The sequence below is a fragment of the Schistocerca nitens genome, chromosome 1, assembly GCF_023898315.1.
Source record: "Schistocerca nitens isolate TAMUIC-IGC-003100 chromosome 1, iqSchNite1.1, whole genome shotgun sequence".
Lineage (NCBI taxonomy): Eukaryota > Metazoa > Arthropoda > Insecta > Orthoptera > Acrididae > Schistocerca > Schistocerca nitens.
In genome coordinates this window covers 1,186,270,094-1,186,558,451 of record NC_064614.1, presented here as the reverse complement: position 1 = coordinate 1,186,558,451, position 288,358 = coordinate 1,186,270,094, and the positions used below count along the sequence as shown (strand labels likewise).

Genomic DNA, 288,358 nt, shown 5'->3' with positions numbered 1-288,358 from the left:
AGGTCATACAGAACAAAGTTCTACGTATCATAAGCAACGCTCCACGATACACACGCACGGTGGAACTTCACAGATAATACTACCTTGAGACTCTCACGGAGGTATTCAGAAAACTTGCCACACGACTGTACAAGAAAGCGAGACAGTCGAACAATCCTTGCACCATTAACCTGCTTAACTACGATCACAACCAGAGGCGGAAACACAACCGCCCAAAAACATTACTACTTAGGGATAGTTAACCAACTATGAATAACACTAACACACAAACGTGACAAATACTGGTGAACTCCTGGCACCTCCAGGTGTACACTAACCGACCAACTGGCAAAGCAGGGAAGCCGTATTCCACACAAAACGCAAACAGACCCATCCAACACCCATACACAGTGATCGATTTATGACCAATCGACCACTTGTGTGACAATCTTGGCACGTTACAGGTACAGCCGCTGCAGCTGGCCCAGGAGACTTTGCAGGTGCCATGCGCAGCGTTACCCCTCCTCAAAAGGACTGACACTCTTCATGACGCTCTATGGTAACGGTACCGAGCATAGCACGATACCCAAAACTAACAACCACATTACCCTAGTATGATCTGTCACAGATAGCAATAAACCGCTACTGCTCTTTCTACCTTATCATACTGTCGCAGACAATATAGGGGAGGGAAAGGATCCACTATGGCACAACTAACACATTAGTAAGTTGCTGAGAAAGCAGGGAATTTTGCACAGTCGTTTCAAACGTAGTCACTGCCCCGCTGACAAACAGAAATCATGCGTTATGAAAACAGCCGTCAAAAAGTCAATAAGAGATTCATTTAACGAATTTGAAACCAATATTTTATCTGTATATTCTAAAAATAACCGCAAAACGTAAAATCTATGAACGCTACAAATAATTCGTGCTGACAGTACAGGTAATCTAACGGGTGATGATAAACAGAAGGCCGAAATTCTAAACCTAGCTTTCAAAAACTCGTTTACGGTAGAAGACTGCAGCACCATTCCCCTTTTCAAGTGTCGAACAAACGCAAGGATGGATGACATAGTGTTTAGCGTGTCTGGGACTGTTAAACAGGAAAGCAACCGGCCGAGACGTTATCCCCGTAAGATTATATGTTGACTATACTACAAATATAGCACCATTCTTATCCAAAATCTAACAGAAATCATTCGAACAGCGGAAAGTTCCACGGGATTGGAACAAGGCCCAGGTCATAGCAATCTATAAAAAAGGGGAGAAAATCGGATGCTCATAATTACCGGCCAATTTCACTCACATCTATTTGTTGTAGAATCATGGAACATATTTTGTTTTCAGACATAATGACCTTTCTAGACTCTGAGACGCTCATCTGCAGAAACCAGCACCGTTTTAGGAAACAGCGATCATGCGAGACACAGCTGGCCCTCTTTGTGCATGATATGCAACAGGCTCTAGATACCGGCTCCCATGTTGATGCCATATTTCTAGACTTTCGAAAGGCGTTCGACACACTTCCGCACTGTCGCTTGCTCCAAAAAGTGCGCGCTTACTGTCTATCCGATGACATATGCGGGTTCGATAGAAAGTTATCTAACAGACAGAGAGCGGTATGTCGTCCTGAATGGGGTGAGTTAAACAGAAACAAGCGTAACTTAGGTGTGCTCTAGGGCAGCGTAATAGGTCCGCTGTTTTTCACGATTTACATGAACGATCAGGTTGGTGGTACTGACAGCGGCATTACACTGTTTGCCGATGATGATGCTGTCTACAAGGAAGTAGTATCATGCGAAAGTTATGAACAAATCAATGAGGATTTGCAGAAAATAAATGCATTGTGTAATGACTGGCAGTTATCTCTCAATATTAGTAAGTGTAACCTTGTGCCTAGAACAAGGCGAAAATCCCCATTAATGTGCGAGTACTAAATAAATGCCCAGTGTTTTGAAGCGGTAACATGCGTCAAGTATCTGGGAGTGACTATTCGAAATGATCTCAAATGGAATGATCAGATTACAAAAGTAACGGGCAAGGCGAACTCTAGATTGCGGTTCATTGGTAGAATCCTGAAGCGATGCAGTCCTTCAACAAAGGAAATTACTTATAATACGTTAGTTCGCCAAGTCATAGAGTATTGTGAGTCTGTATGGGACCCTTACCAGTTGGGTCTGATTCAAGAGATTGAGAAGGTCCAAAGAAGAGTGGCAAGATTCGTGGCTGGTACATTTAGCCATCGCGAGAGCGTTACAAATCTCATAGAAAGTTTGAAGTGGGACACACTTGCAGACAGATGACGCGCTAAACGGAAGGGGCCTCAGACTAAATTCCGAAATCCGATCTTCACCGAGGATGTAGAGCGTATATTATTACCACCAACTTTCAAATCGCGCAATGATCACCATTCAAAGATAAGGGAAGTCAGAGCTCGTACTGAGTCGTTTTTCCCCCGGCCGATCCGCGAGTGAAACAGAGGGGGCGGGAGGGGGGGGGGGTGGCAGGGGAATATGGTGCGAATCGTGCCCTCCGCCACACACCGCTTGGTGGCTAGCGGAGTATATATGTAGACGTAGATGTAGAAGTTTGTCTTTCCTTAGCGCTTACCATGGCACTTTTTGTCGCTCTGCTCTTGAAACCGCTACCCGTCGTTCGCTTTCCGTCCACTATCTATCTCCGCGATGCGACAGTGTTAGTGGGTAATACGATCCAGATGTACGAACAACATGACGGACTAACATCCCGTGAAGTAAGTAGCAAATGCGGAGGTGACGTAGACCTTTTGTGATGGTCACTACGTCGGTGTGGACGAGGAAGGGCTCCACGCTTGCGGGGGGGGGGGGGGCATATTGAGTCTATTCATTTATTTTCACTTAGCTTTTAACATTTTTATATCTTTTTCTTCTACTCTTCAAATTTGTAAGTACTTGTCTGTTGCGATGTCAACTGCTCCTTGGCCTTCCTTTCCTCCCTTCAAGTTATCATAGAGCAACCGACAACCTACTCATTGCATTAAAGTGTTTCTTAGTTCTGCGTTTATGGACTACGTTTCGGGTTTAAAGTTCAATGATTGTCGTCAGTCCTAATTCTGCCTAATCTACATCACTTTAAAGTCAGTACCGCCATTAGACTGTTTTTTAATTTATTTATTTTTTTCTATTTGCAGTGTTACACTTACACGATCATGATTTCGGCTTAAAATGCCATTATCAAGTGTTTGAATGTTATACAGTGTCTAAGATGGCATACTGTCGTATTTAAAATACACTGTTAGACACATTGTCTAAGGGTCAATATAGACAATGTGTCTAATAATGTATTTTAAATACGACAGTATGCCATCTTAGGCACTGTATAACATTAAAACACTTGATAATGACATTTTAAACCGAAATCATGATCGTGTAAATGTAACACTGTAAATAAAAAAAAATAGTCTAATGGCGTTACTGACTTTAAAGAAATATATTATGACTGTGGCCCCACATTATGAAAAAATTATTAATCTTTATCACTTTTTCCATTCTGAGAAATTTCTATTCCGCTACGTGATTCGATATTTACCAGATTTTAATTCTGTGTCTTTCATGTTACGATTTTCCCGCATGTACACTATGTATTCTTCCAAACAATTTTGTGTTACAGTGTGTTACCCAGTCTCGAATTAAGAAGATACTGTGTCTTCGGCTTGCTCCTGTTATCTAAATCACGCTTGGACAACGAGCGGCACATGGGCCACATCCGACCCGCGGTTGGTTTCAATCTGCGCTACGGGGGAAAATTCCGGGTGAATATAAAATGAAGGTACTCTCAAAATCGCAAGTTTTCAAGTATAATTTGTTGGCATGCCATTTCGTGGAAGGGATGCCATTCATGTCGGTGGGCTACCCCGTGAACGTTAACCTCGCCGAGGTCATAATCTAGTCACGGACGCTATAGATTTGGTTTAATGACCTAGGAGCACTGCTGTCTCGTCACGTGGCGAGGTGACCTGATAGCTTAAGTAAGTATGTGAATCATGCCTGTGGTTCACCAAAGGTTGCTCATGCCGGATCTAAATGTTAACATACAGTCTGTTAAGCAAGAGCGTGTACGGGATTTAGCGGGTATTATACGACGATCCGTCGCGAGAGCCATCTAGTGGTAGAACGGGTGAAACAACGAAAATAAGCAGACACATTATCCGCGCGCCAGAATAGACAGGAAGAAGCACGATCAACCTGATATTTTCTATGTTAAAAAATGACGAAACTCCTCCAGCTGTATTAAGGTGTTGGTTTTATTGGCAATTAATTTTGATGTTGTTATATGATCTCCAGGCCCTAAATACAACATACCATACGTAAACAACCAATGCAACAACAGTCATTTATGAGTTACTATGCAAAACAATTCTATCATAACCATATTACATAATGGATAATTTTAATGAAACTAATTATATTTTTGGTCATTTCCGTTAAAATGCCATACCTCTGGACATTAGCCACTTACATGGTACCACTAAATACAAATGAAGCTGTATATGCACAATCGTTATATTATAGATTCATATCAGGTATTAAAACATGGGAGTATATAAAAGCTTAAGCGACAAGCCGTTATGGTTCAAATGGCTCGGAGCACTATGGGAATTAACTTCTGAGGTCATCAGTCCCCTAGAACTTAGTACTACTTAAACCTAACTAACCTAAGGACATCACACACACCCATGCCCGAGGCAGGATTCGAACCTGCAACCGTAGCGGTCGCGCGGTTCCAGATCGCTCGGCCACGTCGGCCGGCGACAAGCCGTTATTATAATGGATAATAATGGAGGCGTGGAACATTGTAATTTTTTTAAAATAATGAACTATAAAAAGGAGAACATACTCATTGCCAATCAGACATATGTTAGGTAAACTTCATTGTTTACTAGTAGTGAACGGTGGGCAAGGTAGACTAGAGTTACGCTTGCAAAATTCTGTACTGTCGTATACTAAAGTAACAGTCGCATAACTTACTTAGGCAACTTCGTTTCTAACACCACGAAAGCAATGGTAAGGGACCGAAAAAAATTGGTGTGAAACCCAGTTGATACAAGATAGTCAATAGTGTAAAATACATGCTAATCAGTTTAAAAAGAAACTATTCATTCCAATAAAAGTATAAGTTAACACGTTGCTGAAATAATTTCCATTTCGGTGTATCATCGACCAGGGTCTAAAATAATAAATTCCAGTAAGTTTGCATGGTCAAAAATACGATCAGGTACATGGCAATGCTCTAAATAGAAGCAATCTAGGTAATGTCAGTTGAAATAAACGGTCATATATGTAACCTATTTATTGTTCTTCTAACAAATACACACAAACACACAACTCAGTAACATACACGATGTGTAACTCTTGTATTAAGTATGTGATCTCGTCGAGTTTCACTTTTCTATCCGTCAACTGATGGAAAAAAGTTGGGAGTATAACAAAAGGGTGATAACGGTTTTTATAGACATATAAAAGGCATATGACTGGGAAGAAATGAAGAAGATTGATATAGAAGATGGATACATTAATGTAATAAAAACAGGGTACAGAGGACACAATTGTAGAATTAGAACAACATTGGGAAACTCTGAATACTTCGAAATAAAACAAGGCCCTAAACAAGGAAGTATTCTATTTCCTGGACTTTTTAATGTTGTGATGGAGGGAATGAATAGGGCAGTTAAAGATATAGTAAAACAAAAAGACAAAAAGATGATTTTTGCAGATGATATGGTAATATGGGGCGATAAAGAGGTAGATGTACAGTTACAACTTGATGCATGGAAGGAAATAATGAAAAGGTATGGATTAAAAATAAATAAAGATAAGAGTGAACAAAGGGATCAATGGAAATATTACTTTGAATGGAGAACCCCTCAAAGTGGTAGACAGTTTCACTTACTTAGGGAGTGAAATATCTAGTGATGGATTAATTGGAGGTTGCAGAAGGAACCAATTTCTACCAAACAATAAAATATCTGATTTGGAATAAGGAAGTTTCAGAAAAAAGCAAAACCCCATTCTGTATAAGAGTTATTACTTCCCTGTTGTCACCTATGGAGGAGAAACATGGACAGTGACAGAAAGGGACTGCAGCTGACTGCAAGCAGGGTGAAGCGAAGTTCGCGCACTCGGGCTTTGCAGCGCGACTCCTCACATGCCAGCGATCAAAAAATGTCTCTCACAAAATTTCGTCCGGGGAATACATTCAGCAGAGAAAGGAAGTTAAAGAGTGGCACTCTGACAACACTATAACCAAGTGCACAGTAACTACCTCTGCCAACAGAAAGTACTAGCGCTGTCCGGTTGGTACAGTGGACAGTGTTTCGGTTTAGCATGCAGGAGGTCGAGGGTTCCTTCCTCATTTTTGTATTATATTGTCTAGGATACAAGCATTACTTAGTGGAAAGTGCCAACTACTCATAATTTTTTTTGAATGATTTCCTATACTATGTGCTCTATAAAATTTGTATTGTTTACTCACACTTTCCTCTCTACTTCTCTTATATAATATGACATAATTTTTTTTCTTTCTTCTTCAATGTATGTATAATCTGTAGCACATGTAAAAAAAGATTTCTTCCACTTCTGCTCCATCTATCATGTTGATGTTTTCCCTCATACTGTCCCACCTAACAGTGCAAGCTAGAGGAAGAGATCAAACCAGAATACACAATGTGAATGTGGCATCACAAGTGCATGAATACAGAAATTTGAACTCAAAATCAATGTGTAGATGCTAAGTATAAATTACTATGCCTGTCCTGCAATGCTTTACCCAAACAAAAAAGACGACAAATGGCCATGTAAAAGGGCTCAAGGACAACTATAAGAGAAAAACGAAAAGAATATTCAAACGAAAACCTATAAAATGAAAGTAATGTTAACCAACTCTAGAAATAGGTTAATAGAATGAAATGTTTCTTTATTTAAATGTATCGTTGGTCAATATATTTAAATAAAGCATATGTTTTTTATTTGGTAAATGTAGTTTCGGTGGTATGGTATGTGGCATCTTAATCGTCAACAGCGATTGCAGCGGTTCCTCTGGAAAACATTTACACTTACATACTACAATCGTAGAAATTGAAGATTGGTCAGCTTTGAAAGAAGCCCTTTCCACGTCGTGGGCTCGAATTTATTCGCACCACTTCATCTTCTAGATGCGAAACCTGTTTCCTCTAGTGGTGACATTGATTAGTACTGTTATTCTTGCCTCGTTCAGGTCCATTACATTTCGGAAGGGCCTTACTTTACCAGTAGGACTAGCAACGTGCTTTGCAAATAATGTCCAAACTCCGTTACTATTTCTATGTGTTATCACCATGGTCCCATTAATTGTTTCAACTGTTTATTTCTTATTTGTCTAGCCACGTACCTGTTATTTTCAGGAATACAAAATGTTGTGAATTTAGGATACATGCGACATAAGGAGCGGTATATATTACAGTATGAAATGCCAGGATGAAATTAGCAAATAAAAAGAAAAAAATTCGCCCTAACCCAGCGTTGAATCCTCAACCTCCTGCATGCTGACCCAAAACTATCCACTACTCCAACTGCACAGCAGAAGTATACTGTCCTGTCAGAGGTTGTTACCCCTTCATGTGATAACAGTGTGGCCAGATTGCCACTCTTTAACGTCCTTTTTCTGCCAGTTTTACTCGCTAGACGAAATTTTGTGAGAGAAATTTTTTTATCGCTGGTATATGAGGAGTCGCACTGTGAAGCCCGAGTGCGTGAATTTCGCTTCACCCTGTATATATTTACCATGATGTAAGTATTCACCGGCTCCTCAATAGAGGGCACCACGTGACTGACTTCAGTTTCTCTTCCTGTTCAACCAAGTAAGTAACGCCTTTAGTCCACGCTAGACTGCTCTACATCAACATTGTCTGCTAAGTCACCGTGCGGTGCTTATTTTTGGACTTACGGTACGGTGTCAACCATCTTATTCTTGGCCCAGATTCTGCTGCTCTGTAATTTTTAGCACTGAAGTTGACTGTGTAGCAGTTCAAATCTGCATCTGTTGCAATAAAACGACGGATATCGCGATCGATTGCCGTTCTTTTCTCCACTGTCTTCTTTACGTTTATTTCTAATTCATAAATGTGTCAGAAGCAGAATTAGAGCAGTTATGCAGCCTGTTTTATAGTAGCCTAACGAAAGAATTTGGAGTTTGTATCCTCTGTTTATATACTGTACTTAGAAATTAATGTAGTTAGAACGGCTGTACGGGGCCGGCCGAAGTGGCCGAGCGGTTCTAGCCGCTACAGTCTGGAACCGCGCGACCGCTACGGTCGCAGGTTCGAGTCCTGCCTCGGGCATGGATGTGTGTGATGTCCTTAGGTTAGTTAGGTTTAAGTAGTTCTAAGTTCTAGGGGACTGATGACCTCAGCAGTTAAGTCCCATAATGCTCAGAGCCATTTTTTTTTTGATTGTCCGAGTGCTGCCTGCTCATGTCCTAGTCTGTCTGTACTTGCAGCGCACAGTGTTTCATCCGGTATGAGGGTGTGGCTCGTCCTAATTTCCACACAGCGGCCGAGCCGCCATATCCTCCGGTACCAGTGCTCACGAGGATATTGCTGTGCCTCAGGAGCGCGCACAAAGGTCGGCGCAGGCGTGGTGCTGATCACATTAGCCCGGCTGCCGCTCTGCACACCTGTCCAGCCAATCTCGCCCCAGTGCTACAAACTCTCCGTTCTTTCCGTTATCGCGAAACTACGACACTGCACTGCGCAACACAACTACGAGGGCAGTTCAATAAGTAATGCAACACATTTTTTTTCTCGGCCAATTTTGGTTGAAAAAACCGGAAATTTCTTGTGGAATATTCTCAAAAATTCCCGCTTCGTCTCGTATAGTTTCATTGACTTCCGACAGGTGGCAGCGCTGTACGGAGCTGTTAAAATGGCGTCTGTAACGGATGTGCGTTGCAAACAACGGGCAGTGATCGAGTTTCTTTTGGCGGAAAACCAGGGCATCTCAGATATTCATAGGCGCTTGCAGAATGTCTACGGTGATCTGGCAGTGGACAAAAGCACGGTGAGTCGTTGGGCAAAGCGTGTGTCATCATCGCCGCAAGGTCAAGCAAGACTGTCTGATCTCCCGCGTGCGGGCCGGCCGTGCACAGCTGTGACTCCTGCAATGGCGGAGCGTGCGAACACACTCGTTCGAGATGATCGACGGATCACCATCAAACAACTCAGTGCTCAACTTGACATCTCTGTTGGTAGTGCTGTCACAATTGTTCACCAGTTGGGATATTCAAAGGTTTGTTCCCGCTGGGTCCCTCGTTGTCTAACCGAACACCATAAAGAGCAAAGGAGAACCATCTGTGCGGAATTGCTTGCTCGTCATGTGGCTGAGGGTGACAATTTCTTGTCAAAGATTGTTACAGGCGATGAAACATGGGTTCATCACTTCGAACCTGAAACAAAACGGCAATCAATGGAGTGGCGCCACACCCACTCCCCTATCAAGAAATAGTTTAAAGCCATACCCTCAGCCGGTGAAGTCATGGTTACAGTCTTCTGGGACGCTGAAGGGGTTATTCTGTTCGATGTCCTTCCCCATGGTCAAACGATCAACTCTGAAGTATATTATGCTACTCTTCAGAAATTGAAGAAACGACTTCAGCGTATTCGTAGGCACAAAAATCAGAACGAACTTCTCCTTCTTCATGACAACGCAAGACCTCACACAAGTCTTCGCACCCGAGAGGAGCTCACAAAACTTCAGTGGACTGTTCTTCCTCATGCACCCTACAGCCCCGATCTCGCACCGTCGGATTTCCATATGTTTGGCCCAATGAAGGACGCAATCCGTGGGACGCACTACGCGGATGATGAAGAAGTTATTGATGCAGTACGACGTTGGCTCCGACATCGACCAGTGGAATGGTACCGTGCAGGCATACAGGCCCTCATTTCAAGGTGGCGCAAGGCCGTAGCATTGAATGGAGTTTACGTTGAAAAATAGTGTTCTGTAGCTAAAAGATTGGGGAATAACCTGGTGTATTTCAATGCTTAATAAAACAACCCCTGTTTCAGAAAAAAAAAAGTGTTGCATTACTTATTGAACTGCCCTCTTAAATTGCCTCCCACTGCGACGTATCGCTCGAACGCTCGCTACAACGCTCGCTACAACGCTCCTCTGTAATTGTTCAAAAGGTACGTCAACTTCGGGCTCAGCGACGCTTCAGACAGCAAGGTGTCGACACGCGTGGAAAAACAAAAAGAAAGAAGCCGCAGCTCAGAAGTCCTCCCGCGCGCGGAATAAGAAAATATGTTACACGGACATGGGCCTAGAAACTCTTTATTTCATATTACAGCCCAGTTTATACAACTTTTCAACGCATTAATCTTGGGAAACATACAGGAAATGCCGTATCAGTTTTATGTGAAACACTTTAGTGCGAATTTTCAACAGCCTGTATATGCTGATTATGAAAATTTACTACACTACTGGCCAGTAAAATTGCTACACCACGAAGATGACGTGCTACAGACGCGAAATTTAACCGACAGGAAGAAGATGCTGTGATATGCGAATGATTAGCTTCTCAGAGCGTTCACACAAGGTTGGCGCCTACAACGTGCTGAGATGAGGAAAGTTTCCAACCGATTTCTCATATACAAACAGCAATTGACCGGTGTTGCCCGGTGAAACGTGGTTGTGATGCCTCGTGTAAGGAGGAGAAATGCGTACCATCACGTTTCCGACTTTGATAAACGGATTGTAGCCTATCGCGATTGCGGCTTATCGTATCGCGACATTGCTGCTTGCGTTGGTCGAGATACAATGACTGTTAGTAGAATATTGAATCGGTGGGTTCAGGAGGGTAATACGGAACGCCGTGCTGGATCCCAACGACCTCGCATCACTAGCAGTCGAGATGACAGGCATCGTATCCGCATGGCTGTAACGGATCGTGCAGAAATGTCTCGATCACTGAGTCAACAGATGGGGACGTTTGCAAGACAACAACTATCTGCACGAACAGTTCGACGACGTTTGCAGCAGCATGGACTATCAGCTCGGAGACCATGGCTGCGGTTACCCTTGTCGCTGCATGAGAGACAGGGTCACCTGCGATGGTGTACTGAACGACGAATATGGGTGCACGAATGGCAAAACGTCATTTTTTTCGGGGCGTATCACCCAGCGTGATGGTATGGTATGCCATTGGTTACAGGTCTCGATCACCTCTTATTCGCATTGACGTCACTTTGAACAGTGGACGTTACATTTTAGATGTGTTACGACCTTTGGCTCTATCCTTCATTCGATTCCTGCAAAACCTCCATTTCAGCCGGATAATGCACAACCGCATGTTGCAGGTCCTGTACGGGCCTTTCTGGGTACAGAAAATGTTCGCCCTGCTGCCCTGGCCAGCACATTCTTCAGATCTCTCACCAATTGAAAACGTCTGGTCAATGGCGGCCGAGCAACTGGCTCGTCACAATACGCCAGTCACTTTCCTTGATGAACTGCATGGGCAGCTGTACCTGTACACGCCATCCAAGCTCTGTTTGACTCAATGCCCAGGCGTATCAAGGCCGTTATTACGGCCAGAGGTGGTTGTTATGGTTACTGATTTCTCAGGATTTATGCACCCAAATTGCGTGAAAATGCAATCACATGTCAGTTCTAGTATAATATATTTGTCCAATGAATACCCGTTTATCATCTGCATTTCTTCTTGCTGTAGCAATTTTAATGGCCACTAGTGTAGTAACGTCATTTATACACGTAGGTACATGGTAAGTGCTGGTGATATCCTAGATGCGGCTGATACACAATTAACTGAGGCCAGCGGAGGGCACCAAAGCTAGGGTACACGAGTAACCAGTATCGCAAATTTAATAGTTAAAATGCAGTATGAGTAGTAATTAATTAAAATTACTTCATGTGGCAAAATGAGTGTCTGACAGTGAAACATGTACTGACATACAATACATTGAATTAGATCCATACTTAAGATCCACAGAAAAGTTCAAATAGTAAAATGGTAAACATCTATCCTGTCAAAGTAAAACACACAATTGCGTAAAAGCCACTGTAAAAAGTTTAAAAATAAAATCACGTCTGTAGATCTACGATAGGTAGATTTTATTTTTAAACTTTTTATACTGGATTATACGCAATTGTTTTTTAGTTTGTTAGGCTAGGAGCTTACCATTATTACTATTTGCACTTCTAATGTGAATCTTAGGTATGGATCTAACTCCACATATTGTACGCCAGTACATGTTCTATTGTCAGGGCTAATTTTGCCTTGTGAAGTAATTTTAATTAATAACTTCTCATAATGTATTTTCGCTATTAAATTTGCGACACTGATTACTCATGTACCGTGTCTATGGTTCCCTCTACTGGTGTCAGTTAATTGTATACATATCAGGCACATCTAGGTCGTCACCAGCACTTCCTATCTACCTACGCGTATAGTTTGACGTTCATATTTACAGCAGAATTTTTTATGGTACAATATGTAAGGCTGGTATGCATGGCCGTTAATCATGTAAATATTTTTTTTCTTTTATGTTTCACCAGGCATGTAATAGATTTACCTTCAGCTAATCGAACATACTTGGTTACACCACTGTTTTTGTTTGCAATAGAACTAAAGATGGCAGTAGCCGAAACCGCTAATAGTGAAGCGTGAAAGTTTGTGTGATCAAGACGGACCTGTAAAATAACGTGCCACAATATGATTACGAACCCATTTTCAGACTTCGTCTCTTATACTGACACTTTCTGCTTTAGGTTGATCAGTATGTTCGTTCTATTGCTTCAGTAACTATAACTCATATCCATTTTTCTCTCGCTCTGCTGTTGTTCTGTGCATATCGGCTAACGAAATTGTAAGTTTATCAGTTCCGCGAATCTCTGTGAATGAGTAACAGCAACTTTCTCTTCTGTTCTTTGGCCTCAGCAATGTTTATCTCTGCTGCAGCGTGTTCGATCAGGCGCAACCTTAAAAAATCCTTTCCCTGACCCCCCCCCCCCCCCCCCCGCCCACCACTCCTACCACCATGCTGATAATTTTGTCTGCTAATTTATTGTCAAGTCTTCATTTCGTAAGGGACAGTAGCATTTAAGAACATTGTTTTTTATGCAGCTAAAAGTTCCTTCATGTAAAAGTAACTGTTAATGAGCTCAATGGTTTGAATTCAATCTTTTACTTCGAGCCTCTGGGTCATTTTGTGTCCCATCACGCATTAGAGTTAGAAATACTTTGTAAGTAGGCTGTTCAGGTTTTTATGTTTGTAACGCCACGTAGCGCTCTACATGAAAATCACTGGCAGAGCTGTGTGCAGTCTGTATTTATCTCTCTTGTAGTTATTCTCTATTTTAGTTATTCTTCTATGTGTTTGTGTACCCTTGTGTATTTGTGTTCTTCCTGTCTTTATGTGTTTATCTGATAAGAGTTATACAAGATTCCAACTACTGAAGGCACTAACTACTGATAGGCATCGTTAGCAAATGATAGATTTTGGTGGAGAACAAACAATGTATTTACCTTAATAGTATTGAAAAGTCATGACATCCAGTCTTACAAATTTCCTTTTTCTGACGGACACACCTGGGATCCAATTACACTGACCTACTTGTTTGCTCTTCATGGGGCAGTGTTGTTAAGGAAGATGCGCAAATAATCTTATAGACGGAGACGTATGTTTCTGCTTAAGTTTTACTGGTATATAGCTGTGTCCGTGGTCATATAGGAAAGGGATAGAGTTAGTGCTACTTATTCTGGCGTTGTTAATAATCATTTCACTACCGATAACGTCATTCGTTGATCATCTTCAATTCTGAGGTAATCGTAGTTCTTTACAGAACGCGTCGTCTTCCTACGAACACCGTATTTTGGTATGGAGCGCTGCGCACACAACATTTAGAGCGACCCCATCTCATTCGTGCTTTGAAAATGACGGGGGTGTGCATCTGACACAACGTCTATGATTGTCGAGAACATCACCCGGCTGCATTCCCCTCACTTTTTTGAACTGGGTTAATTACATTTTCTTGAAATTTGAGACCGATGTATCGTGTATTATCTGATTACAAATGGCCGGCCGGTGTGGCCGAGCGGTTCTAGGCGCTTCAGTCCGGAACCGCGCTGTTACTACGGTCGCAGGTTCGAATCCCGCCTCGGGCATGGATGTGTGTGATGTCCTTAGGTTAGTTAGGTTTAAGTAGTTCTGAGTTCTAGCGGACTGATGACCTCAGATGTTTTTTTAGTCCCATAGTGCTCAGAGCCATTTGAACCATTTTTCTTTTTTTTGATCAAAAATGTCCAGACACTCCTACAGTATGTAAGGCAGACTTGTCTCGTAGATATCACGAGAGGTGGACCTGCTACTATAAAAGGAGGGTGCGGGTGTTGCGTTGTCAGTAGAGGAGCAATAACATCAGAAAGGGTGGATCAAGAGAATTAAGATACTTCGAATGTAGACTGTTCATTCGGTATCACCTGAGTAACAAATATGTAAGGGATATTTCAACCTTTCTGTGAAGTGAAAACGGGAACCATTGCTAAACCAAGATGGTGCAGACCTCTAAGTAATGACGGAGAGAGTCGTCGAGCATTGTGGAGGGTCGTTGTAAGACGTCGCTTGAAATCAGAGGAAGGCGTCGCTCCTGAGCTATAAAATGCTGCAACAATGTCCGGGCACAGCGGAGTTAACAATAATGGAGTACAATGGCAGAGCAGTTGCTCATAAGGTAAACGTTTCTGTAGTGAATGCCAACCGGTGCTTGACGTGGATAAATTGCAACGCTACTGGACAGAGGACTGATTTAGAGCGAACGTTGTGGCAATACAATGGAAGTGTTTGGGTTTGGTGAATGCCTCGAGAACCTTACCTATCAATTATGACATCGTGTGTCTACTGGACAGAGGACTGATTTAGAGCGAACGTTGTGGCAATACAATGGAAGTGTTTGGGTTTGGTGAATGCCTCGAGAACCTTACCTATCAATTATGACATCGTGTGTAGTGCCAACAGTGAAGTATGGAAGAGGTGGTGTTACGGTGTGGGGTAGTTTTTGTAGTTAGGGTGCGGTTCCCTTATTGCGCATAAGAAAACACATACGGAACGATATGAACATATTTCGCAGCACTGTGCGCTGCAATGCGGTGGAGGAACAGTTTGAGGACGATGACTGTTTGTATCAGCCTGACAATGTATCCGGTAATAGAGCAGCATCGATGAAGCAAAAACATTCCTGAAATGGACAGACCTGCCAAGAGCCCAAATCAGAGCTCGATGTAACACCTCAGGAATGTTTCTGTAATTCCGTCTTATGTCATGCAATGGCACTGCAGCTGGTCGAGGACTTGAAGAAAATGGATATCAACTGCTGTCATTTTATTTAATAATTTTATTTAGTTACCAGTTTGGTTGCCTCATTGCAACCATCATCAGGTCCCTACGCACGAAACGAGGTAAATCATCCAGTCGTTTGTGTTACTGTAGGGACCACTGTCACCAACCGCTTTCGATGGACTTGTTCTCGGTAGACGTGCACTCTTCACATCTCTAACGACAACTGTCAGCGCAAGACTTCCCTTGTCGTGTGATGACAGTTGCTGTTAGCGGTGTGAAGGATCCACATCTACCGAGACCAGCTGGATGTAGTGGTCCCTGCAGTAACACAAACGACTATATTCTTCCATAGCCACCAGCGTCTGACATAACCACCTTGTCTGACTTCGCCTCTTCACGAAAGATGGCTTGCCATTTCTGAATACACTTTCAGATTTCTTATTGAAAGTATCCCTAGTTGAGTTCAAGCCGTCATAAAGAAGAAGGTGGGTAAACCCAACGTTAACGCTATTTTTTTTGGTCGGGTAGTGTATGTTTGAACCGTGGCGCTCGTTACTGGCGCGCCAGTCTCTTGGATGTCCGTTATCGATCCTTCGATGTTTCTTATCTTTGCTTGTCTTGTTGTTTTCCGAATTCGCGGAGCGAGTGGCAGTTGACGTTTGCCCGGGCTACCTACTGAGACGCCGCAAGGTACGAGGTGGAAACAACCACGCATATGTGGAGTTGGTTGTACGCGGTCTGCCGGTTCAGCATGGAGGATATGTTTTGGCTACCTGCCTGTCTGCTGTCCTGATTTTGCTCGCCGTGCCTTGCGACCGGCTGGCTTGGGTTGCTGCCTGGTGTATCCTACACGAGCCACACCGGACGTCCAGAAGCAGCGAGCAGAAGTTAAGCAGCCTTGTGTTTCTTTAAAGAAAAGGAGCAAATGTATAAGCCCTTTTGTAACCAATTTTGGTGGCCTCTTAAGTGCGGCCTTCGCGTTTATACTGGGGAGAGCTAATTCTTTTGAATTTAAATAGTTGGGGTTCCCTGTCCTTTATAATCTTTTGGGGGTTTTATTTGAATTTTCTCTTTGGGGTTCCTGCCTTGCGCTTGGTTAAATATTTACTTGTACAGCGGGAAGTGACTTCTGGTTAAAACTCGGAGAAGCTGTTTGACGTTACTGCCGCTTCCGGCATTTGTCTTTTCAATTAAGTGTTGTCATCCCTTCGAGCGACCTGGTGTCACTCCTCGTTAATTAATGCTGGTTTATGTGTACTTAATTTTGAATTGGCCATTTGAATTAATATTTTGGAGCGCAGTATAGCACTAAGGCAACCTCATTGTATACCACCTTGTGCCCCGGTCTAGTACCTTAGTTTTCAGTGGCACGAGTTAGCTCCACTACCGGTTTTACTGATGTGCTCCCTTCAAAATCTTGTCTTGTATAACTTTGGCCCATGTGTGTCTGGGAACACAGAGATGACCTTTAGTGTGACTTCAGTGCTAGTCAGTTAATGGAATCTTCATTTTGGCTTAGGTTCCACTGAAGAGTTTCAGTGGAGCGTACTGTGTTTGATTTGTTATTAATTTAATTACTGTAAGTTTGTTTATTTAATGGGGAACAATACATTTAAAGACTGTTGGTATTAACTCCCCTAGTTGCGGGGTGTTGCTAATGCGTTCCAAATGGCCTACTACTTATTCTGTGGCTAGGCTGTTGATTAGTTGGTTACTGTGAGTACAAATTCACGCTATTTATTTGTTACCGAAATTGTTGAAGTGTCTGTGTCGTGATTCAATCACTGGCTACGTGTTTGAGCTAAATTGATATTAACCTTACACTGCTTCCTTAAAATTTGTTGCCAGCAGAAACCCTTAAGACAGTAAAGGTTATGTTAACCTTTACTGGGAGCAATATTTCATATAGTTAAATTTTGTCTTAAAATGTGAATTTCTCTGATGTAATAAACGAGTGATAAAAGAAAAAAAGCAAAGGGTCCTGGTCCTTCCCATTGTGTCCGGTTTGTAACACGTGTCAATGTTCTTGCAGCGGAAGCCTCTTAAGTTGGGCTATTTGTGAGGTCTTAAAGTTGTGCCTTGGTGTCTCAGGAGTAGCATAACGATTTGTGATTTACAGGGATGTTAGCGCTGCAGAGAGCGCTGTGCAAACTTCACGTAGCGACTGCTGTGTGAAACAGGTGGGTGTGTGCGCCAAGCCCTCGCCGTTCAGCAGCCGCTCGGCCGGGATAAGCGGCGAGTTACGGCTCTGCAGAGTCTTGTAGCGCACCGAGGAGGAAACGCCCACTGACCCTCCGGGACACTCCAGCCGCCTGCTGTCTGCTGCTGGCTGCTTGCGGATGCCTTTGGCCTTGCGTCACCGCTACGGCTGCTGTCTAGCGATACGTTTCCCCTTAGCGGAGCTGAAGACGTAGTTACGATTTTATGCTCGATAATTTAGTTAATTTTCAAATAACTTTAGAGAACATAGCTGGATGACGCCGTCGACAACCGCCGATATTTCTACAGGTACACACTTGGTCATTTTCAAGATAAACTGAAGCAAGTAAACGCTGAGCAGGTGAATTTAAAACCTCGGATTGTGGAGCAGTTCTGGAAAGATAGAACGCACCGTAAACATGACATCACCACACAATCAGAGGCGATCGACTCCAGAAGTTATCGACAGTGAAAATTACTAAACAATGGGCGTGGTAGCATTAACTCTGTTCTTCTATTGTCTGACAAGGGAGATAGCAAACTGAGGTTTTTATTTCACTTTACAGGCTGCAGTTTTGCCTTGAAAATGTCACGATGTGCAGCTGTCGAAATAACAGCGGTTTTCCTGTAAGTTATTTAGACATTGTATATACAAAGGGCGTTCAAGAAATTTTGCACGGTCGTCTCTAATTGTTTTATTTTTTGCAGCAGGAGAATGAAATATTTTATGAACATACTTGGAACGTTGGTGTGTAAGAGTATTATCTTTTATTTACAGGTGAGCCATAAAGAACCGTGAAGTAGATGTCAGGTTGCGACAACGGTCGGTGATGGAGTCCCTCTTCAAGACCGGCGATGACTCTGCCACATCGATTCACTGGAAGTTGCTCCCTGTTTATGGGGAGGACACAGTGGATCGCAGCAGATGCAGTGGTGGTCGCAGAGGTTTGAAGAAGGTGATTTCTCTCTACTGGACAATCCACGATGCGGCAGACCATCGATCAGTGTGGTGTCATTTTCACTGACGTTTTGGAACCTGGCTCCACAATTAACTGGGACCATTAGTGTTTGTCACTGAATAAGCTGCGACGTGCCATCAAGACCTACAGACCACAGCTTCAGAGTCAGCTCATCAGACTACACCATTACAATGCCAAACCCCATACAACCCTTATGACGCTGGAGAAAATCAGGAAATGGGTTGGAAAATTATTCCTCATCCTCACTACAGTCTGGACTTGGCCACGTCTGATTTTTGTCTCTTTGGTAGTCTGAAGACCCACCTGCGCGCTAAAACATTTGATAGTGAGAAAGAACTTATTTCCTGTGTCAAGCGATGGTGTAAAAGTCAATCCCCAGAAGGTTACCAAAGTGCATTTACATCATGGGAAGAACGTTGGGCCAGATGTATCACAGCTGATGGAGGCTACATTGAGTAGTCTCAAGGTATAGCTAAATGTTCCAAGTATGTTCACAAAAAATTTCATTCTCCTCTTGAAATAGTTAAAAAAACTAGAGATGACTGAGCAAAACTTTTTGAAAGTCCTTTATTATAAAAAAAAGCACTCCGTCTTCAGGCCACGAGGGGCCTACCAGGACCATCCGACCGCCGTGTCATCCTCACTGGAGGATGCGGATAGGAGGGGCGTGGGGTCAACACCGAAGCCGCTACTATTCTGTCGAGTAGCTCCTCAATTGGTATCACGAGGCTGAGTGCACCCCGAAAAATGGCAACAGTCCATGGCGGCCGGGATGGTCACCCATTCAAGTGCCGACCACGCCCGACAGCGCTTAATTTCGGTGATCTCACGGGAACCGGTGTATCCACTGCGGCATGGCCGTTGCCACGCTCTTTGTATATACAATGTGTAAATAACTTACAGGAACGCATCGTGGTGACATCACCGAAAACCGCCGGTATTTCGACAGGTGAACTTTGTGACATTTTCAAGAGAAAACTGCAGCCTATATAGTGAAATAAAACCTCAGTTTGCTATCTCTCTTGTCAGAGATACTAGACAACTATTTGCCACAAATATCCACGTTTCTACCCAGATACACATTGTTTAAGTTCATAATGAGTTCATATTATACATGTACAATTACATCTGCATCTACATAGATACTCCGCAAGCCACCGTAAAGTGCGTGGCGGAGGGTACACTGTACCACCGCTACTCATTACCTTTCTTGTTCCACTAGGAAATAGAGCGAGGGAGAAACGACTGTCTATATTACCTAATTTCTCGTATCTTATCTTCGTGGTACTTACGTGCAATGAATGTTGGCGGCAGTAGAATCGTTAGACAGTCAGTTTCAAATGCCGGTTCTGGAAATTTTCTCAATAAATTCGCCTTTCCTTCATGGATTCCCATTTGAGTTTCTGAAGCATCACATTAACACTTAGTGTTGCTCGAACCTACCGCTAACAAATCTACAGGGTGATTCAAAAAGAATACCACAACTTCTAAAATGTGTATTTAATGAAAGAAACAATATAACCTTCTGTTATACATCATTACAAAGAGTATTTAAAAAGGTTTTTTTTCACTCAAAAACAAGTTCAGAGATGTTCAATATGGCCCCCTCCAGACACTCGAGCAATATCAACACGATACTCCAACTCGTTCCACACTCTCTGTAGCATATCAGGCGTAACAGTTTGGATAGCTGCTGTTATTTCTCGTTTCAAATCATCAATGGTGGCTGGGAGAGGTGGCTGAAACACCATATCCTTAACATACCCCCATAAGAAAAAATCGCAGGGGGTAAGATCAGGGCTTCTTGGAGGCCAGTGATGAAGTGCTCTGTCACGGGCTGCCTGGCGGCCGATCCATCGCCTCGGGTAGTTGACGTTCAGGTAGTTACGGACAGATAAGTGCCAATATGGTGGCGCTCCATCCTGCTGAAATATGAATTGTTGTGCTTCTTGTTCGAGCTGAGGGAACAGCCAATTCTCTAACATCTCCAGATACTGTAGTCCAGTTACAGTAGCACCTTCGAAGAAAAAGGGACCAAAAAGTTTATTGGCTGAAATGGCACAGAAAACGTTCACCTTAGGCGAGTCACGTTCATACTGAGTTGTTTCCCGCGGATTCTCAGTGCCCCATATACAGACATTGTGACAGTTGACTTTCCCATTAGTGTGGAAAGTTGCTTCATTACAAAACACAATCTTTGAGACGAAAGATTCATCTGTTTCCATTTGAGCAAGGATAAAATCACAGAAATCGATTCTTTTAATCTTATCAGCTGCAGACAGTGCTTGAACCAATTTCAGACGATAAGGTTTCATAACTAACCTTTTTCGTAGGACTCTCCATACAGTTGATTGTGGAATTTGCAGCTCTCTGCTAGCTCTGCGAGTCGACTTTCCTGGGCTGCGAACAAATGGTTGCTGGATGCGTGCTACATTTTCATCACTCGTTCTCGGCCGTCCAGAACTTTTCCCTTTGCACAAACACCCATCCTCTGTAAACTGTTTATACCAACGTTTAATACACCACCTATCAGGAGGTTTAACACCATACTTCGTTCGAAATGCACGCTGAACAACTGTCGTCGATTCACTTCTACCGTACTCAATAACACAAAAAGCTTTCTGTTGAGCGGTCGCCATCTTAGCATCAACTGACGCTGACGCCTAGTCAACAGCGCCTCAAGCGAACAAATGTACAACTAAATGAAACTTTATAGCTCCCTTAATTCGCCGACAGATAGTGCTTAGCTCTGCCTTTTGTCATTGCAGAGTTTTAAATTCCTAAAGTTGTGGTATTCTTTTTGAATCACCCTGTAGCAGCCCGCCTCGGAATTTCTTCGATGTCTTCCTTCAAGCCAACCCGGAACAGATCATAAAAACTCGAGGAATACCCAGCGTCCTATAAGGGGTCTCCTTTACAGATGGATCACTCTTTCCTAAAATTCTCCACATAAGCTGAAGTCGACCATTCACCTTCCCCACCACGGTTCTCACATACTCGTTCCACCTCATATCGCTTTGCAACGTTACGCCCAGACATTATATTAAAAAAAAAACTTTACTGTGTCAAGCAGGACATTAGTAATATTATATCCGAACGTTACAATTTTGTTTTTGCTACTCATCCGCATTAACTTATATTTTTACACATTTAGAGCTAGCTACCATTCATAATGTCAACAGTAAATTTTGTCTTGTATCTGCCTACAGTCACTCAACTTCGACACTTTACCGTACACCATGGCATCATCAGCAAACAACCGCAGATTACTGCACACCCTGGCCGCCAAATCGTTTATGTATACAGAGAACAACAGCGATGCTACACACTTCACTGGGGCACTCTGACGATACACTTATCTCTGACGAACACTCGCTGTCGACGACAACATACTGGATTCTATTACTTAAGAAGTCTTCGAACTACTCATATATCTGTGAAGTTATTCGATATGCTCGTACCTTCGTTAACAGCCACCAGTTTTGCACAGTGTCAGATGCTTTACAGAAATCTAGGAATTTGGTATCTGCCTGTTGCCTTTCATCCATTGTTCGCAGTATATCATGTCAGAAAATGGCAAGCTGAGTTTCGCACGAGCGATGCTTTCTAAAACCATTCTGATTCGTGGACATATAAGCTTCTCAGTCTCAAGGTAGTTTATTACTTTCGAACTGATAATATGTTCGAGGATTCTACAGCAAACCGAAGTTAGGGATATTGGCCTGTAATTTTGCGGTCCCTTCTTTTAAAAAAAATTGTTCAAATGTGTGTGAAATCTTATGGGACTTAGCTACGAAGGTCATCAGTCCCTAGGCGTACACACTACTTAACGTAAATTATCCTAAGGACAACCCCACACACCCATGCCCGAGGGAGGACTCGAACCTCCGCCGGGACCAGCCGCACAGTCCATGACTGCAGCGCCCTAGACCGCTCGGCTAATCCCGCGGCCCCTTCTTTTACCCTTCTTATATACTGCCACCTGCTTTTTGTCGTCGCTCGGGACTTTGTGCTAGGCGAAAGATTATTGACAACCAGTAGCACAAAAAAAAATGGTTCAAATGGCTCTGAGCACTATGGGACTCAACTGCTGTGGTCATCAGTCCCCTAGAACTTAGAACTACTTAAACCTAACTAACCTAAGGACACCACACACATCCATGCCCGAGGCAGGATTCGAACCTGCGACCGTAGCAGTCCCGCGGTTCCGGACTGTAGCGCCTAGAACCGCACGGCCACCGACCGGCGCTAGGTAAGGGCCAATGTCGTAGAGTACACATTGTAAAACCGAACTGGGATTCTATCCGGACCTGGTGATTTATTTGCTTTTAAATCTTTCAGTTGTCTCTCTAGGCCAGGTATGCTTATTACTATGTCCTTTATACAAGAGTCTCTCCGACGATCAAATGACGGTATGTTTGTGCGATGCTCCTCTGTGAACGATTTCCTGAACGTGAAATGTAAAACCTCAGCTTTCGTTTTGCTATCTTCAACTGCTGCACCAGACTGATCAATAAGGGACTGAATGAAAGCGTTAGACCCGCTTAACGGTTCAACCTCAGAACTGAATGTTATCGGGTTCTCTGCTAAATCTTTTACGAAGATGTAACGGTGGTAGTTCTAGCTTGAAACCCAGTCAGGAACAGTTGCAGACATATTGTGAAGGTCTTTCTTTGCTCTTCTGAACGCTCTGAGGGAACATTCAGAAGTTATGTCATGTACTGTTACTGCTCTTCACCGCACTCACATTTTGGCGACAATCTCCATCCCCTTTGGTGCAGGAATACTACACATCTATCCTGGTGAGTTGTGATCCGATTCGGTGTGCACCATTGTAGATGAAAACCTGCTGGTCGCTCCCTAGGAGTTTTGATTAGATGGTGATGCTTCAGGCAAGATTGCTCCTGCCACTGATCGCTCTAGGCTCCTTCTAAACCTTAGTAGCTAATGATGAAATTTCGGAAGGAATTGGTAAGTCTCAGTTGTTTTTTACTGCAATGACTGCATACTTCTTAGGCATGGTAGTGTCATATAACTAAGCACCAGTAGCCAGTGCGGGTTTGTGGAATGAATACAGCCTGTGATGAGGCGCATTATTTGATTGAGCTATGTGTCAATTATTTATTGTGAGTCCTGTTTATCTATGTGGAACAGCAGTATTCTGCGATTGAGTATGAAAGAGCTAGAGCCGCTGATGTGAGGACCGTTGCAGTGACACCCCAGGCGGCTCCTGTTAACTTCCGGAGTATATTGTTCCGAGTTTTCATTTTGGCTGTCACATATCAGACATTGATCTTGTATGTCAAAGATCTGTCTAGGGTCACATTCTGGAATTTTGCGGTGTTACAGCATTGGAGAGTCTAATCTCTAAATCCGAGTTTAGGTTTGTAACTTGCTTGTTTATTTCGTAGGTTTGACAGTTGATACAAAGGTCTTTTGAGGATTCGGTCGGGGGGAGTTATATTTGAAGTACTCATCTGTAATCTTCAAGTTTCCAAAAATCTTTGGTCCTTTGCTATCAGAGTAATATCATCAGCGTATATAAATGTCCCGGGCTTTGTTTCTGAGAGAATGGCACTGGAGAATTTGAACAGGAATCTGTCACACCAGTCGGTGTCACAGGCCGCAGTTATATCTAAGAATACGCTCACATTTGTCTTCTGCCCCTCAAAGCCATTATCCACACGATTTGCTACTGGTAGAATCTGTTCCTCACATCTTCTTCCTGACTTAAACCCAGCCTCCTCTACAGGAACGTGGTTGTTGGTTGCTGAGTTGATTCTGTTATAAATGATCCTCTCCAGCAGCTCGAACGTAGCGCAAAGGGAATCAATGGCGCGATAGTTTCCAACTTTTGAGGGATTTTGTATAGCACTGATCTTAGTTATCTTGAAGAGTGTTGACAGATGACCTGACTAAGATGTCTGAAGTGAAGGTGTTCAGCATTTGACTGTAGCAGGACCATAGTGTAACAGAAACTCAGGGCGGATTCCGTCAACACCTGTTCCCTTTCTAGGCTTCATATTCTTTGTAGCGTCTATGTTCTCATCCAATTGAAATGGAATGGAAAACTCAGATGTTTGTCGTCCGATCGTTTCTTTACTTTGAAGAGATGTCTATCTCCACTAGTTGACTTGGGATCAAATCGCGTAAATACATATTACTTTTTGTGTCGGGTGGTGGTGTTTTCTGTATCCAACTTTCTGATCAAAGACCAGGCCTTTCTGCTTGAGCTATTATGGTACAAGGAGGCTAGGGTTTACAATGGAAGCAAGGCTTGATTAAAATAGAAACGCTCTCATGGAATTTTTTCTCCCACGAAATGCATTCCCCAATGTAAATTGGTATAAAATGCTTCAAATCGTCGGAAATACAGGAATCCACTACGGAGATAGGCAGTCAGTGCATTTTATCTGTACCATGAGAACAGGGAATTTCACAAAGTATCATGCAATCATTTTAACAGCTCTTGTATCCAAGAAGAATGAAAGCAACTGTTATACGATGATCAGTTTGGTTTTGGAAAAGGGAAAGGTGCCTGAGAAACATCTCTGGCGTTGCGCTTGGTATTGGAACAATCAAGACACCTTCATACAGTTCGTTGACAAAGAGAAAGCGTTCGACAACATAAAATGATGCAAAGTACACTAAATTCTCAGAGAAAATAGGAGCAAGTTGTATGGGTAGTCAGTCATGATATAAAATATCTGCAATAAGAAATAGGAACAAATAAGAATGGAAACCCAAAAGATAAGAACTCGAATTACACTACTGGCAATTAAAATTGCTACACCACGAAGATGACGTGCTACAGACGCGAAATTTAACCGACAGGAAGAAGATGCTGTGATATGCAAATGATTAGCTTTTCCGAGCATTCACACAAGGTTGGCGCTGGTGGCGACACCTACAACGTGCTGACACGAGGAAAGTTTCCAACCGATTTCTCATACACAAACAGCAGTTGACCGGCGTTGCCTGGTGAAAAGTTGTTGTGATGCCTCGTGTAAGGAGGAGAAATGTGTATCATCACGTTTCCGACTTTGATAAAGGTCGTATTATAGCCTATCGCGATTGCGGTTAATCGCATCGCGACATTGCTGCTCGCGTTGGTCGAGATCCAATAACTTTTAGCAGAATATGGAATCATTGGGTTCAGGAGGGTAATACGGAACGCCGTGCTGGATTCCAACGGCCTCGTATCACTAGCAGTCGAGATGACAGGCATCTTATCGGCACGGCTGTAACGTATCATGCAGCCACGTCTCGATCCCTGAGTCAACAGATGGGGACGTTTGCAAGACAACAACCATCTGCACGAACAGTTCGACGACGTTTGCAGCAGCATGGACTATGAGCTCGGAGACCATGGCTGCAGTTACCCTTGACGCTGCATCACAGACAGGAGTGCCTGCGATGGCGTACTCAACGACGAACCTGGATGCACGAATGGCAAAACGTCATTTTTTCGGATGAATCCAGGTTCTGTTTACAGAATCATGATGGTCTCATCCGTGTTTGGCGACATAGCGGGGAACGCACATTGGAAGCGTGTATTCGTCTTCGCCGTACTGGCGTATCAACCGGCGTGATGGTATGGGGTGCCATTGGATACACATCTCGCTCACCTCTTGTTCGCATTGACGGTACTTTGAACAGTGGACGTTACGTTTCAGATGTGTTAGGACCCGTGGCTCTACCCTTCATTCGATCCCAGCGAAACCCTACATTTCAGCAGGATAATGGACGACCGCATGTTGCAGGTCCTGTACGGGCCTTTCTGGATACAGAAAATGTTCGACTGCTGCCCTGACCAGCACATTCTTCAGATCTCTCACCAGCTGAAAACGCCTGGTCAATGGTGGCCGAGTAACTGGCTCGTCACAATACGCCAGTCACTACCCTTCACGAACTGTGGTATCGTGTTGAAGCTGCATCGGCAGCTGTACCTGTACACGCCATCCAAGCTCTTTTTGACTCAATGCCCAGGCGTATCAAGACCGTTATTACGGTCAGAGGTGGTTGTTCTGGGTGCTGATTTCTCAGGATCTATGCACCCAAATTACGTGAAAATGGAATCACATGTCAGTTCTAGTATAATATATTTATCCAATGAATACCCGTTTATCATCTGCATTTCTTGTTGGTGTAGCAATTTTAATGGCCAGTAGTGTAAAAACTCTGAAAGGCAGAGATGTAGCTTTTCTAGTTGTATCTATCGAAGCAGCAATGAAACTAATAAAAGTAAGGTCAAAAGTGGTTTTAAATCTAAGGACCAATAAATATCAATCACGAAATTCACTGATGAGGCATCTTGAGTGCAAGTGAAGATCATACGGACGTGTTGAACGGGAAGAACGGTCTACACAGTACACAATATGGACTGAGAGTAAATCGAAAAATGGGAAAATTCTGGGAAAATTAAGAAACAATAAATATTCAAAATTTTGCTTGAATGGAACCAAAGTAGCAACGAAAGGAGCAAGGTGATGCAATAAGTGGAGTAGAAGATACAAGAGGAGCGTTTCTTGCCAAACAAACAATTACAGCTTTAAACGCAGACTATAGTTGCAGAGAGAGACTTGTGATCACACTGCTATACAATAATCAACTGTAGAACTGCAAAAACAGAGAATCGAAGCGTTTGAGGTACCGCGCACTGACAATTAAGTTCTCACGCATAATCACAGAGGAAAGGACTATGTGAAATAGAATAAATAAGGCTTATGAAGTACCGCGTTGAAGGTAAACGTGTTGCACACTCAGACACGAAATCCTATTTCTCTCGCTTCCAACGTAAAGTGGCCTCGTTACAGATATCTATACCGGAGACATTTGGAACGCTCCTCTGGTCGCTGACATTCAGTGGCGCGACACGGACCAAGCGATTGTAACGAGAATGGGACCGGTCCCATAAATTGTGTTAGCAGAAATGCAAATCGCTGTGCATACGGCGAATCGAGTTAAGCGTGGCGGCCGGGCAATGGGAGCATTAGCTAGCCTGACCTCTGTGGCAACGGCGCGGCGGTCTCTGGATCCGGAAAGGTTCGATTCCAGTCGATGCACATCAGATTTCAAGTACGAATCTCTTGCGTGAATAGAACCGAGTCCTCGGTAACAATTTATAAGTGAAAGATTAAACAGAAAAAAGTGAGCAATAACAGATTACCAGATTGTGGCAATTTAAAATATGGGCTTTTCTAAATATTACGCACCGTTTAGGAAAAAACGTTAATTGAACTTTTTACAGTTCATGACAGGATATAGCAACCAGTGATAAATGTAAATATAAAATAATAAAGCCTGTTTTACAGCCAAGAATGTTTATTACTTCAAAAAGTGTTCATTGGTTTTACTGTCACTTCTTGGTAGAGAAACTAGATGTATGTACGTATGTGTATGTATGTTTCACATCTCCTCCTAAGCCACATGAGTGATTTCAACCAAACTTTGTACATATGTCATTTACTGTCTTTCTGTGGGGGTAAGAACCACTCACCTACCAAAGTGGTAGGGGTGGGAGTGAAAAAGCGGTGTAACCCAAGATGCGAGAATATCTATACTTTAGACGTCCAGTATTTGAGAGCGAGAGACTTGCAACAAACTTTACACATAATTTCAAACCGTTACGAAACTTTTTCTCGCCGACGACCCCTATAAAATGATGAAATTTATAAATAGTCTTTACCCCGTGTTTGTACAATATGCAGCCAATTCAATCCGTCACTCTGGAAATGAATGACTATCTATAAACCGACAAAGAAGAGCAAAAAGCGTCTCAGATCGGCAAAGGAGAAAATGGATCCACTTACACTGTCCAGTATACACCGCAAACCACGTGCATGTGGAATAGTCGTCGTTGAACTGACTGGACGATCAATCAGTACCAGGATCACCGAACATAAGCGGCATTGCAGGTTGGGTCAGGTGGAGACATGGGCTGTGGTGGAGCATGCGTTGTGTGACAGCGCCCACATAGTAAAATTCGCGACACGGAATTTATAACTTGTTTTGGAAGCTATTGAAATACACAAACATGACAACAGCTTCAACAGGAAAGAACAACTGCTCAGACTGAACGGATCCTGGACCCCTTGAATGGATATTTCAGGTAACAAGGGGAGAACCACAATGTTAATGACCATGTGAAAACGGATGGACGTTCGCACACCAGATACATATAGTGAAGCGCCAAAGAAACTGGTATAGGCATGCGTATTCAAATACAGAGATATGTACAGAGGCAGAATACTGCACTGCGATCGGCAAAGCCTATATAAGACAAGAAGTGTCTGGCGCTGTTGTTAGATCGGTTACTGCTGCTTCAATGGCAAGTTACCAAGATTTCATGAGTTTGGACGTGGTGTTATAGTCGGCGCGCCAGCAACGGGACACAGCATCTCTGAGATGGCGATGAAGTGTGGATTATCCCGTACGACCATTTCACGAGTCTACCGTGAATATCAGGAACCAGGTAAAACATCAAATCTGCGACATCGCTGCTGCCGAAAAGAGACCCGACTGAAGAGAATCGTTCAACGTGACAGAAGTGCAACCTTCCCGCATATTGCTGCAGATTTCAATGCTGAGCCATCGACAAGTGTCGGCGTGCGAACCATTCAACGAAACATCATCGATATGGGCTTTCGGAGCCGAGGGCCTACTCGTGTACCCTTGATGACTGCGCGACACATAGCTTTACGCCTCGCCTGGGCGCATCAACACCGACGATGACTGGATACATGTTGCCTGGTCGGACGAGTCTCGATTCTAATTGTAATGAGCCGATGGACGTGTGCCGGTATGGAGACAGTCTCATGAATCCATAGACCCTGCATGTCAGCAGGGGACTGATCAAGCTGGTTGAGCTGGTTGAGTCTCTTTAATGGTGTGGGGCGTGCGCAGTTGGAGTGATATGGGACCACTGATACGTCTAGATACGACTCTGATAGGTGACACATACGTAAGCATACTGCATCCAGGCATGACCATTGTGCATTCCGAGGACTAGGGCAACTCCAGCAGACAATGGGACACCCCACACGTCCAGAATTGCTGCAGAGTGGCTCCAGGAACACTCTTCTGAGTTTAAACATTTCTGTTGGCCACCAAACTTCCCAGACATAAGACTCTTCAGAAGAGATTTTCACCCCATCGTAGTCTTACGAATTAGTGGACAGCCATGCGGGATCCATGGTGTCAATTCCCACCAGCACTACTTCATACATTAGTCGAGTCCATGCCACGTCGTCTTGCACTGCTACATGCTCGCGGGGGCCCTACACGCTATTAGGCATGTGTACCAGTTTCTTGGGCTCCTCAATGTATAACCGGCTCGACTCCAGTTACCAACCAGCAGTGGAGAGTGAAGCTTCCACATTGTCTGCTACTCGTGTTGGCAAAACGTCAAAAAACTCATCAAACAAACGTCGGCCGAAGAACCCGACGGAAGATAATAGACAATATGTCGACAAGTGGCCACGAAAGCCTTAAAAATAGTTTAGTCATGTACCTAGGAATAAACAGTCGTATTGAATTTTAAAATCAGTTGAGAACAACTTGTCCGTTCTGTTTTCAATAGTTTCTCTTTTACATGTTTACCTTATTACATTCCAATTATCAGTAAGTGAAATCAAATTTGGAAAAAATATTACCAAAAAACCAGTTACATGTTAAATATACCGCGAAACAGAAGTTACGCAAACTAAAACGAATATCCATTTTCAATAGAGGTAGAGTTGTTAAGACATTGAAGAAAGTCAGTTGATTGGCAAGTACCACATGTTTCATGGTAAAAGACCTTCTAGTGTCACAAGGGTATTGATGAAGGATTGTATATTATGCAAAGTTCAGTATCTGTGATAATGCCGCGAACCGTCACTGTCGATATGAATGTGAACTATACGAGGCAACAAACAGTAGCTCGACAACACCGGGAGCTGAATCCTGGAAGAGAGAGTTAAACTCAACGTGCGAATGAATCAATGGGGGAGCAGAGAGTCCAAACGCTGCCCAGTGATCGACCACGGAGGAAAACCCAAGAAGCGACCAGTGGGAGTGACTGAACTGAGCACAGCGAAACACAGAGGGCGGGGCTGGTTGGTCTCACATTATCCATTAAACAATCAGTCCTCCTACCTGGGTAGGTTTCAGGTTGTCTGACCCTTCACTTTGCGATGCCAGACACTGGTATAGCCGACAAAGCTGCGTTGACGAAAATTCTGTTAAATATCTACCACGCAAAGGCCACATAACTCCCGTCCATGGCCAAAAGCTGAAAGTTAGTTAAACTATCGAGCGTTCGGGATTCGTGCATGACTCGTTTGAAAAAAAAAAAATGTCTAAAACTTGCTGTAAGTCAGTTTATTGCCTTTAAAAACGAAGAAAATGGCTATCAAGTCCGTATTCAATATCCCGACATCAATTATCCAATGTTACTGACTGTCTCTATAGCAGTTCACACCCGAAAGCAGCCAGAAGGTATTTTACTAGACCCGATATTTTGATCCCCCTAAACAGCCAATGACCCACGACTGCTGGCGAGTTAACACGTTCAGTCGTTCAGTACGCTTCATGTAAAGAAGTGCTCGCCGGTATATCTCGTAAACTGCACGAAACATACCACGAGGAGTTTATGTACGACATGAAATGTTCACACGCGATTATCTTCTAAAATCAACCACTCACAACGCTAAAACATTCATAAAATATTCAACATTGTAGTACATCTTCGTCAACGACACGAGAACCAATCAAAATGCGCGAATTTCTTCATTTTGGTACAAACTTGGTCAGAGCGGTTTAACATTGGTGTCTACTAGAAGATGGCTCCCGAGCGACTCTATTGGCTCATAGATCTGTCAAAAATTGGTTCTGAGCACTATGGGACTTAACATCTGTGGTCATCAGTCCCCTAGAACTTAGAACTACTTAAACCTAACTAACCTAAGGACATCACGCACATCAATGCCCGAGGCAGGATTCGAGCCTGCGACCGTAGCGATCGCGCGGTTCCAGACTGAAGCGCCTAGAACCGCTCGGTCACAACGGCTGACCTCTTTGAATCTAGGACTAACATTTCTTCCTGGTGGCTAACAAGGAGAACGAACTATTCAATTAAAAGAAAATAGCACTCAGTCACTAATTTTTAACGAATTAACCCGGTTTCATCACTGCTAGGAATGTCTTCCACAGATTTTAAACCAGTGGATGGTATATATCATGGTCACAAAATTATGACTAAAAACGTATGATACAAATTATAAGTACGGAATTATAATTTGTATCATACGTTTTTAGTCATAATTCTGTGACCATGATATAGACCATCCTTTGGTTTAAATGCTGAGGAAGACAATCCTACCAGTGTTGAAACCTGGTTAATTCGTTAAATATTAGTGACCGAGGGCTATTTTCTTTTAATTGTAACTATTCACGGTCTCTGAACGTGCAGCCATGTACAAAATTTCGAGAACGAACTATATTTCATTCGACAGCGAAGAGCCGGCCGCTGCGGCCTAGCGGTTCTAGGCACTTCAGTCCGGAACCGCGCTGCTGCTACGGTCGCAGGTTCGAATCCAGCCTCGGGCATGGATGTGTGTGATGTCGTTCTGTTAGTTAGGTTTAAGTAGTTCTAAGTCTAGGGGACTGATGACCTCAGATGTTAAGTCCCATAGTGCGTAGAGTCATTTGAACCAGTTGATAGTGAAGACATAAAACGTGGACAATATGAAGTGGTATAGTTTGACGGATGTTGTTCACATGAATATCGTAAAATCTGTTGAAATCATATTATACCTATACCAGAAATTTTATATCTTTGTAAGAGCCTCTTAAGTGATTGGCGACAACATGTCACTGTGACATTTCAAAATTTTGGCCACGTTTGAAGCGCTGAATTTCAGTGAACAGGGGTGACAAAGTTGCAAAGATTAGCAAGATGCTTGAAAATTTTTAAAAACTGATTCTCTGATTTTCAGGAATTCGTCTAACATTTTTCGAATTTGATGACCCTTGCGATTCTTGAAATTTGCCGAGCGTACTGAATATCCTATGAGGTTTCAGGATTGCAGCCGGATCATGTTGACTTCTTGCCACAATATTTCGGCTCGTAACCGTCCAGCCATCTTCAGGTGAATGGCGGACACTCACCTGAATATGGCTGGACAGTTACCAGCCGAAATATTGTAGCAAGAAGTCAACATACTCCGGCTGCAATCCTGATATCTCAGATAATAGTGATGATCCTTCTTTGAAAATAACTTAAACCACGTTCTTTGCAGAGATTCGGATCTTCTCAGTAAAGTGGCTTTATGCCGAAAACAGATTGCAGCTTTATCATTGAACCTTAGAACGACTCATCAACAGTTCGTTTTCATCATGAGCAAATTCTTCTACATTTTGCGTGCTTTTTATAGAGCTCTAAATCCGCAAATGGTAACTTCTAAATGACCAAAATTACACTTTGGTAAGACACCTTCACATACTGAATCCATTAGAAGTTGAAAGCCGCAATATCAAAAGTCACCTGTAAAAATAAAATTTAATACTTGTTTACTAGATTATTTTTTTCCTGTGGAAGACTCTTACGGAATAGAAGAATTATACAATAAGCCACATGTAACAGTATTGACTCAAGACAAAGTGAAGTTGTGCTTACTTCTGCTCTCCAATAAATAGTGTGGTGTTACCACGTCAGTTCAAACGTTTTGAGACTGGATTACTAAAAAATAGACAACATTTAATTCTTTTTTAATTTGTGGTAAGGTTCTGTGTGACCAAACTGCTGAGATCTTCGGTCCCTAGGCTTACACGCTAATTAACCTAACTTAAACTAACTTACGCTTAGGACAACACACACACCTACGCTCGAGGGAGGACTAGAACCTCCTACGGGGCGAACCGCGCGAACGGTGGCAAGGCACCTCTTACCGCTCGGCTATCCCGCGCGGAACAACATTTAAGATGGTGGCTGTAATGCGACAGGTGTTTTACTTAGTACCCGCCCCGCCTGTCCGCCCCCCCCCCCCCCCCCCACCCCTCTTCCCCACCCTTCTTGAGAACAACAAACAGAACACTGATACAACCCTGTGAAACTGTCGGAAGAGTCATTTTTGGGGATGTTGTTCAACTTGCACATCACACTGTCTTGAATGTTGGTTGTGTTGTCAGAACGCTGACTCTCCTTGCGAACTTCCGCAGTTTGTTGTCTCGGGGAAGGATCGTATTGACAAGACCAAGTCTCCTCGTTTACATAAAAGAACTGTCCGCGTTTGTTAACTCATCAACCAAATTGCGGCAGCCGTCAAATGAGTCGGTTTTTTATTCCGACTCAGACTTCCACACACTTTTCTCTTCTTCAAAAGATCATAGAGAATGTCTTGAACACTCGACTTAGAAATGTGGCTTTATTGCGATTTGGAACACAACATCGTTGACACATTACGGCCGCATGTCCACTGCTTAACACAGCGTGCACGCAACTGCCTTGTCGAATGTACATCCGTTGTCTACAGTTATTAAGTTCAAGCTGCTACCATTATTACTATGTTGACGTCGCTCATTGGCCAGCAATAAAATCGGCCTATAATTTGTTTTGGACGAAATATGTAGAAAATAATACCCCGACATGGCGATTTGCATGGGAAGCGTAGCCAGACAGTTGCAGAACTTCAGAGAAAAATGCAGCAGCAGACATTTGGTACTTCGTAATTAAAAGAATGGCCAAGCAGTTGATGGTTGCCACAAGTATGGATTAAGCGTCTGTTTTGAGGTTCAGGGATTTAAAAATCAGATGGTTCAAATCGCTCTGAGCCCTATGGGACTCAGCATCTGAGGTCATCAGTCCCCTAGAAGTAAGAACTACTTAAATCTAACTAACCTAAGGAAATCACACACATCCATACCCGAGGCAGGATTCGAACCTGCGACCGTAGCGGGCGCGCAGTTCCAGATTGAAGCGCCTAGAACCGCTCGGCCACACCGGCCGGCTTTAAAAGTCACTAATGTCTGCAAACTTTATGTCCGTGTGAATGTTTTCTGTTGTTGCCATACGATAAATAAAATAAAATAAATGTCTGCAGTAAGTTTCTTCGGCCTTTTCTGCCACATATGCTCGTATTCAGAGACAGCCAGAAGTAATAAACTTCTCAGACAACAATGTCGCAAATCAATTTCGCTGGAGAGATGGAAGTGCTTAAAATTAATAGAAATTTTGTCGTGACGGATTTTATTAAAGATTCTGAATGCCGCTTGGAGTAAAAATAGTGAATGAAATGAAATAAAACTTACAGAAAGTGCACAACGAAAACTGTTGAACTGTTTTGCGGCTTTACCGCAATAATACTGAAATGCAGCCCTTTCAACTTGGCGGAAAGTTTTGAAGTGTCGCCACAATATTAGATCACAAGATATTAAAAGACAAGAGCTTCTAGTTTGCATATCTGCCTATAATAGTTTAACCAAATAGTCCCACAAGAATTGAATGAAGTGTGCCCCCTACATCAACTGACATGTAAACATCCAATAGTAAAGCAGTGTGGGGATTAAGGAAACGCTAGTCAGTAGTCTCAGTGAGAAGGACATTGATATGAACCAGTGTATACACAAGAGAAAACAGATTAGGTGTAATGTGACTCGAACCTCGATCCTTGCCTCCACATGTCCTACGTGCTATGCATTAGTGTTTTGGGAGAAGATAAAGATCTAATGGATACTAACTGCGCTTCGGACATTGAGGGTACCAGTAAATGAATTCCGCAATTCTGGCGGAGTTTAGTACTTAAACGAGCAAGTATAAATACATACTTCGCAAGCTACTTTAAAGTGTATGGTGAAGGATACTTTGCACCAATGGTACTCCTCCATTTCCTGTTCTTCCCGCAAATGAGGCGAGTGAAAATGGTTAACTGTTATCCTGCGTAGAAATCTACCTTATTTCGTTCTCTTCGCCCTCAGGCGAGACGATCGTTTGAGTCTGTAGAATCGTTCTGCGCTGTCGCAAATGTCGCTTCCCTAAATTTTTCAAACAGTGTTTCACAAAACGATCGTCTTCTTCCCTCCAAGTATTCTCATTTGAGCTCATGGAGGATTTCCGTAACATAGAGCGCTGGTCTGTCACTGCTGGACCACTGGTTATTCTCCACGCTGCCTGTGTTTCGTAAGTTACGTCATTAAGACACTATCTGGCAAGCACGAAATCTGAAGCTTGTCAGTTTCAGAAGTTCGCAGTTGTACTCATAACCTTTATTACAATAAAATGTCCAATATGGACAGTGTCATTCTGAATTATTCATCATTGGCTTCTATGAAAACTGTTCGGCAGTTTAAATAAGATTAAATCCTTGAGGTTTATATATGAAAACTTACCGACCGTTATTAAGCGTGCGCTGTTATTCACCTTAATTGGTCGACTCACTCTAATAACTTTTTTATTTCTTAGTAACTCCGTATCACAGTTTATTTATTCAGGGTGTTCCCGTAAAACGTGAAAAACTTTGACGGGACACAGAGGATGCTCCACTGACCAATTTGCGGCAGGGCAACTGGGGTCGGAGAGGCCAGCTTAAGGAGATGATAGGAATAAAATCACATTACTGTGTACTTTTTTATTTAGATTATTTACAGTTAACGGCAAATACCATCACTGACACAATGAACGTACCATTTGCATGTGCTGAAACTCACAGCAACCAACCTCAATGAAAGCACGACATCGGCGAAGAGTCTGACGCACCCTGACAAATATCCCTGTGTGTTTCGAATCACATTACAGGCAGCTACAATTCTGGCAAGTAATTCCATCTGCGTATCCACTGAGGTCTCATACACAAGTGACTTTAGAAATCCTCATAGGAAATAATCAAGAGGTCTCAAATGTTTTTTATTCCAGTCTTTGATCACAATATCAATTCTTTCGACGATGACCGGTTTCAGTCAGTAATGACCATCATCAGATCTTTTGTGCACCATGTTTGAGGATGGTCATTACTGACTGAAACCGGTCATCGTCAATAGAATTGATATTGTGATCAAAGACTGGAATAAAAGACTGACATTATTGGATCACTGTTCATATACGCGACTACGTCGCAGCTGGTGAAACAAGGGGACGCAGATTAGGTGATCTCGCAGGCCATGGAATAGGACCTCCCCTTCCAATCCAGCGACAAGAAAATACAGCTTCGAGATGTCTGCGGGCGTCCACACTGGAGCGAGGCGGTGCACCGTAATGTTGTATCCACATCCTCTCGCGAACAACCAAGGGTGCATTCGCCAACAACCCAGGTAGAACTCCTTTCACAAATCTCAAGTATACAAGGTGTGGCTAGAAAATAACCGGACTAGTACCGGTGAAACAATAAAACGAACGCAATAAGGCTGAAAGTCGCGTGGCCTGTCACGTGACTCTCGCTCCGCCTACTACTCGAGTTTCATCTGCCTCCTGCACTCAGTCTGCCCGTGGCGTCTGTTTTAAGTAGTTGACGTTTTGTCTGTGCGTCGGAAAATGTTGAGTGTACAGAAAGAACAGCGTGTTAACATCAAATTTTGTTTCAAACTAGGAAAATCTGCAAGTGAAACGTTTGTAATGTTACAACAAGTGTACGGCGATGATTGTTTATCGCGAACACAAGTGTTTGAGTGGGTTAAACGATTTAAAGATGGCCGCGAAGACACCAGTGATGACACACGCACTGGCAGACCATTGTCAGCAAAAACTGATGCAAACATTGAAAAAATCGGTAAACTTGTTCGACAAGATCGCCGTTTAACAATCAGAGCAGTGTCTGAGTTAACAGGAGTTGACAAGGAAAGTGTTAGGCAGATTCTTCATGAATGTTTCAACATGAACAAAGTGTGTTCAAAAATGGTTCCAAAGTGTCTCACAATTGAACAGAAGGAACGCCGAAGAATGATTTGTTCTGACATCCTGGAAAACATTGAAAGTGATCCCACCTTCTTACAAAATGTTATTACTTGTGATGAATCGTGGTTTTTTACTTACGATCCCGAAACTAAACGCCAATCGACGCATTGGAAAACTCCTGGTTCTCCACGACAAAAAAAAAGCACGAATGTCAAAATCGAAATTCAAGGCAATGATGACTGTTTTTTTTGACATCAAAGGGATTGTGCACATTGATTGGGTACCAGAGGGACAAACAGTGAATCAGCATTACTACATTAGCGTCCTGGCTGCCCTACGTGAGCGAGTACGGAGAAAACGGAACGATTTGTGGAGAAAAAAGTCATGGATCCTTCACCAAGACAATGCCCCAGCTCACAGTGCGTTGTCAGTGAAGACGTTTTTGGCAAAACACAACATTCCCATCTTAGATCATCCACCCTACTCACATGATTTGGCCCCCTGTGACTTTTTTCTTTTCCCTAAAGTCAAGTCAGCTTTGAAAGGAACTAGATTTGAGACTGTTGAAGCAGTAAAAGAAGAAGCGACGGAAGTAATGTATGGACTTACCGAAAATGATCTGCAGCATTGATATGAACAGTGGAAAATTGGTATGGAGCGGTGTAGAGACCGAGGAGGAGAGTACATTGAAGGAGATAACATGAAATTGTAAATAATTGTAAATAAATGTTTTTTCCAGCATCAGTCCGGTTTTTTTCTAGCCGCACCTCGTAGGTGACCACTCACACGGCCAGGTAGAGGATATGGTCCAATGAGGTTGTCGCCCACAATGCCAGCCCATATATTCACAGCGAAACATACTTTATGGTGTGACTCTACTACAGCGTGAGTTGGCTGTTGCTGCTGTTCGAAATACAATCACGATCAAATGAGACCTCGTCAGTAACCAGCACTATTCGAGGAAATCTGGTCGATAAATTCGTTGCTGGAACAACCACTGATACAATACGACCCTTGGTGCAAAATTCAGTCACAAATACTGCTTGTACTCGTTGTGAGGGTGTAATTTTTGTTCGTGGAGTACTCGCCACACGCTAGTGTGTGCAGCGCCCATACACGTCCAATACGACGAGTACTTGTAGTGGGGTCTGCTGCAACACGTTCCAGCACCTCATCTTCAAAATCGGTTATGCGAGTGGTCCTCATATTGCCAGGTCCCTAGTCTCTTCTTTCCAACGAACAAGTCTCCCGCATTCGTCCATCGAGAGAAATAAACACTCATCTTAACGGGTGATGCCTGTTAGGAAATCTTTCCCTGTACAGCCGTTCAGCAGTGAGAGCATTGCAACGTATTTCCCCATACACAAGCCGCATGTAAGTGTGTTATGCGAGTTTGTACCGGTACTACTTCATCGTAATGTAGTGTACGTCTCTGAACGGTAGTGAGTAATGACGGGGTCTGTCGTTGATTCATCATGGGACAGTGTAAATACGATACAACAGAGGCACCTTATTGACGAATAAACGAAACGTACATCATTATTTTCTAGTGATCAGGCTCGTCCTCATTGTTTAGTTATAGGAAATAAAGAATGCACATGTAAATAAACAGCAAAGTATGAGTAAACTTGTACGCAAGTTAGTTGTAAATAAGTTCGAAAACATTGAAACCTCCCCTTAGAAAAATAGAGTAATACAAAGTGAAATTTAGTAGCACTATGCCTGGCAAACAGCCGCAGCAAATGCTATAACTTATACCTAAACATGACAAAGCTCAAACAGAAAAAGTATTACAGTAAAGATTGACATGTCTAATACAATTGTCACATCGTAACACTAGAGTGATGCATCACGATAACTTACTCTAGCAGACAAGTTACCAAATCGTAAAAAAAAATATTTATGCAATTCCTGTGAAGGGAAATGTCTATTTGTGTTCCCTTTTTCTAAGAAAGTTGATCATAAAATTATTGTTTAATGGATCTGTAGATAGAAAATATTTACATTAGTACATTATTGAATTTTATTATAACCAATGCTGCAATCTCTCAACTAGAAACACAGTAGTCCTAATCAGGTGTATAGACATAAAATATTTCTCGTCATTTCATTAGGCATTTCAGTAAATATCAGAAAGTATGAGCTCAAAACTGTAATCATATGTTTCAAGTATGAGCGTGTCTTGTTTGAAATGCTTTCTACAAAGAAACGTCAATAGTGAGGTTAATGGCCACTTTTTTTTTCACCTAATGGCTTTTCCTCCAGGCAACTGGCACAGCTGGGCGCCCATAACGCATTACGTGAAGGTCACTTAGCTTCCTTACCGAAATATTTACGACAGCAATTTGCGCTACAGTGACAGTCTCATATATAAAAATTTAACAGGTCGTGAATTTGCGTTACAAATGTGTAGAAACAAAATCCTATAAATATAACAGTGTCCAAAAAATTTTCACCGGCATTGTGATACATTCACGCATTTACACACGTTTCATTATTCGTAAAGTACGATTCTTGGTTTCCAACATCCTTTTTCACAAATCATGGTCCCTAACCACTACTCATTATTCCTTACTTTATTACACATACACATATTCGTCGACGCTTCTTCAATATTTCATCATAATAAATATGTAGCATAATCAAATTCCTCATATAGCATCAGCTTATTGATCATAAACATTCCTCAGCAGCATAATACACATCGTCGTCGTAATAATAACATGATAATACCTCAGTCAAATCTCAAAAACGTCTTAGCTTTCTGCAATAATTTCAAAACCTAAAAAAATTTCTCCCCTCATTTCAGTAGTGTCATCTACCTCAAACGTACTTCAAAAATCATGATCCCATACCTAATACATCATTCAAAGCTCTCGTAGGTATCACAATGGTTCCGAAAAAAATATGAACAGTTCACAAAGTACATAAGTGTGAAGTTATCCAACTGTGTAATTGCATAAACATGTGTCACTGACGTAGTAAAATAAATGTTTGTCTCTTTCAGTTAAATGATCAGATAGCTGTGTAATTATGCGTTAGAGAAGTATGGTACCGATGCGTAAAGTTGTATAAGCAAATACCAAATTAGATAGGGCTCCTTGTGCTTGCCAAACACATGGTACACAAAGTAAGAGTGTACCCCCCCCCGAGGATTAATTATACCCTCAGGTGTTACAGATTACAGCAATGGAATAAAATGTAGCACGGAAAACCTTTGTATCTTTGCGTTTCAAAAATCTTTAAAAATAAATGTTGTTGGTACAAAATTAATCGCTCAGATACGTGTACTGTAGCGCTAAATGTGCGTCTTGCTGTAAGATAATTCTGTGGAAGTGTCGTAGTTATCGTCCTGCGTAAGCAAAGTTCTGCAGAAGTCAATGTACTCACCACATTGTAAACAGAAGTGAAATGCTTTGCGTATAGATATCGTAGTTATTACGCTTATTGCAGTGATGAAGAAAGCACTGTACTGTAACGTATTGTTGTGCTACGGAAAAGGCTGTCTCATTGTAGTGATACCACAAAAGTTACTACTAAAACATGTTTTACTTTACAGAATAATACAGAAAAACGGTGCAGATATAAAACAGATACACCGCAAAAGTAACAATGTAAATTGTGTCACTCATTAGTAGCGTCGTGATATAATCGTGTAGCTGTCAAATAAACTAACCATCGTGTCATCTGGTATCTCTCAGAAAGCACTTTAAATCCATAATGTATTTTCAAGTAAACCAAAACGTTGCATTAAAATCTCATTAGCAGTACTGGTATATGTTCTAAGTGTGTAAGCCTTATATTCGTTACATAACCGTGCAACTAACAAGCAAGAATGTACACACACAATAACACTGTCGCCATATGAAACCTCCCCTTAGAAAAATTTATGAATGAGTGTGCTGATAAACCATTTACGTGATTTGATTTTCAAACAGCTGAGCAGAACCCAACGTACTCAGACATTTCGCTCTTTACTTATTCTGATCAACACTAAACTGACACACAATATTTTTAGCTCAACGCATTCTGACTTTCAATAATCCCTGCAAAAGAATGGCCCTGACTAACAATAACCTACACCTTTCATGAATGACTTACCTGAGAAAAATATTCGTTACTCGAACTACCAATACAGCGAGCGCCAATACTGCCAGCTAAACAAAAGACTCTAGCTACTGAAGGGACTAACTACTCATAGGCATAATTAGCAAATGAAAGATTTTGATAGAACACAAACAATTTATTTACCTTAATAATGTTCAAAGTCATAATATATATCTCAGTTCATGATATCCAGGGTTATAAATTTACTCTTTCTGATGGACACACGTCCAGATCATCTGCTCTCAAAATTCTGCCATCTCTCTCCCCACATCCACCACTGCTGGCGGCTCACCTCCAACTGCACAACGCTACGCGCTGTTAACAGCCAACTGCCCAACACTACAATAGCGAATATTGCAACAATGCTAACCAGCCACAGATTGCACACAGCACAGTGAGTGATTTTCATACAGAGCGCTACGTGGCGTTACCAACATAAAAACCTAAACAGCCTACTTACACCTAAACAGCCTACTTATAACATTAACTCTAGACAAAGCGGTAGACAAGTTTACTCCCTTATCTCCTTAAGCAGGCTTCTCCGACCCCAGGTTCCCTACCTAAAAAGGGTTCAGTGGAGCATTCTCTATGTCATATTACATTTTTGCACGCTCTTACGGAATCAGCTTGCATATCTATATTACCGAGCGACTAAAACGGTCAGTTAGTTTCACTTTCAGGTTGCGTACCTAACGGCTCCCTGGGGAAATATTTCATTCTCTGTATTGCAAATAATTATTGTCCGAGTTACAATAATTAAAATGCTGTCATAATCTACTCGTTAAGTGATATGATCCCGTATGAATAGTGTGAAGCAAAAGCTTTTACTTCTAATTTCGAAGCTTAAGCTTCAGAAGTAATTAATAAAATGTAAGCGTAGGCTTCCGCGGCCGTTGTCTTCTTCAATAAAATTCTTCAGGGTATCAGACCGCATCGTCATAATTTAAAATGCGCATTTTAAATTATGACGATGCGGTCTGATACCCTGAAGAATTTTATTTATGAATAAAATGTCGAGTTAGAGATTTAGCTTGTGGGGAAAAACGGAGAGAAAAGCTTCTCTTCCCCTTGAGCTTTGGCTACAGCTTTGGAAAAATTCTATGAATAAAAATAAAATCTGACTTCATTCAGGAAGCAGTAGCTTCTAAAATGTGAAGGTTCGTCAGTAGTAGAACCACGTTTACAGACTGCAGATGTGGTGCAATTAGCAGCATGTGTATGTCGTGAAAGAAATGTTACGAACCGCATCGATGACGACATAGTGAGAGCTGTAAAACTCTATACAGTTTCAATTGAAAGAAAACACCCCTCGGTCACTATTTTTAACGAATTAACCGGGTTTCAACACTGCTAGGAGTGTCTTCCTCAGAATTTAAATCAAAGAATGGTCTATAACTTGGTCACAGAGTTATGACTAAAAACGTGTGATACAGAGTGTAAGTATAGAATCATCGTGAAAGACTGGCAGTACTTATATGTCATTTATAAAATAATAGATATGCCAAAAGGACATTAGTCACAAATATACACTCCTGGAAATTGAAATAAGAACACCGTGAATTCATTGTCCCAGGAAGGGGAAACTTTATTGACACATTCCTGGGGTCAGATACATCACATGATCACACTGACAGAACCACAGGCACATAGACACAGGCAACAGAGCATGCACAATGTCGGCACTAGTACAGTGTATATCCACCTTTCGCAGCAATGCAGGCTGCTATTCTCCCATGGAGACGATCGTAGAGATGCTGGATGTAGTCCTGTGGAACGGCTTGCCATGCCATTTCCACCTGGCGCCTCAGTTGGACCAGCGTTCGTGCCGGACGTGCAGACCAGGTGAGACGACGCTTCATCCGGTCCCAAACATGCTCAATGGGGGACAGATCCGGAGATCTTGCTGGTCAGGGTAGTTGACTTACACCTTCTAGAGCACGTTGGGTGGCACGGGATACATGCGGACGTGCATTGTCCTGTTGGAACAGCAAGTTCCCTTGCCGGTCTAGGAATGGTAGAACGATGGGTTCGATGACGGTTTGGATGTACCGTGCACTATTCAGTGTCCCCTCGACGATCACCAGTGGTGTATGGCCAGTGTAGGAGATCGCTCCCCACACCATGATGCCGGGTGCTGGCCCTGTGTGCCTCGGTCGTATGCAGTCCTGATTGTGGCGCTCACCTGCACGGCGCCAAACACGCATACGACCATCATTGGCACCGAGGCAGAAGCGACTCTCATCGCTGAAGACGACACGTCTCCATTCGTCCCTCCATTCACGCCTGTCGCGACACCACTGGAGGCGGGCTGCACGATGTTGGGGCGTGAGCGGAAGACGGCCTAATGGTGTGCGGGACCGTAGCCCAGCTTCATGGAGACGGTTGCGAATGGTCCTCGACGATAACCCAGGAGCAACAGTGTCCCTAATTTGCTGGGAAGTGGCGGTGCGGTCCCCTACGGCACTGCGTAGGATCCTACGGTCTTGGCGTGCATCCGTGCGTCGCTGCGGTCCGGTCCCAGGTCGACGGGCACGTGCACCTTCCGCCGACCACTGGCGACAACATCGATGTACTGTGGAGACCTCACGCCCCACGTGTTGAGCAATTCGGCGGTACGTCCACCCGGCCTCCCGCATGCCCACTATACGCCCTCGCTCAAAGTCCGTCAACTGCACATACGGTTCACGTTCACGCTGTCGCGGCATGCTACCAGTGTTAAAGACTGCGATGGAGCTCCGTATGCCACGGCAAACTGGCTGACACTGACGGCGGCGGTACACAAATGCTGCGCAGCTAGCGCCATTCGACGGCCAACACCGCGGTTCCTGGTGTGTCCGCTGTGCCGTGCGTGTGATCATTGCTTGTACAGCCCTCTCGCAGTGTCCGGAGCAAGTATGGTGGGTCTGACACACCGGTGTCAATGTGTTCTTTTTTCCATTTCCAGGAGTGTATTTAAGATAAAAATTGTGATGGCGAGCCACTAACGGCTGCTCGTTACTTGCGCGGTGCAGGTTGCCAACGGACTGAGGTGCCCGCGTTAACAGATGCGGCCAGTGAACATGGCACTGCAACGAGCGCGCAATCTAGTACCCGTAGGTACAATTAGGCTACTTTACATTGAAATATAGGCAGAAATGTTTATAAATGAACAGTATTTGGTACATAACGGAAAGCAATTTTTGTTTAATAGTAGCTTACAACATAACATTTTCTCTACACCAAAGCTTATAACAGTAAGATAAAACATGCAACATTATGAAAATGTAGATAGCACTGAATGACAACTTGTACAAAGCAATGTTGACGTGAAATACAGCCAAGAAACATTTGATAATTAGAAAACATAGGACTACCTTAGAAGGAAAAGAACATTTCGGCAACCTGCACAAGGAGACCCGAAGTGAGATATCGAGTAACGGCATTATACCGTTGAAAAAAAATTTATTACGTAGCTGTAGCTGTTCGTTAAGGATGAGACTATCCTTTCGAGCAAGAAGTTTGAAAATCTCTAATTCTTCTAGAATATCTAGTCTATGCCCTTTCTTTTCTGTGTGCAAAATGTTGCTATCGCAGACGGCTTTAGGTGAATGACCTGTAATTAGAAGATGGTCGGCAAAAGACGAATTTTGGGGGCTAGTGCCATTTTTTCTTAGCAAGTGTTCTTTATATATGGAAGTGAAGGCACGTCCAGTTTGTCCTATATAGTAAGAGGAGCAAGTATCCCAGACAATTTTGTAAACACCAGAATTTTCTCAAGGGGAACGAACAGAATGTAAATTATGAATGAAATTCTTTTTCAAATTGTTATTAGTAGAAAAAGCATCCTTGCAATCGTATTTCTTTCGAAGAATGCGTTGTATCTGATAAGAGATAGGCCCCACGAAAGGAACAGAGAGATATTTTTTTGAGTTAGACTCGATAACAGAAGTGTCTCGCGTAGTAATTCCTTTAGCAGTTTTCTTTTTAAGGACATCATCTACTATGTTAGGTTTAAACTCTTTGTTAACTGCTATTGTTTTAAGTAAATTGATTTCGTCGTTGAACTTTTGTTTAGAAAGTGGGATGGAAATAGCTCGGTGAACAGCAGAATGATAGAAGGGTTTTCTACGCGATTGTGGATGAGTAGAAGATGCAGGAACGATCTGGTCGGTGTATGTTACTTTACGAAAACTACTGAACGAAATTTTATTTGTTTCTATTGCAGTCGTCAATTCAAGGAAGTTTAATTGACGGGCCTTATTTTCAAATTCGATAGTGAATGAAATTTTCTCACGAAGATCATTCAATAGGTTAAAGATACTATCAACACCGTTAAATGATTATAACATCGTCAACGTATCTGGAACACGAAAGAATGTCTAGGCGCTCAGTCCGGAACCGCGCGACTGTTACGGTCGCAGGTTCGAATCCTGCCTCGGGCATAGATGTGTGTGATGTCCTTAGGTTAGTTAGGTTTAAGTAGTTCTAAGTTCTAGGGGACTGATGACCTCAGAAGTTAAGTCCCATAGTGCTCAGAGCCATTTGAGCCTAGTGACGCAGCTGGAAAACAATTAAAAAATTTTACTTATAGGGAGTTGATGAAAATATCAGCGAGGATACCAGCTAACGGATTTCCCATAGCGAGATCGTCGGATTACTGGTACAAATGTCTATTAATTCGAAATAGTTGTACTTGACTACGACTGAGATGAGATTCATCAGGTCTGTGATTTGTTCATCTGAAATATCTTTTTTGAACCGATGTAAATTTTTTTCTACAATTGTAAGCGTTCCCTGTACGGGGACGTCAGTATAAAGATTTTTGATATCGAAAGAAGCTAACTTGGTGTCTGAACTGCATTCTAAATGTTTTATTTTTTGGACTAAGGTCTGACTATTTGGGATGGAATAATTGTTCACAAAAACGAATGATTTTCTCAGAGTTTCATGTGGAAATTTGGCCAGATCATGGAATGCACTATTCATTCTATTAGATATCGGGCGTGTGTGATGTTGAGGTTTGTGGATTTATAATTGAGACCAAAATCGTAGATTTCTTCATCGAAACTGCACGAGGATGGACTCCAGTTTTACAAAAAGAGTTCGGGACAGCCATCAACAAATTTCCTACTCAGACCGTTTCAGAAGAAAATGCTCATTAACATGAACCCTCAGCCCCCAAAACTTCGGTCTCAATTTAAAATCCACAAACATAATCATCCGATACGCCCGATATCTAATAGTATGAATAGTGCATACCACGATCTGGTCAAATTTCTACATGAAACTCTGAGAGAATCATTCGTTTTTGTGAACAATTTTTCCGTCCCTTAGTCCAAAAAATAAAACTGTTGTGTCGGCTGAAGAGCCAACACCGTGTTACTAGAGGAGGCAGAAATGCACGCGTTTTAGCTCACGCAGACTGGCTTGAGGAGGGAAGAACTATACTGACGTGAGGTCTGGAACATGACAAGGAATTACGAGGGCGGTTCAGAAAGTAACCTCCGATTGGTCACAGTGCGGGTTGTGGGGGGAGTAGCGACGCTATCTGTGCGTTCACGCACTCAACAGGTCAGTCGGCATCAAGCCGTGGTCGAGTGAACGTCGTACCTGCGCTAGTTTAGTTTTTGTGGCAGTTTGAAATGTGTGCTGCAATAGAAAACCCCGCCAAATGTGAAGTGCGTGCTGTCATAAGGTTTTTTACAGCTAAAGGATATTCTGCAGCAGCTATTCATCGTGAGCTTTGTGCCGTGTACGGACCAAGAGTTATGAGTGAAGGAGTTGTCCATGAATGGGTACGTTTATTTAAATGTGGACGAGAAAACGTTCATGATGAAGAGAGGAGTAGTAGACCATCATTGGTGACTGACGAACTCGTTCAGACAGTTGATGCAAAAGTTCGTGAAAATCGACGTTTCTCAATGTCGGAGTTGTCTACTGGTTTTCCACAGATTTCTAAGACTCTCTTGTACGAGATAGTGACAGCAAGATTGGCTGGCTCCAGGCACAAGCGGGTGATTTTTATGCAGAAGGAATTTCAAAGCTTGTGAAGAGATACGATAAGTGCCTCAATCGCTATGGAGACTATGTAGAAAAATAGTGCATAGATGTAGTTGTAAGATGTATATATTAAAATACTTTTATTTAACTTGGTGTATTTTTGTAAATCTACCGGAGGTTACTTTCTGAACGGCCCTCGTAGAATTCAGAAAGCGGACGTAATTACTTTGATACTTAACTTTAATCCATTAATGATAACGTCGCTCTTGACGGTACATGATTCACGATATTATCAGTTCAGAATACATTCTTGAAGAATATGGCGCCTTGCTAGGTCGTAGCAGATGACGTAGCTGAAGGCTATGCTAAATTGTCGTCTCTGCAAATGAGAGCGTATGTAGTCAGTGAACCATCGCTAGCAAAGTCAGCTGTACAACTGGGGCGAGTGCTAGGGAGTCTCTCTAGACCAGCCGTGTGGCGGCGCTCGGTCTGCAATCACTGATAGTGGCGACACGCGAGTCCGACGTATAGTAACGGACTGGGGCCGATTTAAAGGTGTCTGGATATGACACCACATTCCACCCTTGCAAATCGGCAGACGGTTGTGGTATAAGGCCTCCGCCCGCCGCGGGAAGGAACCCATGTTGACGCATGCGACGAGGTGGGGAGCCGAACAACAGGCGAGGCTGTGCCACCCGCACCCTGCAATTCGGACCGAGGGGAGCTAGGAAACGCCTGAAAACCTGCTCCAGGCTGCACGACAACATGCGGTGTATGCGCCCATAGAGAGACAGGAGGGGCCGAAGGGTTGACCTCCGTCGGGCCAGGGCACCCGACGGGCGAAGACGACCTATGGTCCGGAGCGGGCGAGAGTTCAATGTTGGAGGACAACTGGTCACGGGGAGCGATCGGCGGCGCGTGACCCATGTGTGTGTGTGTGGGGGGGGGCGCTCAGCGACTGCTGCGACGCGCCCACTGCAGGTGTCGCCGGCCGGAGAACAGGCGGCGGCGGCGCGTCGCCATGGGACAAAATGGAAGGCAGCGTCGGCAACACCTGGGGCTGAGACGAGCCAGTAGATGGGTCCCCGGGGCACTGACCGGACGGCACCGTCACTGAAAGAAGATGGCAAGCGGCAGATCCGTTGCGACGACAGAGGCGCGGCTGATTGAGATTCCGGCGCACCTCACCAGAGGTCCCCAAAACCAGATACATAGCAAGTCTGAGGCAGCGAACAATGCGCCCTGCGAGCCAATGCTGTGAACCTCGGTAGTGGCGGTAGTAGACAATGTCGCCTTGGGCAAAAGCAGGTGTCTGCCGCTGCACAGGAACCTGATGCGGTGGGTGTAGCAAAGACATCAAGGTTCGATGGTGGCGACCGTGGAGCAACTCAGCCAGCGAGCGACTATCCCAGGGCTGAGAGTGATACGAGGACAAAAAGAGCAATAACGCGTCCTCCCGAGAATGTGACTCTTTCAACTTCAACATCTGTGACTTGAAAGTCCTGACCAATCGTTCAGCGGCACCATTTGGCTGTGGCGAAAACGGCGCAGACGTCAGATGTTGAATACCATTGGCCTTGCAGAATGACTGATATTCTGCAGACATGAATAGTGGGCCATTGTCTGAAACAATCGTCTGTGGCAGACCCTCGACGCAAAAGATAACAGACAACGCTTGCATGGTGGCAGATGATGTCGTGGAAGACATCCGGACAACAAAAGGAAAATTATTGAATGAATCTATCACAACCAGCCATCGAGCATTCCAGAATGGACCAGCAAATTGATTTGTAAGCGCTGCCAAGGGAAAGTGGCTTTTGGTCATGCAGAGAATTTCCGAGGTGATGCTGATTGTTGTTCGGCACTCACCCTGCAAGAAGTGCACATATTAGTAATCGCGGCATCGATTCCGAACCAAGTACAGTGTTGACGAGCAAGTTGTTTCGTTCTCACTATACCGCAATGTCCTTGGTGGAGAAGCTTTAAGACAGAGGACTGTAACGAACGTGGTACCACGATCCTGGACTGATCATTATCAGAACGCAAAAGAAAAACACCACGTCGAACAAAAAGTCTCTCCTTGTGAGCAAAAAATCGGCGAACCAATGGGTCCCCAATCCATGACTTTGACAAGGGCCATTGCATAGCAACAAAACACAGAACGGTAGCAAGGACAAGGTCGGCAGCTGTGGCTGTAGCTACACACAAAAATCAATCAGAAACGATTCGACCATGTCATCGGTTTCCGAATCAATGAACATGCAAGCAAGTTCGGAGGAATCGAATGCCCTATCAACAGGCAAACGGGACAACGCATCAGCGTTTCCGTGCTTAGCAGTGGACTGATACAAGATGTCGCAGCGGTACTGCGAGAGGAAAATACACCAGCGAATGAATTTCTGCGCTGTACGTGGAGGTACAGGCTTGTTCGGATGAAAAAGCGATGTCAAAGTTTTGTGGTCTGTGGTTATGGTAAAGTGACGCCATACAAGAAGTAATGAAACTTTGTAACACCAAATACGAGAGCCAATGCTTCTTTCTCGATCTGTGAATAATTTCTTTGTGCAGACGAGAGCAATTTGGACGCAAAGGCAATAGGGCGATCGTGCGAGCCATCTTTGTGCACAAGCACAGCACCGATCCCGAAATCCGATGCATCCACCATCAACAAAAGGGGCTTCTGGGGATCGAATGGCGTAAGGCAGGTTTTGGAAAGCAACGCCAATTTCAACTGGCGAAAGGCGCAGTCGCATTCCGTCATCCAGACGAACGGAACACCTTTACGGCGTCAGCAACAAAGCGGAGCTGAAATGGAAGAGGCACGCGGCACATATTGGTGATAATAGTTTATTTTTGCCAGCACACTCTTTAGCTGCTTCAAATTCTGCGGCGAAGCAAGTCTTGTATGGCACGGAGGTGCGTGGGAGTTGGATGTATGCCTTCGGCATTGAGTACATGTCCCCAGTATGGCAAGTCATGAGCAAAAAACACACATTTGTCCTTCCGTAAGCGAAGACCATTATGGCGCAAGACCTGAAATTATGTTGTGAGATTGGCTAAATGTTCTTCTTCCATCTTTCCAGAGATCACAATATCGTCCAGATAGTTCGCTGCAGTACGGGCTGACACACAAACAGTTTGTACATATTGCTGAAACAATGTAGCGGCAGATGCACATGCGAATGGCAGTCGTTTGAATTGATACACAACCAAGATGCGTGTTAATCACCAAAACGTGCTGGGATTCTTCGTCCACCGTTATTTGCAAGTATGCATCTGCTAGGTCCAACTTCGAAAAATATTTGCCTGGGTACAGTTTGTGAAAAAGATCTTCCGGGCGGGGTAAAGGAAAAGTTGTGATCACTAGTTGTGGATTCCCTGTTGCCTTGAAGTCCACACAAAGTCTCAATTTTCGGGAAGGTTTTTCTCAAAATTACTAAGGGTGATGCCCAGAGAGAAGCCTGCACACGTTCAATTACACCTTGTGATTCCAAATCGTGTAATGTTCTTGCGACCTCATCACGCAATGCATGGGGAACATTGCGCGCTCTGAAAAATTTCGGTTGCGCGTTTACTTTCAGTTCAAAATGTGCTTTATAGTTCTTAGCGCAACCGAGGTCCGGTGCAAAAATGTCTGCAAATTCTTCACTTAGACGAGAAACACTGTCTGAAGGCACAGTCTGGTTCACTGATAGGACCTGATTTACTATAGACAAGTTGAACAACTGAAATATATCGAAACCAAACAAATTCACTGCAGAAGAAGAACGAAGGACGTAAAACGACAAGTTTTGTTTGTCCTGTCCTAACACAGGGATCTCTTGACCTGAATAGCTAGTTAACGTAACATTTGCGGCACGCAACGAAGGTGTGCCCAGATGCTTGAAGGTGTCTTGATTGATCAGTGAAACTGCAGCTCCGGTATCAAGCTGGAATAGTATCACTTTGCCGTTAATGTCCAAGTCTACAAAAAGTTTATTGTCCTGCTGACGACAAGAGTGACTGTCTCGTGCAACGTGAACTGACACTGGTACAAAATCAATTGCGACTTGACAGGAGGTCTGGCGATGTCGACGCACACTATTTGTGGGACGAACAGAGTCACTGTTAGAGAGAGAGGCATTGGGCGGAGTGGAATGAACTACATGAATTTCCATGGGCGAAGTATCGAGAGCCTGAGTATCCTTGGTTTGATCCCGATTCTGGCGCAAAACAAAGGGCCTGGAATGGTTTCGAGTTCCAGATCTGAGGTTTTTCTGGCAAACACTCTGTACATGTTCTTTTTTATTCCAGGAAAAACAAATAGCTTGGCATGATGGGCAGTTCTCACGCGAATGTTTAGTAGCGCACCGCGGGCATGATTTGAGCTTGCCAGCGCGGCACACGTGGCTGAGAGCCTGGCGGCAGCGGAGCGGCCGGGCGCGAGGACTGCTTACTGCTCCGTGCAGCTCGCCCGGCAAATCGGTTAACCTGACACACGGCTGGCGAAGTTTCAAATGATTCCTGAGCAAAGTCAAGTGTGTCCTGCCGATCCAATATGTCCAGCACTTGTTGAAGGGAGGGATTGACTAGTTCCAAAATCTGTTCCCGTATATGAACATCAGAAACGTTCTGTGCAATTGCATCACGTACCATAGTATCTGAATATGGGAGTCCACATTGATACTCAAAAGCACAATCCCTCGTAAGGCCTTGCAAGGTTGCAACCCACTCCCGATTAGTCTGACCTGCCATACGTTTTGTACGAAAGAAGGTATACCGTTTCGCAACTACATTGACTGATTGTTTGAAATATGCATCTAATGCAGACAAAATTTCTTCGTAGGACAGAGTTGCTACGTCGAATCGGGGAAATACAGTAATTTGACTATCATACGGTAGGTTTGCACTCCGACGGATGACAAAAGAAAAGGCTGCCGCTCGTTACCTTGAATTCTGTAGGCGGCGAGATGGAATCAAAATTGGCGTGACCACTCCGTCCAGCTTTCCAGTGCAGCATCAAAAGGTCTGAAAGTCGGTGCAACGGCGTGTTGTGGCTGTGTTAGCGGTGGAGCGGCGGCTGCCGCATCGTTTTGACCCTGGACGAGCTGTCCAAGGGCATCCAGTAATGCCTGCGTCTTCTGATTCTGTAAGCGATAAAATTCGGACAGTACATCTAGAGATTGTGGTGAAGCCATTACACAAGTAAATCAGGGCAGTATAGATAAGAAACCGTTGTTACTTGTCGCCAATGTTGTGTTGGCTGAAGAGCCAACCCGTGTTACTAGAGGCGGCCGAAATGCACGCGTTTTAGTTCACGCAGGCTGGCGTGAGGAGGGAAGAACTATACTGATGTGAGGTCTGGAACATGACAAGGAATTAGAATTCAGAAAGCGGACGTAATTACTTTGATACTTAACTTTAATCCATTAATGATAACGTCGCTCTTGACAGTACATGCTTCACGATATTATCAGTTCAGAATACGTTCTTGAAGAATATGGCACCTTGCTAGGTCGTAGCAAATGACGTAGCTGAAGGCTATGCTAAACTGTCGTCTCTGCAAATGAGAGCGTATGTAGTCAGTGAACCATCGCTAGCAAAGTCGGCTGTACAACTGGGGCGAGTGCTAGGGAGTGTCTCTAGACCTGCTGTGTGGCGGCGCTCGGTCTGCCATCACTGATAGTGGCGACACGCGGGTCCGACGTATACTACCGGACCACGACCAATTTAAAGGCTACCACCTAGCAAGTGTGGTGTCTGGCGGTGACACCACAAAAACATTTAGAATGCAGTTTAGACACCAAGTTAGTTTCTTTCGATATCAAAAATCTATTTATACTGACGTCCCCGTACAGGAAACGCTTGCAATTGCAGAAAAAATTGACGTCGGTTCAAAAAGATATTTCAGATGAACAGATCACAGATTTCATGAATCTCATCTCAGTCGTAGTCAAGTACAACTATTTCGAATTTAATGGACATTTGTACCAGCAATCCGACGGTCTCACTATGGGAAATCCGTTAGCTGGTATCCTCGCTGATATTTTCATCAACACACTAGAAGAAAAATTTTTTAATTGTTTTCCAGCTGCGTCACTAGGCATTCTTTCGTATTCCAGATACGTTGACGATATCCTAATCATCTAACGGTGTTGATAGTATCTTTAACCTATTGAATGATCTTCATTAGAAAATTTCTTTCACTATCGAATTTGAAAATAAGGCCCGTCAATTAAACTTCCTTGACTTGAGGCCTGCAATAGAAACAAATAAAATTTCGTTCAGTATTTTTTGTTAAGTAACATATACCGACCAGATCGTTCCTGCATCTTCTACTCATCCACAATCGCGTAGAAAACCCTTCTATCATTCTGCTGTTCACCGAGCCATTTCCATCCCACTTTCTAAACAAAAGTTCAACGACGAAATCAATTTACTTTAAATAATAGCAGTTAACAACGAGTTTAAACCTAACATAGTAGATGACGTCCTTAAAAAGAAAACTGCTAAAAGAATTACTACGCGAGACACTTCTGTTATCGAGTCTAACTCAAAAAAATATCTCTCTGTTCCTTTCGTGGGGCCTATCTCTTATCAGATACAACGCATTCTTCGAAAGAAATACGTTTGCAACGATGCCTTTTCTACTAATAACAATTTGAAAAAGAACTTCATTCATAATTTACATTCTATTCGTTCCCCTTGAGAAAATTCTAGTGTCTACAAAATTGTCTAGATACTTGCTCCTCTTACTATATAGGACAAACTGGACGTGCCTTCACTACCATATATAAAGAACACTTGCTAAGAAAAAATGGCACTAGCCCCCAAAATTCGTCTTTGCCGACCATCTTCTAATTACAGGTCATTCACCTAAAGTCATCTGCGATAGCAACATTTTGCACACAGAAAAGAATGGGCATAGACTAGATATTTTAGAAGAATTAGAGATTTTCAAACATCTTGCTCGAAAGTATAGTCTCATCATTAAGGAACAGCTACAGTTACAGCTACAGCGTTGTCACATTTTAAAAATGCGGTAGAATAGTTACTAAAATTTGACTACGCCTTGTCAGGCTGTTTTAGTTTTATTTCTAGACCGTACCCTCTTAGACAAATTATAGATTCAGGTATATCCTCTGAAGAAGGCTAAATTATTTTGGCTGAAACCTAGGTAAAGGATAGTTTCATTACCGCAATCAAGGCTGATAGTTTCTTATATGTTAGATTATCACTATTGCTGACTGTGCTGCAATGTTGAAAGTACAATTATTCCGTAGTATTCACAAGGGAAACCCCCATCGCACCCTTCTCGGACATAATGGTAAGACGGCCGAGTGGATAGCCCATCGAAAACTGAAGACAGATCAAGTATGAAAACAGGAAGAAGGTGTAGTGAACTGTGAAAAAAAGCACAGTAGAAAAAAGTGCACGTTCCTAGAACAAGAAGTGCAATAAAGTGCAGCTTGAAACAGCAACGACGTCGTGAGTTAGTGGTCATGGTGTTGGAGTGCCAAACAGCGAGCCTTGTTCAAAACTCTCTCGTGCCATTTAATTATTTATTTATTTTCATAACTGTTCGTCCGGTCGTTGAAATGTTTGTCCTCTTTATCTATTCTTGGCAGTTGTCATACTGTACTTTGGTTGTAGAATATGAGTCAAGTGGTAAGAATATACACTCCTGGAAATGGAAAAAAGAACACATTGACACCGGTGTGTCAGACCCACCATACTTGCTCCTGACACTGCGAGAGGGCTGTACAAGCAATGATCACACGCACGGCACAGCGGACACACCAGGAACCGCGGTGTTTGCCGTCGAATGGCGCTAGCTGCGCAGCATTTGTGCACCGCCGCCGTCAGTGTCAGCCAGTTTGCCGTGGCATACGGAGCTCCATCGCAGTCTTTAACACTGGTAGCATGCCGCGACAGCGTGGACGTGAACCGTATGTGCAGTTGACGGACTTTGAGCGAGGGCGTATAGTGGGCATGCGGGAGGCCGGGTGGACGTACCGCCGAATTGCTCAACACGTGGGGCGTGAGGTCTCCACAGTACATCGATGTTGTCGCCAGTGGTCGGCGGAAGGTGCACGTGCCCGTCGACCTGGGACCGGACCGCAGCGACGCATGGATGCACGCCAAGACCGTAGGATCCTACGCAGTGCCGTAGGGGACCGCACCGCCACCTCCCAGCAAATTAGGGACACTGTTGCTCCTGGGGTATCGGCGAGGACCATTCGCAACCGTCTCCATGAAGCTGGGCTACGGTCCCGCACACCGTTAGGCCGTCTTCCGCTCACGCCCCAACATCGTGCAGCCCGCCTCCAGTGGTGTCGCGACAGGCGTGAATGGAGGGGCGAATGGAGACGTGTCGTCTTCAGCGATGAGAGTCGCTTCTGCCTTGGTGCCAATGATGGTCGTATGCGTGTTTGGCGCCGTGCAGGTGAGCGCCACAATCAGGACTGCATACGACCGAGGCACACAGGGCCAACACCCGGCATCATGGTGTGGGGAGCGATCCCCTACACTGGCCGTACACCACTGGTGATCGTCGAGGGGACACTGAATAGTGCACGGTACATCCAAACCGTCATCGAACCCATCGTTCTACCATTCCTAGACCGGCAAGGGAACTTGCTGTTCCAACAGGACAATGCACGTCCGCATGTATCCCGTGCACCCAACGTGCTCTAGAAGGTGTAAGTCAACTACCCTGGCCAGCAAGATCTCCGGATCTGTCCCCCATTGAGCATGTTCGGGACTGGATGAAGCGTCGTCTCACGCGGTCTGCACGTCCAGCACGAACGCTGGTCCAACTGAGGCGCCAGGTGGAAATGGCATGGCAAGCCGTTCCACAGGACTACATCCAGCATCTCTACGATCGTCTCCATGGGAGAATAGCAGCCTGCATTGCTGCGAAAGGTGGATATACACTGTACTAGTGCCGACATTGTGCATGCTCTGTTGCCTGTGTCTATGTGCCTGTGGTTCTGTCAGTGTGATCATGTGATGTATCTGACCCCAGGAATGTGTCAATAAAGTTTCCCCTTCCTGGGACAATGAATTCACGGTGTTCTTATTTCAATTTCCGGGAGTGTATTACGGTCGCAAGTACGTTCGATGAATAGTGAGAGCAGAGAGATACCTCCCAGACGTCTCATGTAATTCACTAAACGGGTGTGAACTATGTTACAGCAATTTTGATTAATGACACGTTGTAAGAGAATGTCGATTGTTGATTCATTCACACACCACTCTGCAGCATCATCACTTTCGAGGTTGATTCTTTTTGTAATTTCTGACTCGGCACTTAGTTTCTCGTGAAACTCGATATCAGGAACAATTTGCTTTTCTTCTGCGAGTGGCAGCAGCTGTGCGTGTCGATATTCGCACCTTGTACTATCTTTGGCCTGGCGCTTATAGTTTCCGGCTGTACTGTGTCCGACAACTTGGTCAGTTGCCGTGGAGCAGGAGGAAATCTCCGTGGCGCATTGTTTGGCCAGGACCGCTGGCGGCGTCTATGCATGGTCGGAGTGTGTGGTGCTGTTACCATAGCTACAAGGCCCGTGGCTCTCCAATCCTGAACATGAAAGTTGAGTTTTGACTTAATCTAGCAGTAAGCCACGACTGTTCTCATTATGTCGTTTGGATTTCGTTGTCGGCTGCTGGGATGTTCCCGTGAGCAACAATGTGTGTTTTCAAGTTGGCAAATTTTAGCCACCCTCCGGTGGAGTTTAGCTGTACTTGCTTATGTTGAACTGAAGTTCACCAGCGGAATCTCCTGCCTTGTGGCCGTTAACGTTCTAGTTACCTGCCCTAGCCGTTGATGTAAATTCAGGCAGTGTAGTTTCCTCATCGTGTTGTCGCTGTCCAGCATGGTATGTAGTTTGACAGCTCAATGTATAATTGGTTCTGGGAGCCAATACCTTCTACGTTGTTCCCTGAACACCCTGTTGTGTGCTGGTCGGGTGGAGCGGAAGTTATCTTGTCGGCAGGTCCATTGACTGTCTGTCGGTTGGGCGGTCGTTGGATTTAGAATGGTTGAGCCGACTGCCTATCTCACCTAAGTTTTTTTTTTTTTTCTTTATTGTGATTTCATTCCCCTGCCCCATACGGGCAGGGGAGGGCTGTCAGCAGCACAATCCGCCGCTCTTCAGCCGAGTGATATGACAATTAAAACAAGAATAAAATAATACATACATAAGGAGGTAAAAAGGGGGAACATAAAACAGAGTAAGGGGAGAAAATGGAGGTAAAAATACACTGATATGTAGACGTTCATTGGGGACAGTTAAAAAAGTCACCAGAAAGTTAAAAAACACAATTGGTGATTCTTAAAACACATGGAAGTCACTAGATGCACAGGCACAGGTTAAAAGTCGGCCACAGTATTAAAAACACTCCGAAACAACACACTTAAAACCCACTCGGAGCACACACGACGAAGAATAAAACTACCAGGTGGGACCTGCCGAGGGAAAGGGCAGAGAGGATGGAAAAGGAGGGGAGAGCATGGGGCAGCTGGGGAAGCGGCGGGAGGAAGGGAGGAGGGGTAACCGTGGGTTCACGAAGAGGCAGGTATCTCACCTAAGCGAGCGTTAGTGTTTAAATTCCAGACCGACCCTCGGAAACTTCTGAGCACCGTTGGGTGTACTGCCTTTTCTTATTTGTTCTTGTTGTTTGTATTTGTATGGCTTCTAGCAGATTTTTAAATTAAGGTTGTTTAGTCGTAAGTGATGGGCCTTCAGCCGATTTTGAATTAAAGTTGTTTTGCTCTTAAGGTGTCAGATTCTTCGGGCCTTCAGCCTAATTAAAGAACTCTTTTAAGATAAGGCCTTTGCCTTTTAAAATTCTGATGATGGTTTGAGTCCTAAGTTATTGACTTTAAGTTAAGGTGGTCTTGCCCTTAAGGCATGAGATTGTATGGCGTATTCATCGGGTTATTAAGTTCCAAAAATTAATACTATGTTTTTTTTTTAATTTTCTTGGCTCATGTAATTTTTTGGTCAAATAAATAAAGTTGCATGTTCGAGTGTAACTGACAGCCGCTTATTTTGGTCCCTTTCCACAATTTAAACTACCTGTCCTGTCCTGCGGGTTTAGCAGGGCGTCTCACAGATTTGCTTGGAAGAATCCTATTGCAAAGTAAAGACTAACATATGAGTGTCAAAGGAGTTTGAAGTCATAACAGGCCTTAGACAAGGAGATGCTTTATCTCCAATACTTCAATCTGGTTTTAGAAAAGATAGATGGAGAACGCCAAGAAGTAACCCAGTTGGAGTAAAGATGGCTAGGAATAAAATACATCGTCTTGTTTATGCGGACGATATTGTCCTAATAAATGGAAACATAGAATAACTACAATTCATGACAAGTTCTTACAGAAACATTCCAAGGAAAGCGGGATTAGGAATAAATGAGAAGAGAACTGAGTTTATGGAAATGAGCAAGGCACCCAATGATGGTAATGCACTGACAGTTGATGATCTCACTTTTAAATGAGTAGACACCTTCAAATATTTGGGAAGAATCATCAATGAACAGAATAAAATGGAAATTTAAATTAAAGCGAGGGTAGCAGCAGCAAATAGATCTTATTTTGGCCTGCGAAATGTGTTATCCAGTAGAGCTGTGTCCGGAAGCTTTTAACTTAGGCTATAATTCTAAATGGTTGAAATGGCTCTGAGCACTATGGGACTTAACAGCTATGGTCATCAGTCCCCTAGAACTTAGAACTACTTAAACCTAACTAACCTAAGGACAGCACACAACACCCAGCCATCACGAGGCAGAGAAAATCCCTGACCCCGCCGGGAATCGAACCCGGGAACCCGGGCGTGGGAAGCGAGAACGCTACCGCACGACCACGAGATGCGGGCGCTATAATTCTGCCAGTAGCTCTATTTTGGCCAGAGAGCTTCACATTTAGAAAAGCAGATGACCAAAAGTTATTAATTTTTGAAAGGAAAATATTAAGTAAAATTTTAGAACACAAGAGAGACCCAGAAACATAGGAGGGGAGAATACCTAAAAACCCGGAAATGAAGGAGCTGTATCTACAGGCTGATATTAGTGAAAGGACGAGGAACGTGAGACTGATGTGGGCGGGGCATCAAATTAGGATGGAGGAGGAACGACTACCTAAAGTAGCATTCTCTGGAGCCATGGAGGGCAGATGGCAATGAGGAAGGCCACGAACCAGCTGGAAGGATGAAATCGAAGAGGACGCGATGGCATTGGGCCTGAGTAAAGGAGAATGGACTACAAAAGACAGGAATAGAGAGCACTGGAAGAAGAATGTAGAGAACGCGTATGGTCTCCAAGGCCCAAGAGACAGCTAAGAAGAAGAATAAGAAGAGGTATCAATTATTACTCCACCCTCTCTAACACGGAACTACTTCCTTTGACTCACAACCGACTCATAATGGATGAAGTTCGAATTCGCTTGTGCGTTCGAACTTAAAACCCACATTTTCGATCTGCGTGGCCAAAGAATACCAGTACTGCTACAGTAGAACTAGGATAGAGTATACACAAATGTCCAAACAAACAAAAAAAATAAAATGTCCCATCACTTAGCAATTGAACCTTCTGTTATTAGGATTATACAAACATTGTTGACTGAGAGGTGCTTAGAAACTTAGTAAACTAATTTGTGCTCTGCTGTGTACACGATTAATCGAGCAAAGATGCCTAACTTCGCAAACAGTGTTAGCCTTTTCTCACTGTATAGCGATATTTTGGCAGCCGTAATTTCTCATACATGACACTCAGTTCAGAAATCCTTCTCCTGTTATTGATGGATGTTTACCAACTTTCCTGATAGGTCCTGCTCAGACGCCAGGTACCTGTATAAACAGCAGAGCGTCTTCTTTTTATTTCTGCAATGAGCTAACTGTAGAACGAAAACTTAATCCTTTTATGAAGTTCTATGAATTTCATTTTGGGTGGTTAAGGTAGGTGACCAACAGAAAAAATGGGTTCCCTATGTATGAAATTACATATTTGTTACCTTTATTAGAGAATGTTTAAAACTGTCATGTCTTATGATCATTGTTGTTTTCATAATTTGTACAGGACTAATGGATTGCACAACAGAGTGTTATTTTCTGCTCAGAAAAATAGCTACACTCATCTCATGATCCTAAAAGAAATTGTGTAATATCGTAATTCGCCAAAAGGCCTGTTCGTTACGGTGAATAATTGCTGTCACTAGAGACTCCAATGAGTGAGGCTGAACATAGAGACTGACAAGACGAAAAAAGAGGGCTACTAGGATTGAATTTCCGTCTGTACATAGGAATTAATATTATTAACTGTACTAGGAAATTATGAAACAAAGCTGAATAAGCTGATTTATATAGATATTTAGAGCTCTTATCACAAACATTGGTGGCAAACTTAAAAACGTTACCAGTTTACACTGCCGACTTTTCAGTGATACTAGCTGGTGGGTGCGTGATAGAAATTTAGAAATGTACCAGCACTTTCCCCCACCCCACTGAATTACGTACCTTGCTGTCGGACGGGTGGCTTGCGTGCTTCAGTGTTAGCGATATCGCAGTTCAGTCACAACAGAGGGGTATGTGTTGAGAGGCCTGATAACCGTGTGGTTCTTGAAGAGGTGCTGCAGCCTTTTCGGTAGTTGCAGGGCAACACTCTGGAAAACTGACTGATATGGCCTAGTGACATCAACTAAAACGACGTTGCTGTTCTTGTACAGTGAACGGCTGAAAGCAAGGGGAAACTACAGCCGCAATTTTTCCCGAGGCCATGCAGCTCTACCGTATGGTTAAATGATGATGGCATCCTCTTGGGTCAAATATTCTGGAGGTAAAACAGTCACCCATTCGGATCGCCAGCGGGGACTACTCAGAAGAATGTCGTTGTCAGGGAAAACAAAACTAGCTTTCTACTGATCGGATCGTGGATGTTAGATCGCTTAATTTGGCATGTGCTTACTGTAATCGCCTCAGTACCATAGAAACGTCGGCTTAGACCCTGTAGTATGCAATGGCGAAGCAATTTGTGTGGCCCATCGTCAATGTGAGGGTACCAAGGCTAGAATAAACATGCAAATGTGCATCGGTTACAAGTTATTTATACTCAGGAGAGCTTTCATGAGTTTACTAGAATCGCCTCAGTACCATAAAAACGTCGGTTTAAACAGTGTAGTATGCATTGGCGAAGGAACTTCTGTGTCGCATTGTCAGTGGGAGTGTGCAAGGGCTGTAGTAAATGGGCAGTGATGCGTCGGATTCAAGCTACTGGACTCCGAGGAGAGGTTCCATACTGCGACCGCAGTCGTGTTAGTCTATTGGAGAGAAGTCGGCATGGAGCCTGTAGTTTTCAATAGCGACACAATTTCTGTGTCGCTTCCTCACTTTGAGGGTGCGAGGGTAACAGTAATCGGGCAGTGTTGAATCGGACTTAAGCATCTGCACTCCCATGAGTGGTTGCATGTGGCGACCACAGCCGTGTTAGTCTCTTGGAGAGAAGTCGGCAGGGGGCCTATATTTTTCAATCGCGACGCAATTTCTGTCTGTGTTGCATCGTCATTGGGGGGGGGGGGGGGAGGGGGGGGAGCGAGGGTTATAGTAAATGGGCAGTGGTGCATCTGGACTCCCAGAGAGGTTAGAAAATTTAATAAGTAAGATGGATAGTTTGACTGAGACGTAGGGGGAATTAGTGAAGTTCAGTGGCAGGAGGAACAGGGCTTCTGGTCATGGGAATACAGGGTTGTAAACAGAAAATACTGTGAAGAGCCAAAGAAATTGGTACACCTGCCTAATATTGTGTAGGGCACCTGCGAGCATGCAGATGTGCGCAACACGACGTGACGTGGACTCGACTTATGTCTGACCTAGTGCCGGATGGAACTGACACCACGAATCCTGCAGGGCTGGCCATAAATCCGTAAGGGTACGAAGGGGTGGCGATCTCTTGTGAATAACATGTTCCAAGTATTGATTTAGTATTGGAGGGAAGTGTGGGGGTTAGAAATCGAAGAGGGAGACCAAGAAGCAGATTTAGAAGGATGTAGGTTGCAGTAGTTATTTGGAAATGGAGAGGTTTGCACAGGATATACTAGCATGGAAAGCTGCATCAAATTACTCTTCGGACTAGAAATCACAACAGTAACTCACGCACCTGGTATGGATGTCACTATTAGGGTCTATTCTATGTGGAAGGGGAAAAATTTAATTCTTACTTTAAAATGACCTGGGATAACTTTACTTCAATTTAGAAATTCTATACTGACATTGTGAACGTAATATCAGTTATCGTAAATCGATAGTATCCATGAAAGAACTGGTATTTCGTTACAACACAGTACATTTCTGTTCTATTGCTTCATCAAAAATTGAATGATCCTATGAAAACACAGCAATAAAAGAAATGAAGAATCCTGCATGTTCCTATTTTTCAGTATCAACTTTGCCTGTCAGATTTGATAGCGCATGCAGTGAACATTATTAAACTCGTCTGTTGCTGTCTGTTCTTTAAATTATCGTTAATATGTTCCTACCTCTGACAATTAGTCGAGTTTTCGTGAATAAAGTTTCACACTTCAAACGACAAGCAGGAATGGACACCTGTCGAATGGAAACATATATATATATATATATATATATATATATATATATATATATATATATATATATATATATATATATTACATTATGTACACCGCATATATATATATATATATATATATATATATATATATATATATATGCGGTGTACATAATGTCCTACTATCATTTTAACAAATCAAAACTTGTCAATTGTTAGAGAATCATAGCTTTTTGTAAAACATTTAACAACTATCAAAGGTTTTCCCTCCTCCCTTGTTGTAGATTTAAGTCTGAGTCCATCAAAATGCCAACATACTGTATTCGAAACGGATTAAGAAGGTCCCTGACAGCTCGCAGCACTGTTTCTGTGTTTGTTTCAACTGTAAATCGGTAAGGGCTGCAAACAGAAACAACAGTGGTCTGTAGTGCTGACAACACTGAGACGTTATCATGGAGACGTTTACAAAAACACTTTACATCATTGGTTAAGGTAGGCACACAGAACTACCGTGCCCAGCTCGCTGCAACTGTCAGGGGTCAACTCAGCCTGTGTCAGCTATGTATCGTCTGACATGAAGAACCCAAATTCTGTAAAATGATGCTGTGGGATTGCGGTGCGGGAGGACACCAGCGGCAAAATCAGGTGGTTGAAAACTTTGAACAGACATGCAGTATTAAAACTTGCCTCAGTGTGGGCATCCGTAAGCGTCTCAAGCATGTGTTGACTGACTGCAAGCTGTATCTCAACACAAACCCACAGTGGAATATGAACAAGCGGAATGTGCTGAATGCAAATTTTGTGAGATATGGATTGGTTGTGTTGGTCCGACCACATGTCCCCTACGATCTCTTGATGTCATACATTAACATTCTTTTCATGGGGTTACGTCAAGTATGACATGTATATAACTGCAGTCACTGACATTGCTGTAGTTTGAACAGTAATTAATGAAGCATTCAGAACTACTGATGCTACAGTGATGAACCATACCTAAGGTGATCTGTATTATAGCCTTGATGTTCTACAAAGGACGAATGGGACACTCATTGGAACTGTGGCATTACAAAAGAAAACGTTGAGAGCTGCTAAACGTTTTAGTGGGACTCTCTGGACCCCAACGTGATAGTAATCGGAGCTCGCAGCCTCGAGCACACGTGTGGCGTGGCACACCTCCGAAATTTAAAATACGTTTAGTATGGATTGGAAATAGATATGACCCCATTTTTGTTCTTAAAAGCAGCTTTAATACGTTAGCCAGATTTTTTACACAGTGATGTATGAATGACCTAATGCCAACAGAGCGTAAACTAGCCAGAAACTACGTTTTTCAATTTAAAATTCAGAAATGGAGTTTGTGACTTTGTAATGCTAGAAGAACTGTGAGCATTAATGGTGGCATAACTAGTCCTTGGGTAGCTGTCGATGCGAAACAATATGATGATAACCTGTTTTAACTGAACAGATTACTCCAAATCGTTTTAGAGATTTAATTTTCCGTGTGCGCGTCATGTACACATGCAATGCGCAACGCTTAGCGGCGGAAAACCTGTCTGCTGTGTTTCCACTTCACATTCACGTCACTAACAGTCCCCCTGGACAGCTTTAGAAGGTTAAAATGTCTCTGATGGATTTGTTACACAGATGAAATCCAATGACTAGTCCACGTCTGAAGACACTCAGCAAGGTGGACGGACCGGTTCTGCTGTTGATGCTACTCTAGTGACAACGCAGTATTCCACGTCTCTTTTTATGTTGTGTCCTGTAGCCACATTTGATGGCCTTAAACCGTAATTTTAATAAAAAATAAACTTTAACTAGCTTAATGGAAATATTTAAGTATTAGTTACAAAGAGGGAATACAATATAATCCTAAGAGAGTAAAGAAGTAAGAATACTCTACATTAGAATTCGTTTGTTTGTACAGGGTGTACATAAAGTACTTTAAATTATTTATTGCACAGAAACCAAACATTGTACAAATATCACACATATGTCATTTTGAAGAGAAACCCTGAAAGTTTATCTTTTATGTATACCACCACAGCATAGTTAGGTAATTTGCCGATAGTCGGCGCTAGTCGCAAGCATGGAGAGTTCAGGTGCGGAGCGAGCTTTCTCTGTGTCGGAGTTCGACAAAAACAAGTGTGCTACAGCTGTTCAACGGACGTGTAGAAAAAATTACGGTAAGAAGCCACCAACAAGGAAGGCCATTTACCATTGGCACAACAAATTCGTTAGGACGGGTTGTTTGTGTCCGGCAAAGAGAAGCGGACATCCCAGTGTGAATGAAGTGAATGTGGAGCGTGTACGAGAGACATTCATAAGGAGTCCATAGAAATCGGTGCGTGGTGCATCCCGTGAACTCTCCGTTCATCTTCCAGCAGGATGGGGCTCCACCCCATTGTCATGGTGAAGTTCGTGGGTACCTGAACACGGAGCTGCCGCATCGATGGATCGGCCGTGCTACAGAAGGGGCAATTGTTTCATGAAATGGCCTCTCCCATCACCAGATCTCACTCCGTTTGAATTTCTTATGTCAGGACACATTAAAGATCTGGTGTATGTACCGCCTCTACCACGTGATGTAGCAGAGCTCCGGGACAAAATACAGGAAGCGCCTGCCACAGTCGACGATGCTAGCAGGGACGGCTAAGGCAAGAATTCCATTACCGTATTGACGTCTGCCTGGTCACTCATGGTTCGCATGTCGACTGTTTCTAAAAACCATTTTCAGAGTTTCTCTTCAAAATGCAATATGTATGACATCTGTACAATGTTTAGTTCTTGTGCAATAAATAATTGAAAGTGTTCCCGGACTTAATATACACCGTGTATCAATATGTATGTCCAGATCAGCTCTGTACGAACCTTGTCCGCTAGCACTAATCGCTTACACAATTTTGGTAAACATTTTTGGAATACAGTGATCAATTAATTGTTATATTTTGATTAAAGTTCAGTCTTGATCACGTTATGTCTGTTTTAATGAGTAACCGGTTTCGGTTTTTTCTATAAAACCATCATCAGACCCATTGGCTCCCTTGGGTTGGTAGGTGGAGCTCTCCAGCAGCAAGGAGAGCCAATGGGTCTGATGATGGTTTTCTAGAAAAAACCGAAACCGGTTACTCATTAAAACAGACATAACGTGATCAAGACTGAACTTTAATCAAAATATAACTAATCACTTGCATGTGATGTATGATTGTGAACCCGAAGTTGAAATAATTTATTAAAACTGTGTTTTCCCCGAGTTATTCCAAAAAGTGAATTCGCCGTATGATTGGCATTGATTCTAAAGATCACGAGATTTTCCCAAGTGTGATAAATCAATAAATCACCTAAAGAAACAGAAAGCCTTATTTTCGTAGATAGTTGAAGAGACTGCGTTTACTAACACGCAAGGAATATGGACAGTGAACAGCATTGGAGTGATAATATTTGATTTCTGAATTTTTAGCATAGCGAGCATTACGCTATCAGGTAATCAATTGTTTGAGCAATTTTAGAAGGGAATAAGAATTAGCATCTCTGGTCGCTGTAGAAAGCGAGCATTGAAATCATTTTTGCTTCGAAAAAGAGTTTTTAAATATAACCAAAGTGCATTTCAGTTAGCTAGGCCCAAGACTATAAAATCAGATAATCAAAGACATTTTCTTAGTTGTGATTACTTTGTATTAGAGAAGTAAATCAACGACATTTATTTCGCGACAGAAGTAAACTGTATTTAAGCTGGACCCTGGATAGTTTTGTCTTCTTCCACGTCCCTGAGAGACATCGCTGTGTGCTTCATAATAAAATCCGCTGCTAGAACATAATAAGAAAGAAGCACGTCAGTACAACTTCTAATAACGCTACTAATTATAGTAGCCAGGAGAACACCAGATAAATACAGTCCACTTCCCGTGATTTGTAATGTCAATACTACATTACATAGGGACTCCTAGATAACTTTCATCGGACAGTGTGCTTGTGTGTGAGACATAAGGAACGCAGACTTTGGGAAAATTTCCAACAAGACAAGTAAGAAAACTTAAACGAAATAGTGTTAACGTAGGTAGTTTTTACGTACAAAACACACTTTTTTGTTTTATAAATTATAGAGTGCAACTATCAGTCGTCCTTTTTAGATTTTATTACGCAAATCCAGATTCCGGCTAGTAGCTAGCCATTCGCAATGCGCTATTCTATTTTTTATTCTCAATGCATGTAAGTCCCTGTTGTCCGGGCGTCAGTCACAGTTCTTTGAATTCAAGTTACTGAATGACCTCCTGACGGACATCGTATCAAATTCTGTCCCATTGGCTGGTTAGATCGTCGAAATCCCAACCAGGTTGGAGGGCCTTGCCCATAATTTTCCTAACGTTGTGTTCTTTTTTATTGTCAGTTTGCATTATATATCCACTGCACTTCCGCCAGCGACAGCAACTTTGTTTCCTATGCATTAAAACATCAAATAGTGCCTTGTTCCCTAATCCCGTTCCGTTAGAATCACCTGATTTGAATCGATTACTTTCTATTACTTTGCTTTAATTTATTTCATGGTTATACACTGAAGCGCCAAAGAAACTGGTGTAGACATGTGTATTCAAATACAGAGACATGAGAACAGGCAGAATATGGCGCCGAAGTCGGCAACACCTATACAAGACAACAAGTGTCTCGTACAGTTTTTAGATCGGTTACTGCTGCTACAGGTTATCAATATCTGAGTGAGTTTGTACGTGTTGTTATAGTCGGCGCACGAGTGATGGGACTCAGCATCTCCGAGGTAGCGATGTAGTGGGGATTTTACCCTACGACCATATCACGAGTGTATCGTGAATATCAGGAATCCGGTAAAACATCAAATCTCTGACCCCGCTGCGGCCGGAAAAAAGATCTTGCAAGGACGGGGCCAGCGACGTCTGAAGAGAGTCGTTCAACGTGACAGAAGTGCAACCCTTCCGCAAATTTCTGCAGATTTCAATGCTAGGCCATCAACAAGTGTCAGTATGCGAACCATTCAACGGAACATCGATATGGGCTTTCGGAGCCGAAGGCTCACTCGTGTATTCTTGATGACTGCACGACACAAAGCTTTACGCCTCGCCTGAGCCCTTCAACACCGACATTGGACTGTTGATGACTGGAAACATGTTGCCTGGTCGGACGAGTCTCGTTTCAAATTGTATCGAACAGATGGACGTGTACAGATATGGAGACAACCTCATGAATCCATGGACCCTGCATGTCAGCAGGGGACTGTTCTAACTGGAGGAGGCTCTGTAATGGTGTGGGACGTGTGAAGTTGGAGTGATATGGACCCCTGATACTCTAGATACGCCTATGACAGGTGGTAAGTACGTTAGCATACTGTCTGATCACCTGCATCCATTCACGTCCATTGTGCATTCCGACGGACTTGGGCAATTCCAGCAGGACATGCGATACCACATCCGCCCAGAATTGCTACAGAGTGTCTCCAGGAACACTCTTTTGAGTTTAAACACTTCCTCTGGCCACCAGGCTCCTCAGACGTGAACATCACTGAGCATATGTGGGATGCCTTGCTAAGTACTGTTCACAAGAGACCTCAACCCCCTGTACTCTCATAGATGTATGGGCAACCCTACAGGATTCGCGGTGCCAATTCCCTCCAGAACTACTTCAGACATTTGTCAAGTCCATGCCACTTTGTGTTGCGGCACTTCTGCGTGCTCGCTGGGTCCTTACACGATATTATGCAGGTGTACCAGTTTCTTTGGCTCTTCAGTGTAAGATAAACTTTCTTCAGGAAAACATCCAATCTATATAACTAATCTTTCAAGCCCTTTGCTGCCGTTCACAGAACTACAATGTCATGTGTTGCGGCACTTCTGCGTGCTCGCTGGGTCCTTACACGATATTATACAGGTGTACCAGTTTCTTTGGCTCTTCAGTGTAAGATAAACTTTCTTCAGGAAAACATCCAATCTATATAACTAATCTTTCAAGCCCTTTGCTGCCGTTCACAGAACTACAATGTCATGTGTTGCGGCACTTCTGCGTGCTCGCTGGGTCCTTACACGATATTATGCAGGTGTACCAGTTTCTTTGGCTCTTCAGTGTAAGATAAACTTTCTTCAGGAAAACATCCAATCTATATAACTAATCTTTCAAGCCCTTTGCTGCCGTTCACAGAACTACAATGTCATGTGTTGCGGCACTTCTGCGTGCTCGCTGGGTCCTTACACGATATTATGCAGGTGTACCAGTTTCTTTGGCTCTTCAGTGTAAGATAAACTTTCTTCAGGAAAACATCCAATCTATATAACTAATCTTTCAAGCCCTTTGCTGCCGTTCACAGAACTACAATGTCATGTGTTGCGGCACTTCTGCGTGCTCGCTGGGTCCTTACACGATATTATGCAGGTGTACCAGTTTCTTTGGCTCTTCAGTGTAAGATAAACTTTCTTCAGGAAAACATCCAATCTATATAACTAATCTTTCAAGTCCTTTGCTGCCGTTCACAGAACTACAATGTCATCGGTTAGAGTTGTTTTCATGTCTTCCTTCTTCCTTGTCTAATATATCTTTTTAACAATCTTTATGTTGGTTTCCTTTCTTGCTTGAACAACCTACAGAAATGAAACGTAAGCATTACAAGTATTTGCTACTAGAATCTTTGATTATTTTGAAACTTCCCATTTGAAAATTAAGAATGACAGTGCTGGAAAAACTCTTAGGTTATTTGATTTTCAAACTGTTGAACAAAACTGAACGTACTTAGACTGTTGTCTCTTTACTTATTCTGGTCATCACTAAACTGATACACAATATATTTAGGGCAATCTGACTTTCAATAATCCTTACAAAAGAATGGTCCTGACTAACAATAACTTATACGTTTCATGAATCATTTACCTCACAAAAATCTTCGTGACTCGAACTACTGCAATACAGCCAGCGCCAATACTGCCAGCTAAATAAAAGATTCTAACTACTGAAGGTACTAACTACTGATAAGCATATAGATAGCAAATAAAGACTTTGATAGAGAACAAACAATGTATTTACCTTGATAATGTTCAAAAGTCATTATATATATATATAGTTCATGACATCCATGACATCCAGTCTTACAAATTTACTTTTTCTGACGGACACACGTCCAGATCGTCCGCTCATAGTGACCTCTCAAAACTCTGGCATCTCTGTCCCCACATCCAGCACTGCCGGCGGCTCACCTCCAACAGCACAACATTACTGGCTGTTCATATCCAACTGCCCAACGCTTCACTAGCGAATATTCTAACAATGGTCCAACCAGCGACAGACTGCACTCAGCGCAGTCAGCGACTTTCATACAGAGAACTACGTGGCGTTACCAACATAAAACCTAAACAGCCTACTTATAGTTTGCATAATTGTATATTACAACTGACAAATAACAAAGATAAATTTGGACATAAGTCATAAGTTTGAATAGCGTAGTGGATTAGTTCGCCACGTTATCTCAAACAAATTTCAGTACGCAATTTTGTCATATGATGACATGGTTGGAGACCGTGGCTGTTATGTGAAGACAATTGTTGGTGTTGTTGAGACAGCAATCAGTCACACATTTATTTTCAGTTCCTTTATTCAAGGGGTACCGTTATGATTCGTCTTCAGACGGTTTTCATGCTTTCATTGCGACGTCTCTTTACAGATTAATTGTCCTAAAATGTAAATAATACGTAATTATAAGCACACCACACAGATGGTTGCGTTACAGATTTTCATTGGATGTCACTTACGTGAAATGTCGGTTTGGAGTGTTTGTTTTCATTACATTCGTCCAACAGATGTCGTTGCACACGTAATTTTTTCTCGCTGAACACTTAAGATTTGTCATAGAAAAGATTTCTATCACACACCACATGTTTTGACACAATACAAAGTGCTTACAAACAGGTGAGTGACAAAGATGCTATGATATATTGTAACATCATGAACATGTCCCATGTCTGGAAAAAGATCATAAATTCACTTATGCAACTGAAACACCTTTTACACTAGTACAGAGACATTGATTTTGTGAGCCTTAGAGCGAATACTGCTATATTAATTACAAAGTTGATCCATTTTGTTAGTATTGTACAGGTAAGACAGTACATTATTTATTTACATTTAGTATCATGAGAATTGTAGTAACATATAAATTTGCTACTTGATCTGCAGATAGGCGTAGGAATATTATTTGAGTAGGAGAGTGGAAAATATTTTTTTGGAAATTTTTCAGGAAAGGGGTTTTAGCTAACTCGGTTTGTTCATTAGGGATATAGTCTGTGGTGCTGTTTTTTTGTGTGTATTACAATTTCTTCAAATATTTTCATAGAGTCTCCTTATTTTGATAGATGTAAAATTTTTATCTCGTTCTCAATGCTTCTCACTGAATGGTTTTCTTGAGCAATATCAGCTGCAAATGTAGATTTGTTCTAGTTGCCAAGCCTTAAAGCATCAATGTGTTCTGTGTATCTGACTTCAAAACTTCTGCCTGTCTGTCCAATGCTGAATTTTGGGGATCATTTGAGGTTGTATATTCCTGATTTACGGTAGGGACTCTTGGAAGTATTTACATCATGGATTACTTTTTGTTGTAATTTATTACTTATGGAAAAGCTAATTGTGATATTTTTCTTTTTAAATAAATTTGCTATTTGGTATTATAGTGGGCCTATGTATGGTAGAGTAGGATATTTAGGTTTGGCTTCTGTGGCACACTGATTTGGCTTGGAGTGCATGTTGTGTGGATTGCTTTGAAGTGGATCTGTGGTTTTTGTCTGCATTTTGTTGTGGAGTTTTTCTGTTATTATGGGTTTATATCCATTAGTATGAGCAACTGTTTTAATTATATCGATCTCATTTTGTTGGTCTCTTTTACCCATTGGTACTTTTATATTAGGTGTACCATCACTCTGAAATCTGCCATTTTTTGTAGACAGGGGTGGCAAGATGAGTTGTCAATGCTGACATATGTGGCAGTAGGTTTTCTATAAATACTAAATTGATGTTTATTGTTACTATAGCAAATCTTCAGGTCAAGAAAGTTAATGCTTTTATTATTTTCGTGTTAAACTGTGAATTTAATATTTTCATCCATTTTGCTTCGATCTGCTGCTAATGTATCAATTTCATTGATGTACCATCAGAAACCAAGAGTGTGTCATCAACATATTTCTGTAGTAGATTACTTTGTTTCAGATGTGCTGGTTGGTTTAGTTGAATTTTTGTTCTATATGGTTGATGTAAATATCAGCCAATATTCCAGCTAAGCTACTTCCCATTGCCAAACCATCGTGTTGTTGGTACAGTTTATTGTTGAAACTAAAGTAATTATGTTCAAGAATAAGAGAAAGTATTTCTATGAGTTCACAGATCTCTGCAATACTAATTTTCTTATATTGAAGCAGATTGTTTCTTATAATGTTAATAGTCTCTTTGACAGGGATGTTCGTGTATAGGTTGACTATGTATAGTGATGCTAATTTAGCTGTTGTCGGGATGTGGATTAAGCTTATGAGTTCATGTGTGTTATGTATGGTGTAGCTATTTTCAAATGTATAGTATTAGGTAATGAGGGCTTTTAGTTTACGGCTTATGAAGTATGTGGGGCTGTTTCTTAATTAACAATCGGGAGCGGGACAATTTTCTTTATGTACCTTTGGATGTGCACGTAGTTTTGGTGCTGAGAGATTCATTGCTATGCGGTTTCAGTGAACAAATATGAAATATGTAACTGCATAAGAGCGATTACTGCACTGCACTGAAATAACAAAACCGTTCGAAAAACAACGACGAATATACTACGTTAATCTTGAGATTCGCCTCTGAAACGGAAACAGTTACCTGCAGCACCTTGTCAGCCAACGTTGGGAATAGGTCTCACGAAATTATTATTTGTCAAATTACCGAAATGTTTGAATGACAATAGCTTTTTTTCCGGAGAACATGTTGTGACAAACATGTGTCAGCACATATTTTGAAAATATCTGAGGATTACTTACATTTAACCTGAATATTATCGTATAATATGTACGTCACTTTGAGGAGAAAAGTCTCTGTTGTTTTAGTATATTAAGTATCTTGTCACTTTTTCTTGATCCAGGCACCCTTAAATGTAATGTGTTTATCGCCATACAATTCCACATTTTTGTTTGAAACAAGGTTTTTTCCTACTGGAACCTACAAAAAAATGAGAGGAATGCTAGATCAGAGAGGTAAACGCAAGAACAGTTACTTTTTATGCATTTTATGAATATATTTTATTTAGTTATTTTCCAGAGAGCAACGAGTTATAACTCTTTAAGTAGAAAAATAATTGTTTATATCATGTAGCTTATGTGTGTAAACCTAACGTGTACAAATGAAGTTAAATCAAATTCGTATAAATTTCAATTAGGGAGTTAGCCACATTCAAAGCTTCAGGTGTGGATGCAACGCGCTTTGCATAACGTGCTGTGTTCCGATGGAGGCTGTGATGTAGGAATATTCATGTAAGTGAGTTGCTCAAACGGATGTCCATTTTCCGAATGCAAGTCTGAATGCGCATTTATGAATGCGCATTCTAAATGACATGCCGACGAGATGTGAGGTTTTTGGTGCCGCGCAGCGATAAGCTCCCTCGATGCGCTCTCTGAATTCATATGAGGCTACGGTTTCGATGTTATAAAGACGATTCCTTAGATCTGCTTGCATGAAGAAATCTATTGGTGTTAGATCAGGCGGCGATGTGGGATATTTCCGAGCACAGGCATCCAGATTCAGCTTTTTCACAGCATTTTTGTATAACGCAAATCTATAGCTGAAATCGTTTCCATTCAGTTCCTGTGTCAGTGACAGGCTGTAGGGATGAATTTGTGACAGTGTACTATTTGCCAGGCTGAGGTAAAGGTGATACCAACTTCTCGTAAGCTAACATGATAACAGCGGTGTATTAGAGTTATAGCAAATATCGTGGGGATTAAGAAACCGCTTCAGCTGTATGATACCTTTTTATTATCAGGTGACAACCAGTTTCGTGGCACTGAAAACCACATCCTCAGGCGACGTGGAACTAAGTCGAAAGAACTAAGTAGCCCGGGACATGGAACCCAACATTCGGTGTCAGACCAAACTAATAAACTTATAAATGGCGTTACGTCGCCTGAGGATGTGGTTTTCAGTCCCACGAAACTGGTTCCGATCTAATAATAAAAAGATTAAACACAGCTGAAGGGGGATTCGTAGTCAGCAAATGTGGTTGCCCATTCTACAAGGTTTTCCGCTAAAACAAACGCGTCTATATTCTTACTTCTTGCTGGTCTTCGTGTATTACCACCGCGCCATTGAAACCAATCGTTCCTCTGAGTCGTTGTTCAGCACCAAAGAACGCTATGGTAAATGGACGTTTTGAAGAGGATGATATCAAGGCGTAAGCCATGTGTACTAAATTGGCATCGCCTCAGCATTCGCCGAGCATCAGCAACATATCACGCACTGTTTAGAGATGTACACGATGTTTATTACACGTCAGTTTCCATGGATGACCGAACCTCGTTTGTTTGTGAATTCGCACCTGCCTTGCATGCATCCATTGTCTAGCAAACGTCGGTTCTAAAGTGCTTACCTTAAGGGGACCACACCGTGGCTCAGGTCGAAAAAAATCGATTTTCGGTTTTCATTCGATTTCGATAGTACTCTGAAAAGGATTTTGGTGAAAAAATTTTTTTCGAGCATTGAAAGAGCATTTTCTTACCGCATGTATTTATGTGCCATGCCCATTTTTCTGTCACCCACTTTTCTGCATATATTTTACATCTTTATATCCCCTACATTGCACGTTAGGAACTTTTTTTTACTCCAGAGTGTGTTGGCTATCCTTGGAATTCAACAGTTTGTATTCGTTTGTTTCTGCTGTTTGTAAACAACACGCTTTCAAACACGCTGTTACTTTTGTTCAAGTGTGATTGCGAGTAGTTGTTACAGAGAACTTGCAGGTATACTATGGGCAGGCAATTAGGAGAAATAAAGAAAATCTGGAGGCAATGAAGAGAGATGTTTGGGCCATATTCCTCCATAAGTCCTCTACTGATGATAAGCCATGTCATGGATTGTGTCCATCAGGAGAAAATTCGTGGTACAAATACAATAGGGCTCAGCCAACTGGAGAATCTTATTCTCACCAGCATTCTCTTCTTGCTGCTGTTATTACAGCAATTAAACCTATTTTCAGAGACTTGGCTCATCCTGACCTTCTAAGGAAATGTCAGCATGGGCAGACACAGAACTCAAATTAATGTTTCAGCAGCATAATTTGGAGCCGCCTTCCTAAAACTATATTTGTAGGCATGCATATAATGAAACTAGGAGTTCAAGATGCTGTTATTACATTCAGTTGTGGTAATATTTGGAAGCTGTTGGGTACTGAAAAAGCTGGGAATTAATCCTGGTGAAAATATGATTACTGGGCTGCAACATTGCGATAAAATGAGAATAGCCGATGCAGACAGGTCTGCATCTAATATGGTCAAGAAAGCAAGGCAAACACCCAGGAAGGTGGAAAAGAAGCTGGAAGACCTCCTAGAGTCCAAAGAAGAGCCGTCACATGCAGCAGGACAGTTTTAATTAACTGTAAGTAACAAATTTCAGAAGTTTTTTCTTTAAAGTCAATTTCCCGCAAACTAATATTTTCAGTACATATGCCCCATTATATGAGAAACTGTCGTAGATAAATGAATGAAATTTTCAGAGACTCTGAGATACACAAGAATCCACCTCTGGTACTACATTCATTAATATTCCCCTACTAGGAAGTTCAGAAAAAATACTTTCTGCAGAAAAAACTTAATATATTTTGTTTATAAATTTAAAAAAGTATTTTTTTAAAACTATATAATGGATAAAGTAGATTTTAGTACAGTTGACTCCATTAGCATCATGTAACTTACAATAAAGATATTAAGAACCCGCATCATATAATTTTTTCAGAAATGGGTCAAATACTTGCCTAAATTAACATGGGTTAGATACGCAGGGTGTGGTCCCCTTAAGAGGTATAAGCTCCTGTTCAGTTGAACTGATGTGTTTCACAGTAGCGAAAACGAAAAACTGCTCACAGCTCTTGAGGTAAACACTTTAGAGTCCAAGTTTACCCATAATTGTTTTTCTCTTTTTTGGTCCATACTACCACCTTCGTCAAAGATTATCAAGTGTTCATAGGTCTTAAGGTATTCATTTTAGACCACATTTTCGAAAGAACGTTCTGTTATATTCCTGAATACGTACCACTCCTCCTGGGACACCTTGTGGAACCAATCATCAGTTAGCTTCATATCTGTGGTGAGTCACAGCTCCTCCATGGTAGATCTTGGATCGGGTAAGCCACTATTTGCAAGCAGCCTGCAGCTCTAGCCGAGGGATATCGCTAACGTGCAGGTGACGAAATTCAGGGTGTTTCAAAAGGTTATAATAACATATCAAATAAAAAAGCGACTCAAACAGTTTTCCTAACAAGTATTCAATGTGAGCACCAGTCGTCACACATAGATAGAGTCGATAGGCGAGTTCTTCCTAAATATTGACCAGTGTGTCTCGAGTAATTGTTGCAACAAGGCTGTTGCTAAGGTCGGGTGAATCAGCTATTAGCAGAGGCACATACACATGAGTCGTTATGAACCCCCAAAGGTAAAAACCGCATGACGTCAGAGCGTGCGTGAGCGTGGAGGTCGTGCAAAACCAACTCTGTCATCCAGCCACTTGCGGCCAATCCAGCGGTCGGGTACGACGTCGTTTAACCAGTCGCGTAATGAGTTATGCCAGCGAGGCCGCACACCACCTTGCTGCCAAATAAAGTTACGTGATACAGCTTCTTCCAATTAAGGAACGACACATAGTCCTACCGCATCAGTTACTAAGGTTGTTTCAGCGATAAATAAAGGCCCATAAACTTTCCACACGAACAAACATTTAATTTAGGGGAGTCTCGGTGCAACTGTATCATCTCGTGGGAATCGCTGACGTCCAGATGCGCGCATTGTGCGTTTTCCTTCAAATTTCTACGTAGGTGGAACGTCGACCCAGAAAATCTTAATCGTGATGCAGCAAGATGTCTTTTGCAAAGTTGGCACGTAAGTCGTAGCCTGTAGGCTTTAGAGTTTGTAACAACTGAAAACGACAAGGACGTAGTTGTAAGCGTCTGCTTGAAGGTCTCCACACAGATGTCACTGGAAATTCACGGCTAAGCTTTCGAAATGATTTCTTGAGACCACGATTCTCACTTGTTCAACAGGTTCGTCAGTCACTATTGGGCGGTACATTTTCTTCCCTTTGCGCACTGCTATACAAACAAAACTGTTTGAGTTGGTCTTTCATTTGATATATTACTTAAAACTGTAAGTTGAATGAAAGAAGAAATGCTACATAGGTTTACAGGCTGGATATACCTTCTAAAACGCTCTTTATTACAAACGCTACTGTAAAATTCAGTGGAACATTCGCCATGTACCAAATGAAACAAAACTTTGAACATTTTCATATGTCATTAGCTAATGACAGTGTAAAATGCAGCCTGGTACATGTCATACTTTTAGAGAAAGAAAAAATCACTAAAACGCAGAATTTAAAGCTAATATCAAGAAATAACTTCTTGTCAAGTCCATAAGTGCTAGATAACCATTCTTAAAGATGTTTGACGGTATATCTAGCTTTGCAGTAACTAGGGAAATCAGTTTTCTGTAAGGTATTTGATTTTACTTAATAGTGTTTATTTTTCATTGACCCTGAATATCATGGTTGTGCTGGCTTAAGCTGGCGCCAGAACACCATGTGGCATACAGGTTGCGAGAATATGGACAGAGGCCAAAACAGATTTGCAGGAAACGTGCTGCCAACGACCTCCCGGCCGCCAGTATTTAGGATCAGAGGGCCAGCTAGTTCGAGCCTGTTACATTGGGTTAGTTCGAGTCTGTACGCCGCTTGAGTTCCAGCGTGTCACCGAGATGGAGCCGTAGTCGCAGCCTCTAGCTTAGAATCAGCCAGCATATAACGAACATAATAGTGTTCACAGCGGACTTTCTACTTCAATAGCAAGTGAGGAGAAAGTGGGAGTTAGTTAGTTAGTTAGTTACGTGTTCCATTGATCAATAGCACGGAAAACCCGTTATGATGTGGAACGTGTCAAATGCACAAGAAATGTGCACAGGAAACAAGGTTTTTTTTTGTATTATAGCTTTATACCTAAATATTTCTATTATCTATCCCATACCCTTAAATGGCACAAAATGCATATATTATATCTCCAGATTTATTTACCCATATTCAAGAATTCATCTATGGTATAGAAGGAGTTGTCAAGGAGGTATGGTTTCAATTTGTTTTTTAAACTATTACTGCTGTCTGTCACATTTTATTTCATCTGGTAATTCATCATAAAGTTTTATAGCAGCATACTTTACCCCCTTCTGTGCCAAAGATAGGTTAAGTAAAAGATAGTGTAGGTCTTTCTTTTTTCTGGTATTGTAATCATGAAAGTCGCTGTTGATTTTAAACTGGTCCATGTTGTTGAGAAATAATTTCATTACAGAGTAAATGTATTGTGAAGCAGTTGTAATAATTCCTAACCTTTTAAACAGATGCCTACAAGATGTGCGACTATGAACCCTACACATTATTCGAACTACTTTCTTTTGAGCAGTGAATACCTTTTGCTTAAGTGTTGAGCTGCCCCACAATATTATTCCGCGTGACATCAGAGAGTCCAATTATGCAAAGTATGTTAGCTTACTAATTTCTACATCCTCAAAATTGGCAATTATTCTGATTACAAAAGTTACTGAACCTAGTCGCTTTAGGAGATCCAAAATATGACTTTTCTAATTAAGATTCTCATCTATATGTACACCCAAAGACTTAGTATGCTCAACCCTGGCTACTGACTTCTTTTGATGTGTTACGTTTATTGAAGGAATTCTACTTTTTGCTGCAGAAAATTGGATGTACTGTGTTTTTTCAAAGTTCAGAGCAAGCCCATTCGCAGAAAACCAATTAACGACTTTTCCAAAGTCCTCATTTGTATCATTTTCTATAGGACTTTCTTTTACTGGAGTAATAATTATGCTTGTATCATCAGCGAACAGTGTCATTCAGCATCTTGTTTCACATAAGAAGGGAGTTCATTCACATATATCAAGAACAGGAGGGGACGCATGATCAAACCTTGTGAAACACCTAATGTAATTTCTCCCCGTTTTAGGGATGTATATGAAAGCTTGTGCCACAGCATACGGAAGCTGAAGTTAAGTAGCTCTTTGTTTACGAATAAAGAATTCAGTTATTAATTGCGTACAGTTTGTGTTATAGAACGAGGATTTCGGCCACGAACCAACATCCTCTCCTTGCTTCCCACGGTACAGCTCTACAGAAACAAGGAGACGACATTGAAGACGGCGACGAGAAATCAAAAGTTGGCAGCGAGAATCGTTTAGTGAAGGAGAATTTGATAGCTCCTCTTGTGTTCCAGACCGCAGGGGTTATCGTATTTAAGTGTCTACAAATTATTTTTTGTGTGTTCTGCGGCTTCCCTCCCTTTTCAGAGGCTCTGCGTGTTTTTTTTAATTTTTTTTATTTTTTATTTTTTCTTTATACAGCGTGTTTGTGTGAACCATGGCTACTCCACCCCCTGGCCCCGGGCCTCAGCCGCTGACAGCCAATGTAATGGATCTAACACAGTCTTTTCAGTTTCGGAACCAACAAATTGCGGCCTTGCTAACGACAGTACAGCGACTTATGGCTGCACAAGCCGCGTCGGTAGCGCAACAACAACCGACCGACAGACTAGCCCAACAAGTGCCGCCGACCAGCATACCAACGTTCCGGCAATTTAACGACACAAAAGAGGAATGGCACGAATTCCTGACACAGATCCAACCTCATTGTGCAGTTCATTGAGTTCAAAGTACTGTAAAGCTACAATATGTTCTTTCGATTGCGGGATCCCCAGTGTTCAGGTTAATACTAAAACTATTCCCAACTGCGTTTCCCGACGAACTCAGTTGTGACCAAGTAATCACTGCATTAACTTACAAGGGGAGGCCGCCAATTGTGAAATTCAGATTCGATTCATACTGCGCATAATAAAAGCTCATGGCCAGAGGTGTAATGTGGCAAAGCACCAAGATGCACTTCTCAGCCGTTGTCGAGAAAATCGACAGTTAAAAGAAACCGTTGCGGTGAAATACTCTCTACGATTAATAGCTTTCTACAGCGTCGTGGTGCAGCGGTAAGCGCTATATATTTGAACATTTGAATTACAAAAAACAAATACTAAAAAAAAAAAGGTTGCATGGCGCGAGATTCGATCGGGCGACCTTTTGATTACGAAGCCGTATATATATATATATATATATATATATATATATATATATATATATATATATATATATATATATAATTCCCGGCAATCAGTTGCAACAATTATGCATATAATAAGTTGTTGAAAGTCGTTTGTCGTGGAAAAACTGGCGACTTCGAACATCATTATGTTTTCCGTAAACAAAGTTGTATTTCACAAATGTTATTAATTGTCTTCATAATGTTAACCACGTATAGTTAACGGAAGACGTAGAAACGATATTCCGAAACGAATACCTATAGCGTAAAGTCAAACGTTCGAATTAGAATAGACACCCCACGAACACAAATTTGCTGTGGCAGGTTTGAAATATAAACTCCGTTACTCGCTCGTTACACTTGAAGAACAGACGTTGAATGGGCCGAAACGAGCCGCCGCATAACTAGCGTAGTTGCCTGCTAACTTCGAAAGAAGGTAGATGCGGTCCCTAGCGCAACTTATAACATTGTCGAAAATCAGTGCGGACGGGAGAGCTTTGGTACACCCTGTTAAACAAACGGAAAAATGGAGGCGGTACAATTGGAGAGCGATCCGCCTTCACCAACATGCATAAGCAATTCATTAATAGTGTATATATATATATATATATATATATATATATATATATATATATATATATATATATATATATATATATGAATTACAAAAAACTAATTATAAAAAAAAATTGCATGGCGCGAGATTCGATCCGGCGACGTTTGGATTACGAACCCGAGCGCTTACCGCTGCGCCACGACGCTGGAGAATGTTAAGAATCGTAGAGAGAAATTTGACCGCAACGGTTTCTTTTAACTGTCGATTTTCTCGACAACGGCTGAGAAGTGCATCTTAGTGCTTTGCCACATTACACCTCTGGCCATGAGCTTTTATCATGCGCAGTATGAATCGAATCTGAATTTCACAATTGGCGGCCTCCCCTTGTTAGTACTATGACTAGCAAGTTCGAGGAGCTGCAGCCAATTACAGTTTTTTCGTTTGCAGAAAAATCTAGAACAGACGTACCGTCAGTGGTGTACAGAATTAACGGCCGTGACTAGGAAGTGTAAATTTAATCGTAGTTGTGGCAAATTTTACAGTGACTTTATGGTTAAAAATGCTGTAACATTCAGTATCCACGATAGTACAATATGGGAACAGATTGTAAAGTACTCTGATTCATCACTTCCTCAAGTGTTGCAAATTTTAGAGCAATATAATTCTGGTGCCATAGCGGCCGATAAGTTTGACCAGGGCCCTATTTCTCGGGCCGAGTCGTCACTTGCTCGAGACCGCCCCAAGCAGCCACAACAACGAGCGCAAACACAGCCCCACGAACAGCCACGTAGACAGGTAAACAGGCCTGTGAATTTAGTGAAATCTTGCAGTAGAAGTTTTGCTCGTCATAAAAGACATGATTGCCCATCACGTAACGCAACGTCTTACACGTATGCAAAACAAGGCCATGTCCAAGCAGTTTGTTTGCAACGGCACAAAAACGCCAATTTCGCCCGCTCCCATAAAAAAATAGGCTGGTGCAGATGCAGTGAACGTTATGTTTTCCAAACCTACAACAGGTTCTGCCAAATGTAACATTAGTGTAGTGCATCATCCTCGCCCTAGTGCTGTGCAACGATGTTCTAACAAACTATGTCTCACTTTACGAACTGATGCCCGTCGCGTGTGCTTTCTGTTAGACACAGATGCATCAGTCACTTTAGTTAATCGTGACACGTACGAACAGTTAGGCTCACCACGCCTTTCTAAATCGAGCATGCAACTCACTGCTTACAATGGACAGGAAATTCCAGTGCTTGGACAGGGTAGTTTGCCTGCCACTTACAAATATCACTCTAGGACAGGGAATTTTAATATCTTGAAATCAAAAGACAGTGAGAACATTTTAGTTTTAGATGCCTTTGATTGGTTTGGTCTTAGCATCCCCGACAATGTACTGTCAGTCTGTACATTTGCACCAAAAGACAGTGTAGATAGCTTGCTTATAAAATTTCCACCGACCGAGGTGGCGCAGTGGTTAGCACACTGGACTCGCATTCGGGAGGACGACGGTTCAATCCCGTCTCCGGCCATCCTGATTTAGGTTTTCCGTGATTTCCCTAAATCGCTTCAGGCAAATGCCGGGATGGTTCCTTTGAAAGGGCACGGCCGATTTCCTTCCCCATCCTTCCCTCACCCGAGCTTGCGCTCCGTCTCTAATGACCTCGTTGTCGACGGGACGTTAAACACTAATTTCCTCCTCCTCCTCCTTATAAAATTTCCTGGACTATTTTCAGAAGGAATGGGAAAAGCTAATAACTTTGTAGTGCATGTTACATTGGAAGTCAATGCACAGCTTAAATTTTTTCGGGCCCGCCACGATACATTGCTTTAAGAGACAAAGTAGCCAGTGAACTGAAATAATTGCAAGATAATGGTGTAATTGCTCCAATTCAAGCCAGTCAGTGGGCAAGTCCACTAGTCTTGTTGCCTAAGCCTTCGGGATGTATCGGCATTTGTGCTGACTTGATGTCTACAGTGAGACAGTAGTTGATACTTATCCGTTAACCTCGCCCTGCGGAATTCATGGACAGACTCGGTGCAGGACGTTACTTTTGCCTATTTGGAAATTCCATAGCATGAAGAATCGCTGAAAGTGTTTGCTGTAAATACACAATTAGGACTGTTCAAGTATTTGCGTTTGCCCTTCAGCAGTGCTTCCGCACCCGCCATTATTCAGCATTCCTTGGGGCAGCTGACTGCATAACTGCCATTCCATTTTGTTGAAACTACCTTGGCGGTATTGTTGTCTCAGGTCGAACGCCAGAGGAACACATTGACAATTTGCGTAATCTTTTTCGAGTGTTGTCAGAATCAGGACTGAAGTATCGTCTCTAAAAGTGACTCTTTTCAAACTGAACTACAGTACTTAGGTCATGTGATAAACAATCAGGGTGTGCACGCTCTCCAGTCTCATTTGCTTGTAATCTGTGACATGACTGGTCCTCGCAATGTGTCTCAACTGCAGTCAGTACTTGGCTAAATGACATAAAAATTCGGTTCACATGGAATGCTGCTCAGATCGCTGCTCCATTGAATCGCTTGCGTCGCAAAAATGTTCCTTTTCTCTTGACTAAAGACTGTCAAGACGCATTTCTGAAACTCAAAAATGCTTTGCTTAGGAACATATGTTTAGTGCATTTTGACCCTGCCAAACCGGTAGTTTTACAAGTGGACGCTTCTTCAAAAAAATGGTTCAAATGGCTCTGAGCACTATGGGACTTAACTTCTGAGGTCATCAGTCCCCTAGAACTTAGAACTACTTAAACCTAACTAACCTAAGGACATCACACACATCCATGCCCGAGGCAGGATTCGAACCTGCGACCGTAGCAGTCGCGCGGTTCCGGACTGCGCGCCTAGAACCGCTAGACCACCGCGGCCGGCGGACGCTTCTTCCTACGGAATCGGCGCTGTGCTTTCGTACAGAATTTGTGCACAAGAGAGGCCTATTACTTTTGCTTCAAAGTTGTTGATTCAGACTCAGCGGAATTATTCTCGAATTGAAAAAGAGGCTCTCCCTGTTGTGTACGCTGTGACAAAGTTCCATCAGTATTTGCACGGAAAACGAATCCGCTCCGCCACAGACATTCTCAGCTTGGCCTAAGACTCAACTGCCATTTCAACGAGTGCACATTGACTCTGCAGGACCATTTTGGAACGCAGTGGTACTCTTTTAGCAAGTCTCCATTTGCGGTGCCTATGAACTCTACCAAATCATGCAGTACCGTTCAAGCGTTGTCCTCCATATTTTACTTCGAAGGTTTGTCAGAAGCGCTTGAGTTTGAAATCGGACCGAGGTTCACTTCACGTGATTTTGAACAGTTTTGTGAACGAAATGGCCTTCGTCTAACAAGTGCTTCGTTTCACCCGCTGTCCAGCAGAATGCTTCGTAAGCACTTTTACGCCACAGATGGCCATGCTTCGCACCACCCACACACGGGAAGAGGCGCTGCAACTCTTTCTCACCTCCTTTCGCTCCCACCCAACTGCCATCTTTCAGTATTGGAACGTAAACGCGGCCAGACGTTGGAAACAGTACGAAACAAGACTCATCCGACCAAGAAACTTTATTCCGTATGAACCGTGCACGGCTCGTGTTCGTGCCGTTATTGCTTGAAATCCTGTCTTGGCAGTACTCTCTCGTTTCTTATTCGATTTACTGGCGTGACCAAGTTGTTGGTTCTTCTGCTCATGATTAACAGCATCAGCGCTTCTCGATAAGAGCACTGTCGTACTAATTTTGGAGCGAGCGCTAGTATTTCTGAGCCGTCGTGTTTCGGGAGTTGAGTCAGGACGGTGCAGCAATGAGGTCCAGACAGCCACGAGTTGCCCGACCCTTGCCGACACACATGACTTGACTGGGGACGACCTTGTTTGGTCGTTCGGTCGGTCGTCTCATTGGACGACGTGTATTTGGTCGCCGACCGCTTCTGGGTTCTCCGTGTGTGTCGACTTGTGATTCGTCCTTGTTGTTCCACAGCCACTGTTTTTAGTGTTGTTCGAGTTGTTTGTGGAAGTGTTTTCGTGGAGCCGTGTGTAGCTTGTATGGTTTTGACTGAGCAGCTATTTTAATGCTGTATGCTTGCTTCATGTAGTCAGTTGGATGGGACGGAGCACTAGCAGCAAGAGCGACAAAGTTCGTTGCCCACCGAACCTGGACGCTGAAATTGAGTCATCACTTAAACTGTTATGAAACCTCAACTATTGCGATATCTCTTCGTTCATTTGTGGGTTGTTGCTCCCTGGGCCGTTTGGGCTAGCAGCAACCTATGATGTGTTGGGGTCGGTGAAATCTTGCAGCCGTCTTCCTATATTGTGATTAATTATTAAATTGACTGTTATTTACCAGTGAAGTGCACCATCGGTATTTTCTGCCCTGTGGCCGTTAACGCCCCAAGCTACCTGCCCTGGTCGTTAGCGTACTTTTTAGGCAGTGTGCCTTTCCTCGTTGTGTTTGATGCTGTCCAGCATGGCGTGTAGTTCGACAGCGCTTTAACTTGTTTGGTTCATATTTGCTTAGAGTGGTTATTGTTCCCTTGGCTGCTTTTAAACGCCAATTGCTGAAGACGTAGTGCTGTTCGTATCCTCGTCCTCGGCCAATATTTTCCATCGTTGTGCCGTTGGTCGGACGGAAGGAAATTGGTTAAATTTTTGGTCGGTCCTTGGGCCATCCATAGTGTGGGTTGCCATCCGATTATTTAACTTCAATTCTTGGCTGCCTGTCTCACCTCACTTTACGTTTGAGGTACCCTCTCAGGTCGACCCTTGGAACACTTCTGAGCACCACTTGTTATGGTTGTTTTAGATTGTAATTTTCATTTTAGTTTGAAGTACTGTGCGAGGCCTTCGGCCGCTCTTGTTTTTGGTGTGGTTTTGGGCCTTCAGCCCACAAAGCATCTCAAGTTTTCTTTAACTAGGCCTTCAGCTGTATTGTGTAATTGTGATCTTTTAAAGCAATGTGTAGATGAGTGATTCTTAGAAAAATAGAGTAGTGTGTTTGATTGTGCAACTCACAGTAACCGTTTACGGCCCCATCCACAATCGTAACCTTATCCTGTGCGCTCTCTGAGTACCTACCAACCAGGTTTCACCGTACACCCACAGTCTAAGTTCAATGGTTTCAGCATTACGTTTTCCTGTTCCGCTCATTTGGATCACTGATGCCCTCCAGTACCGTGTTTATGTAACACCATGAGTGATATTTTGATGGTGACGAGGTCCGCGAGTGGTCTCACAGAGTCCACTCACAGCAACACAGAACACTGTTCTCACCACAACTGACACTTCCAACGTGCTGAGAACATTGCACAGGTATCGTTCCTGGTCAAATGCAACAGCACAACCTGCGGTTTTTCCCTATTCTTTTCAACCTCCTCCAGTTCAAAGTGCATAATTTGTAGAGTACTGAGTGAGCATTCAATCCACAGACAATACGTGTGCCCTTTCTCTGGTAAGGGGTTAAGATGGATAACGTAAGTTGGCTACGAGTGATAGTGCTTACGTGTGATTGGTGTATTCCATACTACAAGCTAGGACGAACTTGGCAGTTGAAAGTACGTCCAAGGAGTGAGGAATTTTCGTTCAACGACTATCTATCCTTTAACATTGAGCAAAAACCGGAAGTAAAAAAGGGACAGGACTGTGTTCTGCAGAAGTAGATCACCGAACATCATTTTGTGAATGCCACAAGCCGCACCAGCGCAACAATATGTAAAGCTAACTGAATGAAAAAAAATCGCTAAATCTTTACTTTTTCTAATTTATTTTCATTTTGTTTCAAGAGCTGAACACATATAAACATAAAGCACGTCTTCTTCTTCTATGTCTTAAGAACATGTGCTGCTTATGAATGTGACAGGGGGTAAACAATTTTTGTTAGTAATTTTAGGTAACATTGTTTGATTTGACAGCGATCTATTATAGATTAGCAATTAATAAAACAATGAAGAACGCAATAATAATTTGCTTAAAAATTATGTCCGATTTCGTCCTTTATCCTGGCCATCTTCAGATCTCACACATCATACGGCTGCAGCCAGCGGTGCACGGAACAGTTGCATGAATAGTAAACGTCTGTGATATCATACATCTATTCCATATACTTGCACAAGGTGCGTTAGACTGAAGATGGCCAGTTTAAAGGCGGAAACCTGTCATCACTTTTAAGTAAATGATTATTGCGATCTTGCCTGTTCTATTAATTTATAACTACTTGTTAGTGCCCCTGACATATCCACACACACTGACGACTCCCTACTCACAAAGTCTAATTCTTCCTGAAGCGAGACCTCATTCAACTTTTGATTTGTCATTGCCCTGTGTATTTTCGGTAGGTTTCTTAACATGCATGCCACATACTGGTCAAAGACACTGCATTCGTCGGTGCACTTATTTTCCTCCTTTTGCAGTACTTTGGTAAGCAGTTGGGAAGCGCCTCAGTGGCTGTCCTGCTTTCCCCTCGCCCCTACGCCATTCGTTTTAATTTTGTGGAGGACGCGATGTTGTAGAGGGCGTTGCAGCTTCCTCTTCTTCATCATACCCTCCCAGTTCCAAAACATAATATTACATTTCTGTGTATGGGACGATGGCGACTGAAAAGCTGTGGTTTGAAACGGCATGTGTGTTCTCACAGAGCCGGCCGCGGTGGTCTCGCGGTTCTAGGCGCGCAGTCCGGAACCGCGCGACTGCTACGGTCGCAGGTTCGAATCCTGCCTCGGGCATGGATGTGTGTGATGTCCTTAGGTTAGTTAGGTTTAACTAGTTCTAAGTTCTAGGGGACTGATGACCTAAGATGTTAAGTCCCATAGTGCTCAGAGCCATTTGAACCATTTTTTTTGTTCTCACAGGTGCTCCGCTTCCTCCTTTAGTGGGAGCAATTAGTGGAAGTATAGATTCCTACAGTCTCCTGTCGCTAGTACCAGCAAATTTTAAAATATTACAATTATTTAGCACTGTGCCACTTGCTGTTGTTGACAGTTGTTGCTTCTCTTTGTATACAAATACTGGATATCTAGGAAAATTTTAATATAGATTTGTACTCAAAAACCCGATCATAAGTGAAATAGTTCACTAAAAACTGAACTCACCGAAAGTTGAGTATTTGCCCGAAAGACAGATGCCCTGCACTAGGTTTTCATGGCAGACAACAATTTCCCATTTTAGGAAAACTATGAAACCATTCCCATGTAGTCATTTTCAAGGTAATTTTTAACTATCAATTGTCTAGGACGAGTATGGTCTTAGAGAAACCATTCGGTATTATGGCTTCGTTTTTCGTGTCTTTCGAAAACCTGTGCTTCAGCAACCTGCCGGCCAGTGTGGCCGAGCGGTTCTGGCGCTTCAGTCTGGAACCGCGCGACCGCTACGGTCGCAGGTTTGAATCCTGCCTCGGGCATGGATGTGTGTGCTGTCCTTAGGTTAGTTATGTTTAAGTAGTTCTAAGTTATAGGGGACTGATGACCTCAGATGTTAAGTCCTATAGTGCTCAGAGCCATTTGAACCATTTCAGCAACCTGAGGAGGGCCGAATTGTCACTACCACAACTTTGTGTCTCCATAATTTAAGGCGAAATGCTGAAGCATGGTACCATTACACCTTACAAAGAAGTTTGCATTCATATTATATACAAAAGGTGAGTTGATCCAGGCCACATGGAGAAGAGATCTCGCTGCTCCGATTTTTACTGCGCTCCAGAACATAAGACGGAAAGCTCATAACTGGAAAAAAAGACATGGCGGGTTTGCAGATTACCTTATAAGCCGACAAGCAACTGTAGTGTGGCGAAATACTATGGATGAATGTTATTGTAAAGTGTAAAATACAAATAAAGACAAGGGAGCATAACTTCTTGTATCTTTCGTTGTCTGTACCTATTTTTGGCAGACGAACGTCATCGAGAAACAGGCGCTTATACAGTGTCCACACCACTGCCCCAGTGGGTGTTGCACGACAAGCGATTGAATTATTTTCCTCGATGCAGCGAACGGCAGTGTCCAGTAATTACAGCAGTTTTCTGCAGATGCTCTTGTTATTCTTTACTTTGCTTATTCTCCTTACTTCAAACAATCCACCGGCGCTGCTCTGCCTGAGGCTGCAACGCCAACACCAGAGTCTTCTACCTTGCTCACCAAACTATTTAACAAGCTCAGCAGATATACACCAAGAAACAACACGAGATGTTAACAAACACAAGCGCCGCGCGGCGGTTATATGAAGTCGGTGGCCAGGATCATTGTTCCCTTTGATCTGTGCCGACATCGCTACGGATATTTGATTCTGTGTTGAGGAACATTTTTGCATGTTGCAAACAGCGGCCGCAGAGTAGTAGCCGGAAACATGTTAATAAAGTTATTTTCTTCTGGGTGGGCCCTACAGCCTCAACTAATTTGAAAAACGACATGATCCCACGAGGCTGTGTTTTAAATTATGTTATTTGCACTACCACTTTCACTTACTGTCCGCATTCAAGTACAGCTGTAACAAAAGATGCGTATACATAGTTGTCAAATCGTTAAAAGAATCGCGTACCCTGCAATGTTATACACCACACCGTCGTCGATGGTCATCTTCTAAAACATAGAGCGCATACCACGTGAGATGCATTCGACTACAATAACATTACTGGGATATCAAATTGCCACATGTAGCAGAACCATCAGAGAAACACAAATCACACTTATGAAAGAGAAGAAGAACAATGTTGTAATATTCTACAACATTTATTACTTATTTCACAAGTTTTCGGCTGTTACACCATCATCAGATTCAAACGTAAGCATGTGGTGTACCGATATTTTGTTGGATCAAAGATTTTAAACTAGTACATATGCAGAGCATCTCCATTTCCAGAGATACAAAAGTTAACGTTAGGATTAGGAATCAGGGAAGGATTATTTGTCTAAATGAGATGTAAGATTATTTAACTAAGAAAAAAATCTGTGACACATGACTAATGAACTACATACGAAGTGCAACAGTTGTTCATAGAAGAAAATACATTGAACAAGAAACTCGGGTGAAATTTGCAAACATGTCGCTGCACAAAATAACCTTGCCTTTAACAGATCTTAAATTACAAACCGATGAGCTATACCAGTGAGACTAAGCAGGTACGTGAAGCAGCCGTGATTGTACAAAGTAAAATTTTTTGACACAACAAAATAAATTACAGTAACTGAAGCAAAGGAAAATGGAATATGAGAGTAAGAGAGGTAATCTACAACATGGCCTGGATCGGATTTTGAGTAGTACATGCAGATTCGAAGTGATGAGTGAGGAAACTGTCTGGTCATTCAGTACTAAGCTTGGGCTGACGGACATATGTTTATTGAATGAATGACACAGTTTCAAAGACTTCACTGGTCACACAGATATGATTTTATGTATATAGATTTAAGTGGCGAGTGAAAATTTGTACAGAGGTCATAAATCGGACCCGCGTCTTCCGCACTTTCATTGCACTACCCTTAGTACAAATTTTCACTCTCCGCTTCAGTCTACCGGTATATACATAAAATAAGTTTATTAATTTCAATTATTTCAAGATAGTTCATCTTTCTTCCCTTATGGATGTGATGTAATGCCTCTTGTTTTATCTTCTAAATAAGGCTTTCTTTCAGCACGTGGTCTGCAGAAGTAAAGCATCCTTTTCCAAGTTCCCAACTTCTTTGGCGTTCCTTCAGATGGATGCATATTGGCCTGCCAGACTGATCTATGTACAATTTGCCACAATTGCAAGTAATTTTATATATTCCACTCTTTCCCAAACCTGGAGTGCTGTTTTTAGAAGTGGGTAAAACTGTCCAGAAATGTTGTGCACGTTCCTGGATTTAAGCTTCCAGGCTATATCAACAAAGAATTTGCCTATATAAGGAATTGTGCACCATTTATTACGTTCTTGAGGTGCTGAGTTGAAAATAGGGTAAAGAAGAAGAGTACACATGTTGTTTCTGCATCTCGTGCATTGTGAAGTCCACGAAGGTAGGAGAGCAGCCTTTGTTTCGAGTTATTTGTTTGACTGCATTTAATCCCATTTTGAAGTTGTCTTCACACTTGGGGATGGATATTAGGCGACGAGTCATTGAATAAAAGGCATCATGTTTATGGGTCGCCGGTTGTTGAGAATTGGCAGGTATTACAATATCTGTGATGAATGGTTTTCTATCAAACTTGCCACTGATGCCTGTGGTTAGATATAAATAATTTATCGAATCGCCCCCAAGCTCCATTGTGAATTTCATAGTGTTGTGTTTAGAATTTAGCTGCTTATTTCGGTAGTAGACAACTTAAAAAAAATTCAAAAGTTGAAATTTGTAAATCGCGTAAGTAATATTTCCGACTTAAAAGTGACAAAGAAAGAACGCAGTGTACTGAGGAAAGCTTCAGTTATCCTCCACCACAAAAAGTTTCCGAAAAACACCTGGAAGGAATGAAAATATACCTAGAATGTGCGTTAGGTGACGACACCTTCACTAAACATTCGTAGCTCATGAACTGGAAATACTTAACCTTCTTTCTAGTGCCCCACCTGCTAAAGAATCAGTATTAAACATTTCCAAAAAAAAAAAAAAAAAAAAAAAAAAGAATGACAATGTTATGGCAATCCGATCGACAAGGGAAATGTTTTTGTCTTAATAAATAGATGTGACTGTGTTAACAAAGTGGAAGATTTTCTAAACTCCACCAACTGTGCAAAACTGTAATATTAGAGTCAGACGCATACTTTCTCACCAACATGAATCCTATAGCTCCCAGAATTCATGGCTCCCCTAAACTGCATAAAGATAATATCCCAGCCAGCCTTGTGGTGTCTTCATACTCAGCTGTATGTTAAAAAATTTCAGAGAGTTAAATGACCTTATCAATATCAAAACCAAGTAAAAACCTAGTCACAGTATTCTTACTTCAGTTGGTTTAGCGAACAAGTTAAAAGACATACAAATCCCACTCCCCCCTAGTGCTAACCTAGTTTATTTTGATAGTAGAAACTTATTCGCTAATATACCTTTTCAGGAATGCCTAAACATTCTCAAGACTTACTAGATAAATCAGAATTTAATGTAGTTGTCACAGATGAATGACATAAGTTAGTTACACCAACTTGCCTAACACACAATTATTGCTGTTTCAATTGTAGGATATACAAATAGTCCTATCTGAAATCTTCATGGACCATTTTAAGAAATAATTTTTGGAAAATATTCCACTCTTTTCCAAGGTTCGATACTGGTTTAAGTCTGTTGATAATGTGATAATGTCTTGGGATTATGGACAGGTACTACCAGATGACTTCAGAAACTCCTCAAGCAACCAAATTCTAAACACAACATTATGAAATTCGCAATAGAGGTCGGACGCAACTACATAAATTATTTAGATCTAACCACACACATCAATTACCAGATTTAAAGGAAACTTTTCACCACAGATATTGTAATTATCTGCCAATTTTCAAGACCCAATGATCCACCAACATGCTGCCATCCATTTAATGATTAATCGTATAATATCCATCGCCATTTGTGATCTCCAAATGGAATTAAATGCAATCAAGAAAATAACATAGGCCATGGCTACCTTTTTACCTTGGACTCTATAATGCACAAAAAGCAGAAGCAACAGGTGTACACTTCTTCTGTCCTCCACCCACCATCTCGATAATGACATACAATCCCTTATTTAGGAAAAGTTCACTGGATGTAGCCAGGAAGCTTAAATCCACGAACTTAAAAACATCGTTTTATGTGCACAACACTGTTAGCCAGTTTTTTCCCAATTCTAAAGACGGTACTGTAGCTTTGGAACAGAGTGGTATACATAAAATAATACGCAATTGTGACAAATTCTATACAGATCAGTCTAGCATGGCAATATGCACCCGACTGAAATGTGAACTTAGAAAACGAGATTCTACTTCAGCAGACCACCTGCTTAAAGAAAGTTGTATATACAAGATAAAACATGTATTAATCGCATCCATTTATAAAATCTTGAAATAATGGAAATTAATAACCTTACGTCCTTTAACCCTAGCTTAGTACTGAATGACCAAACACAGTGCCCTTACCCGCCACTTCTAACTGCAGATACTATTCGTAATAACATACATGTCGTTTTATAAATTACCCCATTTACTCACATGCCCCTTTTTCTTTGTTTCAGATACCACAATTTCTGTTGTGTTAAAAAAGTTTACTTCATGTGATAGCAGCTCCTTCACTTACCTACTTAATCTCACTAGTATATCTTATTTGCGTATTATTTATAACCTATTAAAGAGAAGACTGTTTTGTGGAGCCACACCTTTAGAACATGCAACCACCCAAGTTTATTATTCAATTTAATCTCGTCTACGAACAGTTGTTGTAGTTTGTATATAGTTTATTAATTAATGTGTCACATATTTTATCTTAGTTAAATACTCTTACATCGAATTTAGACTGAAATAATGTGTCCCCTTTTATTCCTAAACCTAACGTTAATATTTTTCTTCTCTGGAAATGGAGTTACTCTGTAGATGCAGTAGTTTAAAGTCTTTGATCCAATAAAATTCACTGCATCAAATACTTATCTCTGTATCTGTTGATGGTGTAAGAGCCGAAATCCTGTTTATGAAATAAATAAATGTTGTACAATATTACACAAGTGTTGTGTGTGTTCCTATTCATAATCGATAAAATATTCCACCAAGAACCGATGGAACAATCAATCTATGCTGTATGCACATCTTCATATGACTGTCAGTTGTGCATTAATGCACGAGAAAACTTGAAAGCACTTTGTGTGTGATGCACCTTATATTTTAGAACAAGACAGTTTACCACTGTGCTGCGCACAAACGTGCATGAAACCATAATTGTAACTGACAACGCTGTGTCCACATCTGTTGCTATAGACGCACATGAAAATGAACAGTGTCTGAAACTAGTACTGCAAATGTGCAAATAAAGTAATTAAATTAACACACAGCCCGATTGAACCATGTGAATTCTACAGTATTGTATAGTTTCAGTTACCATTTGACGTTAGCTTACGGTAAAAGCAATTACTTGGACTTAAGTGCAGTTATATCAAACGTTTGAATCTCGAATACTCATTAAAACTTACGAGGTACCGGGGCTAGCAGTGTGTTCAGCACTAAATTCAGCTAGAATTTGCATATGGAAATGATCCTCTAAGCCCACTGTCCCTTTCGTAAATCCGACTTTTTCTGTTGCACATGGATTAAAAAAGAGACGTGAACTGATTGTAATGGACCCTGCAAGTGGAGTAGAGAAGAGTTTGGCACCTGTAATAATTTAATTTGATAAAAATTAATTTGACAGTGGAAAAATTAATTAATGTAGTGAGAGATGAAATGGTTACTCTACGTAACTACAGAATGAAAGTTCTGTTCAGGATAACAATGGGATTTATTCGGACTAAATTCAAAATGAAAAACACATCAGATGTTTACATTACGTTAATTTGATACACAGATAACTTCCGTGAAGGTAAAGTTGTCCATAAAGTAACTTGTGACATTCATGACCAAGTGGTATGTGGAGTCAATTACTTGCAACTCAAATCTTAAGAAAAACTCCCAGAAAACCCGACATCAATTGCCCTCCAACAGCAGAGAGAACTCAGACAATGAAAACCCAAGACAGAAGGACGGAAACAGGCGCGCTCCGCTGAGCTCCGATTATCACGTAACAAAGTTCCATAATCTGCCGGTGCTGCAGACATACATTACCAGGCTGTCTTCCTTACTGCAATAACACGATCTGGCGTATCGGAGGTGGCGGCTGGTGGCTTAGATGTCCCGCCGTGGTGATGATTATGTCCCAAGTATAGCCCAGTACCAATTATCATGGCCTGGTTGTTCCAGACTAAAGTCTTCCTAGCAGTTCAAATGCGCCTCTGAAGGAGACAAAGAAAGCTCGGCACACAATCACCGACGGTGCAGTGATTGATTTTAACAAGCGCAGTCACACAATAACTGCGATACAGTCAACTTTAGCCAAAGCTGCTCAAGATGGACAGCACAGGCAGTTTGTACGTAGAACTCTCAATTGCCAACTGTACACGGAAAGTCACGTTGAAGCCGAAACTTCAGCAACTTCGTCAAACAGGTACTACTAAACAAAAGTGTATTAGACAGCCAGTGGAAGGCACACTGTCAAGAACAGCGAGTGCTCAGTCTTGTAACCTACTCAGACCGAAAGACGAGGCTAGGTTTCCCTCACAGAGCACCCGTACAAGCCGAACCCAGTACATTGCCACGCACACCACAGTGGTCGTGGTTAAACGTGCCATTCAGCAAATTGAAAATTCCACTCTACTGGCGAAGCACTTGTACTACACCAATGGAGGTACTTGACGCCAATTTCTGCGCCGATTATGCTATGTCACGGAGCTTTTCCCTGAGCAAGCCAATCATAGGTAATCTTTTACAGAAAACGTGGGAATTGGCCCGCGAAAACTGCCTGAGAACTCATGTCGTTCCCACGCCTCGCTCGTAGCTCGCCAGAAAGTGTGTTTACCGAATTTCCGCGAAGAAACGGCGTAGAGGAAAGGTGCCTAATATGAGACACAGTTTTGTAAACCCATTTGAAAGACCTAAAAGTAAGTGCAATTGTATTTTTTATGATGGTAATAAGATCTCGCATTATTTAATTTTATCATACAATTATCGTATTTGCAGTAATAAACAGTCTTGCAGAGTAGTTATTAAATCTTCGCAAACGAGGCATTTCGTAGAAATGAGGTCAATGTTTCCTAATATGAGACAGTAATAAAATTTTGCTTTAACTATTTTATTACATAATAATGACATATTAATATACAATTTTTACATGTTCATTCATTTCTGTTATCCTTCACTCAATTCACACTACTTAGGTTTATATTTACGACATCCGGGACAAACAAAATTGTCTTCTGTGACACCACAATCTTCATGAGCCCAGCGATAACATTTCGTGCACTGGGCCCATGTCTCCCAGTGTTTGCCTTCAGAAAAGCGCCCAGTGCAGAACAGACACTCTGCGTCATCGACATCACTGCTGTCTGAATCCCCACTGTCGTCGAGATGGACATCGGATGCCGAGTCACTAGACGATTCTTCTGCTTTAGGTCTACGATTGGAAGATATTCCACTATTCTCCCCAAATAACTTTCTCGCTGCTTTCTTATCTTCAGCCTCTGCTTTCTTCTGTTTAGATTCTTGCAGTTGCTTCACATAAGGAGTTGAAGTTAGTAACGCAGCAGGGCACGAACGCGATGTTTGACTTATGTGACTAACTCTAGGTGGTTTTGCGATGTGTGGGAGAGGTCTGATGTCTGCTGGGCTGACAGCTTGACCATCACCATCAGTAGCTTCATTTTCGATTTTGGCACCTCTTTGTTGAAGAGCTGTAGCATGGCGATGAATTGAAAATTCATGTTCCCTAAAGATGTTTCTGTTGCATGGGATGAGAGCTGTTTTTCTGAAGGCATTCACAGATGCTTCCATTGTTGCTGCTCGGTTGTAAGCTGCTCCAAATAACTTGGCTATTAATAATGGGGTGATAACACGACCTGGTTTACTTGCTAACCACGTTTCTATCTCTTGGCCATAGCAGGTTTTCAAAGGCCTCATAAATACGACGTCAAGTGGCTGAATTTTATGCGTTGAGTGAGGTGGAAAACATACAATATGAACGTTGTTTTAACGTGCTTTATCTAACACGTCGAGATTTTTTGTGGGGAATAATGCCCATCAAGAATCAAAATGACAGGGTCATTTGAAGATGGCTTTACATGACTCACAAAATGACCAAACCACTGAGTAAAAATGTGAGTTTGTATCCAGCCACTTGGATGACAGGCTGATATTGATCCTGCAAGTGCACCGTGCATCAAGTTCCAGAAAACATTCCAATTTCTGATCATAAGACTAGTCAAAGTAATCCCTGTATATGATCATTTAATCGAATTAAGATAAACGCAGTTGCCAAAATTTTACTACAAAAAATGATGAAATATTGTTATCTCATGATAGAATTGCGTAAATTACATATAAAAAATCGTGAGAGAACGAGTTCTCCCAATGTGCGATAGGTATCGTAATATGCGACACTGTAGCGTATTTGGATCCCCATACTATCGCATATTAGGAATTTCGCCATCTTACACAAAGAATCACGCACTTGCTAACAACGTTCGTTGGAAAATGAACCTAATTGCCAATAATTATAGGTAATACCATTACAAATAACAACAATAAAAGAGTATGGTAACATCCACTCACCTTTAAGCTGAAATATTGTCTCAACACCGATGCCGCAAAAACTCCAAACACAAGAAATTTTATATCAACCTCTACGTACTGTGTTCGGCTCAACTAAGGCGTCCTACTCGCTGCGTCGTCGCCTGGCACGCAATAGACGTGTTTAAAAAACTCTCCAGCAGAGTGCAATCCCTAACATGAACACAGTTGGGGTGTCTCATATTAGGGAACTATCGCATAATAGGCACCTTTCCTCTATCTCACTCCAGGCGCTTCCTCAGAACCCACCGTGGGCGTGTCGTCCCGCTCTTTGGACAATGTCGGCCTTGGTGCAGCATCCACCCCATTCAGACAGTCGCTCACACCCGGCATAGCCCTTTCTTGACCAGCAGAACCCTCCTGTCTTTCCGGACCACCCAGGCGACGAGAGGCGCGACGTGGGAAGGAACAGCAACTCCTCACTGCATGAAATTAGAGAGGTAAACATTCATCTCTTCTGACTTCCCAATAGCCGGCCGAAGTGGCCGTGCGGTTAAAGGCGCTGCAGTCTGGAACCGCAAGACCGCTACGGTCGCAGGTTCGAATCCTGCCTCGGGCATGGATGTTTGTGATGTCCTTAGGTTAGTAAGGTTTAACTAGTTCTAAGTTCTACGGGACTAATGACCTCAGCAGTTGAGTCCCGTAGTGCTCAGAGCCATTTGAACCATTTGACTTCCCAATACTAGCATTGTAATGACCAGTCTCGGCCGTACCTCCCCAAAACTAATTACTTAAAAAATTAAGATGATTGCTGTAAACATGAGTGGGGGCAGGCCACTGTGTGCGTCGGAAAGGCATGCCACCTCTCAAACTTTCAGACATCATTCTCTATGGCGTGAAGCGTGTCATCAGTGACACCGTGATTTCAGCCTTGGCATTATTCTATGAAAGTAATTAATTTTTAAAGAAATTTTAAAACACACTCCTTACTTCTTTCACGACTCAGTCATTAATCATCTAGTGTAAGGCGATTTTCCCGTTTGTAAGTAACTTTTTTTCTGAGTCGAACTATGGTGTCGGTGGTTGAACAAAGTATGTTGTGGTGCAGGAATCGCGACTTTATAATAATGTCATATCGAAATGGCGACAGCCTCTGGCAACACACAGCGGTATTCGTCATGTACAGCGGTTGATGGCAAACTTCCGGAATTGCATCGAACACGCTGGCCAGGCTCGCTTTTTGCCCACTCATATTCCTGGCCAGCGTCAATGACGACTGACTGCTGTCACGACACTGGGCTAGTCGGCCATTCCCGCCGTCTCCCAGGCTCCCTATCACTAATTCAGTACGCACACCATTATCTTAATTCATTTCGCAAGGCTAGCACAAGTTATGAGGTGACCACCCGAAATCTTTGATAATGGGCAGAACCTTGGGAGCGGTTTGTGATAGCGCATTGGATTTTAATCAAGTGCACAGGTTATATTGCTACAGTTCATTCAATAGATCAGTTTAACCATGGAGCAACGCCGCACGGAACACTAGAGGTACCGGCCGTTGTGGCCGTGCGGTTCTAGCCGCTTCAGTCTGGAACCGCGTGACCGCTACGGTCGCAGGTTCGAATCCTGCCTCGGGCATGGATGTGTGTGACGTCTTTAGGTTAGTTACGTTTAAGTAGTTCTAAGTTCTAGGGGACTGATGACCACAGATGTTAAGTCCCATATTGCTCAGAGCCATTTGATTTTGAACCACTAGAGGTGCTTACGCCCACGCTATCCGGAAAAATAAGGCATGACGGAGCACGCATTAGGAAATCGAGGCTGGGCTATGTTCGATGAAACATGGGTCATTATGAGGACGAACAGACTTTGGGATAGCGTTATAAAAAGAGGCTATAGAAATAAAATTGTCTGAAAACATCAAGGACGGCGGTTTGCATCCCAGCACAATTTGGGACCGGCTACCGCGAAGCTGAAATGTATGCGAAAGACGCGGGACGAAAATACACGATATTTGACTAGGAAGCGAGCACCAGTGACATCACAGCCAACAGCGCGGCTGTACAGGGTGTTACAAAAACGTACGGCCAAACTTTCAGGAAACATTCCTCACAAACAAATAAAGAAAAGAAGTTATATGGACATGTGTCCGGAAACGCTTAATTTCCATGTTACAGCACATTTTAGTTTCGTTCTTCCACCTACGCTCAATGGAGCACGTTATCATGATTTTGTACGGGGTACTCTACCTGTGCTGCTAGAACATGTGCCTTTACAAGTGCGACACATCATGTGGTTCATGCACGATGGAGCGCCTGCACATTTCAGTCGAAGTGTTCGTACGCTTCTCAACAACAGATTCGTTGACCGATTGATTGGTAGAGGCGGACCAATTCCATGGCCTCCACGCTCTCCTGACCTCAACCCTCTTGACTTTCATTTATGGGGACATTTGAAAGCTCTTGTCTACGCAACCCCGGTACCAAATGTGCTCGTATTGTGGACGGCTGTGATACAATACGCCATTCTCCAAGGCTGCATCAGCGCATCAGGGATTCCATGCGACGGAGGGTGGATGCATGTATCCTCGCCAACGGAGGACATTTTGAACATTTCCTGTAACAAAGTGAAGTCACGCTGATACGTTCTGTTGCTGTGTGTTTCCATTCCATGATCAATGTGATTTGAAGAGAAGTAATAAAATGAGCTCTAACATGGAAAGTAAGCGTTTCCGGACACATGTCCACATAACATATTTTCTTTCTTTGTGTGTGAGGAATGTTTCCTGAAAGTTTGGCCGTAACTTTTTAGTAACACCCAATATAAGGACGACGCCACGGCGATACGGCAGTCATTTACCGCTAGACGATGACCGAGCGAGGTGGCGCAGTGGTTAGACACTGGACTCGCATTCGGGAGGACGACGGTTCAATCCCGCGTCCGGCCATCCTGATTTAGATTTTCCGTGATTTCCCCAAATCGCTCCAGGCAAATGCCGGGATGGTTCCTTTGAAAGGGCACGGCCGACTTCCTTCCCCGTCCTTGTCTAATCCCATGAGACCGATGACCTCGCTGTCTGGTCTCCTTCCCCCAAACAACCCCAAAAAAAAAAAACGCCAGACGATGATCGGGGAGAGCATAGTCAAAAGCTGGTGCGATTTTAAACACCTGACGTGGCTGGAAGTCCGAGGAAATTTCGCTAGCTAAGTAAACTGCGTTACCAAAGTATGTATTTATTCCTATTCTCCTAGTCCCCCTCTCTCTTTCCATCTACTCTACTGAATTTGGACTTAAGATTTTCTTTACCTCAGACGGTATTCTGTCACAGCCCCTTGCTTTATTTCGCCGGAGCTCCTTAATTGCTTTCTCCAATACCATTTGCGGTACCTTAGGACTCTGTCTTCTTTATTTTGTTCCCCTTCATCCTCCACAACCATTTTGGTGTTATCAGCCTATACACCGCATAACTCTTTTACATAATCTACCCAAACATACCTATCCTCTTTTATATTTACTGTCTTCTTCCCATGTTTCTTTAAAATGCCTTGTTAGCTTATCTTCCTTAAATCTTAAAGATTTTACTGTTTGTACTATCTTCTAATTTTTCTTTCCCTTCCAATTCTTCTAATTCCTTACATTCCTCATCCAATCGCCTCTTGCATGGTCAGTTAACTTTCTTAGTTTTACTTTCTGTACTGTCTTCTGCTGTAGAGTATTGTACCGCATGGAAAAATGGAGAGGACGTTGTAAAGGGTAGCCGGTATCCTCCTTCTACAACACAAATGCGCACTTGGATTTATACAGTTCTTTATTTACGCGGACTGGAAACATTTACTTTAATAGAGTCCATGTTTTGTGTTACAAGCTCATTAGTAGTAGTCCTCTTGCAGACTTACGTGATGTCCATATCAGCAATCTTGCTATTACAGACTCTAGTTTCTCACTGTTGATAGCGTAAAATTCTGACTGAGGTAAACTAGTCCCGCTGTAGTAGTTAATCTGGTCGCTGTGTACTGTCGTAGCCTGTTGCGAACTACACCCGCTCTGCGAGTAAACTAATAGACGCCAAACTGGATGATGGAATAAATGAGAGACTGAGTGAGGCCCTCCGCTCAGTGGCGTCGGCCTTAATACGTGCCTAAATACTGGCTGTCGAGAGGGCGTTGGCAGCATGTTGCTTGTGGGTGTGTCTCTGGCCTCTTTTGTGATAGGCATGCTTGATCCAGGGCTTCCTTTTCGCCGACTGCTTTGCTGGCGACAGCTTATGCCAGCACATGTGCCTTCTTCTGAATTGTCATTTTTCCATTTCATGGCCCTGTATATTTTATCCAACATATTTCCTCTTATCAATTGATTCTTAATTCTTGTTCTTTTCACCTCCCCAATTTCCATCTTTAAATCTTCCGGTATTATAACTCTAATGATATCCTTACGTGTTCCAATTTATTTTCGACATAGTGACTGTACTTTTTCTTAAAATACTCTTTCTTCAATTACTTAACATCCCATTTTCTAATCTATTACCTTTTCTTAAAATGTTTTATTTTTATTTATTTATTTATTTCTTTATTGTTCTGTGGAACCAAATTAAGGAGAAGTCTCCATGGTCATGGAACGAGTCAATACATGAAATTATAACATGATAGTAGAAACAGATAAAATGAAATATAAAAAAATATTCAGGTGACAAGTCATATGTTTAAATAAAGAAAATCAACAATGTAACACTGGAATTTACTTAATTTTTTAGCTCTTCCAGGAGCTCCTAGACAGAATAGAAGGAGTGAGCCATGAGGGAACTCTTCAGTTTAGGCTTAAAAGAATTTGGGCTACTGCTAAGATTTTTGAGTTCTTGTGGTAGCTTATTGAAAATGGATGCAGCAGAATACTGCACTCCTTTCTGCACAAGAGTCAAGGAAGTGCATTCCACATGCAGATTTGATTTCTGCCTAGTATTAACTAAGTGAAAGCTGCTAACTCTTGGGAATAGGCTAATATTGTTAACAACAAACGACATTAAAGAAAATGTATACTGTGAGGGCAATGTCAGAATTCCCAGACTAGTGAATACGGGTCGACAAGAGGTTCTCGAACTTACACCACATATAGCTCGAACAGCCCGTTTTTGAGCCAAAAATACCCTTTTTGAATCAGAAGAACTACCCCAAAAATAATACCATACGACATAATCGTATGAAAATATGCGAAGTAGACTACTTTTCGTGTTGAACTGTCACTTATTTCAGATACTGTTCTAATGGTAAATAAAGCAGCATGTAGTTCCTGAACAAGATCCTGGACATGGGCTTTCCACAACAGCTTACCATCTATCCGAACGCCTAGGAACTTGAACTGCTCCATCTCGCTTATAAATATGTCATTCTGTCTGATCAAAATATCGGTTCTTGTTGAATTGTGAGTTAGAAACTGTAAAAACTGAGTCTTACTGTGATTTAGCATCAAATTATTTTCCACAAGCCATGAACTTATTTCATGAACTGCATTATTTGATACTGTTTCAATATTACACACAAGATCCTTCACTACCAAGCTGGTGCCATCAGCAAACAGAAATATTTTTGAATCACCTGTAATACTAGAAGGCATATCATTTATATAAATAAGAAACAGCAGTGGCCCCAGCACCGACCCTTGGGGAACACCCCACTTAACAGTGCCCCACGTTCATTTGCATCTGATGTTGGCATATTAAACCAGAATAATGAACGTATCTACAGGGTTACTGCTTAATTTTACTGCTAACTCTCTGTCACTAACTGCAACAACCCTCGCTAAGTTCTTGTACTGACGTACCCTGCATGTAACTCCACCTCTATTTCCTTGCTCTGAAAATTACCTTGTAGTCTCCAGAGTCAGATACTCTCCTTTCTACCAAACCCCACTTACCCCAACGGTCTTACATTATTTCTCTAAGTATCTCGCCTCACGTTTTTAAATTTTCCTTTCTTATTCATTGTCTTTACATTCCTTCTATAAAGATATTTCCCTTCCCCTCTTCTTATGTTGACTTATTTCAGTGGGAGTGGTTCCCCATGCTACGGGAAAGAGAGTGCCCTGCCCACTTATCTACTGTTGCATGTGGCAGACGGGATCTCCTCTTTCTGGGAGATACCAGTCCCTGCTTCGTTACCCGCTTGTGAGACCAGAGTTGCCCTTTCTCTACCACATGCGCATGACGTCAGGATTTTCCTTTCACCGAGTCGACTCTCCAGTACTTCCAGAAAAGTTGACCGCAGGTTACGAACGCCAATTAAAAATGCAATGGCAGAACATTGGCTTATCAGTTATATGCAATTATATTTTCAATGTGGGCGCATCGTACTAATTCGTTTCTTCTTCCTGAAACTGGAAATAACAACATGCAAATTTGTCGCCCTAACTCTTACTGGAATGTCCTCACAGATTTTTCGTTATCTCACAAATGTTACTGCCACGAAATAATTTTTCTCCTTTGGAACCGTAATCTCCATCGTGAATACGAAAAAGTGCGATCTCATTTATTGCTTCTGTGACACAACATTACTTTATTACAGCCATACAGTACGGCTGTCGCTGTAGTGCACCTGCATATACTATTTTCCCTGGTGAAATTCTCTGTCAGCTTCAATGAGAATCCCTCTCTGTTTCCTCTTCACATGCACATTTGGCTTCAGCAATAAAATTCTTAAATGACTACTGATTTAAGCAGGGAGCAACGCTATGTCGTAAGACCTAATTTAACTGTAGGTGTTCTTTATTAGTGATCTCGATGTTGGTTAAGTTCCAGCCACAGATGTATCTTTACTCATATTACGAATATTATTAAAATTTTTAAAGTGAACTGTATGTACCTAGCGTCGGAGAAAGATGTATTTCTACTTAGCACCTTTTTCGCGAAACAGAGCTTTAAAAATATAAGAAAACTGTAACAGAGCTACTTGTCCCAAACCACCGGTAACTGCATACCTTTAATCTCACTTAAGTGTTTCGCTTTAAAAGATGCGCACATTTTTTCATTGAACTAAGTCTTTTCAAAGAACATTTGATTTGTAATACAGCCATATACGAATTTAGAAGTTTAATTCTTGCGTAGTTTCCCCTTGCGTTCCACACCCTAACGTATTATTTAATATAATTTTCATAACCTATGCGTTATGTTACGTCTAGAAATGTACTACTGTTTTACATCCTCGTATGTCCCACAAGGCACCTATTTTATCACTTAAGACAATAAGTCTCTCAAGACACCTGCGACCAACTTGAACACTGAATGGCAAAATAATTGTTTTGCTCACCAACATAAATTTTTATCTATTATTTCATTACGAGTTTCGGGATAATGCCATCTTCGGACTTGACGTAAAAGGTATCTTGTCAGATATGTAACGTACGTTACAAAAATGCAATGAACCTTACGTGCCAAAATCAACACAAAGTACCCTGCCTCTTCCTAATCCGTCCCATAGCACCATGGCTGTACACACTGGCCACCAAGGCAAGCCTCTCACCGTTCAGAGTTCCCCTAAGTTGGACTGATAAGAGTGATCCGAAACATTAATTGAAAACAGAGGGTGGGAACAGAGAAAAACACTGTTACGAAATTTGAAAAAATTCCGTTTCACATGTTTCTGTAAACCCCTGAAGGTGATAGAGGAGGTCTTAAATTGATGGTCATCCCGTCCACTTCAAATATAAGTACCTTCTGTAGTGGCGTAGGAAGACAGCCAAGCCACTCGGAGGTAGCCGAAAGGCACGCGTTAAGCTCACGCAGATTGGCGTGAGGTCTGGAACAGGACAATGTCTTTAGAATTGCAAATAAAGTACGAAGATCTTTGAATACTTAACTTTAATCCATAATTGGTGTACATCGCTCTTGACTGTACATGCTTCAATATAAATATCAATTGAATACGGCGCCTTGCTAGGTCGTAGCAATTGACGTAGCTGAAGGCTATGCTAACTATCGTCTCGGCAAATGAGAGCGTGATTGTCAGTGAACCATTCCTATGAACGTCGGCTGTACAACTGGGGCGAGTGCTAGTAAGTCTCTCTAGACCTGCCGTGTGGCGGCGCTCGGTCTGCGATCACTCACAGTGGCGACACGCGGGTCCGACGGATACTAATGGACCGCGGCCGATTTAAAGGCTACCACCTAGCAAGTGTGGTGTCTGGCGGTGACACCACACCTTCCTTGCCGGTAAACAAACGCTTGTCGTCACTGTTCAGTGAAGTTTGAGAACAGATAAGATATTTTTCCGTTTTTAAGCAAACTGTCACGAGGATAACGATATGAATCACGAAGTGTATTTGGCAACGTTGCTTTACGAATTCATTGCAATCTCCATCCTCCTAAGTGGCCTTTGGTGTGACACAGTGAGAGGCCAGGTTGCGCTAATTCCACTTTCGTATTCCGTGTTGGCTGCCCGGAGAGGATAAACCGTTACTGCCCCTAACGACGCGTACGTGTAACGCCGTCTGGCCCACTTCTGAAAGTCGTAACTTAAGACTATCAAGCACTCTCGCTGAGACCAAGCGCCTGGGCTTCACCCAGCGAGGTAATGTTGGGGTAGCGCGTTTAAGTAATCAATGTGACACCGTTCTCTCATTCCTTTAAATGTCAGCAGTCACTAATTTTTCAATATTGATACTTGCACGAACAATACTTATTGGTTTGATGTATGATAACGACGTACAAAACATCAGTCAAAGCCCATTTAACATGATTAGTACATAAAACGTCCTTGTACTCTGTATTTACATGAGCTGTTTCTTATAACTTGTTTTTCTCTGTAATTTACAAATTAATAAGGAAAGGAATACTGACTGAATAACTGAAAGTAAAAAAAAGAAAAGGTACTATTTCTGCGAAGTTATGAAGACAGTTTCAATTATTTTCCCATATTCCCACATTCACTAATTTCAAAACTTCTGCTTTTGGTGTAATGCTCGTCTTGGAAACAAACACGTAGATATCTCAATATATTCATCATATTTCTACCCTTTAAGGATGTATATTCTAAAGTTTGAGTTGTCATTTGAAATGAAACAATCTATTGGGAATAGTAGGTGGTCTTCGTCCTCAGTTATTTTTAGGTAACATTCCGAGGATTTAGGCTGCATTCAACTGTTACAGAAAGGAGACTGCAGTTATAATTGTTGAAGGACTTGAAAGGCAAGCAGTAGTTGAGAATCGAGTGACCCAATGTGGTAGCCTACCCCAGATGATTCTTAACAGGTCCATGAAGCATGCAGTAAGGAAACCAAGAAGAAGTTTCAAGTGGATTAATGTACAGGGGGAAGAAATAAAAAACAGTGAAGTCTTCCGATGACACTGTTATTCTGTCAAGGGCGGAAGAGGATTTGGAAGAGCAGTCGAACGGACTGGATAAAGTCTTGCAAAGATGTTACAAGATGAATATCAATTAAAGTAACACAAGGGTAATGGAATGAAGCCGAGTTGAATGTCGTGGTGCTTACAGAATTAGATTAGGAAAGGAGACACTAAAAACAGGCAATGAGTTTTGCTACTGAAACCTTCCCGTCCCCTCTATATCTGTTTTGTTACGCAACCTTCCCTTTTATAATAACCTATGAAACCTTCCCTTAGGATTTCTATCTGTTGCTTAACAATAACAAATGAAATCTTCCATATGAAATTTATTCTCCTTCTCAATAACAATAAGTGCAAGCTTCGCATACAAATTTAAATGCTGCTTATTAAAAGTGATTTGCTAATTATTTCGACGAAACATAGAATGTGTCGTCGTCGTGGCCCTCAGTCGTTACCAGCAATAACCCAAAACTGTTCCTTACCTTTTTTACTGTTACTGGATCGCCATCTGACTGCTACATCGAACTGCGACATGGATTACTTACTCTGTTTTACTATACTCTATTAGATGCTGGTGGGCTTTCATAATAAGTGGCTGTATTTATTACCAAAGCTGACGTTATTCTTTAATAGCAAAGCTAACGTTATTCTTTAATAGCAAAGCTGACGTTATTCTTTAATCAATTTGACTGAAGTTACGTAATTCATAGTTAAACTTTTTCTTTACAACAATAAAAATTTGCGAAGTTTTACGTTGATGGTTTTTGAGATGGCTTACAATCAGTAATACAATATTTCTGGCAAAAATTAATTATATTCTGTATGAAATGATTTTACAAACGTTCAAATGGGACTTACTTTTTACAATAATCTTACAACTAGCAATGCGCAAACATACCTTCAGTAGTCTTGAGTTTCTCAAAAAATTAATTCGATAATATTAGTTCCTCTTATGATAATAGTTAGCTGGTGTCTCTGTACATCCGTTTATAATCTCTTGTAAATCATAGCTAGTGGCTGGTAGGCACACCGCTCCACTCAGCCTCTCGCTTCAGACCTGCTACTGACTCGCTTTACATCTCGCTTACCACTGACTTCGTACGAACGCTGAAGTGCGGCCTCTCCCGCTAACAATGCTTTCTGGTGCAGACAATCGCTGCTACCATTACAAAATGTGTCAATGCGCGGTCTTTCCCGCTCTTTTCTTAAAAAGTATCCATACGCGGTCTCTCCTGCCCCTTTTAAAACTATATCAATGTGCGGTCTCTCTTGCCAACAATACTTTGGTGCAGACATTCCCTGCTGCCACAATTATTTCCAACATGAAAAATATTAATTATTCCTACTTAATCCTATTAATAAAATATAAACTTCTTTCATAAATTGTGGTTTGACAATAGACAATAGAAATATACACGTCTTACACTACTTAGGCAGAAAGACAAACTGACTGAGGGAGATACAGAGAGGATATAACATGCAATCAGTGAAGCGTTCTTGAACATCGAATATAACACCATAGAAGCTTTTGAAGCAGAGTGCTACAGTAGAATTCAGAAGATTCTGAGTTTTAATAAACGTAAAGTCTATGAAAGCAGAGATTGCCGATAGGAGTTATGCAGCGTCACCAGAGGCGCGATAAATGCAGCAACGCTCCGCCTCTCGGTCACAAAATGAACTGTTAACAAACCACAGAAGAGCATCACCTGCCAAGACGAAACCAGTCGACAGTGATGCGTAGGTCTCACTGCTACACGAAAGACTATGGAATTTCAAGCAGCCGTTTACACCGAGGACGCCTTCCCTACTAAACAACAGGCAGCCGTGCCACCAGACTTCCTGCATCGACTCTCATGGGCCTATTCATTTCTCAGTTACATAGAATGTAGTGGCGAATTGGCCTTTCTAAGTTACCATTGGAAAATGTTAGTTTTTTGTTAGTAAACACAATTTGATGTTGTAAGTTTACAGTCACTGGGACACAGCAGATCGGTAAATCGAGTAATTAATGAAGAGATGCTGAATCTAAATGCAGTAAAAAAAAGTGTAGCCCAGCCTGACTAAGAGATACTATCGGTTGACGGGATAGATCCTATGACGTCAAGATATCGTCAGTTTGGTTATGGAAGGAAGTGTCGAGACGGAGACCGAAGTCTGATTTCAGTAATAAGTTTCAAATGGGTGTAGGCTGTAGCCCTCCAGTACCCTCCAGTAACACAGTACGGGGCCCAGAAAGGTGTGTAATATGCATCCACAAAATCCTTTCCCAGGTTATTCAATAACACGAAATGAATAATAGGTAGCAATGCCAATTTTAAATCTAAGCCGTAATCAATCCTTCTGGACTACTTCTTTACTACAGACCCAGTTTTGATGCCATACCAATATCATACCCAGTACAGCAGAAATAATAACTGGGTATTGGTAAAATTAGTAATATGAGGGGAGTCACAGACAAATAAAATTGTTTTTCGTATTAGAGGTAAAGTATTTTGGTGTTCCGCAATACGTAAATCGCCAGAACGTCTTCTTCTTCTTCTTCTTCTTCTTCTTCTTCTCCTTCTCTTCCCTTTCGGGTTTTCTCTACGGGGTCAGCATTTCAAATGTTCAAACTGCTGAGGTCATCGGTCCCCAGACTTACACTACTTAAACTAACTTATGCTAAGAACAACACACACACACACACCCATGCCTGAGGGAGGACTCGAACCTCCGACGGGAGGGGCCGCGCAATCTGTGACGTGGCGCCTCAAACCACGCGACCACTCCACGCGGGTCAACATTTCTGCTCTTGTGTAAACGTAGACTTTCGCGGCCCTTGCTACAGTCAATAAAATTCTTCTTGGTTTGAGGCCGCATTGTCAACTACAACTGCAGTTAGCAATACACCCTGAGGAAGGCGTCTTGCAATAGTCGTGGAAACGTCGGAATTTTATAGTTGACCATGCGGCCTCAAACCCAGAAGAATTTGTTGACTGGTTTCTGTTCTTCTTTCGTTTCACCTTCTTGGAGAAAGCTAGATCAGTCATTTTTTCGTGTATTACTCTTTCTTTTGTGCCCAGTATTTCTTCGTTCTCTCTGACTCCTTCTTTACTCCTCTTCCGAGATGATGGGTTTTGATTTTATTTTAAATCTGTCTCGGATTCTTATTTTTTCATCTTTAGTACTTATGGAGTAATGACTTTAATTCTCTTAGGTGTTTTTCGGTTATCACAAACCAATTGCGTTTCGTTAAGCAGTTACGGCAGACATCAAAAATTCATAGTCTGTTAGGTTTCATTCTGAGAATACTTCAGTAATAATTTAGTCTCCTTTTTCCCGTATTATCTGAGATGGCTTTTCTGTGAGAACTTCGTTCTTGATGTATACTATCGTTTGTGGTGAAATTTTGTTTCTATAATTTATCTTTGTTTTATTTGTGATTCTTCTACGTGGCCTATGAGATTTACGGTTATGGTTTCTGCTGCATACAATACTTTTGGCTTGACCACTATTTTGAATGCAGCATTTGTTATACGGCTTTTGGCAGAATCAGTTGCAGTTCATGGCCGAATGACCTTCCCAACGCCACGGAAATTTCCAGAATATAATAACATATAGATCACAAGTAGGATAAATACTTATGCTGTAAACTGACTCGGTAAACCATTTCACAAGGAAACTTCCAGTTACAAAGCGTATTCCAGGAATGAGCAGTAAGCAATATGCCCGTGTGATGGGGCGTTGAAATAAATTTTCTAGTGAAGCCCACCAAATCAGTTCGCAGCAAGCTAACCCAGTAAACTTTGTTTTTCATTATTTTGGTATGCCCAAAGAACAGACCACGCATTCGTATACTTGATTCGCCCCGATGGGCAATGAAGCCACCACCTTCAGTGCTGTTGAACATTTACGTTTGACTTCCTGCGGGAATCGCAAAGTAGCGAGCATGTAGAACATGGAAGGGGAATGCGGTTAGGTGGTGCTAGGTTGGTAGTGTGGGTCGGTCTAGAGGCCTGCCAAGCTAGTCCGCGAAGATGCTATAAACACTGTGTCCGGGTGGCACAGTGGTTTACACAACTGCCAAATAAGCAGGAGATCCCGGGTTCGAATCCCGGACCGGTGCATACTTTCACTCGTTGCCGCTGATTCCGCATAAAGTAACGATTTAGCTGCTATCATCAGCTCCTCCCCTTTCCTTTGCTTTCTCCCCCCTCCACCTTCAATTTACATAATAAATGAACCCGTCCACGAAGCGTTAGCCACTTCGGATTAAATAACGCTACAGGCCAACCATTCGAACATCTCAGATCCGTTGTCGAATAACAGCAAATTGGGACCAAGAAGGTACGAACTGGCAACTTTAGAAAAAAATGGTTCAAATGGTTCTGAGCACTATCGGACTTAACTTCTGAGGTCATCAGTCCCCTAGAACTTAGAACTAATTAAACCTAACTAACCTAAGGACGTCACACACATCCATGCCCGAGGCAGGATTCGAACCTACGACCGTAGTGGTCGCGCGTTTCCAGACTGTAGCACCTAGAACCGCTCGGCCACTACGGCCGGCTCAACCTTACAACTGCTTGATAAAAAATGAGGTGAATAATGTTTACCTGTGACAATGAATTCGAAAAACGAGAAAATAGTTGATGAAATGTGTGCAGAGTCTCATCCTTACGACTCATTTAATCCGAGATTTTTATCAAAATGTATGAATGAACATCGCGACTGTATCGTGTATTACTGTGCAACTAACTACCGCAACTCGTCAGTATTTATCTTATAAAATTAATTTTTTATCCTTTACCCATTTCGAGAGCTTTGATACAAATCAGCGGAAGGATTAGATTCTTCTTCCTTTTCTTGTTCTTCCATTTCATTGAGTGGGTGTTCAACCGCTCCGAAATCGAAGGAATTTAATAGAACTGTTGTCTCCATCATTTCATTGACCGACTTATATCCTATGTTACAGTTAAGTTAAAATGTGATGGTTGCCATGGGAAGCGCTCAGATGACATCCTATTGATGATATCATACAAATTTCTTTTTGGTAGTTCCTCATCTCTTTTATCGCTGTTGTTTTCACACCTACTTGTTGATTTATGCCTTCAGTTGTCATCAGTCGCTTAATTTTATTCAAAGAAAAGACCTCAGAAATCTCGTTTCAGCTTCAAAAATGGTTCAAATGGCTCTGAGCACTATGGGACTCAACTGCTGAGGTCATTAGTCCCCTAGAACTTAGAACTAGTTAAACCTAACTAACCTAAGGACATCACACACATCCATGCCCGAGGCAGGATTCGAACCTACGACCGTAGTGGTCGCGCGTTTCCAGACTGTAGCACCTAGAACCGCTCGGCCACTACGGCCGGCTCAACCTTACAACTGCTTGATAAAAAATGAGGGGAATAATGTTTACCTGTGACAATGAATTCGAAAAACGAGAAAATAGTTGATGAAATGTGTGCAGAGTCTCATCCTTACGACTCATTTAATCCGAGATTTTTATCAAAATGTATGAATGAACATCGCGACTGTATCGTGTATTACTGTGCAACTAACTACCGCAACTCGTCAGTATTTATCTTATAAAATTAATTTTTTATCCTTTACCCATTTCGAGAGCTTTGATACAAATCAGCGGAAGGATTAGATTCTTCTTCCTTTTCTTGTTCTTCCATTTCATTGAGTGGGTGTTCAACCGCTCCGAAATCGAAGGAATTTAATAGAACTGTTGTCTCCATCATTTCATTGACCGACTTATATCCTATGTTACAGTTAAGTTAAAATGTGATGGTTGCCATGGGAAGCGCTCAGATGACATCCTATTGATGATATCATACAAATTTCTTTTTGGTAGTTCCTCATCTCTTTTATCGCTGTTGTTTTCACACCTACTTGTTGATTTATGCCTTCAGTTGTCATCAGTCGCTTAATTTTATTCAAAGAAAAGACCTCAGAAATCTCGTTTCAGCTTCAAAAATGGTTCAAATGGCTCTGAGCACTATGGGACTCAACTGCTGAGGTCATTAGTCCCCTAGAACTTAGAACTAGTTAAACCTAACTAACCTAAGGACATCACAAATATCCTTGCCCGAGGCAGGATTCGAACCTGCGACCGTAGCGGTCTTGCGGTTCCAGACTGCAGCGCCTTTAACCGCACGCCCACTTCGGCCGGCGTTTCAGCTTCTTCAGTTCTCTGCTCACACACATCCTTAAAATCGAGTTTTCACTGCTACAGCCAAAAGCAGGCGTAGCCAGCATGTTGCGCCGTCATAGCGTTGTCTGTTTCCTTATAGTTCCACCTATAACCTTTATAGTTCTACCTATAACCTTTAATAGCCTACTTCTGTATATTTTGAACCACTTCTGAATTAGTTTCGTGTATTGATATAACTGTTCCAAGAAAACGAATTTGTCTGTTTGAGTATCTTATTGTTCATCACTTTCTTTGATGTTCTTGGACGTTTCCATCCTATTGTCATTACTTTTGCTTTATTTACAGATGTAGCCATTCGAATAGTTTGTAAATCATTATTCAGTTAAACGACATTTTCTTCTAAACTCCGTTCTCTCTCTGTTGGAGAACTTAGTCGTCTTCAAATGAAACAATTTATTTCAAGTCAATACCGCCATTAGACCTTTTTTTATTTGCAGTGTTACATGTACACGATCATGATTTCGGCTTCAAAATGCCATTATCAAGTGTATTAAGTGTTATACAGTGCCTAAGATGGCATACGGTCGTATTTAAAATACATTATTAAACATATTGTCTAAGGGTCAATATTTCTGGTAAAGCCTACTGCTTTGTTTCATCACTGAGTATATCATCTTCACAGTGTAATGGCGGTACTGACATTAAAGAAATATATTATGACTGTGGCCCCACATTATGAAAAAATTATTAAGTAAAATAGTGTTTATAAATTTGTTCCTTCCCAGGTTCGTCTTCTGGATGTTTCTAAATACCATGCTTCTAAAACTATGACTGGTGACAGGCCACACACTTGTTTTACTCCCTGGTATGCAGTGTATAACTATTCGTTTACACTAATTTTAGTATTAAAGTACTACTGTCATTTAATGGTACTTAACAGATTTAGAGAAACATTGGTAAGCGTAATTATTTCCCTAAGTTCATCGTTCGTATCTTATCGCTGGTCTTCTCAGTGTCTAGCAAGAGCAAAAGAAGTAGACTGTCTGTCTCTTATTTTCTATCATTTGTTTTCCAACAAATGCTGTGTCTGCGGACGACCTACTTTTACAAAAGTCGCATTACTCGAATCGTAGAAATATTACTGTTATTAGTTAGAGTTTTCTTTTAATGACAGCCGAATAGATTTTGTTAGGTTCAAATCTCTTTCCCTTTTAATGCTGACATAGTTCATACGTTTCAGATTTATTGCATCTGTACCTGTCACCTTTCTGTTCTATGCCCCTTCAAAATGCATTACAAGTCTGTCATTCTGACTGCATTGCATTCTACAGCATTCACCGTATTTCTGTAGAAGGACTCGTCTTCCTTCACTAATAGCTGCTTGTACTACTGTAACCATTCTTCTCTTGGTGTTATATCAGTATTCGTTTTGACGCTTATTTCGCTACGCAACTTTTTGAACAGTTTGAATCGAAACTTTAGAGCTCTGATTAAATCGTATTCGACATCTTTCTCAGGTATTTGTTTGCCCGTCTAAGCTTACGAACTATTGTTCTTTGCTTTTTACACTGCCCTAGGTCTTCTCTCCGTTAATCCAAGTCAGGTGTAGTTTCTTTATTAGCATTACAGCTTGCGTAATTTCTTCATTCCACAATTTCAAACGATTTAGTTTTCTTTCTTTTTGTGTCCCATTTATTCCCTTAGCAGTCTTAAATGAGATATCCTTTAACTTATTTCAGTCCTAATCTGTATCCATTGTTCTTCCTCTGACATAATTCTTCATTATCATCTGACCCAGATATCTTATTCTAGATTATTCTAATAGCTGGCATTTAAAAAACGACCTGTTGTTTTCTTAAGTTGCTCATTTTTATCTCAGAAGTCTCCTTGTAAAATAAATCTAGGATCCCAATAAAAGATGATCAGTATCAGCTTCAGCTTCCCTAAATACTCTTCTGTCCTGGGAATGTGGCTAGAATTCCTCATTTGCTATTATTTTGTCTGTGACAGGCCCTTTTTCCAGTTCCAAGTAAACTCATAGATGTCTTTGTGGGTATGGTAAGTATGCCACACGAGCCTTTAGCCTTTAATTTAATAATTAATTAGATGATTATATGAAGCAAATAGCGTTTGCAATGATTTTACGCGTATTTCTGTAATGAAAAAGAAATTGCGAGTGTTAAGAAAAAATAGTAGACTTAGTATTTTCTTTACCTAATTAACTGAGTGTGCACATTATGTAGGAGAGGAAGGGATGAGGTGAGAACCTCCGCATCAGACAAGGAAAAATGAAGTAATTTTGTTACCATAAGCAGCGAGAGGCTGTTACAATTCCTTTCACCGTAAAATGCTTCTAGACTTTCTCTGATTGAGAAAACCTTTAGCAGCGTGGTTACTCACAGAGTTACGAGAAGTTAAGTACACACTGGACAGATAGATCACTCCCAGTAAAATGGTACCACTGGTCATCGCCCCCCTGAGCTAACAACTCTGCTACATTTTAGAATAACTGCTACTCTAATCAGTCGAACTGGAAGCGCTGTATCGATAACGGATTTTAAAATGGAACATTGACGGTTTAAGGTCGACGCGACACATGCGACCGCTTTTGGAAATAAAGATAAGAAGGACATCAGCGGCGCTCAGGTGCAAAATTATTATACAGGCTTTATCGTAATTAGTAGAGAAAACTGATACGGGAGAAATTATATCAAATGATATGGCGGTTGTGTGGAAAAATGTTCTAGAACCGTCCCTGTCTGAGACTGCTCTACACTCATGCTCATAAATTAAGGATAATTGCAGAATGTGGTGCCACATAACGTGGCACTAAACAAAACTGGCGCTGATAGCATAGGCACATAGGGAACACACACGACACAGATCTGTAAGTCCACGGTATTGGTGATCAGTTGAGAAAACCGTCCAGAAACACATGTGCTACAAATCTCCACTGTTTCCTGCACATGTACCCCGACATCAATATGGGATATGATCACCATACACACGTACACAGGCCGCACAACAGGTTGGCACACTCTGGATCAGGTGGTCGAGTAGCTGCTGGGGTATAGCCTCCCATTGTTGCACCAGTCCCTGTCGGATCTCCTGAAGTGCCGTAGGTATTTGAAGACGTGCAGCCATACGTCGACCGATAGTATCCCAGATATGCTCGTTGGGGTTTAGGTCTGGAGAACAGGCAGGCCACTCCATTCGCCTGGTATCTTCTATTTCATGGTACTCCGCCACGATGACAGCTCGGCGGGGCCGTGCGTTATCATCCATCAGGAGGAAGGCGGGACCCACTGCACCCCTGAAAAGGCGGACATACTGGTGCAAAATTACGTCCCAATACACCTGACCTGTTACAGTTCCTCTGTCAAAGACATACAGGGGTGTACGTCCATCAATCATAATCCCACCCCACACCATCAGACCACGACCTCCATATAGATCCCTTGAAAGGACATTAAGATGGTTGGGATCTGGTTCCTGGTTTACGCCAGATGAAAAACCGGCGAGAATCGCTGTTCAGACTATACCTGGACTCGTCTGTGAACGTAACCTGGGACCACTGCTCCAATGAACATGTACTGTGTTCTTGACACCAGGCTTTAAGGGCTCTCCAATGACCAGGGGTCAGTGGAATGCACCTTGCAGGTCTCCGGGCGAATAAACCATGCCTGTTCAGTCGTCTGTAGATTGTGTGTCTGGAGACAACTGTTCCAGTGGCTATGGTAAGGTCCCGAGTAAGGCTACCTGCAGTACTCCGTGACCGTCTACGGGCACTGATGGTGCGATACCGGTCTTCTTGTGGTGTTGTACACTGTGGACGTCCCGTACTGTAGCGCCTGGACATGTTTCCTGTCTGCTGGTATCGTTGCCATAATCTTGAGATCATGACATCATACTTTGTGGCACACGGAGGGCCCGTGCTACGACCTCATGTGTTTGACCAGCCTCCAGTCGTCCTAGTATTCTACCTCTCACATCATTATCAACATGTGTTCTTTGAGCTATTTTCAATACACAGTCACCATTAGCACGTCTCAGAGCGTCTGCACACTTACTCGCTGCACTATACTGTGACATGCACCATCACACCTCTTCGTATGTGGACTGCTGCCAGCGCCACCGTGCGACGACCGCACGTCAGATGCACCGCGTGGTCGTACGCCGAGGTGATTTAAACACGCAAACCGCCCACCAGACCGTTGTTTCACCATGTATCAGCATTATCCTTAATTTATGAGCATGAATGTAAGTAGCGGAAACTCGCATAGCCGGCTTCGCCGCCTAGCACTGAACAATAATTACTGGATCAACGCAGTGTACCTATACTGCCTGATCAAAAATATGCCCTCATCCCAATGTGCTGCGGAATTTGACCGCTTGATGTCATCATTAGAGGCGGACACGCCAGTATAAAAGGAGATGGGGTATGTTTTTTTTTTTTTTTTTTTTTTTTTTGTCAGAAGAGAAACAGTAACAGCAAAATGGGTCTACAAGGAGCGCTCAGTGAGTTCAAAAGTGGTCAAGTCACTGGATGTCACCAGAGTAACAGATCTATAAGATACTTTTCTGCCCTCCTAAGGCTGCCCAACTCGACTCTTTTTGGTGTGATTGTGAAGGGGGAACGCGAGGGAACAACCACACCAAAATCAAAACCAGGTAGACGTCACGTCCAGACGGGTAGGGACCGTCGAGCATTTCGGAGATCAGTTGTAAAATACATCACGACACTATGAGGTCTCAGGCTTATTTTTGGTATTGGATGAGTGAGATGTGAGTTCTCTTTATATTCGATGAGTCATGCATCATATTTGTACAGTGGACTCTTCTTTTTCAGACAGAAGTCAGTATGTTACGCCACAGAGGTTCTGAGTAAAAGCAATGTGATCTTTGGTTGCCAGCTGGCATTCGAGATCATCAGTGTCTTTGTTTTTCTTTTTTTTTATTCAGGTCGGTTAATTCCACAGCTGAGACATGATAAAGTAAAATTATCTGTACACATGGCTTGGACTCAGAGTTATAGAGTCACAACTCCATTATCGTTCCACTAATGAATTACATGACAGAGGCGCCTGTAAATGTATGTATATACGGAGTAATTCCAAGACGTTGTTACAAACTTCCTACGATGATGGAGAATGGCAAATGTATCCATTTGAGGTACGGGATACTGTACCGGAAAAGAAGAACACAAAAGTTGTAATGAAAAGCAGTTCTGAATTCTCTGACAGTAGTACTGTTGTTGCTGTGATTATAGGGTACGAAACTTTCAGAGGTCTAAAATAATAAAAAGGAATCCAGTAAAGATGAGCTCTAAGATGGATACCTTAAGAGCTTGTTCAGTAGAGGAGATGTGTTTTACAATACTGAGGATAAGGAAGTGCTCATAGTTCCTCAGGTATGCATTTTAGAGCCCATGTCTACTGTATATTATTTCCCTGCTTAGGTCCAGAGTACCAACTCCAAAAGTTGTCTTCCCTCAATATTAGCTACAACAGTACCAGTACCCGTATTTGACGGTCAGAGGTATCAGAACGGGGTTCCCTTATAAATTTCGACTCTGTTTCCGATACGGGGATCAATACCTTAAATTGATGCATTTATGGTGGTGGTTAGTGTTTAACGTCACGTCGACAACGAGGTCATTAGAGACGGAGCGCAAGCTCGGGTTAGGGAAGGATTGGGAAGGAAATCGGCCGTGCCCTTTCAAAGGAACCATCCCGGCATTTGCCTGAAACGATTTAGGGAAATCACGGAAAACCTAAATCAGGATGGCTGGAGACGGGATTGAACCGTCGTCCTCCCGAAGGCGAGTCCAGTGAGCTAACCACTGCGCCACCTCGCTCGGTGATGATGCATTTATCCTTATACATACAATGAAGCGGCAAAAAATTTTTGCAGCCGTCCATATTCAAGTACAGAAATACGTAAGCAGGCAGAATACGGCGCTCCAGTCAGCAACGACTGTGTAAGACAACAGCTGTCTGGTCCAGTTGTCAGATCGGTTATTGCTGCTACAGTGGCAGGTTATGAAGGTTTAAGTGAGATTGTATGTGCTGTTGTAGTCGTCGCAAGAACGATGGGAAACAATATCTCCGAGGTAGCGATGAAATGGGGATTTTCCCTTACGACCATTTCACGAGTGTACCGTGAATATCAGCAATTCGGTAAAACATCAAATCTCTGACATCGCTACGGGCGAAAAAAGATCCTGCAAGAACGGGACCAAATACGAATGAAGAGAATCGTTCGACGTGACAGAAGTGCAACCCTTCCGCAGATTGCTGCAGATTTCAATGCTGGGCCATCGACAAGTGTCGGCGTGCGAACTAATGAACGAAACATCATTGATATGGGCTTTCGGATTCGAAGGCCCAGCCGTGTACGCTTGATGACTGGACGACACAAAGCTTTGCGCTTCGCCGGGGCCCGTCAACACCGACATTGAACTGTTGATGACTGCAAAAGTGTTGCCTGGTCGGACGAGTCTCGTTTCAAAATGGCTCTGAGCACTATGCGATTTAACTTCTTAGGTCATCAGTCACCTAGAACTTAGAACTACTTAAACCTAACTAACCTAAGAACATCACACACATCCATGCCCCAGGCAGGATTCGATGCTGCGACCGTAGCGGTCGCTCGGCTCCAAATTGTAGCGCCTAGAACCGCACGGCCACTCGGGCGGCAGTCACGTTTCAAATTGGGCGGATGGACGTGTACGGGTATGGAGACAACTTAATGAATCCATGGACACTGCACGTCGAGCTGGTGGACGCTCTGCAGTGGTGTGGGGCGAGCGCAGCTGGAGGAGCCGGCCGAAGTGGCCGTGCGGTTAAAGGCGCTGCAGTCTGGAACCGCAAGAACGCTACGGTCGCAGGTTCGAATCCTGCCTCGGGCATGGATGTTTGTGATGTCCTTAGGTTAGTTAGGTTTAACTAGTTCTAAGTTCTAGGGGACTAATGACCTCAGCAGTTGAGTCCCATAGTGCTCAGAGCCATTCATTTCAGCTGGAGGAATATGGGACCCCTGATACGTCTAGATACTACTCTGATAGGTGACACGTACCTTACCTCGTTACCTGCATCCATTCCTGGTTATTGTGTATTGCAACGGACTTGGGGTACTCCAACAGGATAGTGCGACAGTACACACGTCTATAATTGCTACAGGGTGGCTCCAGGAACACTCATATGAATTTAAACAGTTCCGTTGACAACCAAATTCGCCAGATATGGACATTATTGAGCATATCTGGGATGCCTTGCAGCATGCTGTTCAGAAGAGATCTCCAACCTCTCGTACTCTTATCGATTTATGGACAGGCCTGCAGGCGTCATGGTGTCAATTCCCTCCAGCACTACTTGAGACATTAGTCGAGCCCATATCATGTCGTATTGCGGCACTTCTGCATGCCCGCTGTGTCCCTACACCGTATTAGGCGGATGTACCAGTTTCTTTGGCTCTACAGTGTACATTCACAGGTGCCGGTACCTACAGTTTTGACGCTTTCTAGTTGGATGACATTTCCGGACAGGGTTTTCTATTAAAAATATTACGTACTCTCTCCCCTCTGCAAACCCTGAAATTCTGTAACGGGAATTTATATTTTGTTGCCGTAAGGCTGCTTTCGTGAAATAAGTCAGGCCATACTCCAGTAGGGCAGAAGATCGATCAGCGGTCGTTGCCAGTGCAGACGCCGGTGTGGATTGCCCCCTTCTGAGACCTGCAGGACGCCGACCCAATCAGTAAGCCGATAGCCCGAGACGGCTGCAGAGCAAATAGCGACCAATGTGGCGGGCGGCGGCGTGAATTTCCAGCAGCCCGAGGCAGAGGCCGTCGACGCTGAGCGTCTGGGGAGCTGCGCGCCGACGCCAATCCGCCGGCGGCGCTGCCGCCAGAATTTATGAGGCGCGGCGCGTCGGGTAGCGAGCGGGGTCCCTCCCGCCAGACCGCGGCCGCCTGCGTGCCTCAGGAGCAGCCGGCGAGGTGTGGGGCGCAGCGCAGCGCACAGTAGAAAGCGAGGCAGCCGCCGGCCTGGGTGTCGCCGCCGTCTCAGCGGGCCGTTACGCCACTGCTGTTACTGCAACGGAGGGGCCACCCGAGCGCATTGTCCCCCTCTCGCGAGTGCAGACTAGTCGCAATGATGCCAGAGTATTCTCTTCTGGAATTAAATCAACATCTCGCGAGTTACATCACACTGCTTGGCTTTCGGCATTCCGACCACACACATCCTAGGGGAGCAGGGTATCATTCATTATCAGTCAGGTTCTCATGCATCTCCTCTCAGTGCAGTCCGCTGTCCTGCTCATGTTGTAACAGAACGAAAAACTACACTACTGGCCATTACAATTGCTACACCATGAAGATGACGTGCTACAGACGCGAAATTTAACCGACAGGGAGAAGAAGCTGTGATATGCAAATGATAAGCTTTTCAGAGCATTCACACAAGGATGGCGCCGGTGGCGACACCTACAACGTGCTGACATGAGGAAAGTTTCCATCCGATTTCCCAAACACAGTTGACCGGCGTTGCCTGGTGAAACGTTGATGTGATGCCTCGTGTAAGGAGGAGAAATGCGTACCATCACGTTTCCGACTTTGGTAAAGGTCTAATTGTAGCCTATCGCGATTGCAGTTTATCGTATAGCGACATTGCTGCTCGCGTTGGTCGAGATCCAATGACTGTTAGCAGAATATGGAATCGGTGGGTTCAGGACGGTAATACGGAACGCTGTGCTGGATCCCAAAGGCCTCGTATCACTAGCAGTCGAGATGACAGGCATCTTATCCGCATGGCTGTAACGGATCGTGCAGACAAGTCTCGATCCCTGAATCAACAGATGGGGACGTTTGGAAGACATCAACCATCTGCACGAACAGTTCGATAACGTTTGCAGCAGCATGGACTGTCAGCTTGGAGACCATGGCTGCGGTTGCCCTTGACGCTGCATCACAGACAGGAACGCCTGCGATGGTGTACTCAACGACGAACCTGGCTGTACGAATGGCAAAACGTCATTTTTTCGTATGAATCCATGTTATGTTTACAGCATCGTGATGGGCGCATCCGAGTTTGGCGACATCGCGGTGAACGCACATTGCAAGCGTGTGTTCGTCATCGCCATACTGGCGTATCGCCCGGCGTGATGGTATGGGGTGCCATTGCTTACAGGTCTCGTTCACCTCTTGTTCGCATTGACGGCACTTTGAACAGTGGACGTTACATTTCAGATATGTTACGATCCGTGGCTCTACCCTTCATTCGATCCCTCCGAAACCCTACATTTCAGCAGGATAATGCACGAGCGCATGTTGCAGGTCCTGTACGGGCCTTTCTGGATACAGAAAATGTTCCACTGCTGCCCTGGCCAACACGTTCTCCAGATCTCTCACCAACTGAAAACGTTTGGTAAATGGTGGTCGAGCAACTGGCTCGTCACAAAACGCCAGTCACTACTCTAGATGAACTGTTGTATCGTGTTGAAGCTACACGGGAAGCTGTACCTATACACCCCATCCAAGCTCTGTTTGACTCAATGCCCAAGCGTATCAAGGCCGTTATTACGGCCAGATGTGGTTGTTCTGGGTACTGATTTCTCGGGATCTAAGCACCCAAATTGCGTGAAAATGTAGTCACATGTTAGTTCTAGTATAAAATATTCATCCAATGAATACCCGTTTATCATTTGCATTTCTTCTTTGTGTACCAATTTTAATAGCCAGTAGTATAGTTTGCAGTGACAGCAGAAGCTTTATTCACGAGTTTACCGTTTGAGGTATCTTCAGAATTTGTTTAGGAACTGCAGGTAACGCATTAGTCGTAAGTAGCTGAACATTTTGTAAAATGTAAACTTTCAAGTCCAGAATTGTTACAGTTAATAACATACAGTAGTTAATATCCGAACATTTTGGTATGGTGCTTCGGTGCAGGCATGATGAGAAGAGTCAACTAAAGTCATTTAGAGCGCTCATAGTTCGAAGAAGGGCACACTGCAGGAGACCTCTCAAACAGGGTAAAGTCTGTTATCACCAAATATAATATCAGCTTTATAATCATTGCCATAGTAACAGACAACGCGTCAAATATGAAATTAGTTGCAATGCTTCTGAAACTTCACATGTCCCACGCTTTGTACATTCAAATGGTTCAAATGACTCTTTGCACTACTGGACTTAACGTCTGAGGTCATCAGTTCCCTAGAACTTAGAACTACTTAAATCTAAGGACATCATTCACATCCAAGCTCGAGACAGAATTCGAACCTGCGACCGTCGCGTGGTTCCAGACTGAAGCGCCTAGAACCGTTCGGCCACAACGGCCAGCTTTGCAGATTCCTTGAACCTCACCCTGTAACACGCAATTCTGAAATCCATGTAACAGACTTTTGACAAGGTCGAAAGAGTTGTTATGTTTTTCAAGAATAGTCCCTTTGCTTTAAGCATATTTGCTGAAATGCAAGAAAATTTCAAAAAAGACCAGACAGAACTCAACTTACAAAATGTTGCCAAGATTTACTTTAAGTAAAAATTACATAATTTCTTTCCTCGCCATTTTGTATGGAAAATCTAACACACTAAACTTAAAAGATACAGACTAGGAGATAATGCAACAGTCTTTTCCGATTTTGAAAGTTTTCGATGAGGTAACCATAGACGTATCTTCAGACAAAACAGTCTCACTCTAAAAAGTGAATATCTTGCCAAGATTAATAACAAGGTAACTAAAATCTTTTAATGACAAAAATAAAGAATGTCCTCGAGAAACAGTAATTGATTGACAGTTTGCTTTAATATTTATCAGAGCGGGTTCACGATACTTCCAGCAACGAATTAGTCAGGCAACGTTACTGGACCCCCGATTCAAAGGTCAAGAATTTTCAGACGATAAAACATTTAAGGACCGTTACATGAAGGCTATTGCAGAAATAAAATCGTTGGTTGTTCAACAAGAACAAAAACAGCTCATTTCTCAACCATTTACCACCATAACACATGTTCTTCAGTCTGGGAGAAGTTCGATGAAAGTATTAGTCAGCTCCAAGCAAGTCAAGACCCAGCAGTTGTAGAACTGGACAAATATTTGGCTGGGGGATATTTGCCTAGAAACAGCTGTCCCTTAAACTGATGGGAAAGAAGAAAATTCCTCTACCTAACTCTGTATCAATTGGTTCTTAAAGTACTACGTGTTACAGCAACGTCAGTGACCTGTGAATGAATGTTTTCAAAAGCAGAGCAAATATGCAGTGAGAAGAGTAGCAGATTCATATGGACCAAAATAGATCAAATTTTATTTATCAATCACATTATTTGTTAATTTTACCTTGTTTGGGTATGCTGCATATATACTTTAATTACAGCCCTTTTGTAACTTTTATATTGTATTTTCTCGAATAAAAGTATCAAAATATAAGAAGAATCAGTTTTAATTCTTAAATTTTTTACACTTTATAAAAAAGTATTTACGATTTTGCTGCAATATTTATAATATTTAAATCTTGTGTCCCAAGTTACTATGGACATAACACAAAATTATTTTCCTGTTTATTCATGTTATTACAAAATAGGACAAAATCGGATGAAAATACAGGCTTAGTGAACTGGATTACAAAGACAATGTGCCTTCCTTTTACTTGTTTTTGTGAGTCAATGATGTGTGATGAGTCATGAAAAAGAACTAGTTCATTCCAGCGAATTACCAGTTCTGATACAATCTCTGAAAAGAACGGTTTTACTCATCCCTACTGTTATCGATGCTGATGAAAATAAAACTATCACCGAACCGTTCATGGTAACTCCCAATCTGCCCGTCCTTCCTATTCTCAACAAATTTTCCGCTGGTATTACCCCTATACACGTCTCACCAGAAGTCATTATCTTCTTTCCATTTCGCTTTACTGACCCTCACTACATCTAGAACGAACCTTAGCGTTTCTCTTTTCAGATTCTCTAGGTTCACTATCGTTAAAGCCCGTAGAACGTTACCCTTTTGTTGGTTATTCAATCTTTTTCTCATGGTCACCTCCCCATTGGCAGTTCCGTCCCAGAGATCCGAATAGCGGATTAATCAGGAATCTTTTGCCAGTGGAGTGATAATCATCACATTTTTAAATTACAGGCCACGTGTCCTGTGGATGCACATTATGTGTCTTGAATGTAGTGGTTTTCATTGCCTTCTGCACCCTTATGCTGTTGATCGCTGCAGTTTGCCACCCAAAGGGCAACAGAGTGCCCTGAACCTCTGTTCGTTCATCCGCCGTCTCTGACAAGGCCTTCGGCGAGGTTCGAATGCCTGACCGATGACGATATCCTTAGATCGCATTGACCTCCAAGAGGTCAATGTCATTGTGACAGTGTACCCATTACCCCACACGTGTCTTCTTAGGGGTACATTTGATATCAGTTTGACCCATGTCAGCGCCATCTAGCGGGCCAACCATAGCGCCGTCTGGTTTGCCCCTTCAAGCTAGACGAGTTTCTTCTTTGTAGTTTTTTTCATTTGATGCTTATTTCGTGAGATATTTGGCCCGGTCTCTATCAATGGACCAACCAGCATACTTTCTTCTGGCATTTGTTATTTAACTGTAAGTAACTCTTTTACAGAACGTTAAATATAGAGAATGTTTATAAAATACGGTACCCAGTTGTTCCTGAAAAAGGACCCATATTTTCATTTACCTCATAAAAATCCTGCTAATTTCTACGGAACAATATTTGTTTTAAAGTAACTAACATAATATTAAACTATGTTTTGATATTAGTAACAAAAACCAGTCCTAGAAACCATTTTGATTAAAAATAATTAGTTACGTGGAAATAGGTGCTGACTTTCATACATGGTCATAAGAACTGTTGCTTTTAAAAAACAGACAGTAAAAAATATTATTTACAACAAGTGACTGGAGATCTCCTGGGCGAACGTTATGTCATTTTTTACAAACTTTCTGCCAATACAGGCGTTAGCATATGTTAGGAGATTCTTGCATAAGAGATAAAATAGTCTTTAAAATAAACATGAAACTAAAAATTTAACAAAACTTGTTCGGACGCAGGGGTCAAAAATTAGGGGTAAGTCAACAGTAGCGCAAGTGGTAAAGGAGAAAGATGTTATAATTAAGATAAAAACTCAGAATAGACAAATATAAACTGAATACACGTTGAATAGGGAGGCTTTTAATATTCACTGGTGTTGGGCAACTTCTTATGGCGAACACAGGTTACGTATCTGTGGAGAGACATTGAAAATAAAACAAACAGAGCAAGAAGATACTATAAATATACGCCAGAAACTTTTTTTTAACTTCGGCGCAAACTGTAATGTTAAAAAAAGAAATGACATACAAAAGATGTATACATTTTATTATAAGTTTATACATTTAACTAAGGTCTAATTGACAAGGAATGAGCTAAATCTCTTAAATGAAGGGCTGCAGTGTAACCTGAATTCCACAGTTCATTCGAATACTACAACATAGCCTTTTGCGAAAGTAAAAGTAGCGTATGATATTGCGAAAATGAGTGAATATTAACAAACCAACACGGAAGTTCAAATAACGAAGTGAACTGAACTCAGCTCGGAGGAACAAAAAGAAATCGAAGTTACTCATCCGCCCAAATCAGAATCTAGAGTTACAGAAGGCTATCTTAACTAAGAGAGATAAGGGCGCTACAGTGGTCGTAATATGTAACAGGAATTACATTGGAAAATAGATGTAAAAAAAAATGGTTCAAATGGCTCTGAGAACTATGGGACTTAACGTCTGAGGTCATCAGTCCCATAGAACTTAGAACCTAACTAACCTAAGGACATCACACACATCCACGCCCGAGGCTGGATTCGCACCTGCGACCGTAGCGGTTCCAGACTGTAGCGCTAGAACCGTTCGGCCACCCCGGCCGGCTAATAGATGTCAACCTGTTTCTCAACACACTTGAAGAAAATGTTTAAATATAATGTCACGAACCCGTTAATCCCTGAATTACGCTCGCAAATAAAACTGTACAGAGAGCAAAAACATGTATGTCCAATTGTGAGTAATACCTATTACCTAAATTATAAAATAATTTAAGAGAGCGTATAAATATCGTCGATCATTCAGTGTAAAGCACATTGACGAATTACCTGACGAAATCAAAGATATAGTAATACCTAAAGGTGTGTTTAGATTGTCAATGCATATTAACTATTTACGTACAAATATCCCCGTGAAGGAGATAAAATAATAGCATTAGGAGAAGGGACTGAACTAGTGGAAGTGTTGGAACTAATACTGCCTTTCAATTACTTCGCATTTAATGGAAAAATTTATCAACAGGAAAGTGGATTGCAAATGGCCGACACTGTGAACAGGACCCTAACAGAGATTGTTACAAATAACCCTGAGAACAAATACTTTGATGAAAATAGCGATGTCATGAAGAAAACCACGTATTACACGAGATGCGTAGATGATTAGAAAACTTAGCACAAAAAGCGAGTTCTCAGCAGTCGAACATTAAATTCACAATGAGATTCGAGAAAGACGGCTATATACGCTTCTCAGATTTGAAACTAACAAAGAAAGGCGGAAAACATGAAATTATATTTTCAGGAAACCTCTCATTGCTTGTTCCACCCTCCACGATAGAGATGGGTGTAATGGTTGTTAAGACTGCCTTCCGCGCCGTCATGAAGTTGAAAGAGAGCTGAACATATAATGGGAAGTGGCCATGGGGATTGTATATAGAGGAAAGGACGTCACGAAAATCCATAATAAAGAAAAGGACATGAGACTAAAACAAATAAGCGGAGATCACGTCACAGTTACTTGTGGCTATGCCCTACAAAGAAATGACCTTCCGACAAAATTGCGACATACTTTCGAAAAGCACATGCAAAGTAAGTTTTAAAACAAAATAGTATGCTAAACTTCAGGCTCAACTGTAGAGCTTGTTATAGTAGGAATAAGTCTTGGGACTAAGACGTGTATACGATTACGATAAAGTGCAGTAACGTCAGTAAAAACTACAGAGGGCAAACTTGGAAGAACTTCGGAACTTTATTCAGGATACACACATACTTTCAAACCAGAACCACGTCTGGGCACATATGACAACTTGAAAGCACTCTGTCTCGAACACTGAGAAGAATTCGGACGTCCTACACCGAGATTAAGAACGGCGTTTCTTTAACGGTCATAATAAATGTGAATTCACAGTGATAAAATGCAAGATCCTTGAGCCAGATCGCTGGTCGATCATCAGCGATCGGTTTGTTATCTTTGGCCCGTCCCAGGGCATGAGCATCTTTGCGTTTTCGGCTGGGGCGCGCGGGACGGCGAGAGGCAGTCGGTTTTGGGGCGGCCGGTGAGACTAGCGGAGTTGTGGCTCGGGCGTAAGCACATGTGTGATGACTATTACGCTGGGGCTGTTTGCTAATCGTGAAACTCCCGCGGCTGTTACTGGTTGCCTGGAAGGCATTTCATATAAACTGTGCCAAGCCTCGCAATGAGAGGGGTGTCCGGAGTTGGTGTTGGCCTAGATGTTTGTACAAATTGAGGTGCCTGTGTGAGAAGCACGGCGTGGGCCTGTTGGTTGCTTCGTTCTTCTGGCAGCCACCGCAAGCGGATGTTCCGCCGGAATGTCTACAGTTTGTGGTGAGCATAGTGTGAACAAGTTCTCGTACGATGTGCTCCCAGCCTGACTCTTAGCCTGTGTTATTTGTGGGTTCCGACCCCTTGTCTGTTACTGCTTCCGGGTGTCCTGTAAGATTTCACAGCAAAACTGTCTTTTTGTGGCATTCTGTGTTTCTGGCTCAGCCTCCGCCTAGAAAAGTGAAAGATTTGTGCCTCAACTGAAAGTGTGTGTGTGTGTGGGGGGGGAGAGGGGGGGGGAGGTTCGATTGGACATCTTTTCGAATTCCTGGATGCTGTAATTTAAACATATAAAAAAATTGTTCTTTCAGAATAAGCGCCTGTTTCTTTGGGACACTGCAGTTCAAACAGGAGTGGCGTAATGTTAATGAGTATTTGTTATTCGTCCAATGAAGTGTATTCAATGTCTTGCAGATTTCTGGGGCACACAGCTGTGTTACTGAACTCATTTTGAAGTGTTCTGTCGGGTGAATGACTGCTCCCCACTTCAGTGTATTCTTTTGAGTAGTATTGTAAGGTTTTTTGGATATTTGTGCGCGGGGTGTATTCATTCAATTTTGATTTTCTCTTTCTTTTGAATTACGGAGAATTGTTTAGTTTATCTGGTTATTGGCGTAACTCGCACTTCACGCACTAAATCAGCTGATACTGAAATTGTTTTTTCATTCCTGTTTAATGTCAGACAGATTCAAATGTAACTTCTTTTGTGTTATTTGAAATAAATGTGTTGGATTGACCTTAATGAATTATGTGTAATCGAAGTAAGGAACCCAGTCCTTCATTAGTGCTTAACAGTGGCGTGTGGTTCGGGTTGTGAGCCCCGTACTCGGACCAATCCTAATCTAGTTCTGAATGAGAACATCAAAGTGAATAACAATACCTATTTTAACATTTATGAAGACATCATAAGGTGGTGGTTCCTGCTTATGGATGACCAAGGCGATGCGGGAGAGACTGTGTGATGGGAGGGGATATGGCAGAGTAAGTGTGTGGTGCAACGGCTGTAACATGTGTGCCGTGCCTGAAATCGGTGACTGGGCCCTTCTGAGCGGCCTTCCATTCATAATGATGGTTAGGGGACGGCTGGTCGACACGTGGCACCAAAACTGTGGAGCCTGTTGCACAAGACATAAGCCTGCGACAACGCCACGAATACGGACGCCACCTGCAGTCCAAATTACACATTTTTGTGGCGTCTTTATAATGTCTTCATCAAGTATTTCCAAGAACAGTATTTTCAAGACACAAACAAATATTTATTAATTCTGACTGGAAATGTATTTCTGATTCATATTTTTCAGGTGTACCAGAAGCCACATGTTACTAGTTGCCTTGTCAACTTGGCAAACAACGTAGATTCTGCGAGACCACTATTGTACCCATTCACGTACCGTCTAATTTTTTCTGAAAAATAACCGATACAATCAGGTACATTCTGCGAAATTTGATGTTTGACGGTACTGTATTATAAGAACGTTGTACACTCCTGGAAATAGAAACAAGAACACATTGACACCGGTGTGTCAGACCCACCATACTTGCTCCGGACACTGCGAGAGGGCTGTACAAGCAATGATCACACGCACGGCACAGCGGACACACCAGGAACCGCGGTGTTGGCCGTCGAATGGCGCTAGCTGCGCAGCATTTGTGCACCGCCGCCGTCAGTGTCAGCCAGTTTGCCGTGGCATACGGAGCTCCATCGCAGTCTTTAACACTGGTAGCATGCCGCGACAGCGTGGACGTGAACCGTATGTGCAGTTGACGGACTTTGAGCGAGGGCGTATAGTGGGCATGCGGGAGGCCGGGTGGACGTACCGCCGAATTGCCCAACACGTGGGGCGTGAGGTCTCCACAGTACATCGATGTTGTCGCCAGTGGTCGGCGGAAGGTGCACGTGCCCGTCGACCTGGGACCGGACCGCAGCGACGCACGGATGCACGCCAAGACCGTAGGATCCTACGCAGTGCCGTAGGGGACCGCACCGCCACTTCCCAGCAAATTAGGGACACTGTTGCTCCTGGGGTATCGGCGAGGACCATTCGCAACCGTCTCCATGAAGCTGGGCTACGGCCCCGCACACCGTTAGGCCGTCTTCCGCTCACGCCCCAACATCGTGCAGCCCGCCTCCAGTGGTGTCGCGACAGGCGTGAATGAAGGGACGAATGCAGACGTGTCGTCTTCAGCGATGAGAGTCGCTTCTGCCTTGGTGCCAATGATGGTCGTATGCGTGTTTGGCGCCGTGCAGGTGAGCGCCACAATCAGGACTGCATACGACCGAGGCACACAGGGCCAACACCCGGCATCATGGTGTGGGGAGCGATCTCCTACACTGGCCGTACACCACTGGTTATCGTCGAGGGGACACTGAATAGTGCACGGTACATCCAAACCGTCATCGAACCCATCGTTCTACCATTCCTAGACCGGCAAGGGAACTTGCTGTTCCAACAGGACAATGCACGTCCGCATGTATCCCGTGCCACCCAACGTGCTCTAGAAGGTGTAAGTCAACTACCCTGGCCAGCAAGATCTCCGGATCTGTCCCCCATTGAGCATGTTTGGGACTGGATGAAGCGTCGTCTCACGCGGTCTGCACGTCCAACACGAACGCTGGTCCAACTGAGGCGCCAGGTGGAAATGGCATGGCAAGCCGTTCCACAGGACTACATCCAGCATCTCTACGATCGTCTCCATGGGAGAATAGCAGCCTGCATTGCTGCGAAAGGTGGATATACACTGTACTAGTGCCGACATTGTGCATGCTCTGTTGCCTGTGTCTATGTGCCTGTGGTTCTGTCAGTGTGATCATGTGATGTATCTGACCCCAGGAATGTGTCAATAAAGTTTCCCCTTCCTGGGACAATGAATTCACGGTGTTCTTATTTCAATTTCCATGAGTGTATATCCAGTATATGTTCATTAATTATTTTATATTTATCTCGATATCTGAGGATGGTTCTTGCAAACCGACACCAGACATTAAAAAAATTAAAGTAACCTACACGGACAAAATAAGAACTCTCATGTACGTGATTGCGGAACTTCTCCTACGACATTGGGTACGTTTTTGCAAAATTTCGTGAACAGACTCATAGAAATAAACTTTGGCTACTTTTATCTGCAGCGAGAACATGTTTCCGGTTCGCACCAAAATGTAATTTTTTTTACGAACTTACATAACTTCGCGATTTACTTAATAATGCTTTCAGCATTGTTTCGCATGTAACTGATGTATTGATAAATGTGTTCTTGCCACCACGTTAATTTTCAACTCTTCCCTTGCCTAATAATGATTTTTTAAATTTTTAATTGTATTTAGTCTACATAATGACAAACAAACATTGAATGTAGGGATAATAAACAGATTGCAATGACGTTATTGTATGAATCTCATAATGTAGTTCGAAATTAATCTGGAATAGGTTTCGTGACATATTTATAAAAACGCTGACTACTAAATACACGCAGTACTGAAAATTTGCTGGAACAAATATCACTAGGTATCAGAGGAAAAAGACGTATATCGAAGATTCGTACCTTACTTTGACTCAGTTAAAATGCTCTCATTCTGTTTGCTACTTCGGAAAGGGCAAAATTTCAAAAGATATTTGGAACTGTTTAAAAAAATTATGATCATCCTATTTCACGTTCAGTGTCAACAGTTTAATAATAAAACGGTTTCCAATACGACGTATACAGGATTTAAAAAGTAATTTATACTTTTAGTCCGGAAAATTATAAAACTTGAATAATTACGAAATGTAGCATTACTTAGCAAGAAAAGGTTCAGCGGAGTGTTCACTTGTCCTTCATCTGTTTGTTTTCATCTAGGATTGTTACATTTCGAGAGCTAAGAGTAAACCGAGAACAGTGAATCAGTGCAATACGCACCACGCGAGGGAAATAAAGCAAAGAACCAAACGTTTAGAGGAGGAAATCCTCATTTATATGAAAAGAAGCATACTTACTAAACGCACTGCATTCGTGCTGATCACAAGCTGCTGCAAGACACCCAAACATCGTTTCTTACTGGGTTCGTGTGCAAAACTATGTCGCACCAGACTGTGGTTGTCTGCACGCAGATGTAACCAGAAAGCTGTTACGGTGCCTGCATAACTCTGCTTCCTGGATTCAGTCATCATTGCTATGCCGGATATCCAGTATTCTGCCTACCGTTGTGTGTCATTCCGTAAACTCTACAACATACGAAAACATAATTTTTTAGTGACAATATCATATGTCAGTAGTCTTAAAATAACTTTGTATTTAACCTTACTGAACAATTGTAATGTGTCTGCCGTTTCATCATTAGTCATCTGTCATAATGATCTACATTTTTTCTTGTAACTTTTGACATATTTTGGATTTTATTCTCAATGCTCACAAATAACAACGTCTGCCGTTTACTCTTTTGCAATTTAACTTGTATCAAAACGATTGATCTTTTTCAGTCTCTATTTTTGAAGTGATTTACAGTAAATGATTTGTATGGTGATTGGTTGGTTTACGAATGAATCGTCTTCTGCAAGCCTTTTGCAGGGGATAGTGGATAATATAAATCTCTCATTGACTGCAAAAATGAGACACCGTGATGTATTGATAAATGTGTTCTTGCCACCACGTTAATTTTCAACTCTTCCCTTGGCTAATAATGATTTTTTAATCCGTTGCTGTGCAAAACATGAAATATTGGTCAACGAAACTCGTGGTAACCGAACGATTACCTTGCCTGAATTTTCTCAAAAGAAATTGTTACTTTTCTCTTTGAATGAACGTTTAAAAGTTTTGCGTGTAAATTTCACCACATACCATTTAGCCCAAACTTGGAGTTCGTTTGATAAATCACGCCTCGACGCCAATCCACCAAACTAGCCAACACATTCTTCAACCTCTCTGTAGCATCAAATCAGTCGTACACTCAATCATTGAGTTACAGCCGTCGGCTGCGTAAAAGTAACAAAAGAAAATTACAGCGTTGTTGGGTTCAGTGCAGAAATGCCCTCAATTTTTGCCCTATTGTTTTATGTCTTCATAGGTTGTTACTGACTACCGTTCTGTTCCCCGTATGTATGGGAAACCAAGGGCAACTAGGTATTACCCATGGGTATGGGTGCTTTGTGTATAGGTGCACTTTGAGTAGCGAAGTCGTTCTGGCAAACATCAACCGCCTCATTGTTAGCAGGTGGACCAAGTTGGCTGTTCAGGTTGTAGCATCTGTCCCAGCTGAAAGGTATTTCACATGAACAGAGTTTAATAGCATTGGCAAGTAAAATATAATCTTTTGATATACAGTGACGTATGATGGGTGGTTCTCACAGAAATTTTTGTGCTGATTTCAAACTTTTTTACAGAAAGTTTAAAACATCCACAGTTTGAGAGTAATCACATCGATAACACCTATAGTAATTATACATACGAGTAAATGCAAAACCTTAACTAGAATACAGTTTATCAATTTAAAATGTATGTGAAGCAGACTTTCGACTATACTTTGCTTGAGGAACATCTGTCTTTGGAGCCCATTTTCCCTCTTAGCGTTTTTCTGTTCTAGCGTTGTCTTGATACAAACGCTCGCTATGGTTATTGCTGACAGTACGCAGGTTCTCAGGGAAGAAATCAAGATGGGAGCCCAACATCAGTTATTTCAACGACATATTTCTTCGCATAACCTTGTAATTCTCATTAAAATTAGTGTTTAGTTTTCTATATTTTCCTAGAAAGTTTATGACAGCGTTCTGAAATAAACCAATGCAGCCGATTCTTGCATATTTAACAGACGTTGTAACTATGAACATTCCATAAGTTCCCTAATTCGAAGGCCAACAAATATTGTCTTTTTTTTAATTTCGCTTCACTGAACTTCGAAAATTTGGTTCTGTCTCTATCCATATGTTTCGCAGAAGTCTTGAACAAATCTAGTCTGACACATGAAGGGGACAATAAAATTTTTTCAGCACTTACAAGTGAATGACGAATAACATTTGTGTGTCCTGGATTGAATGACTCTCTCTTTGGCCAGCTTTAATATAATGATTGCTTCTATCTCTGTTATCCCAAATGCACAAAATGGAGAAAAATTTTGTGTAGCGAAATTGTAATGCAAATAAAATAGTTCTCACCTTAAAATCTTCACATGTCTTTCATCTAAACTCAACATATCGGATACTGGATAGCAAGAGATGCACGTTCCTCTGACTTCATACCAACTGCGTGGGAAATAGGAATTGGTAGAAAGGTATTTCCATTATGTACGAAGACCATTTTCAAGCTGATTTTCGTTAATTCAATGAACAAGCGGCAGTCTTCATCTTTATTTCAATACCTAGTGACTCCATCAAAGAGTTGACTTTATTACAGAAAACTAGGTCCTCCAGTTCAGAAGATAAATGCTCAAATTCCTTTAAGCATTAATGAAAAGAACTTACTTTAGTGCCATCCTACAGGGGATGTTACCCTTTAAATCATAAAGCAAGTAAATCTGCTGTACATTTAGGTAGGCCGAGGTCACAGACGAAGTCGTTTGGATGCTCCTGTGTTAGGAGTAGTAACTTCTCCTCAATATCTGGGTCACTAATATCAACACTTTCTGAATCTTCAGTCAAGTATTTGTCGTCTGGTAGACTTGGTACAGAAAGGCCTTATCCATGAGGCTGTGGTCGAATTGCTGTTTATAAAGACGGATATATAACAGTATGTTCAGACTTTGAACTAATTCCCTAGATATCTGTCAAGCAGAAGCAGGAGTCTGTTACACGATCCTTAAGTTCCCGCCACACTGTAGTAACTGCAAAAGGCATATGACCAACAGCCAGTTAATAATGTTACATAATTGGGACAACACATTCCTGCACGCCAAAAACCTGTTCTGCTCTACCTATATTGTCATAACACGACTCGTAATCTCTTTTAATTCGGGGAGTCAAAAATTGTTTTTACCGTTTACATGTCTGCGAGACATGTTCCTCCATCTAACCACAATGCCAAAAAAAAAAAAAAAAAAAAAAAGAGAGAAGAAGAAAAAGCGACACTACACCATTCAGTTCACTGCTGAAGAACATGCAACGTTAGCTTCTTTCACTAAATACAGCTTCTCTGGCACCTCTGGTAACTAAGTGGGATACATTGTGTCAGTAACGGATCTATTTCCTTATGTGTTGTTGGAGCAAACTTTGGCGAGAAGGCCATTATTGTGACCAAATGTTCATTACTGGACATTGTTTTACTTGAAGTCACTGACGGCAACTGCCCAAAGCAAATGTGTCAGTTGTTAATCCAACTAACAAATAAAATTACATTCGTTTAATCACTGCATTAGCACACTACGATTATAAAGATGAAAATAATTTTTTTTAATACTACAGACAATTGGTAGGTGATGGAACATTTCTAAATTACTTTTATCCAAGATTGTCATTGCTAAACAGTGAAATAACGCTTCTGTGTTCCTTATATTCTTTTTATGAATTGCAATCAAGACATAGATAAAATGGTTAAAATAGTATTTTATACACACTACTGATAGCAAATATTTTGAACAATGTTGGGTTCTTCACACAGTGCCGATTATTCCCCAGTTACGTATATGGTAAAGGTGTTTTGTATCTTCTCCCTGAGTGTAACACTCAAACATAGTGGTCCAGTTTACTTTACAACATACGTCATTTCTGTAACTCCCACAACCGGTAAGCTGCTCAAGGTTCGTCTAACAGTCACACGCACGTGAATTATTCTGTCGGCAGCGCCTCGAGCAATCCTCCGGCCACCCTCCATTTCCCTTCGCTACCTGCTGCTCATTCATATTCATCGCTACAACCGTTAATTCCACGGACTCGGCTCTGGAAATTCAAGACTGCTGCAACCAAAATGAGTAGTCCGGTTTTCCCAGCAGCTCGGTGTTGAAGACCTGAATTTTCCTGATGGTAATGCGTTCAGCAATCTCAATTATCGAATGACAGCAGTTGTAACTTGTAGGGCTAAAATATGTAAGTGAGTTAGACTAGCAGACATTTCTGCATTTAAAGCTGGAGTTCGAAGAAGCTTCGCAGAACGTCTGAGTACTAACAATTTTGTGCTTTAATTGGCTGTCACTGTTTGGCAATCATGCGTAACTTGCAGTAAATTTCTTAATTTGTTGATACTGAAATCTGCACTCTCTTTGCAACCATTTCTGCTCCAACGTTTCTGTACCCTACTTGCGTGTCACACAAGTAACATTTTTTTTTTTTTTGTGTTGCAACCACCTGACACACCTCAACGTATTATTCCACGAAATGAGACCCTGTTGTCAAAGACAGATAATGGAGAGAGATGACTTAATCTGTGCCCTGCCTTACCCACGCTTTATTTTACGTCATCGTTCCATTTCAGATCGGTCCGTATCCATAGTCCCAGATATTTTATCGAGGTAACGACTTCCAGTGATTACTCTTTAACTGAGTAATAATACAATAAAAGGTCTTTGAGTTTATATACTAGCAATATGTCACATATACTTATGTCGAAAAGTAATACGAGGATAATGGAATGTAGTCGAATTAAGTAGGGTGATGCTGAGGGAAGTAGATTAGGAAATGAGACACTTACAATAGTACAGGAGTTTTGCTATTTGGGGAGCAAAATAACCGATGATGGTCGAAGTAGGGAGGATATAAAATGTAGACTGGCAATGGCAAGGAAAGCGTTTCTGAAGAAGAGAAATTTGTTAACATCGAATGTAGATCTAAGTGTCAGAAAGTCATTTCTGAAAGTATTTGTATGGAGTATAGCCATGTATGGAAGTGAAACAGGGATGATAAATAGTTTGGACAAGAAGAGAATAGAAGCTTTCGAAATGTGGTGCTACAGAAGAATGCTGAAGATTACATGAGTATATCACATAACTAATGAGGAGGTATTGAATAGAATTGGGGAGAAGAGATGTTTGTGGCACAACTTGACTAGAAGAAAGGATCGGTTGGTAGGACATGTTCTGAGGCATCAAGGGATCACCAATTTAGTATTGGAGTGCAGCGTGGAGAGTAAAAAACGTAGAGGGAGACCAAGAGATGAATACACTAAGCAGATTCAAAATGATGTAGGTTGCAGTAGGCACTAGGAGATGAAGCTTGCACAGGATAGAGTAGCATGGAGAGCTGCATCAAACCAGTCTCGGGACTAAAGACCACAACAACAACAACAACACATATCCCGAGGGTCAAAAGCCACTCCTTGCAGCAAACGTCGATACTTTGCAGTCTTTCTGCACTCCGGTACAGTTTTCTAGCATTTCTACTTCTGTGTCTACAACGACTCACCCGCGAAAAGCCTCGTGGAACTTTCGACGTTATCCACTTTGTTATGTATTTATTTATTTATTTTACTTCAAGTTATTGGCTTTAAAGTCGTCCCCATGTGGCCATCTCAGTGATGCAAAGAAGATACGATAGCGTACTGGAAGCAATTTTATTGTCAGTTACGATACTAACTTGAGGTCAACCCAATACCCAGTCCTCCAGGGGAGAAAATTTCCAACCCGGCTGGGACTCGAACTTTGCTCATTTGGTTAGCAATCCGCCGCGCTTATCGCGTAGCTACCGATGCAATACACTAGTTCATTTCTATACACAGTAACCCAAAAGAAACACTGATAAATTTTCTTTAGTGACAGGTTTCTTAGAACAAAATGAAATGCTTTCTAGTAAAAAAGGGCTCTACAATGAATATCTTAAGAGATCCGAGCACTGCTTTATCTTGGATACTATGAAACATATCTCTTCTGCCGCAAATTCTTTGCTTTTCGTTTTTGAGAAGCTCATTTCCAAAAGGTATCAAATACATAAAATCTAATTTAACAGAACAGACAAAAACCTTTTATTACAGAAGCGTCTGAATGTTTTGTTTTTGTTGTTATAATTAGGTAGATGTTGAGACACATTACGCCAAGTATCTCTGTTAAAAATTTATGTGCTAAATTGTTATTGGATAAATGAAATATATTTGGTATCTTTTGCCAGAAAATTGTGGTTAAATTTGGTAAATGTTGTCCTGGAACTATATTATATTAGTACATACCGGGAAATATAGTTGACTGTTTCATTTGTGGTGTTTTGTATTGCAGTTTAAGCTCTTCATGAGCTATTTTCAAGTGTTATTAACTTAAAGATTTCGAAATATTGCGAAGGAAATTAGTGAGTTTCACAAAATATTTCACTCGTTATTATCACTATCACGCAATCTAATCAATGAAATGAATACCTTTCTCTGGAACTTTCTGCAGTGCAATCACCACCACACGGAACACTATTAAAGACCTGATCTACAACAAGGTCTACAGATGACCGCGAGGTACTCCACGAACATCTATCATCCGTAAGGAGATTGACATCATCACAACATTCTTTTTATGAACGTATGTTACATAACATTCATTCCTGTGTAAGTTAAAAACGAAATATTGATAGTGTAAACATAAAATTAAACATGCTTAAAAACAACGAACAGCATTACTTTGCTATAGATTATCTTCATTAATAACATCTTTGTCACTAACATCACTGGAAGATTCTGTACTGTTATCTTCATTCAGTGCTCTGTTATAAAAGTGCAAATCTCCTGAGTATCCCACAAACCCAAGAAGTTCACATACGTCACTCTTTTTTGCAGGGTGTGCATGACTTTTACCATTAACTTTTCTAGTCCTTGCCATAACGTGCTCATGTTTTACTGGCTATTTTTTTAGAATTTTCTGTTCGCAATGAGCTGTTCCCGCATGTAATGGGTGTGGACCAAACAGACCTCTCTGCGCCTGGAAGGTAATCCCCTTCCCATAGCTTATCTTGAAGCTTTTTGAAGATGGCATACAGACCTCTAAAAGATCTTGTCAGGTGACCCAATTAAAATCAACAACTAACTCATGCAACTTTTGGGCATCTTTAAAAAGGGTATCATACTCTTCTGGCCAAAAGGATACAACTTTTCCTCTTATCTTTTTTCAGCCACCTTGTAGGAGTAGCTTCTAAAGGGCAAGAACCCTTATACTTGCAAATTGAACTGATGTGCGATTACTGATAACATCATTAGATTACAATAGTTTTCGTTCTGAGACTAACAGCTGTCACAAAACATTCTTACTGCATGAATGTGCTGCTCCTTGCAAAGCGGAAAGAGTATTTTCGAAAAAAAGTCCCACAAACAATAACTTATTTCCATAGGCCCCCTACCCCCTCACTCTCTAGCCATCTGTAGAAGTGTGTTGTACTCTCATTAATAGTTTTATCTTTTCTAGAATCACAATTCCATGAATGTAATACCAGGGCTGCCTTGAGTAATAGACCTGCCCAACGGTAATCTTAAGCAGAGGCTGATTTTCTATCAAATCAAAATTCACAATCAGTGAATTTTCAAAATGTCTTTGCCCTATAGTTAAACAACGCTCTCCCTCTGTTCTTCTGTAGATGCAGCTGTTTTTAACTTTTTATTGCATATTAGACTGGTGATCACGAAGTAGATGAGGTTAAGTATTCTGTAACCTAGGGAGCAAAATAACCCTGTAAGACCAAGTCGTCCCTACGTGTGAAAGAGGAATATAGAAACGTAAGATAGTCACTTTTTTTATACATGTCTTAGGTAAGAGTGGGGTAAGTGAGTAACCGAGTAAACACCGGGTGATGGGCTGGTAACAGTATAAAAAAATAAATGGCTGTCGATTCAGACCAATATGTGTCTCATTTCTAATCGGAATGATGAGAACATGCAAAAGCATTCTCTCAAATGCGAACGTGTAACGTATTTGATGTTGAGATCTCACTCGTTCTCTAAAATTACAAACTAAGGAGTAAAAAGGTGATGTTATAATTTCCGTTTGACTCATTACTCAGGATGTCCTCACATACTACAGCCTGTAGCGTCCGTATAAAATTTTGAGAAGCAGTGAAACCTAGGGTAGTAAAAGGCTGGAGTTGCGGTGACGTAAGTATTTGTTAACTTCAGTATTGTTCATTAAGAGTACAACCGAATCAATCAGAGCGAATCAACTTAAATAGCAAACTAGGGAAGCATTACTTGCACCCTACTTCAGTAAATAAAACTTGGAGACCGTATTTTGGTTTAAACAGCTTGACCGACATCTCAAATCGTAAATAAATGATGCTTTAATAACGAAAGGAGAGCCACATTGTGTAAGATGTAACTAAAGTACATTTACAGACGTTGATATCGTGTAATGGGGACCAGCATGGTTAGGACTCGTGGCCAGAGACGCACCGATTACCCGCTGTACGCAAAATACCTCAACACACGTTCAAATCTCTTACATTTTCGGCGCCACTGACTAAGGCATACATCAACACCTTTCACCTGATGCCCCACGCCCACCGCAGGCACGTTTACATGACATTCAGCTGAGTTCCTGATCTGCCCTGTCGTGCTTATGGTCGTTCTTCATGCTGTACTACTGTACCCGCTAAGAATGGTTTGTACCTGTTGTTGTGAGTGTAGTCTTTGTTCACCCTCTACAGTAGTAGTAATTCACTACATTACAGACTTCAGACCCATATGGGAAGACTGCTACCTCGAGTTATGGCTGTGACGGATGCTGTAAGGGAAGAGAATGGTGATCGTGTCTCGCAGAACATGGTAGGGAGGTACCGTATCTGTGCTGACGCCGGTGGTCGTCACTTCCATCACAGCGGGTTGGTTTGGTTGGTTTGATGTTTACAGGGACAAAACCATATGGTCATCGGTCCATCACAGCAGGCCGAGCTTGAAAGAGGACCCGGGCGACATGCAACAGGAGGCAGAGAGTGGGAACTTTCGGACGACAGTTCCTATTCTAAACTTAACCTTATTGGTATACACTTGTGAGGTGCCATTGTTTTAGTGCAGCCTACCTCGAATTCCACTCTTGTGCCAGCCTATGCATCTCAGAGAAGCACTTGCAATCAACGCCCTCAGTTATCTGCTGTCTTCCTCCACAGTTTTACTCTCTACAGCTCCACCTAGTACAATGGAAGTTATTCCGCGACGTCTTAACCGACGACCTGCCTTCCTGTGCTTCTTCCATTTAATGTTTTCCATATACTCCTTTCCTCGGCGATTCTGCTGAGATCATTTCTTACCTTAACAGTTGACCTAATATTCAACATCCTTCTGTAGCACCACAACCTAAATGATTCGACTCTCTTCTGTTCGGGTTTTCCCACAGTCTATGTTGCACTACTATACAATGCTTTGCTGCAAACGTACGTTCTCAAAATTTCTTCTCAAATTAAGGCCTATGCTTGATACTAGAACACTTCCCTTGGCCAGAAATTCCCTTTTTGGTATTGCTGGTCGGCTTATGATGTCCTCGTTGCTCCGTCCGTCATGGATTATTTTTCCGCCTAGGTAGCTGAATTCTTAAACTTCCTCCACTTCGTGGTCACCAATCCTGACTTTAACTGCCTCGTAGTTCTCGTTTCTGCTACTTATCATTACTTCAGTCCTTCTTCGATTTAGTCTCAGTCCACAAACCGTACACATTAGACTTCATTCAACTGAGCACATACTTTAATTCTTCTTCACTTTCACTGAAGTCAGCAATGTCATCTGCGAATTTTATCACTGATATCCTTTCATCTTGAATTTCCATTCCGCTCTTGAACCTTTCTTTCATTTGAGTTGTTGCTTCATCGATATATAGACTGAACAGTAGGGGCGAAAGAGTACGTCCTTGTCTCACACTCTTTTTAATCCGAGCACTTCGCTCTCGGTCTTCCACTGTTATTGTTCCCTCTTGGCTCTTGTACGTATTGTACACTAAAGAGCCAAAGAAACTGGTACACTTGCCTAAAATGGTGCAGGGCCCCCGCCAGCACGGAGAAGTGCCGCAGCACTACGTGGCATGGACTCCACTAGTGTCTAAAGTAGTGCTGTAGGGAACCGACATCATGAACCCTGCAGGGCTGTCCATAAATCCGTCAGAGTACGAGGGAGTGGAGATGTCTTCTGAACAGCACCTTGCAAGGTACCCCATATATGCTCAGTAATGTTCATGTCTGGGGAGTGATCAGCGGAAGTGTTTAAACTCAGAAGAGTCTTCCTGGAACCACTCTATAGCAATTCTGGACACTTGGGGTATCGCACTGTACTGCTGGAATTGCCCACGTCCGTCTGAATGCGCAATGGATATGAATGGAGGCAGATGATCAGACAAGATACTTACGTTAGTGTCAGCCGCCAGAGTTGGATCTGGACGTATCATGGGTCCCATATCACTCCAACTGCATACACCCCACACCATTACAGAGCCTCTACCAGCTTGAACAGTCCCCTACTCACATCCAGAGCCCATGGATTTATGAGGTCTTCCCCATACCCGTACACGTCCGTCCGCTCGATACAACTTGAAACGACACTCGTTCGACCAGGCAAAATATTTCCAATTATCAACAGTCCAATGCCTGCGTTGACGGGCCCAGGCGATGCGTAGAGCTTTGTGTCGTGCAGTCATCAAGGGTACAGGAGTGGGCCCTTGGCTCCGAAATCGCATATTGGTGATGTTTCGTTGAATCATTCACACGCTGACACTGATTGATGGCCCAGCATTGAAATCTGCAGCAATTTGTGGAAGGATTGCACTTCTGCCACGTTGAACGGTTCTCTTCAGTCGTCGTTGGTCCCGTTCTTGCAAGATCCTTTTCCGGCCGATTCCCGATATTCACGGTACACTCGTGATTGGTCGTACGGGAAAATACCCACTTCGTCGGTACCTCGTAGCTGCTATGGACTATTGCTCGTGCGCCGAATATGACACCACGTTCGAACTTAATTAAATCTTGATAACCTGCTATTGTTGCCTACGGCAGAACCTTATTATGCCGATTTACATATCTCTGTATTTGAATACGCGTGCGTATACCAGTTTCTTTGGCGCTTCAGCCGTCTTTCCCTACAGCTTACCCTACTTTATTAAGAATTTCGAAAATCTTGCATTGTATGATATTATCGAACGGTTTTCCCATGTCGACAAATCCTATGAACGTGTTTCGATTTTTCTTTAGTCTTGCTTCCATTATCAACCGCAATGCGAGAAGTGACTTTGTGATGTCTTTACCTTTGGTAAATCAAAACCTAGCGTCGTCTAACAGATTCTCTATTTTCTTTTCCAGTTTTCTATATATTATTCCTGTCAGCAACTAGGGTGGATGAGCTGTTAAGCTGATTGTGCGGTAATTCTCGCACTTGCCCGCTCGTAGAATGAATCGAATGGCTCTGAGCACTACGGGACTTAACTTCTGAGGTCATCAGTTCCCTAGAACTTAGAACTACTAAAACCTAACTAACCTAAGGACATCACACACATCCATTCCCGAGGTAGGATTCGAACCTGCGACCGTAGGAGTCACGCGGTTCCAGACTCAAGCGCCTAGAACCGCTCGGCCACCACGGCCGGCCAGCTCGTAGAGTTTTCGGAATTATGTGGATAATATTACTCCGAACGGGCCAGTACTGCCAGACTGATAAGTTCTACACGCCAATGTGAATAGCATTTTGTTTACAGGAGACGGGAAATGAAAACTATTGCCACTTCCTCCAATGATTTTAGAAATCATTGCAGTATTCAATGTTACAGGTGTAAGAGACCGCTGTGTTCGGAATAATTCTACGGTTACCAGTAAGTGTACCCGTGCTGCTATTTCAATTGTACTAGATGTGGGATTCTTCCTAAACGTCGTTCCAGCGGCCTGAAGATGCCGTAATGTAACGCTGAAACTGGTAGCACCAAAAAATAAGTCTGGAAATTTAGACAGATGAAGGGTGTTTTTATTCGATGGTTTTTTATTTCTCTTCCGATATCTTCCCATATTTGATGCAACCATTTCGCCTTGGTTTGGCTGCATTTCTCATTGATTTCATTTTGAAGTGGTTTAAACAGGCTGGTGCATTGATAGTGATCTGGCCAAATGTCCCACGAAATAACCATTTAACGAAAAAACTACAAAGAACGAAACTCCTTGAACGGAGAAACCAGATGGCACTATGGTTGGCCCACTAGATGGCGCTATGGTTGGCCCGCTAGATGGCGCTGCCATGGGTCAAACGGATATCAACTGAGTTTTTTAAAATAGGAACCCACATTATTTATTACATATTCGTGTAGTACGTAAAGAATTATGAATGTTTTAATTGTACCACTTTTTTCTCTTTGTGATAGATAGCGCTGTAATAGTCACAAACGTGTTAAGTACGTAGTATCACGTAACATTCCGCCAGTGCGGACTGTATTTGCTTCGTTATACATTACCCGTGTTAAAATGGACCGTGTACCAATTGTGGAAAAGGTCGATATCGTGTTGATGTATGTCTATTGTGATAAAAATGCCCAACGGGCGTGTGCTATGTATCCTACTCTGTATCCTGGACGACATCATCCAAGTGTCCGGACCGTTCGCCGAATAGTTACGTTATTTAAGGAAACAGGAAGTGTTCAGCCACATGTGAAACGTCAACCACGACCTACCACAAATGATGATGCCCAAGTAAGTGTTTCAGCTGCTGTCGCGGCTAATACGCACGTCAGTAGCTGACAAATTGCGCGAGAATCGGGAATCTCGAAAACGTCGGTTTTGAGAATGCTGCATCAACATCGATTGCACCCGTACCATATTTCTATGCACCAGGAGTTCCATGGCGACGACTTTGAACGTCGTGTACAGTTCTGCCACTGGGCACAAGAGAAATTACGGGACGTTGACAGATTTTTTGCACGCGTTCTATTTAGCTACGAAGTGTCATTCACCAACAGCGGTAACGTAAACCGGCATAATATGCACTATTGGGCAACGGAAAATGCACGATGGCTGCGACAAGTGGAACACCAGTGACTTTGGCGGGTTAATGTATGGTGCGGCATAATTGGCACCCATTTTGTTAAAAGTGGGTCAAATGGCTCTGAGCACTATGGGACTTAACTTCTGAGGTCATCAGTCCCCTAGAACTTTGAACTACTTAAACCTAACTAACCTAAGGACATCACACTCATCCATGCCCGAGGCAGGATTCGAACCTGCAACCGTAGCGGTCGCGCGGTTCCAGACTGTAGCGCCTAGATCCGCTCGGCCACTCCGACCGGCCCCATTTTATCGATGGCAATCGAAATGGTGCCTACGTAATTTTCTACCATTGTTACCACAAGATGTTTCACTGCATGACAGAATGGCGATGTACTTCCAACATGATGGATGTCCGGCACGTAGCTCGCGTGCGGTTGAAGCGGTATTGAATAGCATATTCCGTGACAGGTGGATTGGTCGTCGAAGCACCATACCAAGGCCCGCACGTTCACCGGATCTGACGTCCCCGGATTTCTTTCTGTGGGAAAAGTTGAAGGATATTTGCTATCGTGATCCACCGACAACGCCTGACAACATGCGTCAGCGCATTGTCAATGCATGTGCGAACATTACGGAAGGCGAACTACTCGCTGTTGAGAGGAATGGCGTTACACGCATTGCCAAATGCATTGAGGTTGACGGACATCATTTTGAGCATTTATTGCATTAATGTGGTATTTACAGGTAATCACGCTGTAACAGCAATCGTTCTCAGAAATAAGTTCACAAACGTACATGTATCACAATGGAACTACCGAAATAAAATGTTCAAACGTATTTTTTTTTCTTTATTGATTTTCAATTCCCTCCGAAGGGGGCGGGCTGGCAGCAGCTTACTACACTGCTCTACAGCCTACAGACTTTTTTATTTAAAAAAGGAAGAAGAGAGAAACAAGAAAAAACAGGTGATAAAATGGTGATTTAAAGAGGAAAATGGCGTAAAAATGCGGAAAGTTAAAACAGAAAGCAAAAGGGGACGGCAATGTTGATAAAATACACAGGAATCAGACAAGTAACATAGTAGACACACAATTAAAAAACATGGCGACAGTCTGGTTTCTGTTCGCAAGTGATAAAAAGCACACCCAGCGACAGTATGATGGCTGTTCGCTACACTTCCCAAAAGACACAACATGGAACACGCACTGGAAAAACACACTGTAAAACACTGCACGAAAAGGCGGCACAAAGATGGCACTCCCTTTCCAAGGCAGATGGGGAGGGGGACCTGGAGTAGGGGGAAAAACAAGGAGGGAGGAGAGGAAAAAACGAAAAGGGGGGGGGAACCAAGGAGGGAGAGGACTAATAAAGGGGGACAAGGGCCGACGCGAGACGGAATGAGAGGAGGCAGAGGAGGGAAATGTAAAAGGACTCGGGAGAGAGAAGGGGGTAAAGAGAGGGGAGGTGTGGAAGAAAGAGGATGGAAGGGGGGGGAGAGGGAGCCCGGGAAAAGGACAGAGGAAAGGACTGAGTGAGGATCAGAGTTGATATGAGGGATAAATGGAGGGAGAGAGGGCATCATCCGGGAGGGGGAGTTGATGGAAGCCACCTTGGGAAAGGAAATGTAGGGTGTAGAGATGGAGGGTAGGGGGGACACAACGGTGAAGACGTGGGAGGGGGAGGGGATCAGAGAGGAGAGGAGCAACCAGGTGGTGAGGGGGTTCAAGACGGCGGGAGGTGTAGAGGATGCAGATATGTTCGAGGAATAGGAGCAGATGGGGGAAAGGAATGAGATCATAGAGGATCTGCGTGGGGGACGGGAGGCGAATACGGAAGGCGAGGCGGAGTGCATGACGCTCAAGGATCTGGAGGGACTTATAGAATTTGGGGGGGGGGGGCAGATATCCAGGCAGGACTGGCATAACATAGGATGGGACGGATTAAGGATTTGTAGGTGTGGAGGATGGTAGAGGGGTGCAACCCCCATGTCCAGCCAGAGAGGAGTTTCAGGAGTCGGAGGCGATTATGGGCTTTGGATTGGACGGAGCGGAGATGAGGGATCCAGGATAGGTGACGGTCAATGGTGAGGCCAAGTTAGGTGAGGATGGGGGTACGGCGGACAGGACGGATGCAGACAGTAAGGGAGAAATCCAGGAGCCGGAAGGAGCGAGTGGTACGACCTACGATGACGGCCTGGGTCTTGAAAGGGTTGAGTTTCAGGAGCCACTGGTTACACCATGCAGCAAAAAGGTCAAGGTGATTCTCGAGAAGGCGTTGGGACCGTTGGAGGGTAGGAGCGAGTGCGAGGAATGCTGTGTCATCAGCATATTGCAAGAGGTGTACTGGAGGGGGGGTTGGGGCATATCTGCCGTGTACAGGACGTAGAGGAGAGGGGAGAGGACAGAGCCCTGGAGCACACCTGCAGAGGGGTAGAAGGTGTAGCAAGTGGCATTATGGGTGGTAACATAGGAGGGGCGGTGGGAGAGGAAGGAGGCCACCAGATGGATGTAGTTGATAGGAAGGGCGTAGGTACGGAGTTTGAACAGGAGACCGGGATGCCAGACACGGTCGTAGGCCTTTTCGAGGTCAAGGGAGACAAAAATGGCGGAGCGACGGGAGTTAAGCTGGAGGGAGAGGAGATGAGTGAGGCGGAGGAGTTGGTCATCAGCAGAGAAGGAAGGTCGAAAGCCACATTGGGTGTTTGGGAGGAGGTGGTTTTGGCGGAGGTGGTGATGGATGCGCCGGGAAAGGATGGATTCCAAGAGCTTGCTGAACACCGATGTGAGACAGATAGGACGATAGGAAGAGGCATCAGATGGAGGCTTGTTGGGTTTAGAGAACATCAGGATACGGAAGGTTTTCCACAGGTCGGGATAGAAGCCAGTGGTAAGGATGACATTGTAGAGGGTGGCAAGGATTGAAAGGAAGGAGGGAGGGCAGTGTTTGAGGTGGCGGTAGGTAACGCAGTCGTGGCCGGGAGCAGTATTGCGTTTAGTGCGGAGTGTGAGGCTGATGTCCTGTGTAGTGATGGGAGTGTTAAGTGCAGATGGTGGGGTGTGGCCCAAGTATTGGAAGCTCGGAGCAAGAGGAGGAACAGAGGTATTCGTACGGTCCATGACATCAGGAAAGAGGGAATAATCAAAGTGGGGATCATCGGGGATGGAATAAACATCAGAGAGGTGGGAGGCAAAGTGGTTGGCCTTACTGAGGTTGTCGGGAAAGGGACGGTCATTAAGGAGGAGAGGGTACTGGGGGGCGGGGCGGTTCCCGGTAAGGTGGTGGAAAGCAGACGAATACTTGGAAGAGTTTATGGGGAGCGTGGGGTTGAGTTGTGTACATGTCTGGCGCCAGGCACAGCGTTTCTTCGAAGTAAACAGGTTGCGGATGTGTCGTTGTAATTGCCGGTGGCGGGTAAGGGTATCCCGGTCACGAGTGCGGAGAAAAGAGTGGTAGAGGCGGCGGGACTCTCGAAGGAGGAGGACGGCCTGTGGAGGCAGGGCAGGGCGGTGGGGGTGGATGGCTTTGGTGGGGATATGGGTGGCGACGGCGTCAGACAAGGTCTGGTGCAGGAAGGCAGCAGTGAGAGAGATGTCATCAGGAGATTGGAGGGTAGGTCGTGGCCGTCAACCTGGGTGTGAATGGAGTCCCGGTAGGCATCCCAGTTGGCATGGGAGTAATCATGGACAAGTTTAGGAGGGACGTCAGGGCGAGGAGCGTTGCGGGGATCGCGACCATTAGAGATAGTGAGGTGAACAGGAGCATGGTCACTGCCAATGAGGTCAAGGACATCTGCGGTGATGCGCCCAAGGAGGTTGGGAGAGGCAAGGACCACATCAGGAGTGGTGTTGGATTCGGGTCGAGTGTGCTGAGGCAGGGGAACCAGGTCTCCCTGGAGAGTGGTGAGAAACTGATGTCACCGCTGGAGGTCGGCAGGATCACGGCTGTGGATATTGAGGTTGGCGGCAATCACGTAGGTGGAGAAGGTGCGGTCAGTGTGGGCCAGGAAATCGTATGGGATGGGGGTGCGAGGGCGGACATAAATGGTGGCACAGGTGATGGTAAGGGTGGGGAAGAAGAGTCTGAGGGTGAGATGCTCGGCAGGATTGTTAAGGAGAGGTTGGGGCCGGACAGGAAGGTGCTTGAGGTGGCCTATAGCAACTCCACCACGCGCCAGAGGGTACGGATTATCGGTGCGGTGTAAGGTGTAAGGAGCCGTGGAGACGGAGATACGGGGTTGAAGGAAGGTTTCATTTAGGACGAAGGCATCCTTGCGGTGGTGATGGAGGGTGTGGAGGAAGAGGAGTTTGTGGGTGGGCAGGGAGCGAATGTTGTGGTACAGGATACAGTAGGGTTGTTGTACCATGGGAGGGGAGAGTTAGACGAGGGTGGTGAGGGGGGTGAAGGTGAAGTGGGCCTGGTTGTGGGAGTATGTGGCACAGGTGGTAAGATGGAACGGGCAGCGAGGGCGATTTGGGAAAGTGTGTGAGCGCTGGAAGGGGTGGATGTTTTGGAGCACAATGGTGGTGAAATGGATGATGTCCTCGGCAGTAGGGGGAGGGCGGAGCGAGTTGTTGGGGTGGATGGGGTCATCAACAGGACAGACAGGGACGGTGAGCTCAGGGGTGACTGGTGGAGGTTTCGCTTTACACTTTGAGGAGTAGGTAGGATGTGGTTCGTTGCAAGTGTTGCGGGAGGGGGGAGAGGTGAGGTTGGGGCAATTCTTGAGGAAGTGTGAAGCTTTGCAGTGGGGACAAGTAGGGGGGTTCTTGCAGGCAGAGGTAACGTGGTCGTTGTAGGTGAGACAGCGTTGGCAGCGGTAGGATTGGACTGGGGAACGGGAGGGGTCCACCTTATGGCGCTGATTGTAGATGAGGGCTCCCTCGGTGAGGAGGCGGTCAATGGAGGAGGAGGATTCGGTGAATATCCGCATGAGAAAAGTCGGCCCGGCATCATTGAAGACGCGACGGGCTGAGCGGATTTCAATGTCGGGCCGGGAGTTGAGTTCCGCTAACACCTCAGCCTCCGTGATCATGGGGCTAAGCTTCGTGATCACAGCGGTGAAGGTTGGCAGACGTCGGAGAGGTTAAGGCTGACGGGGAGAGGACCGGGTGTGGTAGGGGGTGAGAGTTGCACGTTGGCCAAATTGGATATGGGGGATGCGGGAGAGGAGATCGGTGTGGAAGGAAGCGTTGGGGGATTTAATGAGGACCGAGTCGTTGCGAGGAATCAGAAGGGAGATGGGGGCATTGGGGTAGTATTTCCGGATGGCGAGGGTGAGGGAGCGGGCATCAAGGAATTGAGGGTCAGGATGGGAGAGGACAAAGGTGTGGGTGGCAGGCGTGGTGGGGGCGGGGGTCGGGGCCACGTCCATGGGGGTGGGTGGGTCACGGGGATTGGGGGTTTTTTTTGGAGGAGACTTCGGGGGAAGGGTCAACATTTGGGCGCTTTGAAGGTTTCGTGGTCACGACTGGGTGGAGAGGGGGCAGGGGGACGGGTTGCAGGGGGAGATGGCGGGAGGCAGGACCATCCTGAGCAGCGGATGACGCAGACGGAGGGGGCGTGGGCGTCACAGAGACTGTGGAACGTCGAGCCGAGATACGTGCTGGCTTGGAGCCTGTCGGAGGCGGTGCAGGGAGCGGCGGAAAGTCAGTAGCTGTCGATGGGGCGACAGTGATAGGGGAGGAGGAGTTGGGGGTGGTTACAGCCGAAGTGGCGCAGGGGTGGAGAGAAGGAAGGACGGGAAGTGGGGTGGAGGATGAGCTCCATGTGATGGTGGTTGGAGCAGCGGAGGGAGAGGTGAAAATGATAGTGGTGGTGGGTTGGGACATGGTGGCGGCGCGCGAGAAGGGCGGCGGCGGCGACCAGATGTCGGCGGCGGAGAGCACCGGCAGGCGGCGGCGGCGGTGAGGAGGACCGCACGGCGAGCAGTAGTGACGGCGAGCAGACGACACGGCAAGGAAATGGTGGGGATCTTCCACGTCGAAGATGCACCCTGAGAGTAACCCAGGCAGTGAAAGTCTTCGATGAAGAAGTGAGGGAATCCAACCCTCGAATGTTCAAACGTACCTACGTTCTGTATTTTAATTTAAAAAACCTACCTGTTACCAACTGTTCGTCTAAAATTGTGAGCTATATATTTGTGACTATTACAGCGCCATCCATCACAAAGCGAAAATAGTGGCCCAACTAAAGCATTCATATTTCTTTACGTACTACACGAACAAGTAATAAAAATGGGGGTTTCTATAAAAAAAACGCAGTTGCTATCCGTTTGACCTATTGCAGCGCCATCTAGCGGGCCAATCATAGCGCCATCTGGTTTCCCCCTTCAAGAAGACAATTTTCGTTCTTTGTAGTTTTTTCGTTTGACGCTTATTTCGTGAGATATTTAGCCCGGTCACGATCAATGGACCACCCTCTATATCTGTGCTCCTGAATTTTCAGGAACATTTTTGTACTTGTCTCTTTCGTCAGTGTCAAGGTCACAAGAACAACCGTGGCCCAGCACACTGTAATGACTTTCCAATTTACCGTGGTCGCGTTGCTGACAATGGAACCTCCCCATCGCACCCCCCTGAGATTTAGTTATAAGTTGGCACAGTGGATAGGCCTTGAAAAACTGAACACAGATCAATCGAGAAAACAGGAAGAAGTTGTGTGGAAGTATGACAAAAATAAGCAAAATATACAAACTGAGTAGTCTATGCACAAGATATGCAACATCAAGGAAAGTATAAGCTCGCGAGCACCGTGGTCCCTTGGTTAGCGTGAGCAACTGCAGTACGAGAGAACCTTGGTTCAAGTCTTCCCTCGAGTGAAAAATTTTATTTTTTGTTTTCAGACAGTTATTATCTGTCCGTCCGTCCGTCCGATGTGATCACTTTTTGGGAGTGATTATCACAGCCACAAGAAAACCTAAATCGGGCAAGGTAGAAGAATCTTTTTACCCATTTGCGAAGTGTAAAAGTTAGGCTGGTCGACAACATATGCCGTCACCAGTGTCTTATAGAATATAGCAGACGTGTTTTCCTGTAGAGGAATCGGTTGACCTATGACCTTGCGATCAAACTTTTTCGGTTCCCATTGGATAGGCACGTCCTTTCGTCTACTAATCGCACTGTTTAGCGGTGCGGTCGCAAAACACAGACACTAAACTTATTACAGTGAACAGAGACGTCAATGAACAAACGAACAGATAATAATTGTCTGAAAATAAAAAATTAAACTTTTCACTGGAGGGAGGACTTGAACCAAGGGCGTTCCGTGCCGCAGCTGCTCGCGCTAACCACGGGACCACGGCGCTCCTGCACACATGTTGTCCTTGATGTTGCTCATCTTGCGCATGGCCTACTCAGTTTGCATATTTTGTTTTTTTCATTCTTCCACACAACTTCTTCCTGTTTTCTCGATTGATCTGTGTTCAGTTTTTCAAGGCCTATCCACTGTGCCAACTTATAACTAAATCTGAGGGGGGGTGCGATGGGGAGGTTCCCTTGTGAGTAGCCCGGTGCGCATCGCGTACCGTGCACCATCTGCTTGGCTGTAGACGCCGTACCGGCTCGTCCAGCTCCCTGCTCACGGGAGGGCCGTACTGTTAAGACAGCGCCGGCGTGTCTCTGGCTAATTACAGGGCTGTGGTCGCCGCTCCGGGACCCCGGCAGGCCGACCGGCTTGTAAAGACGCCCTGCGGCTGCAAACCAGGGCGGGCTTTGCACGCGGTGACCTCCTTCTGCCGGTGCACTCACGCCGCGCCGTTCCCAGAAAATTATTGTCGTCCGAGCCAGCTCAGCGCCCGGAATCGATTAGACGTCATAAGGCGTCAGTCTGGAAAGGAGGTACTGGCCCAGCCGAGTTCTTTGAAATCCTTAACGAGCGTTCAGTTACGTACGCTGAATAGCAGTCCTTCTCGTTAGCTTGCTCAAGATTTTACACTCTCACATCGTAAGAGCTTGTTCTAGAGTGGATCACTTTCTTTTAAATTCAAATTGATAGAAGTATCATAAATATCTAGCATGTAATACGCTTCAGTTTTTACACTGTGAGTTTGTTTATTGTATTGAAGGGTGATGTCTACTGGTTTGATGCAGCTGTCCACACCAGACCATCGTGTCCAAGTCTTTTCGCCTTCGAATAACCACCGCAACCAACATCAATCCCCATCTGCTTACTATATTCATCTGTCTGTCTCTCTTTACGATTTTTACACCCCAAATATCACTCCAAACTAAATTGCTGATCCATTGATCTCTCAGAACGTGTCCTAGCAACCGATCCTATCTTCTAGTCACATTGTGCCACAAATTTCTTCTTTCCCCTGTTCGATACAGTACCTCCTGTATTGTTAATCGAGCTACTCATCTAATCTTTAGCGTTATTCTGTAGCATCATATCTGACGGATGACATCGAAAAAGTACAAAGAAGGGCAGCTCGTTTTGTATTATCGCGAAATAGGGGAGATAGTGTCACAGACATGATAGGTGAATTGGAGTGGCAATCATTAAAACAAAGGCGTTTTTGGCTGCGACGGGATCTTCTCATGAAATTTCGGCCACCAGTTTTCTCCTCCGATTGCGAAAACATTCTGTTGGTACACACCTACATTAGTAGAAATGATCATCACGATAAAATAAGAGAAATCAGGGCTCTCACGGAAAAATTTAAGTGCTCGTTTTTCCCGCGTGCCGTTCGAGAGTGGAACTGTAGCGCCTATAACTGCACGGCCACTGCGGCCGGCAGGAAAATTTGTAAATCAGCTAGTGATTACCACACACAAACAGCATTAACCGTCTCCGTACTGCCCGAGCAAGAGGAACAGTCATGAAACACCATCCTATAAATTGTCGTCCGGCACTTGTACAACAGAATGCTTGCACGTTTGTATACTTGCATCTGACATTCTGGCTACTACACCGGTTATTGTGCCAGAATTTCACATTTCCAGTTCTTTATCTCGGGCTTACATTAAATGATTAACATTTGCAATGTCAATCATTTAAATATGTTACCTGGTCAAATGTATTACCAAACTTTCATTACTCTAGTTTAAATAGTTTTTGGTGCTGCGTATTCTTTTCGTCACTGCATAGTGATTTTATGGTCAGTGTCTACCTTAGGAATTTTTCTCATGTTATTGCAGTAGTCAGTGGCAAGAGGACATGAAACATGTAGCTTATTCACATTTCGTTCTCTACCTACATAGCTGAATGATATAAAAAAATAAAGAAAGGCCAGAAACGTGTGTAGGACCAGCACAGTGACAGGCGCTTGTGGAGGGGGGGGGGGGGGCTGGCAGGTACCGTGTTCAGGTCTCGGGTTTTGACCCCTACACACCCTCCACCCAGCCTGAAGCTGACTGTGTCGGTACGTTCCTACCCTTCTAAACGACTCTGAGGCTTTCTTGTTAATGTAATAGAAGTGTTACCTGCAGTAATCGATATTATTTATTATGAATAAAGTATTTGCTGCAATCCTTGTTGAAAAGGCCTCAATGCTCAGAAATTTTATAGTGACTGCCAATATCTGTCAGAAAGCATTCATACTTTTTGATATTATGAAACTTCCTGTGAAACATACAATCGCTACGCCATAATCTTAAATGTAACGAGCGCAGCGAAATCTCTGGTAGTGCTCTCGAATCTGTTGTCAATGCGCTATTGCCAGTTACCGCCAGGGGGAGTTTATTACCAAGTTATTTTATTCTTGTAGCTGTACTGAATCAAGTGGAGCAGTTTTCAAATGAAAGGTTAGTCAGAGTTAAAACGTATTCTGGAATTTATTGTTTACAGGAAGTGATTGTTGGATGTTAGATATCCCAGCTTTGATTAAGGGCTTAATTACATGGAAGTTATAGAAATGAGATAATTGAGAATGCACTTGAGGGTATTGAGTTTTGCCAGTGTCCATCCCCGGTAGCTGAATGGTCAGCGTGACGGATTGTCAGTCCTCTGGGAGCGAGTTCGATTCTCGACTGGTTCGGGGAATTTTCTCGATGGGGGGGCCCTAGCCATACGATTAAATAACTTTTTCCAGTTGCTGGCGCCATCCCCCTAGATAAGGTACTTGAATTTCGTGATACAAGAGAGCAGCCAGCCAGTTCATTTGTTAACGTAGGAAGAAAACAAAACATTGATAGCCTAGCAATGATAAAGTAATCTCATTTTCTCACATTGGAGATAGTGGAATATCAACCTTATGTAATCCAATAAGAATGAAAAGATATTAATGAATTTTTTACTTACAGGATGTTAGAAGCCAGTCTATGAATTGAAAATTTTGAAGTCTTAAGGCATGTGAATTAGTTGCGATGAAACGATGCCAACGGTGAATTAGAGTTCTGTTTGGAGACGTTAGAGTAACTGATGTGTCGGCAGCTGGGCCAACACCTTGTAGATAGAGGTGGCTTAAAGGGCACGCGAGACTAACGCAGACGGGCGTGAAGTACTGGAACAGGATACGTAATTAATGCTATGAAGAAAAGAACGGAGCTTCTCATATACTTATCTTTAATGTCTTCTTGTACATCTCTATGGTGAACACAAGTGAGACTCTAATTACAATCACTGTAAGGCTAATGGCGCCTTGCTAGTTCGTAGCCATTAACTTAGCTGAAGGCTATTCTGTCTCTCGGCTAATGAGAGAGAAAGGCTTCGTACGTCTAGTCACTAGCTCTGTCGTCCGTACAACTGGGGCTGAGTTCGAGTCAGTCTCTCGAGACCTGCCTTGTGGTGGCGCTAGGTTTGCGATCACACAGTGGCGACACGCGGGTCCGACATGTACTACAGGACCGCGGCCGATTTAAGCTACCACCTAGCACGTGTGGTGTCTGGCTGTGACACCACATGAAGCTTGTGCATTGAGGACGTGTACAACAACTCCCTCCTCCCTGAGTCAGGTAAGTGGTCATCTACCTTGAACCACTGCTTCAAAGTACCAAGATATGGAGACACGAAAAAACCAATGGGGTGTACATTGTTGTCATTTAGCGGTAAACTGTGTTAAACTGATTGGACTAAACTTGCTTCCTTGTTGATTATGAAATATTGTTCAAGATTTCTGAATGTTCAGTTGATGCTATAAAGTAAAAACTGATGATACAGATATTACATAATCTCGATTATTTTCATGTGATATTCCTTCAAGGTGATGTATGGATTACTGTGAAGTTTCGACGAAACAGCAGGCCCACATGTCATATTGAGTTATTCGATTTTATAGCTCTTTAAGAAGTTGGTTCACTTAAATGATGATTATGTAATACCCACCCCTCCCGCCGCAAATGCCACACCAACCACTACAGTAACAAACAATGGACAAAGTGTTCTGGGTTAATCTAGTTTAAGACGGTTTATTTTTAAGCAACATTTCTCTCTATGTATGTGTGTATAAACGTCTGAAGATTAATGGAACATGTTCGAAACGCGTTGTATTATGTTAGATTAAACATGATACAAAAAATGAAAAGGTGACTGGTAGCAGAAATTACAAATAAACATTTTTTTGTTGCTACTAACTGGTTTTGTAGCTATATCTAACGAGTCAAGTCAAGACAGTTGCTGACCTGCATTATGACTCCTGGATAAGTGATGAGATTTCCTTGCATGTGCCCTTTCCTCAGTGACGGTTTCCTTCCCATTAGGTCGAGAAATGATTAGCTTATTTGTTTTACAATGCTGTGCTAGAGACAGACATTTCTGTGAGGCCATGATTATTCTAATGACTATGATGAAATAGGCAACAAGGCAACTGGAATGTTTCTATGTAGATAACTATGTTTATAGTCATTGTTCGTAATTGGTTAGTTTATGATGAATTATCTGAGATTATTCTGATTAATATCCTGTAGTTGGATTGATTCGTGTTGTCGAAACATTGAGTCACAATCGTGTTTGGATTATGTAAATGTTGTGTCAGTTCAATGGATTTAATTGAAAGTGTTATTATCATTCAACTGTTTTTGGTGTAAAACGAATAATCGTAATGAAATTTGTGACACAGATTTTTTCTGCTGTTTTTTAGCTGCACTAAATTATAGTGCCACCTACAGCCTTAACTTACTTTTTATTTTCTTTTATTTCTATTGACCAATTATTACTTTTGCCGGCCGCAGTGGCCATGCGGATCTAGGTGCTACAGTCTGGAACAGCGCGACCGCTACGGTCGAAGGTTCGAATCCTGCCTCGGGCATGGATGTGTGTGATGTCCTTAGGTCAGTTAGGTTTAAGTAGTTCTAAGTTCTAGGGAACTGATGACCAAAGAAGTTATGTCCCATAGTGCTCAGAGCCAATTATTACTTTGTTCTAGTGAAAGGTATTGACACAATAATGATCAGATCTTACCAGTGGCTCAGACATTGGGAATCTTACTTAACTGTTTTGATTATTACATTGCATATTACTGAAAGTACTTGCACACTACTGTTGTAACAAGAACCAAACAGTAGCTCATATATTAGTAATTGTAGGTAATTGCTTTTTTATTGTATTACATTTTTCGCAGAGTATTGATACGTCTAGAAGTGAGCAATGACTCAACTACTAGGCATCTTATTTATTTTGTTTTGCTTGTTACATTACATGTGTAAAGTGAGAATGAAGCGAAACGGAGATATGAGAACAGACAAATGCACAATCAGAACGTACAAAAATGGTTCAAATGGCTCTGAGCACTATGGGACTTAGCAACTGAGGTCATCAGTCCCCTAGAATTTAGAACTACTTAAACCTAACTAACCTAAGGACATCACACACATCCATGCCCGAGGCAGGATTCGAACCTGCGACCGTAGCGGTCGCGCGGTTCCAGACTGAAGCGCCTAGAACTGCTCGACCACTGCGGCCGGCAGAACGTACATTTCCCGCAACAAACCATAAAGTTCACCGATGGCTGAAGGGTGGGCACTTGTTAGCGAGATTCCATTCCAGGCGTAAAACTAACACCAGACTGAGGGCCTGCTGGAGAGGCCTAGATAGTTTGTCACTACCCTTTGTTGATAATCATGCTCCGTTACAGGAACATGAACCACACAACTGGTCTTAAACCTGTGGTGTAAGGTGATAATCAGGCTTGAGTGGTATACTATCTCACTTCAGCTGTGTAAGAGTGACGTAAGGATGTAAAACGCCGCTAGTCACAATTGTAGCGGTGATGCGGTTCTGATGAACAGTCTGTGACTATCAGTACAGGCCAGCACAAGTAAGGACAGTTACATTGACATACTCCTATCTGTGAATGGTTTGTATGTCGGAGGGTCGTACAGTTCAACACAGTCTCTGCATGCTACTGGCGTGTCACCTTCTGCAAATTATTTAACTGTCCACCCGATGCTATTGTCCGCTTCCAGAGCCGGCGTCGTATCGTGTAATCGCAACCCGCAAGTCTCTGCGATGTGAGTGCGAAGTACATGATAAACGTGTTATGTCGTGTGTGCCAAAGAACAATCCACTTCTTTATCTCTTAGGAAGACATTCTAATGCTAGAATATTGTTTTTAAAGATTTTATTTTTGTGGAAGTCCACACCACTAATGCGTTTTCAGAATGAAAACATGGCTGGAATAGGCTGGAATCAGTATGTTATCCACGCTTTTTTTAAATTAGTTAGTTTGAACCTTGAATCACTCTAAGTTACGTATAATACATTCATAAAATGGTGACATTGGTTTATGTATTAATTGTTTCCATTTTCTCGCATATGCGTATACTTCGCAACCGAAGTTATACATTTTAAGCTTCACGCTCCATTTCAAATTTTACATCACTGGAGCAAGCGGTTTAGTGTACATCGTATTTCAGTGCTCAAAAATATTACAGTAGCGCACATGATTACGTCCGTTAACTAACACATACAGAAAACAGCTCTATCGTAGTATCGGCACAGCTGTTACGGTACCACCAGAGATGTTTAGAATCCTGTCTATTGATAGTCAATAACATTAACTAAGATACTATCGCAGTATTCATTGGCATATTCTATACAGTGTTCTGCACAGATAATAAACAGATTACGCCATACTTGCACCATGTTTCCATTGTTAAAAGTAGGATATTATGTTTTGCATTTCACGTTTTAATCGCAGTTATAGCAGTCATTTTGTTTTGCCATGAAGCCGTCATGTAAATCAAGGACTGTCTTAGTAGTCAGCACCAAACTTCTTTAGTGTCTTTTATTTTGCGCCGTTAGTTAATCTAAGCACCATAAGCAAATTGCCATGGCTTACTGAGATGTTAGGGCAGAAGTAAAACCAAACGTTCCCTCATAATACCCATTTATTTAACGTGTATATAAAATAGTTTATTGGTTCCAAAACAAATACCCCTCCATATTATCACCCATCTATATATTCTTCAAAATAGAAAATCGCTACTCACAAACAGTCAAGACAAGAAGTTCTTAAAATCACAGAAACTGGCCAATATCTTCAACAATGTATATCTTTCCAAAACTCCCACAATGTCTCAACAACTTTACAACAGTTTCCCCAAACGTAATTAAAGCAGAACACCAACGTAAGTTTTAAAACAAGAAGCATACAATATTACGTAAAAATCCCAAAACATTACTTAAAGCCAGTTAAATCCTATTAATAAATAATGCAAAACTATAATATGCAAAACAATAACATGTTTACAAAAATCAGCCGGCTGGCTGGAAGGTAATTTGATCGGTCGAAGACAGAGCACCCTTTACATAATCCATTCCATAAACGTTGAATCTCTCTTAATGCCCAGTGAGATTACTGAGGTTTGCTTTTATTACAACATCCTCTACCTTCACAATGTACCTTTAGAATATACACTGAAGAGCCAAAGAAACTGTTACACCTACCTAATATCATGCAGGGACACCGCGAGCACGCAGAAGTGCCGCAAAACGACTTGGCATGGTCTCGAATAATGTCTGAAATAATGCTGGAGGAAACTGACACCATGAACCCTGTAGGGCTGTCCATAAATCCATAAGAGTTGAGGGGGGGGGGGGGGGCGGAGAGATCTCTTCTCAACAGCATGTTGCAAGCTTTCCCAGATGTGCTCAATAATGTTCATGTCTGAGCAGTTTGGTGGTCAGCGGGAGTGTTTAAACTGAAGAGTGTTCCTGGAGCCACTCTGGACGCGTGGGGTGTCGCATTGTCCAAATCCGTCTGAATGCACAATGAACATGGATGGATGCAGGTAACCAGACAGAAGGCTTATGTACGTGTCAGCTGTCAGAGTCGTATCTAGACGTATGGAGTCTCATATGCCTGCAACAGCGCACGCCCCGCACCATTGCACAGCCTCCACCAGCTTGAACAGTCCCCTGCTGACATGCAGTGTACATGGATTGATGGAGTTCTCTCTATACCTGAACACTTCCATCCGATCGATAAAATTTGAAACGACGCTCGTCCCATCAGGAAACATGTTTCCAATCATTAACAGTTCAATGTCGGTGTTCACGAGCCCAGGGGAGGCATAAAGCTTTCTGTCGCGCAGTAATCAGGGGTACACGAGTTGGCCTTCGGCTCCGAAAGCCCATATCAATGACATTTCGTCGAATTTTTCGCACACTGAGACTTGTTGATGGCCCAGTATTGAAATCTGCAGCAATTTGCGGAAGGGTTGCACTTCTGTCACGTTGGGCGATTCCCTTCAATCGTCACTGGTCCCGTTCTTGCAACGTCTTTTTCCGGTCGCAGCCATGTCGGAGATTTGATGTTTCCCGATATTCAAGTAAATTCGTGAAATGGTCGTACGGGGAAAGCCCACTCCATCGCTGCTTCTGTGTTCTATCACTCGTGCGCCGACTATAAGAGCACGTTCCAACTCACTTAAATCTTGATAACCTGCCATTGTAGCAGGAATAGCCGATCTAAAAACTGCGCCAGACACTTTTCTTACACAGGCGTTGCCAACCGCAGCGCCGTATTCTGCCTGTTTACATATCTCTGTATTTGAATACACTTGCCTATACGTTTCTTTGGCGCTTCAGCGCAGTGCAGTCCGTTTCCTGAAACATGCATGCTTTAACACAGGTTAACGGTACATCATACAAAAGCAAGAACTAACAGTAGTGCTTACTGCGCAACAGGAACTTTTAAAGCTGGTCCAGAAAGGTGACAAAATCTTCTAAGGTGAGACTCAATAGCTGAAGTCCAGCGATACATGGAACGCTTCTAACAGCGTGTCAAAAATACACTCCTGGAAATTGAAATAAGAACACCGTGAATTCATTGTCCCAGGAAGGGGAAACTTTATTGACACATTCCTGGGGTCAGATGCATCACATGATCACACTGACAGAACCACAGGCACATAGACACAGGCAACAGAGCATGCACAATGTCGCCACTAGTACAGTGTATATCCACCTTTCGCAGCAATGCAGGCTGCTATTCTCCCATGGAGACGATCGTAGAGGTGCTGGATGTAGTCCTGTGGAACGGCTTGCCATGCCATTTCCACCTGGTGCCTCAGTTGGACCAGCGTTCGTGCTGGACGTGCAGACTGCGTGAGACGACGCTTCATCCAGTCCCAAACATGCTCAATGGGGGACAGATCCGGAGATCTTGCTGGCCAGGGTAGTTGACTTACACCTTCTAGAGCACGTTGGGTGGCACGGGATACATGCGGACGTGCATTGTCCTGTTGGAACAGCAAGTTCCCTTGCCGGTCTAGGAATGGTAGAACGATGGGTTCGATGACGGTTTGGATGTACCGTGCACTATTCAGTGTCCCCTCGACGATCACCAGTGGTGTACGGCCAGTGTAGGAGATCGCTCCCCACACCATGATGCCGGGTGTTGGCCCTGTGTGCCTCGGTCGTATGCAGTCCTGATTGTGGCGCTCACCTGCACGGCGCCAAACACGCATACGACCATCATTGGCACCAAGGCAGAAGCGACTCTCATCGCTGAAGACGACACGTCTCCATTCGTCCCTCCATTCACGCCTGTCGCGACACCACTGGAGGCGGGCTGCACGATGTTGGGGCGTGAGCGGAAGACGGCCTAACGGTGTGCGGGACCGTAGCCCAGCTTCATGGAGACGGTTGCGAATGGTCCTCGCCGATACCCCAGGAGCAACAGTGTCCCTAATTTGCTGGGAAGTGGCGGTGCGGTCCCCTACGGCACTGCGTAGGATCCTACGGTCTTGGCGTGCATCCGTGCGTAGCTGCGGTCCGGTCCCAGGTCGACGGGCACGTGCACCTTCCGCCGACCACTGGCGACAACATCGATGTACTGTGGAGACCTCACGCCCCACGTGTTGAGCAATTCGGCGGTACGTCCACCCGGCCTCCCGCATGCCCACTATACGCCCTCGCTCAAAGTCCGTCAACTGCACATACGGTTCACGTCCACGCTGTCGCGGCATGCTACCAGTGTTAAAGACTGCGATGGAGCTCCGTATGCCACGGCAAACTGGCTGACACTGACGGCGGCGGTGCACAAATGCTGCGCAGCTAGCGCCATTCGACGCCCAACACCGCGGTTCCTGGTGTGTCCGCTGTGCCGTGCGTGTGATCATTGCTTGTACAGCCCTCTCGCAGTGTCCGGAGCAAGTATGGTGGGTCTGACACACCGGTGTCAATGTGTTCTTTTTTCCATTTCCAGGAGTGTATTTATAGTAAGACGACAGCCTAAACACAAGTCTTAACGCTTACTTGGTGAGCTTTCCATTAGCCGTGACTCGACAAATCATAGGCCACAATTTTACTTGCTGCCCCAAAGAGAAAACAAAAAATTCAGTGATAATGAACAGGGCAGGCACCGCAGTATTCGTAATATGAACTCAAACGAACTACCGTAACCCCTGCGTATCTGTAAGCAAGCAGAAATAATTGCTGTTCAGCTTGCAGTATACCAACAGCATTTATCCTTAGACTAAGATGCAGAAATAAGATTGTAACCAGAAAAAATCAGTGGTACGTAGCCACAACGTACCGTAAATAGCATCTAAACGCGGCTCCGATTACCACAACATCGTCTAGTTCAAAAATGACCCGACAAGCCTCACTTGAGAGCGTCCCCAGCGTAGCACTGCTTGTCGAATATGGCTGTTGTTTGTTTGTGAACACACATCACAGGGAGACAAAGCCGTACGCCATACATATCTGGATATGCTCCCGCGCGAGAAGCACCGGAACGTCGCTGGAGCACCAGCAAATATTAACTTAGAGATCGTTACCACACTGCAGCTAAACACTGTACTGTTCGACGGTGCATTCCCCCAATAGCTAACAGCCTGCTCGCAGCTCCGTTTCCGACCAAGCGACTCATAAACACACATTACTGTCGGAACATCCACCTCTATTCGCACTCTGTCCGTCCCTCCTCACTGCTCAGATAACGTCTCAAACAGATCATCTGACCTCGCTATACCTATGACAAGGCCGCCGTCGATTGCAGTAGTGCCAACCACCGGCAAAAGTTTTCTTGTTTTTCATTCTGTGTTACCTGAAGTACACACTACTGGCCATTAAAATTGCTACACCAAGAAGAAATGCAGATGATAAACGGGTATTCATTGGACAAATATATTATACTAGAACTGACATGTGATTACATTTTCACGCAATTTGGGTGCATAAATCCTGAGAAATAAGGCCGTAATAACGCCCATGATACGCCTGGGCATTGGGTCAAACAGAGCTTGGATGGCGTGTACAGGTACAGCTGCCCATACAGCTTCAACACGATACCACAGTTTATCAAGAGTAGTGACTGGCGTATTGTGACGAGTTGCTCAGCCACCAGTAACCAGACGTTTTCAATTGGTGGGAGATCTGGAGAATGTACTGACCAGGGCAGTAGTTGAACATTTTCTGTATCCAGAAAGGCCCGTACAGTACCTGCAACATGCGGTCGTGCATTATCCTGCTGAAATGTATGATTTCGCTGGGATCGAATGAAGGGTAGAGCCAGGGGTCGTAGCACATCTGAAATGTAACGTCCTCTGTTCAAAGTGCCGTCGATGCGAACAAGAGGTGACCGAGACGTGTAACCAATGGCACCCCATACCATCACGCCGGGTGATACGGCAGTATGGCGATGACGAATAGGCCCTACACGCTTCCAATGTGCGTTCACCGCGATCTCGCCAAACACGGATGCGACCATCATGATGCTGTAAACAGAACCTGGAGTCATCCGAGAAAATGACGTTTTGCCATTTGTGCACCCAGGTTCGTCGTTGAGTACACCATCGCTGGCGCTCCTGTCTGTGATGCAGCGTTAAGGGTAACCGCAGCCATGGTCTCCGAGCTGATAGTCCATGCTGCTGCAAACATCGTCGAACTGTTCGTGCAGAAGGTTGTTGTCTTGCAAACGTCCCCATCTCTTGACTCAGGGATCGAGACGTGGCTGCACGATCCGTTACAGCCATGCGGATAAGATGCCTGTAATCTTGACTGCTAGTGATACGAGGCCGTTGGGACCCAGCACGGCGTTCCGTATTACCCTCCTGAACCCACCGATTCCATATTCTGCTAACAGTCATTGGATCTCGACCAACGCGAGCACCAATGTCGCGATACGATAAACCTCAATCGCGATAGGCTACAATCCGACCTTTATCAAAGTCGGAAACGTGATGGTACGCATTTCTCCTCCTTAGAGGAGGCATCACAACAACGTTTCACCAGGCAACGCCGGTCAACTGCTGTTTGTGTATGAGAAATCGGTAGGAAACTTTCCTCATGTCAGCACGTTGTAGGTGTCGCCACCGGCCCCAACCTTGTGTGAATGCTCGGAAAAGCTAATCATTTGCATATCACAGCATCTTCTTCCTGTCGGTTAAATTTCGTGTCTGTAGCAATTTTAATGGCCAGTAGTGTATGTTCCTCGATTATTTCAAGGACAGATGTACAAACTGCAAAAAATATTAGAAATTTTTGTTGTCTTCATTTTCCTTTAGGTTGTTCCTCGATTACTTGATCCGTGTTGTATATAAGTGAGCTATATCTCCAGTCATTTGCAGAACTGTTGGAATGTCTTACATTATTTACAAACGTTAGACATGTCATTCAGTTTCTTATCAAATGAGAGGAGGTCGGCAAGCTATGGGTCTGCTTCTCAGCCTCACACATTTCATTGACACATTAACATGATTCTCGCCTGCCTTGACCAACGACGCTTGCACCTAGACGTGTTGGTACCCATGCTGCAGTGTCTGGAGGAGCACCAGACGTGTGTCACTGGAGTCTCTTTGGTTTGCATCGGCTAATTAGACGCTTTCTGCGAGAATTTGGTTCGAACCTGAGATGGTGCGGCCACTCGGTCGTCTGTTTTCTGCTTCACTTGATGTTGCTGCAAATCTGTTTGGGAGATCGGTAGCTGTAGATCGGTAGCTGTTAGCATAGTAAAACTTTCGCTTTTAATCTCATTCCGAATGAAAACAGAATTCAGTTCTTTCCAGGTGGGTCCTGCATCCTATTGCCATCCATAACCACACTAGAAACTATACCCCACTTTCGCACAGCAAGACGTCAGTTCAATTCTTTGACCGTAAACAGTTTGATTTTAGATGTTGGTTACTCATTTTCCATGGATATCCATCTATTCTGTGAAAGGAGTGATTTTCTAACAGAGCACGGTATTAACAAACCTGGTGCCTATGTGCCTCTTTTTATGATTCGGTTTTTGGTTTGCTCTCGTAGTCAAGTGCTTACGTGAGTTCACAGTCTGCAACAAGCCACATCCTGCTTCCATGCCCTGGTTACCTCACAAATATCTTGCACATTTCCTAACGCCACGAACTTTATTATATATTACGTAATACTTCAGCTTATTTAGCTAAATACTCGTACTTCAGAGTAACGGCGAATGAGGTAACGCAGCCAGCACAGGCTACAGCCAATCTGTTATCAAATGCTCAGAGAGAAGCTGTTTTGAGTTCACTTATCAATGTTTTTGAATTTATGTAATGTTCAGACTTGTTTCAGATCATACCAACTGCATAAACCTGTGCACTGACCGGACGATCCTCTGCGAGCCATCTTCATTACACGAAGAATTATAAATATTTCCACCCCCTTATTCCACGTTTCCCTCTTTTACCAGTAACTTATCAATTCTTTCTCTGATTAATGAATTTGATTTCCATTTCTCTTGCAAAGGCTAACTATTATCGTTACTTAAGTTGTAGTCAGATGCGTATAAACTATAGGTTGCCCAAAAATGCGATAATGAGTTATAAGTAGATCAAATCACCACTAGAGCCAGGAAAGATGCATGATTAATACGCTCGTAAGTTAGCAAGACGAATATGTGAGCTTGAGAACCTAGGACTCGAGAGCCTGGGGAGCATTCTGAGGAGTAATTGGTACTGCACCAGTTATATAGAAGTGTAACAGAGTAAAACACTTGGAGAAGTGACATTTAGGAAAAGAAATATCGGGTACGGCCTTTCTGCCCTACATTCCCAGAATGATGGACAGAATCAGCCGTATATTCCACAGACACGGCGTAAAGACTGTTTATTAACCGATGAAGAAGATCAAATAGTGTCTCAGATCGCCAAAGGGGCTCAGTACCATTGTCGAGAATTCACCGCATACCATTCACATGCAGAAAAGTTTACGTTGGAATGACTCGACACTGCAGATTGCGGCAGGTTGCGAAATCGGCCGCAGCAGAGCACGTACTGTATAAGGCCAACCACACAGTAAAATTCGCCGACACGGAATTTCTGGCAACAGAAAAGGACTATCACACCCGCTTGTTCAGAGAAGCTGTAGAAATACACAAACCTGAGAATAGCTTGAAGATGAAAGAAGGAAGCCTCAAAGGGAACGGATTCATGATTCCCGTGCTGTAGCGAATGACCGTCGCAGGTAGCAACAGGAGAAATGCTCCGGAAATGGCCACAGAAAAGCCCTTGGACGTTGGCACGCTAGGTGCATGTAATCTGCGGCAACTTCAACTGCAGTCCACTACCAGCAACGGAGAGTGAAGCTTTGACAATGCCAGCCAATCGTGCTGGAGAAACGACAGAAACATCATGGAACAAACGTTTGCCGAAGAACCCGAGACAAGAGCTAATAATCAGTTTGTCAACAGGTGTATTGTAAACTGAAATTTGCGCCTAGCGAAATTTGCGCCCAGAAAGGGTCGAGGAAGAGTCCAATAATCCACTCGCCCGATGTGTAGAAGAGCTGAGGAACGCTACCTAGAGGATTTCGAGCTCGCATTTTCAAGCCACACTATACAGTAGGTAGCGAACTTAGAAGGCCAGTGTTAAGAGTGCATCGACAACTGTCTACAAGAAATCGATACACACTGCACAACCGTAGAACGTATATCACATGTGTTTCAGATCGTAATCATTTGATGAAAACTTCTGAAACGGAACTTTCCACGATTGTACAAAAATCAGTTGACAGTTACAAGATTCCTGAAGACGGTATCCTTGCACAAATTTCAGAACGAGAAGATTTTTTGCGAAAATACTCCCAGTTTTATTTGGCCGCTAAGATTTTTCCCAACTGTGTGGGTTTCGATAATGTTATGTAAGACAATTCTTTTTTTAAGGTCAAATTAATTAAGAATAATCTTGCGCCCATTATGAATCAAGCAGTTGTACAAAAAAATGGGCCAGCTAAGGATATCGATATTGAAGACAGAATTTCAAAATCTGCAGCCGAAATAGAAGGAAGAAGATGTTAGCTACGTGCTAGTCACCTGTCACTAAAGGATCCTCGGTTACTTGATCTGTTTCCTCAATAAGCAATTAAACTGTGTGTTTTACTAATTCGGTTTCATCCATAAAAACAGTTTGCAAAGTAGTTAACTTTATATGAAGACAGAAACTGTTCTCGAAAGAACAGATATCATTGATGACCGTGAGGCTTCTCTAGAATTTTTTTTCTTTTTTTTGTCTTTTTATTTTTTTTTTCATTTTTTTTCATTTTTTTTTAATTTTTTGTTAACAGTAAGGAACTGAAAACTAGTAAGTGCACTCTTTGCGTCGAGTTGGGGATGCACATAACTAGAACCATGCTAATAGTTGTAGAAAAAGGCATAAAGAAAGAGAGCAAAGTGCAGGGCGAAGGAAACCATGAAACAAAACTGAAGGGTGGAATCCATACCACCATTAACCAGTGCTACATCTTGCACCAGATGGGAAAACTAAAACTGCGAAGACCTTTTCGCACCGGGGACAAAAAGAGGAAATTGGGCCAATACTGCTACAGAGTGTGAGGGTTCACAACGAAACTCTCCATCTGCTGTATCATCCAGGTATGACTTCTCGTAATGATGAAAGTAGATCCCACGTTGTACCGTGTAGTGTTCTATCATCGTATGTAATTTTAGCTTCTCTTACCCGTGATGTTCCAGCTACGTGGAGGGTCGTGGAACGCACTCCACAAAAAATTGGAAAAATATTGGCGATACTTAGGGTTACGGAGGATCTTGCAATGTCGTTCCTGCAAATAGTTCCAAAAGTCTAAAGTGTCCTTAGTGCCGTCTTGAAACAAATAATGCACTGCATGTCCACGAAGCCACGTCATTGCATTAGTTTTAGTGCGTGGGTAATACGTTTCATCCGGGAATAAGATAGTCTTGGGGTCGATATGATTCGGCGTTACCCGAAGGAAGTATGCTGACATTTGCCTCACTAAGTGCCACACTGCCGTAGATTCGCCACAGCTAAGACGGTGTTCATCGTCGTCTTGAACGCCACAGCTCGTGCACGTGGATGAGTCTACCATGTGGATCGCATGTAGCCTTGATCTGGTCACCTGCTTACCGTTGACAGTGATATACCACATCGCCGTGACGTCAGTGTCCAGTGTTACGTGGTGAATTGTCCTCCACACTACTCGCCAGTTGACGTTCGGGTGCTTCCTCTCCACGACGTTATCGGGTCGTCCACGTTGCAGGACCCTATAAACTGTCTTTGCCGTCGCCATTTGAGTCGCTGGTAAGGCAAGTCGAACGTAACTGAGTTCGAGGTAAAAGACACCGATGTAGAAGAGCGAGGAGGGGACGTGGTGTATCGGCACAGGCGGCAACAGGGAGGGCGGTGCTAGTTCTTCTATTAACAAACTGGTCAGACTGTCCGGACGGCGGTGCCATAGTTTGACTAATGTGCTCACAAATAGGGCGACCGCTCTGTCATAAACGTGATAAAGGCCAAGCCCTCCCCGATCCGGGGGAAGGGTGAGAGTCTCATATTTGATCTTGAAAAGCATTCCTGAACTCACGAAGGACCCAAAAGCCGCAAGTATACGGCGAGCTAACATCACCGGTATAGGTAATATCTGGGCGATGTGCGGAATGCGTGACGCTAAATGTGTGTTAACATACTGGGTCCGTTGGACGATGTCCAGGGCTCGTAGGCGGTTGTTGGCAATTCCAGTCCGAACATTCCGTAAAAGCCGTCGAAAGTTGTGAGCAGCGGTCCGTCGTATATCGTCTGTAAAGTCAATGCCGAGACATTTCAAACTATCTCTGAGCTGTAAGGGGGTGACACTGTTCTCAGACAATCCGACCCCGATGTTCATCGCCACCGATTTTGTGACGTTGATACGACTACCAGTGGCCATGCCATATTTCGTTATCCAATTTAGTGCGCTAGCGGTGTCGTCACCGTGGCGGATGACAATCACCAGGTCGTCAGCGTACGCTTTACACCGGAAAGAGTGGCCTCGTAACGTCATACCCGTTAGTCGTTGGCGCAGGCCGCAGAGGAGAGGTTCCATGGCCACAGCGTAAAGTAAAGTGGACAGAGGGCACCCTTGGCGTATCGATCGAGAAATGGTGAGGGGCTGCGAAGGTCGGCCGTTGACGATCACCTTGGACGTCGCGCCACGGAGTAGTCGCATGACGACTGTGACGAATGGCTGTGGGTACCGCATATGTTGGAGGACCGCTTCCAAATAGTTGTGGTCCACTAGGTCGAAAGCTTGACTAAAATCGATTGCCGCCAGTGCACCCTTCAGACGACATGCCCTCGCCAGTGAGATCAAGTCACGATATTCACTGAGTGCTGTTTGAATATTATTGTCGCCTCCTAATGACGTTTGATCGGGTGAGATAACATTTCGTAGGGTCAGGCGTATCCGTGCCGCCAACAGTCGAGAAAAGATCTTAAAGTCGCAGTTCAATAGCGTCAACGGGCGGTAGTCCTGCAGTCGTGAGCCACCGGACGGTTTGTGAATAGGAATAATCATCCCTTCCACAAGGGCCGCAGGGAGCGGCACGTCCGGGGATAGGAGTTCGCGACAGATGTCCGTCCATCGGGAGGCTAATAAATATTGAAAAGTCCGGTAAAATTCCAAGGGGAGGCCATCAGGACCCGGAGACTTGTTGACAGCACCTTTTCTAATGGCGTCGATCACTTCTTCTTCTGTAATTTCTTCCATCAAGGCCGCTTCCATTGCCGGGGTGACGGTGCCGTAAATCGTCTGAGAGACGTCCTCCAGTGCTGTCGGATCAGGGGTCTGAGCGGAATAGAGTTGGGAATAATGATTGTAGAACGCTGTGTTTATGTCTTGTTGCGTGGTGAGGCGATGACCGTCCTCCGTGTCGATGAAGCGTATCAGCGCTCGTTGGCGTCGTTTACGTTCACGAAGGACGTGGAACATTGACGGGCGTTCGCTCGGTATCCGATCCTGCGTCCTCGAGCGGATGACTACCCCCTCTAGGTGGCGTCGCATATGAGCGAGGATCTGAGCCTTAGCACGGTGGACCGCCGTTTGTCGTTCCGGAGACGGCGCCATAGCATCGCAGTCGCGCAGGACCCGGAAGTAAAAGTCGAGTGTATGTCTTCGCCAAGTAGCGTGGTCACGACCGTAGGTTATCAACGTTCGCCTCAGTGCCGGTTTGGCGCAGTCCAACCACCAGCGGATCGTCGTGGGATATGCACGGAGGCGACTTTCACACGAATGCCACGTATCCTCAACGGCTTGGCGGCAATCCGGGTACGACAGGTGAGCGATGTTTAATTTCCACGGGCTGCGGCTTCTCCACACTTGTTGCCGCCGCAGGGTGACGGCACAAATGTAAGCTGAGTGGTCCGAGAATGCTGCAGGCCACAGTTCCGCATCCTGTGTTCCAGCGGCGAGAGAGCGTGAGACATAAATCCGATCGATACGACTGGAAGAGTGACTTGTGAAGTGCGTGAATCCCGGTCGGTGGCCGTGAAGATGTTCCCAAGTGTCCACCATCTGCAGGTCTCGAATTAGCGTCCCGAGTTCCGGGCACGGATTATGTCGTGGGAGTTGATCTCTGGGCGCCAGCACGCAATTGAAGTCACCTCCAAACACCAGATGGTCGTGGCGGCCTTGGAAGAGCGGGGCGACGTCTTCCGCAAAGAATCGTGAACGTTCGCGACGTTTGTCCGTCCCGGAAGGTGCGTAGATATTGATAAGGCGGACCCCCAGTACTGTGAGTGCCATTCCTCTTGCCCCAGGCAGAAACAGGATATCGTCCGCCACTATCCCTTCCCGAAGAAGTACAGCGACACCGCTGCCTGTTGGGGAAGCTGGAGAGACGCAAGCATCGTAACCGTACATGCCTGGGAAGTCGTCGACGTACACTTCCTGGAGAAGGGCTATGTCGATGGAAGCAGAGTTCAACATATCCTGAAGCAAGGATAACTTAGCGCGCGTTCGTATAGTGTTGATGTTTATAGTTGCAACGCGATAAGTTTGAGGTCTATCCACAGCATCCGTGTTGGCCATCAATACCCTGGTAAGGCTGTCTCGTCACTGTAACTGACGGCGGGAAAGGATCAACACTGGTGGGGTAAATTTTCCCCCGTGTCGTCCGACACGATGGGCAAGGAGTGTTCCTCACAGTCGTCCGCCCAGTCGCCATGAAACACCATCGGCTGCTGGTGGCTGTTAGTGGCTGCTGCGGCACTCGGCGCTGACTCCATCGGCTCTGCTGGCTGGGAAGCGGCAGCGGTTGTCTGCTTGTGATCCTGCTGTGCTGTGGGGTCTGAAGTGCTGAAGCCGTCACCACGGCGATCTGTTGAGTTTGAAGTTACAGCGGCCTCTGTACCGCCGGTACCGTCGTCGGAAGTTCCACAGTCCATGTCAGACGATCGCTGCAAACACTCGTCCGATGGAGCACGCCGCCGTCTCTTGTGTTTTCGCGGGGAACGCTGTTTACGGACATGTGTTTCAGTATCTGAATGTGGGTGGATTTCGTCAGCTGCTCCGGTGTCTGGAAGAAAAGCCGCTGTCGGCACAACCCGTGGGTCAATGTCCATCCTGGCATCCACGCCTTCTTGCAAGGTCGGTCGGTGATTATCTTCAGGTGGGGGCGCCGTTGTAGAGGCCGGATCCTGTGCTGCAGAAGCCATTTTGGTCTCTCCATCGGGGGCGGCTATCGGACTACTGTCGTCAGCATCGGAAAAGGTTGCTGCCCGTGTAACTTCGGCGTAATTGAGAGGAAGGGTCGTCACCGTAGAAGGAGTCATAGATTCACCTGCCGGGATTTGAGTAAGCCGTCGTCGGAGACAATCCGACCGGACATGCCCTACTTGGCCACAACCAGAGCAAGTGCGTGGCTGACCGTCATACATAATGATCGCCCTACATCCGCCGATGACAAGATATGACGGAACATGTTTGGTCAGTTCAATTTTAATCTGTCGTACCCCGTTAAGAACGGGGTACGTTGTAAAGGTGGTCCATTTTTCGGCCATATGGCTGATCACTTTGCCGTAGGGCTGGAAAGCCGCGGTGACTACGTCCGGTGGTACTTCGAAAGGGAGTTCGAAGACGCGTATCGTACGGAGGCCAAGCCCCGCGTGATCGATAGAGACCGCCCCAATATGGCCATCAGAATGTTTGAATTTAAGATCGTTCGCATGTGCGCTCACGATTCTGTTGCACACCTCGTCACTTACTAGCTTGACGTAGACAACACTGCTCGTGATAGAGAGATGGATACCAATTATGTCTCGCGGGTCAATTTTAACGTCGTCACGTAGAAAACGTTCCACTTCAAAAGCTCGCGGTCGTGCATGATCGGTTTGAAAACTGATCTTGATGGTGGTTTGTCTGTATGAATGTGCCATGTTGCGTCGGTAGTGATGGACTCTAAACTAGCCGCGACGAAGTAGTAAACAACTACGGGCACTCGCGACCGCGCGGACGGGACGTAAACAAGACGTCCTCGCCGCAGCGCTGCGGAAAGCAGACTGTTATCAAGCACCACACAAGGTTTGAACTCACATCCCTTCGCATAGCAGCCCAACACCTTAACAGTTACGCTAACGCACCTCGTCTATGAAATTTGCGCCCAGAAAGGGTCGAGGAAGAGTCCGATAATCCACTCGCCCGATGTGTAGAAGAGCTGAGGAACGCTACCTAGAGGATTTCGAGCTCGCATTTTCAAGCCACACTATACAGTAGGTAGCGAACTTAGAAGGCCAGTGTTAAGAGTGCATCGACAACTGTCTACAAGAAATCGATACACACTGCACAACCGTAGAACGTATATCACATGTGTTTCAGATCGTAATCATTTGATGAAAACTTCTGAAACGGAACTTTCCACGATTGTACAAAAATCAGTTGACAGTTACAAGATTCCTGAAGACGGTATCCTTGCACAAATTTCAGAACGAGAAGATTTTTTGCGAAAATACTCCCAGTTTTATTTGGCCGCTAAGATTTTTCCCAACTGTGTGGGTTTCGATAATGTTATGTAAGACAATTCTTTTTTTAAGGTCAAATTAATTAAGAATAATCTTGCGCCCATTATGAATCAAGCAGTTGTACAAAAAAATGGGCCAGCTAAGGATATCGATATTGAAGACAGAATTTCAAAATCTGCAGCCGAAATAGAAGGAAGAAGATGTTAGCTACGTGCTAGTCACCTGTCACTAAAGGATCCTCGGTTACTTGATCTGTTTCCTCAATAAGCAATTAAACTGTGTGTTTTACTAATTCGGTTTCATCCATAAAAACAGTTTGCAAAGTAGTTAACTTTATATGAAGACAGAAACTGTTCTCGAAAGAACAGATATCATTGATGACCGTGAGGCTTCTCTAGAATAAATGATAATTAATTGAAACCCTCAGCATCCGACAGGTGTTGTTGATATACCTCGATGGGGACAGCTGAAAATGTGGGCCCCGGCCGCGACTCGAACCCTGGATCTCCTGCTTACATGGCAGATGCTCTATCCATCTGAGCTACCGAGAACACAGATGAATAGCGCCACTGCAGGGACTCATCCCTTACACGCTTCCTGTGAGACCCACAATCCCATCTGTCCACAATCTACATACGTAACGTACTTAATAGATATTTGCCCATCCACTCATTATTCGCACACACTAAGGTGACGATTCCCGTAAGAATGCCCACAGACCAAACGCAACGAACATTACGGAACAAAACAAAACAAAACAAAAAAAGAAATGTGGATAGAACGTCTGACAGGTAAGCAGGAGATCCCGGGTTCGAGTCCCAGTCGGGGCACACATTTTCAGTTGTCCTCATCGAGGTATATCAACAACACCTGTAGGCAGCTGAGGGTTTCAAGTAATTATCACTTAACATTATTCCCTGGTTACTTAATCACGCATATGAAAAAACACTTATACTTAAAGTTCTATTTTATGCTTTTATGAGGCTGGCAGTTTGGGGGGAGTGGGGTGACAAATCTGTACCGGGTAGCTAACTACCTAGCTACACCACTGCTACACTCTGAACCAGAGTAAAATATTGGATGAGTAGGTAATCAAATAAGGAATTCTTCGTGCAGTTCTGTACAAGTTCGACATTGACAACAGGATATATTCAAAGGGTTCAAATGGCTCTAAGCACTATGGAACTTAACATCTGAGGTCATTAGTCCCCTAGACTTAGAACTACTTAAACCTAACTAAACTAAGGACATCACACACATCCATGCCCAACGCAGGATTGGAACCTGCGACCATAGCAGCCTTGTGGTTCCGGACTGAAGAACAGGATTGCCAACACATTCAATAACAATTAAATAGCTCATGAGTCTCATTTTTACGTCATCAAAGTATGAGTACCTGACTTAGAAACTTTATAAACTGAATGACAAGAGCACTCACAGAAACAAAGTTTACATTCCTCTCAAATGTTTAATTTTAGCTAAGAATATCTTCATTCATCGTCGTAACATCCTAGCGAAACAAATTTTGCTTTTTGTGTTTTACATGACACCGACAGTTTCTATCGTTAAGTCTTAGCTTTCGCTCAGATTTATGGTTGTATGTGGGAGAGGAAGCAACCATGGCCTCCTTAGGGAACCATCCCTCCATTTGCCTGGAATGATCTGAGAATGCACGAAAAACCAAATTCGGTATGGCCAGTATTAGAATTGAGTCCATGTTTTTAAAAGTAATCAGAAGTCCATCACAATTTACGCAGACTTTGGACTGGCTAAATGGTAACAATAAATTATTATCATTTAAGCGTGTTTAAAATCAGCTTTTAAGCATTATCAATATATCTTTTATATTTTTTATTCAGAAGTTGCTATTTACAGTTTTTACATTTTTCTTTCTATATACGCCATCTGATAAATGTAGTCAAGTTTTTGTAGGAAGGACACAGCTTTCACGCAAGCCCTGATCTCACCATCCTCTTCGTACTTTGTCATTATTTTTTTCCAACCATTCATCCCGCTTCATGTATGGTTTTTTTTTTCGTTTACCTTCCGCGCTCAGCTCTGCCCTTATTAGCAAGCACGCTGAAAATTTTCTACTTCTCTTTTCATACGCCTAATTGAGTCCTGATTTTAGGGTTTGATTAGCAAACACGGTATTAATTTTGTGGTGCCAGCCTTCTACAGCATTAGATTTTTTTCATTTTCTTACCATCTATTTACAAAGTAGGGAAAAAACAGAAAGCCAGGGGACATCGGGTGCCTGTGGATGTATCTCGAGCCAGCCATCACATACATCTTCAGGCCCTAGAGACAACAGCGTTGCAAACATGCAAAATTGTTGTCTCACTTCTTCATTTTCTTTGCATTCATGAGTAAGTCCTTCATGTTTCACTTTTTTTTCCAGAGACTTTTTCATGTAGGAATAACATTTATGCATTTCGGCTGTCGACAGCACAATTTAAATTGCAGAAACTGCTGATTCGAAATCTACTGTCACGTTCGAAGTTTCCATTCTGAAATATGTTCTTTAGAAAAAGACAGATATATGTCTCTTTTTTCCTTTTGTTTGGCAGTAATGCAAAGGAAACTGAATAGATGTATGTCTCGTTATTTTTACTCCCAAAGTCGGCAGGGATGGAGTATGTTTGCGAGAACTGTTTGCTATATCAAGTGAAGGTACCATCCCTAAAGAGGTCTTGTTTACTTCTTAGAACCTCTCTCCTTTCTCTTCCGCTACAAACTATTATCGTTTCTCCTAATTTATCGTCGCTTAACAGAAAACTGCTGCCATCATTCATAACAAGCAAATCTGCTTTGAGTTCAATTTCTTCTCTTGTGTGCAGATCTCTGTCATTTCCTTGTCATTTTGCACGCTGGTAGTATAAATTTCTGTTCCTTGCTTACTACACGCATGTCAGTGACAAAATGATGTCCTCAATTATACAGGCAACCCAGCTCCTATGAATATATTTTGGAAATAGAAGTCCCTTCCTCTCGTGGCCTTTTCTTTGCCTGCTTCACAGCCTTCCAACCTAGCGCCATCCGTAGATCCAAATTGCTGCTCGAGTAAAGACGCATTGGTTTGCGTCCTGTCTTGAACAGCGCCGTGCCACGAGCATCTTCTTTCGTTCTCTTCACTACGTAAGAATGACCGTTCGTAGTAGGAACATGGCCTACCGTGAACAGTCGTTGAAACTCCCATATGAGAATTATTGCGACAGAAATACACAAGTCGCACGATGTCAGCTGTACCACAGCTAGAGTGGTACTGTTTGTTCGTACAGTTGGCTAAAGTGGTAGAGGAGGTCTATTGGGAGGCAGTTTGGCCAGGTCTCTCGAGCAGATAGTTGGAGCAATTACGACAGTTCGGGCTCAGGTAGGCTGTGACACAAAGGGAGCAGGTATTGGGCGCAGGTTTGACAGATTTCTGGTTGGACACAAATTTCCCTGGACGCAGTTTTTATTGATTCTTATCAACTTCTGACCACGAAAGCCTTAATAATTTTGTAGTTCATTCTGTCATTACAGCCTACATTTTAAAATATAATATGGAAACAAAATAAATATTCTCCGTCTCTCATTACATCTCTGTTTTTGAACATATGACGTCAAGTGCCAAGCGTAATTAAATTTGGTGTTCGCACCATGATATACACTCCTGGAAATGGAAAAAAGAACACATTGACACCGGTGTGTCAGACCCACCATACTTGCTCCGGACACTGCGAGAGGGCTGTACAAGCAATGATCACACGCACGGCACAGCGGACACACCAGGAACCGCGGTGTTGGCCGTCGAATGGCGCTAGCTGCGCAGCATTTGTGCACCGCCGCCGTCAGTGTCAGCCAGTTTGCCGTGGCATACGGAGCTCCATCGCAGTCTTTAACACTGGTAGCATGCCGCGAAAGCGTGGACGTGAACCGTATGTGCAGTTGACGGACTTTGAGCGAGGGCGTATAGTGGGCATGCGGGAGGCCGGGTGGACGTACCGCCGAATTGCTCAACACGTGGGGCGTGAGGTCTCCACAGTACATCGATGTTGTCGCCAGTGGTCGGCGGAAGGTGCACGTGCCCGTCGACCTGGGACCGGACCGCAGCGACGCACGGATGCACGCCAAGACCGTAGGATCCTACGCAGTGCCGTAGGGGACCGCACCGCCACTTCCCAGCAAATTAGGGACACTGTTGCTCCTGGGGTATCGGCGAGGACCATTCGCAACCGTCTCCATGAAGCTGGGCTAAGGTCCCGCACACCGTTAGGCCGTCTTCCGCTCACGCCCCAACATCGTGCAGCCCGCCTCCAGTGGTGTCGCGACAGGCGTGAATGGAGGGACGAATGGAGACGTGTCGTCTTCAGCGATGAGAGTCGCTTCTGCCTTGGTGCCAATGATGGTCGTATGCGTGTTTTGCGCCGTGCAGGTGAGCGCCACAATCAGGACTGCATACGACCGAGGCACACAGGGCCAACACCCGGTATCATGGTGTGGGGAGCGATCTCCTACACTGGCCGTACACCACTGGTGATCGTCGAGGGGACACTGAATAGTGCACGGTACATCCAAACCGTCATCGAACCCATCGTTCTACCATTCCTAGACCGGCAAGGGAACTTGCTGTTCCACCAGGACAATGCACGTCCGCATGTATCCCGTGCCACCCAACGTGCTCTAGAAGGTGTAAGTCAACTACCCTGGCCAGCAAGATCTCCGGATCTGTCCCCCATTGAGCATGTTTGGGACTGGATGAAGCGTCGACTCACGCGGTCTGCACGTCCAACACGAACGCTGGTCCAACTGAGGCGCCAGGTGGAAATGGCATGGGAAGCCGTTCCACAGGACTACATGGGAGAATAGCAGCCTGCATTGCTGCGAAAGGTGGATATACACTGTACTAGTGCCGACATTGTGCATGCTCTGTTGCCTGTGTCTATGTGCCTGTGGTTCTGTCAGTGTGATCATGTGATGTATCTGACCCCAGGAATGTGTCAATAAAGTTTCCCCTTCCTGGGACAATGAAATCACGGTGTTCTTATTTCAATTTCCAGGAGTGTATGTCGCGTCGTATTTCAGTTTATATTCCAAGCAGCGTTTGATGGTAGCTAAATTGCTTCGTTGTTTTAATCAGATGTGTCGCTGATGTTCCCTGCAAGTCTCCTTGGCTGTTCTAGTAGTTTTCTCCAAGTAAGACACAAAACATTAGCGTGAACTATGGTACATACCCGGCTTTCGGAGAACTAGGTGGTATTTAACGATACAAATAAGGCCTTTTTGTTGATGGGAGTGAAGGGCACTGGATGCCATGTTTCCTTAGGAGTCCGCCGATCATTCCGGATATTGGGTCAGTATAATGTAAATCAGTGAAACCTGCCTTCTTCACTGGAGGGCCCCGCGAGCACGCAGAACTGCCGCGACACGACGTGGCATGGACTCGACTAGTGTCTGAGGTAGTGTTGGAGGGAAGTGACACCATGAATCCTGCAGGGCTGTCCAAAAATCAGTAAGAGTACGAGGAGATGGAGAACCCTTCTGAACAACACGTTGCAAGGCATCCCAAATATGCCCAATAATCTTCATGTCTGGGGAGCTTGGTGGCAAGCGGAAGTGTTTAAACTTAGAAGAGTGTTCCTGGAGCCACTCTGTAGCAGTTCTGGACCTGCCGCATTGTCCTGCTGAAATTGATCAAGTCTGTCGGAATGCTCAATGGACATCAGTGGATGCACGTGATCAGACAGGATGCTTACGTACGTGTCACCTGTCAGAGTCGTATCTAGACGTATCGGGGGATCGGGGGTCCCATATCACTCCAACTGCACAGGCTCTACACCACTGTAGAGCCTACACCAGTTTGAATAGTCCCCTGTTGACTTGCTCTCGCCTTAACCATGTCCCCAGCACATGTGAAGCTAAACACCAATTGCTGCTGCAGCCAGAACAGTAGCCTGTGTTAACATCAAGCCACAACCAGTCTCGGCTGTCACTCCACACTGCTGCCTTGCCGCATTGCCATGCTTCCTGATTTATCTCCAGGCAGTATCTCCCACGCTAGAAGAGTTTGCTTTCGCTGACCGATTCCAGTTACTTTCCACTACATTGCAGCTGCCTGTAGCCAGTGTCGATAGTGGTCTCGTCCTCCATCTACGTGGAAACTTGCTGACACTAGCAACTACCTGGACCAAGCATACCAATACAAAAACGAGCTCGGCTGGCACGCCATACATGGACCGGCGTTGCACCGTCAACTTAAATGCTGCTGACTGCGGCTCCAGACACTGGCACCAAGGTACAAATGGTTCAAATGGCTCTGAGTACTATGGGACTGAACATCTGAGGTCATCAGTCCCCTAGAACTTCTTTTTTAAAAAAATTCTTTTTTTAACGAACAATAATAATTATACAGCATAACCCACTTCCTTATATGATTAGTGGGTCTTAATTTCGTAAGTTTCTTAGATATCAGTTGCAGCCAATTACAATTTAATTGATTGTGAGCTACAGCTATAGTCTAATTACAATGGGCAGCTAAATTGTTACAGGTATTAGTATTTAATATCTAAGATCTTAACTTACTGCCTGCAGCGTCACAATTGTGTCAGAGATATATATAAACCTATTTTATTGCCTTGCCCATCGAGCTAATCCCGATGGGCGTGCCCCTGACAATGGGCAGGCCAAGATGTTATTCGCTGCAGGTTCCTAATACTAATTTCCTAATCTAATTCCTACTAACTAGTTCTAATGTAAGTCAATTCCGGTGCTTTGTCTAGTCGGTGATATTGTTCCCCACTCCCCCTAGTGGCGGATTCCAGACTACTTAGGTCGTCCAGACTACTTAGGTCGGCCTATCCACGCGCAGGCGGTATAGGAGTAGGGCGCGTGTTTGGTATGTAGTATACTTCCAGTTTTACTTTAATTTATGTTAATTTATTTCCCTCAGGTATTCCTTTAGCACTTTTCGTGATACCTCATCTGCTAGTTTATTAAGAGTTTGAAAAGCGTCTTTTGTCTTATTAGGTGGTATGTGTCATGGTCAGGTAATTGGTCACGTAGTGTGGAAGCAACATCATTGAAGAGGGGGCACTCGTAAATCACATGATCGGGAGTACCCTCCAGTTCACCACATTCACACGCGGGTGTGGCCCTTTTCCCGAACCAACATAAGTATGTCGGGTAAGGCCTATGTCCAGTGAGAAAATGGATTAGTCCTCTGGTGGGTTCAAAGTATTTCATTTTTAATCGTTCCGTAATGTTTGGAATAAGTTCATATGTCCTACGCCCTGTTTCATCCGTCTCCCATAGTTCTTGCCATAGTTGTTCACCCCTTTGCCGAATCTCACCCTTGTCCCTAGCCCCAGTGCCTAAAATCTCTTCTATCTTCATAACATTTCCTTTCTTAACCCCGAGCCGTAACCCACTATTGATGTTAATATGCTATTATGGTATAGTTTTATGAGATGAGGGGGGAGATGAAATCATTTGTGTCCGATGGATATGAGATTGTTTAATGTTTGAAGGGCTTTCTGAGTTACGGCTTCAATGTGTTTCCCGAAGTTCCACTTCTCATCAATGATGATTCCCAGGTGTCGTGTGTCACATCGCCGAAGAACCGGCAAGCGCTCGTTTCGTACAGTCGGGTTTCTGATTAAGTGTCCCTTTAATAACAGGTGGGTAGACTTGCTTGGTGATATTGTCATTTTAGTGTTTTGGCACCGTAGCTGTAGTTTGCTTAGGGCAGTTTGTATTTTGGGTTCTATGTCTTCGCGGCTACGGCCGCCGACCAACAGGAGGAGGTCATCTGCATAGGCTATCACCTCTCGCACTTCTTCACTTCGTTATAAGGTGTCTAATAATGGCTCCATGTGGATGTTCAAACACAGGGGCCCTAACACGGAACCCTGGGGACAACTGTTAGTTATAGATTTTTCCAATTCTCCCGCTAGTGGATGATAGCCAGACCTCCCGCTCCTCGCAAAATGCTCCTCAGACAGCCATATAGCGGCCCTGAACACTCCTTCCCCCCCGCAAGCAGGAGAAGAGCGAAGGCCACCACAGGTTGTCGAAGGCGCCACTGATGTCAACCATGATGCCCACCACGTACTTGTGCGGGGTAGAGCCACAGACTTCAGCCGCCAGGGCGACTGCATCAGATGCTGATCGCCCAGGCCTGAAGCCGAACTGCATGTCGCTCGTCCCACACAGCACTCGGTGTGCGGCCAGTCTGTCAGCTAGTAGCTTTTCTAGTATTTTCCCGAGGATATTGAGCAAGCAAATTGGTCTATAAGATTTCGTGTTTGTTGGGTCTTTATCTGGTCCTCTTCGGATAATAACAACGTTCGCTGTCTTCCATACCTTTGGAAATTTTCGTTGTCTAAGACACTCATTGTACAGGTGAGTGAGCGGTGCAGTTAGCTGGGGAGCTAGAAACTGCACCATCTCAGCTACAATGCCGTCTGGCCCGGGAGCTTTACCCCTCTTAAGTGACTTTACGTGGGCAGCCACCTCTTCCTCTGGGAAAGGGTAAACTGGCGTGTTGTTATTGTATTTATTAATGCTATCAAGTCTTAGTTGTTGCTGTTGTTCAGGTTCCCCATCCGCGCTATCATCAGGCAGCAGAGACCGGAGGAGGACCTCGGCAGTCTCCTGCCAGGATTCCGACATCCTGTACCCGTGCCTGAACCTTTCCTAGCAACGTCGGCTGTACAACTGGGGCGAGTGATAGTAAGTCTCGATAGACCTGCCGTGTGGCGGCGCTCGGTTTGCAATTACTGACAGTGGCGACACGCGGGTCCGTCGTATACTAGCGGACCGCGGCCGATTTAAAAGCTACCACCTAGCAAGTGTGGTGTCTGGCAGTGACACCACACCTTCTGACAAACCGGCGCATATCCTAGAGTTCAGGCGACCATGGTGATGGAGAGGCTGCCATGGCCTTCCTCCTGGTCGGTATGGCAGCTTTCACCGCGATAGTTATTGCGCTCACCAGTTCCTCTGCTCTGTCATTTATGTCTATGTCCAGGTCTGTGTCACCTTCTACAAGGCAGGAATGACGCACTCCCTCGCTAGGCGTTCCCAATCAGCCCTTTTATAATTGAATTACGTTTCCCACCCCATGGCCCAGAGGGACACTCTGTCTCCTATGATGAATGTAATTAAACTGTGGTCGCTGGTGGTGGCGTTTTCTTCAACTTTCCATTGTTGTATTGTGTTGATAGCGTTAGAAGAGGCTAAGGTTACGTCGATGTTTGTGCTTGGTCCTCCTACCCCAGCATAGGTTGGAGGGTTGCCAGGCTTGTTAGCCACCACTATATGTGAGGCCATGATGAAGTCTTCGACTTTCTCTCCGTTTGTGTCCCTTGTGCCGCTGCACCACAGGGGAAGATTTTGCATTAATATCCGCAGTAATTATCATTCTCCGTCCTTACTATGCCGTAGTTACTGTGGCTAGATGGTCAAGATGGCCTTCAATGTTGTCGGCGTACTGGACGTACATGTTGACTAGTATTATTGCTCCGCCGGGAGATAACAGCTCCACGACATTGCAATGACTGTTAGTGTATTGCGATAATGTCATTGCTCTCATGGCTTTATTTGTAATTATTAACGCCGCTTTCGGATTTTCTCCTTGGCTGATAACCTGCCAGGTCGCGTCTACAAATGCTATTTTTCCAGCTTGGGAGTATGGCTCTTGTAGACAGAGCACATCCAGCCTCCTCTCCTCCACTTCCTTGCGCAGCTCCTGCATCACAAGTCGACTGTTATGTGTGTTGAGTTGGCCGATGATAATTTTGGTCATTTAAGGAAAATAAGTGTGTATGTGGTCGTTTGGCCATGTCTTGCTCCAGTCAAACACTGCCTTCGAGTTTGGCGTGGGCAATGGCCCATGCAGCCAGCTCGTTTTTGATGATGGACCATGCCACCTGACTGATCTTTCCATTTTTAATGTTCTGCTCCAGGAGCAGCGTAACTCGTGCATGTCTCTGAGTTACAGTTTCATCTTCTGCCAGTCCCATCTCGTCCTGAGGAGAGGGATCAAGCATCGTAGCACTGGTTTCTATTGTAGCCATATTTAGTTAATGAGTGAAAAAAGGTGGGAGCCCGTCTCTTACCCCAGACCGGCTCCTCTGGCATGGGGGGAAGGGGGGGGGGACAAGAAGGCAGCTCAGCCACTGGCCTCGCCCCAAGGCCAAGGGGCCAAGGGCATTCTCGTTCAGCGCGCTGTTGCCAGCGCACTGGTCCCCATCGGTGGCTCCGTCATCGACGATTTCACCCGACACTCCTCGGCAAGTGCACCCCGCACTCCAGAGAGGTGGATGCACCTCTCACCCTTCGCCGCTTACTAGCCCGAGTTTCCACCTCTCAGCCAAGGACCCACTCCTACACAGGTGATGGGCCGGTCACCCAGTCGTTCAGCGGTCTGGACCCATCTAACCTGGCTCAGGCGATGTCACCACCACCCGGTTATCCAGGGGCGCGGCGAAGCACTCTTGCCGACTCGCACCATGATCCCACGCCGACAAACGAGGACGCCGGCTTGCAGAGCACATGCTGGTCTGTGCCCTGCGAACAGGGCAGAGAACTTAGAACTACTTAAACGTAACTAACCTAAGGACATCACACACATCCATGCCCGAGGCAGGATTCGAACCTGCGACCGTAACAGTCACGCGGTTCCGGACTTGGCCACCACGGCCGGCGGCACCAACGAGTTGTACCACTACAGATAAGTCAGCAGAATGAAAACTGCTCTGACTGGGCTCCGCTTCTCCCCTCTCTGTGGCACTGTGTTTTTGCCAAACTCATGGGAACGCACGGCCTCTGCCATAACCAGAATATAAATTGCTAATTTGTGGTATTATTGTATCAACAAAAATGAGTGTTTACAGGCGACAGAAGTTAGCATTTGACGGCTTTACACAGACAGTCATAACAAGGAAAATCCACTTCACTGTGGAGAAGTAGTTTCTGTTGACGACTGGAACATTTTTCGATGTGAGGCAAACAACCCTTTGGTGTGCTATTCTGATATTGGGCTTCAGATACATAATGTTCAACAAAAACCTGTGCTGATCGAAAATAAACATATATAAGTGAAAAACATGAGTTCTTGCAGGAAATAAGACACTAGCGATACACTGGATCGACTTTTCTGCACTGAATGCGCTGGTGTAAGCTGCCGCCAGCACACTGGGCGGCAACGAGATTGCGAGAAGATCGATAGAGGCTAAAGACAGACTCACAAGAAACGCGCCGCCAACGCCCTCTCGGCCACCAGTATTTAGATCGCCGCCACGGACTGGAGGGCCGAGCCAGTCAGTCATCAAGTGAGTGAATGAGTCGAGTCATCAGTTGCAGCCCAGTCACTTGCAGTCGCAGACAGAGTCTTGGTCTCAGGCAGCACATAACAACCAGAGTATAGCGGACATGTACTTCACCAGCAGTGAGGCTAACGTGGACTATTATGGGGAGCTTGTACTACAGCATCTAGACTATCATATTAGAACAAATAAGCCCTCGGTCACAAATATTAAGTCAAAATTGACCAGGTTTCGACGCTACTATGAGCGTCGTCTTCAGAATTAGACTAACTGTTCTAAAACGTATTAGGTATATAATACATTAATAAAATTAAAGTTTGTACTGACTGGAAGAAGATGCAGTACTTACAAGTCACATATTAAAAAAGATCTAAGCCGGAAAGGCGACGTCAGGAATAGTTTTGAGATGGCTAGCCCCTAAGGGCTGCTCGAGCAGCTACTCATGACGCCTTTCCGGCTTAGATCTTTTTTAATATGTGACTTGTAAGTACTGCATCTTTTTCCACTCAGTACAAACTTTAATTTTATTAATGTATTATATACCTAATATGTTTTAGAACAGTTAGCCTAACTCTGAAGACGACGCTCATAGTAGCGTCGAAACCTGGTCAATTTTGACTTAATATTTGTGACCGAGGGCTTATTTGTTCTAATATAATTCCGATAGGGTCACTGAACCTTAGCAGCTATGTTCAAAATCTAGACTATCTTAAGTAACTTCTTGTTCTCGTGACTGAAGAACCCTGTTAGTACATGCGTGCAGTTTGTGTTATAGAAGAGGAAACCAGCCACCGAACATCATGCTCTCCTTGCTTCCCATCGTACAAGCCTAGAGAGACAACGAGACAACCCAAAACTAATGAAAGCTGGTGTGGTGCGAATGAGCCGTGGTGCGCCTTTTCTGGCACCCCAATTCTTTGGCACGTGACTATCGACTACCCGGCTGTACTACGATCTTTGCCCCTGTTGTGATCTGGCGGCTGTTTTGGCGGTCAGAGAGTTGGGGCCGGACTCGCCACGAGGCGGAAGAACGTGCTCCCGGGGACGAAGGAGGGAAACACACGGGCACGGTCACCAGCGGCGCGGCCAGTCTACGTTGCAAGATGGGCGCCAGTTTATGGGGGACCTGCCTGATGTGTTTGTTCGTTGCCGTAATGTACGTGTTGCTGAAGCAAGAGCAGCCGGCAAGGTATGTGACCACATGGAGACCAGCAGTCACTGCCTCCTTTAAAATATAAGTGTTCCCAAAAGATGTAGTAACTGTAAAGTATTCAAAATAGTAGGTCATAGTCTAGTTGTAATTTTCTGCATGCCACGGTTACACAATTGGCAGCTACATCGCAGACCTATGCAACGAAATCAAAGTGTACAACCCAGTATCCTTGTGAAGCTGTGCATCTGATAACGTGATATTATCTTGAAATTATTTTCATTTCATCTTTGTACGCATTGTCGGCCTTAATGGTTCAAATGGCTCTGAGCACTATGGGACTTAACATCTGAGGTCATCAGTCTCCTAGAACTTATAACTACTTAAACCTAACTAACCTAAGGACATCACACACATCCATGCCCGAGGCAGGACTCGAACCTGCGACCGCAGCAGTCGCGCGGTTCTGGACTGAAGCGCCTAGAAGCGCTCGGCCACCGTGGCCGTTTAGGCCTTAATCATATGTGTAAATTTTGTTTGACAAACTATGAAATTGTAAAGGTCCGATACTATATTTTCAGCATTGGATTTGTGTACAGTCCTTAGTTTAAATGTTTTACATCATTGATATTGCTGTAAAACTTGTCACTTCTATTGAAAGCATTTATTGGTTCTTCATTTATATTGTTGTTTATTGATCTCTTAACTGATATTAATTGATGTTTGCTTCGTGTTTGCCGTGTTTTCTGCGGTCTGTTTGTGTTCCAGTTTTCTGCGAGTTGGGGTGTGAGCGGCGCCACGTTCTGCTTCGGTGCACAGAAGGTGTGACGTGTCGTCTAATGGTAAGTGACTCCCGGTTGGGCCCCGGCGTTTAGATGTTGTTTTGGACGCCTGGTCTGCTGCTTCCGGCATTTTAAGTTAAGTCACCTTTTGCCCAGTGGAGCCTGGCGTCACTGCCCGTTTGATAGTTACTGACCCTATTTTATGTATATGTAAGAAAAGGGCTTTTTTAATTTGTTAGGGAATCTATTGTATTAATTAACTTGTCGTGCTCCTTGTGTTATTTGGGTTCGTAACGAACTGGTGTGTGTGGTAACTCACTTCCATATTGCCTTAAAAAAAAGTGAACTACCTGTGCCACCTTTAAAATCACCTTCAGATTATAATGTGTCTCTTAAGTACTGAAATCTCCGTTGCTCATCTTTTAAGTAAGTTGTTGTAACTGTATATGTTGATATCGTCTTAAAAATGGCTACGTGTTTATCGCCTCTAATCTGTTTTATAAAAGTTTGTTTTGAATAAATTGTTAATAATTGATTTGCTAGTTGTTGTGTTAAGAAGTGACATAATAGGGGCCTTGTCCTTCCATGCCAAGTGTACCCCACATGCCGACTTCCTAAGTCACACAAATTATTCCAGAAAATTTCGATGACAGGAACAAAAAGAAAAAAATTCCACTTGCATCAGAAAATGTTTACACTAATTACAGAGGAAGTGTTCAAACGTGAAATGGATGGAAAGGAAGAAGTCAACATCATCCGCTTCTGGAAAAAAGAATTACAATGTGCCACACTTGGAACAGAGGTGGATTCGTGCAAAATGTTGGCTTATATTTTTCTAGGCAGAAAGGAGGCGCAAATTACTATTGTGAGATGAAGAGTGGACACTATAAGATGTGATTTGGGAGAATTCTTGAAATATTTCCACACAGATCTGTGATTGTTACCATATAATGTAATGATAAAAATCAGTATCACGGAATCTATCTACGAAATGAAGAATTCCGTTACTGAATGGATGGAATGCAGTAACATAGAACTTCCGTCTAAAGTCATGACAAATGAGTAATTTACTAAAGCAGGACTACTAAATACACAATACTGCATATCAGAATTCGTTATGGAAAGTGTATTGCTGTCAGTGGACAAGAAAATTAAATATTATATTGCAGTGGCTGTGTAGGTTCTATATACTCTGCAATGTCTTTCAGACATCGACGCAGACATCTATTGCAGAGCTCATCGCACCAATAAAGGCACTGCAATAAAACATCTCGTGCCCATAAAGGAGGCCGCGATTTTAATATTAGTTCAAATGGCTCTGAGCACTATGGGACTAAACTTCTAAGGTCATCAGTCCCCTAGAACTACTTAAACCTAACTAACCTAAGGACATCACACACATCCATGCCCGAGGCAGGATTCGAACCTGCGACCGTAGCGGTCGCGCGGTTCCAGACTGTAGCGCCTTTAATCGCTTGGCCACCACGGCCGGCGCGATTTTAATACCATATGTCTCTGCCTGTACGGGATTTACAGTATCAGTGAGAGTATAGGATATAGACTAAACCGTTATGTAATATGGAAGTTTGATTCTGCCTGGCGAGATTGCTCGCATAGCCGAAGCGGTTAAGGCGACTGCTTGCAGAAAATGGGAAATTCGGTCCCTAGTCCTGGGCCGGCACAAATTTTCACAGTCACCAGTAAATAGTGCAGCTGGAGATTAATAAATATTCGCAACTGCGAATGGAATTCTAGTAAGGAAATTAAACTTCTGTGGTTGCGCTTGCCTTAGACCATTGGGAATTCAGCGCCACTGAATTTATTCAGATATTCGTCAGTAACAGAGTAACAAAGGAAAGTGAAAATTGTAGACAAATTATACTTTACAGTCGAATTACTCCCCCCCCCCCTTTCCGAAAAGTGTTCCCGAAAGTGTATGGAGGAATTCAGTGAGTCATGTACACAAACTTGAAAACATGTATGCACAAAAAGACAGCTGTCTTGATATAGAAACAGAAGCGTTACTGATCCCAGTAGTTGTCTGAAATAGCAGCAATCAAATCTCAACCAGAAGCAAAATAGTTTAAGATAAGTATTATTTAATTCATCATTCTTTCCTGGAAAAGTTTTTCGAGCTAATCTATTTTTAAGTTACTGTTGAAGTGTACAATACGTTTCATTGTTCATTTATTGAGAGCTGCTTGTATATCGAGTACTGACTTACAGTTTCCCATTCTGCTGTTCTGTACTCTCAAAAACTGAACAGAGCAATGCTGTATTGGGATGTCAGTATAAAGGTGCGCTAATGAACAGGCACACATTATAACAGTAGCAATACGCTCCACCACAGCCTCACATAGAGTCCAACTACTAACACGACTGTTTTACAATCTCCTAACTGACAAACTCGGAGAATATTCATTAGTAGTGACATGCGATGTAACCGGCATAAGTTCTCGGCTGTAACAGCTACAGTAGTAAGGTAAATCGCACCGCCTTGCGCTTGACATTATAGCGATGAAACAACTAATCAGAAATTAACAAAAAATGCGCCTGCTACTAGAAATAGGTTGTATCTTTAAACTGTACAAACGAAAGTTTTTTCTCTTACTTTGAGCACTTCTCAAATTCAGCACTCGGCAAGAACTGCTCGAAATGTATGCTTTCTCTTAGTTATAATCGCTTATGTCGCCCCCTTTACAACTAAAAAGCAATATTCATACATCAAACAAAGTAGACATTTCCACAATTCCGGTAAGGTATACTGAATTGATATTTATTGTGCAATGAAAGCAGAAACTGAGTTCAAATTCAGGGGTCAGTCATTATGAAATAGGTAACCGATCTTGCATTAGATATTCTTTGCTCTTTCAGTCAGGTGTGTTATATTTTGTAATCTCCTCCGAAACCTCTCAAAGCTCTCTAAATGTGTTCTGCCCAGTATTAATTTAGCAGCTCAGCAGAAACCATCTTATTGCGGATGCCTCCTGGACTTGACGACAACGAATTTCATTTGAGCAATAAGTCTCACTTTTGTGGTGAGAGGTTTCAGGTACTGAACCTCTTGCAGATCTACTAGTACGATTCCCTTCTGTACAAACAAATTACTGCGACATATCATCAGGAACTTCGTATTTTTTTATAGTCTTGCTATATTCCGTCCCAGTATCAGCTTGATTCATTCGTCGTCCGAGTACTACGGGGCAAACTATGTCGGCCAACACTACAAGTCCTGGCTACGTTTGTGTATATAGTTGTCGATAACTAGAAAATTATCTCATAATATTCACTTCAAGCAGTAGGCCATTTTTCTTTTTTGTTTTGTTTTGCCTGTTACCGTACCCATCGCTTCCTCAATCTTCCTTGATTTCTTCTCCCAAAGGGCTTAAATCTTCCTATCTGGAGAGGTGATCTTTCTCTATTCGTTCAAGTTTCTTCCTCGTCAGGGGACACCAACTTAACGTACCACAGTCCGTGCGGGCGAGATGTTTTATGTGCTCCGGAACCAGAGGGCTATGCCGGCAGTATCTTAGCGCGAGAAGGATCACCCAAGCCGAGCAGGAGCTAGACTAAGTGTGTTCCACAGTGGCCTATTGGTCCCTTCCTTCAATCATATGCATGTCCTTTCAGTGTCCCTTTTCCTGTCATCTCCAGTAACAAGTAAAGGGTAGGGAGGACGTTCTGGCGCAGGGAAGCCAACCTCCCTTGGCCAATAAACTCTTAAAAGAAAATCAGATAGGTTGGAAGGCTGCAAAGCGGCAGCCCTATTGTTCAACTATACCTGTGGAGCCAACGTAAGGCGGCCAGGTGAATTTTCCCAATTACTACTAGTACGCAAAACTCGAAAATTTTATTCAAACTACAGCACGTTAAATATCGAGCGAATTTTACCATTATACTTCTTCTGTCATTTTCATTTCAGATTTGACTTTGACCAGTGTACTGTTCGTATATTTCACTTTATTTCGCCCTCGTATCGTTAAAGTATCTACATTTAGCCAACGCCCCCTTTTCAAATACCTATACATACACGACTACTTTAAAAGGATAACAAGAGCCTAATTTTGACAGTATTTGCGTTACCTTGTGTCATTGTGACCCAATTTATAGGTTGTGAATTAGTCTTCGTTTACTCCAACATTTTCCAGTTTGGTTTAGTGCTTCCATTTGATTTTTACGTAAAAATAGGGATGCTTAAATTGAAGCCGTTACTGCCAGTTCAGCAGTTGCCGAAACAAACACAACGTTATTTGTATAAGTAACGGCAACTTTGTGTATCACACGTGTATCAGTGAGAAACAATTCGCCATATAGATCATTCGAAGGGATGTAAAGACGGAATTCTCTTTGTTACTAAGATGAAGAATATCACTCAGGCATGGTAGCTTATCTAAAACGTACATCCAACGCAGCTTATAATCTAAGGTACACTTAGTCGTTTCTAGTGAAGGACCGTGCCTACAAGGTAACATATGTCTCAAGAAAAACGGCTGTATTATTTTGAAAAACCTACTCTCGGAGGCGAATCACCACGCAGGTAATATGCCCATGAAACTCCCATAGCATGTGGTAGCATACTGATTACATCAGGGCCCCCCCCTCCCACTGACGCATGATGTGGCTATTGTTAACGACCGTATAACCGTTGCAGCCCGTGCTTCGTAGAATCATAACTATAGTTGAAATTTCCTGGTCTAGACTGAATATTCTAGAAGTCTGAATCGTTTAATTTGCTCATTCACATTGGTCCCGAGAAATTTCATTCGTTTTATAAAGATTATGATATACTCTCTCGTATTCACCAACTACATTTGACGATCAGATATATTAAGAGTTAACTGGTTAGTTTCTCGAAACTACCATTAATCATCCCCGTAAGGCTAATCTGTTGAGTGTGTGTTGCCATTTGACACCTCGTGTGCTTGTAAATCAGGCATCGCTTCCGACAGGCGGCGGACATTCTGACGTCACCGCTTTCACTTTCGATATTCAATAACACTCGCACGACAGTCAGCGCAAGGTTTAATGTTACAACACAGTTTCAGCATCAGGTGACAGCTACTTTGCACTGTCTTTTTTTTTCTTTTTTTCTCTTCAGAACTCTTTAGACCTATCTACTTCTCGAGTTACATTAGTTATTTTGGAATCGTAAGATTCTGATGAACTTAAAGATCCGTATCTCTCGGCCGGCCGGGATGGCCGAGCGGTTCTAGGAGCTACAGTCTGGAACCGCGCGACCACTACGGTCGCAGGTTCGAATCCTGCCTCGGGCATGGACGTGTCTGATGTCCTTAGGTTAGTTCGGTTTAAGTAGTTCTAAGTTCTAGGGGACTGATGACCTCAGCAGTTAAGTGCTCAGAGCCATTTGAACCATATCTCTCGGTGCAAAAGAGGGGAGTGCAGTTACAGGTCTGTAAGACGGATCAATTGTGACACCGTGTTATCAGCATACCGTAAAGGATTAAAGTGTCTAGCAGTGAAACTTAGAATGTTAGGTGTTAACAAAAAACCCAGCATGAAAGCGTGTGAACTTTCATGTAGTTGGTGACATTCGATATCGTAAAAAGATTTCGCAGAAAGTCACAAAAATTCAGAAATGGACTTTGCTTAACGCATGAGGAACACGTATATAGAACTAAGGTTATGGGCCTCTACATGAGACAGCACTAAAAGTTGAAGCGTCTGTCGACAACCGTGTATGTTTTATACGATATACAGTGTACAGGCAACAAGACTAATTCAACTTAAATGACAATCAAGAAATTATATTCCGAAGAAATGTGACCAACACTATTATGATACACAAATGGGCTTGTGAAATGAGTTTCATACACCATATGATCAAAAGTATCCGGACACTCCCAAAAACATACGTTTTTCATATCAGGTGCATTGTGCTGCCACCTACCGCCATGTACTCCATATCAGCGACCTCAGTAGTCACTAGACATCGTGAGAGAGCAGAATGGGGCGCCCTGCGGAACTCATGGAATTCGAACGTAGTCAGGTGATTATGTGTCGCTTGTGTCATACGTCTGTACGCGAAATTTCCACATTCCTAAACTTCCCTGGGTCCTCTGTTTCCGATGTGATAGTGAAGTGGAAACGTGAAGGGACACGTACAGCACAAAAGCCTTCAGGCCGATCTCGTTGTTGACGACAGAGATCGCCGACAGTTGAAAAGATTCGTAATATATAATAAGCAGACATTTATCCAGACCATCACACAGGAATTCCAAACTGCATCAGGATCCACTGCAAGTATTATGACAGTTAAGCGGGAGGTGAGGAAACTTGGATTTCGCGCTCGAGCGGCAGCTCATTAGCCACACATCACACCGGTAAATTCCAAACGACGTCTCGCTTGGTGTAAGGAGCGTAAATATTGAACGACTGAACAGTGGAAAAACGTTGTGTGGAATGACGAATCACGGTACACAATGTGTCGATCCAATATAAGGGTGTGGGTATGGCGAATGCCCGGTGAACGTCATCTGCTACTTTGTGTAGTTCCAACAGTAAAATTCGGATACTGTGGTGTTATGGTGTAGTCGTGTTTTTCATGGAGGGTGCTTGCACTTCTTGTTTTGCGTGGCACTACCACAGCAATGGCCTACATTAATGTTTTAAGCACCTTCTTGCTTCCCACTGTTGAAGAGCTTTTCGGGTATGAAGATTACATCTTTCAACACGATCGAGCACTGTTCATAATGCACGGCCTGTGGAGGAGTGATTACACGACAATGGACTGGCCTGCACAGAGTCCTGACCTGAATCCTATAGCACACCTTTGGAATGTTTAGGAACGCCGACTTCGTGCCAGGCCTCACCGACCGACATCGATACCTCTCCTCAGTGCAGCACACCGTGAAGAACGGGCTGCCATTCCCCAAGAAACCTTCCAGCACCTGTTTGAACGTTTGTCCGCGAGACTGGAAGCTGTGATCAAGGCTAAGATTGGGCCAACACCATATTGAATTCCAGCATTTCCGATGGAGGGCGCCACGAACTGGTAAGTCATTTGCAGCCAGGTGTCCGGATACTTTTGATGACATAGTTTATGTTCATGAAGACACGCCAAACATGGGGCCAGCTATTCCGAGATGCAGAAGGCTGTAAAAAATGGACACAGACTGTTTAGAGGATTTTGTGATGGGTCACGAACTACCACCTACGAAAAAGAGAGTGTTGATGATGATGATGCTCGTGAGAAATTGAAGAACAGGTTCTTTATTTCGTTTTTTCATTGGCGTCAACATCCATACTGCGCACTGACTAACATTGAACCACGGTAACCATTGACCAGCCCGACCGTGTTGATGTATTGAAAACCTTATTACCTAGTAGTAACTTACTTATTTGAAACACAAAACCACTTTTTAGACAAACGTCGTATTTAGGGTTTATAGTGTCAGTCGTTTCCCGTAATGAATTATTTGAAACAAGAGGGAGAAATTATGAAAGTAATTATAGTAGTTTGTTAATTTCGTGCCTCTTCAGCATACCATTCAGTTCCCTACTTTTTTTCACTCTGCAGCGGAGTGTGCGCATATGGCAGATTAAAACTGTGTGCCGGACCGAGACTCGAACTCGGGACCTTTGCCTTTCGCGGGCAAGTGCTCTACCAACTGAGCTACCCAAGCACGACTCACGCCCCGTGCTCACAGCTTTACTTCTGCGAGTACCTCGTCTCGTACCTTCCAAACTTTACAGAAGCTCTTCTGCGAACCTTGCACAACTAGCACTCTACTTTTATACACTCCTGGAAATGGAAAAAAGAACACATTGACACCGGTGTGTCAGACCCACCATACTTGCTCCGGACACTGCGAGAGGGCTGTACAAGCAATGATCACACGCACGGCGCAGCGGACACACCAGGAACCGCGGTGTTGGCCGTCGAATGGCGCTAGCTGCGCAGCATTTGTGCACCGCCGCCGTCAGTGTCAGCCAGTTTGCCGTGGCATACGGAGCTCCATCGCAGTCTTTAACACTGGTAGCATGCCGCGACAGCGTGGACGTGAACCGTATGTGCAGTTGACGGACTTTGAGCGAGGGCGTATAGTGGGCATGCGGGAGGCCGGGTGGACGTACCGCCGAATTGCTCAACACGTGGGGCGTGAGGTCTCCACAGTACATCGATGGTGTCGCCAGTGGTCGGCGGAAGGTGCACGTGCCCGTCGACCTGGGACCGGACCGCAGCGACGCACGGATGCACGCCAAGACCGTAGGATCCTACGCAGTGCCGTAGGGGACCGCACCGCCACTTCCCAGCAAATTAGGGACACTGTTGCTCCTGGGGTATCGGCGAGGACCATTCGCAACCGTCTCCATGAAGCTGGGCTACGGTCCCGCACACCGTTAGGCCGTCTTCCGCTCACGCCCCAACATCGTGCAGCCCGCCTCCAGTGGTGTCGCGACGGGCGTTAATGGAGGGACGAATGGAGACGTGTCGTCTTCAGCGATGAGAGTCGCTTCTGCCTTGGTGCCAATGATGGTCATATGCGTGTTTGGCGCCGTGCAGGTGAGCGCCACAATCAGGACTGCATACGACCGAGGCACACAGGGCCAACACCCGGCATCATGGTGTGGGGAGCGATCTCCTACACTGGCCGTACACCACTGGTGATCGTCGAGGGGACACTGAATAGTGCACGGTACATCCAAACCGTCATCGAACCTATCGTTCTACCATTCCTAGACCGGCAAGGGAACTTGCTGTTCCAACAGGACAATGCACGTCCGCATGTATCCCGTGCCACCCAACGTGCTCTAGAAGGTGTAAGTCAACTACCCTGGCCAGCAAGATCTCCGGATCTGTCCCCCATTGAGCATGTTTGGGACTGGATGAAGCGTCGTCTCACGCGGTCTGCACGTCCAGCACGAACGCTGGTCCAACTGAGGCGCCAGGTGGAAATGGCATGGCAAGCCGTTCCACAGGACTACATCCAGCATCTCTACGATCGTCTCCATGGGAGAATAGCAGCCTGCATTGCTGCGAAAGGTGGATATACACTGTACTAGTGCCGACATTGTGCATGCTCTGTTGCCTGTGTCTATGTGTCTGTGGTTCTGTCAGTGTGATCATGTGATGTATCTGACCCCAGGAATGTGTCAATAAAGTTTCCCCTTCCTGGGACAATGAATTCACGGTGTTCTTATTTCAATTTCCAGGAGTGTATTTACCATTTTCTAAATTTTTCTGTTACTTGTTGTTTGTTGTGAATTTCAGTTTTTTCATTGAACTAACATCGACTGATTCACCTAGTCAACTATCTCCATCACTAATATTCCTTATCCTCTTTTTATCCTCTTCTTAAAAATTATGCAATTTACTATTTACTGATTTCATGCATTTTAATTTCAAGAAGTAATTACGGATGTATCTTAAACAAAGAGGGATAAAAGATATCCCAGCAGCCTCATCTCCACGTGGTGCTGCACGGGCAATGGTGCCCGCAGCCTCAGCTGCGTGGCGAAACTTCGTCGCGTGGTGGGGAGTCGTGAGTTCGGCTAAGTGGACTCAGTGGAGCTCTACGACCCTAAATGCAGTTTTATGGGGATCGTTCCACTTTACAGCACTCTTTACGCGTGCTTCTACATATTTTATGTATGTGACTTCTTCCATTGATTTGGAATCGTGCAACCATAGAATAATGAGTCCTTTTGCCTATGAATGACATATCAACATATTTAGCATTGTAAATAAGTGAGGTATGCTTAAATCCTCATCCCCCTGCTCCCCTCCTACTGGACCTGGAGGATCAATCGGTGCCAACCTACCGCCGCGTCATCCCTTGCCAATGACATCACTGGACACATTCTCGGTCCCTGGTTCGAAATCCGACACTGCTTAAATTTTGATTAATAATCAGCATTGGCGTCCGGAGACATCTGGCACAAAAAGTCATCCTAATTCTGCCAACGTCCTTCTCAAAGAGAGCGGAAACCGGACAGGGGTTAAGGGCAATCTCTTGTCCTAGCGGTGGGAAACTGCCGCTAAAGGCGGAAGAATCAGCAATGACCAACGCCACGAGAATGCAGAATGCTATGGAAATCACTGTATTAAAGACACGTAACGTGTATCCACAGGACATGTGGTCTTTAATTGAAAAAGTATCACGATGATCTCTCCATTGGCAAAAGATTCTGGAATAGTCCCCAATTCGGAACTCGGGGAGGGGACTGTCAACTGGAAAGTGATTATGAGGAACGACAGGATAGCATTCTACGAGTCGGGGCGTGGAATATCAGAAGTTTAAAGTGGTAGGAAAGGTAGAAAATCTGAAAAGGGAAATGCAATATCTGAATCTAGATGTAGTAGGGGTCACTGAAGTGAAATGGAAAGAAGACAAGGATTTCTGGTCAGATGAGCATAGGGTAATAACAAAAGCAGCAGAAAATGGTTTAATGGGAGTAGGATTTGTTACGAGCAGGAAGGCAGAGCACAAAGTATATTACTGTGAACGATTCAGTAGCAGGGTTGTTCTTATCAGAATCGACAGCAAACCAAAGTCGACAACGATAGTTCATGTATACATGCTGACATGCTGAAGATGAGGAGATGGAGAAAGTGTATGAGGATACAGAAAGGGTAATACAGAACGTAACGGGAGATGAAAATCTAATAGTCATGGGAGACTGGAAGCAGTTGTACGAGTGGAGCAAAAGCAAAAGTTACAGGACAATATTGGCACGGGATAAGGAATGAGGGAGGAGAAAGACTAATTGAGTGAAGTAATAAATTTCAGCTAGTAATACTCTGCTCATGAATCACAAGAGGAGGAGATATACTAGGAAAAGGGCGAGTGATACGGGAAGATTTCAATTAGATTAGATAATGGTCAGGCAGAGATTCCGAAATCCGATACTGGCTTGTAAGGCGTACCCACGAGCAGATGTAGACTCAGATCACAGTATAGTGGTGATGAAGAGTAGGCTGAAGTTTAAGTGATTAATCGGGAAGAATCAATATGCAAAGAAATGGAATACAGAAGAACTAAGGAATGACGAGATACGCCTGAAGTTCTCTAAGGCTATAGATCCTGCGAGAAGGAATAGCTCTGTCGGCAGTTGAAGAGCGATGGACATCTTTAAAACGAGCAATCATAAAAGTTGGAAAGAAAAGCATTGGTACAAAGAAGGTAACTTAGAAGAAACCGTGGGTAACAGAAGAAATGGATGAAAGAGGGAAGTACAAAATTGTTCAGGGAAATCCTGGAATATACAAATACAAGTTGCTGAGGAATAAAATAAATAGGAAGTGCAGGTAAGCTAAGACGACATGGCTGCATGAAAAATGTGAAGAAATCCAAAAAGAAATGATTGTCGGAAGGACTGACTCAGCATATAGGAATGTTAAAAGAACCATCCGTGAAATTACAAGCAAGGGTGGTAAGATCAAGAGCGCAACGGGAATTCCACTGTCAAATGCAGAGGAGAGAGCGGATAGGTGGGAAGAGTACACTGAAGGACTCTATGAGGGGTAAGACTGTTCTGATGTGATGGAAAAAGAAACAGGAGTCGATTTAGAAGAGATGGGGGATCCAGAAAGAGAATCTGAAATTAATAGAGCTTTGGAGGACTTAAGATCAAATAAAGCAGAAGGGATTGATACCATTCCATTAAAAAATAATTGGGGGAAGTGGTAACAAAACGTCTATTGACGTTCGTATGTTGAATGTATGACTCTGGCGACATACCATCTGACTTTCGGGAAAATATCACCCACACAATTCAGGAGACTGAGAGAGCTGACAAATGTGACAATTATCGCACAATCAGCTTAACAGCTCATGCATCCAAGATGCTTACGAGAATAATATACAGAAGAATGGAAAAGAAAACTGAGTGTGTGTTAGATGACGATTAGTTTCCCTTTAGGAAAGGTAAATGCACCAGAGAGACAATTCCGACGTAGCGGTTGATAATGGAAGCAAGACCAAAGAAAAATCAAAATAAGTTCATGGGATTTGTTGACCCGGGGAAAGGGTTCGAAAATGTAAAATGGTGCAAGATATTTGAAATTCTGAGAAAAATAGGGGTAAGCTATAGGGAGGGACAGGTATTATACGGTTTGTGCAAGATCCGAGAGGGAATAATAACGAAGGACGACCAAGTACGAAGCGCTCAGATTAAAAAGTGTGTAAGATATGGACGTAGTCTTTCGCTACTGGTCAACCTGTACATCGAGAAAGCAATGATGGAAATGAAAGAAAAATTCTGCAGTGGCATCAAAATTCAATGTGGAAGGATTAGCTGCTGACGTTGCTATACTAAGTGAAGAAGAATTGCAGGATCTACTTAATAGAATGTACAGTCTGATGAGTACAGATTTTGGATTGAGAGTAAATCGAATTGAAGGATGTGCTCATTGCAACGAAGTATAATGAGTACAGAGTGTGGACTGAGATTAAATCGAAGAAAGACTGAAGTAATGAGAAACAGCAGAAGTACAGCGAGAAACTTGACATCAGAATTGATGATCAGGAAGTAGATGAAGTTAAGGAATTCTGCTACCTAGGCAGCAAATGACGGACCTAGCAAGGAGGACATCTAAAGCAGACTAGCACTGGCAAAAAGGGTATTCTTGGCCACGAGAAGTCTACTAGTCTCATCCATAGACTTTGATTTGAGGAAGAAATTTTTGAGAATGTACATCTGGAGCACAGGATTGTGTGGTTGTGTGACTGTTGGAAAACCAGAACAGAAGAGACTCGAAGCACGTGCGACGTGATGCTACAGACAAATGTTGAAAATTATGTGGACTGATAAAGTAAGGAATGAGCAGGTCCTGCGCAGAATCGGTAAGAAAAGGAGTGTGTGGAAAACACTGACAAGGAGGCGAGATAACATGATAGGGCATCTGTTAAGACATCAGGGAATAAGTTCCGTGGTACTAGAGGGAGCTAAAGAGGGCAAAAACTGTAGAGGAAGACAGACATTGTAATGCAACCAGCAAGTGATTGAGAACGTAAGTTGCAATTGCTACTCTGAGACGAAAGAAGAGGCTGATTTCCTGCCAGGAAGGTCGCAGTTCGTAGTAATAGACGGCAAATCATCGAGTAAAACTGAAGTGATATCAGGTGTTCCCCAGGGAAGCGTCCTGGGACCTCTGCTGTTCCTGATCTATATAAATGACCTGGGTGACAATCTGAGCAGTTCTCTTAGGTTGTTCGCAGATGATGCTGTAATTTACCGTCTAGTAAGGTCATCCGAAGACCAGTATCAGTTGCAAAGCGATTTAGAAAAGATTGCTGTATGGTGTGGCAGGTGGCAGTTGACGCTAAATAACGAAAAGTGTGAGGTGATCCACATGAGTTCCAAAATAAATCCGTTGGAATTCGATTACTCGATAAATAGTACAATTCTCAAGGCTGTCAATTCAACTAAGTACCTGGGTCTTAACATTACGAACAACTTCAGTTGGAAAGACCACATAGATAATATTGTGGGGAAGGCGAGCTAAAGGTTGCGTTTCATTGGCAGGACACTTAGAAGATGCAACAAGTGCACTAAAGAGACAGCTTACACTACACTCGTTCGTCCTCTGTTAGAATATTGCTGCGCGGTGTGGGATCCTTACCAGGTGGGATTGACGGAGGACATCGAAAGGGTGCAAAAAAAAGGGCAGCTCGTTTTGTATTATCACGTAGTAGGGGAGAGAGTGTGGAAGATATGATACGCGAATTGGGATGGAAGTCATTACAGCAAAGACGTTTTTCGTCGCGGCGAGATCTACTGTATTTACGAAATTTCAGTCACCAACTTTCTCTTCCGAATGCGAAAATATTTTGTTGAGCCCAACCTACATAGGTAGGAATGATCATCAAAATAAAATAAGAGAAATCAGAACTCGAACAGAAAGGTTTAGGTGTTCGTTTTTCCCGCGCGCTGTTCGGGAGTGGAATGGTAGAGAGATAGTAGGATTGTGGTTCGACGAACCCTCTGCCAAGCACTTAAATGTGAATTGCAAAGTAGTCATGTAGATGTAGATGTAGATGTAGATGTAGGAGAGAAATTCGTGGCTGGCCGCATCAAACCACTCAGAAGACTGATGACTCAAAAAACAGAAATACGTTTCACATAGCCAGCGAAATCTGATGGAGACCCATGAAGCGTGTACCAAATTCGCCATATGTGAGCCAAGGGTTTACTTCGAACCGAATTACTTGGGATTTACCCGAGAAGTTAAATATGAAGTGAGAAGGTCATTTCAAAAGTAGGGCACAATGATTTCTTAAACACCCAATTTTTTTCGTATCTGTAATACTTTACACTAGGTTGATATACACATTGTGTGTCCTTTATCCACATAATGTAGATTCCTCGTAACTGCCGTACACCACCCTGGAAGAAAGGTCTGCACTTCTGCACTCTAGCAGTCAGGATCAGAACGTTTCAGCCGCTGTTTAGCAGCATTCACAATGGACTCAACATCTTCAAGAAGCGAACTGAACCGAAACAGAGGAATTAATTGCCTCTTGTATCATGTGAGAAACGATCAGTATTCAGCGATACGTTGCAATTTTGAAACAGTTTGCCGCCACACAGCTGGAGCTGAAGGATCGACCAGGCACAGAGTAGTTCGTGCAATATGGGATCAGTCCAAACTACACCGAACAGGTGTTTTGTTTCCTTGATGAATATTTCGAGAATAGAGTCATTAGATTATGACAAATTTACTGGTGGAAGGATGGATTTGCCTCTATATTTTGCCGATCTAACTCCTGATCTAACTCCTTGTGACCACTTTTCGTGGGCCACATTGAAGACTACAATCAACCGGAACCATCTCACCATGATAGAAGAGCTTGAATTGGAGGTCTGTGTGGCATTTGAACTCATTTCCGTTGAGGCGCCACCTCCGAGCGCAAAGACTGCTTGCAGAGGACACCCTGCTAGTGTACGAGCTGCCAGCTTACAACGCCTTGTGTTATCAGCTTTTCGGACTATTTCTAAACTGCTGTATAAGTTCTGAAAAAAATTCTTACATCTTTGGCAATAGACGTACATTTTGTTGCACTCCTCTATCGAACTCAGTTTTCGAGATATTTAATTTTGAGATCAGAGACTCCTTCCTTTGACACTGCTTATGTAACACGTGGTTACATTTAAAGCGTAGCTGCTCAATGACGTCGAGTTTGGGCTGTAATTACCGTATGGCGTCGAAACTTAGTAGATACCCTAATGCGTTAATGTCGAACCAATTTACGCTGGAAAAAAATTTGTTCCAGTTTTGACCATCAGGTTAAAAAGCGGCGCTGTACAGCATCTCGTCGACGTCTCCGGTGCTCATGTTCAATAAACTGAGCAAGGGGTGGTAAATAGTGAAATCAGCAATATGCCTTTCTCACTTGTTTGGTCTTTTCTGCCCACGCCCGTTCCCAATCCATTGCATATGGAAAGCTATCTATACGTCTTTCTTGGATTCACAGCGCCAGAATTGGACCTGATGCGCACGTGGAAATCGATTGCGAGAGAGTCATTAAAATCCTATATAAAACAGCATTACTTAGATAATGAAGTGGCACTGTGACCAGAAACTCGTGGACGAGCATATCGGCTCATTCAGGCAGGAGTATAAACACAGAATGTGCCCTTCGACGAGCACGGAACATAGAGCAACACCGACTCTGTTGGTGATACTAGGCACACTAGCCCTATGAAAGAGAGGCGTGCGATATTGACACAAAAAGGTTGAATATGATAAGGCAAAGAAGATAATGGGCACACGGAACGCATCCAGAAAGGTATAACTTGACAGAGAAAAGAATGAAATCTCGGACAGGGCACAAACAGAGAAGAGAACCTACTACTTTCTTCCTAACGTAAATGAAAGATCAAGGGAGCAATACGCTATCTGTCAGGACATGGTCCATGATCCAGCTACCAGCAGAAAATACTTAAATCCACCACGGACGGGGATACCCGTGAATGCAAAGCAGACGGCATCAACGACCACATCGTCTGGTAGTCTGCCATTAGACATGAGTTAAGAGATCAGGGGAGAAAAAACGCATTTGGTAATACAACAGCCTATAGAATTTTAAGAAACGACGAGTTGTAGAACACGCTGCACTTAGTTACAGCCAAAATATCAGCTTACGGAGTTCAGTCTATACTTTGAATCTGTTTCCTTGCCATATTGTTAACAATGGAAATAAGGTCACCGGAAAAAACATTCACCTCGCTCAAAAGATCTCACAAATCAGATTGGAGCATTGTAGACTGGACAGAGCTGTGACTTCCGCGCTTATGTACCGATACTAAAGTGACGTCAGCGTGCCAGTGTGTAGCATGCATTCAGCACAGTTAACATGGACCGACAAGGAAATTTGGCAGAGCGGCAAAAAAGAGTATGGTTGGAGGTGCCCATTTGTTGGTGTATCAAAGCGTGTTGTTAAGCGCGTCTTCAAGAAATGGTGTGCCACTCCTTAGCAGCTAACACAGTATAAGGACTGTGGTCGTAAAAGGAGCCTAATGCACGGGGAGCAGGGACAGGTGCCATGCCTTCCCAATGACAATCTTTCAGTCTAGACAGGAATTGCTGTTCATGGAATGGATATTGAGCACAGCAGCACAGAACGCTGCACGCCTTCAGTGAGCCAAACAGCAAAAAAATTAACTGCAAGCATATACAGCTGTCCGACAAGTAGTGATTTACATTGAATGTATTCGCATTTGCGAAAAACGACATCCATCGGCCGTAGAATTAAATGACGAAAATCAAAATCCGTGCCGGACCGGGACTCGAACTCGGATTTCCTGCTTATCGTAGGCGGTCGCCTCACCATTTCGCTATCTGTGTACAACTCCCGGCCAGACCCAAACTTTAACATGCCGTCAACCGTGGTTCTGTGATATTTTAGGAATACTTTTCTACCATGAATTTGGCTCACTTATTCAGGTTTCCGTCCACTTGAGCCACAATCTCTATGTCAACCAAGTGTTGCCCTTTCTTACATATTGAGATCACAAAAGTTATGGCATGTGGTTCAAATGATTCAAATGGCTCTGAGCACTGTGGGACATAACATCTGAGGTCATCAGTGCCCTAGAACTTAGAACTACCTAAACTTAACTAACCTAAGGACATCACACACATCCATGGCCGAGGCAGGATTCGAACCTGTGACCTTAGCGTAGGGGATGTGGTATCAAAGTTCGATACCATACTTGTTAGAGTTGCAGATATCGACCGCGGTCCGTAATAAAAGTCGCTGGACCTGCGGCTTGTGACAAGTATCTAGCGAGCTCTCGTCCACTCCTGCTCGGGACGTCAACTAGGAACGTAGCATAGCCTTCAGCTGATAGGAAGCAACCAGTAACAAGGCGCTTAGTGAAGTATGGCATAAGTAATGCCTCTCCAGATATGTTTGTAATTATATGTATGCAGCATATGAAGAAGCCTGAACACAAGTTAAGTACAATATACATTATTTTTTACCAACGACTTCTAATTATTTCAGTCGTTGCAGATACAGACTAAGCAGCCAGCTCCTTACGGGCTTCACTTCCAAACCTGCAGTATATGTTTCTATTTAGCATTGGCCACTTATCATCATAACAAGTCACGACGAGAATCATAACATGGGATACCTCTTAACATCGTGTCGGACATCCTTCTGTCCAGTGTAGTGTAGTAACTCGTCGCGGCAACAGGTATGAAGAACATCCTCGACAGTCGTGGACTCAACGAGTCGTAGGAAGTCCCCTACAGAAATATTGAGCTACGCTGCCTCAATAGCCGCCCATATTTGCGAAAGTTATGCTGGTGCAGGGTTTTGTACTCGAACTGACCTCTGGATTATGTACCATGAGTGTTCGACGGTATTCATGTCGGATGATCTGGGTAGCCAAATCATCCGCTCAAACTGTCGACGATGTTCTTCAAACCTGTTGCGAACACTTTAGGCCCGGTGACGTGGCGCATTGTCACCCATAAAAATTCCATCAGTATTTGTGAACAGAAGTTACGTGAGTGGCTGTAAATTCTCTCACTTGGTCCCGTTCCATGTAAACACAACTCGCACCATTATGGAGCTACCACCAGCTAGCATAGTGCCTTATGGTAACTTGGGTCCTTGGCTTCGTGGTGTCTGCGCCACACTAGAATCCTACCATCAGTTCTTACCAACTCAAATCGAGACTCTTCTGACCAGCCTCGATTATCCAGTCGTCCAGGGTCCAACTGATACGGTCACGAGCCCAAGAGAGGCACTGTAGGCGATGCCTAGCTAAGGCCCTCGCGTAGCCCATCTGCTGCCATAGCCCATTAACGCCCAATTTCGCCGCACTGTCAGATTCCGCCGTTCGCCAGACGTCCCAGAAGGATTTCTGCAGTTATTTCACGCACTATTGCTTGTCTGTTATCACTGACAACTCAACGCGATCGCCGCTGCTGTCGGTCGTTAATTGAAGGCCATCGGGCCGCTGTGTTGTGCGTGTTGCGAGGTAATCCCTGAAATGTGGTATTTTCGGCACACTCTTGACACTGTGGATTTCGGAGTAATTTCCTAACGATTTCAAAAATGGAATGTCCCATGCCTCTCGCTCCAACTGCCATTCCCTCGTTCGCCCATAATCACGTCGGAAACCTTTTCACGTGAATCACCTGACTACAGATGACAGTTCCGCCAATGCACTGGCCTTTATATCTTGCGTGGTCTAGGGGTAGCGTATTTGATTCATAATTAAAACATCTTCGGTCCCGGGTTCGGTCCCCGCCACTGCCTAAATTTTGATAAATAATCGGCATTGGCGACCGAAGACTTCCGGCTTAAGAAGTCAGCCTCATTCTGCCTTGTCAAAGCGGACGGAGGAGCGGATAGAGCTTCAGGGCACTCTCTTGTCCTAGGGGTGGGACATTGCCCCTAAAGGCGGAAGAATCAGCAATCATCAACGATATGAGGATGCAGAAGGCAATGGAAATCACTGCATTAAAGACACGTAACGTGAATCCACAGGACATGTGGCCTGTAATTGAAGAAGTGTCATGATGATCTCTCCATTGGCAAAAGATTCCGGAATAGTCCCCCATTCGGATCTCCGGGAGGGGACTGCCAAGGGGGAGGTTACCATGAGAAAAAGATTGAATAATCAACGAAAGGATAACGTTCTACGAGTCGGGGCGTGGAATGTCAGAAGCTTGAACGTGGTAGAGAAACTAGAAAATCTGAAAAGGGAAATGCAAAGGCTCAATCTAGATATAGTAGGGGTCGGTGGAGTGAAGTGGAAGGAAGACAAGGATTTCTGGTCAGATGAGTATCGGGTAATATCAACAGCAGCAGAAAATGGTACAACAGGTGTAGGATTCGTTATGAATAGGAAGGTAGGGCAGAGGGTGTCGTTTCTGTGAACAGTTCAGTGACCGGGTTGTTCTAATCAGAATCGACAGCAGACCAACACCCTCAACGATAGTTCAGGTATACATGCCGACGTCGCAAGCTGCAGATGAACACATAGTGAAAGTGTATGAGGATATTGAAAGGGTAATGCAGTATGTAAAGGGGGACGAAAATCTAATAGTCATGGGCGACTGGAATGCAGTTGTAGGGGAAGGAGTAGAAGAAAAGGTTACAGGAGAATATGGGCTTGGGACAAGGAATGAAGGAGGAGAAAGACTAATTGAGTTCTGTAACAAGTTTCAGCTAGTAATAGCGAATACTCTGTTCAGGAATCACAAGAGGAGGAGGTATACTTGGAAAAGGCCGGGAGATACGGGAAGATTTCAATTAGATTACATCATGGTCAGACAGAGATTCCGAAATAAGATACTGGATTGTAAGGCGTACCCAGGAGCAGATATAGACTCAAATCAAATGGCTTTGAGCACTATGGGACTCAACTGCTGTCAGTCCCCTAGAACTTAGAACTACTTAAACCTAACTAACCTAAGGACATCACACACATCCATGCCCGAGGCAGGATTCGAACCTGCGACCGTAGCAGTCGTACGGTTCCGGACTGCGCGCCTAGAACCGCGAGACCACCGCGGCCGGCAGATATAGACTCAGATCACAATATAGTAGTGATGAAGAGTAGGCTGAAGTTCAAGACATTAGTCAGGAAGAATCAATACGCAAAGAAGTGAGTACGGAAGTACTAAGGAATGACGAGATACGTTTGAAGTTCTCTAACGCTATAGATACAGCTATAAGGAAAGCGCAGTAGGCAGTACAGTTGAAGAGGAATGGACGTCTCTAAAATGGGCCATCACAGAAGTTGGGAAGGAAAACATAGGTACAAAGAAGGTAGCTGCGAAGAAACCATGGGTAACAGAAGAAATATTTCAGTTGATTGATGAAAGGAGGAAGTACAAACATGTTCCGGGAAAATATGGAATACAGAAATACAAGTCACTGAGGAATGAAATAAATAGGAAGCGCAGGGAAGCTAAGACGAAATGGCTGCAGGAAAAATGTGAAGACATCGAAAAAGATATGATTGTCGGAAGGACAGACTCAGCATACAGGAAAGTCAAAACAACCTTTGGTGACATTAAAAGCAACGGTGGTAACATTAAGAGTGAACGGGAATTCCACTGTTAAATGCAGAGGAGAGAGCAGATAGGTGGAAAGAATACATTGAAAGCCTCTATGAGGGTGAAGATTTGTCTGATGTGATAGAAGAAGAAACAAGAGTCGATTTAGAAGAGATAGGGGATCCAGTATTACAATCGTAATTTAAAAGAGCTTTGGAGGACTTACAGTGAAATAAGGCAGACGGCATAGATAACATTCCATCAGAATTTATAAAATCATTGGGGGAAGTGGCAATAAAACGACTATTCACGTTGGTGTGTAGAATATATGAGTCTGGCGATATGCCATCTGACTTTCGGAAAAGCATCATCCACACAATTCCGAAGACGGCAAGAGCTGACAAGTGCGAGAATTCTCGCACAATCAGCTTAACAGCTCATGCATCGAAGCTGCTTACAAGAATAATAATGGAAAAGAAAATTGAGAATGCGCTAGGTGACGATCAGTTTGGCTTTAGGAAAAGTAAAGGGGCGAGAGAGGCAATTCTGACGTTACGACTAATAATGGAAGCAAGGCTAAAGAATAATCAAGACACTATCATAGGAGTGGTCGACCTGGAAAAAGCGTTCGACAATATAAAATGGTGCAAGCTGTTCGAGATTCTGAAAAAAGTAGGGGTAAGCTATAGGGTGAGACGGGTCATATACAATATGTACAACAACCAAGAGGGAATAATAAGAGTGGACGATCAAGAAGGAAGTGCTCGTATTAAGAAGGGTGTAAGACAAGGCTGTAGCCTTTCGCCCCTACTCTTCAATCTGTACATCGAGGAAGCAATGATGGAAATAGAAGAAAGGTTCAGGAGTGGAATTAAAATACAAGGTGAAAGGATATCAATGATACGATTCGCTGATGACATTGCTATCCTGAGTGAAAGTGAAGAAGAATTAAATGATCTGCTGAACGGAATGAACAGTCTAATGAGTACACAGTATGGTTTGAGAGTAAATCGGAGAAAGACGAAGGTAATTAGAAGTAGTAGAAATGAGAACAGCGAGAAACTTAACATCAGGATTGATGGTCACGAAGTCAATGAAGTTCAGGAATTCTGCTACCTAGGCAGTAAAATAACCAATGACGGACGGAGCAAGGAGGACATCAAAAGCAGACTCGCTATGGCAAAAAAGGCATTTCTGGCCAAGAGAAGTCTACTAATATCAAATACCGGCCTTAATTTGAGGAAGAAATTTCTGAGGATGTACGTCTGGAGTACAGCATTGTGTGGTAGTGTGGGAAAACCGGAACAGAAAAGAATCGAAGCATTTGAGATGTGGCGCTATAGACGAATGTGGAAAATTAGGTGGACTGATAATGTAAGGAATGAGGAGGTTCTACGCAGAATCGGAGAGGAAAGGAATATGTGGAAAACACTGATAAGGAGAAGGGACAGGATGATAGGACATCTACTAGGACATGAGGGAATGACTTCCATGGTACTAGAGGGAGCTGTAGAGGGCAAAAACTGTAGAGGAAGTCAGAGATTGGAATACGTCAAGCAAATAATTGAGGACGTAGGTTGTAAGTGCTACTCTGAGATGAAGAGGTTAGCACACGAAAGGGATTCGTGGCGGGCCGCATCAAACCAGTCAGTAGACTGATGACAAAAAAAAAAAAAAAAAAAAAAAAAAAAAAAAAAAAAAGGCAATACTACCACCACCACTGCATGTGCATTTCTCTATCCTATGACTTTCGTCACCACAGAGTGTACCCTCTAGAAATATGGCAAAGTACTCAATTTACGATGGTTTGAAGCTCCTCTTTTCGTTTGCGCGTTTGCGAGGTAAAAACTGGGTTGTTTTGGAAATCAGCCTTATGCAAACACAATTAGTTTATTTTTATATTCCCCCAGACATGTTTCGACACCAATGTGTCATCTTCTGTGGGTTAAATTTTTATTTTCTGTAAAGTACAATATCAGATTTGTAATAATTTAACTACTGTAGGCCTAATAAATACAATATTTGCAATTTGCCCTTTTGTTTGGACACTCACCTTAAAATTACATCGCTAGTTGAACTCTATTATTATACATCGATTTTAGTGCTCATTTCTTTTTTTTACAGCATGTAATCTGCAAACTAGCTATGAAGAAAATTATTGCGCATTTGTGGAGAGCTGTTTCGAGGTTAGAGGCTATGTACGTTTCTGAACTTACATTTTATGTCCTGTTTCGTGTCCCTGGTTGGCGTCTCAATCAGCTACTATTTAGTGAATTGCTTTCACTCAGTTCTTCATAAATTCTCGAAGAGAGCGGGAACCTCTAACCTCGAAACAGCTCTCCACAAATACGCAATAATTTTCTTCAGGGCTAGTTTGCAGATGACATGCTATAAATAAAATGACGAAAACGAGCACGCAAATCGATGTATAATAATACAGTTCAATTAGCGATGTAATTTTAAGGTGGGTGTCCAAAGAAAACGAAGCATATTGCAAATATTGTATTTCTTAGGCCTGCAGCAGTTAAATTATTACAATTTATTGGGATATTGTACTTCACAGAGAATAAAAGTTTAACCCACAGAATATAACACATTGGTGTCGAAACATGTCTGGAGAAGTATAAAAGTAAACTAATTGTATTTACATAAGGCTGATTTCCAAAACAACCCAATGGCAAAGTACGCTATGTTGAGCTATCATCTGAAGACGACCATAATTGCTAAGATAGTTTAAATGTATTTTTTTTTGTTTTCCTACAAAATCACAATTAAATTTTCAGATTAACGGTCGCAACCGCCCCATTCGAGGAGAATAATTTTACATTACTGACAATGCATGGACCATGTATGCGGCAACTGGACGTGGAGATTTACGTCAGAGACAGTCGAAACGAGTGATTAAAAACCATTCAACTGCCTAGGCCGCATAAAATTTTGACGTAAAGATGGACGTCTGAGGCAGTCGAAACGAGTAGTTAAAACCATTCAACTGCCTAGGCCGCATAAAATTTTGACGTAAAGATGGATGTCTGAGGCAGTCGAAACGAGTAGTTAAAACCATTCAACTGCATAGGCCGCATAAAATTTTGACATAAAGGTGGACGTCTGAGGCAGTCGAAACGAGTAGTTAAAAACCATTCAACTGCCTAGGCACCATAAAATTTTGGACGTAAAGATGGTCGTCTGAGGCCATCGAAACAAGTAGTTAAAAACCATTCAACTGCCAAAGGCGCATAAAATTTTTCTTTATTTAAAACAACCGGTTTCAAATTACTTTGCTGTCACCTTCAGGCCTTAAAAATGTTTTAGTTGTAAAACATGTTTATTTTACGCTGACCCTCTCGCACAGTATGTCAACTGGATAAAAGTCAGCACCGGTTGTCTTAAAAAAAGAAATGTTTTATTCGATCTTGGCTGTTGAATGGTTTTTAACAATTAAAACGGATCGTCCTTCAGTAATCCTAAAATGAGAAAATTCAATGAAACGAGTAGTCTGGAAACGTAACTGTGATTGTGTCGGAAAGATAAAAAGAAATTATTAACTAACGGTTGTACTAATTTCAGTAAAGGGTGTGAGTAAAGGTCTGCGTATTTAAGCTATAAATTTAATTCAGTCGTGTCTCATGGACTCCTGTTTAACTACTATTCTTCAGTCTGACATGCAGTTTCGAGAAATGTCTTCGTTAGCCACACACACTCAATATACAATGAATTTCTTGCAGTTCTTCGTCAATCGCTCCACATTCCCGAACGCTTTTTCACTCTGTTACATTGGACAGTAACGTTATAACTGGAACATGGGTCGTGGGTCACGTCGAGCGAGCTCATACGGTAAACGCTTCTGAAAGACAAAGTCCCATTTTGGAGTACCAATCGGCAGGTTTCATCTACAAGATGTTTTCGCTTCTTGTTTCTTTCTGCATTTCACTCAGTGAGCTCACTGTTGTTCATTACGCGTTCAGTATCTTAGCAGGAGAGTAATTTATTCATTAGACCAAATACATACTCCGACCGTTCGTCGGATTGTGGCACGTGGAGGCAAGGGCAGGGCTGCGACGACCAGAGTAGCGGGATAATTTGTCGGCACTTGCAGGACCCACACAGCTTCGTCATCATTCACAAACACAACACAGCTCTGTGAATATCTAGCTGAACCCAATCAGCTTAGCTAGCATTCGTAGAACCAACATAGCTTTGTCGTAATTGGCAGAACCCACACAGCTCTGCAAAATTCCCAGAACCAATAGAGCTTTGACGTAATTCGCAGAAGTGGAGCAGTTTTCTCAACATTCACTGAACGCACACTGCTTTCCCAGCATTCATAGGAGCCACAAGTGCGCGCGCACACACACACACACACACACACACACACACACACACACACACACACACACACATCTTTTGCTCTGATTCTCCCCTATTAAACACTACAATGTTAATTCCACATTCAAGTTATCTGCATTACTCATCAAAATGACATATTCGCTCTAATGTGCAACTTACTGATTAAAGAACACTTGATGATATCAGTGGTTGGGTCTTTGATCTAAAGCAAGATAGCAATTTAATGAAACCAAAATTATTTATAAAAATACATAAAGAGCTGTTCTCTAACATCACATCGCTAACTTATCGAGCAGATGCGCAAAACTATAGACCTATATCTCTGACGTCGATCTGTTGTAGAATTTTAGAACATGTTTTTTGCTCGAGTATCATGTCGTTTTTGGAAACCCAGAATCTACTATGTAGGAATCAACATGGATTCCGGAAACAGCGATCGTGTGAGACCCAACTCGCGTTATTTGTTCATGAGACCCAGAAAATATTAGATACAGGCTCCCAGGTAGATGCTATTTTTCTTGACTTCCGGAAGGCGTTCGATACAGTTCCGCACTGTCGCCTGATAAACAAAGTAAGAGCCTACGGAATATCAGACCAGCTGTGTGGCTGGATTGAAGAGTTTTTAGCAAACAGATCACAGCATGTTGTTATCAATGGAGAGACGTCTACAGACGTTAAAGTAACCTCTGGCGTGCCACAGGGGAGTGTTATGGGACCATTGCTTTTCACAATATATATAAATGACCTAGTAGATAGTGTCGGAAGTTCCATGCGGCTTTTCGCGGATGATGCTGTAGTATACACAGAAGTTGCAGCATTAGAAAATTGTAGCGAAATGCAGGAAGATCTGCAGCGAATAGGCACTTGGTGCAGGGAGTGGCAACTGTCCCTTAACATAGACAAATGTAATGTATTGCGAATACATAGAAAGAAGGATCCTTTATTGTATGATTATATGATAGCGGAACAAACACCGGTAGCAGTTAATTCTGTAAAATATCTGGGAGTATGCGTGCGGAATGATTTGAAGTGGAATGATCATATAAAATTAATTGTTGGTAAGGCGGGTACCAGGTTGAGATTCATTGGGAGAGTGCTTAGAAAATGTAGTCCATCAACAAAGGAGGTGGCTTACAAAACACTCGTTCGACGTATACTTGAGTATTGCTCATCAGTGTGGGATCCGTACCAGATCGGGTTGACGGAGGAGATAGAGAAGATCCAAAGAAGAGCGGCGCGTTTCGTCACAGGGTTATTTGGTAACCGTGATTGCGTTACGGAGATGTTTAATAAACTCAAGTGGCAGACTCTGCAAGAGAGGCGCTCTGCATCGCGGTGTAGCTTGCTCGCCTAGTTTCGAGAGGGTGCGTTTCTGGATGAGGTATCGAATATATTGCTTCCCCCTACTTATACCTTCCGAGGAGATCACGAATGTAAAATTAGAGAGATTAGAGCGCGCACGGAGGCTCTCAGACAGTCGTTCTTCCCGCGAACCATACGCGACTGGAACAGGAAAGGGAGGTAATGACAGTGGCACGTAAAGTGCCCTCCGCCACACACTGTTGGGTGGCTTGCGGAGTATAAATGTAGATGTAGGTGTAGATCTTGTTGAGAATTACGTCAAATCTGAAGATTCCACCGCTATTTAGTTGTTTTGAAAATACTGACGGACATGTTACACAGCAATGTAATAGAGCACCTGAAGTAAGAAAGTAGTAGCGTATTTTAGTAAAGTGCATGGTATGGCTGTGGAACAAAATTTCATACATGAGACAATAGAAGATAAAAGCACGCATATTTAAAATAGGGATGGAAAGGATCATGGCTCACTGTGTACTCAGTATACAGATCACGTCATCATCATCATCATAACTGTTCTGCCCAAAGGCACGTTCTCACGTGATAACTCTCCGTGCTCTCCTGTCTTCTCTCATTCTCTTCAAATCCGCCAAATGTCCGCTTTCCTTTATGTCGTTTATCATCTTGTGTCTCATCCTTCCTCTCAATATACGTCCACGAACTAGATCCTCCAAAGCGTCTGTTAACAGACACTTCCATTTCAACGAATGACCCATCCAGTTTTTCTTTATTCCTCTTATAACTTGCAGCAGTTTCATTCCCTCGCCTACACTTTTCAACAGTCTTTCGTTACCCACTCTTTACATCCAGCTTATCCTCCCCATTCTTCTCCACACCCACCTCTCGAATTCTTCTAGCGTTTTTTCATCCTCTCGTCTCAGTTTCCTTGTTCCCGCCTCCTAGCGTGCCACACTCCAGAAAAAGTCTTGCCATCTCTTTTCTTCAGACCTTTATTTTTTTAGCCACATAATAATGTTAACTGGAATACTCTCTTTCAAATTCTAAAGGTGTCAGGGGTAAAACACAGGGAGCGAAAGGCTATTTACAATTTGTACAGAAACCAGATGGCAGTTATAAGAGTCGAGGGGCATGAAAGGGAAGCAGTGGTTGGGAAAGGAGTGAGACAGGGTTGTAGCCTCTCCCCAATGTTATTCAATCTGTATATTGAGCAAGCAGTAAAGGAAACAAAAGAAAAATTCGGAGTAGGTATTAAAATTCATGGAGAAGAAGTAAAAACTTTGAGGTTCGCCGATGACATTGTAATTCTGTCAGAGACAGCAAAGGACTTGGAAGAGCAGTTGAACGGAATGGACAGTGTCTTGAAAGGAGGGTATAAGATGAACATCAACAAAAGCAAAACGAGGATAATGGAATGTAGTCAAATTAAATAGGGTGATGCTGAGGGAATTAGATTAGGAAATGAGACACTTAAAGTAGTAAAGGAGTTTTGCTATTTAGGGAGTAAAATAACTGATGATGGTCGAAGTAGAGAGGATATAAAATGTAGACTGGCAATGGCAAGGAAAGCGTTTCTGAAGAAGAGAAATTTGTTAACATCGAGTATTGATTTAAGTGTCAGGAAGTCGTTTCTGAAAGTATTTGTATGGAGTGTAGCCATGTATGGAAGTGAAACATGGACGATAACTAGTTTGGACAAGAAGAGAACAGAAGCTTTCGAAATGTGGTGCTACAGAAGAATGCTGAAGATAAGGTGGGTAGATCACGTAACTAATGAGGAGGTATTGAATAGGATTGGGGAGAAGAGAAGTTTGTGGCACAACTTGACTAGAAGAAGGGATCGGTTGGTAGGTCATGTTTTGAAGCATCAAGGAATCACAAATTTAGCATTGGAGGGCAGCGTGGAGGGTAAAAATCGTAGAGGGAGACCAAGAGATGAATAAACTAAGCAGATTCAGAAGGATGTAGGTTGCAGTAAGTACTGGGAGATGAAGAAGCTTGCACAGGATAGAGTAGCATGGAGAGCTGCATCAAACCAGTCTCAGGACTGAAGACCACAACAACAACAATAATCTCCTCTTTCTATTCAATGCCTCCTTCGCTATAGCAGTGCGACTTTTCCCCCTGATGGCATCTTAAGTCATCAGAAATCGTACTTCCGAGATACTTAAATGCTCTGACCAATCTGAACAGATCTAACTTACAGGTTAAGGTACACTTGGCGACAATTGTGGTTCTGTCTTCGTGCCAAAGTAAAATAAAAATCTTAGAGAAACCAAAAATTTTCTTTATTATTTGACAAAATACCTGAAGATTCGTTCTAAACAGTTCAAACAGATATGGCCCACTTATTGGAATTACTGCTATGTCTTAGAAGAAGCAGCGCTTGTTTGCTTCCAGTACACCGTCTCATCTACCCAAGAGCATTCGTGAAGTTTAATTTAGCCTTTCATTTCCTTCGCAGTAAAATTTTTAAGGTAACTCACATCGTCTTAGATCCGCACATTCTGGCGGAATTTTCGGGTAGGACGTGGCGTTTACGACTTTAGCAAACGAATTACCGTTGAATTTAGGTATTTTATCAGTTTTAAACATTGTAAATAGCTTTCATGTTGCTAGGTGCATGGTTTCGAGACAATCAAACCTAGGTATTTTCGTTTTAAGCAGGTGCAAACTGCGGTGGAGATTTATAAAAGGTTTTCACATGTAACCTCTAACGAAACATTTAGGATCTATCATTTTTTACGAGAACTTCAACGTATGGCCACTTTCTGTTGCTATTTACAGTAAATGTTGATATGTTGTACCCTTAGTGCCACATCCAGATATTCCGATATACTGTGTTTAAGTTACTTCGTAACCTTTACCTGCTCATCTACACAGGAGTTCTTTCCAAATAGCGAATTATATTCTTCTTCCATATGTTTCGCCATTTTTCATCAGTGTATGTACAGTTTACATCTCTGAACGAGAAATAAGACCAATGCAAGTTTAAATCCATCAACAAGTCTCGACTTCTTAGCACAGTTCCCAGAATGTTACACGTATCCATCATGGTGGGAAGGGGACGAGCGGGAGAGCGTTGCACGTGTGCGATGTCCTTGCTAACAAGGAACCCCTTGTGTGCGAGGCCACAAGTTCACAAGGTCAGTCTCTAGTAAGTCTAATTTAAAAGTGTTGTGGCAGACAACTGTGACAGGAGAAATATTAGCTGCTAGTGACTCAACATGTGCATTAGGAGGAAGACAGAAAACGTGTGTCAGTGAGGTGCAGCGATCAACCTTCTATGCGATGTATGTATTATACTTCACAAAATGGAAAATATCGACTTTCAAGAAATGTTCAAAACAAACTATTAACTTGCACCATGAACATGGAATGAAAGAGGGCACGCCACAGTGGTCACTAAGGTTCGCACCATCCAGATCGAAGGCGAATTCCTTGGGAGTTACAAACCTTGCAGAACGTTCAGCTAGGTATGCATGTAGACTCGTATCGGTGTAATACGGTAATGAGACCTGACGGAATGCGATGGCATGCAACCCAATGCGAAACAGTCTGTCGCGGAGCTTATCGTGGAACACCAATTTTTATAACAAGTGCGCCTTGTTCTCTCCCGAATATCTGTAGCTATTATTACGCACAGCTGCGGACTTACTTGTAATCCTTTCATAATTGTTTTTACACTACTGGCCATTAAAATTGCTACACCACAAGATGACGTGCTACAGATGCGAAATTTAACCGACAGGAAGAAGATGCTGTCATATGAAAATGATTAGCTTTTCAGAGCATTCACACAAGGCTGGCGCCGGTGGCGACACCTACAACGTGCTGACATGAGGAAAGTTTCCAACCGATTTCTCATACACAAACAGCAAATGGCCGGCGTTGCCTGGTGAAACGTTGTTGTGATGCCTCGTGTAAGGAGGAGAAATGCGTACCAACACGTTTCCGACTTTGATAAAGGTCGAATTGTAGCCTATCGCGATTGCGGTTTATCGTATCGCGACATTGCTGCTCGCGTTGGTCGAGATCCAATGACTGTTAGCAGAATATGGAATTGGTGGGTTCAGGAGGGTAATACGGAACGCCGTGTTGGATTCCAACGGCCTCGTATCACTAGCAGTCGTGATGACAGGCATGGTATCCGTATGGCTGGAACGGATCGTGCAGCCACTTCTCGATCCATGAGTCAACAGATGGGGACGATTGCAAGACCACAACCATCTGCACGAACAGTTCGACGACCTTCGCAGCAGCATGGACTATCAACTCGGAGACCATGGCTGCGGTTACCCTTGACGCTCCATCACAGACAGGAGCGCCTGCGATGGTGTACTCAAAGATGAACCTGGGTGTACGAATGGTAAAACGTCATTTTTTCGGATGACGCCAGCTTCTGTTTACAGCATCATGATGGTAGCATCCGTGTTTGGCGAGATCGCGGTGAACGCACATTGGAAGCGTGTAGGGCCTATTCGTCATCGCCATACTGGCGTATCACCCGGCGTGATGGTGTGGGCTGCCATTGGTTACACGTCTCGGTCACCTCATGTTCGCATTGGCGGCACTTTGAACATTGGACGTTACATTTCAGATGGGTTACGAACCGTGGCTCTACCCCTCATTCGATCCCTGCGAAACCCTACATTTCAGCAGGATAATGAACGACCGCATGTTGCAGGTCCTGTACGGGCCTTTCTGGATACAGAAAATATTGGACTGCTGCCCTAGCCAGCACATTCTCGAGATCTCTCACCAACTGAAAACGTCTGGTCAATGGTGGCCGAGCAACTGGCTCGTCACAATACGCCTGTCACTACTCTTGATCAACTGTGGTATCGTGTTGAAGTTGCATGGGCAGCTGTACCTGTACGCGCCATCCAAGCTGTGTTTGACTCAATGCCCAGGTGTATCAAGGCCTTTATTACCGCCAGAGTTGGTTGTTCTGGGTACTGATTTCTCAGGATCTATGCACCCAAATTGCGTGAAAATGTAATCACATGTCAGTTCTAGTATAATATATTTGTCAAATGAATACCCGTTCATCATCTGCATTTCCTCTTGGTGTAGCAGTTTTAATGGCCAGTAGTGTATTACACTTCACAAAATGGACATTGTCGACTTTCAAGAAAAGTTCAAAACAAACCATCAACTTCCACCATGAACACCGAATGAAAGATGGCACGCCACAGTGGTTTTCTAAGGTTCGCACCATCCAGATCGAAGGCAAACTCTTTGTGAGTTTCAAACCGTGCAGAACGTTCAGCTAGGTATGCATGTAGAATCATATCGGTGTAATGGGGTAATGAGAACTGACGAAATGTGATGGCATGCAACTGAATGCGAAACAGTCTGTCCTGGAACTTATCGTGAAACACTAATTTTTATAAAAAGTGAGCCTTGTTCTCCCCCGAATATCTGTAGCTTTCATTACGCTCTACACATATTGCTGCGGACTTACTCAACGTCTTGTCATAATTGTTCTTAGTATATTTCAGATGATCTTCCATGTACGTAATTATGTTTAGCACCCGCTCCTTGGACGACTGTCCTTTACGACTTTTCAATGGAGACAGGATTTGTGGCGTGCTGTCCGACAAGGATGATGAATTACATGGCTCGGCAAGTATTTCAGTATCACTTTTACTTGCTATGTACGTGTCGTCATCTTGTACTCCTCATGTACATTGCCCGCACAGTCGAGCGTGTACGACACAACACATTCCACTGGCTCATCTCGCAGAAACGCTAATATTTCATTTGGCATTTCATTCTCTCTTAGCGAAATTCTTTGGGTTCCCTTCTGACGAAATGCCAACATCGGTGACTGTTGTTGTAGATATAATGCAATCTTTGCCTTGTTTATGATTGCCATTGCTTTGCTTTGTACAGGGTGTTTCAAAAATGACCGGTGTATTTGAAACGGCAATAAAAACTAAACGAGCAGCGATAGAAATACACCGTTTGTTGCAATATGCTTGGGACAACAGTACATTTTCAGGCGGACAAACTTTCGAAATTACAGTAGTTACAATTTTCAACAACAGATGGCGCTGCAAGTGATGTGAAAGATATAGAAGACAACGCAGTCTGTGGGTGCGCCATTCTGTACGTCGTCTTTCTGCTGTAAGCGTGTGCTGTTCACAACGTTCAAGTGTGCTGTAGACAACATGGTTTATTCCTTAGAACAGAGGATTTTTCTGGTGTTGGAATTCCACCGCCTAGAACACAGTGTTGTTGCAACAAGACGAAGTTTTCAACGGAGGTTTAATGTAACCAAAGGACCGAAAAGCGATACAATAAAGGATCTGTTTGAAAAATTTCAACGGACTGGGAACGTGACGGATGAACGTGCTGGAAAGGTAGGGCGACCGCGTACGGCAACCACAGAGGGCAACGCGCAGCTAGTGCAGCAGGTGATCCAACAGCGGCCTCGGGTTTCCGTTCGCCATGTTGCAGCTGCGGTCCAAATGACGCCAACGTCCACGTATCGTCTCATGCGCCAGAGTTTACACCTCTATCCATACAAAATTGAAACGCGGCAACCCCTCAGCGCCGCTACCATTGCTGCACAAGAGACATTCGCTGACGGCGATATGCATGTGGGCAGCATTTGGTTTACTGACGAAGCTTATTTTTACCTGGACGGCTTCGTCAATAAACAGAACTGGCGCATATGGGGAACCAAAATGCCCCATGTTGCAGTCCCATCGTCCCTGCATCCTCAAAAAGTACTGGTCTGGGCCGCCATTTCTTCCAAAGGAATCATTGGCCCATTTTTCAGATCCGAAACGATTACTGCATCACGCTATCTGGACATTCTTCGTGAATTTGTGGCGGTACAAACTGCCTTAGACGACACTGCGAACACCTCGTGGTTTATGCAAGATGGTGCCCGGCCACATCGCACGGCCGACGTCTTTAATTTCCTGAATGAATATTTCGATGATCGTGTGATTGCTTTGGGCTATCCGAAACATACAGGAGGCGGCGTGGATTGGCCTCCCTATTCGCCAGACATGAACCCCTGTGACTTCTTTCTGTGGGGACACTTGAAAGACCAGGTGTACCGCCAGAATCCAGAAACAATTGAACAGCTGAAGCAGTACATCTCATCTGCATGTGAAGCCATTCCGCCAGACACGTCAAAGGTTTCGGGTAAATTCATTCAGAGACTACGCCATATTATTGCTACGCATGGTGGATATGTGGAAAATATCGTACTATAGAGTTTCCCAGACCGCAGCGCCATCTGTTGTTGAAAATTGTAACCACTGTAATTTCGAAAGTTTGTCTGCCTGAAAATGTACTGTTGTCCCAAGCATATTGCAACAAACGGTGTATTTCTATCGCTGCTCGTTTAGTTTTTATTGCCGTTTCAAATCTACCGGTCATTTTTGAAACACTCTGTATCAACACCACTTGCAATGCAGCATTGTTGTGAACTACTCTTCGACTAAGCAGTTCAACTATGCTCCGTGGCCTCATGCTCTGCGCATCACTGGATATCTCCAGTCCCGTCCCCTGTTGCCATTGGCAGCCAATATTGTGATTGCATGGTAGACAATCTGTTGGGCGTCGAATGCCGTAAACATCACTGGTCTTTTGCGACTTCACACTCAAAGGGTTTCTTGTAAGTCAGCAAGACATCACATAAATCAAGGTTGAAATTACAATTAAATCAATACCATTAGATGCTGATGGGCGTTGATATACAACAGGGACAGTTGAAGATGTGTGCCCCGACTCGAACCGGGATCTCCTGCTTACATGGCAGACGCTCTATCCATCTGAGCCACCGAGTGCACATAGTGCGACTGCAGGGATGTATCCATTGCACGCTCCCCGTGAGACCCAGACTTTCAACATATAGTCCACACACTACATTCGGTGCCCCTGGCGTTATACCCATTCCTCGCGGCAGACAATCCACGGAGTCCCGTAAGAGTTCAGGCAAATCGTGTGCATCCGCACTGAAGAAGGTTATCAGCCGGTTAGCGTTAAACGATATGAAGATGGCATCTGTTCTTCCGGACATGTCCGAACAGACGTGTCTTATTTAACAGCCAGAAGGAGATAACTTCCGCTCTTTGCATACTCTTAAGTCATCGCTGGTCCAATCCCAAAGAAAGCAGGTGTTGACAGACGTGAAAATTACCGAACTATCAGTGTAATAAGTCACAGCTGCAAAATACTAACGCGAATTCTTTACAGACGAATGGAAAAACTGGTAGAAGCGGACCTCGGGGAAGATCAGTTTGGATTCCGTAGAAATGTTGGAACAAATGGCTCTGAGCACTATGGGACTCAACTGCTGAGGTCATTAGTCCCCTAGAACTTAGAACTACTTAAACCTAACTAACCTAAGGACATCACAAACATCCATGCCCGAGGCAGGATTCGAACCTGCGACCGCAGCGGTCTTGCGGTTCCAGACTGCAGCGCCTTTAACCGCACGGCCACTTCGGCCGGCTGTTGGAACACGTGAGGCAATACTAACCTTACGACTTATCTTAGAAGAAAGATTAAGAAAAGGTAAACCTACGTTTCTAGCACTTGTAGACTTAGAGAAAGCTTTTGACAACGTTAACTGGAATACTCTCTTTCAAATTCTGAAGGTGGCAGGGGTAAAATACAGGGAGCGAAAGGCTATTTACAGTTTGTACAGAAACCAGATGGCAGTTATAAGAGTCGAGGGACATGAAAGGGAAGCAGTGGTTGGGAAGGGAGTAAGACAGGGTTGTAGCCCCTCCCGGATGTTATTCAATCTGTATATTGAGCAAGCAGTAAAGGAAACAAAAGAAAAATTCGGAGTAGGTATTACTCGTAAAATTCATGGAGAAGAAGTAAAAACTTTGAGGTTCGCCGATGACATTGTAATTCTGTCACAGACAGCAAAGGACTTGGAAGAGCAGTTGAACGGAATGGACAGTGTCTAGAAAGGAGGATATAAGATGAACATCAACAAAAGCAAAACGAGTATAATGGAATGTAGTCAAATTAAATCGGGTGATGCTGAGGCGATTACGAGGATTAGGAAATGAGACACTTAAAGTAGTAAAGGAGTTTTGCTATTTAGGGAGTAAAATAACTGATGATGGTTGAAGTAGAGAGGATATAAAATGTAGACTGGCAATGGCAAGGAAATCGTTTCTGAAGAAGAGAAATTTGTTAACATCGTGTATAGATTTAAGTGTCAGGAAGTCGTTTCTGAAAGTATTTGTATGGAGTGTAGCCAAGTATGGAAGTGAAACATGGACGATAACCAGTTTGGACAAGAAGAGAATAGAAGCTTTCGAAATGTGGTGCTACAGAAGAATGCTGAAGATAAGGTGGGTAGATCACGTAACTAATGAGGAGGTATTGAATAGGATTGGGGAGAAGAGAAGTTTGTGGCACAACTTGACTAGAAGAAGGGATCGGTTGGTAGGACATGTTTTGAGGCATCAGGGGATCACAAATTTAGCATTGGAGGGCAGCGTGGAGGGTAAAAATCGTGGAGACCAAGAGATCAATACACTAAGCAGATTCAGAAGGATGTAGGGTGCAGTAGGTACTGGGAGATGAAGAAGCTTGCACAGGATAGAGTAGCATGGAGAGCTGCATCAAACCAGTCTCAGGACTGAAGACCACAACAACAACATGTCATCGCTGGTTCTAACCGGTGTTTACCTGCCTACGGAATAACAGGAGCAGGTTACCATTATGTTAAGCCTTCGTATCATACAGAGTGCTCGGTCGTCGTCTTTAAACACGAGACATAACCTAAAACAGAAGTGGCGTCCGGTGTATTTAAAAAGAGTCTTGACCGGGCCGTCACTGTTCACGACATACACTAAGAACCTCATAGACAACGTTTTCAGCTTTTTGAGACTGTTCACAACTGTCTGTATGGTGTATATGGAGATCACGTCGTTAGAAAACTCTTATCAAATGCAGGGAAAGTCGTTGATGATTGATGGTGCAAAGGCTGACAGACTGTCCGTATAAATATTGCGCATAAAAAGAATAAAGAAACGATGTGGTTTGTTTACACTACCGCCAATAATTCATCGGAACGTGACACAACCGCAAATATTAGTAGCGATTTAAGATTGAAAGAGCACATAAATCTAGCAGTGGAGAAGGCAGAAGAAAGATTAGCGCTTGTAAAAAAAAAATCTTAAGGATGTGTAATTTAGTTACGATGGAAAATGCTTACAAAGAACCGTTCAATCTGTTCTTCAGAATTTCTCGCCGGACTGTGACACAAATGTAGATTAAGCGGTATAACGAATTTGTTTATCTGCACAACACTGCCACAGAGATTTTTAACAGACACCAATGGGAGACAATACAAGACAAACCCGTGTGCTCACCTTCCAGTACTGATCAAGAAACATAACAATCACTCCAACGTATATTTGACGTAATTAATCACGAAATTTAAATCGGAAATTTTCGGCTGTATACTGATGGCAGCCGTTGATTTTCCTTCCCATATTCCATCAGTGAAACAGAAGAGAACAGTAAAAATTCCAAAACCTTTCTGGTACACATCCACCACGCCCTGTATAGCAGCCTGTGGTTCAGTACTCTATATTTAAATTGTAAGTAGGCTGTTTAGGTTTTTATGTTGGTAACTCCACGTAGCGCTCTGTAAGAAAATCACTGACTATGCTGTGTGCAGTCTGTGGCTGGTTTGCATTGTTGTAATATTCGCTATTGTAGTGTTGGGCAGTGGGGTGTGAACAGCGGGTAGCGTTGCGCAGTTGGAGGTCAGCCGCCAGCAGTGGTCGATGCGGATGATCTGGACGTGTGTCCATCAGAGACAGTAAATTTGTAAGACTGGATGTCACGAACTGATAATGACTTTTGAACACTATTAAGGTAAATACTTTGTTCTCTATCAAAATCTTTCATTTGCTAACTATGTCTATCGGTAGTTAGTGCCTTCAGTAGTTAGAATCCTTTATTTAGCTGGCAGTATTGGCGCTCGCTGTATTGCGGTAGTTCGATTAACGAAGATTTTTGTGAGGTAAGTGATTCATGAAAGGTATAGGTTATTGTTAGTCAGGGCCATCGTTTTTTAGGGATTACTGAAAGTCAGATTGCTTTGCGCTAAAAATATTGTGTGTCAGTTTACGGATGATCAGAATAAGTAAAGAGAGAAATGTCTGAGTGCGTTCAGTTTGCTCATCTGTTTGAAAATCAAATAACGTAAGAGGTTTTCCAGCACAGTAATTCACAAATTTTTTCTAAGGGGAGGTTTCAAAATGATATTGATGTTTTTACTTCCGACCAGGAATTTTTTACGCGTAATAAAATGAACACATGCAGCCGTCGTTATGATGTTGTTTTACTATATTGCAACCAGTTTCTGTGATTCACAACACCATCTTCAGGCCTTAGCTGTCGCTGAGGGTGTGAACTCCAATCATAATCACGATCCCATCAGTGGCCAATATCTGTGGACTCGTTTCCGTAGGATACTGGTAAAAGCGATGTTTTGTCTTCAGCCTCAACTCCACGATGAACTGCCTGGAGTATTTCAGCAACTCCATGTAGACGATTATTACATGTGGAAGTGGACATACATCAACGTCTGTAGTCCCGCACACTACAAATTACAAGGATTTATTTATATAAACTTGAATTTTTATTTTCCCTTTAGCCGACGAATTATTTTTTTAGTTTTTCGTCTCAGTCGCACATTTATTATGGCGTGAATAGCCTCAATTACTTTCTAATATCTTTAGATCGAAACAACAAGGAAAAAGTAATATGGACTTTCAGGAGAAAGTTTCTATATACTGTATAGAGCTGTTGGAGTCAAATATGTACGAGAGGCGCTCGGTAAGTAATTCAAGGCATTTTTATCGGCCAATTTCGGCTGAATAAATTCGGAATTTGCTGTGGGACATCGTGTAATATTTCCGCTTCAGCCTCTACAGTTTCATGAAATTCTCAACGGTTCCGCCACCGTTCGTAGCCTTCAAAATGGCGTCTGTGACAGAGGTGGGTTCCAAGCAGAGAGTTCCGTTTCTTTTGGACAAAAACCAGAGCATCGCAGATATTTGTAGACGCTTGGAGAATGTCTACGGAGACGTGGCAATGAACAAAAGCACGGTGACTCGTTGGCCGAGGCGTCTGTCAACATCGCAGTAAGTTCGCGAAAACCCGTTGGAACTCGCACGTGCTGGCCGGCAGGACACAGCTGTGACCCTTGCAATTTTTGAAGGTGCAGACACTCTCTTTCGATCTCTCTTGGTCCACCATGGTCAGGGGCATCGGCTGGTTAAGTAATTGCTAATGTCAGTGACATTCACTAAACAGCAAGAGTTACTATCAAGTCTCCGAATGAAGCACTAGTGTAACGATTAAATTCAATACATCCAGAGATTAATTGCTTTGCACAAAGATTATGTTGGAAATTAATGTTTTGTAGTGAAAAGATATGGAAATAATATAATGTATTTAAATCCTGAATCAAACCAACCTGCTGTCAGCAAAAAAGTATTGCATTACTTATTGAACACCCATCGTACGTTCTTTTCTCTTAATGTTATTGCAGTTCCCCACGAGGGCCGGGATGGTAATGGTTAAAACCACTCTCCAGTCAAACGTTTTATATGTTCAACAAAATTGTTAATTAGACGACATAAACTGTGTTTCCTTTTGCTTCTGTGGGTTATAACGGTACTTTGCGGGCAGGCGTGTCAATTAGCATCATATTAATTAAAATGGGGGATAAATACTCTGTATTTAGGAAGAATTAAAAAGGGGAAAGTAATACGAAACTTTAATAACTGCACAGTATTACTAAGAAGCAATATAATGAAAAGTAATAAAAAGCAAAGTAGCAAAGACCAAGCGGGACAGAAAGATATAGGGGCGCGTTTGTTTTTAATACATATAAAAGAACATGTAGCACATTATTGTGCTCTCTATTTTCAGCTATCGCGATCGGGCTAGTCAATGAAAAAGTGGTACGCGACAGCGATATTCGTTAAGGAGATTATTTAAAGGCTCTTCAAGCACGTTTAAAATACATTACGTGTGACGAAGTGATCAGAGACGTTTATTGTCGGGTGGAGTGAAAATGAATCCGACAACATAATTCGAACTTTGTGTTAGCTGGGAGAAATACTCTTGGGCAACTATTATGGTTGGGGATCCCACGAAAGTTGTGCGCAGCGGAAAGCTATAGTTTGCGTAATTCTGCATTTTAAAAAATGGTGAAATGCGTGTGCGCGGAACATTAATAGAATCTTATCCTTGGTCGGTTGCGGGGGTAACTAATACAAACAACGTGCCAGCATAAAAAGTAGTTCGCTTATTAACTACCAGATATTAATTAACGGGGACCTAAAATACTAAAAAAGAAGGATAGGATCATCACCTCCAATCCCTATTCATATTTCATATTTAATTAGTGAAAAGAGAAGTGTTAATAAACAAACTACAATTCAATTTATCCACGATTTTGGCTTCATTACGTAGTCTTGACTACATGATAAACAATATCTGTGGAAGCTGTATGCAACGTATCGTCATAATATTTAGCCAACCAATATTGTGGGACACCAAAAACGTAAATGCATGAAATTGTTCTTACAGCGGATGTATAATGTGTGAGTGCGACAAACTATATTGAGAAACTGAACATCCATTACGTACTTGCATGTTTATCTGCGAAAATGGTCCTTGTCGGCACATCAGCACAGAGTTCGAATAGAATCGCTGGAACATTGCAAACCATTCAGATTAATTGAACACCTAAATATGCATAATGCTGGTACTACCAGGATGTGTTCTTTCTCCTCACCCCCGTGGCAGTAATTGAATTAAAAGTCAGCCGAGAAATACATTTAAATCAATTGACGACCATTGAGCTAGCGTCACGAATTTTCAACCGTCCAATGCCATGTATGAAGGCCAGTGACACCACGAGTGTTAACGTCGATCGAGGGGTGTCGTCGTGATCGTATTGAATGACATTGAGCGGTTACAGGGACCAGTGGTGGCGCATTGACATCATTATCTTCAAGGCGGAGATAGAAATACAAGTACTGCAATTGAGCCGTGTGGATCTACGAGAAGCAGGGAGATGGTGGATGACGGAACAAACGGAAGAATGACTTGCAGTGGAACACTGCTAATTGCGGCTGGAGGGAATGGTATAACTCGAGGAGGATTTCATCCCTGGATAGTGGCAGTTGGTTTAAGTTCCGGTCGAAGGTAAAGAAAGAGCTACAGAGAAAGTTCGACTTCATTTTCGCCGAAGTCGCTTCATAATGCTCTCACCATAATACCTTCTAGTGCAAGGTTGAACAACATGTGCGATAACTTATTGCTATATGTGATAAACGTTCAGAGGCCCAGTAATCTCAGGGCTATCTTCTGAAAACAACTTTTAATGGCCCGCTTCACCATGACAGCACTGATGTAGGCTCCGGCCACGACGGGTTTTCCGCAGCATCCTGAACACGGTCCCATCGCCCGCCATCTGCCGGTTGTCTGCTCTCAGCCGGTTGACCTTGCTCCAGAGATCCGAGCGCGTAACCACTGGCGGGCTCCGCCTGCTGGGCTACGTCGCTCGTAATTCACTGCAGACGCAACACCTGCGGCCAGCCGGTCGCATTACATTTCTTTGAGTATTCCGACCTTTGCACGGTCGTCCCGAAAGGTCAGGAGAACATGCGACCGGTTGCGATCGAGACACTCTTCGGTTGCTACTTGCTCCGTGACATACGATCTCACACGTTAGCAAGGGGTGCTTGTTTTAGTGTCACCACGCGTGACCACTTCGCTTGGAAGGAACTTACTCAGCAGTGTTCCTCATTTCCACGATGTCCTGCAAATCCCAGAGACAGTGTGGAGCGTCTTGTTCTCGGCAGGCCACCATACTTTGTATGAAGAAGGGCACGTACTGTCTGGAAAATTTCCCACTTACTTTTCCAGTAACAGGTGGATTGCGCGAAGAACTACACTCCTGGAAATGGAAAAAAGAACACATTGACACCGGTGTGTCAGACCCACCATACTTGCTCCGGACACTGCGAGAGGGCTGTACAAGCAATGATCACACGCACGGCACAGCGGACACACCAGGAACCGCGGTGTTGGCCGTCGAATGGCGCTAGCTGCGCAGCATTTGTGCACCGCCGCCGTCAGTGTCAGCCAGTTTGCCGTGGCATACGGAGCTTCATCGCAGTCTTTAACACTGGTAGCATGCCGCGACAGCGTGGACGTGAACCGTATGTGCAGTTGACGGACTTTGAGCGAGGGCGTATAGTGGGCATGCGGGAGGCCGGGTGGACGTACCGCCGAATTGCTCAACACGTGGGGCGTGAGGTCTCCACAGTACATCGATGTTGTCGCCAGTGGTCGGCGGAAGGTGCACGTGCCCGTCGACCTGGGACCGGACCGCAGCGACGCACGGATGCACGCCAAGACCGTAGGATCCTACGCAGTGCCGTAGGGGACCGCACCGCCACTTCCCAGCAAATTAGGGACACTGTTGCTCCTGGGGTATCGGCGAGGACCATTCGCAACCGTCTCCATGAAGCTGGGCTACGGTCCCGCACACCGTTAGGCCATCTTCCGCTCACGCCACAACATCGTGCAGCCCGCCTCCAGTGGTGTCGCGACAGGCGTGAATGGAGGGACGAATGGAGACGTGTCGTCTTCAGCGATGAGAGTCGCTTCTGCCTTGGTGCCAATGATGGTCGTATGCGTGTTTGGCGCCGTGCAGGTGAGCGCCACAATCAGGACTGCATACGACCGAGGCACACAGGGCCAACACCCGGCATCATGGTGTGGGGAGCGATCTGCTACACTGGCCGTACACCACTGGTGATCGTCGAGGGGACACTGAATAGTGCACGGTACATCCAAACCGTCATCGAACCCATCGTTCTACCATTCCTAGACCGGCAAGGGAACTTGCTGTTCCAACAGGACAATGCACGTCCGCATGTATCCCGTGCCACCCAACGTGCTCTAGAAGGTGTAAGTCAACTACCCTGGCCAGCAAGATCTCCGGATCTATCCCCCATTGAGCATGTTTGGGACTGGATGAAGCGTCGTCTCACGCGGTCTGCACGTCCAGCACGAACGCTGGTCCAACTGAGGCGCCAGGTGGAAATGGCATGGCAAGCCGTTCCACAGGACTACATCCAGCATCTCTACGATCGTCTCCATGGGAGAATAGCAGCCTGCATTGCTGCGAAAGGTGGATATACACTGTACTAGTGCCGACATTGTGCATGCTCTGTTGCCTGTGTCTATGTGGCTGTGGTTCTGTCAGTGTGATCATGTGATGTATCTGACCCCAGGAATGTGTCAATAAAGTTTCCCCTTCCTGGGACAATGAATTCACGGTGCTCTTATTTCAATTTCCAGGAGTGTATTTTTCGTACATTTCTGTGTAAGGACGAATCCGTCGAGTTTTATCGACATGGCCTTAACGCGAGTTATATGTTGCATTAATTTCACAATGAGTCCACTCGAACTATGATCAAGTTTCAGTATATTTATTTATATCTATAGCCTACAGCCTATTATCTCACTACGTATTTCGCAAGAAATTTTCTTAGTGCAAATGGAATATGTAGTTTGCTATGGTTACTTAAATTAATTTTTATACATTTTTCCAGAACGAAAATAATTCAAACATTCCTAAAACACATATGTGAAAGGGACATAAAAGAAAAAATTATTTTTCCCAGTTTCCTATAGTTATGTAGTAGTACTCCGTCTGCAGACAACAAGTGGCCCATCGGGACCAACTGACCGCCGTGTCATCCTCTTTGAGGATGCGGATAGAAGGGGCGTGTGGTCAGCACACTGCTCTCCCGGTCGTTATGATGGTTTTCTGTGACCGAAGCCGCTACTGGTCGGTCGAGTAGCTCCTGAATTGGCATCATGAAGCTGAGTGCACCCCGAAAAATGGCAACAGCGTATGGCAACCCGGATGGTCACACATCCAAGTGTCGACCACGCCGAACAGCTCTTAACTTCGGTGATCTAACGGGAACCGGTGTATCCACTGCCGCAAGGCCGTTGCCCGTAGTTATGTAAACTGCACATTAAATGTCTGTCTCCTTCTTATCCTTTTATGGGAACACACTTTCTGTATCTAAAATAATCATCAGTTGAGAAATCAAAAAAGGAGAGAGAGAGAGAGAGACAGACAGACAGACAGAGAGAGAGAGAGAGAGAGGCTGGCGGTGAAAGATGATAAAAAAGTTACTCTTAATTATGTCTAATCCATCCTCGACCTGGTGCTAATTTTTAGTTGGCTAGGGCCTGTGATTGTTATGAAGTGAACCATTCCTCCAACAGGTTCTTAAATTCTTCACACTCTTTCATTTCACTCTGTCTGTTTTTCGAGGGCACCGCATATTCGGCCATCAATTAGTCCCTCCAATATTAAATTACATCCTGTTTCCAATTATGCATTCTGTGATTTCTATTACGTATGTTTTCTTTAAGGAGCTGCAGTGTATTATTTTTGGATCTATTTGTTGGAAAAAGACGATCACTATTGGAATGTCTGCAACGTTCTTTTTGTGGGCTTCAGTGAGCCTTCAAAGTGCCCCTCGCTTCAGATTTTTGCTACGTGCAATTTTTCGACGTGCGTCTGCCAACACACTTCCGCAAAATCAATGTTAACACCTATGAAACCTTTATGATACACAAGCGAAATCTGGAGATATCGAATGTTTATCGAGTGCGATGTCTTTTATTTTGTGTACCATATTCGATGCTTCAGAAATTATGTTTGTGATGTTTTCATTAATGTTCCTCCTCGGATCTGTCAGAAAATGTTTGTGAGGTATAGCACCATTCTTGTGGTATCTACCAGCGCAAATCGTGAAGGATTTTATCGAATCTTTCATGATGACTAACGAGACCTTTTATGAATCGTGTACTTTTTATTTGAATCTTATCTGTCGATTTGTAAGATCTATGTGGAAACATTGCAAACTCCATCCAGCATGTACGCTGAACTAAACACTATAGCTATAAGTAACGGTTAAATCTTAGCCATCTCTACATCGGAATTTGGTTACGTGCAGTATCGTGGAGAAGTGCAACAAAACAGTAGTCGGTACCAATTCCAGTGGAGGAAAAAACATTCATCAGGAGTATTTGGCAGACATTACCGCTGTGTCCCTTGTAGAGGGGGCGCATGTTACTGCTGATGTTTGACCATCTCTTCAGTCCACATTCCAAGCTCGACGGGTCCTGTTTTGATAATCGAGAGGACACAGTTTATTGCTGGCTCCGAATTTCGCGATTTCATCATCATTGTTATTATTGTTTTCTCCTTTTGCCCTTTTAATTAGTATTGAGAACCATTAAGTAGATTTAATGTTCTTGTTCCTAGTTTCTCAGGAACTTTTTCTAATAGTATTGGACTATTATCTTTCTACATACCCCCCCCCCCCATTACCCCTCCCTCCATCCCGTCTGCCACCGTGTCGCCTGCATAGTGCTGTTTTAAGTGAGTGTTCAGTGTTGCGCGTCCCCTGTCGCTAGTTGTGTTTTTTATCTCGTGCGAACAGAAACCAGACTGTCGCCGTGTTTTTTTTTTAATTGTGCCTGTCTACTTATTGTGTGTATTCATCCGCATCGTCAATGCAGTGTTTTTTATTTGAAATTCCACGAATTTCCGCCATTTTACAATTTTTTACAATGTCACTATTTTATCGCCTCTCTTTTGTTTGCTTATGTTCTCATTACGTTTTTTAACTTTTCTGTAGGCTGTAGAGCTGCATATTACGCTGCTGCCAGCCCCTCCCCCCCCCTCCCCCCCACTCGTGGGGGACATCAGCTAATGAGAGTATATGATTGGTCTTGTTGTCAACAGAGGAACAATGACTTCCGTGGTATCCTTTTCTTTGTTGGCTAGCTAAAATACATTTGGTTTTTGTGTCCCTTTTATAATGTAAGATTTTGTTTTGTTGTTAACTGTGAATCCGTAAAATATAGGAAGCTTTCACGGAGTAATCGAACCAAACAGTTCTGTTAGGGAATGCATTTCAACCATCTGGGTACCGTCAAGTAATTTGAAGCTGAATGTTTCCTTACACATCTGTTGTTGAATTTTCTCGAAGGTGTTGGAACAGATGGATGGTGATGACGTCTCATCTTCGTAGAGAGCTTCTCGTAGAACGCCTGTCTGCTATTTGTGACTTTCGCGTGGACTGAATGGGACATCGTCTCATTGATATCCAAGATGTTTTGTAAGCTTTACACAATTTCTCTTCTTAGTCTTATTGCTCAGTTCTCATTCTCATCGTCACTAATAATTTCGTTTATGTACTTAAATTATTTAACATGTATAGCGTTGCCATCGTCGTGGTCTGCACATTTCGGTTCCATGCAGTGCGGTTTTGCGTTAGGGATTTGGTACCCAGATTTTATATTAATATCATGAAGCTTCTCTAGAGGTGTCTGACTTTAGTGGTAGTTCTGTTAATTGTTGCTACATCATCAGAAAAAAGGAGACACCTAACATTGTTTCAATTACATTTTGTTCACATTTTTTTCTGGACGTTTCTTGTTATCGTCTTTTGAAGCTCGTATTTAATACGAGACTGAATAGGAGTAGCGATAACCCTTTTACACTACACCTGTATTTATTTAAAAAGATTAAAAGCTTTCACTTATCAGTTTCCCTTTATGCTTTGTGTTTGTTAAAATTTGCTGATTTATTTTAGTTGTTTTATCACCCGCGTCATATTCATGCGGTACACTGAACAGACTTGTTTCTTGAGTCTAGTGAGAGGTTTTATTGAAATCAACAAACGTGACGACAGTGCCATTGGCGGTGCTGTAGTACCATTTTAAGGTTGCAGATCTATTCTGAAGATCGGAATTGTGGGAAGACCACCTAGTTTTCCACATATCTTCAGTTGAATCTGCAGCTATAGTCAGACAAGATGAACCGCAAGTACATTTTGTAGGCGGCTGACAGAAGAGAAATGACACTGCGACTGAGACTATCCTACTTTTTTGTTTAAATGTTGGATCAAAGCAGTTTTCAGTTATGCAGGTACAACTTCGCTCTCCCATATAGTTTAACACATAAATATGAATCCAATGATCACCACTTAGTAATTATTTCATCTTCTACCGATCATTCATTGTTTTTGAGGTGTAATATGATATTACACATCTCATCGTGTGTTGGGGATGAGAATTTCGAATGCACATTTTTTCTGTTGGAGATTCATTTACAATTGAGCAACTTCTCTTAGCAGCACCCTAGGAGGTCGCAACTAGCCTACGTGTTCGGCTAGAGTGTTCCATCTGGAAATGGAAAACAAATACTGGAAGGCTTGTACTTGGTTAGTTCATTCCTAGAACTGGTATAGAAATTTCGTGTTTAATTCTGTTTGAAGTCATTATCAATTTCCTCCAGTTTAATGAAGTGCAACGAAATTAGAATTTTCGCCGTTACTCAGGACGTTCGCTTTTGTATTTCTATTCACCTTTTGGTAGAACAGTTTCATATTATATGTTGGAAAGCATATAAACTGCGTTTTTCTCGTGATAAATAAGTATAATATTTTAGCTTTTTTTATAAATTCTGTGGACTTAATTGGTGATTGATTGCGGAATTCCAGTACTCAGTCATATTCTGGACTCCAAAACCTTTGTTTACTGCTTCCTTAGAGAAACGCCGATTTTATTGCTCATTGGTCATATTCAATGAGAGGCTCTTATGTGCATAGGCATTAGCAGAAGGACGCCAATTGTAAACGCATCTATTTGAATCCTACGCGTCACTAAACTGTACGCACACTCATTAAAATCACTTAAAAGGCTTTGAGTTCAAATTAACTGAAAGAGAAAAGTTGTTCTGAAGGAGCTGTGTCGCAGGATTTTCATTCTCATGAGTTACAGACCATTATTACGATACATAACCCTTTAAACAAACTGCTGTACAAATATTTGAATACCTCACAGCTTCACAATCCTACTTTTGTAAAGAGTGTTTGTACATTCTTTCCATCTAAACGATTATATTCCTTTTTCTAACTCTTACAGTAATTTTTCGGTAATATAATTGATATTTTTCACTTTTCTAAGGTTTCATGTACGTATCGTTCACATAGAAACGATTCTAACCGGTACATAGATAAAGTCAATACAAGGGTTCTGTTTTGTTAAATTTTTACGCTTGTTACGTATTTGTGGTAAATCGTACTTTACAGATAGTAACAACAGGATGAGAAAAGTTTATCCAGTGTAGAAGACAATACTCTCTCTCTCAAGAGCTGCAAAATTATCTCACTAGCATGTCTTATGTATCTATACTTTCTCCGGCGCCTTTTTTATTCAGGCAGTATTCGGGAGAATGACGGTTCACGTACCCATTCGGCCATGCTGGTGTAGTTTTTCCATTATCTCAACAATTCGTTTAATCCGAATGCCGGGATGATTCCTTTGAAAGGGCACGGCCCATTTTTTTCAATATTCTTCTGCAAACCGAGTTTGCGCTACTTTGACGAAAAAACATAGAATTTTTCAGTTGAGCGCTTTTCCTAATCTCAGACAGCTCTGATGCGTCACTGTTCATCCCCTCGCCCACCCCTGCCAAATACAAAATATTGTGTTTCCTGTCTTTGAAGCAAATACTGTTCGAGCGTAATCTTATGCTGTCGTAATATCCGGTGGTAAAACGCTGTTAACACCTAACGGGATACTATACGGACAATGATGTGGCAGCCCACTTCAGTATTTGATACGAGTGCAATTACGGACACGATTCTCTTGCTTACGTACGCATCTGTTGTTAGTGGTGACTCCTACAGCCATTCTACGAGCCAGTTTTGAGGAGCATCCAGTGCAAAGACACGTATAATAATATTCTCACCGTAAATCGGTACATAAAGTGTTAATTTTCTGGTAATTGGAATGATATGATATTAGCAAAAGGTACCATAACATACCACAGTTGTCGAATCGCAATGTCAATATTTAAGTAGACCACCTGTAAATATAAGTATGTTTATAAATTGCATGTCTCTGGTGTACTGTGCATTGAGATTTAAAATACTCTGTCACTTTGGTTCATATTACTACCTGAAGATTCTGCATCGTCCTGCGGCTGCAATTGTAAATCAGAAGAACTGTTAATGGAACTTCTAGGATGATAAAAAATAAATTAAATATTGATATATTTCAAGTTTTTTCAAGTTTAATCTAATACTTATATAGGTGTTGAATTTCATACTAGAATGTCGTGTTCCCACTTTGGCACAGCTTTGCTACGGGAAAGACGAAAGAGGCCGAAGACGTCCGTCTTCTGGTCGGCTCCTGATCGTTGTCAGAAGGAAGCTCTAGTTTTTGATTACGCAAAAGCTTCTATTATTTGGTAAAGAACAACCCGGATTCCTTTACGCAATAGGTATGAATTTTATAATTACATGTTGTTGTTGTGGTCTTCAGTCCTGAGACTGGTTTGATGCAGCTCTCCATGCTACTCTATCCTGAGCAAGCTTCTTCATCTCCCAGTACCTACTGCAACCTACATCCTTCTGAATCTGCTTAGTGTATTGACCTCTTGGTCTCCCTCTACGATTTTTACCCTCCACGCTGCCCTTCAATGCTAAGTTTGTGATCCCTTGATGCCTCAAAACATGTCCTACCAACCGATCCCTTCTTCTAGTCAAGTTGTGCCACAAACTTCTCTTCTCCCCAATCCTCTTCAATACCTCCTCATTAGTTATGTGATCTACCCACCTTATCTTCAGCATTCTTCTGTAGCACCACATTTCGAAAGCTTCTATTCTCTTCTTGTCCAAACTGGTTATCGTCCATGTTTCACTTCCATACATGGCTACACTCCATACAAATACTTTCAGAAACGACTTCCTGACAGTTAAATCTATACTCGATGTTAACAAATTTCTCTTCTTCAGAAACGATTTCCTTGCCATTGCCAGTCTACATTTTATATCTTCTCTACTTCGACCGTCATCAGTTATTTTACTCCCTAAATAGCAAAACTCCTTTACTACTTTAAGTGTCTCATTTCCTAATCTAATCCCCTCAGCATCACCCGATTTAATTTGACTACATTCCATTATCCTCCTTTTGCTTTTGTTGATGTTCATCTTATATCCTCCTTTCAAGACACTGTCCATTCCGTTCAACTGCTCTTCCAAGTCCTTTGCTGTCTCTGACAGAATTACAATGTCATCGGCGAACCTCCAAGTTTTTACTTCTTCTCCATGAATTTTAATACCTACTCCGACCTTTTCTTTTGTTTCCTTTACTGCTTGCTCAATATACGGATTGAATAACATCGGGGAGAGGCTACAACCCTGTCTCACTCCTTTCCCAACCACTGCTTCCCTTTCATGCCCCTCGACTCTTATAACTGCCATCTGGTTTCTGTACAAAAATGGTAAATAGCCTTTCGCTCCCTGTATTTTACCCCTGCCACCTTCAGAATTTGAAAGAGAGTATTCCAGTTAACGTTGTCAAAAGCTTTCTCTAAGTCTACAAATGCTAGAAACGTACGTTTGCCTTTTCTTAATCTTTCTTCTAAGATAAGTCGTAAGGTTAGTATTGCCTCACGTGTTCCAACATTTCTACGGAATCCAAACTGATCTTCCCCGAGGTCCGCTTCTACCAGTTTATCCATTCGTCTGTAAAGAATTCGCGTTAGTATTTTGCAGCTGTGACTTATTAAACTGATAGTTCGGTAATTTTCACATCTGTCAACACCTGCTTTCTTTGGTATTGGAATTATTATATTCTTCTTGAAGTCTGTGGGTATTTCGCCTGTCTCATACATCTTGCTCACCAGATGGTAGAGTTTTGTCATGACTGGCTCTCCCAAGGCCATCAGTAGTTCTAATGGAATGTTGTCTACTCCCGGGGCCTTGTTTCGACTCAGGTCTTTCAGTGCTCTGTCAAACTCTTCACGCAGTACCTTATCTCCCATTTCATCTTCATCTACATCCTCTTCCATTTCCATAATATTGTCATCAAGTACATCGCCCTTGTATAAACCCTCTATATACTCCTTCCACCTTTCTGCCTTCCCTTCTTTGCTTAGAACTGGGTTGCCATCAGAGCTCTTGATATTCATACAAGTGGTTCTCTTCTCTCCAAAGGTCTCTTTAATTTTCCTGTAGGCAGTATCTATCTTACCCCTAGTGAGACAAGCCTCTACATCCTTACATTTGTCCTCTAGCCATCCCTGCTTAGCCATTTTGTACTTTCTGTCGATCTCATTTTTGAGACGTTTGTATTCCCTTTTGCCTGCTTCATTTACTGCATTTTTATATTTTCTCCTTTCATCAATTAAATTCAATATTTCTTCTGTTACCCAAGGATTTCTATTAGCCCTCGTCGTCTTACCTACTTGATCCTCTGCTGCCTTCACTACTTCATCCCTCAGAGCTACCCACTCTTCTTCTACTGTATTTCTTTCTCCCATTCCTGTCAATTGTTCCCTTATGCTCTCCGTGAAACTCTCTACAACGTCTGGTTTAGTCAGTTTATCCAGGTCCCATCTCCTTAAATTCCCACCTTTTTGCAGTTTCTTCAGTTTCAATCTGCAGTTCATAACCAATAGATTGTGGTCAGAATCCACATCTACCCCTGGAAATGTCTTACAATTTAAAACCTGGTTCCTAAATCTCTGTCTTACCATTATATAATCTATCTGATACCTATTAGTATCTCCAGGATTCTTCCAGGTATACAACCTTCTTTTATGATTCTTGAACCAAGTGTTAGCTATGATTAAGTTATGCTCTGTGCAAAATTCTACAAGGCGGCTTCCTCTTTCATTTCTTCCCCCCAATCCATATTCACCTACTATGTTTCCTTCTCTCCCTTTTCCTACTGACGAATTCCAGTCACCCATGACTATTAAATTTTCGTCTCCCTTCACTACCTGAATAATTTCTTTTATCTCGTCATACATTTCTTTAATTTCTTCATCATCTGCAGAGCTAGTTGGCATATAAACTTGTACTACTGTAGTAGGCATGGGCTTTGTGTCTATCTTGGCCACAATAATGCGTTCACTATGCTGTTTGTAGTAGCTAACCCGCACTCCTATTTTTTTATTCATTATTAAACCGACTCCTGCATTACCCCTATTTGATTTTGTATTTATAACCCTGTAATCACCTGACCAAAAGTCTTGTTCCTCCTGCCACCGAACTTCACTAATTCCCACTATATCTAACTTTAACCTATCCATTTCCCTTTTTAAATTTTCTAACCTACCTGCCCGATTAAGGGATCTGACATTCCACGCTCCGATCCGTAGAATGCCAGTTTTCTTCCTCCTGATAACGACGTCCTCTTGAGTAGTCCCCGCCCGGAGATCCGAATGGGGGACTATTTTACCTCCGGAATATTTTATCCAAGAGGACGCCATCATCATTTGATCATACAGCAAAGCTGCATGTCCTCGGGAAAAATTACGGCTGTAGTTTCCCCTTGCTTTCAGCCGTTCGCAGTACCAGCACAGCAAGGCCGTTTTGGTTAATGTTACAAGGCCAAATCAGTCAATCATCCAGACTGTTGCCCCTGCAACTACTGAAAAGGTTGCTACCCCTCTTCAGGAACCACATGTTTGTCTGGCCTCTCAACAGATACCCCTCCGTTGTGGTTGCACCTACGGTACGGCCATCTGTATCGCTGAAGCACGCAAGCCTCCCCACCAACGGCAAGGTCCATGGTTCATGGGGGAAGATAATTACATAAGAGACCTTTAACAATAAACAATAAGAATTGCGTTTGCAAATGAAAACATTAAGAAATGGGGCGGCTATGTGTTGTACAGAAAACAAGAAACGGCCTTCTGTCAACGACCTGGATGCCGCATTATTCTCTGCTGTAGTAAAGGCTGGTTGACATATATAAAAATAATTTGACATGGAGGTAAAAAAAGGAAAGGAATAGTATAAGAATTCTGGTAAACAATAAATATATTCAAATTATTCTCACAAGCAATTAGGGCTTATTTATAAACAGTATAACTTACATAATTAATTTTCTGACTATGTTGGTGCGATAAGATTTCAGCCTCTCCTGTGATCGCTTCTTGCTTCATGTCTATATCACAAATTACACTCATTATCTTTCTCTTTCTTTCGACGCAATTGCTTCACTATCTAACACTTGTATAACAATAACATGCCGATTTACAGTATCGAACATAAATTACTTGAATTTTGTGAATTAATAACTGTTGTCTGCACGCTGGCAAGACCGCTAATTTTTATGGCTCACAGTCGACCGCCGGCCGGAGTGGCCGTACGGTTCTGGGCGCTACAGTCTGGAGCCGAGCGACCGCTACGGTCGCAGGTTCGAATCCTGCCTTTGGCATGGATGTGTGTGATGTCCTTAGGTTAGTTAGGTTTAATTAGTTCTAAGTTCTGGGAGACTGAAGACCTCCGCAGTTAAGTCGTATAGTGCTCGGAGCCATTTGAACCACAGTCGACCTTCTTTACCTTTTCACATTACAAGAAGTGCGATAAAATCTGAAGATCTATACAAGTTTTTACCGTCATATTTTTTATTTAGATCGAAGCAGAACGCTCAGTTCACTTTCTGTTAAAATGTTTCTGTGACAGCGCAGTCAATGTCTTAGCGTTTGCGTTAGATGCGCATCTTTACAGTTACGTAAATTATATAAAACAAATGTCTTTCAAAGAATAGGGCTCATCTCATAAGTTGATCATTTAATACATAGCTTAGTGAATGCTTTTCCAAGGGTACTTAAAGCTTTCATACGACGGAAAGTCCCATAATATTACAAACTTACAGTAATTTTCTGAAAGCAGTTAAAGGCTGGGAGCGAATGTCGAATATGACATCCTAACTGGGACAGCAGGTACCTTCGACCTGTAAATCTACGCTGTCATTATCATTCGCCTAATATTTTCAGCTGTATGCAGAGCCTTAGCTTTTTAATAAATATCTTAGCACTACTCAAGATTTTTAATCCATTTATTTTGTGAAGATGCGAGCACTGACAGATTTTTACGTGGGGACTATACTGGTACAGTATTTCAAATGAGATTATGTCGCGGTCTTAATAAAATGTACTTTTGATTTATTGTAACAGGCTATAGTGGAACGTAGCTGTGGACAGTAGTCCAGTTTCTACACGATTTTCTGCAGATTTAAAGAATGACTTTCGTTTTGTGAATAAAGACTGTTCTCTTCCTACTTTAGCATTATTTCGTAGCTTTCATCATCTAATATTTTGGGGAATGTCAGAAGGAAAGAGTTCATAAATAAACGCTTTTCTAAGCGTATTGTATTACTACCAGAAATGTATAATCCTCTCAGTTAATGCCAATTGCTCGCTACGTAAGTTAGTTTAGCGCTGGTATTTTATAATGTCCGCTTGTAAGATTTTGTTTGAGTTAAGGAGAAGTTATTTATATTTGCGACACTGCATTTAGGTCACAGTTCCCGAAAAACTTTTTACAGTAGAGGGCGAATTTGAAAACTTGCCACTATTTATACACTGAAGCGCCAAAGAAATTTGTATAGGCATGCGTATTCAAATACAGAGATATGTAAACAGGCAGAATACGGCGCTGCGTTCAACAATGCCTGTGTAAGACAACAAGTTGTAACCTCTCCCTCACTTATCGACCTTAATGACAGTGAAAACTTAAACCGCGTGCACCTAATGGAAATTTGGGAAAAGCAATCGTCCCCGAAGTTAGTCTGTCGGTAAAGAGGGAGGAAAGGGTTACATCTAAATGAAAGGAAAAATGCAAATGAAATTGGTGAAAATTAATTTTGAGAAAAGGGTAAAATTAATAAAGAAAGTAAATGTGCAGTCGTTACGTTAACAATTAATCGGCGTTAATTAGACATTTGAGATTTGGGGAAAATTACGGTCGCCACTCCTGTGGACAACTACTATAATAACTGAAAATGAAAGATTAATGCACATATAATTAGCACTAAAAGCGTGGCAGCTGAAGGTTGACACGTGTTGTGTGAAAACTGAATGTTTGTCAGAAGTAATAAATTTAGCTACACTCTGACTTAATTTAGCAAAAGAATTAATAAAACCGGAAAATTGAAAGTTAATTTAGTGACTGAAATTAATAGTGAGATTTGTTTCTGAAGCACCACGAAATTCAATAAAATAAGGTTAGTCTTGGGCTACCTCAACAATCATTTCAAAAGCTACTTGAATCTACGCAATTTAGAAATAAGAGATTTAACTTTGAACTTGAATTAAATGATTGTGAACAATTAACAATAGTAAAATTTAGTACGTACCAAGCTGAGCTGCAGTCACAGGTAAGCTAAAATATGGTAACAAAACTCGCACTCTTAATTTGTGCTTGTGTAATCTAAATATTGTAGCCGGCTATGAATACTTCAACTGAATTTAAAAATTAAAGCAGCGAAATGGAATGATATTACTTTAATGCTGGCGTTTGAATTTCAACGACACTCGGGTTCATTCCGGAAAAGGAAGGGACCCTGCTTGGTAATGCATTTGGGACAATGAGCAACAAAGGTTCATGCTAAGTTGCTGTAATTTTGTGAACGGAACAATTTTAAAAGCTGAGGTCTGATATACAGTTCTAAAACTTCACGTGCTTCCAGTCTTCCTTGTTGGTTGATTTCAAGCCGTCGATCGAGGAGGTGGCGACAGTCACTCATTGTCGGCCGTCGCTGTTGCAGAAGCTGGATGTTGGCGCGCCTCCTTCTCGACACGGTCACCAGGCGAAACGGGCTCTTGATGTGCGCCAGCTAATGCTTCCCGTCCGCGACAACGTGTCAGAAACTATCATAGCAAGTCGAGCGAAATTACATGCTGCGAAACCCCGAAAGCGCGGCAACTCGCGGGAGCGTCACACAACACACCTGCTCCCGTACTCCTCCAGCCAGACCCTCTCTGCCCGCGCTCCATGCGGCAGAGTTAACACTACCCAAAGATCCTAAACACTTTGGTTCTCCACACGACCTATCGATGTAATCGTTCGATAGCATAGTTTTCCCTAGGCCAGACCCAGCGTAAAAATACAAATAATATTTACAAAACAAACCAATTATACATCGACATAGATGCATATATAAAAAAATTTGCGGTGCAATAGATGGAAATAGGAGGATATGCATTTACGGCGTTACAAAGTGTCTGGCGCAGTTGTCAGATCGCTTACTTCGCTTACTGCTGCTACAGTGGCAGGTTATCAAGATTTAAGTGAGTTTGAACGTTGTGTTATAGTCGGCGCACGAGCGATGGGACACGGCATCTCCGAGGTAGAGATGAAGCGAGGATTTCCCCGTACGACTGTTTCACGAGAATAATCCGGAAAAACATCTGGTGTTCGTCATCGCTGCGGCCTGCAAGAGCGGGACCAACGAAGACAAGACTGAAGAGAATCGTTCAACGTGACAGAAGTAGAACCCGTCCCCAAATAGTTGCAGATTTTACTGCTGGGCCATCAACAAGTGTCGGCGTGCGAACCATCCAACGAAACATCATCGATAGGGGCCGAAGGCCCACTCTTGTATCCTTGATGGCTGCACGACACATAGTTTTACGCCTCGCCTGGGCCCGTCAACACCGACATTGGACTGTTGACGACTGGAAACATCTCGCCTGGTTGAACGAGTCTCGTTTCATATTGTATCGAGTGGATGGACGTGTACGGTTATGAAAACAACCTCATGAATCCGTGAACTCTGCATGTCAGCAGGGGATTGTTCAAGCTCGGGGAGCCTCTGTAATGGTGTGGTGCGTGTGACGTTGGAGTGATATGGGACCCCTGATACGTCTAGATACGACTCTGACAGGGGACACGTACGTAAGCATCCGTTCATGTCCATTGTGCATTCCGACGGACTTGGGCAATTCCAGCAGAGCAATGCGACGCTATACACGTCCAGAATTGCTATAGAGTGGCTCCAGGAACAATGTTCTGAGTTTAAACACTCCCGTTGACCTCCAGACTTCCCAGATATGAACATTATTGATCATATCTGAAATGCCTTACATAGCGCTGTTCAGGAAAGATCTCCATCCACTCGTACTCTTACGGATTTATGGACAGCCCTACAGGATTCATGGTGTCAGTTTCCTCCAGCACTACTTTAGACATTAGTCGAGTCCATCCCACGTCATGTTGCGGCACTTCTGCGTGCTCGAGGGGGCCCTACACGATATTACGCAGGTGTACGCGTTTCTTTGGCTCTTCAGTGTGTAACTGATGTTCTCTTTATATTTTTAAAGAATATTACTCTGGTATGTAAGCCGTAAGTATATTTCAATAGCACATGGAAAGTGCATGAACGTGAGTATCAATGCGTCTTGTTTGATTCAGCAATATGAAATGATATCCTCACGTGATTCAATTCAGGGTATCCAATGAGTGTTGGAATGAAGCTGGAAAATACTCACAAAAATAATGATTTCATGCCCTATAACGTTAAATTCAAACTGAAATTTAAACAGGAAAAAAATTTTGCACGACTAAGCAAATCCTGATGCATAGTAACTGAAATGCTACATTAATACTCCTCGAGGCGCAGAAACAAGAAATAAACTTTAAAAAGATTAATTAAACTCTAAGGCCAACTATGACATTTTGTTTGGTTACAAAAATTCATTTATGTTCACATTATTGCACTAACAGCATGTTCATCAGAGGGTAGTTCAATAGCTCTGTCGTACAATACTGAATGCTGAATCAGCAGGCCATAATGCGTTTTTTTCTCCACAGAGTACTAGTGAACTGTGATTCCATTTTGCATGAGGGGGGGGGGGACGTCGTTTTGAAAAGTCTGAAGTCTGGACGGATGACTGACACGTATACTACTGCCGTGTTACTTTTTGGGAAACGGCGAGGGAATGCGTATTTCAGGTTGTTAGACAAGCTCTTCTCTGCAGCTCGGTAAGAGCTGAACGAAGAAGCGGCACAATAAGATGAAGACGTTATTTTGGCCCTGATAAGTAAAGTATCGTATGCTGCGAATCAGCGGCGAAACAGCAGCCGCACAAAGTAATCGGCATAATTTCCCGTGAACAGGGTGAAACTTAGAAGTTACACAGTAGTTACTAAGGCTGCAGTATTTCTCATAGCGATCGCCAATGTGAAATCTGGAGTTCAGTAGAGCTGCAGACAATTATTGCTAGAAATACTGGGGAATTCTTCAGGAGTGAAAGGAGTTTATTAAATGATATCTACTAAAGACCATGAGCTGCTCTTGAAATGTTTATTTGCCACACCGGTATACGAGATACTATTAGCTCGTAATACCTTGGCGTTTTGCCGACATTTTGATGAAAATAATTTTTTTTAAAAATTGTAGTATGATGTCAGTTAGTTCCATCGATCATTTTGCAAGATAAATCGTAATGATGTGGAACCGGTCATTTTAAATTCATATCACAAATTAATTTGTACATATTGTTAAATGCCAAACATTTCTAATTGCTTTTTTTAAGAGAAATAGAAAAAGAAAAAAAGAAGACATAAGGATGAGCGCTAGTACATCCTGCCCAGCATCATTTACACATTAAAATAAACGAAATTCTTTTATGGGATAAAAAGAGGTGGCAAGGAGAACCTCTCTCAGTTTATTTTCAAGTCTTAATTTGTTGTCAGTCAGACATTTATATCACTGGGTATTGTTGCAGCATTGTGCCCCTGTTTTTGTGCTAAATACAACTTTAATGTGAAGTAATGAATGTCATTTTTCTTTCTGGTACTGTATTTATATAATCATTGTTCCTTTCGACCTGTAGCAGACTGTTTACAGCAAACCTCATAAGGAAATAGATACATTGTGAAGGACTAGTTAGAATAGCCAACACCTTTGCCAGATGGTTGCCAGATGATTGTGGATGAGCACGATATGTATTATGCTTGCAGCACGGTTTTGAACGACGGAGACTGTCTTTCTCAAAGATGCGTTATCTCAGAACATGATTCCATATGACATTAGTGGACGAAAATATGCAAAATATGTCAACTTACTGATATGTCTCTCCCCCAGGTTTGAATTGATTGTAAGTGCAAACATGACTGAACAGAAGTGTTTTATGAGTTTCAAAATATGCTTTTCCCAGATTATATTCTTATCGATATGGACACCTAAGAATTTTTAAGTTTCCACCCTATTTACTCACCATAGTACACCTAAATGTGTAGAATCGAATACCTTGCGTGTTGTTAAAACTGAGAGTGAGACCATTCGCAGAAAACCAGTAAATGATACTTTCAAGAGCTGTGTTTACCATTTCTTCTGTTCCTGTATGTATGCTTGGATTAATTACAACATCAATGCCATCTGCAAAAAGAGCTGATTCTGCTTGTTGAATATTGGATGGTAGATCGTTTGCACAATTATATGATGAATTAAAGTGTACCTAAGACTAGGCCTTGAAGAACTAACTTGAATATGATTTCTCCCGTCAGAATTATGTCCTAGAACTATTTAGTTTTGATTTAAAACTGTAGTATTCTATTGATTTTCCTTTAGCTCCCCACCTAAATCTCACTTCACAACTCGACTCATCTGTGCACTACGCTACTGTGAACATGTAAAATCCGTGCCTTTGTTTCTTACTTACACATATTTTAGGCTCGTAACCACCAACCCATCATTACGTTACGTTCAGTTATAATAAGTCGTACCAATACTGATGCGTTTTCGAGAGATCCTCAATATTTGTAACAATGTATTCCTAGGATATACGTGATAATATAAAACTTATATAACATAAGCCTTAATTAAAGCGACAAAATCCAACATGGCGTCTCATTAGAGCTCGGTACGACCACAAAAGTCGACAGACATATCAAAAGGCCGAAACTGGGCTTTCACACGTGACAGTCATGTCATAGAGACGTAGCACCGCATGTCCGCAGCTCGTGGTCGTGCGGTAGCGTCCTCGCTTCCCACGCCCGGGTTCCCGGGTTCGATTCCCGGCGGGGTCAGGGATTTTCTCTGCCTCGTGATGACTGGGTGTTGTGTGATGTCCTTAGGTTAGTTAGGTTTAAGTAGTTCTAAGTTCTAGGGGACTGATGACCATAGATGTTAAGTCTCATAGTGCTCACAGCCATTTGAACGTAGCACCGCAGCACCGCAGTGAGCCTAACGTCTCCCACAAAACGAAAGCTGTATCGGTTGATCTGAAGAGAGAGTGATATTTACTAAATATCTAGAAAAGTCCCCTCCCCCCCCCACCCCCAAGAACCTTGGACCTTGCCGTTGGTGGGGAGGCTTGCGTGTCTCAGCGATACAGATGGCCGTACCGTAGGTGCAACCACAACGGAGGGGTATCTGTTGAGAGGCCAGACAAACGTGTGGTTCCTGAAGAGGGGCAGCAGCCTTTTCAGTAGTTGCAGGGGCAACAGTCTGGATGATTGACTGATCCGGCCTTGTAACACTAACCAAAACGGCCTTGCTGTGCTGGTACTGCGAACGGCTGAAAACAAGGGGAAACTACGGCCGTAATTTTTCCCGAGGGCATGTAGCTTTACTGTATGGTTAAATGATGATGGCGTCCTCTTGGGTAAAATATTCCGGAGGTAAAATAGTCCCCCATTCGGATCTCCGGGCGGGGACTACTCAGGAGGACGTCGTTATCAGGAGAAAGAAAACTGGCGTTCTACGGATCGGAGCGTGGAATGTCAGATCCCTTAACCGGGCAGGTAGGTTAGAAAATTTAAAAAGGGAAATGGATAGGTTAAAGTTAGATATAGTAGGAATTAGTGAAGTTCGCTGGCAGGAGGAACAAGACTTTTGGTCAGACGAATACAGGGTTATAAATACAAAATGAAATAGGGGTAATGCAGGAGTCGGTTTAATAATGAATAAAAAATAGGAGTGCGGTTAAGCTACTACAAACAGCATAGTGGACGCATTATTGTGGCCAAGATAGACACGAAGCCAGCGCCTACTGCAATAGTACAAGTTTATATGCCAACTAGCTCTGCAGATGACGAAGAAATTGAAGAAATGTATGATGAAATTAAAGAAATTATTCAGATAGTGAATGGAGACGAAAATTTAATAGTTATGGGTGACTGGAATTCGGTAGTAGGAAAAGGGAGAGAAGGAAACGTAATAGGTAAATATGGATTGGGGTATGAAATGAAAGAGGAAGCTGCCTGGTAGAACTTTGCACAGAGCACAACTTAATCATAGCGAACACTTGGTCCAAGAATCGTAAAAGAGGGTTGTATACATGGAAGAAGCTTGGAGATACTGACAGGTTTCAGATAGGTTATTTAATGGTAAGATTGAGATTTAGGAACCAGGCTTTAAATTGTAAGACATTTCCAGGGGCAGATGTGGACTTTGACCACAATCTATTGGTTATGAACTGTAGATTAAAACTGAAGAAACTGCAAAAAGGGGGAAATTTAAGGAGATGGGGCCTGGATAAACTGACTAAACCAGACGTTGTACAGAGTTTCAGAAAGAGCATAAGGGAACAATTGACAGGAATGGGAGAAAGAAATACAGTAGAAGAAGAATGGGTAGCTTTGAGAGATGAAGTAGTGAAGGCAGCAAGGATCTAGTAGGGAAAAAGACGAGTGCTAGTAGATATCCCAGGGTAACAGAAGAAATACTGAAATTAATTGATGAAAAGAGAAAATATAAAAATGCAGTAAATGAAGCAGGCAAAAAGGAATACAAACGTCTCAAAAATGAGATCGACAGGAAGTGCAAAATGACTAAGCATGGATGGCTAGAGGACAAATGTAAGGATGTAGAGGCTTATCTCACTAGGGGTAAGATAGATACTGCCTACGGGAAAATTAAAGAGAACCATTTTTATGAATATCAAGAGCTGAGATGGAAACCCAGTTCTAAGCAAAGAACGGAAGGCAGAAAGGTGGAAGGAGTATATAGAGGGTCTATACAAGGGCGATGTACTTGCGGACAATATTATGGAAACGGAAGAGGATGTAGATGAAGATCAAATGGGAGATAAGATACTGCGTGAAGAGTTTGACAGAGCACTGAAAGACCTGAGTAGAAACAAGGCCCCGGGAGTAGACAACATTCCATTAGAACTACTGACAGCCTCGGGAGAGCCAGTCCTGACAAAACTCTACCATCTGGTGAGCAAGATGTATGAGACAGTCGAATTACCCTCAGACTTCAAGAAGAATATAATAATTCCAATCCCAAAGAAAGCAGGTGCTGACAAATGTGAAAATTACCGAACTATCAGTTTAATAAGTCACGGATGCAAAATACTAGCGCGAATTGTTTACAGACGAATGGAAAAACTAGAAGAAGCAAACCTTGGAGAAGATCAGTTTGGATTCCGTAGAAATATTGGAACACGTGAGGCAATTCTGACCCTACGACTTATCTTAGAAGCTAGATTATGGAAAGGCAAACCTTTGTTTCTAGCATTTGTAGACATAGAGAAAGCTTTTGACAGTGTTGACTGGAATACACTCTTTCAAATTCTGAAGGTGGCAGGGGTAAAATACAGGGAGCGAAAGGCTATTTAGAATTTGTACAGAAACCAGATGGCATTTATAAGAGTCGAGGGGCATGAAAGGGAAGCAGTGGTTGGGAAGGGAGTGAGACAAGGTTGTAGCCTCTCCCCGATGTTATTCAATCTGTATATTGAGCAAGCAGTAAAGGAAACAGAAGAAAAATTCGGAGTAGGTATTAAAATCCATGGAGAAGAAATAAAAACTTTAAGGTTCGCCGATGACATTGTAATTCTCTCAGAGACAACAAATGACTTAGAAGAGCAGTTGAACGGAATGGATGGTGTCTTGAAAGGAGGATATAAGATGAACATCAACAAAAGCAAAACGAGGATAATGGAATGTAGTCGAATTAAGTCAGGTGATGCTGAGGGAGTTACATTAGGAAATGAGACACTTATAGTAGAAAAGGAGTTTTGCTATCTGGGGAGCAAAATAACTGATGATGGTCGAAGTAGAGAGGATATAAATTGTAGACTGGCAATGGCAAGGAAAGCCTGTCTGAAGAAGAGAAATTTGTTAACATCGAGTATAGATTTAAGTGTCATGAAGTCGTTTCTGATAGTATTTGTATGGAAGTGAAACATGGACGATAACTAGTTTGGACAAGAAGAGAATAGAAGCTTTCGAAGTGTGGTGCTACAGAAGAATGCTGAAGATTAGATGGGTAGATCATATAACCTATGAGGAGGTATTGAATAGGATTGGGGAGAAGAAAAGTTTGTGGCACAACTTGACTAGAAGAATGGGTCGGTTGGTAGGACATGTTCTGAGGCATCAAGGGATCACCAGTTTAGTACTGGAGGGCAGCATGGAGGGTAAAAATCGTAGAGCGAGACCAAGAGATTAATACACTAAACAGATTCAGAAAGATGTAGGTTGCAGTAGGTACTGGGAGATGAAGAAGCTTGCAGAGGATAGAGTAGCATGGAGAGCTGCATCAAACCAGTCACAGGACTGAAGACCACAATAACGACATCTAGAAAAGTAAGTATATGTTGTCTGAAGTGAAATATCTGAGATGACATTCTGAGCTGACGAAATAACTTCTCTAGTTTCCCCAAAACCGAGATTTTCTTCATAAAAAGTTTCCCCTAAGTGTTCCCAAACGTTCCCTAAAAAAAAAACTCTTCCTCAAAATTATAAAAAAAAGCCGAATCTGAAGTGGCTGGTCATATGTCTGATTAAGAACTGTTTCAGTTCACCCTATCCTAGTGCACCACCGAACCTGAACAACATTGGTTTTAAGTTGAAATCCTGATACACTTTTCTTAACAACAAAATGAAACTGATTTTGACTTCCGCGCATTCTTCTATCTTTGCTTTGTACAGAAATGTAGATTATGCATCGTTTTGTCAACTCTTTCTTAAAACTAGTGCAAATATTTGATCATTTCCACGTGGGCGTAAGAAAAATGAAAAAATCCTTGCCCCAGCTGACGAAAAAGAACTATCGTTTGGTGGTTTAATCCTCTAATTTGATAAGGTTTCGGTTTTATCGATAACATAAGTAGTCGTATTTGAAAGCAAAGATTTTAGATTGCACGTAACTTTCACAATTAAAATTAAATAAAGTTAGGTAAGTAATATGTATGTGCTCATCTCTTGAGAACATTCTCACACCAGATACAATAAATGTAAAAGAAATTTATATGTAATTGCTACTAGCGGCAATCATTTGAAAACATGAGAACAAAAACGGAAACTAGCTACTCAGAATGAGAATCATAGCGTTAACATGAACATACGACACTGACAGACGTTAGCTTACAAGGAGTATCCATATCAGAGAACTGCTTTAGATAAAATTTCTAAAATATACGTTAAGCAAAATACAATAAATGGCATTTCCTGTCCCTGTGTTCAGAAAAATGAAAAGAAAGAACGATGGATATTCTCCAGGGTCTGGCGCAACACCTCAAGGTGAACCGCTTTGGAGTCTTTCAGTAGTTCCATTATTTTTACAGTATGTTATGAAAACAAAAGTTACTTTTCAGCACACAGGGATGTCACTTATTAAGTACATAAAGGCTTTGTCAAGACCTATGTTATATTTTTTATACGGAATTTATTATCAAACTTGTGATCAGCAGAGCCTTTTGTGTGCCTAGAATGTACTAGCATTTTTCTTGACTTTCACAATGAAGCTGATTTACAGAAGAAGGTGTGTAAGACAACAGAAGAAGCAGAAAGGCAGTTTGACGCTGCTGAATGGTACGCAAGCAGTACTCATGGGCTTTAGTGTCGGCAGCCGTATAATCCTAGAGAAAGGAGGCTGTATCATCGTAGAGCCATATTACACACGTAATCGAAGAGTTTTCTTAGACGATCATTTAAAATGAGCATAATATTCTGAATCATTGGACAAAAAGGTTGAGGAAAATGCATTATGCCTTAAAAATGCTTAAGGACTGTTGTGCTACGTTCTTTCTATGCAGCTGTGCAGTGCCTGTTACAGTGTGGTGTGATGTTCTGGAGTAACACAAATTTAGCAATACGATAATTTAATAATTCGAACAATAGAAATAATAAAACGGTTTACCAACAGGAAGTAATTCAAGAACATCTTTAAAGAATTGAAATTTAGACTTTTCCAGTACTGTATTTGAATATAAGTACGTGTTACCTTCAGTAACATAGAAAATTTTCAGCATTAAAGAGCTAAGTTGGTAAAAGAGAAATAGCAAGAGGCAGTAGTAAAAATTAGCAGACATAAGGTACATTTAAGAAATAGGTGATAGCATCAGACAGTTTTTATAGCACTGAGAAGTACACAAATTATCACACGGGCACAGAACCACCACATATCCAGTAGTTTGATATGTCTTTCACACCAACAATGTTTTTGCTGATGCTTGACTGTTTCTTTTGAATGTTTCCGGCAGTCAGGCACGTAGAAAGCTGTATTTGTGAGGTAGACGAGAAGCTTTAATAATTCCGACAACTGGTGTAAATGTTGTGTATATGTTTTCTGACTTTAGAAGTGATGAGATATGAATTAGAACACAAGATTATTTTGAATCTGTACGGAAGTACGACAAAACGTCGAGTTCATGTAACATTATGTACATTGTTTAGGACAGTTTCGAAGTGTCCAGTCCTTGTCATTGTACAAAATTATCAAATGATGAATGCGTCAGAGTTATGATTATTAAAATTGTTAAAAAGTCGATAGCGTTTTCGTTCTGTGTGTTGGCTTTCCCGTTGCTATGGATTTGTTTGACGACTGTCATTTTTCACTTGTAGTTTATTGTTGCTATTTGAGTTTACGTATTGTCATTTTGTCGTTTGAAGAATGTGAGTGGACATGTGAAACTAAAAGGTGGAGTGGCAAGTGGAGATATCGGAACATTTCCGACACATTCTTCAGTTTGATTTCAATATAGGGATGACAGCAGCAGAGACAGCCAGCAACATATGCGCCGTGTATGGGGATAATAGCAGCCGCGCGGGGTTAGCCGAGCGGTCTGAGGCGCTGCCGTCATGGACTGTGCGACTGGTCACGGCGGAGGTTCGAGTCCTCCCTCGGGGATGGGTGTTTGTGTTTGACCTTAGGATAATTTAGGTTACGTAGTGTGTAAGTTTAGGGACTGATGACCTTAGCAGTTAAGTCCCATAAGATATCACACACACATTTTTCAGAGCATGGCAAGACAATTGTTTTCTCATTTTACGGAGGACTGTTTTGACATTAGTTACTCCCCACGCTCAGGAAGACCTTCTGGTTCTGATGAACATTAAACTCATTAATATACAATAACCCGCGTCAGCATACTCGAGAACTGACAAATGTGATGAACTGTGATCATTCCGCCATTGTGCTGCCTTTTGCATGCAGTGGGGAAGGTTAAAAAAATCGGGCGTATGTGTACTGCATGCCTTAAGCCAAAACAAGCGCCCATATGAGCATGTCTGTTTTCTCATCAATTGGCCCATGAACGACACCGACCATTTCTATCCTGTGTCGTTACTGGTGACGAGAAATGGTGTCTTTATGTTGACTTTTGAAAGGAATGGTTGAGCCCAAACAAACCAACAGCTCTTCAGTAATGCTACGCATCTGGTAGTACAGTGACGATGTAACTACCAATTGGTTCCGCGAGGTGTAACTGTTGAATGCTGCCTAGTCGTCGAACATGGTGTATCTTGGAAACCTGCTTTCTTGGATCGCTAGACAACAATTCCAGCAATTCGTGTTAATGAGTTTTATTACGAAAAGTACATGGCAATACTTCGTGTTAAGCAGATGTGTCGCAAGTAAAGGGCGACAGACAAAATATGAAGTCTCTTCAGTGTAACAGTTCCAAGTTTGAGCTACATAGAATGTACGAGGAAAGTTCTGAGATTTGACATTTCTACTCAGGTCGCTGGTCTTCAAGCTTCTTGTAGAACCAGCCGGACAGTCGCTTATGTTCGCATAGAGTCCGCTGCAGTCGCGTTGTCGTCCTGGAGACTGGTCGGTCAGATTGCAATTATCTTACGTCTTGTCACAGACCTGTCTGCTCCCTCGTTCGCGACTGGCCGGCCAGCGCTTGACTTTACGCCGTAAATCCCCACCCCCCACCCACCACCCCCTCCCGGCGGGGGAGGCAGGAGAGCTGATGCTGTGATGGACTGGAATCTGTGGCTCCAGGGAAGGCAGAACGCCAGTCTTACCCCGCCATCCGGCCTCTGCTCTGGCGGAAACGTACCCCCGGAAACCGACCAGAGGAGTACGCTTCCATTTCCTGAGGCCCATTACAATGTGTAGTAGGTGTCGGCTGCTGTGGTGTTGGCGGGTGCAGCTCCATCGGTAGGACGAGAGGAGGGGTCGTCCCCAGGTGTCGTGATGACGCTCTCTGGAGCAGGCTGTGGGCGCGCTGCCATCGGGTTCCGTGAATCTGGAGAAAGAGACTGTAACCTCCCCACAGCAAAATAATACACTCCTGGAAATGGAAAAAAGAACACATTGACACCGGTGTGTCAGACCCACCATACTTGCTCCGGACACTGCGAGAGGGCTGTACAAGCAATGATCACACGCACGGCACAGCGGACACACCAGGAACCGCGGTGTTGGCCGTCGAATGGCGCTAGCTGCGCAGCATTTGTGCACCGCCGCCGTCAGTGTCAGCCAGTTTGCCGTGGCATACGGAGCTCCATCGGAGTCTTTAACACTGGTAGCATGCCGCGACAGCGTGGACGTGAACCGTATCTGCAGTTGACGGACTTGAGCGAGGGCGTATAGTGGGCATGCGGGAGGCCGGGTGGACGTACCGCCGAATTGCTCAACACGTGGGGCGTGAGGTCTCCACAGTACATCGATGTTGTCGCCAGTGGTCGGCGGAAGGTGCATGTGCCCGTCGACCTGGGACCGGACCGCAGCGACGCACGGATGCACGCCAAGACCGTAGGATCCTACGCAGTGCCGTAGGGGACCGCACCGCCACTTCCCTGCAAATTAGGGACACTGTTGCTCCTGGGGTATCGGCGAGGACCATTCGCAACCGTCTCCATGAAGCTGGGCTACGGTCCCGCACACCGTTAGGCCGTCTTCCGCTCACGCCCCAACATCGTGCAGCCCGCCTCCAGTGGTGTCGCGACAGGCGTGAATGGAGGGACGAATGGAGACGTGTCGTCTTCAACGATGAGAGTCGCTTCTGCCTTGGTGCCAATGATGGTCGTATGCGTGTTTGGCGCCGTGCAGGTGAGCGCCACAATCAGGACTGCATACGACCGGGGCACACAGGGCCAACACCCGGCATCATGGTGTGGGGAGCGATCTCCTACACTGGCCGTACACCACTGGTGATCGTCGAGGGGACATTGAATAGTGCACGGTACATCCAAACCGTCATCGAACCCATCGTTCTACCATTCCTAGACCGGCAAGGGAACTTGCTGTTCCAACAGGACAATGCACGTCCGGATGTATCCCGTGTCACCCAACGTGCTCTAGAAGGTGTAAGTCAACTACCCTGGCCAGCAAGATCTCCGGATCTGTCCCCCATTGAGCATGTTTGGGACTGGATGAAACGTCGTCTCACGCGGTCTGCACGTCCGGCACGAACGCTGGTCCAACTGAGGCGCCAGGTGGAAATGGCATGGCAAGCCGTTCCACAGGACTACATCCAGCATCTCTACGATCGTCTCCATGGGAGAATAGCAGCCTGCATTGCTGCTAAAGGTGGATATACACTGTACTAGTGCCGACATTGTGCATGCTCTGTTGCCTGTGTCTATGTGCCTGTGGTTCTGTCAGTGCGATCATGTGATGTATCTGACCCCAGGAATGTGTCAATAAAGTTTCCCCTTCCTGGGACAATGAATTCACGGTGTTCTTATTTCAATTTCCAGGAGCGTATGAATAATATTCACATTTGGTGTAACGTTAAAACAGAAAAATTCCTAAACCTCTCAAGAGTAAAAAATATAATTATATCGTTCATATTCAGTATAACCTACCAACAGGAAAAGTGCGTAACCTATCAATAATAAAATGTGACTAATCTCTCAATAATAAAAAATGTGACTCACTTATAACCTTTCAATAATGACTGTGAATTTAAACTGGTAAATTTAGAACGTCAGCAGTGCTGCGTCATGGCCCTGAAAATTCATTCTGAATAAATTGAAAAATCTTACCTCAATTAGGTCGCCGGATGACGCGTATATATCTGCTCCCATAAGAAATTTTTCTGGCGCAGCTCTGTGCAATGCTGCCCGATAGATTTGTCATGTATAAAAAGAAGCAACTGATTTTTCCTTTCAATAATCGGGATGACCAAGGATTGGAGAAATTAATAAATTCTTTAAATTGAAATGAATGATTGTCAAAAGTTACTTTTTATGAGAAAGATTATTATTAAGAGATTTTTTTTAACATTTACTTGGGACTTGATATAACAATACTACATATGCGCGAGGCTGCTTTTACCTTATATTATATCGCTCAGGCTCCGCTATAGCTCCCCACGACCGGCCCAGCCAACACGATACACCAGACTGCTCGCTAGCAACTACGAGGGGCGTTCAGAAAGTAAGCTCCGATTGGTCGCGAAATGGAAACGACTATGAAAATCCGATAAAGCTTTGCACAGATGTGTTGGGTAGTGTCTCTAGTATAACCCCAGTTAGCATCACGTCGCTCTTCTCATTTCTGAGCTCGCAGTGAGTGCGTAAAGATGTCTAGAAAATAATGTCTGCCGCCAAGTACGAGGACCTGGTGAGAAATTTCGCCTGAAGCTATGCAGCTAACATTACATAACTGTCGTGCTGTTTCTTCTTCAAGACAATTCTCAGCCGCATTCTGCAGGGGCAATGAAGATGCTCCTGCATCGTTTTCAAATGGAAATGTTAGATTACCCACAATACAGTCGGCAATTGTCTCCCCCCTGAGTTTCATCTCTGGTCACATGAACCGCTGTCTTTGAAGACAACATTTTGACACAGACAACGAGGTGTAGGCCAGCGTGGAGAATTGGCGGAAAGCACTGGCGGCTGCCTTCTATGATGAGGCTATTGAAAATTTGGTACAACGCTATGACAAAAGTCTAAGTCAGAACGGCGACTACGTGGAGAAGTAGCTGAAAGGTGTAGCTAATTGTTACAAGTAAAACATTTCTGATGTTCACTGTGGTTTCAATTTGGCAATCAATCGGAGCTTACTTTCTGAACAGGCCTCGTACTTACTGCTACTACCATACAGTTCCTACTGCATACAACACTGCTCTTTGGTCTGAGATTCTCTTATAGCTTACATATCGCAGGCAGCGCGTGAGCAATCCATCGAAATTACATCTGCTCGAGTGCGCTAACAACAAATTCCTTAATCATGGACCTCTTACAAGACAGAAGTATCAGCGTGCACATGACAGTGGCGAATTCGAATATGATGTCGGCGCTGCGATCCGTCCGGGCCTGAAATGAGATACATGCACGCATCAAGTCGACGAAGGATCTCGCCTCCCGCCCACCGCCTGCTGCCGCTAAAAACCCTGAGAAACACATCACGCGGCGCGAAGCGATACTTGCGGCCTTCCTTCGGTGCCGGATGCTGAGGAAGGGTGAGCAGTGTCCGATGGCGGCAGCTATGAAGGAATTCCGCCAGCGATGGTCTGTTCCGTGGATGCGAACGATAGAAGGCGAGAAACAGCTGCATTGCTTCATCCCTGGTGTGTGCGGTTGTGACAAACCGTTCCGCTTCGCCATTGGACTGTGGATTGAACGGTGCACTAGTTAGACGCTGTATGCCATTGCGTTCACGGAATGTTTCAGATTCATTTGACGTGAACTGAGGGCCGTTGTCCGACACTGTGACTTCAGGCAAACCTCCGAGGCAAAAAATACAGGACAACACCTGAATTGTTGTATGCACGCATGGGTTCGAATCCCATCCTCGTCGCCAAATGTTGAATCCTGCCTAGTCGCCGAAGCGGGGTGTGTAGGAAATCTGATTTCTTGGATCGCTAGACAACATTTGAAGCAATTCGTATTAATGAGTTTTATTACGAAAAGCACATGACATCACTTAACTTTGTGTTAAACAGATGTGTCGCAAGTAAAGGGCGACAGACAAAATAAGAAATATTGATTAGCGACTCCATGGAGTGTTGCGTGCACCACGACCAAATAGTGGATAGAATTCGAAGGAAAATCAGCATTGGCCATATTTTGTTGTTTTATTTTCAGCAAAATCGATTTTCAGTCACTTAGTGACCATCCTCGGTGCTGTAATATACAATTAAAATTGGTAGGAACTGGTATCGAGCTATAACCACAAGATTAGAGTGATCACATAAACTCAAAATTATGTGACAGAAAATCGATTTTGCTGACAATAAAACAACAAAATACGGCCAATGCTGATTTTCCTTCGAAAATAAGAAATATCTTCAGTTTAACAATTCCAATTTTGAGCTACATGGAATGTACGACCAAAGTAATCCGGTCGTTAGTCTTGAAGCTTCTCGTAGAAAAAAATGGCTCTCAGCACTATGGGACTTAACAGCTATAGCCATCAGTCCCCTAGAACTTAAAACTACTTAAACCTAACTAACCTAAGGACATCACACAACACCCAGTCATCACGAGCCAGAGAAAATCCCTGACCCAGCCGGGAATCGAACCAGGAAACCCGGGCGCGAGAAGCGAGAACGCTACCGCACGACTACGAGCTGCGGACCTTCTCGTAGAACTGGGCCGCGAGCAGTCGGATGTCGCGCTTATGATCTCTTCGCATAGAGGCCGATGCTGTCTCGTTCCCGAACTGGCGAGTGGTCGGTCAGCGTGCAATTGGGCGACGTCTTGTCACAGACCTCTCTGTTCTCTCGTTCCCGATTGGGGTGTCCCCTAGCCTAGAAATACACTCCTGGAAATGGAAAAAAGAACACATTGACACCGGTGTGTCAGACCCACCATACTTGCTCCGGACACTGCGAGAGGGCTGTACAAGCAATGATCACACGCACGGCACAGCGGACACACCAGGACCCGCGGTGTTGGCCGTCGAATGGCGCTAGCTGCGCAGCATTTGTGCACCGCCGCCGTCAGTGTCAGCCAGTTTGCCGTGGCATACGGAGCTCCATCGCAGTCTTTAACACTGGTAGCATGCCGCGACAGCGTGGACGTGAACCGTATGTGCAGTTGACGGACTTTGAGCGAGGGCGTATAGTGAGCATGCGGGAGGCCGGGTGGACGTACCGCCGAATTGCTCAACACGTGGGGCGTGAGGTCTCCACAGTACATCGATGTTGTCGCCAGTGGTCGGCGGAAGGTGCACGTGCCCGTCGACCTGGGACCGGACCGCAGCGACGCACGGATGCACGCCAAGACCGTAGGATCCTACGCAGTGCCGTAGGGGACCGCACCGCCACTTCCCTGCAAATTAGGGACACTGTTGCTCCTGGGGTATCGGCGAGGACCATTCGCAACCGTCTCCATGAAGCTGGGCTACGGTCCCGCACACCGTTAGGCCGTCTTCCGCTCACGCCCCAACATCGTGCAGCCCGCCTCCAGTGGTGTCGCGACAGGCGCGAATGGAGGGACGAATGGAGACGTGTCGTCTTCAGCGATGAGAGTCGCTTCTGCCTTGGTGCCAATGATGGTCGTATGCGTGTTTGGCGCCGTGCAGGTGAGCGCCACAATCAGGACTGCATACGACCGAGGCACACAGGGCCAACACCCGGCATCATGGTGTGGGGAGCGATCTCCTACACTGGCCGTACACCACTGGTGATCGTCGAGGGGACACTGAATAGTGCACGGTACATCCAAACCGTCATCGAACCCATCGTTCTACCATTCCTAGACCGGCAAGGGAACTTGCTGTTCCAACAGGACAATGCACGTCCGGATGTATCCCGTGCCACCCAACGTGCTCTAGAAGGTGTAAGTCAACTACCCTGGCCAGCAAGATCTCCGGATCTGTCCCCCATTGAGCATGTTTGGGACTGGATGAAGCGTCGTCTCACGCGGTCTGCACGTCCAACACGAACGCTGGTCCAACTGAGGCGCCATGTGGAAATGGCATGGCAAGCCATTCCACAGGACTACATCCAGCATCTCTACGATCGTCTCCATGGGAGAATAGCAGCCTGCATGGCTGCGAAAGGTGGATATACACTGTACTAGTGCCGACATTGTGCATGCTCTGTTGCCTGTGTCTATGTGCCTGTGGTTCTGTCAGTGTGATCATGTGATGTATCTGACCCCAGGAATGTGTCAATAAAGTTTCCCCTTCCTGGGACAATGAATTCACGGTGTTCTTATTTCAATTTCCAGGAGTGTACTTAAACCTAACTAAAGGACATGACACACATCCATGCCCGAGGCAGGATTCGAACCTTCTGCCGTAGCAGCAGCGCGGTTCTGGACTGAAGCGCCTAGAACCGCTCGGCCACAGCGGCCGGCTACGCCGCAACAGAAATCATCATTGTTGACATATATTAACAATAGCTGAGATGTGTTCCACACACAATCCGAAAAAAAACTACCAGGAAGTTTGCGTGAAGTGATGCTACTCCACCATCACGCCCGCCCACATTTTGCAAGACTGACGAAAAACACTACATTAGAGTTCTTTTTGGAAGTCATTCTGTAGCCACCTTATTCACTTGATCCTGCGCCCTCAGATTTTCACCCTTTCCGATCTCTATTGAACAGCCTTCAAGAAACTTCCTTTCCGGATGAAAATGCTCTCCGAACGTGGCTCGACGAATTCTTCGTCTCAAAACTACGTGCATTCTATAGTCGTGGCATTGATATGTTATCACAGCGTTGGTAGACTGTTGTAACTAGCGAAGGAGAACATGTTACTACTACTGCTATTATATATGTGTCTCTTGAGACGCCCTGCTAAACCCTCAGGACAGGATAGGCAGTTTAAATTGTAGAAAGGGGCCTAAATATGCGGTTTTCAGTTATAATCGAACATACAACTTTATTTATGTGACCAAACATTAATAGATCCAAGAAATGTAAAGAAAAAGAAACACAGCATTCATTTTTGGAACTCAAAAACTGGCTGAATATGCCATTCAATCTCAATTAATTTAAAATCGGCAAAAAGCCAATATCTTAAAACTTAAACCAAAATCAGAAATTTAAAAGGAAGAAGGTTTTATCTTAAATCAGTTCTTTCAATTAGGCTGAAGGCCCAAACGATCTCACACCTTAAGAGGAAAACAACTTGAATTAAAAAATAAATCGGCTAATGACCCATCTCTAAAGACTCAAAAATTAAATTTTTAAAAGGCGAAAGGCCTTACCTTAAAATAGATCTTTAATTAGGCTGAAGGCCCAAACAATCTGACACCTTAATAGCAAAACAACTTTAATTTAAAAATCGGCTGAAGGCACATCACATAAGACTCAAACCATAATAAATTTTTAGAAGGCCAAAGGCCTTACCTTTAAACAGTTATTTAATTAGGCTGTAGCCCCAAATAATCTGACACCTCAAGAGCAAAACAACTTTAATTCCAAATCGGCTGAAGACCCATCACTTACGACTCAACAAAATTAAATTTCTAAAAAGGCCAAAGGCCTTAATTAAAACAGTTGTTAAATTAGATTGAAGGCCCAAACAATCTTACGCCTTAAGGGCAAAACAACCTCAATTTAAAAATGGGCTAGAAGCCATACCAGTACAAACAACAAGAACAAATAAGAAAAGGCAGTACACCCAACGGCACTCACAAGGGAACCTCCCCATCGCACCCCCCTCAGGTTTAGTTTTAAGTTGGCACAGTGGATAGGCCTTGAAAAACTGAACACACATCAATCGAGAAAACAGGAAGAAGTTGTGTGGCTCTATGAAAAAAATAAGCGAAATATACAAACTGAGTAGTCCATGAGCAAGAGATGAAACATCAAGGAGAATGTGAGCTCGGGAGCGACGTGGTCCCGTGGTTAGCATGAACAGCTGCGGAACTAGAGGTCCCTTAAGCAAAATATACAAACTGAGTAGTCCATGTGCAAGAGATGAAACATCAAGGAGAATGTGAACTCGGGAGCGCCGTGGTCCCGTGGTTAGCATGAGCAGCTGCGGAACGAGAGGTTCTTGGTTCAAGTCTTCTCTCGAGCGAAAAGTTTACTTTCTTTATTTTCGCAAAGCTATGATCTGTCCGTTCGTTCATTGACGTCTCTGTTGACTGTAATAAGTTTAGTGTCTGTGTTTTGCGACCGCACCGCAAAACCGTGCGATTAGTAGACGAAAGGACAAGCCTCTCCAATGGCAACCGAAAACACTTGATCGCAAGGTCATAGTTCAACCGATTCCTCCACAGGAAAAAGACGTCTGATATATTCTATACGACACTGGTAACGGCACGTGCGTCACATGACAGGAATATGTCGTCGACCCACCTAACTTGTACACTTGGCGAATGGGTAAAAAGATTCTTCTACCTTGTCCGATTTAGGTTTTCTTGAGGATGTGATAATCACTCCCAAAAAAGTGATGAAAATATAAGAGTTTGTCACATAAACTGCAACAAATGAATGCAAGTTTCACAGTCGCACAGGTTTCCCTGTGCTCTGTTAAGAGATATGTTTTTAACGTTTCAAATTTATCATATTAACAGAATCTTCCGTCGGTTCTTGGTAGAACAACATTATAATAATAAAAGAAAAGCACCAGTTTGTAGAACAAAAGCAAACTGGTGCTTTTCTTTTATTATTTCAAATTTATCCCTTTAAGTGTAGCGTCCCCATACTACGGCGCAGTTACCTTGCATCGGACGGACGGACGGACGGATAATAACTGTCTGAAAATAAAAAATTAAAGTTTTCGCTCGAGGGAATACTTGAACCTAGAACCTCTCATTCCGCAGCTGCTCACGCTAACCACGGGGCAACGGCGCTCCTGAACTCACACTATCCTTAATATTGCCTATCTTGCGCATGGACTACTCAGTTTGTATACTTCGCTTATTTTTTTCATAGTTCCACACAATTTCTTCCTGTTTTCTCGATTGATCTGTGTTCAGTTTTTCAAGGCCTATCCACTGTGCCAACGTATAACTAAATCTGAGGGGGGTGCGATGGGGAGGTTCCCTCGTCAGAAGTTTCCGAGAGTCGGCCTGGAATTGAAACACTAACGGTCGTTTAGGTGAGACAGGCAGTCGGCCCAACCATTCTCGATCCGATGACAACCCAACGGACAGACAGTCAACGGACCCACCGAAAAGGTAACCTCAGATTCACCCGACCAGCACACAACAGGGAGTTCAATGGAACAATGTAGAAGGTATTGGCGCCCACAACCAATTATACATTGAGCTGTCAAACTACACACCATGCTGGACAGTGACGGCACGATGAGAAAATACACTGCCTGAATTTACGTCAACGGCCGGAACGTTAACGGCGACAAGGCAGAAGATTCCGCTGGTGCACTTCACCGGAGGATAAAATTGGCCAACTTGAAAACTCACATTGTTGCCCGCGGGAATGTCCCAACAGTGGGCAACGAAATCCAAACGACACAATGTGAACGGTCGTGACTCGCTGGTAGATGAAGTCAAAACTCAACTTTCGTGGTCAGGATCGGTGAGCCACGGACCTCGTAGCAATGGGAGCAGCACCACACTCTCCGACTGCGCGTGGACGCCGCCAGCGGCCTCGGCCAAACTACGCGCCGCGGAGATTTCCTCGCTGCTCCACGCCAACCGACCGACTGCCCAGGCTCGGAAACGGTGAAAGGACCAAATATACGTCGGCCGATGACACGACCAGCCGAACGACTAACCAATGGTCATCCCGCTCCAATCTCCCTCCGTCGGACAGTTCAAATGTGTGTCGCCAGCGGTCGGCGAGCACAGGCTGTCAGCGCCTCATCAGCGCTCCGTCCCCCGACTTCACGGTGGCTGAATCCCGACTGCACTGCTGGTTCGTCCCGAACTGACTGCCAGACACACGACGACCCGGAAATACTATAGGTCGCTCCAGAGATGGTACGACATCGCACTTACCGATACGCGCTGCTGCTGCCGGGCAAGTAAGGCAGGAAGTTAGTGACGCCAGTAAATGGGATAAGAAAACGAGGCGGCAGTACCGTAATAGAAGATGACAAACAATAAATGGCATGAACACGAGCCACGCACGGCTCACATCTGTTGTATTTATTAAAAGTATGGAAAAACGCTGCTAACGTAACCCATTATTATTTTATCTGCAGCTCATGTTCTTGTGCATTGCGTTGCCGACTCTCAATCACGCGGCCCCAGGCCCAATTCCCGACGAGTCGTTATTTTCTTCTCTCAGGACTGTGTGTGTGTGTGTATATACAGGGTGTTTCAGAACTGACCGGTATATTTGAAACGGTAATAAAAACTAAACGAGCAGCGATAGAAATACACCCTTTGTTGCAATATGCTTGGGACAACAGTACATTTTCAGGCAGACAAACTTTCGAAATTACAGTAGTTACAATTGCCAACAACAGATGGCGCTGCGGTCTGGGAAACTCTATATTACGATATTTTCCACATATCCACCATGCGTAGCAATAATATGGCGTAGTCTCTGAATGAAATTACTCGAAACCTTTGACAACGTGTCTGGCGGAATGGCTTCACATGCAGATGAGATGTACTGCTTCAGCTGTTCAATTGTTTCTGGATTCTGGCGGTACACCTGGTCTTTCAAGTGTCCCCACAGAAAGAAGTCACAGGGTTTCATATCTGGCGAATAGGGAGGCCAATCCACGCCGCCTCCTGTATGTTTCGGATAGCCCAAAGCAATCACACTATCATCGAAATATTCATTCAGGAAATTAAAGACGTCGGCCGTGCGATTGGCCGGGCACCATCTTGCATAAACCACGAGGTGTTCGCAGTGTCGTCTAAGGCAGTTTGTACCGCCACAAATTCACGAAGAATGTCCAGATAGCGTGATGCAGTAATCGTTTCGGATCTGAAAAATGGGCCAATGATTCCTTTGGAAGAAATGGCGGCCCAGACCAGTACTTTTTGAGGATGCAGGGACGATGGGACTGCAACATGGGGCTTTTCGGTTCCCCATATGCGCCACTTCTGTTTATTGACGAAGCCGTCCAGGTAAAAATAAGCTTCGTCAGTAAACCAAATGCTGCCCACATGCATATCGCCGTCATCAATCCTGTGCACTATGTCGTTAGCGAATGTCTCTCGTGCAGCAATGGTAGCGGCGCTGAGGGGTTGCCGCGTTTGAATTTTGTATGGATAGAGGTGTAAACTCTGGCGCATGAGACGATACGTGGACGTTGGCGTCATTTGGACCGCAGCTGCAACATGGCGAACGGAAACCAGAGGCCGCTGTTGGATCACCTGCTGCACTAGCTGCGCGTTGCCCTCTGTGGTTGCCGTACGCGGTCGTCCTACCTTTCCAGCACGTTCATCCGTCACGTTCCCAGCCCGTTGAAATTTTTCAAACAGATCCTTTATTGTATCGCTTTTCGGTCCTTTGGTTACATTAAACCTCCGTTGAAAACTTCGTCTTGTTGCAACAACACTGTGTTCTAGGCGGTGGAATTCCAACACCAGAAAAATCCTCTGTTCTAAGGAATAAACCATGTTGTCCACAGCACACTTGCACGTTGTGAACAGCACACGCTTACAGCAGAAAGACGACGTACAGAATGGCGCACCCACAGACTGCGTTGTCTTCTATATCTTTCACATCACTCGCAGCGCCATCTGTTGTTGAAAATTGTAACTACTGTAATTTCGAAAGTTTGTCCGCCTGAAAATGTACTGTTGTCCTAAGCATATTGCAACAAACGGTGTATTTCTATCGCTGCTCGTTTAGTTTTTATTGCCGTTTCAAATATACCGGTCATTTTTGAAACATCCTGTATATATGTGTGTGTGTGTGTCTGTGTCGTGTTAATCATCGTTTCAACATGATCGCAAGTCGTCACTGTGGCGTAAAATACAAACCTTACAGCAGGCGCCTGATCTCCAGAAGGAGACTATCCGCAGAATAAGCCAGACGCACATTTCATTTTATTGTTATTATTTTTAATAAATGAAATATCATATCCACCTTACATATCTACTCCCAAACGTAAAATATTAAAACAGGTCCAACAGCATTTCGTTGCCTTAGTTAAGTGAAAAACCAAGCAATGAAGCCCGTAAGTTAAACGTAGTAGATGACCGTTTCTTGGGAAATGCGTCACGCATTCGCAAGTGTCCTGCACGGTGATTGTCACCAGAGAGCGGAGCAGGCTCGCAGGCCACCTGCAGGATCCCACAAGCTCATCAATCTCTGTAGCCATCTCATCAATCACGCCATCAGCCGCCGTCTGTAAGTCAACGTAATTTGCAGAGATCCTCTCACACAGATGATAGCTAATTTTGCACTCTACCACGTTCTCGTCCAACTATAGATGCCCTTGTCGTTTCAGTGTTACTGCTAATAATCAACACCTCTTAATTGTATCTGAGACAGGGGAAACGATTTAGAGGAACGAGTAACTATTGTTTTTATTACCTTTATCGGCTATCGTGTGCCTTCACACCCTTCTGCGACATGTGAGCGGTTCCATTAAAAATAATATTTCCATTTAGTTTCTTCCAATAGGTGCTCAACCGTCATATTTGTGTATTTTCCAAACTAAATCCCACAATTTCAGTATGTTTTATGATGCGTTGGTTTATAGTTTTTAATAAGTCGGAATAAGTAAATATGTAATCAACACAATTATACTTTCTGTGGACTCCAGACAGTGGGGAAATTCTTACGAAATCAAACGTGTAAGAATTGAGAGAAATCAACAATATGTGTCCTTATAATTCTAGTAGCTACGTGACAACGCACCGAACGAAACGATGTTCAACAAGACAAATGTAAAAATATGTAACAACGCCGAACAAAGGGAGAATTGCAGCTACGAATCAGAAAAATCACTGGGAATTTTCAAATAATAGATGTTTGAAAGGCATTCGTGCGCAGCCGTACTTACTATGCGTAAATACTGCACACACGTTTACAGCAGAAGTTAAATACCGAAATAAGATTCCTAGGAAATGTAAATGTCTATACGAACCTTTTGCATCATATCTCAATGTACAATCCCCGACAGTTGCTACAGGGCAATGGTATATTGTGCTGCCATTTATCTTAATGTAGCCACTGGCACACCAGTTTACAGTTCTTTAATTTAACGAACACGCCGATCATATTTAGACTGTACGAAAGGTATTGCCAATTATGAATGATTAAAGGACAGTAAATGGAAAGAAAACCTGTTTTGACCGGTTTTATTTAGCAAGCTGCGCCGGTCTAAAAGGTTAAGAAATGTAATATTGCCTGCAACTCTGCCTATATAAAAAGTTATATGTACCACTAACCGAGAGCGACACTTTGTTCTCTAATTTTTGTTTATTCTGTATCACGTTTAAAAAAATGGTTCAAATGGCTCTGAGCACTATGGGACTTAACATCTGTGGTCACCAGTCCCCTAGAACTTAGAACTACTTAAACCTAACTAACCTAAGGACAGCACACACACCCATGCCCGAGGCAGGATTCGAACCTGCGACCGTAGCAGTCGCGCGGTTCCGGACCGAGCGCCTAGAACCGCTAGACCACCGCGGCCGGCTTATCACGTCTAGTTGATTCACGTAGGCCGTATCTAATCCATACAGAAAGAAGTGAGAACATAATTCTCAAAAACTCAATAAGTGATTCAAAAATTAGAAACAAAACTAAATCGAAAAATTAAACGAGTGGTTTGAGATGGCATAAAAGACCTATGATACGAGACAGTGAAAGGATGTTAATTAGTGCGACTCATGTAACGAACGAGGTGTGCGTGTCCGAAACAAACTTATATTTCTTTTAATTATCTCGGGGTTGAAGCTCTTTTTTCCCGTGTTTGCTTTGACAAAGATACGTTTTTGGATGGGGTCCGCCTTTAGCAAAACACATTTTTCTTTTTTATCTCAAACATTTTTCACTACAGCTGCAGCATCTTCAGTGGGCTTTTATTTTATAGCTGTTAAAGAAAAAGAGTGGTCTTTACTGTTTGTATACACATATAAATATTAGTTTTTACACAGTAAGGTATGAATTCATAATTTCATGTATTTTCTTCAAATATCTGTAATTACGATTTAAAAACTACTATTTACATGTATACAAATAGTAAATAACACTCTTTGTCTTTAACAGCCATAACATAAAAGCCCACTGAAGATGCTGGGACTGCAGTGAAACATGTTTGGGATAAAAAAACGAAATTGTGTTTTGCTAAAGCCGGACCCCATCTGTATTATGTATCTTTACTTCAATTCTGCAGTATATCAGTCAAATAATTCATTTCCTGCGGAAGCCCTATGAAACTACATTAGATTAGTTCAAGAAAGCCCCGTGAACCTAGAAGCTGTAAAATAAGTCCACAGACTCTCAAACAATACTTAAGAAAGGGTCTTCGAGTGTATGAACAAGAACTAATGTGATACTGTAAGAATCAACTGATAAATCTCAGTACGAAGATTTATAGGTAGAATGTGCCCCGGATCACACACTTTGTCAAAGCCGCGTCTTGTTGCAAACTGAGCAGCGCCTGCTGTTACTACTTCTGCCTTGGGTTGATTGTTGCGTGCCGGCTGGAGTTGCCGAGAAGTTCTAGGCGCTACAGTCTGGAACTGCACGACCGCTACGGTCGCTGGTTCGAATCCTGCCTTGGGCATGGTTGTGTGTGATGTCCTTACGTAAGTTAGGTTTAATTAGTTCTAAGTTCTAGGGGACTGATGACCACAGCAGTTAAGTCCCATAGTGCTCAGAGCCATTTGAATCATTTTGATTGTTGCGTGTCCTCTAGACGCTGTTTCTTCATCCTCTTCCTGCATGGTATGACTAGTCACTCAGCAGGTGACCTATCCTGGCTTGGCTTCGCACGGATATCTACGGACGGACCACTTCTCTGGGGTAGCGGTAATAAATTATAAACAAGTAAAAGCCATCCTTGTGAAACAGTCTGTTTATTAGTAAAAACAGTAGTTGCTGAGATTAGCCATCTCATGCAGGCAGAAAAACGTGGCGGAGGATTTTAATTTATAATATACAGGGTGAACCTGCTAAAACTTGCAAATCAATATTGCGGAAATGGAAAGTGCTATTGATGTGCGGTTTTCACAGAATGGATTAGTAGTCAGTGGCTCGTATTGTCAGGCAATAAGCAGATTGTTATAATACTAAGAGAGTGTATATTTTGTGCAAACACGAAGTTTTTTAAATGGAATAATTCCTTTTGACATTAACAAACTACTAGTAGAGTAAATTAGAATGTCAGTGGAGACTGTGCAGGAAACTAGTGTGAGTCGCTTACAAGATAACCGTGTGAGCCGAGGAAAAAATTGCTATTTTGAAGAGCGCGCCGCAGCGCATTGTGTTAAGCAGTCGCCCTCCTTTTCAGGCGGTGGCGCCGCGGTGGCAATCACAGCTTTGGTGTCTCCCTCTGGTGGGAAAGGGAAAAGGTAGACTGTTCACTTGCATTTAAGAGGCGCTTTCAGCTGTGTACCCGTGGTGTAGGGGGAGCGTCTTTGATTCATAATCTAAACGTATTCGGTCCCGGGTTCGATCCCCGCCACTGCCTAAATTTTAATAAATAATCAGAATTGGCGGCCGAAGACCTCCGACATAAGAAGTCAGCCTCATTCTGCCAACGGCCTTGTCAAATAGGGCGGAGGAGCGGATAGAGGTTCAGGGCACACTCTTGTCCTAGGGGTGGGAAATTGCCCCTAAAGGCGGAAGAATCAGCAATGACCAACGACATGAGGATGCAGAAGGCAGTGGAAACCACTGCATTAAAGACACGTAACGTGTATCCACAGGACATGTGGCCTGTAATTGAAGAAGTGACAGGATGATCTCTTCATTGGAAAAAGATTCCGGAATAGTCCCCCATTCGGATCTCCGGGAGGGGACTGCCAAGGGGGAGGTTACCATGAGAAAAAGATTGAATAATCAACGAAAGGATAACGTTCTACGAGTCGGGGCGTTGAATGTCAGAAGCTTGAACGTGGTAGGGAAACTAGAAAATGTGAAAAGGGAAATGCAAAGGCTCAACCTAGATATAGTAGGGGTCAGTGAAGTGAAGTGGAAGGAAGACAAGGATTTCTGGTCAGATGAGTATCGGGTAATATCAACAGCAGCAGAAAATGGTATAACAGGTGTAGGATTCGTTATGAATAGGAAGGTAGGGCAGAGGGTGTGTTACTGTGAACAGTTCAGTGATCGGGTTGTTCTAATCAGAATCGACAGCAGACCATCACCGACAACGATAGTTCAGGTACACATGGCGACGTCGCAAGCTGAAGATGAACAGATAGAGAAAGTGTATGAAGATATTGAAAGGGTAATGCAGTATGTAAAGGGGGACGAAATTCTAATAGTCATGGGCGACTGGAATGCAGTTGCAGGTGAAGCAGTAGAAGAAAAGGTTACAGGAGAATATGGGCTTGGTACAAGGAATGAAAGAGGAGAAAGACTAATTGAGTTCTGTAAAAAGTTTCAGCTAGTAATAGCGAATACCCTGTTCAAGAATCACAAGAGGAGAAGGTATACTTGGAAAAGGCCGGGAGATACGGGAAGATTTCAATTAGATTACATCATGGTCAGACAGAGATTCCGAAATGAGATACTGGACTGTAAGGCGTACCCAGGAGCAGATATAGACTCAGATCACAATATAGTAGTGATGAAGAGTAGGCTGAAGTTCAAGACATTAGTCAGGAAGAATCAATACGCAAAGAAGTGGGATACGGAAGTACTAAGGAATGACGAGATACGTTTGAAGTTCTCTAACGCTATAGATACAGCAATAAGGAATAGTGCAGTAGGCAGTACAGTTGAAGAGGAATGGACATCTCTAAAAAGGGCCATCACAGAAGTTGGGAAGGAAAACATAGGTACAAAGAAGGTAGCTGCGAAGAAACCATGGGTAACAGGAGAAATATTTCAGTTGATTGATGAAAGGAGGAAGTACAAACATGTTCCGGGAAAATCAGGAATACAGAAATACAAGTCGCTGAGGAATGAAATAAATAGGAAGTGCAGGGAAGCTAAGACGAAATGGCTGCAGGAAAAATGTGAAGACATCGAAAAAGATATGATTGTCGGAAGGACAGACTCAGCATACAGGAAAGTCAAAACAACCTTTGGTGACATTAAAAGCAACGGTGGTAACATTAAGAGTGCAACGGGAATTCCACTGTTAAATGCAGAGGAGAGAGCAGATAGGTGGAAAGAATACATTGAAAGCCTCTATGAGGGTGAAGATTTGTCTGATGTGATAGAAGAAGAAACAGGAGTCGATTTAGAAGAGATAGGGGATCCAGTATTAGAATCGGAATTTAAAAGAGCTTTGGAGCATTTACGGTCAATAAGCCAGAAGGGATAGATAACATTGCATCAGAATTTCTAAAATCATTGGGGGAAGTGGCAACAAAACGACTATTCACGTTGGTGTGTAGAATATATGAGTCTGGCGACATACCATCTGACTTTCGGAAAAACATCATCCAAACAATTCCGAAGACGGAAAGAGCTGACAAGCGCGAGAATTATCGCACAATCAGCTTAACAGCCCATGCATCGAAGCTGCTTACAAGAATAATATACAGAAGAATGGAAAAGAAAATTGAGAATGCGCTAGGTGACGATTAGTTTGGCTTTAGGAAAAGTAAAGGGACGAGAGAGGCAATTCTGACGTTACGGCTAATAATGGAAGCAAGGCTAAAGAAAAATCAAGACACTCTCATACGATTTGTCGACCTGGAAAAAGCGTTCGACAATATAAAATGGTGCAAGCTGTTCGAGATTCTGAAAAAAGTAGAGGTAAGCTATAGGGAGATACGGGTCATATACAATATGTACAACAACCAAGAGGGAATAATAAGAGTGGACGATCAAGAACTAAGTGCTCGTATTAAGAAGGGCGTAAGACAAGGCTGTAGCCTTTCGCCTCTACTCTTCAATCTGTACATCGAGGAAGCAATGATGGAAATAAAAGAAAGGTTCAGGAGTGGAATTAAAATACAAGGTGAAAGGATATCAATGATACGATTCGCTGATGACATTGCTATCGTGAGTGAAAGTGAAGAAGAATTAAATGATCTGCTGAACGGAATGAACAGTCTAATGAGTACACAGTATGGTTTGAGAGTAAATCGGAGAAAGACGAAGGTAATGAGAAGTAGCAGAAATGAGAACAGCGAGAAACTTAACATCAGGATTGATGGTCACGAAGTCAATGAAGTTAAGGAATTCTGCTACCTAGGCAGTAAAATAACCATTGACGGACGGAGCAAGGAGGACGTCAAAAGCAGACTCGCTATGGCAAAAAAGGCATTTCTGGCCAAGAGAAGTCTACTAATATCAAATACCGGCCTTAATTTGAGGAAGAAATTTCTGAGGATGTACGTCTGGAGTACAGCATTGTATGGTAGTGAAACATGGACTGTGGGAAAACCGGAACAGAAGAGAATCGAAGCATTTGAAATGTGGTGCTATAGACGAATTTTGAAAATTAGGTGGACTGATAAGGTAAGGAATGAGGAGGTTCTATGCAGAATCGGAGAGGAAAGGAATATGTTGAAAACACTAATAAGGAGAAGGGACAGGATGATAGGACATCTGCTAGGACATGAGGGAATGACTTCCATGGTACTAGAGGGAGCTGTAGAGGGCAAAAACTGTAGAGGACGACAGAGATTGGAATACGTCAAGCAAATAATTTAGGACGTAGGTTGCAAGTGCTACTCTGAGATGAAGAGGTTAGCACAAGAAAGGAATTCGTGGGGGGCCGCATCAAACCAGTCAGTAGACTGAAGGGAAAAAAAAAAAAAAAAAAAAAGAGCTCGTCAGTCGGTCAGTCGGCGAGTCTGGTCAGTTGGCCAGCCGGGTCAGTGTGGGGCAGTCAGTGTCTGTCTGTCGTCCGGAGTGCTTATATGTGTTAGGCCGCCAGTCTGCTCGAGTTTGTTCAGGTAATGGTCATTGGCGGTTGGATCGATCGGTTGGTCGGTCGCGCATTGGGACACAACATGACTTGTCCGTCTTGAGCGTCAGCGCATGTGAGGTCGCCACTTGCGTCCAGGGGGCCGCGGCGTATAGCGAGGGGTAGTGGCTTCGCGGCCGACACGAGAGCAACAGGGGTCATCCCAAGACATCGGTCTGGCTGGGGCGAGCTGCGACGCCGTGACACGGGAGATCGGCGCGCTTTCCTGCGTCAGTTGAAGCGGCTGGCAGCGGACGGTTCGGGAGAGCGTTTTGGGCGTGCTGCGCCAGGTCTTCGCCAGGCAACCCAGTTTATTAAAAGTTGTTTCGTGATATGTTGTTTCATTTACTTGTTAAATTCTACTTGTTTTTTTGGTCAGTCTCTCGTTCCCAGCTTGCTCGTCTCTGTCGTCCGCATTTGTTAGGCAGTTAGTGTCTGTCTGTCTGTCTGTCGGCCTGCCGTACGATACTAGCTGCCTCTGTCATCTTTGTCGGATTCGGTGTTAACGAGTTTATTGCTTAAGGTGTAAAGGCCGAATTCCTGAAATATGTTTTATCTTGCCTATCATCTTGAGAGGCGGTATATGTGTAATGTAGAGCATGTTTGTACATTTTATGTAAGACTGCATTTCATGAGATTTTATTTAAATGGTCATTTTAGTACATAAAGTTGCCACCCTTCCACCGTATGAGTTTTCTTTTAAAAACAAGTTGCACTTTCGGTGGCAAGTATTTTTTTTTTTTTAATGTGAGTGTTTTGTACCATTTCCATCCCTCCTACGGGGTGCATAGTTTATGTGTTTGTGTGAGTTGTTAAACTATTTAAAGTAATCTGGTGTGTTGCAGATTTGCACCAGTGTAGTCTATCAGAGGTTGTTGTGAGCGGTCGTGACTACGGCCGTGTTAAAAGGGAGCGGCAAGCTTCTCAGCCCGAAAGCTCAAACTATCGAAAAAAAAAAAATGTTGTTTCTGTCTCTGAATAACTTGTAACTTGATATTGATAGGGTGCTTTCTGATTATAATTTTTTTTGAGGAAATGGTTTTTAGGAATAAAATTTCCATTACTTGAAATTTAATTTGTTTTCATCAGTTACCCACTGGCAACTACTTCCACGCTCACATAGTGTGATTAAATGTGTTAATGTTCTTGATGAATCGTTAGTAAATCAAGTAAATTCTTAAGAAAAGGTTTTGAAAGTAAACTGACGGTTCACCGTGTTTTGTCGAGTTCTCACACCGACACTTGTACAATACTTACTGTAGCACACGCTGAAGAATAGCACAAGTGCAAAGACCAGTTATGTGGTTTTTGACCAGTGAAGGCACACTAGATCATCACAGATTGTGTTCAAAGTGACCAGCGGCAATACACACTTCCAGTCTGGTATGGAACGACTGCTACACACGTGCTACCATTTCAGCGGTGATGTCTGAGCTGGCTGCAGTAATACGTCGTTGCATACCATCGCGTGTGGTTGTTATGTCCCTGTAGGTAGTGTCTTTCAGTTTTCCCCACAGAAAAAAATCTACAGGCGTCAAATGCGGAGAACGGAACAAACAAGGGGCTGCAGCACTATGGGCTTGACAGCTATCATGCTGGTACGGCAGGTCCTTCCTAATCCGTAGACGAACATCTTCCAGCACCAGTGTGATACTTGTGCACCTTCAGTGTTCCGCCTAAGAGCTGATGGTTCACTAACCAACGCCACACGTTCACACTCTGACGTTCCAGCTGACGAAGCCAACGGGGACTGTCAACAAACCAATAGTGCATGTTTCGGCCGTTTGGTAAATGTGCCTTCATCACTAAACAAGATACTGATACATCTGGATTATCGGCCACTGTGTTGCCCTTGGGGAATTTGGTATTCTCGGCAAGCAATTGACACTGTGGATTTCGGAATATTGAATTCCATAACGCTTTCCCATGCGTGTGGCACCAACTACCATTCCGCGTTCAAAGTCTATTAATCTCCGCTGTGCGCTCGTCATCACGTCGGACACATTTTAATTCAAATTATCTGAGTAAAAATGGCAGCTCTGTCAATGCACTGCCCTTTTATACCTTGTGTACGCGAAACTTCCGCCATCTGCATATGTGCATATCGCAAGCCCGTCACCTCAATGTAAGTGTAAAGAAGGCTGACACTGATCAAATGATGCATCTTCCAGTACTGGTAAACTGACAAGTAGGGAGAAATGTGTTCATATGTGCTAGGGATCTTTGACCTTTTACGATCACAATCCAGGACGTTCTGCCTTCCCCAAGGGCTGTAGCAAGACACATCAAAGATATGACTCTAGTGAAAGAGGCAATATCTCCGACGTGCAATGACATGTGACCTCTAGACTGATAGCTACCGCACGATCAGCTACATGTTACGTACTCCTGCATCGATGAGTCGGTGGACACCTGGAGGATAAAGTATGACATTCCGCTAATTATGAGGTTCCCCTATGCGGCGAATACTGGCGACAATATTATGACAGAAATTTACGAACAGGTGGCAGAAGTGTCTATTACTGTCCCAGAACCGAAAGAAGTTACTTTCGTTACGGATCAGCGGATAATTATTAAGAAAGCTCTATGAGCACATAGACTTCTCCAATGTGTGGTACACTGTATCTACACAACACTGCTGTATTGATATCACTAATCTCATTTCTTCTAATCCGGTCTTTGTTCGTTTTATTCTTGATCGATACTCTGTTCTCATAAGACTGCTCTTTCCTTACAACGAGTCCTGTAATTCTTCTTCACTTCCACCAGTAATAGTTATTGTCATCAGCGAATCTTATCATAAATATTCTTTTGCCCCAAATTTTAGTTCCACTGTCGAAATTAATTTCCGTAGTTTTTTTTTTCGATGTACAAATTCAACAAGGTGAGAGAGAGTCTACAGACCTGTCTTCCACCCTTTTCAATCGGAGCACTTCGTTCTGGGCCTTTCATCTTTACAGTTCCTTCTTCGTTCTAGGACCTATTGCAGAACATCTGTCTTTCGCTATAGCTTACTCCTATTTTTATCTTAATTTCGAATAACTTGCACTATTTTTGCATCGTCTAACGCTTTTTCTAATTCTATGAACGCCTCTTAATATTTTTCTTATCTCTGGCTTCCATCTCAATGACAATGTCCGACTTGCCTTCCTGGTGCCTTTACCATTCCGAAAGCGGAGCGAGTGGTCATCTGAACCGTCACGAGTATTATAACGCCGTTAATGACGTTAAAATCATCCACTGTGTTATTTCCATTTCTGAACAAAATCTTTTCGCAGCCTGAATGAAATCTAATACTTTATCTGTGCACTTGGTGACAATTTTAGTTAATATATCGTACCTTACATAGAGAAGACTGGTTCGTGTGTAGGTTTATTGTCTCGTCTGACTTCTATCTTCATCAGTAGAATAATAAGGTCCACTGTCGAGTTTTTGATTTTTGTCTTTTTCGAAGACACTTTGTAAACAATTTAAACAATTCTGAAAGTTAGCTTTATATTATCTTTTCATTTCATTTCTATTGAACAATCTTCACCTCCACGACATGGAATCGGTTTGTACCCCTATTCTGGCATTACCTGTGGAGTATCAGTAATTTATTTTGTTAATTCTTCATGCTACCTATTCATCTCTTGAACATTAAAATCATAGAAATTGCCTAATGTCTGTACGATACTCACCGTGTAGTCAGCCATCTTATTTGAAGAATCTGTTCAATATAATCTTCGTTTTTTTTGTTTTCTTCATATTTTTATTGTTTTCAATTGTTTTTCTCAGCACGTTTCTGTTTTATCTTCTCTCTTTCTATCGCGAGTGCCGATAGGGATGGGAAAAACCAATCGATTAAAACCGATGTTGGTATTTCAGTTCCTAATAACCGGTATTTTTCGGTAGTTATTTGGTCTCAGTTGTAACAGGTGGTTTTTCATTTGTCACTAATAACCAGTAAATAAGCTGAGGTAAAAGTTAACCATAGTAGCAGCGCAAAATTTTTTAGTTTTTAATTAAACTATGTTAAAAAAACTAGTTACTTTTATTCGTAAAAGCTCCATTGCTGTGAAATGGAAAAGCGATCAGTACTGTTCTTATAACAATGCCTACAGAAACGAGCAACAAGCACATGGCATAAGAAATGGTACAGCACTACAGAGGAGATAATGTACTTCTTACCATAAGACACTTCCACCACCTGGTCTACACGTGGTTTCTCACTGTTGGCGTCGGACATTGGTTGAAGCATCCCTACTCTGGTAGTATTTTATAAAGTGCGGTATCAGTGAAGTACAGTGCCCCATTCGCCTTAAAAGATTAAGAACGTGAGGAGTCACAACAAATTTGTGACGTCATATAAGGAGAAAATTGGTTTACAATAAAAATATAAAGTAGCTGATGTGTTGTCCGTGTCTCCGTAATATGCCTTTATCTGCTTGTAGCTTTTGAAAACGGACAAATTAATATGAAATATAGAGTTCTTCATCCTCAGTTTTCGCCCTTGAGCACTGACTACTCGTAATGGTCAAATAGTAGGAGGATCGTCAATTACGACATGATTCTGGGAAGAGCTTCAAAACACTAGACTCAGCACGAGAAAGTTGGTGATTTGCTTATAGTATTCAACCACTTATCGCTTTTCGAGGAAAGCTGCGAGTTGTGGACTGATTAACTTTTCTTTTCTTTGCTTATTTGATTCTACATCTACATCTACATTTATACTCCGCAAGCCACCCAACGGTGTGTGGCGGAGGGCACTTTACGTGCCACTGTCATTACCTCCCTTTTCTGTTCCAGTCGCGTATGGTTCGCGGGAACAACGACTGTCTGAAAGCTTCCGTGCGCGCTCGAGTCTCTAATTTTACATTCGTGATCTCCTCGGGAGGTATAAGTAGGGGGAAGCAATATATTCGATACCTCATTCAGAAACGCACCCTCTCGAAACCTGGCGAGCAAGCTACACCGCGATGCAGAGTGCCTCTCTTGCAGAGTCTGCCACTTAAGTTTGCTAAACATCTCCGTAACGCTATCACGGTTACCAAATAACCCTGTGACGAAACGCGCCGCTCTTCTTTGGATCTTCTCTATCTCCTCCGTCAACCCGATCTGGTACGAATCCCACACTGATGAGCAATACTCAAGTATAGGTCGAACGAGTGTTTTGTAAGCCACCTCCTTTGTTGATGGACTACATTTTCTAAGGACTCTCCCAATGAATCTCAATCTGGTACCCGCCTTACCAACAATTAATTTTATATGATCATTCCACTTCAAATCGTTCCACACGCATACTCCCAGATATTTTACAGAAGTAACTGCTACCAGTGTTTGTTCCGCTATCATATAATCATACAATAAAGGATCCTTCTTTCTATGTATTCGCAATACATCACATTTGTCTATGTTAAGTGTCAGTTGCCACTCCCTGCACCAAGTGTCTATCCGCTGCAGATCTTCCTGCATTTCGCTACAATTTTCTAATGCTGCAACTTCTCTGTATACTACAGCATCATCCGCGAAAAGCCGCATGGAACTTCCGACACTATCTACTAGGTCAGTTATATCAGTTATATCTACTAGGTCAGTTATATCTTGAAACTGAGGGAGTCTAACTGTTCCCACTTTTGTTCCTTTTGCAGGACGGTATCTTTATATTTAGAACCATTTACCAAAAATTTTCAGTGCATACGCAACGAATTATTTTGAATCCTTTTTGTTTATGAAAAAAGAAAAAAAACCTAGTACCTCCTGGTTTGTTTGAACGAAGACAAACGTGTTCCCTACCTACAAAATTTTCATATTTTTTTCTATTACTATGGAGATAGTACTGTTAGTAGACAGGTACTTGAGTTTTCCAAACGTGTAGCTAGACGTCCACTTTTGTTTCAATACACCTAAAATATTTTTGGTTCTTCAGGTCCCTCAATGTTTAGAAAAAGTGCTGTTATTCTGAAATCAGCACACTGGAAAGAAAATAATGAATGTAGATCAACGTGAATCTTTTATTTATAAATGCATACAAAAATAATGATTATAACAGCTTTATAACTATTAGGCAAAGAACACAAAAAGATGAAAGAAAGTAATAGGTACACTATGTGATCAGAAGCATCCGGATACCTGGCTGAAAATGACTTAAAAGTTCGTGGCGCCCTCCGTCGGTAATTCTGGAATTCAGTATGGTGTTGGCCCACCCTTAGCCTTGATGACAGCTTCCACTGTCGCAGGCATACGTTCAGTGAGGTGCTGGAAGGTTTCTAGGGGAATGGCAGCCCATTCTTCACGGAGTGCTGCACTGAGTAGAGGTATCCATGTCGGTCAGTGAGGCCTGGCACGAAGTCGGCATTCCAAAACATCCCAAAGGTGTTCAGTAGGATTACTGTCAGGACTCTATGTAAGCCAGTCGATTACAGGAACGTTATTGTCGTGTAACGACTCAGCCACAGGCCGTGCATTAATAAGAGTGTTCGATCGTGTTGAATGATGCAATCGCCATCCCGGAATTGCTCTTCAACAGAGGGAAGCAAGAAGGTGCTTAAAACATCAATGTAGGCTTCTGCTGTGATACTGCCAAGTAAAAGAAGAAGGGGTGCAAGCCCCCTCCATGAAAAACACGACCACACAATAACACCACCGCTTCCAAATTTTACTGTTGGCTTTACACACGCTGGCAGATGACGTTCACCGGGCATTCGCCATATCCACACCCTGTCATCGGATCGCCACATTATGTACTGGGAATCGTCACTCCACACAACGTTTTTCCACTTCAATCGTCGAATGTTTACGCTCCTTACACCAAGCGAGTCGTCGTTTGGCATTTACTGGCGCGATGTGTGGGTTATAAGAAGCAGCTCGACTATGAAATTTAAGTTTTCTCACCTCCCACCTAATTGTCGTAATACTTGTAGTGGATCCTGATGCAGTTTGGAATTCCCTTGTGATGGTCGGGATAGATGTCTGCCTGTTAAACATTATGAGACATTAGAACTGTCGGCGGTGTCTGTCAACAGACGAGGTCGGTTCTTTTGTTCTGTACATGTCCCTTCACGTTTCCACTTCACTGTCACATCGTAATCAGTGGACCTAGTGATTTTTAGGAGTGTGGAAATCTCGCGTACAGACGTATGACACAAGTGACAACCCATCATCTGACGACGTTCGGAGTCTGTGAGTTACGCGGAGGGCCCCATTCTGCTGTTTCACCAGCAGATGTCGCTGACATACGTCTCTCATATTAGTTTCACTGTGCTGTCACCTACTGCCAGACGTATGTTTTTGGGGGTGTCTGGATACTTTTGATAACACAGTGTATGTTACAATTCGACTTCAAAACGTGAACTGTTGCTGAGAAGAGAGAGCTCCAGGGCCAATAAAGTTGTCCGCAAAAGCATTCCTCAAATCTAAACCTTGAGCTCGTTCACCTGAGCTAGCATCCAGGGTGTCTCGAAATGTGTAAAAAATGTGTAACTACTACCCACCATTTATGCCCCTATATCAGTAGAAAATAATGTAAAGTGCAGGAGGTCATTACAGTGTCATCCATCTGGACGAACATTTATGGCAACGAGTAACCATTTATTCCGAAACAATGGTTCAAATGGCTCTAAGCACAATCTGAGGTCATCAGTCCCCTAGACTTAGAACTACTTAAATCTAATTAACGTTAGGACATCACACACATCCATGCCCGAGGCAGGATTCGTACCTGAGCCGTAGCAGCAGCGCAGCTACCGACTGAAGCGCCTAGAACCGCTCGGCCACAGGGGCAGGCCATTTATTCGACAACACTCTAAAAGCGCATTCAACAGTCCATCTGCACCGTAAGACCCTGTAGTTAAAACGCGTTTTCGACCGTCCAAGCCGCGAGATGTGTACAGTTTAAAAGCCTGATCTCCCACAAAAGACTGTGAGTGTGAATTTAAGTTCAGAAAATCTGATGAGGAGTATACGAGATGTGGCTAGAAAAAAACCGGACTAGTACTGGTGAAACAATAAAACGAATGCAATAAGGCTGAAAGTCGCGTGGCCTGTCACGTGACTCTCGCTCCGCCTACTGCTCGAGTTTCATCTGCCTCCTGCACTCAGTCTGCCCGTGGCGTCTGTTTTAAGTAGTTGACGTTTTGTCTGTGCGTCGGAAAATGTTGAGTGTACAGAAAGAACAGCGTGTTAACATCAAATTTTGTTTCAAACTAGGAAAATCTGCAAGTGAAACGTTTGTAATGTTACAACAAGTGTACGGCGATGATTGTTTATCGCGAACACAAGTGTTTGAGTGGTTTAAACGATTTAAAGATGGCCGCGAAGACACCAGTGATGACACTCGCACTGGCAGACCATTGTCAGCAAAAACTGATGCAAACATTGAAAAAATCGGTAAACTTGTTCGACAAGATCGCCGTTTAACAATCAGAGCAGTGTCTGAGTTAACAGGAGTTGACAAGGAAAGTGTTAGGCAGATTCTTCATGAAAGTTTCAACATGAACAAAGTGTTTCAAAAATGGTTCCAAAGTGTCTCACAATTGAACAGAAGGAACGTCGAAGAATGATTTGTTCTGACATCATGGAAAACATTGAAAGTGATCCCACCTTCTTACAAAATGTTATTACTTGCGATGAATCGTGGTTTTTTACTCACGATACCGAAACTAAACGCCAATCGATGCATTGGAAAACTCCTGGTTCTCCACGACAAAAAAAAGCACGAATGTCAAAATCGAAATTCAAGGCAATGATGATTGTTTTTTTTGACATCAAAGGGATTGTGCACATTGATTGGGTACCAGAGGGACAAACAGTGAATCAGCATCACTACATTAGCGTCCTGGCTACCCTACGTGAGCGAGTACGGAGAAAACGGAACGATTTGTGGAGAAAAAAGTCATGGATCCTTCACCAAGACAATGCCCCAGCATTTTTGGCAAAACACAACATTCCCATCTTAGATCATCCACCCTACTCACCTGATTTGGCCCCCTGTGACTTTTTTCTTTCCCCTAAAGTCAAGTCAGCTTTGAAAGGAACTAGATTTGAGACTGTTGAAGCAGTAAAAGAAAAAGCGACGGAAGTAATGTATGGACTTACCGAAAATGATCTGCAGCATTGCTATGAACAGTGGAAAATTCGTATGGAGCGGTGTAGAGACCGAGGAGGAGAGTACATTGAAGGAGATAACATGAAATTGTAAATAATTGTAAATAAATGTTTTTTCCAGCATCAGTCCGGTTTTTTTCTAGCCGCACCTCGTATCGAGGTGTCCTCGGTACAGTTGTTTCTCGAAGGGGTCGTCTGTGAAAATATTCGAGCTGCAGGCGCGGTTCCTCGGTTGACCAGCCACCAGACGCATAATTGAGAGAGGCGCCGTCAGCGACCTGTCTGGCGGAGTTGAGAGTCAGTAACACTCCGCGTCCCTCCCTGGTGGCTACTTAACCCACCAGACACAGCACGAACTAATTCGCTCTGCTGGCAGCGAGATAATGTCCTCACAGCGCCCTCTGCGAACTGAGCAGCCGCGTCACCTGTGCTGGCACGAAGGTCGCAACGCCTGAATTCCGATTTCCGTCTAGGCGGCCTCTGGTGCGCCGTCCGCCCTGAATTTGCCCTGCGCCGCGGCAAAAGTCGTGTAGGACGAGATGAACCTTCCCTTGTGCCGAGATGAGTCGAGAAACACTCTCAGTGTCACACATTGGTGTTGGAGTCATTGTACTGCCAATCGGCTACTCGCTTGCTACGTCTCCTTAAATCAGCAGACTGCCAGAGCTATCCCGGCAGGAAAGGTCGCCAGTTTGTTCATCAAGAGATGAATATTGAACACTCTTACGCTGTCTGTCTACGTTCACTCTCCCGATCCTGGACACTCAAAGAATACTATTTTCGGTCGAGTTGAGTTCATTCACATGAGGACTGTAATACAGGCTGTTCAAAAAGTCACTCCGCAGTGCCGTATGATTGTTAGCCGCTGGTGCCGTATGCCGCAGTGAATATACCGAAATGAGACTCACTGCATTATCGTTGTGCGTTTATTGTTTCGTTGAAAAATATGGGACCCACAATCCGACGTCTAGAAATTCCAATTCAAATTCCTATTTTCACAGAATGAAGTGGTTCCCCATGAACATGCAATGGACTTGCAGTACTCCAAAGACGAGAATTTTGCGAGTTCATGTACCCGGATAAATGAAACATCAGTGAAAAACGTGTCGTCATTAAGAATATCCCTTCCATTTTGTTGAACGAAATTTCTGAACGATTGACAATAATACAGTTTCTTACCATGATCAGAATTTTTCAGTTCTTGCATGACTGTCACTTTGTATGGTAAAAGTTCTAATTGTTTCCTTACAGCTGTGTGGGCCGTTCCGACACTAACATCGAATTTTCTCACTGACTTCTTCGGACTCATGGACATTTTATCGGAAATATCGAGTAGTTCATCCTCAGACAAAACGCTAGGACAATCACTTCTCGGTGCATCTGTCACTGAACCCGTACTTCCAAATTTGTTAGTCAAATCTCGCACTGTATCGCGATGTGGGAGTGTTGTCTCCGGGAAAACTGAATTAAATGTTTGACGAACTGAAACTGTGCCGCCCGGGATGGCAGGGCGGTTCTAGGCGCTACAGTCTGAAACCGCGCGACCGCTACGGTCGCAGGTTCGAATCCTGCCTCGGGCATGGATGTGTGTGATGTCCTTAGGTTAGTTAGGTTTAAGTACTTCTAAGTTCTAGGTGACTGATGACCTCAGATGTTAAGTCCCATAGTGCTCAGAGCCGTTTTTTTAAACTTAACCTGTGTATATACCCCAGCTTTGAACACTTGTTCGGCTAAGAACACGCGTTCTTCAATGGTTAACACTGACAAAAACGAAACAAACGAACAAAGGAACTAAACTTAAACGTTCACGTCAGCACGTAACGACACACACCAACGATACTACTGACGCTGGCTGAGATAAACGAAACAGTGGAATGTTGGGAGAGTCCACTTGAAGGGAAGTAAACCAGGCTGGCGAACAATCATACGGCACTACGGAGAGACTTTTTGAACACCCCATATACATCCCCAGTGAGTGTGCAGTGGGCAATTAGAAGAATGGCCCTGAATAATAATTGGCATTAAATTAAAGCTTGTCCCTGGATGTGAAATGTAAAAGTTCCGATTCCTTAAGCGTTTCTGTAAAATCCACGGAATAATTGACTCTCGCTTCTTCTCATAACTATTTTCGATACAAATAAGGTGTTGGCCCGTTAAAATGAAGGATTACAATGCAGCATTTCCACTTGAAAAACACGAAACTACAAATCTGGACCAAAGGCTGCCTGATGTCTTGCAGTTTCGATGTATTCTTAATAAATCAGTATTAAACTAAATGGGCGATAATTGCTCTCACAATCTTTGAATAATTCAGTTTAATGTGAAATTTCCCCTTCAAAAATTAAGAATGACTCTGCTGGTAAACTTCTACGTTTTTTGATTTTCAAACAGCTGAGCAAAACTAACGTCCTCAGACTGTTCTCTCTTTACTTATTCTGATCAAAACTAAACATACACACAATATGTTTTAGCGCACCGCAATATGAGTTTCTATAATCCCTACAAAAGAATAGCCCTAACAGTAACCTATACCTTTCATGAATCACTTACCTCACAAAAATCTTCGTTACTCGAACTACTGCAATACAGCGAGCGCCAATACTGCCAGCTAAATAAAAGATTTTAACTACTGAAGGCACTAACTACTGATAGGAAAAGTTAGCAAATGAAAGATTTTGATAGATAAAAAACAATGTATTTACCTTAATAGTGTTCAAAAGTCATAATATATACACACTACTGGCCATTAAAATTGCTACACCACGAAGATGACTTGCTACAGACGTGAAATTTAACCGACAGGAAGAAGATGCTGTCATACGAAAATGATTAGCTTTTCAGAGCATTCACACAAGGCTGGCGCCGGTGGCGACACCTACAACGTACTGACATCAGGAAAGTTTCTAACCGATTTCTCATACACAAACAGCAGTTGACCGGTGTTGCCTGGTGAAACGTTGTTGTGATGCCTCGTGTAAGGAGGAGAAATGCGTACCATCACGTTTCCGACTTTGATAAAGGTCGGATTGTAGCCTATCGCGATTGCGGTTTATCGTATCGCGACATTGCTACTCGCGTTGGTCGAGATCCAATGACTGTTAGCAGAATATGGAATCGGTGGGTTCAGGAGGGTAATACGGAACGCCGTGCTGGATCCCAACAGTCTCGTATCACTAGCAGTCGAGATGGCAGGCATCTTATCCGCATGGCTGTAACGGATCGTGCAGCCAGGTCTCGACCCCTGAGTCAACAGATGGGGACGTTTGCAAGATAACAACCATTTGCACCAACAGTTCGACGACGTTTGCAGCAGCATGGTCTATCAGCCCGGATACCATGTGTAGTGTGCGTACTGTAAGACCTTCGGTACACACACCATCAGATTATTTGACTTGTCGCTCTAACGAAGTAGGCGAGTGTCAGCAATATGTCTCGTGGTCTTATCGTGGCGTGTTTACCTTCTGCCGTTAGGTCAGACGATAGAAATGCCACTTGCACGCTTAGAGTAGCAGATTAACGGTGACCAACTTTGGACAGAACTTGATTAATTTTCACACACATTTATTAAAATAATAAAAATCATAAACCTTACTTAACTTGAATCTGGATGCTATTTACAATTGACAATCTGAAGTTCGTTTGGACTTGGTGCGTTAATCTTACTCTCACATATCTCTGATACTTGACAAAGTGTCTATACATTTCTCCTCATGGCCATGTACAGGAATATGATAATCTTATTAGGCGCAGACTGAAATTTGACTATAGACTGGTACAGCCTAATGTAAACTGGTACAGAGTAATGCAGAATAATGCAGACTGACTAATAGGAGGTCTGTACACTCGTTATAATACCTCGAGCGTTCAGGTATCACTGCGCGAGTGTGATCCGCGAGGAGAAAAGGTTCTACGTTACCAGCAATCTCATTGGCTGCGTTACATATTAATACGCGGATCGGAGGAAGCAGAATTTGGTCCGTCTCTAAGACAGCGCCATCTCGCGGAGACGGACGAGCGCTGCGCCTGCGCTGTGTGCTTAGCGGGGCGCGCTCTAGTGGGAAAGTTGTGTACGCGCTGACCACGCGGAACTATGTAGACAACACCATGGCTGCGGTTACCCTTGACGCTGCATCACAGACAGAGCGCGTGCGATAGTGTACTCATCGACGAACCTGGGTGCACGAATGGCAAAACGTCATTTTTTCGCATGAGTCCAGGTTCTGTTTACAGCATCTTGATGGTCGCATCCGTGTTTGGCGACATCGCGGTGAACGCACATTGGAAGCGTGTATTCGTCATCGCCATACTGGCGTATCACCTAGCGTGGATACAGAAAATGCTCGACTGCAGCCCTGGCCAGCACATTCTCCAGATCTCTCACCAATTGAAAACGTCTGGTCAATGGTGGCCGAGCAACTGGATCGTCACAATACCCCAGTCACCACTCTTGATGAACTGTGGTATCGTGTTGAAGCTGCATTGGCAGCTGCACCCGTACACGCCATCCAAGCTCTGTTTGACTCAATGCCCGGGCGTATCAAGGCCGTTATTAAGGCCAGAGGTGGTTGTTCTGGGTACTGATTTCTCAGGATCTATGCATCCAAATTGTGTGAAAATGTAATCACATGTTCGTTCTAGTATAATACAGGGTGTCCAGAAACGGGCTCCCTGATTTCAAAACTAAATATCTCGAAAACAAAGATCGATAGAGGAATGCAGTAAGAAGTTTATACAGCAGTTTGAAATAATAGTTACAAAAGCCGCTAACAGATGGCGCTGTAATCGCCATACGTAATGCCTAGTATAAATAGTGATCCGAAGCCCAGAGCGATCAGTTCCACTATTGAAATGTGAAAGGAGGTTAGCGTACCGAAGGAAGAGATTAAAACCATGTACTCCATTGAACAACGTGTTTTTCTGCTGCTAGAGTACCACAGGTTATAAGAGAGTCCTACGGCAACAAGGCGAAGTTTTCAAGCACGATTTAATGTTCCAAAACGACCCGATGCGAAAACCATTCGTACGCTCTTCGCAAAATTTCAACGAACAAGCAGCGTAACTGATGGGGCATGTTGGCCGCAAGCAAACCGCAGATACGCCTGAAAATATCGCCACTGTTTCTGGAATTATTCAGCGAAATCCAATGTCATCCGTCCGTAGAATTGCATCTGAGACTGGTTAGAAGCGTTCCAGCACGCGGAAAATACTGAGAAACAGCCTACACATGTTTCCATTCAAAATTCAAACGCACCAGGCCATACCCGTACGAGCTGTGCAACAAATGGTTGCCTTTGGTAATCAGACGCTCACAATGATTGATAGTGAAGGATACGTGAACAAGCAGAACTGGCGATTTTGGGGTTCCGAAAAGCCATAGTGGTGTGAAGGGAAACCCCTGTATTCTCCTAGAGTTACTGTGTGGGCTGCAGTATGCAGCAGAGGCATTATAGGCCCCTTTTTCATTCGAGAAACGGTCACTGGTGCACGTTACGTTGCAATTTTGGAGCAATTTGTCGCCACACAGCAAGCCTTAGAGGATAGACCAGGTGCTGAATGGTTTATGCAAGATGGAGCCCGACCACATCGGACTGAACAAGTGTTTCGCTTTCTTGAGGAATACTTCGGGAATCGAGTCATTGCTTTGGAATATCCCAAATTTACTGGTTCAGGCATGGATTGGCCTCCATATTCGCCGGATTTGACTCCCTGTGACTTTTTTTTGTGGGGCACAGTTAAAGACATGGTCTACCCGTAGCATCCCGCCACGCTGGACGAGCTTGAATCGGCGATCTCTGTGGTATGTGAATCCATTTCGGTTGAGACACTACGAAATGTGATGGCGAATTTCATTCTTCGTTTGCACCACCTCTGTAGTGCCAATGGTGAACATTTTGAAAACATGGTGATGTGATTGTTTGCAAAGATCGTTTTCATACGATTATGCTGATATGAGCTGTACAGCGTACAGCTTTTGTAACTATTATTTCAAACTGCTGTATAAACTTCTTAAATCTTTCACAATAAACATACCGTTTACTGCATTCCTCTGTCGATCTATGTTTTCGAGATATTTAATTTTGAAATCAGGGAGCCCTTTTCTGGGCACCCTGTATATTCGTCCAATGAATACCTGTTATCATTTGCACTTCTTCTTGGTGTAGCAATTTTAATGGCCAGTAGTGTTTATCAGTTCATGACATCCAGTCTTACAAATTTACTTTTTCTGACGGACACACGTCCAGATCGTCCGCTCTCAAAACTCTGGCGTCTCTCTCCCCACATCCACCACTGCTGGCGGCTCACCTCCAACTGCCCAACGCTCCGCGCTGTTCACACCCAACTGCCCAACACTACACAAGCGAATATTCCAATGAGTCCAACCAGCCACATACTGCACACAGCGCACAGAGCACTACGTGGCGTTACCAACATAAAAACCTAAAACCTAAACAGCCTGCTTACAAATGTAACAAATGTGTACCTATCGATCCTCCTGCCCAGTTGAGCTCTGGCCCGACGATCTTCTTGGTCTACAGTGGGCAAGAGGGCGCGCGGTTTCAGTAACATGATACGTCTTGTAGGCAATGATGTCTCGGTCAACGAAGCTTTCCAGTCCTGAGACGTTTGGAACTCCCGTACCACCTCGTACTATGGCAACTGTAAGCCATCCATTGCCATGGGTAAATGTATCGTTAATGTGAATGCTAAAGTTCAGTTTACATCCACAAAACACTGCAGGTCCATCTAGGAGAGAGTGTGCAGCAACGGATTTTACTGTATTCTTCTTCTTGTCTGCAGCTGATGTTGTCATTTCCACGTCTTCTATGGTCTTATATATTGCCTGTCTTGCACGACGTCGTAGCCTTCTATAGCGCATCTTGGCAGCGTTCAATGCAGTTGCCTGTGCGACAGCAGCAGCGCGAATGGCGCGCACAGCGCTTATCTCTCGCTTACGTAACGTTGCCTGCAGAACTCCGCGGCAATGGGAGCCGCGCAGCGTATAGCTCTTATCAGCTCCATGTTGTAAGGAGAGGGTGACATATATGTTGATTTTCCGAAATCTTTATTGGCGGTTTCGGTAACATGATACGTCTTGTAGGCAATGATGTCTCGGTCAACGAAGCTCTCCAGTCCTGAGACGTTTGGAACTCCCGTACCACCTCGTACTATGGCAACTGTAAGCCATCCATTGCCATGGGTAAATGTATCGTTAATGTCAATGCTAAAGTTCAGTTTACATCCAC

At 43.4% G+C, this 288,358-nt stretch overlaps 1 pseudogene; it reads right to left on the bottom strand.

Annotated features, from left to right (window-relative positions):
- Positions 1–19,270: 19,270 nt before the first annotated feature.
- Positions 19,271–19,388, bottom strand: LOC126208975 (5S ribosomal RNA; annotated as a pseudogene).
- Positions 19,389–288,358: the final 268,970 nt, after the last annotated feature.